This window comes from Aquarana catesbeiana, linkage group LG03 (assembly GCF_042186555.1).
Source record: "Aquarana catesbeiana isolate 2022-GZ linkage group LG03, ASM4218655v1, whole genome shotgun sequence".
Lineage (NCBI taxonomy): Eukaryota > Metazoa > Chordata > Amphibia > Anura > Ranidae > Aquarana > Aquarana catesbeiana.
In genome coordinates, this window is record NC_133326.1 from 304,513,087 (window position 1) to 304,801,444 (window position 288,358).

The 288,358-nt window shown below is 42.0% G+C and overlaps 1 protein-coding gene across 1 annotated transcript; it reads right to left on the reverse strand.

Moving 5' to 3' along the window:
• Window positions 1-68,788: 68,788 nt before the first annotated feature.
• On the reverse strand, window positions 68,789-232,341 carry NUAK1 (NUAK family kinase 1). The gene is made up of 7 exons (XM_073620257.1): window positions 231,342-232,341; window positions 158,075-158,195; window positions 117,937-118,088; window positions 115,494-115,559; window positions 94,583-94,702; window positions 77,614-77,746; window positions 68,789-75,523 (listed from the first exon to the last, which is right to left on the reverse strand). The coding sequence occupies exons 1-7, from the start codon at window positions 231,639-231,641 to the stop codon at window positions 74,388-74,390; spliced, it is 2,028 nt and encodes a 675-aa protein (XP_073476358.1). The 5' UTR covers window positions 231,642-232,341; the 3' UTR covers window positions 68,789-74,387.
• Between the last annotated feature and the right edge of the window lie 56,017 nt (window positions 232,342-288,358).

Here is a 288,358-nt window from a genome sequence, read left to right on the forward strand (position 1 = left end):
GATATCAAATAAATGGAGAATGTTCTCCAAAAAGAGGGGGACAGGACGACATCTGAGAGAGAAATAATATAGAAAACTACTAAAGACCAGTATGGACCATGAGAACATGTAAAATCACATTAATAAACGGTTTAGCAAAAGAACCAACCTATGTCATCTGAGTATGGCAGATATCCCAGTTGGGGAGGCCTATTATTGAGGCCCTGGTGGATAATGTCGCGTAGATGATGAAAGGTCTGCAAAAGTATGAAAATGAATAAGAAGTTCAGGATAAGGCAAGTATATAGTAATAAAACTACCAAGAATGGTTGACTTGAGTAACATAGATTCAACTTACCCACAAGACCTGCTCCAATGTATATAGATGTCCTCACCATGTGTAACCCCTGCCTTTGTGCCCATCACTCTATATATAGGGTATTAAATCAAGTGGGGTCGTGACGGTATGGGTTTGGTGCCAAAACGGCCTAGTCACGTGACGCATCATGTCGTCACATGATCAACACAAGCACGCCCCCATCAATTAAGCGGGCAGGCATACAGGGAGAGTGCCGCAGCGACGGGTGGAGAGATGTGGGCAAGCTGGGGCAAAACGCAGTGTGCGCACCAGCACGCTCCCAATCAGTACCTGCCCTGAACCAGCAGTGAATTAAGTAGAAGCGCAGCGCGCAATCACCGCGCGTGCATCGATGGCGTCCAAATCACAGCGTCAATACGGCGTGTACATCAGCAAGCACCCAATAGATACCCGCCTCCATACGGTGGGTGATGGAAAGGGCTGAACCAGCAGTGAATGACGTAGAAACGCAGTGTGCGATCACCGTGCATGCGCTGATGGCATCCAGAATACGGCGTGTGCGCCGCACCAAACACTAAACTGTCAGTCATGGCAACAAATGAGACACGATTACAAACAAACCCAGGACACAACCACCAAAAAACATTCTCCACAATACATCCACCAAAAGGAGCACTACACCATATGTCAGCCAGTATTACCCAGTAGACAACAACATTGGGCAGAAGTAGCCCAGAACAGTGAGATAAGACATTAGATATAAAACAAGTAGGCAGAGGCATAAAAATGAATAAACTTGAATGCGTATGCAATAGATTAAATAGTCCCATAACAAGAGACACCAGGCGAGCTAGAGAAACATAGACACAATAAACAAAGAGGACAATGCTCACAAATAAAACATAGAATGACCAGTGGCATACAAATTGATCAGGCCCAGACCAATTGTAAAGAAATCTGCATCAGCCATAAGTACAGATAATTCAGTCAAATAAGGAAGAGGAGAAATATATCCCCCATTACAGAAATGGTTTATAGCTCATAGCATCATTGAGGCCGGGGAGTACAGTAGCAGCTAAAGAGTGGATCCAGCGCATTTCCGTCTGTAAGATCTTTTTATCATGATCACCACCTCGCGAGTTCTTTGAAATGTGTTCTAATGCTGCAAACTTCACTACACTGTTGTCACCAGCATGCATCTGATTCACATGGCGTCCTGTAGGTGTTAACTGATTACTGCTGATGTAAATATATGTGATCTTTTATTCGATGCCAAAAAGCATGTTTCATTTTCCCCATGTAGAAGCTGCCACATTCAAAAAACATGATGTACACCACACCCTCCATCTGACAGTTGACGCGGTGTACACCAGAATGTAAACTACCATTGGGCAAGTACATTGCATGGTTTTTATATATCCATGGGCAGAAAGTGCATGAACCACATTGCCAGGTCCCCCTCAAGGTGGTGTCCTTACTTGTGTATTTACAAATGATTTTGTGCCAGTCTGTTCCTAAGTGATCTTGCCCGACTGAATGTGATATTAGGTTTAGCACCTGTAAATTTGCAAAGAATAGAGTAATTGGTGAGGAGATACCAATGTTTGTTAAGTATTTCCCGTACGCATGACTGTTGGAGGTTATAGGTAATGATGAGCCGGGTAATGTCCTCCTCGTTGCTACAAATTCTCCTACACAAAGCTTCCTGTCTGGTCTGCTTTTTGGCTCTTTTAAAGGCTTTTTTTGCGGGAGGTTTTCGAGTATCCCCTAGTGGACAGACACCCATGTAGTGCATCTGCTTCCCGCTGGAATAAAATGTCATTGGAGCAGATTCTACGCAATCTGAGATACTGACCGTAGGGGATACTGTTGATGAGGAGAGAAGGATGAAAACTACTCACGTGTAGGACAGTGTTACCTGCTGTCTCCTTTCGGTACAGTCGTAGTACTGATGTTACCATCACCTTCAATTAAAACTGTAATTTGTTCATCTGTAACATATTAATCTTTTGTTCAAGGACTTAGTAATCCTTTAAAGATGAGTTCAATTATACTATACTTGCCCTATTCCATATAAACTTTTGGCTAGAGAGGATAGATCCTCCTCCCCAAGTTTTATTGTAGCCTTGTACTATTATTTGGGTCCTGGTTGTGGAACATTCTCCTTACTTTAATTAACAATAAGTGAGGTCAATGCAATGGGCATACAGACAGCATTAAAAAAAAAAATGTTTTTAACCCTTCCCCAGTAACACAACAGCAGAATTCAGATTTCTTGAAGTGGAGTATTGCACTTTATACATTATCATTTAATTTTGTAGTATATCATAATATATGCCAAGACATCTGTACTCATTAATAATGTATTTTTTTATAATTAATACATGAAGAGGCTGAAGCACCTTTACCATTAGGTGTTGCTTAAAATGTGGGCTACTGACAGAGCCATGTTTTCTGATGCCCATAGTTAGAACAACAAATTAGGGCTTAGACACTGTAACAAGGCAGAAAAGCGTGTAAGCGATTGAGCTTTACTTATGATGATGCCAGCAAGATCTGATCAATTACTGTACTAAGACTCCATGCACACTGGCTTAAAAATCGCTGCTTCTACAGGAGTTTTGTATTCTGCCTGTTAAAACAGCTCAATGTTATCCTATGTGTGCATGCATATTAGGACGATTACAGGCATATTGTGAGCTCAGCAATTAGAGGCAGACAAAAAAAAACCCTTCTGAAGGTTTGTGTTTCTGATTGGAGTTTTCAGGCAGAAAAATGCTAAACCCTCTTAACCTGGCCTAAAGTGTGCATAAAACCTATCAATACGAGTATTCTTTTCTGCCAAGGGAACTGACGTTTCACTGAAAACCAAATGACCCAGCATGAGCATAGCAGGCACCCTTTAGCAGCAAATAATATGGCAATTGGGTGCACCATCAAACTCCTGCCACCTCTGACAATTGGTTTGGGTATTCCTCACCATATACAAATGTAAACCTAATTTTTGCATAGCAGTTTTTGGGGTTGATCCAGGCATCATGCAGGAGACAGAAGCTATGCTCCTGTGTTGTCAGTTTGCATTCACTGACACCTCATCAGGTAGCTTAAAAGTGAAAAACAGAAAATTATGTAAGCTAGAGCAATGGAATATAGTTTTGGTTGCTTGCAGCAAACTGGTCAACATCTTACCAAATTTTTGAGCAGCTAGCTTTAAGAAGTTAGCCTATCTTCCATTTTTGGTAGAAGCTGAAGTAAACCTTTTATGATTTTTTTAAACTTCTTACGGACTTCATGGCTGAGCTTACTGCAATTAACCTTTGTCCCTGGCTATTACTAGGAGCCTTCCCTTTTCTGGTGGATTTTTTTATTTAATTTACTGTTTAATTTGAAAATGCAAAAGAGTTATTGGGAAAGCTCAAAAGGAATGGAAACCCCAAGAGATATAACAAGCAAGGTATCAACTTATTCCACAAAGTTCCATCCATAAATAAAATGTTATTTATGGGTGGACCAACTCTAAAAATAAGTGTGCCACTTCTTGCTTACTAAAAATAAATGATAATATTTCACTAACTCAATAACTCAAAACACGTTTTTTTCTAACCTATCAGATTTACTTGTTGACAACTATCAGGCATATTTAGACATTAAATACACCCATACATTATTATGCGGCTGTCAAAAAGTCCATATGTTCCATCAGTAGCAATGAACGATTCAATGTACAAACATAAATATAAAAATGAATTGTTGAAGTTCTAACGCACATTTGACATATTCATCCAAAGAACAATTCTTTGATCAATAAAAGCGTCTGGTTATTATATACTACTCGTTAAGAAAAACAGGGAGGGTATTACATTCTTCCAATGTTCAGAGAACATTTTCTTTAGTTGTTTGGATTCATGCCACTGTTTAAGTATAGGCAGCTTTTCCCCCTACCAACATCTGCAATTCGATTATTTGACTATTCCTTGGCATTTAGACAAGCCACAGCAGAACACACTATCCTGTGATTAACAGCCCGAGGATATAGTTGACATTGATTTTATTTTAGGTAGGTCTTCCTTTGTATGCTCATTTACATAAATATATGGAGCTACAGCAACCATATGATTGAACAAAGCAATGGGATAAGTACAACCAATCTTATAATTTATTATTTGAGTTGTATGAAATGTATTGAGCAGTTTTATTGCAACTGATGCACCATTATATTGCTCAATTTAAATTAATATTTTATTTTACTGTTGTTTAACATATGAATTGCTGAATTCTTCCTATAAATAATATACCTATCATGCTTCATAACTGGTGTATTCCTTTATTGAAATATGAAGGGGTGTGAATTATAAGCATTATCATTCTTGGACTTTTTGCTGCTATTAATTCAATTGATAACCATTCAATGCTTATGCTCATGTTGATACAGCATTAAAGGCTAGGACTAAGTGCGGAGCTAAGTAGCTAAGGATAAAGCTAAGCCATGGGGGGGGGCGTGGTTTGGCTGGGTCCTAAGATGGCTGCTTAAGCAAAGAGCTCCTGCAAGTTGAGGACTATATTTTACCTTTTGGGGGAATCACTGCACCTTCTCATCATGGGTAAGCCAAAAAGGAGTGCCTCGGCATCCCGGACACAGAAGGAGACCGAAACGCAGCTCAGCCGTAACATCCCTGAGCTGTTTCGCTCACTCCGTTCTGACGACCACGAGGTCTCACAGGCTTCAAGGCCCTATTCCCCAAGCAACAGCTCGGACTCAGTCGGAGGGGAGAGACACACAGTGTAGGCGTTCGAACCCTGCAGTGAGCTTATCCGACCTACAGAAAGTTGCTTCCGACATTATGAGCAACATTACAAGCACCTGTCGGCTGCTATCTTGGATCTCAAGATGGACATTCAGGCGGTAGCTACCCGCCTATCAGATGTGGAACAAACCACACAGCTTTATACAGTTGCTATAAGGCAAGTTCAACGTACTTTTGACTCACAACTTTCATACTTGTTTGATCTACACCGTCAAGTCGAAGACCTCGACAATCGGGGTCGTAGACACAATGTTAGAGTCAGGGGAGTACCCGATGGACTAGAAGCTGGTTCCCTGCCACAAACTATCTGCGCCATTTTTAATGAGCTGCTGGACCATCCGGTGGATTCCCCCATCGAGATGGAGAGGCTACACCGGGCTCTTAGACCTCCACCCCGAGACAATGAACCCCTGAGGGATGTAATATGTTGCATAGTGAACTTTCCACTAAAAGAAGAAATATTGAGAAAGGCTAGGGAAAGGGGCCGTATACTACACAATGGCAATGAGATTAAGCTTTTTCAGGACCTTTCCCCAACCAATTTACAGAACAGATCTTGCAATATACAATATCGCTGGAAGTTTCTGTTCTGCCTTTCAGCCTCCACTAGAGGCCGCACTGCTCTCCTACGGTCACCAGATGACTTGCCAGCCTTTTGTGAACAGCTCGATCTGCCCGACTGAGCCGTGGCGCCCGGTGTCACACAACCCCTCTCCTAAAGCGCCGAGGCATCACTCACAGAGATGGAGATCAGGCCCTCCCTCACCCGGAGCCCACACATCTTGTTGAACCAACATACCCCAGGACCCCCTGGAACTCCTTGTAGGGATCATCTGGAAGTCTGAGATCTTTTAAGAGCATTTGAGTCTACCTACCTGTAAGTACATATCAGCGAAGTTTATATTGTTATATACCCACCTGTTCCAGTTATATCTGTCCTTACTGCTTGAACTGAACCGGTTCTGAGCCCTGACCTGTTTCCACCATGATGCTAACTCTGGGTGATTATCAGTGATTGCTACAGGAGTAATCAGGGGCTGGCATGATGTCTCTGAATCCTAACCCTGTAACGAGGCTGGATATTTCTATGCAGACTTTCATTAACCTGCAACGAAATCTAATCATCACCGCAGGATTATAATGTGTCCCCTGAGGTTCAGTGCTTGCTGCACCACCGCCACACATACTGCATCTTCAAACGCCTATAAACTAAAAAATTTGTGCGCTAACATAACATGTAATAAGGTTTTACAATTAGGAGGCTCCTTGAAGTAATATCCAGAGCCACAATATATTTAAATCCCAATGCAAGGAAATAACAAAACAGCAAATTTATAACATATCTCCATAAGAAATAAATAGAAAAAGAAATGAAAGTTCTGAAGGTGCGATTGAACATTCAATCGTTTGGAAAACACCACAATCAGTCCATAAAAAATAAAATAGCAAAAACGAAATATGTGAGGAAGGAAAGCCGTTCCTTTGATGTGTCACATCAGGGTAGAAAGGTGAAAAGAGTGCAGAAACACTTCCGAGCCACCATTAGTTGCGGGAGAGGAGTAATGGATGTGCCCTTACCCCATTTGTTGGACCTCCTCTGTGGCGAGGTCATACGAGCTTGCAGATATAACCCTCTGCAGGGACAGGTGAAATATAGATGTCTGGGTCTTGCTTACGAGCACCAACTCAGAGCTGATCTTACTGCTGCAGCGTCAGGAGGGAGACTCGTGATTCAGAGGATCCATGAATAAGAAAAAAGGGGAAAAACTCCAATGGTGTAGTAATAATGATAGGGACTTTATTACTTAAAAAAACTAAGGTATGAATACAAAAATTCAAATATAAAGATCATTAGGTTTAAAAAGCCGGCATAAAAACAAAGGCTGAACGCCCGTACAAACATAGAACACATGATGGCAAGCACTGCGAGGCCACGCCCTACATGTTTCGTCATACGTGACGTCTTCTACGGGGCACGGGCGACGCAATGAACCATCACCTTTTATAGAAACAAAATACAACCAAGCCTCGTCTCCGCGCAAGCCCGTCCTACTATTGGGCATGCGCAGAGACTCGATCCGGCCGTCATTAAGGACCTCCTATAGGGGCGGAACATAACACATGAACAGGAAATGCTCAGAAGACAAAAAAAACTAATTACAATCAAGCCTCATTTACGCGCAAGCCCGTCACTCGACTGGGCAAGCGCAGGGGTATACCAAGCCTCGATCTGGCCATCATTGGAAGCCTCCTATAGAGACAGAACATGACTGTAAACAGGAATTGCTCTGACGTGTGACTCCAAGTCCAGATATAGGGTAACGAAGTCTAATATGCAAGAAACGTCCGGTGTCATATAGATAAAAATTATACTTAAAAAAGCATTGCCATTAATGACTGGAAGGTGACCCATTTTCACTCTACTAGTACCTCACAAACTTTTCCAATAAAATCGTTTATCACATGTTCCACCACCCATGTAGTGTACCTTTTGACCTGTCCGTGCGGGTTCCAATATGTGGGACGCACGGTTCGTCCGCTTCAGGTCAGATTAAATGAGCACATCGGTAATATTCGGAGGGGCTTTATAGGCCACCTGGTATCCAAACACTATCTTAATGTACATGACAAAAATCCCAAGGGCACTCAGTTCATAGGTATTGACAGATTGAAGGTACCATGGAGGGGAGGGCCCAAAAGACGGGCTATATCCAAGCTAGAAATGGAATGGATATATAAAATCAGATGTCTCAAACCACGAGGGCTTAATGTCGATATTGAAATCAATGCGTTTATTGATAACGCATGATGGAAATTTCAGACATAATAACCAATGTGGTTTGAAATAAAATACGGTTGAAATCAACCAATCATCCACTGGCGATTCAGCTTTTGTCTAAGAGGGAGTATTGATTATTCTAAAATCTGGATACGTGTTCACCCTTGGGTTCATACTAAGGTTTTTTTATGTCTAACAGATCCTAGTGTCTACCCCTCAGGTTGACGACTGTAAAGGGGGATGCTAGGGCTTGACCTGGCTGTCATGTCCAAATTTAAATTTAAATATAATATATTTTAACTTCTAAATACACTAAGCTCAAATTTTAATATTATTTGTTCAAATCTTATATAATCTTTCTGGTAAATTTGGATTTTTTCAGTTTTTAGGCTCCTATTAAATTGATCGGGCCAATCTTTTATGTTTCATACATTTTATATATTTTTTCATTTTTTCCAATTTCTCATTTTTTATTTATTTATTTTTATTTTTATTTCTATTTCTATTTTTAATTTTATTTTTTATTTTTATTTTTTATTTTATTTTATATTTTATTTTTTATTTTAATTTTTTATTTATTTTTTATTTATTTTTTTATTTTTTATTTTTTATTTTATTATTTTTTTATTTTTTATTTTTTATTTATTTATTTATTTTATTTTTTTTATTATTATTTATACTTTCACTATGTATATTTATATTTTCATTATTCATTTCATTTTTATTTTTGCCTGTTGTACTAAATGTACAGCGCATTATACCATTTCGGATTAGTTTGGAGCATATCATATATACTGTGGAGCGGTTCCCTATGGGTGCTGAGATGCTTTTTTAAGTATGATTTTTATCTATATGACACCAGACGTTTCTTGCATATTATGCCCCGTACACACGGTCGGACTTTGTTCGGACATTCCGACAACAAAATCCTAGGATTTTTTCCGACGGATGTTGGCTCAAACTTGTCTTGCATACACACGGTCACACAAAGTTGTCGGAAAATCCGATCGTTCTAAACGCGGTGACGTAAAACATGTACGTCGGGACTATAAACGGGGCAGTGGCCAATAGCTTTCATCTCTTTATTTATTCTGAGCATGCGTGGCACTTTGTCCGTCGGATTTGTGTACACGTGATCGGATTTTGTTGTCGGAAAATTTTATCTCCTGCTCTCCAACTTTGTGTGTCGGAAAATCCGATGGAAAATGTCCGATGGAGCCCACACACGGTCGGAATTTTCGACAACACGCTCCGATCGGACATTTTCCATCGGAAAATCCGACTGTGTGTACGGGGCATTAGACTTCGTTACCCTATATCTGGACTTGGAGTCACACGTCAGAGCAATTCCTGTTTACAGTCATGTTCTGTCTCTATAGGAGGCTTCCAATGACGGCCAGATCGAGGCTTGGTATACCCCTGCGCATGCCCAGTCGAGTGACGGGCTTGCGCGTAAATGAGGCTTGATTGTAATTAGTTTTTTTTGTCTTCTGAGCATTTCCTGTTCATGTGTTATGTTCCGCCCCTATAGGAGGTCCTTAATGACGGCCGGATCGAGTCTCTGGGCATGCCCAATAGTACGACGGGCTTGCGCGGAGACGAGGCTTGGTCAGGGCCGGATTAACATAGGGGCTGATGGAGCTGCAGCTCCAGGCCCCTGCCTTAAAATCGGCCCTCACAGCCAGCAATATAAGCCTGGTTTCTCCTGTCCATAAACTTCTATGGGACAGGAGAAGCTGTGTGTAAATGTAGGGGTGTCTGGCTGCATCTGTGTTGGCTCACTGTGTTTATTACAGTGTCACAGTGCACAGTTCCCCCCCTACACAAATGGCTCTGCCTTCCCCCTCCTCTCTCCCCTCTCTCCGTGTGCAGTGAAGGAGCCGTGTGGGCTGGGAAACAGAGCAACTGCAGCCGGCAGATAGAAGGTGAACACATATGTGAGTGATAAGCTTCCAACCATCCAAGTGTGAGCTCAGTGACTGGACTCTTATCTCCCTTCTCTCCCCCTCTTTTACCTTTATCTTCAGCAATGGCTGTTATAACTGCAGTCAATATGTAGACTTGGCTCCTTGTGCTTTTAGGTTGGTTCACACTGCTTTGCTGTGTTTTGGCCCATTGCTGGTGTATCCGCAGTTTTCCTGTGTTTTACCCACAGTCCTATTGATTTCTATTAGGTTGCATGTTTTTTCTGAAAGCGCACCAAAATCAATAGGACTGCAAGCTAAAACTGCAGATACACAAGCAGTGCACCCAAACTGCAGAAAACCAGTGTGAGCCCAAAGGCTGTACACACCCCCCTCTATAGAACTTGGTCTGATCAATACTCCTGGCATTCATTTTACACACAGCCATACCATCCCAGATGAGGAGGGGTGGGGGCTCCAGGGATTTGTTTGACTATGCAGGCCCTGTCCCTTCTACCCATCCTGGAAGAGTCCTGGAGGGAGTGGCAGGCTGCTGGTGGCAGTTGGCACACTGTATCTGGTGGCAGGCTGCTAGTGGCAAGTGGCACACTGTATCTGGTGGCAGGCTGCTAGTGGCAAGTGGCACACTGTATCTGGTGACAGGCTGCTAGTGGCAAGTGGCACACTGTATCTGGTGGCAGGCTGCTGGTGGCAAGTGGCACACTGTATCTGGTGGCAGGCTGCTGGTTGGCAAGTGGCACACTGTATCTGGTGGCAGGCTGCTAGTGGCAAGTGGCACACTGTATCTGGTGACAGGCTGCTAGTGGCAAGTGGCACACTGTATCTGGTGGCAGGCTGCTGGTGGCAAGTGGCACACTGTATCTGGTGGCAGGCTGCTGGTGGCAAGTGGCACACTGTATCTGGTGGCAGGCTGCTGGTTGGCAAGTGGCACACTGTATCTGGTGGCAGGCTGCTAGTGGCAAGTGGCACACTGTATCTGGTGGCAGGCTGCTAGTGGCAAGTGGCACACTGTATCTGGTGACAGGCTGCTAGTGGCATGTGGCACACTGTATCTGGTGACAGGCTGCAGGTGACAAGTGGCACACTGTATCTGGTGGTAGGCTGTGGTTGGCAAGTAGCACACTGTATCTGGTGGCAAGTGGCACACTGTATCTGGTGGCAGGCTGCTGGTGGAGAGTGGCACACTGTATCTCGTGGCAAGTGGCACACTATCTGGTGAAAGGCTGCTGGTGGTAAGTGACACACTGTATCTGGTGGTAGGCTGTGGTTGGCAAGTGGCACACTGTATCTGGTGGCAGGCTGCTGGTGGCAAGTGGCACACTGTATCTGGTGGCAGGCTGCCGGTGGCAAGTGGCACACTGTATCTGGTGGTAGGCTGTGGTTGGCAAGTGGCACAATGTATCTGGTGGCAGGCTGCTGGTGGCAAGTGGCACACTGTATCTGATGGCAGGCTGCTGGTGGCAAGTGGCACACTATCTGGTGAAAGGCTGCTGGTGGTAAGTGACACACTGTATCTGGTGGTAGGCTGTGGTTGGCAAGTGGCACACTGTATCTGATGGAAGGCTGCTGGTGGCAAGTGGCACACTGTATCTGGTGGCAGGGAGCTGGTGGCAAGTGGCACACTGTATCTGGTGGCAAGTGGCACAATGTATCTGGTGGCAGGCTGCTGGTGGCAAGTGGTACACTGTATCTGGTGGCAAGTGGCACAATGTATCTGGTGACAGGCTGCTGGTGGCAAGTGACACACTGTATCTGGTGACAGGCTGCTGGTGGCAAGTGGCACACTGTATCTGGTGGCAAGTGGCACAATGTATCTGGTGGCAAGTGGCACACTGTATCTGGTGGCAGGCTGTCGGTAGCAAGTGGCACACTGTATCTAGTGACAGGCTGTGGTTGGCAAGTGGCGCACTGTATCTGGTGAAAGGCTGCTGTTGGCAAGTAGCACACTGTATCTGGTGGCTGGCTGCTAGTGGCAAGTGGCACACTGTATCTAGTGGCAGGCTGCTGGTGGCAATTGGCACATTGTATCTGGTGGCACACTGTATCTGGTTGCAAGTGGCACACTGTATCTGGTGGCAAGTGGCACACTGTATCTGGTGGCAGGCTGCTGGTGGCAAGTGACATGCTGCATCTAGCGGCAGGCAACTGTGGAAAGTGATACGCTACATCTGGTGGCAGGCTATGGGTGGCAAGTGACAAGCTGCATCTGGTGGCAAGTGACAAGTTCAGGTCCCACTGATTCTGCACGATGGTGAGTTGAACTATTTCACTATATATTACAATGTAGTAACTGAAATAATGGAATTTGATCATCCTGACACCATATCAAGGATGGTGTCAGGATGGTTGATTTTAAGTACTAACACCAGCCATTTGCCTGACAAATCACCGCCACCGCCGATTTCCCCGCCAACCCCGAGACTACACCCCCCACCCTCATCTTTTTTTGGGAAGAGGGGGTTGTCTCTGAATGACAGTTTGGAAATGTGGTCTCCCTATGTTGCTGCTGGTGAGAGACCGCATAGCATGTGGTATTGGTGGTGTTGCGGCTGCTCAGAGGCTGCACGGCTGGTATTACTGGTGAGAGTATATTTAATTCGTTTTAGCGAAAAATTGTTTGCATTTTCATTTTGTTTCCATAAAAAGGCCCACCGAAATTCTCAGCACCAGGCCCATGATGCTCTTAATCTGGCCCTGGGCTTGGTTGTATTTTGTTTCTATAAAAGGTGATGGTTCATTGCGTCGCCCGTGCCCCGTAGAAGACGTCACGTATGACGAAACATGTAGGGCGTGGCCTCGCAGTGCTTGCCATCACGTGTTCCATGTTTGCACGGGCGTTCAGCCTTTGTTTTTATGCCGGCTTTTTAAACCTAATGATCTTTATATTTGAATTTTTGTATTCATACCTTCGGTTTTTTAAGTAATAAAGTCCCTATCATTATTACTATACCATTGGAGTTTTTCCCCTTTTTTCTTATTCATGGATCCTCTGAATCACGAGTCTCCCTCCTGACGCTGCAACAGTAAGATCAGCTCTTTTTCAGTTGGTGGTGCTCGTAAGCAAGACCCGGACATCTATATTTCACCTGTCCCTGCAGAGGGTTATATCTGCAAGCTCGTATGACCTCGCCACAGAGGAGGTCCAACAAATGGGGTAAGGGCACATCCATTACTCCTCTCCCGCAACTAATGGTGGCTCGGAAGTGTTTCTGCACTCTTTTCACCTTTCTACCCTGATGTGACACATCAAAGAAACGGCTTTCCTTCCTCACATATTTCTTTTTGCTATTTTATTTTTTATGGACTGATTGTGGTGTTTTCCAAACGATTGAATGTTCAATTGCACCTTCAGAACTTTCATTTCTTTTTCTATTTATTTCTTATGGAGATATGTTATAAATTTGCTGTTTTGTTATTTCCTTGCATTGGGAATTAAATATATTGTGGCTCTGGATATTACTTCAAGGAGTCTCCTAATTGTAAAACCTTATTACATGTTATGTTAGCGCACAAATTTTTTAGTTTATATATGTTTTTTACTTTATGGATATTTGGAGTATTTTGTTGCAGCTGCATCTTGTGAACTCAAATATTTTTGTCTTGCTCATTAGCGCAGGTTTTTCCACCATTTTTTTATCTTCAAACGCCTGTCAGAGGCTCCCAGCTGCTGCCTTGTCCATGTCATCACCCCCTTTCACTAAAAGGACCTGACTGCTTAAATATACCATGTGCCTATATTATTATATGCCACGGATCGCCGATGCAAATGTATATAGGTCTCTATCCTTTTTAAAGCCATAAAGAGCCCCTCATTGGAACTTGTTGTTGCAATGATAGCAGTATTTGATCATAGAGGCACTGATGCCTCATGGTGCAATTAATGACTAACCTGTCCATACCCTTGACTACTAAAAGTAGACATCGGCGATCCATGGGCATCCCATATATTACAAGTCTCTCACAGTAGAAAGTTGGACTCTGGATATGTATATCCTGCGATTGAGTTTCGGGGAGAGAGGGACAATATTCTCTGTCTAGCTTTATGAGGTTGCTATTTTCTGCTCAATTTGCTTGGGGTGGCTTAGTATTAGTTTTAGTTTGAGTTCTAGTTTTGGTTTTAGGTGTGGAATTCTCAGAATTCCTTGAGCATGGACTACTCCTCCTCCCGGAGCCATGCCCATAACTTAGGCGGCTCCCTTAGCATAGAGGAGACTGAATATGCTTTCTTTCCCTTTTTTTTTTTTTTTTTATATATAAAAATGTCCTTATATTGCCCCCAACAGTATTTTACCCAAGTTTAGATGGCTCTTTCCTCTGTGAGACCTATAGAATGGGCTATTAATAAGTTATTGGAACTAAGTTCCTTTCAATTAAGGGTATATACTACAGAATTGCTGTTTAGAATCATATGAAACTTACAGACTGGTAGCAATGTTACACTCCCTTCTGATACTGTCTATTTGCTTCACAGCACTCAAGCTTACCCCTCTTTCTCTCTTATGGTTCCCCATTAAACTACTGTTTCCTAGTTCCTCCATATTGCAGCAGCATATGATTCCAGACATTTTCACTGTCCCCCTACAGCAGCTCTATAAATTAGTCTGCTGACCACCCAGCTTACTGTCTCTTAGGTGGACTGGTACTTTCACTTCCACCTCTGGTATCTTCTTTCCTCTATAGCTTGTGATACCCACAAACTATTTTCTCTTCTTTTCTGCTCCTGCTCTCTGGGTCTCTTCCCCCTTTTCATCTCTGCTATCTTTATATCTCTGACCCTTGACCCCCCTCTTCCCCCCCCCCCTTTTTTTTTCCCCTTCTTTTTCTCTCTTCTCACTCTCTTTTCTCCCCACTTTCCAATCTAATACTTCCCTGCTTCCCTCACTCCCCTTCCCTACCCCCCAGCCGCACTAGCTCATTCTCCAGCTCGACCACCTTGGTAGACAGGCACTTTTTAAACTAAGGCAAGTGAACGTATTGTCTCATAGCTCGTAACCTAGCTCCCTTCACACTATGCAGAAAGACTCGAGATCCCATGACTCCTTATCGCTGAAGTGTGTGTCGCTCAACGTAAAAGGCCTTAATGTACCGGAAAAACGATCGCAAGTCATGTCTACCCTTACCAAGCAGAAGGCCCAGTTTATCTTCCTCCAGGAAACACATTTTCGTTCGAATTCTATTCCTAAGATCACTAACTATTTTTATCATACAGCCATCCACTCCACGAACCCTACTGCAAAGATTAAAGGAGCTTCCATATTAATATCCAAGAATGCTCCTTTTCAAATATCAGACTCCCTGGTGGACCCGGAGGGCAGATTTGTCTTTATCAAAGGCCTATATGCCTCTAAGCCACTTACACTGGTGAACATCTAGTCCCCAAACGAGCATCAGGTTTCTTTTTTTAGGAAAATCAGTGATCTCTTACTCTCCTTCAGGGAGGGCATGGTCCTTCTTGGAGGAGACTTTAATGTTCCACTAAACCCAGACATTGATACTTCCTCGGGTACCTCTATGTTGTCCTATCAAGCCTTTCGTCAAATCAAACTACAGCTTCAGGGTCTGGCATTGCACGACACGTGGCACACGTTATTTCCCTTGGTCAAGAACTATACTTTTTTTACTCTATCCCATTTCAAAAATACTCACGCATAGATTATTTTTTTCTCTCCTAACCTGACCTGACTTATCTTACACACGCAACAATAGATCCATTGTATCTGTCAGACCATCATCCTATTTCCGTTACCCTGACCTTTCCGGATTCAGTCCCGTGGAATTTACCACATGCCTAGATCCAGAATTCGCAAGTATTTCATGGAAAATACCACCCCGGACATATCTCCAATTAGCCTATGGGAAGCGCACAAGTGTGTTATTCGGGGGGAACTAATGGCGCAGGCAGCGAAAGTCAAACGGCAACATCAGGACTCTATAGTAAGGCTAATTGATAAAATTAGGCGCCTAGAGGCCTCACACAAACATTACCACTCACAACAGTCCCTACAAGAACTGTCATATTCCCACTCTTTGTTACTGGAGGAGCTGGGGAAACGCACGAGGTGCCGTTATGTCCTCCATCAGAGAGTCTTTTATGAACACGGCAATAAGTGTGGGAGGATGCTGGCACGAGTAGTGCGTGCCTCCAGACCGTCCAACACAATCCACCAAATTCGGAATCCACAGGGCACATCTTTCTCTAGAAATGAGGACATTGCAAGATGCTTTGAACAATATTATAAAAAATTATATAATTTAAAACCTACCACCCAGACCCCAGATCAGGCTGAAAGGAGATCGGAGGCCATCAGGGATTTCCTAGCTCAATATTGCCCGAAACCACTCCCACAGTCGCAAGCTAAGGAAATGGAACAACCCCTCTCTATAGAAGAGCTCCAAGTCGCCTTAAAGCAATGAAAAGGGGAAAGAGCCCAGGCCCAGATGGGTTTACACTGCAATATTATAAATGCTTTTCCACTGTATTGTCCCCAAAGCTGATAGCCACCTACGATGCCCTGGCAAGCCCCAAAACTTCAGTTGGCCGCATGTTAGAGGCCCACGTTACGGTCATACCGAAAGAGGGTAAAGATGCCACGCAAGTACAGAATTATAGACCTATATCCCTCCTCAACGTGGATATCAAACTTTACGCCAAACTTTTAGCTAATAGGTTGTCCCCGCTCCTACCCAACCTTATTTCTTTAGACCAGGTGGGTTATGTCCCAGGAAGGGAGGCCAGGGATAACACCATTAGAGCATTAAACCTCCGTCATTGGCTCACTACTTCGAAAACCCAAGGTTTTTTTTATCCCTAGATGTAGAAAAGGCGTTCGACAGGGTGGCCTGGGACTACATGCGTGAGGTCCTGAAGGCGATTGGTCTTCGCTCTCGCATGTTGGCCCACATCTCGGCTTTATATTCATCTCCGAGTGCGAGCATAAGAGTTAATGGCCACCTGTTGGATGCCTTCACCATAAGTAATGGTACCCGTCAGGGTTGTCCTCTGTCCCCCCTAATTTTTGTGCTGCTACTAGAACCTTTCCTTAATCGACTAAGAGATAACCCTAATATTAAACATTTTTCAATACGGGCAGACGTATTCAATGCAGACGACATTCTCCTTTCCCTAACCTCCCCTCTTACCTCCATACCTAACCTGCTGAAAGATATAGAACACTTTGGGACTTTATCACACCTAAAGATCAACTATGCGAAATTGCGTGCCCTGAATGTTTCCCTTCCAAAAAAAGAGGTAGAAAGTTGCCAGAGCGCCTTCCCTTTTCTATGGAACCAGAGGGCCATCACATATCTTGGTATCCAAATTACGGCAAAATTAGCTGCCCTATATAACGAGAACTTCCTGGTAGCCCTGAAAAGAGCCCAACATGATCTAAAAGAATGGGGGGGTCTCAACGTCTCGTGGTTTGGCCGATCTGCTCTCCTGAAAATGATAATCCTACCACGTCTTTTGTACCTCATTCAGTGCATTCCCATCAATCTGCCAACCTCCTTCTTTGCAGCATACAAGAAGGCATGCTCACTGTTTATATGGAAAAATTCTCCACCCCATATCAAATACACTTGCCTTATGCATCTAAAACTTAAGGGTGGTATTGGGCTACCGGACCTTTACAAATACTTCCTGGCTAGCCATCTTACGCGACTTGTTGATTGGAACATTCATGAGGCTGGAAAGGTCTGGGTAACCCTGGAAAAATCATTCACACGACTCCCGCTTGGATCCCTACCTTGGTTACCAACCCGACATTGGCCACCAGAGATGGTGATGCACCCTCTCATTCATCCATCTCTTGGGGCAAATAAAAATTGCAACAGTTTCCTCGGTCCCTGGACCCCTAACTCCATGGAGGGGAAACCCCGGTTTTACACCTGGAGTCTCAACTTCCTTTCTCAGTCAGGAATGGCCACACCACAAAGTATTAGCACATCAGTTCTTTACTCGCGGATCCCCGCGCTCCTATGAGGACTTAGTAGCTTCATCCCTCTCCAATTCTTTTCTGTTCTGGTCATATAGGCAGATTTGACATTTCCTTTCCACTCAGGCGACGGTAGAGACATGGACGAGACAATTGACGTCCTTTGAAAAATTATGCACACGACCTCCCCCCGCAAAGGCATCTGATCTTGTGTATATATAGTATACTCATAGACGATACGTCCAGCACCCTAGATTCAGCGCGCATAGCCTGGGAGTCCGACCTTCAGGTCACCCTCACTGAGGATGATTGGGCCCTCATTAATGAATATGTCCACAAGGGTTCCCTCAATGTCGCCATTCAGGAAAACGGCTATAAAATTGAGACACGCTGGTATAGGACCCCATCAGGCTTACATAAATTTTCCCCATCTATTCCAGATACGTGCTGGAGATGCAGGAAGGCAAAGGGAACCATGCTCCACATTTGGTGGGACTGTGACTCCCTTCAGCCATTCTGGAAAGAGGTACATGAGCTTATCGCACACATTACTATGTACACCTTGGAATACTCCCCGGCACAGTACCTTCTACACCATACCCATCTACCCAAAACTGAGCATTATAAGTCCCTAGACATGCATATGGTAAATGCGGCGAGACTATGCATTCCGGTACACTGGCGATCCACACACTCCGACAATTGTCGAGTGGTTCTTGAGGATTTCTAAAATAGAGGAAATGGAAGAGCTAGTTCACATTTCTCAAGAACGTATCCAAAAATTTACAACAACGTGGGCTTGTTGGGCTCACTTCAGCTCAACACAAGGTTTCCGAGCCTATAGCTCTTAAACTACAATTGCCAATATGTTGCAGGTGGTAAAAAAAAAAAAAAAAGAAAATATACTGAAGCGGTAAGGTCGCACTGGAGAATGAACATGGACTCTGATAACTCCTACACCTTAAAACCCCCTCCCTCCCTTGTGTGCTACCCCCCCCCCCCCCGTTTTTTTTTGTTTTTTTTTTCTCCCCCACTCCCTCTCTCTCTCTCTCTCTCTTTCCTTCTTTCTTGCATTTCTCCCCCCCCCCCCCTGCTCTCCTTCTCTATACTCTATTTTCCCACTTTCTCTCCTCTTCAATAGAACAAATTTACTCTTCTTCTTCTCGCTATCTTGTATGGTCCTATGGCTATATTTTACTAGTCCTGGACTGTGAAGCTGGATTTCCAGTAGGCTCGATAAACATTTCATATTTATAAAATATATCTATGCCCTGGAATTTCGTATAAAACATTTACTGTTATGTTCTCATTGTATACGCTGTTCTATGCAAATATTAATAAAATCTTTATGAAAAAAAAAAGCTAAGCCATAAAGCTTTGTAACGCAAATTAAAGTGGATGTAAACCCGAAAAAATATTTTTTAATTAAGGCTTGCACCTTGTACAGTAAAGGATTTCATGCCATCTGTGCCCAGTCTTGCCATGTACAGTTAATCCAGCTCTGAGCAGTCCTCTTATCTTTTTTCAGTGAGATATAAACTGAACACACAGAAATAGTCAGTTCTTCCCCCTTGCTGTAAGTGGCAGGTGATTTACATATCTCATGCACAAGCCTGAGAGAGGCATTTTGTGTACTTCAGATCCCCGCATCCTTTCATCTCCAGCTCTCCCAGGATTGGCTGCTCCACACCTCAGCATGTTTTTGCATGCTGAAGTCATGTGGTGACTTTTCTGGGTTTTGACTTGATGTTAGTGATCATAGCAGAAGTTCAGTGTAAGAAATATACAGGAGAAAATGAATGCTGAGAAGGGAGTGTAGAGGTGAGCGGGAAGTCTACTGACATCATGACTCCACCCACCGAGCTCCAGAAAACAGACCCACCCACAGAATCTACAGTTTTTCGGGTCTCATAACAGACAGAGGGGAGACATTTGACAGCTAAGGATACATGCAGGAGGCATGTATATCCTTATAGATAACCACTATGGCAGTAGTTTAGAAAGGATGAGAGTGGGTTTACATCCACTTTAAGTAATTATGCTCTAGCATAAAAATGTCACAAATGTAGCTATGCATTCAATAGCATATTACTAAATTTATTTATTTTTTACAAGCAGGGTAAGCACCTAAATGTTGGCTAGTATCAGCCTCTGGAAATCCCTGTACAGCAGAATAAAGCAGCCAATAGATGATTTGATTTTCCCGCCAGCAAGGGGCGGGGGGCGTGGGGAGCCTTCCCACCCGACAGAACACAATGATTACTGCTCCACCAGCAGTAATTGCATGTAAAAAATCCAACAGGCTGTCTGTACCCAAGTTGATAGATGAATCGACTTTGGTACAATCACCTTGCCCGTAGATAGGAGAGAATCTCGGCCAATCCCTGCTGAACTGGCTGAATTTCAATCCATGTATCAGTTGTGCTGCATTTTTTTGTGTGCTAGCATGGAACGTGCTGATAGAGGGAGCGAGCAGAGTGACAGGAAGATGAGCTCATCTGTTTGGATTGGCCGAGATTCTCTCCCTGCTGAACTGGCTGAATTTCAATCCATGTATCAGTTGTGCTGCATTTTTTTGTGTGCTAACATGGAACATGCTGATAGAGTGAGCGAGCTTCTCCTTGCTGCTTCTCCTTTTACTGTCCATTCACGGGCTGGGAGAGAGAAAAGACCTGCAAGTGTAACGTAAATTGTATCTAAACCATCAGACCAAATAAATATATTTTGCACCTTAAATGAATGCTATGTTTTGTGAAGTGTTTTGTCTTACATTTTTGTCAAAATAACAGGATCTTAGGAATGTTAGGACGGCCATACACGATTTGCATCTCAGCCGGTTCAGCAGGAACCGGCCGAGATACGAACTATTAATGGGCAGGCTGAATGTACCAAGTTGATCGATCTGCTATAACCACTGTCTTCTCCCAGCTGGGAGGGCTTCCCCCCGCCTGCCCCTGCCCCGTAGTGGGAGAAGACAATTGCTCTGCAGGAGGGGTTCCCCTGTCAACACTGTCTGTGTTTATGGGGGAATCGAGCGAACCACGGGTTGCAGGAAATACATTTTCACCTTCTATGCCCTGCCTTAAAGAGATTATCTTATAGCACCTTCCACCTATTCAGCAAAATCCTCACAATTCTTGGGGACAAGGAAATGACCCATGTCACAAAGAGGACACAGCCCCCTGCACCTTCCTCTTTTCTTCCTGTTTTCCCCTCCAAAACCATTAACTCCAAAATGTTTATAAGGTAACCCCATAATATAAATCTATCCTTCATTATTAAAAACTTAGCCAGATTTTGAATTGGATCAAGTACAGTCCCACCCGCCCATAATAACTGTGAACTGGTGATAGCCTTTTTTAAGGGTTCTGGATGAAAACTTTAAATATGCAAGCTTAAATTCCAAAAATCTGAGTCTTAATAAAGGTATCACTCTCAAGGTTATCCCCCTGTCTATAAATCATTGTGTCCAAGAACAAGAATGAGATCTGCTCTTGACTTGAAGGTACTGTCAAATTAATTATTGAATACTTATTAACTATTGAATACTCCACAAGTTCCAATAGGGTCAGATGTGGCCCCATCCAAAGCAGAAATATGTTGTTTATGCAGCATGCCAAAAAAGGTAAGTGTTTGAAACAATTCACTCATATGGACAAGCCTCCCTATAGGTCTTCATAAAAAGGATGGTGCCACATTCAACCTCATGGCTGTCCCCTTGATCTGCTCAAAAGGTAAATAGTTAGGAGTTAACACAATAATTGCAACAAGAATTTTCTCTGTAATATCGAAAAAATCTGAACAATTTTCCAAACATTGTATAATTGTCTCTAGTCCCTCCTTCTTCAGGCTTTCCACCTTCTTGACTAGCAAGAGATAAGTATCAAATCCTTTAAAAAAAACAGATGAGGTTACCAATGATTAAAGTAAACTCTGGGAAAATTAAAAGTTCTACCTTGTAGTGGGGCTATATGTTTATGTCTAAAGGGGACTGGGTAAATTCCACACAATCTCTCCTACATTCCTGAATTTTTATTCCATCTCTTTGATATCCCATAAGCGAGTTCCCTCTATTAAAGATAGACTAGAGAAAGTGGATACTCACTGGTTCAGCTACAATGAAAAAAAAAACCCAGAAGGTTGTAAACCTCAAACATGAAATATGATCAAAGCATATCCATCTCTAGTATGTACTAGTGTGTCTTAATCAAGAACACTAAGGGGTTGATTTACTAAAACTGGAGAGCACAAAAACTGGTGCAGCTCTGCATGGTAGCCAATCAGCTTCTAACTTCAGCTTGTTCAATTAAGCTTTGACAAAAAAATGAAAGAGGTGGTTATGGACGGGGGGTACAGAGGTGGCTGTGGACAGGGGGGTACAGAGGTGGCTGTGGACAGGGGGGTACAGAGGTGGCTGTGGACAGGGGGGGATACAGAGGTGGCTATGGACAGGGGGGGATACAGAGGTGGCTGTGGACAGGGGGCACAGAGGTGGCTGTGGACAGGGGCAGATACAGAGGTGGTTGGGGACAGGGGGGATACAGAGGTGGCTGTGGACAGGGGGGATACAGAGGTGGCTGTGGATGGGGGGGTACAGTGGTGGCTGTGGACAAGGGGGTACAGAGGTGGCTGTGGATGGGGGGGTGCAGAGGCGGCATGTCGACAGGGGGGATACAGAGGTGGCTGTGGACAGGGGGGGTACAGAGGTGGCTCTGGGGGGTGATACAGAGGTGACTGTGGACAGGGGGATACAGAGGGGGCTTTGGACAGGGGGGGATACAGAGGTGGTTGTGGACGGGGGTACAGAGGCGGCTGTGGACGGAAGATACAAGAAAATGCTTGCTCAGCGTTTAATAATGTCATCTGCAAAAGTGTCTGTGTTTCATAATAAAAATATAATACCTCGCCGCTCACGTGACCCGCTGTCTCTCTCTTCTCCTCGTCTGACAACTGCAGTGGGCAGGGCTGAGAATGATGTCAGTCAGGAGGCTAGGAGGGGAGTAGGAGAGAGGCGCTGAGTCAACTGGCACTCTTTAATGAGGTATATAGCTGCAATTTTATTATAAAACACAGACACTTTTGCAGATGACAATATTAAATGGACAGCCACATGTCCACGGGCCAGGTGCCTGTGAATTAATCACGGGCACTGACGGGCCGGTGATTTAGCGGTCGTGGGTTGCCAACCCCTGATCTAGAGACTCAGACAGTTATGAAGTCATGAATGTCACTGAAATCTCATCTTCATGGGCTTGAAAAGAACAATGTCTACAGAACATGTATAGTATTGAACAACAGAACAATATCTGTGGCGGTTACTGGTACCTCCCAACATGTCATGGTCTCCCCTGTTCCAGGGAAGACCATGAAGACCATTCCTTTGGGTACCTCAGTACTGGGTCAATCCATTTTGGTCCTGCCCCCCTCTCCCTAGCCTGCATTGACTTTTGGGATGGCCCTTTAACTGTGGCTCCCAGGAGTTTTCCACACCAGGGCACATGAGCTACATGCCGCTGCTGTCATGTACAGTGCTGTGAATAAGTATTTGCCCCCCTTCCTGATTTTTATTTTTTTTTTGCAAATTTGTCACACTCAAATGATTCAGATCATAAAAAATTTTTAATATTACACTAAGACAAACAAATAGGACAAGGATGCCACGCTACCTCTTAAGTGATTACATAAAGATAATTACGAATTAAACAGTGTATCACCATCAGTGTATACATGTATTAAACAATAAATAGTGAATAATAATGATCCAATAATGAAAACAATGTATTGCTGTTCATAAAATGCAACATAAATGTGATTTCTTCTTTACAAAAAACTTCAAGCCTCTTCCCCAATCACCTCAGTGCTTTCAGTGCCCTCACCTCAATAATATAGTATACACGCATGTGCAGTAATATCCAGCTCACTTCTCTCTGGTCAGATTGGTATTCCAAGATCCCAGGGTACTCTGTAGTAAGGTCTCCTACTCACCAAGGTATTCTTACCTGGGCGGAGTCTGTAGGAGTGAGGACCGGAAGTGATGTCATACCAGGAAGAACAGTATCCCTGATATGCCTGGGTCAATTTTTTATTGATGTAATCAGCTTTTTAAGCATAAATAAAGTGATTTTTAGGCTTATTACACTATTGAGCTATCCTCTATGTCCCCACATGGTATATTAGTGCACCCCAATATACAGACCACACATTTTTAAAGGGAACACAACCCCATTACTGAGGAGGAAGATCTAGGTGAATAAGTATACCCTGGCGGTTAATAACTGGCAATGAGTCTTTTACATTGCTGTGGAGGAATTTTGCCCAACTCTGGACAGTTTTCAAGCATGAACGGCCTGTTTAACCTCTTGCCGACCGCCCCGCATACATATACTGCGGGTGGCGGCTTCTGTGCGCAGAATCTCGTACAGGTATGTACTTCCGGGTCTTCCCACGGCTTCAGGCGACCCGCTCCCATTGTGATTGGATACAGTGGGAGCCAATCAGCAGGTCTGGCAGACGCGATGTCTTCTGGGACCCGCCGATCGTTCCAGAAAGAGGCAGAATGGTGGTCTGCCTATGTAAATAAGTTCTGTTAGTAGGCAAGACAGAGATCCTATGTTGCTAAGCAGAAACACAGATTTCTGTCTTCCCACAGTTAAAGCACCCCCACAGAGTCCCTAGGGACACATTTAACCCTTTGATCGCCCCCGATGTTAACCCCTTCCCTGCCAGTGTCATTAGTACAGTGACAGTGCATATTTTTTGGCACTTATCACTCTTTTGGTTTCACTGGTCCCCAAAAAAGTAAGTGTCACTTAGTGTCCGATTTGTCTGCCGCAATGTCGCAGTCCCGCTATAAGTCCCTGATCGCTGCCATTACTAGTAAAAATAAATAAATAAAAATTCCATTAAAATATTCCATAGTTTGTAGACACTATAACTTTTGTGCAAACCAATCAATATATGCTTATTGGGATTTTTTTTACCAAAAACATGTAGCAAAATGCATATTGGCCTAAACTGATGAAGAAATTAGATTTTTTTTTTATTTATTGGATGTGTTTTATGGCAAAAAGCAAAAAATATTGTTTTTTTTTTTCCTTAATTGTCTGGTTTTTTTTGTCTATAGCACAAAAAACAAAAAATGCAGAGCATTTCAATCAGATTTAAGTCCTGACTTTAAATAAGCCACTCCAAAACTTTTTTTTTTTTTTGAGCCATTCAGAGGTGGACTTGCTGGTGTGTTTGGATCATTGTCCTGCTGCATAACTCAAGTGTGCTTGAGCTTGAGATGTTAGAACTTAGATTAACCAGTTTTTATTATAATCCCCTTATATGTAGGGTCTCTAGGGGTAATTGTGGATAATATTTTGGCCTCCTTATTAAACCTTAGTTTTGTTACCACAGCTCAATTGTGGTTTCTGATCATCTTGGGTCTCTGTGAGTACTGTGCCCCCTCCTCTCCCATTATACCCCAGGTGCCTCCAGGTTTACAGCTCGGACTGTTTTTAAGTCTGTGGCTGATAAGTACTTACCGTAATCAAGGTACAGTATATTAAAAACAAAACATGCAGCACTATTTCTATTAAATAAATAAACTACAGGTATATGTGATTATAAAATTAAATGAGTGTCCACAAATGAATTAAAAAATCACATAACACAAAGCAAAGTCAAAGTTGATGACACTGTGGTGGATTTGTGTTTTGTGATTTTTGATTCACGGAATGTTAGTATGAAGTAAACATATATTTCTCTATCTATAGTATATGAGTGGAACACTTCTGGATACTAATTTCATTTTTAATAAGATCGCATATAATTTATTTATTCAATAGATATAGAGCTGCATATTTTGTTTTTAGTTTGTTTTACACTGTGTATCATGTGCAAGCTGCTTTTTCTGGATCTTTAGCTTGGCTCTACATCTATACACGAGGTACAGTATATTGTTTTTATATTACTATACATCTTTTGTAGGCATGGTTCTTTTCAAGCCCTTGAGGAAGAGTTTTTCTCAAAACAAAACTGGCTTATTGTGCACACAAGATGCAAGCTATATACTAAATCATTGGCATAATGTGAGCACAATAAATGAAGGTATATTTAGTAATTGTATACTAAAGGATATCAGCCATTATATAGGTTTTATGTTAAGGTTTTAACATATTGTTCAATAAAAATTCAGATTTTATTTATTTTATTTATATATAAATGGTCTATTGTAATGTGACTTAAAAATCCCACAAATAGTTAGGGTGTATTGTATACAAATCTTACGGATGATGGCAAAATTACTCACCACCTTCTAGTCTCGCTAAATAAATTGATAAATCAGTGTAATAATGAAATGATTCTTATCTTTTGATTTTCCACTGATTTCTAATATGTGATAGTCCTTCAATATGTTTGTGTTGTGCACTATGCAAACTCTGGAATTGTAAATAAGGTGAAATGATCTCCTGTAAGAAGGTTAAAGTAGAGGAAAAGGCCAGAATGACCATGGTTTTAAATGTTCCCTTCCCCTGATTATATGAATACAAATACTGTTTGTAACAAATATAAGTGTAAAAACCCTTTTTTTACACTTCAGTGGAGCCCGTTGCATGATTGCACAGCTCTGGCTCCCCTGTGTCAATGAGCTGTGGCTTATGGGAGGGAACGCCACCGACGAGGGAGCAATAGAAGCTGGCAGGTGATGTGAAAGCTCTGCAGGAGTTTTTAGCCTTGGTCACCTTGGTCATTTTAGCCTTTCCTTCGACTCTAAAATAGTCATAAGTCCTCTGAGATTTTGTAATGGGCAACAATCAAATACATCACAGCTGTACTAAAAAAAAACAAAACAAAAAAAACAGGTGCTTTTATTAGTTTCATGCTTAGTGTTATGGTTGCATTACTTTTTCTCAATCTCAATTGTATAAGTATCTCAGTAAGTATCTCAGAAAAAATAAATAACTTAGAATAGTGTGTCTTAAGTTGAAAAAAGAATTTGCTTGAATGTATTTTATAGGTAAGATTGACCAGGGGCCATAACCACAGCTTGATCCATTCCATCTGCACTGTGTCAAATGTGTCTGCTACCCAGGCGTCTGGAATATATGCGGGTATGTGGCATATGAGTAAGACTTAATTAAGCCAAAAGAGGAATTTGGTCCCTTTTATAGATCTCATATTATGTCTGGTTGGAACTTTTAAGTTTCCAGTGTAAATTTTTGGCAAATGCTCATTCTATTATCCTCTGGTAGGATCCCCGTGTCTATACTGACCAAAAGTTTTTGCAAGGCATTTTATATTTGTAATACCTGCATTTATTAATAAAAAAGTAATTGCCTGAGATTTCTTTCCCCATAGCCATTACCTGTATTAGATTAACAGAAAATGTAAAGAATATGTAAACTTAACATTTCATATTCCTGATATGTGCCTGCTTTGTACTTGTATGAAAAAGTATCCTGTTTGTATTGCTTCCTTGGTGTGAAATACCTGGTGTTCCAGTCAGTCCTACTGCTTTCCTATTAATAACTGACCACACTAAACAGGAGAAAGCACCATGGTCAGTTCTCTAGCATTGTTGGGAACTCACTATGTGCTCCTAAAATGATCACACTTGTCCTGACACGCCTCCCCTGCACAGCCATTCACTTGGAAGGTCAGTGTGCTACTGTTTCTCATCCCCCCAGCTCTTATGCAGCTGAGAACAGAGTGAATGTGATCACTTATAAAAAAGGTAAAAAACGGTGTGTGTATATATATATATATATATATATATATATATATATATATATATATATATTAATAGCTATACAAAAATGTTTTGCCTTTCATTTCTATTTTAAAGTGAATGGGTTATTTTACAAGGTGAGAGTTTACAATCACTTTAGCAAGAATCAGTGTAGATTAATATTATAGTATAAAACAATAGCTATAATGCAAATCATAACTTTTTGGTGAAGTGTAAAATAAGAAAGCTTCGAAGAGAACAAAGACATGTGTAAGTCTTGAATTCATCCACTGCTGTAGTGTATGTGGGCTGAAACACATTGTCATAGACAATTTGATAAATATTGTATTAAATCAGTAGCAATATTTCCAGATGGCTGCCAATGTGTGGCATTGGTTCATATAGTCAGAGCGACATTTATGTTGCTGGGGGAACTTGTTTTATTTTAAGCTGCTGTATTTGTTTCTTTATGAGCATTCTCTCTATGGGAACCCAGATCATCCAGTTCTAGGGTTACCTAATTGATATTTGTGCTGTCCTTGTCAACATTTCTTTCATGGCTGTGCATAAGCAAAATTTGTCACCATAGATGACAGGGAAAACAAAAAGATACACACAAACCAAGCACTACAATTTGCTTATTAGTCCGATTTACATAAAAATTAATTGCTGCATTACAGCATCCTAGAAACCCTGGGGCATCTGCAGCAAGCAACTTTCAGTTTAAAGTTATAAGATTTAATAAAAAATAATATAATAACTGGCTAGGAGCGTGGAATATAAGTTGTGTATGTGAATTCACAGCCACTATTATACTCAAAACTCTATTTCTATGTTTTATTACATTTTCAAGTAAGAGATTATATCAGGAAAATCTTTAACCAGACAGTTTAGAACACCATTAGTTTTTAACATTTTATCTGTCACAAACAAAAGAATTGATTTTTACATATCCAAAAAAAAAGTTATTAAAAGAGTTCTAAGCATATCGTTTGGTATTGCCCTATTTCAAGCACCAGTAAGTATGCAGGATTCTTAATAGATAAGTGCACTTCTGAATTTATTAGGCTAGAATTAGCATAATGGGCCCATACATCTGTATACAGGTGCCTAAAAAATAATCTTGTTGGGTAATCAAAGGGTTAATGTTTTGTATTATAAGAGTTAAAGTTAAAGTGTGTGGTATGGTGTGGTATGCTTTCCCTTGCATGTGTAGCTTTCTGTCTTTTGGGAGATGATAAATACAGAAGGAGGTTGGGCCTCATGGTCATTCAGTCATGGGACTTGAGCGGTGAGGACCATACATGCAAAGCGTTTTAGAGAGGGGAGATGTGAAGTGTTCTGCATTGAAATATTGCACTGAATTAACATCCAAAATGCCGGAGTTGCATAAGGAACTGTTTGTAGCAAGTGCCTTTTTATCAAGTAAAAAGGTTACTGGTTCTGAGAAAACATCTGATCTAATTCTTGAGAAAAAGAGGGTGAATCTACAGTGAATGTGCTATGGGGAACAAAGTGTAAACCCTCAAGTTAACTCTTTGGGTGGTGAAGGATGTAATGGAGCAGGAAAGAAGAACAGCCAGCTCAGGAAAGGGAGTAGTGGTGGCTAGTGACAGAGGTTTTGTACGAAGGGTATTTATGATGCACCCTGTAGAGCAGTCAGGTCCCTATCTCAAGGCCAGCTGTGGAACAGAACCAGTCCTAGGGACCTGACCTGGAACCACAGTGTTTAAAGCCTTGCAACGTGTGCATTGGCCCTCCTCCTAGCCTATGAGTTGAAGCAGGGGAACTGTTGTGTGATGGAGGGAATCAGTTCTCAACGCTATTCCCCTTAAAATGTCTCTGTAATTGGTGCCAGGACAGGTGTCACTGGCAGGTCACAAAATGTTATCCCTCTGTATGTGGGGCCCAGGCACCGGCCAAGAGGGGGCGCTGAACCCATATGAGTAACAGTAATAATTCCAAAGGCATACAATTCCCACATGCTAACACACCAATAGCCGATTGTATTTTAGAGATAGATAAACCGGACAAGTTCCAAGAAGGGTCATCCACAGCAGACTTGACACATCAGGAAATTAATTGTCCTGTGAAAGTGTTTGTATCCTTCAACAGTCTCACACTCAACATAGCATCAACAACAAAAACACTCAAAGGAATCATGTTGGGTGGTAAACTTGCATCCACATGTTTAAAGAGTTAGAAAACATGCAGTATTTATCATAATAGCAAATAGCAAATAAATTATTCATTATTAAATTAAGCTCTTTTGCTCAGGTTCCTCTATCACACTTTACAGAAAGCAGTACTTGGCAGGTCTATAAAATGAATTATAATGTAGAAAATGTATAATCCATATGCAGGATAAATATTATTTATTGTTATATGCAAAAGTTGTATGTTATTTTAAAAAACGCACAAATTAACAGTAAGCATGTGTTGTATTTTGAATGTTTGAGACCTTCTCTACTCAGACATTTATAAACAACAGGGAGGTGAAAGTGACAATCATACAATTCCTAGAGGACTACCATCCCAAAGAAGTAAGCTTTCATTAAGTAATAACGATAATGGGGCTTTACCAAGTTGCACTCAGGATAGGTTTATGATAACATCATGATGTCACCATGACTAACATGTCCCCATTCCCAACATATGCACATGTGTACCATAGAATTGGCCTATGGTGTGCATGCAAATGCATTGGGGCAGGGAAATGTACTATATAGGTATGTACTGTGTGTATGTATATGCAACTGACAAAAGTTAAGTTAACAGATCAAAAGGAAAGGTTGTATGGTTGAACAATGCAATGGGCCCACATCCCAAATATTTGGAAAAAAGGAGAAGGCTCCCCCTTGACGGGACTTTAATAGCCCAATTGATTTAAATCAATAACATAAAAAAAGAAATAGTAATAGTAAAAATGTTCCAAATTTTATTAAGTTAAGTTAACAATATTAAAAAAAAACAAGTGTGGTTAATACGTATACGTGTCAACATAAACATGCATAGGAAATGGAAAATTAAAGCTCTAGGGTGGTCACAGGACTACCGTGATGGAAATACAATGGAAAATCGCACAGACCACACCCGACGTGTTTCAGAAACGTCTTTCTTCAGGGGTGTGTAAATTACTAAAGCAGATTTCTTCTATAGTAAAGATAAACCAAGAATAAACAAATCATGCAATATATACATACAGCAATTTTTATTCCTATGTCATTAGGACAGATATGAAACTTACATGAAAATAGGACAGATATGAAACCTACATATTGACGAGAACTATGCAGACACATGTACAAGCCACAGAATAAATTAAAACCAGATAATCATGTCCATCCAAGGATCCAGGGAAAAAGGACAATTGGTGCACCCCAAGATGGTATCAAACCAGTGAAAACCAGCGAGACCAGCTAATGTTGAACACCCCAGAAAGAGGTGAGAGTGCACTGGGAGATGTAAAAAAGCGAAAAAGTCGCAGTCTATAAAAAGAGAAAAAAAAAAGAGAAAAAATAAAGGTATATAGAAAATATATGATGACATAAAGCAATGAAAAATGGCCAAAGTATATATAAATAGGGATCATACATAATTAGAACGATCCATCACTATAATAAAGAACTAAAGCTTCATCATAGATTTATGGGTCAAAATAATGCACTAAAAGTGTGGCGATAAAGGCATCATGTAAAAACAATAAACTGCCATCAGAGCAAAACCAGTGAGAAGCCAGCAATGATTTACAAAGAGACATAACTGGACCACACACTGACCCTCTGAATGAGAAGCACAAAAAAACAGTAAACAACAGTAAGGGCGATATATAAAATTATTAAAAAATTATTACCGGGTTGCCAAAAAAATTGACTCATTTTATATTAGCAGCCAGCGGACAGCAAATTCTCGGCTGCGGTGCACTTTCGCCACGTCAGTCTGTCGTGCATTCCAGGCTGGTCCCCGGGTGAGTGGCAAAGGATGGAAAAAGACTGCCACTAAGTGCCGAGGTAGAAGAGTGGCCCATGCATGCCGGGTGGAGAGTCATTGGGAAAATGAGGGCAAGAAAGATGGTACAAAAATAATTAAAAACAGAGACCACATTGGACGGACATGTACTGGTACTACAAAAATATATTAACAAAATTATACAATAAACATAATCACACATATATATTCAGTATCTCACAAAAGTGAGTACACCCCTCACATTTTTGTAAATATTTTATTATATCTTTTCATGTGACAACATTGAAGAAATTACACTTTGCTACAATCTAAAGTAGTGAGTGTACAGCTTGTATAACAGTGTAAATTTTCTGTCCCCTCAAAATAACTCAACACACAGCCATTACTGTCTAAACCGCTGGCAACAAAAGTGAGCACACCCCAAAGTGAAAATGTCCAAATTGGGCCCAAAGTGTCAATATTTTGTGTGGCCAACATTATTTTCCAGCACGGCTTTAACCCTCTTGGGAATGGAGTTCACCAGAGCTTCACAGGTTGCCACTGGAGTCCTCTTCCACTCCTCCATGACGACATCACGGAGCTGGTGGATGTTAGAGACCTTGCGCTCCTCCACCCTCCATTTGAGGATGCCCTACAGATGCTCAATAGAGTTTAGGTCTGGAGATATGCTTGGCCAGTCCAGCACCTTTACCCTCAGCTTCTTTAGCAAGGTGGTGGTCATCTTAGAGGTGTGTTTGGGGTCGTTATCATGTTAGATTACTGGCCTGTGGCCTAGTCTCCGAAGGGAGGGGATCATGCTCTGCTTTAGTATGTCACAGTACATGTTCATGGTTTCCTCAATGAACTCTAGCTTCCCAGTGTCGGCGGCACTCATGCAGCCCCAGACCATGACACTCCCACCACCATGTATGTAGGCAAGACACACTTGTTTTTGTACTCCTAACCTGATTGCCTCCACACACGCTTGACACCGTCTGAACCAAATAAGTTTATCTTGGTCTCATCAGACCACAGGACATGGTTCCAGTAATCCATGTGCTTAGTCTGCTTGTCTTCAGCAAACTGAATGCGGGCCTTCTTGTGCATCATCTTTAGAAGAGGCTTCCTTCTGGGATGACAGTCATGCAGAATGATTTAATGCAGTGTGCGGTGTATGCTCTAAGCACTGACAGGCTGAGCCCCCACCCCTTCAACCTCTGCAGCAATGCTAGCAGCAATCATATGTCTATTTCCCAAAGACAACCTCTGTATATGTCGCTGAGCACGTGCACTCTACTTCTTTGGTCGACCATGGCGAGGCCTGTTTTGAGTGGAACTTGTCCTGTTAAATCACTGTATGGTCTTGGCCAGCATGCTGCAGCTCAGTTTCAGGGTCTTGGCAATCTTCTTATAGCTTAGGAGATTTTTATGTAGATCAACAATTCTTTTTTTCAGATCCTCAGAGAGTTCTTTGCCATGAGATGCCATGTTGAACTTCTAGTGACCAGTATGAGAGAGTGAGAGCGATAACACCGAATTTAACACACCTGCTCCCCATTCACACCTGAGACCTTGTAACACTAATGAGTTTCATGACACCGGAGAGGGAAAATGGCTAATTGGGCCCAATTTTGACATTTTCACTTAGGGGTGTACTCACTTTTGTTGCCAGCGGTTTAGACATTAATGGCTGTGTGTTGAGTTATTTTGAGGGGACAGCAAATTTACACTATTATACAAGCTGTACACTCACTACTTCACATCATAGCAAAGTGTAATTTCTTCAGTGTTGTCACATAAAAAGATATAATAAAATATTTACAAAAATGCGAGGGGTGTACTCACTTTTGTGAGATACTGTATATATATACAGTATCTCACAAAAGTGAGTTCAGTGTGACATGAAAAGATATAATAAAATATTTACAAAAATGTGAGGATTAATATATATATATATATATATATATATATATATATATATATATATATACATCACATACACACACACACACACACATATATATATATATATATATATATTGATATCTATATATAGATAGATAGATATATATATATATATATATATACACACACACCACTACACCGGCGGAGGCTCTTTACCACGTGATCAGCCGTGTCCAATCATGGCTGATCACAATGTCAATAGGAAAAGCCGCTGATCTGCTTTTCCTCACTCGCGTCTGACAGACGCGAGTAGAGAAGAGCCGATCGGCGGCTCTCCTGACAGGGGGGGTCTGCACTGATTGTTTATCAGTGCAGCCCCCCCTCGGATGCCCACACTAGACCACCAGGGAAGCTGCCAGGACCACCAGGGAAGGGGGCAACATGTGGATGGCCAGATATGTACCCTATGGCCATTCACATGTGCAAATTATGCCAGATCTGTGCCAATCAGTGCCCACAAATGGGCACTGACTGGCACCATTATATATCAGTGATGCCCAGCAATGCCACCCATTAGTGTCATCAGTGCCATCAATCAGTGTCATCAGTGCCACCCATCAGTGTCCATTGGTGCCACCTGTCAGTGCCCATCAGTGCCCACCTATCAGTGCCCATCAGTGCCCATCCATGCCACCCATCAGTGCCACGCATAAGTACCCATCAGTGCCACCCATAAGTACCCATCAATGCCACCTACGAGTGCCCATCAGTGCCGCCTATGAGTGCCCATCAGTGCCACATATCAGTGCCACCTATCAGTGCCCATCAGTGCTGCCTATCAGTGCCCATCATCAGTGTCCGTCAGTGCCACCTCATCAGTGCCACCTCGTTGGTGCCACCTCATCAGTGCCCGTCAGTGCAGCAATATCAGTGCCCGTCATTGAAGAAGAAAACATACCTATTTAACAGAAACAAAGAAAAACTTGTTTTTTTTCAAAATTTTCAGTCTTTTTTGTTGCGCAAAAAATAAAAACCACAGAGGTGATCAAATACCACCAAAAGAAAGCTCTATTTCTGGGCACAAAATGATAAAAAATTTGTTTGGGTACAGTGTTGCATGACCGCGCAATTGTCATTCAAATTGCGACAGTGCTGAAAGCTGAAAATTGGCCTGGGCAAGAAGGTGTCTAAGTGCCTGGTATTGAAGTGGTTAATCTTTTTCACATCACACAGCGTGGTTTATATACTTGACACATTAGAAAGAGCATGAAAAGCAGAAGAGGCAGACAGAAAAAGCAGAGAAGCCATCATCACAGTCATTTCTCCCAACCTCCTTAAACATAACCCTCCAAAAAAGGCTTGAAGTTGGTGGGGGAAGATACTTGGGGAGATGTAGTCTCTAATTGATAAATCCAACATAATTCACGTTGGAGCAATTTTTTGTTACAATCACCCCCCCCCCCCAAAGGGGGTGAATTCTATCTAGAATAAGGAACTGAATACAAGGGAGTCTGCCATTATGTACAAGTGTAATATGGCGACTCCGAGGTAGATCAGGTTTTTGCGACTTGATACTTAAAATGTGACAGTATAGTTTTTTCCCACATAGAAGCAACCACAACGCAGGTCAGAAGATACACCATGCCAATAGTTTTGCATTTGGTGTGGTGTCGATGCTTAAAAATGGCACCATTTAGTAGGTAAATTACCTTGTCTGTACACATTTATTGGCAATATTTGCAACAGCCACAGTGAAATGCTGCCTTTGAATTAGCTGTGGACCAGCTGATCCCCCACAGATTTGGCACATCTGTATGTGATTACTGGTTTCTCCAAGACAAAAGGATCCATATTGGGGTCCATACGCAAAAGGTGCCAATACTTGTCCAAAATTCTTCTGACCTGCGAGTGCTGGCCACAATAACAAGTTATTGCACGGGTATTATTATCAGCCTTTTGCTTTTTTTGGGCATACAGAAGAGAGTGTCTTGTCGGTATAATGGCACGTTTGTATGCTTTTTTGAGACAGGTTTTAGAGTAACCCCTAGTTAACAATCTATTCCGCAGAGCATCAGCCTCAGTCTTGAAAGAGCTGTCACTAGAGCAGTTTCTACAAATGTGTAGAAACTGACTATAGGGAATAGAATTCACAAGGGATCTTGGATGGAAACTAGAGAAGTGCAAAATGCTGTTACCAGCTGTGGGTTTCCGAAAGAGATTACTAGAAAGTGTCCCATCCGGATCCTTTGAAATAATATCCAGGAAGGCAATAGAGGTTAAACTGTAGTTCACAGTAAAAGTTAAATTGAACTCATTTGAGTTCATTGCCTGTAAACAGCAATGGAGAGTCTCAATGGGTCCAACCCACACCAACAGAATATTGTCTATAAATCTATACCATAAATATAGCTTGAGAACTCTAATAGGTCATCAAATGACAAAAAAATTACGATCCCACTCCCCCAGGTACAGGTTGGCATAGGAGGGTGCATAGCGTGTCCCCATAGCCACCCCTGCACCTGGAGGAAGTAGAAGCCCTGGAACAAAAATGCATTGTGGGTGAGTATAAACTCCAAGGCTGTGACAATGAACTCTTTGAGTCTCCATTCTGTTCTATTGGTTTGTTGAAGCAAATGTTTAATGACTGAGATTCCTTTATCATGTGGGATGGAACAATACAGGGCTTTCACATTGACCAAAACTAACAAAGCGTGCTCGGGGATGTGGAGTCCATCAATGATCTGCAGAAGATGTGGGGTATCTCTAATATAACTGGTAAGGGTTAGAACGTAGGGTCTGAGATGTTTATCCACGTATCGACTCACATTCTCAGTTAACGAGCCATTGCCCGATATAATGGGTCTACTTTTATTTTTATATACTTTGGAAAGGGCATAAAATGTGGGAGTGACTGGAAAAGTAGTACGTATAAATTCCCAAATATGTTTGGGAATGATATTATTAGGGTACGCTAGATCAACCATTTCTGTCATTACATTTTTTAATATAGGAGGCAGAAATAGGGTGATATCAATCACGGTTACGAAGAATGTTCATACACATTTGTATATAGTGATCATTATCCATGATTACAGTATTTCCACCTTTATCAGATGATTTCATTGTAATTTCAAATTGGTTTATAAGAATGTCTTTCTCCTGATAAATTATCCTCATGGGAATGTATTTTTTTTTTTTGAAAAATATTTATTGAGTTTTTACAAAATACAGTTGTATAAAACAAGGTACATAAAGATTGTAAGGCGTGAACATACAAATGCTCTAAGCAGCAAATTAGTTTTATACCTAAACACAGGTAGGGGGAACGTGGGAGGGGGGGTCAGCAGGGAATTTATTTTTAAAGCTTGGATATCTCTGCTTGTGAGTTTCATAAATGCTGCTAAATTTGAGTTAGAGCAAGGAGCAAGGTAGACGTCAGATTTTTTTTCTTTAAAGATGATTTTATTACTGGGGTAGCATGGGTTTCTGAAAGGTGGAAGTCCACGTCGATCTTGTCGATGAGGTCAAGGGGTTCATTTTCCTCCAACTTGTGAGGTTGTTTACTGCTTCTTGCTCCAAGGAAGAAGGCTGATCTAATGGGGTTGTTTTGGGACTATACACGGTTTTCAAAAGTAACCTACGCCCAAAAAGTTGGAAATCATTAACCACTTCCATCCCCAGCCTTTTCTGGAACTTTCTGTTTACAAGTTTAAATTAGTATTTTTTGCTAGAAAATTACTCAGAACCCCCAAACATTATATACATTTTTTTTAGCAGAGACTCTAGGGAATAAAATGGCAGTTGTTGCAACTTTTTACATCACACGGTATTTGAGCAGCAATTTTTCAAACACTTTTTTTGGGGGGGGGGGAAACTGTTTTTATGAATTAAAAAAAAACAGTAAAGTTAGACCAATTTTTTTGTATAATGTGAAAGATGATGAGTAAATAGATACCTAATATGTTGCTTTAAAATTGCGCACACTCGTGGAATGGCACCAAACTTCGGTACTTGAAAATCTCCATAGGCAATGCTTTAACATTTTTTACAGGTTACCAGTTTAAAGTTACAGAAAAGGTCTTGGGCTAGAATTGTTGCTCTTGCTCTAACGCGATACCTCACTTGTGTGATTTGAACGCTGTTTACATATGTGGGCGCGACTTACGTATGTGTTCACTTCTGTACTCGGGGACGGGGGAGCTTTAAATTGTTTTAAGTTTTTTTTATTGTTCATTTTACTTTTTTATTTTTACATTTTCTCTTAAATTTTTTTTTATCACTTTTATTCCTATTACAAGGGATGTAAACATTCCTTGTAATAGGAATAGTGCGTTACATGTCCTCTGTGTCTTGGCTTTTCCAGCTGCATCCCCGGCATTGTTGCTTCCGCCGGCCCAGACATGGCCCGGGGCCACCGAGGGTCATAGAGATGACTGGGGACCATCTGGTCACCAAAAATCTCTATGCTCAACTTCCGGCAGCGACCGATTCATTTTCCAGCTCGCACGGGCGGGTCGGTAGAAGCACCGGAGTGTGACAGGAGGGAGGGATGTCCCCTCCCACCGCCTGAAAGAATGATCAAGCAGCTTAACTGCCGCTATGATTGTTCTTACGGTGCAGGAATTGCCGGCCGAAACAGATGATATCTGAATGATGCCTGCAGCTGCAGGCATCATTCAGATATCCCCACTCAAAGTCAAAGAGTTAAGACGTCATGTGACGTCCTTGGGCTGGAAATGGTTAATAACTACAAATTTGTCTATGTTATGTGTTGGACAAAAATTGAGACCTTGTGACAGGACCTGGACTTCCTCCAAAGAGAGATCATGTTTGGATAAATTAATGATATTAAATCTTGATTAGAAGAAGTTTTAATAGTAGAAGTGTAAGAAGATTGGTGATATGTATCCAAGTGAGGAATGTGTTTGGTAGGGGGTCATAGAGGCCCTGATTGTATGTTATATGTTAGAGGAGCCTCAGAAATTGTGTTAGTCACCAAAGAATGTGTAGAAGCATTTCCCATTTGGGAATCATTAAGAGGAGGAAAATTGTGATCTCCAGGTGTATTGCCCAGATTTTGGTTGAAAAGATGGCCCAAAAGTGATTTGGGTTGAAAAAGTGGAAAGGTGAAGGGTGATCTACCGTGCGTTTTTTTGGCGAGCGTGCAAGAGAACCATCACCATGTGGGTGTTGCTTATTTTTCTGTGAGATTTTCTTTTTCTTGAAAGTCTGGGAAGACAAAGATAGATGTGAAAAAATGTATAAATAAATACCGCGCTGTCAGAAGAGATAAACGTGAATAAGCAGCTAACACATATAAGTGATCTAATCATGTAGTTACAACCAAATAAAGAAAAGTGCAGCACTAACAGTTATAAACATAATCAATGACCATGTGCAAAGTTTAGTATAGTATATATGGTACATAAATGTGCATAATAATCCTTAGGAAACAGTACACATTAAATCCGTAGTGTAAAGAAAAAGTGCTACTGTTACACCTATCATACACTATTTAACCGGTTCAATACCGGGCATTTTCACCCCCTTCCTTCCCAGACCAATTTTTAGTTTTCAGCACTGTCGCACTTTAAACAAAAATTGCGCGGTCGTGCGACGTTGTACCCAAACAAAATTGACGTCCTTTTTTCCCCACAAATAGAGCTTTTTTTTGGTGGTATTTGATCACCTCTGCGGTTTTTATTTTTTGCGCTATAAACAAAAGAAGAGTGACAATTTTGAAAAAAAACGAATATTTTTTACTTTTTGCTATAATAAATATCCCAATTTAAAAAAAAAAAAAAAAAGAATTTTTCCTCAGTTTCGGCCTTAATGTATTCTTCTACATATTATTTGTAAAAAAAATCGCAATAAGCGTATATTGATTGGTTTGCGCAAAAGTTATAGCGTCTATAAAATACGGGATAGATTTATGGAATTTTTAAAAAATAATTATTTATTTATTTTTTTTTACTAGTAATAGCGGCGATCAGAGATTTTTTTTTCGTGACTGTGACATTATGGCGGACACATCGAACACTTTTGACACATTTTTGGGACCATTCACATTTATACAGCGATCAATGCTATAAAATTGCATTGATTACTGTGTAAATGTGACAGGCAGTGAAGGGGTTTAACCACTGGGAGATCCCATCTGTGGACGTCATTTGTCTATGGCTGGGTAGGGAAGCGGTTAAGAATAAAAAAGTTGGAAAGTCCTTAAAGGGTTAGAAAGTCCTTAAGGAATGTTTAACACCAAAAAATTGTGAAGAAACTTTTATGTATGTGTTGATAGAAGATCCACCACCTTTTAAGCTGGAGGCTTACCGGAGGGATTGGATACAGATGGGTGTACACCCACTGGGTCAATCTAGCTTTTAATTGTGGGGATCCACGATGGTATCTGTACTGCGTAAGGGTTAATCCAGGTGGCCCGGATGCTTGCGAATATTAGATATAGTATAGGAGGTAGATCCACACAGACATCCAATATGTATATAGAAGAAATGTAAAGGTACATAGCGTGATACTGTATAAATGATTTAAAACTCATTTATTGAGAATAAAAACACTCACATTTGAGAAGAGAAAACGGCGCTTGTAAAAATGTAAATCTCTGGCAATGTTGGTGGTGTCAGCAGTAATCCCGACGCGTTTCGTCCCAGGGGACATCATCTGGGGTGCTGCACCACCCCAAACATTGCCATTATATATATTCAAGGACCCCCTTGCTGAACCGTGGCTCCAATCAGCCCCGTCGTTCAATTAGGGTGACTTCCGGATATCTACAAAATGGCACCGGCCACATGCGCTCCAAACCTCACTCACAGATAGAGGAGATGGAGCGCACGGGTCACATCGTCAACAGTGTGACTTCCAGGTATCGACAGAATGGCACCAATCACACGTGTCCCAAACCTCATTCCCAAACAGAGGGGTGGAGCGCACGGATCCAAGCGTCATGCGCTCCACAGCTCGCTGGGAGGTGCTGGCATGAACCGCATCCTCGTATTATGGACAGCGTGTGAGTGAGGAGAAAGCGTCGTATCGTCACAACGCTGTATCTCGGTTCAATTACGGGGAAAGGAATATATAAAAACAGAAGAGAGAGAAGCCCTGAATATGATTATAGGTCTCTCAAACTTTAAGAAATATTTATAATTGGGAAATCAAAACTATAAAAGAAGGGCTGCACATATGGTACACCACCTTTGTTTAATATTAATAAGTTGGTATATCACCTATATATGTGCATGGCACTCATGGCACGATATGTGCCATAGTATCAAATACATACAGAAGGGTAAAAGCCAAAGGAAGAAAATATTATTAAAAAATATTAATAAAAAATAATCAATAAAAAATAATCAATTCGAAAAGAACCACGGCCCAACATGAAGGTCCAAGTTAACCACTATTAAAAGTCAAAATTGGCCAATATATATCACGTGGTCATATTGTGAATATTGATTGAAAAAATTGAAACCATACAATTCACAATAACAAAATAAAAATTATTTTTTTTTATAAATACAACAATGATATAATAATGAAAAAATTATGAAAGAATAAAAAATAAAAAATGAAATAAAATAAAAAATGAAAAAATGAGGAAATATTGGATCAAAAGGGGAATATGTCAGAGACAGACCTAAAGAGGTGATGATGTCTTATGATTGGTTAATGAAAGCATTGATGTCCCACTCGACATTGAGCCCCAATGGCGAGTGGGACTGGATCTCATATATCCAGTAAGTTTCCAATTGTGATACACCATGAGTTAGAGCCCCTCCACGCCACGGAGGAACATATTTATCGATAATAAGGAATTGTGTTCCAGACGGATCTCGATTGTGATGCTGTCTATAGTGTCTGGGGACCGTATGTTTAATATCACCTCCAATGATTTTTGCTATATGCTCCCCTACCCGAGTGGAAAAAGCCCGAGTGGTGCGGCCTACATAGTGTTTTCCACAGGGGCAGGTGATAAGGTAAACAACATGCTTAGTTGCACATGTGCAGAACACTTTAATTGGGTATGTTTTATTAGTCACATTTGACCCAAATTCAAGTGTTTTATGTCTGCCACTGATATTATATTGGCACACTGTGCACTTTTTGCACGGAAAGTAGCCCACTAATTCGTGAAAGAAAGTAGGACGTTTAGGAGGATCGATTACATTTGGTGCAACCCTATTCCGTATAGAAGGAGCCCCCCTGTAAATGATTTTGGGTTTTTCTGGTAGAATATTACCTAGGACATGATCACTTTTCAATACTTCCCAGTGGCGTTCTATAATGGTTTTTATATCTCTGTGTTGAGTTGAAAAAGAAGTCATCAGAGAGTATTTATAAGTGTCACCGGGTGTATGGGAAGTTCTAGGGCTCAAGAGTGATCTTCTTTCCGTTCCTAAAGCATGCTGTATCTCGGCTTCAAGAGTGACTGAGTCATAACTTTTATCTAGGAACCTTCGTTTCAAAGACAATGCTTGTATTTGAAATGTGTCAGTATTACTGCAATTCCGTTGCAACCTTAAAAACTGGCTACGAGGGACTGATCGCAACCAGGACTTATGATGGCAACTGTCCATAGGTATGAAACTGTTGCGATCAGTTGCTTTGAAGTGGGTTTGAAATTTAAATTGTCGAGAATTGATCTCTATATCCAAATCTAGGAAATGTACTTTGGTAAAGCTGTATTCAAGGGTAAGAGAAATTCCCCTATCATTCCTATTAAGGAAAGAGAAGAAACTCTCGAGGGATTCTGGAGGGCCGTCCCATAGGAGGAGGATGTCGTCTATGTATCTAACCCAAAGGATCAGATTGGGTCTCTGATCCGAATAGACGACATCCTCCTCCCACTTGGCCATAAAAAGATTTGCAAGGCTGGGGGCAAATTTAGCCCCCATTGCTATGCCTTTGTTTTGCAAAAAAAAATTATCATTAAACCAAAAGTAATTGTGTGTTGTGGCGAACTCTAATAATTCCACAATGAATTGTCTCTGAATGTCGGTAAGTGATAAATCCCTATTTAAATAATGCGTGACCGCCTCTATACCCAAATCGTGTGGAATACACGTATAGAGGGAGGCCACGTCTGCCGTGGCTAGTAAATAGTCTCCTTTTAACTGGACATTCTTCAACCGTCTTATGGTGTCTGTGGTGTCTTTTAAATATGATGGTATTTTTTTAACTAATGGTTGTAAGTATGAGTCAACGTAGCGGCCAATACGGGATGTTATTGAATTAATACCACTTACTATGGGCCTTCCTGGTGGGTGCAAGGGGTCCTTCAGTTCACTTTCTGACTCCCCCAGGGAAATTGGCTGTGGTAATCTTTTGCCTGTGCACTGATGGCGTATATGAGGCAGGGGCCGGCGCCATCTTAGTTGCGGCTCGTGCCTGCGAGTCCTTTGCGAGGGAATTCTTTGCCTTGGCACTTCCCAGCACCATTTTTGTAGCCGAAAATGAGACAGCTGGTTCTCGGAGATTAGCGGGGGAAGGTAGGTACCTTATTGTCTCCGTTGTAACTGCTGCTTTTCTCCTCAGCGGTGTGGAGCTCTAGCAGTGCATGACCGCCCTGCTAGACTCTGCGCATGTGCCCCCCGCAAACGGGACTTCTTATGACTTTCTTTCAACGATGGCTTCCACTCTTCCATGAAGGCCAGATTTGTGGCGTGCACGACTAATAGTTGTCCTGTGGACAGATTCTCTCACCTGAGTTGTGGATCTCTGCAGCTCCTCCAGAGTTACCATGGCTGCTTCTCTGATGAATGCTCTCCTTGCCTGGCCTGTGTCAGGAGACGCAGGTCGCCTCCGTCCGCCGGGCTCCAGTGGACTAGCGCTTCGACGTTCACCCGTTCGCGGCCCAATGGTGCAGCTTGCGCGGGTGCATGGCGGTCCCCGTGTGCGTGCCGTCGCCCGTGCGGGTGCCCCGTAGCGCATCACGCTGATGCGCGCGCCAGGGAGGCTACTTCTGACGGTTCCAGCAGCCAGTCGGGTTGCTGGTTTGTCGTCAGCTGTTCCTGTCTCCCTGTACCTCTGTATCTCCTTCTGATCCTGGAAACCTGTACTGACCCCTGGCTTGTGTTACAGATACCGCTGTTTGCTTGATACCTTTCTGACCTCTGCTTGGATAACGGACTTGCTCTGCCTGATCACCCGGTTCTGAACTCTGCTAAATATAACGGACTTGCTCTGCCTGATCACCAGGTTCTGACCTCTGCTAAATATAACGCACTCTCCTCTGCCTGATCACCGGGTTCTGACCTCTGCTAGTATAACGGACTTTGCTCTGCCTGATAACCCGGTTCTGACCCCTGCTAGTATAATGGACTTTGCTGTGCCTGATAACCCGATTCTGACCTCTGCTAGTGTAACGGACTCTGCTCTGCCTGATAACCCGGTTCTGACTTCTGCCTGCTTAACGGACTTCCTGTTCCTTAGGTCCCCAGTCCTGAACGGCACCTGCCGGTGTACCTCCGGTCAGCAACTAAAGACTTCCATCAGGCCTTCTGGAAATCCCTGTTACCAGAAGCCCGTGCCTCCGCGTGCCCCCTGCTCCCTGTATCATCTCCAGGGGCTTGGGTGCGCGTGGTCATAAGGGCGAGCCGCTCTCGGCATCTTGGCCTCGGTGAGTATTAGTCGTGACAGTACAAACCAGCCAGATGTCCAAGGCCGACAGAGCACGCTCTCCTTTGGAGATCCTGTGTCAGCAGGTTTCCACTCTGGCTGACTCCGTTCAAAAATTACAAGAGGGATATACTCAGATTGACAACCGCCTCCAACAGATTGCGGGGTCACTTCCTTCTGCCGCCGCAGCTCCCGCACCCAGTGGAGGAAGCCCGCTTCCTCAGGCTACCGCCAGTCCCACAGTCATCATGGCGCTCCCGGAACCCAGGGTTCCTACAACGGTTCTCAGGGGACCGTAAGAAATTTAGGGCCTTTAAAAACGCATGTTCCCTCTACTTTGCCCTCCAGCCCAGAACCTTCTCATCGGAAGTTGTTAAGGTGGGATTTGCGATCTCACTGCTGTCTGAGGAACCTGGGCCCACGGCTTGATGGAACAGAGAAGTTCCGTGCTAAACACAATAGATGCCTTCTTCGAGAGTATGTCCCAACTCTATGATGACCCGCAGCATATGGCTACAGCTGAAGCCATCCTGCACCACCTGTCCCAAGGAAGGAGACCAATTGAGGACTACATGGTGGAATTCCGTAAATGGGCGACCGACACAAACTGGAACGAGCCGGCCCTGCGCTACCAGTACTGTCAAGGTTTGTCCAAACTTCTCAAGGACGAGTTAGCCAGGATGGAGACTCCCGCTTCCTTGGAAGAATTAATTCAAGCAGCCACAAAACTGGACAGGCGCTTGCGTGAGCGACGTTCAGAGTGTTTCCAAGGCCCACGCCCTGCTTGGACGCCGTCCAGACCCCTGCCTGTTCAGTCACCATCTCCTACGGCAGCGGGTACTACAACACTCTCCGAGGCTGAACCTATGCAGCTTGGCCTGGTCCGAGCCCCACTGACCTCAGAAGAGAGGCAACGCAGACGGCAATCCAACTTGTGCCTCTATTGCGGGGGAGCCGGACACTTCTTGCGCAACTGCCCAATAAGACCCAGTAAGTTCCTTCAGCCAAATGTGATGAATTACCAAGACAACAATGCTCCAAAATCTTATGTAATGTTGTTTGTTTCTCTACAGCTACCGGAAGGGGAGACCGGCTTACCGGCCATCATTGATTCGGGTGCATGCAGTTGCTTCGTAGATGCTGCCTTGGCTCACAGCCTACATATCCCTTTGCAAACTAAAGCTCAAGGTCTACGAATACATCTGGCTGATGGGTCTCTCCCTAGTTCAGGTCCTATCACCCAGGAGACCCAACCTGTTCTAGTAACCACAGATTCCGGGCATCAAGAGTTCCTACGGCTAGACCTCATTCACTCTCCTATTTTTCCTGTTATTCTGGGCCTGCCCTGGTTACAGGCTCATGATCCACAGATCAAATGGAGTACTAAGGCGGTATCTTTCTCCTCTCCATATTGTTCTCAACATTGCCCTCCCTCGGCTCCGAAAGTCTGTGCTACGATTACTGTTCCGCCAGATAAACTCCAACATGTTCCCTATGAATACCTGGAGTTCCAAGAAGTCTTAAGCAAACAAATGGCTGACCGCCTACCACCTCATCGGCCTTACGACTGTCCGATCGACCTTCTGCCTGGATCGGAAGTCCCGTTTGGCTGTATATTCCCTCTTTCGGAAACTGAGCTGGGAACCCTCAAACAATATATCAACGAGAACCTCAAAGGGTTTAATCCATTCCTCGTCCTCACCTTCCGGAGCTGGCATATTCTTTGTTGGGAAAAAAGACGGTTCCCTTAGACCATGTGTGGATTACCGGCAGCTTAATAATATTACCATCAAGAACAGGTACCCACTGCCACTCATTCCGGAGTTGTTCCAATGGTTCCGGTCAACCAAAGTCTTCTCCAAACTAGACCTCCGGGGTGCCTATAACCTTGTCAGGATCAGGGCTGGGGACGAGTGGAAGACGGCTTTCAGTTCCAGGTTTGGTCATTTCGAGTACTCTGTAATGCTCCAGCCACATTTCAACACCTGGTGAATGATATATTCCGAGAATACCTGGACGATTTCCTCATTGTCTATCTGGACGATATACTAATTTTCTCCGCCACTACTGAGCTACACAAAGGGCACGTCAAAAAGGTTCTTACCATACTGAAACAGCACAAGCTTTATTTGAAAGTTGAAAAATGTGAATTCGAAAAATCGGTTGTACAATTCTTGGGGTTCATCATATCAGCTAATGGGGTCGCAATTGATCCACAAAAGATACAAGCTATCCAGGAATGGCCGGCCCCATCTGATAAAAGAGGAGTCCAGCGGTTTATAGGGTTTGCCAACTTTTACCGGAAATTTATTGTCGGATTCTCTGCCATCGTTGCACCTATCACTCAGCTAACCCGCCAGCACGGTTCCTTCCGGTGGTCCCAAGCCGCACAGGAAGCCTTTCTGAGATTGAAGACCTTGTTCAGTTCCGCTCCAATTCTTCGTCACCCCGACCCTACTCAGCCATTTGTACTAGAGGTGGACGCATCGGAAATCGCAACAGGAGCAATTCTTTCCCAAAGACAGGGACCTAAAGCTATTCTACATCCCTTAGTGTTTGCATCTCGGAGACTCAGCCCGCCGGAATTAAACTACGACGTGGGTGACAGGAAGCTGCTGGCCATAAAATTTGCTCTAGAGGAATGGAGGTATTTGCTAGAAGGTGCACTACACACAGTGATGATCTTTACAGATCACAAGAATCTGGAATACCTCCGAACCGCAAAACGACTAAAACCCAGACAAGCCCGTTGGGCCCTCTTCTTTTCTCGCTTCAATTTCCACATATCCTACAGACCTGGTGCAAAAAATGGGAAGGCAGACTCACTCTCTCGGATGTTCTCGGCAAATCCCCGAACACTGGAACCGAGCACAATTCTCTCTCCACAAAACTTCCTTGGGCTGACTCAGGAGGACTTGATGTCATCCATCAAGTCCTCGTCTAACTTATGTACAGAACCAGAGGTACATTCCTTGAAGAAATGTGAGAATCTTTTTTGGATCCGGGGGAAAATTTTTGTACCTAGGGAGACACGGTCATTAACCCTTAAAATGTGCCATGACCATAAATTGGCGGGGCACTTCGGAGTGAAGAAGATGTCTGAGCTGATCTCTCGCTCCTTCTGGTGGCTTGGGTGGAGACGGGATTGCAAAGAGTATGTGGCCTCCTGTCCTCTATGCCAGCGGAACAAGGGCCAAAATGCTAAGTCCTGGGGTCTGCTCAGACCCCTGCCCATTCCGGAACGACCATGGGCCGACGTGTCCATGGATTTCATCGTGGACTTGCCGGCCTCGGAGGGTTTTACCACCATTTTTGTCGTGGTCGACCGTCTCTCCAAGATGGCTCATTTCCTGCCCATGAGGGGCACCCCTTCTGCCGTTGACACTATAAGCCAATATTTTTTTGATAGAAATCATTAGGCTCCATGGTGTGCCAAAGAGTATTGTGTCGGATAGGGGTGTGCAATTTACATCTAAATTCTGGAGAGAACTCTGCAAAGCCCTGGATATCAAAGTTTGCCTTTCATCAGCTTACCATCCTCAAAGTAACGGTCAAACGGAGAGGACAAACCAGACCCTGGAGCAATACCTCCGTTGTTTCTGCTCAGGATCCCAGGATGATTGGGCAAGTCTTTTCCCGTATGCGGAGTTTGCTTATAACAATTCCGTTCACGCAGCTACCAACCAAACGCCCTTCTGGGTAAATTGCGGGTTCCATCCCACTTTTCTGTCTAACGACATTCCTGAAATGGCAGTTCCTGCAGTTCATGACAGGATAACCTCTTTGCACTCTAACTTTCAGAGGATCCAAGACATGCTACAGAAAGCACAAGGGGACTACAAAGAACAGTATGACCGGGGCAGGAAAGAAAATCCAACGTTTAATATAGGAGAGGAGGTCTGGTTATCCACCACTAATCTTAAAGTACCTGTGCCATCTCGAAAACTGGGACCCAAGTTCATCGGTCCTTTTCTTATCAAGAGAATCATCAACCCTGTGGCTATGGAGCTAGCACTACCAAAGACGTACAGGATCCATCCTGTTTTCCATGTATCCTTGTTGAAGCCTGTGGTGCCCAGCTCTTTTCGGAAAGAGGAGAACTTCCTACTCCACCAATTAGGGTGGATGGGGAGAATGAGTTCAAGGTGGAGTCCAACTGTAGAAAAAAGGGCAGGCAACTGCAGTACCTGATCCAGTGGAAGGGATACCCACCTGAGGACAATTCTTGGGAGCCCGCGAAAAATCTACATGCACCACGATTAATTTAAGCCTTCCATCGAGATCACCCGGAATTGATGTCCAGTCTGGGTGTCCAGTGTCCGCCCTTAGGAGGGGGGCATTGTCAGGAGACGCAGGTCGCCTCCGTCCGCCGGGATCCGGGGTGCATGCGCGATGGACTAGCGCTTCGACGTACACCTGTTCGCGGCCCAATGGTGCACGGCGGTCCCCGTGTGCGCGCCGTCGCCCGTGCGGGTGCCCGGTAGCGCATCACGCTGACGCGCACGCCGGGGAGGCTACTTCTGATGGCTCCAGCGCCCAGTCGGGTTGCTGCTTTGTCGTCAGCTGTTCCTGTCTCCCTGTACCTCTGTATCTCCTCCTGATCCTGGAAACCTGTACTGACCCCTGGCTTGTGTTACGGATACCGCTGTTTGCTTGATACCTTTCTGACCTCTGCTTGGATAACGGACTTGCTCTGCCTGATCACCCGGTTCTGACCTCTGCTAAATATAACGGACTTGCTCTGCCTGATCACCCGGTTCTGACCTCTGCTAAATATAACGGACTGTCCTCTGCCTGATCACCCGGTTCTGACCTCTGCTAGTATAACGGACTTTGCTCTGCCTGATAACCCGGTTCTGACCCCTGCTAGTATAACGGACTTTGCTCTGCCTGATAACCCAGTTCTGACCTCTGCTAGTGTAACGGACTCTGCTCTGCCTGATAACCTGGTTCTGACTTCTGCCTGCTTAACGGACTTCCTGTTCCTTAGGTCCCCAGTCCTGAACGGCACCTGCCGGTGTACCTCCGGTCAGCAACTAAAGGCTTCCATCAGGCCTTCTGGAAATCCCTCAGTTACCGGAAGCCCGTGCCTCCGCGTGCCCCCTGCTCCCTGTATCATCTCCAGGGGCTTGGGTGCGCGTGGTTGTAAGGGCGAGCCGCTCTCGGCATCTTGGCCTCGGTGAGTATTAGTCGTGACAGCCTGTAAGTTTAGATGTCTTTTCATTTTTGGATGATGGATTGAACAGTGCTCAATGAGATGTTCAACGCTTGGGAATTTTTTTTATAACCTAACCCTGCTTTAAACTTCTCCACAACTTTATCCCTGACCTGTCTGGTAGGTTCCTTGGCCTTCATGATGCTGTTTGTTCACTAAGGTTCTCTAACAAACCTCTGAGGGCTTCACAGAACAGCTGTATTTATACTGAGATTAAATTACACATAGGTGGACTCTATTTACTAATTAAGTGACTTCTGAAGGCAATTAGTTCCACTAGATTTTAGTTAGGAGTATCAGAGTAAAGGGGACTGAATACAAATGCACGCCACACTTTTCAGATATTTATTTGTAAAAACTTTTGAAAACCATTTACCGTTTTCCTTCCACTTTACAATTCGTATGCGTCACTATATGTTGGTCTATCACAATATTTTTTCAATATCCCTGACCTGTCTGGTAGGTTCCTTGGCCTTCATGATGCTGTTTGTTCACTAAGGTTCTCTAACAAACCTCTGAGGGCTTCACAGAACAGCTGTATTTATACTGAGATTAAATTACACATAGGTGGACTCTATTTACTAATTAAGTGACTTCTGAAGGCAATTAGTTCCACTAGATTTTAGTTAGGAGTATCAGAGTAAAGGGGACTGAATACAAATGCACGCCACACTTTTCAGATATTTATTTGTAAAAACTTTTGAAAACCATTTACCGTTTTCCTTCCACTTTACAATTCGTATGCGTCACTATATGTTGGTCTATCACAATATTTTTTCAAGGCACAGTACATGGACCTAACTATATATATATATTTATCATTATATATATTATTTATCATGAGCTGCACTCAAAGATCTTCTACTTTTTTAATGTACACAAAATGCCTATTTCTCTAAAATATTGTTCACAGATCTGTCTAACTCTGTGTAAGTGAGCATTTCTCCCTTGCTGAGATAATCCATCCACCTCACAGGTGTGGCATATCAAGATGCTGATTAGACAGCATGATTATTTCACAAGTGTGCCTAATGCCGCCTACACACGATTGGAATTTCCGTCAGAGAAAACTTGGATGGTTTTTCCGACGGAATTCTGCTCAAGCTTGCCTTGCATACACACGGTCACACAAAAGTTCTCTGAACTTTCGACCGTACAACACTACGACGAGCCGAGAAAATGAAGTTCAATGCTTCCGAGCATGCGTCAAATTGTTTCCGAGCATGCGTGATTTTTTGCGAATCCGAATTGCATAAAGACTAATGCATTTTTGGATAGGAACTTTTCCCGACCTAAAAATAGAGAACATACTCTCAATCTTTGGCTGGCTGGAATTCTGCCAGCAAAAGACCGATGGAGCATACACACGGTCGCATTTTCTGACAAAAAGCTCTCATCAGAGTTTTGCTGGTGGCATTTCTGATCGTGTGTATGCTGCATTAGGCTGGCTACAATAAAAGGCCACGCTAAAATGTGCAGTTTTACTGTATGGGGGGGGGGGGGGTCGGACCAATGCTGCATCCACCTAAGTGAGTATAATTTTTTTTTGTTATCTCATACCTGTTTTAACCCCTTCCAGTCCAGCCCTGACATCCCTAATCACTCTCTCCCAATGGTCTTTCTGATCTAATAAAACTTGTTAATTCTCTCAAAATGATTGCTCCCCCTCCCCATCCAAATTTTCCATGCCCCATTAAATGTCAAGAATCCAACCTTGAGGTAAAATGTCAGCCCAACAAGCCACCTTGGAGTGCCCAGTTGCCTCCCAGAGGGGGTGCTACACTAACAAAAAGGCGACCCTCCAGATATCCCAAACAACACAATCACCCAAATCGTAAAAATAAAAAAGTAATGCCTTCAGATTTACTTGTTACATAGCCTGACTGCATAACAATTTAATTGGACCTTAAAGTTGAAGTTTAGATATGGAACGCTCATACATAGTTACACTGGCACAGGGTTGGGAATCCAGTGTAGATCACTGTACCTGTTATAATGTTTTCCAGCTTTCACAGGGATTCCACAGGTATGGCACTTACATTGGTCCATACAAAGTTGATCGAACCAGAGGAACTGTACTTTGTTCAATCAAATTTAGGAATTGAGCCCAGGGGAGGGATTTATGTGCTCTGCCTGCATTCAGTGCTAAAGTATTAAGTGTCTTTGCCCATAGCAACCAGCAGGATCTGCTTGTCAATTATTGCTGCCTGCTTAGCCAGTTGTCCAACCACGGCTGGGAAGGACACTTGTGCTAAATGCTGCTATTCAGGAACTACTTTACCATATGTGGTCACCCGTGGCAACCATGGCGGGGATTACGCCCATGGAAATATGTCCAGCAATCTGCTATTGCTGGACATCTCAAACATTTGCTTTGAACATCTCAAACTTTTGCTTTGGGACTGTGCTAAAAGTGTTCCCTTCGGTGAGGCATGGGCCACAAACTTTATTGTTGCTACCGGCAACCACAAGAAAAGTCAGCGGTCATCTGCCTTCAGTTGCTCGGGCACAGTCAGTGCCAAGCCATATGCCTGGACAAGTTCTGCTAGTTCCAGCATGTGTGCAAACTTCAGTTAGTCTAACAAGGGATTACAGCAGCATGCCAATAGAGGGGCCTGTTTATGAGTTTCACAGATGCCAGCCTGTCTGGAAGTGAGGGGGCAGTGCCACACCCTAGAGGAGACCCAGCGTTCCCTGCTAGCAGAAACCATGAGGCAGAGGAGAAGGGAGGCGGAGTGTGCTAGTGTGTTCTCAGCCCTAACCTGGTTGTCTGAGCTGCAGGAACGGACACTGGTGGACATCAAGTGGGTGGACACCGTGGGGGTCGACATCGCGGGGAATTCAACCTCAGGATGATTGAGGGGACAGAGAGACTGTGCCTGCTGTGTCCAGAATGCCGGATACCGACCGCGGTGGTCAGTGCCTGGATCCAGTGCGGTCATTGCGGCAAACTGCTCACACAGCTAGCATCCAGCCAGCAGGAGCCACAGTACTACAATGTGGACCTGCAGTCAGGACTGTGTCCCATGCAGCGGCGGAAGTCCCGAAAGCCCGGAGCGGGCCTGGAATCATTGCAAAAAGGCGGGGTGGAGTCTGAGCCTGGTGACTCCCCTGTGAACATCAACGACATAAGGGAAGAGGAGTCTGTCGTGGCCTGGTTGAGGACCTGGTGACTGTAAGTACTGTCCAGCAGGAACCAGAAATTGTCCCTGAAATGCTGGCTGCCTCTATGTGTTCTGCTGACCCCACCTGGAAGGAGCAAGTGCAGGAGGGAGATGTGCCCTCAGGTGAGCCAGAAGGGGGCGGCGAGGACAGGGCCATGGATTGGGGTTCTCCCAGACTGCAAGCAGAGTTTGGGTCCCTGGAAAAGATTGCAGATTGGTCATCCTACAGCAGCTCGGAGGAGGAATCGGAGATAGGAGGCCCCCAGGTCCAGGAAATCCAGTCCGAGGTGGTAGATGTGCCAAACATTTTCTGTTTCCATCGGACTTTTGTTGGCTGTGCGAACACACAAACATTCCGGCAACAAAAGTCAGATGGAGCAAAGTCCGATCGTGTGTACACAAAGGCATCGGACTTTTGTACAAACTACAGTACGCAGCCACGAGAATGTTCTCGGCGACAGGGTACTGTACATCTTGCGCTGGCTGCAATAGGAAAAACACATTTTTCCCTTCCCTTCTGGGGGAATACCAGGAAAATCCATACCAGACCCTTATCCGAGCACGCAGCCCGGCCGGTCAGGAAAGGGAGTGGGGACGAGCGAGCGCCCCCCCCCCCTTCCTGAGCCGTACCAGACCATATGCCCTCAACCTGGGGGGTGGGTGCTATGGGGGAGGGGGCTCCCTGCAGCCGAAAAAACGGCGTGGGGGTCCACCCAAAATCCATATTAGACCCTTATCCGAGCATGCAGCCCGGCCGGTCAGGAAAGGGGGTGGGGACAAGCGAGCGCCCCCCTCCTGAACCGTACCAGGCCGCATGCCCTCAACATGGGGGGTGGGTGCTTTGGGGAACCCCAAAGCACCTTGTCCCCATGTTGATGAGGACAAGGGCCTCTTCCCGACAACCCTGGCCATTGGTTGTTGGGGTCTGCAGGCGGGGGGCTTATTGGAATCCGGGAGCCCCCTTTAATAAGGGGGCCCCCAGATCCTGGCCCCCCACCGTATGTGAATGAGTATGGGGTACATCGTACCCTTACCCATTCAACTGGGGAAAAAAGTGTCAATAAAAAAAACACACTAGACAGGTTTTTAAAGTAATTTTTTTAGGCAGCTCCAGGGGTCTTCTTCCAACTTCGGGGGTCTCTTCCGGCTTTGGGGGTCTCTTCTGACTTCTCCGCTCTCTCCGGCCTCTTCTCCCAGTGTCCGGTTCTTCTCCCACTCTCTGGACTCTTCTCTGCTCTCAAGTTCTTCTCCCCCTCTCCGGTTCTTCTGCTGGGCTCCTCTGCTATCTTCTACTCTTTTGCCATTCTCTTGCTAGCGGTGGCCCGGTCTTCTCCATTGTCTTCTTCCCTCTTCTCTTCTTCCGATGTTGACACAACACTCTCTCCCACTGTAATGCTGTGTTCACTGTGCGCAACGACTTATATAGGCATGGGGCGTGGTCACCGGGTGGTGACCCCGTCCCTTATGATGTCACAGTCCCGGGGCATGCTGGGACTGTGCCATCATAGGGGGCGGGGTCACCACCTGGTGACCATGCCCCATGCCTATATAAGTCGTTGCGCACTGTGAACACAGCATTACAGCGTGAGAGAGCGTTGTGTCAACATCGGAAGAAGAGAAGAGGGAAGAAGACGATGGAGAAGAACCGGACACCGGGAGAAGAGGCTGGAGAGAGCGGAGAAGTTGAAAGAGACCCCCGAAGTCGGAAGAAGACCCCCGGAGCTACCTAATGAATTACTTTAAAAACCTGTCTAGTGTGTTTTTTTATTGACACTTTTTTCCCCAGGTGAATGGGTAGGGGTACGATGTACCCCATACTCATTCACATAGGGCAGGGTCGGGATCTGTGGGCCCCCTTATTAAAGGGGGCTCCCGGATTCCGATAAGCCCTCTGCCCGCAGACCCCGACAACCAACAGCCAGGGTTGTCGGGAAGAGGCCCTTGTCCTCATCAACATGGGGACAAGGTGCTTTGGGATGGGGGGCCGCAGGGCAATATCTCTCATTTAATCAATATCTCTCATTTGATCAAAACCTTTACACTAAAATCTGTGTTTTGGAAGCATTACGTTTTTGATTGAAGAAGAGAAATTCTACACTACTACAGCAGCTCTCTCCTACTTCATATTCTCACTCCCCAAACTAACACCTCTAATGCCGTGTACACCCGCACATTTCAGCATCAAACGTCTGACGGTCTTTCTGACGGACTTTTGATGGAGTTATGACGGACTTGCGAACAACCGGACTTGCGCCCCCACACGAACAGACCAAAGTCCGTTTGAAAGTTCGAAAGTCCTAAAGTCCGTTCGAAAGTCCGGTCGTTTGAACGTCATGACGTAGGCCCGGACTAGAATAAGAAAGTTCATAGCCAGTAGCCAATAGCTGCCCTTGTGTCCTTTTTTGTCCACCGGACTAGCATACAGACGAACTGATTTTTCGGCCGGACTTGAATCCGTTGGAAAGATTTGAAACGTTCTAAATCTAAAGTCCGTCTGATTTTCGTGGTCTGATGAAGCCCACACACAATTGGATTGTCCAACGGATTCGTTCTGTCGGACCAGTCCAGTGGAAAAGTCCACCCTTGTGTACACGGCATTAGACTCTGATCTTATCATTAGCAAGCTCGCAGAGGTTCTTAATTTCCCATTTGTTTACAGTTCACACTTGCGCTGTAAATATCTGGCATGCTGTTGAGCATCCAATCTAAAGATAATTTTATGTTTATGAAATTTACAAACATGATTTTATTATTTCAATTTTTTTATACATTTTGTTGATGATTAAGTGGTTGTCATTCCATTTCCCAACCATCAAAAACATTCTTAATAAGTTATTACAAACATATAAAAAAGTGCATGATGAGCATTTTGTGATATTAAGACTTAAAGATGTAATTTATTTTTTTACAGCAGACATAAATCGAGCTTACCCAGATGTTTTAAGTAATGGAAACTGGCTTTAAGTGAGCGATGCAGAACGGTGATTTTCTAGAACATATTTAGATCTTTTCATCTTTAACCAACATCAGCATGCTTATTGAGCACATCCATTATGAACACACCAAAAATAAAAAGTTACAAAAGCCAATTTTGTAGGCCGTCTAATTTCAAAGCATTCCTGCCCATTCAAACTCATTGAACTCATCTTCTTTCAGAACAGATTACAGTGTTCACTTCTCTTAACACACAGGTCACTTTTTTAAATTCCCTGGGAGCATCTCTTTTTAATTTGGGTCCTGACTACACAGCAGGCAGGTTAACAACCCTGAGCTAAATACAAAGAACCATACAGTATTACTAAACTACAGTCTATCCACTTGCTTCAATCTTTATTATATTTATAGCAATGACCTGCTTGGAAGGCAAAGCCATTTCAGGACATGACAAAATGCAGACTACTAGCATTGTAACTATATCCAGTACAAATCATACAAATAAAAGTCTATAATTTAAGAGTTTGTGTTCTAACATTTTAACAGCTAGTAAAAATTTTTGCCTCCTTTTTCATGGCCCTTTTTGGGACTCACGTACTATATAATTTTCTCATTCTCAGTGTTTTCTTGGCATTCACCTTTTATACACCTGTGTATTTTATTAGCTTCTTATATCATCGCCATATTACAGAAGGTCATATGTTCTACTCAAAGCTTTTAAAACAGCAACTGGTATTTTAGTTATGTACGATACATGGCATACACTGTTAACATGGGGCCATTTTAAGCAGATGAGTGAGTTTGGTTTTTTTTTCTTTTAGATACATTATGTGCAGCAAAAAAAGGGAGGGAGGGAGCAAGAAAGACAAAACTTTATTGCATGGTAGTAGCTCATTTCATTTTGTGCATTGTTGCTTTCAGGTGTGCTGTACAAACCAAGGTGGGCAAAGCTTTACAGAAAAACACAACCACAGCAGTGAGCACATAAATTGTATCTAAAGGCAAAACCTTTTTTTTCATCTAGAGAAGGGAAGGGTTAGCAATTTTGTAATGTTTTTATAGCTGTCTGATTCCCTGTACTCCAGGTGGACATTACCATCCATCGGCCAATGACACCGGGAACAAGGAAGCCGTGGCAATACACATGCTTACTGGGCTGGCAGAGCCATTTCCCCATTAACAGCTAGTGACACAGAGATCCATACTTTGTGCCTGTAGCAGCTCATCATCCATCTGCACCCTTTTAGGACTCTGCCTCCACCACAGGCTTACACTCTCCAGTGGACTCCCATATATACATGTGTTGTTTTTATACTGTGTGAGTATTCATTTTAAACTTTTCTTTGTAAATAAACATTCTTGGAACTTACTACACCAAAGTGGTTGTGCTGTCTCCCTCCCTTCCCCTCTCTTTGTTTTAAAGCTTTCCTACATTATATAAAACTAAAAGAAAATGTTTCGGCTTTAGAGTTACCTAAAAGAGCAAGTTATGAGAAAAAAAAAAGATTTGCATGCGATTTTTAAATATAATCTGGTTGTATATATGGAAATAAAGTCCACAAATACTCACCACTTGTTCGGCAATGCGATGTTTGCAAAGTTCCTCTCTGTTGCATTTACTCCTCAGCTTCTGCTGTTTGTGGGATCCTCAACTGCCTTGATTGATAATGTCACTTGCATGCTTGAGAGTTCCTTCATCCTGGGAGCGAGGCATGCTGAGAATGTACACTAAGCTGTGCATATGTGCATTTTAAAGATGATTGTGAACAGGCAGATAAGTTTTAATTATTACTATACAGGATTTTTATAGCACCAATAGTTTACGCAGCGTTTTACAATGTGGAGGGGGGGGACAGTAAAATTACAATACAGAAGGAATAGAAGGGCCCTGCTCATGGAGCTTACAATCTAAAGGTAGGGGGAGGTGGTACAAAAGGTAATAGCTGCAGGAGATGATCTGATGCAGGTGATTCGGGTACATTTCTTAGGAGGTGGAGGTGGCTGTGGGGTAGGCTTCCCTGTGAGTTTTTAAAGGTGGACAGGGTAGGGGCGGGGCAGTGAGTTCCAGAGGATAGGAGAGGCTCTGGAGAAGTCCTAAAGGTGAGCATGGGAGGAGGTAACAAGGGAGCTAGAGATCAGGAAGTCTTGGGAGAAGCGGAGAAGACGATTTGGGTAATATCTGCAGATGAGGTTTAGTGATGTAGCTGGGGGAGATGTTGTGGATGGCCTTGTATGTTGTGGTTAGTATTTTGAATTTTATACGGTGGGGTAGGGGAAGCCAGTGAAGGGATTGGCAGAAAGGAACAGCAGTTACAGATCGGTTAGTAAGGTGCATCAGTCTAGCAGCAGCATTCATAATAGACTGAAAGGGGGATAGCCTGTGTAAAGGTAGACTAGTGAGGAGAGTTACAGTAGTCAAGGCGGGAAATAACCAAAGGAGTGAATAAGTTGTTTTGTGGTGTCGTTAGTCAGGAAAGGGCGAATTCTGGAACTGTTGCGGAGGTTAAGGCAGCCAGATGTAGCCAGTGACTGGATGTGGGGGCTAGGATTACACCCAGCACCTTGGCGTGTGTGTGGCGGGACCAATGGTTGTGTCGTTGATCTCAATTGCAAAGTCATGGGGATGGGGATCGGGGGGCGAGGAAATGCAGAAAAGATACTGTACTATGATCCTGCCTCCTTGCAATTTTTTAATTTCTAACTTTATTTCTGCTTTAATTCTGCTAGCTTTACTGCATTCAGCTTATAGATCCAAACATTTTTTTTGGTATAGGATTTCCTTGACCTTCTCAAGAACCATCCACCTCAGCACAATGGCAGCTATATTTAGAGGTAGAAATAAACCTGTATGTATACATATAAATGTATAATTAATTATTTATACCAATATTAGTTTTGATTGATAGTCATAATTGTGCAATATATAAAGTTTAGGAGTTTCTAACAAAGTTCATATGTACAATATCTCACAAAATTGAGTACACCCCTCACATTTTTGTAAATATTTAATTATATCTTTTATTATATCTATTTTATTATATCTTTTTATGTGACAACACTGAAGAAATAACACTTTGCTACAATGTAAAGTAGTGAGTGTTGCTGTCTCCTCAAAATAACTCAACACACAGCGATTAATATCTACACCGCTGGCAACAAAAGTGAGTACAGCCCTAAGTGAAAATGTTCAAATTGGGCCCAGTGTCAATATTTTGTATGGCCACCATTATTTTTCAGCAGTGCCTAAACCCTCTTGGGCATAAAGTTCACCAAATCTTCACAGGTTGCCACTGGAGTCCTCTTCCACTCCTCTATGACGATATCATGAAGCTGGTGGATGTTAGAAACCTTGCGCTCCTCCACCTTCTGTTTGAGGATGCCCCACAGATGCTCAGTAGGGTTTAGGTCTGGAGACATGCTTGGCCAATCCATCACCTTTAAACTCAGCTTCTTTAGCAAGGCATTGGTCACCTTGAAGATGTGTTTAGAGTCATTATCATGTTGGAATACTGCTCTGCGGCCCGGTCTCTGAAGGGAGGGGATCATACTTTGCTTCAGTATGTCACGCTACATGTTGGCAACCATGGTACTCTTAATGAACTGACACTCCCACCACCATGCTTGACTGTAGGCTAGACACATTTGTCTTTGTACTCCTCACCTGGTTGCCGCCACAGACGCTTGACACCATCTAAACCAAATAAGTTTATCTTGGTTTCATCAGACCACAGGACATGGTTCCAGTAATCCATGTCCTAAGTCTGCTTGTCTTCAGCAAACTGTTTGCGGGCTTTCTTGTGCATCAACTTTAGAAGAGGCTTCCTTCTGGGAACACAGTCATGGAGACCAATTTGATGCAGCATGCAGCGTATGGTCTGAGGACTGACAGGCTGACCCCCCACCCCTTCAAGCTCTGCAGCAATGCTGGCAGCACTCATACGTCTATTTTCCAAAGACAACCTCTGGATATGATGCTGAGCACATGCACTCTTTGGTCGACCATGGCGAGGCCTGTTCTGAGTGGAACCTGTAATGTTAAACCACTGTATGGTCTTGGCCACTGTGCAGCAGCTCAGTTTCAGGGTCTTGCCAATCTTCTTATAGCCTAGGCCATATTTATGTAGAGCAACAATTCTTTTTTTCAGATCGTCAGAGAGTTCTTCGCCATGAGGTGCCATGTTGAACTTCCAGTGACCAGTATGAGAGAGTGATAGCGATAACACCAAATTTAACACACCTGTTCCCCATTCACACTTGAGACCCTGTAACACTGAATAACATGCAACCGGGGAGGGAATGGCTAATTGGGCCCAATTTGGGCGTTTTCACTTAGGAGTGTACACACTTTTGTTGCCAGCGGTTTAGGCATTAATGGCTGAGTGTTGAGTTATTTTGAGGGGGCAGCAAATTTAAACTGTTATACAAGCTGTACACTCACTACTTTACATTGTAGCAAAGTATAATTTCTTCAGTGTTGGCACATGAAAAGATATAATAAAATATTTTAAAAAATGTGAGGGGTGTACTCACTTTTGTGAGATATTGTAAGTCATAGAAAGAAGTAAAGAACATGTGACTTCAAAAGGCTCCTTTTCCTTAGCTTAGACATCTCTTGTATCCTTGACCCCTCACTATTTAAATGTTAACATATCCTGTTATCTACATAAATTACTTTTGTCATACCTGTTTAAAAAAAAATGTAAAAGAAGTAAATCTAATGCCTTAGGAATGAGCCTCAAACCAATTCAGGTTTGGTAATGAACATTACAAGCACATCCAAAGAGTGTTTATACAGTGGGGACGGAAAGTATTCAGACCCCCTTAAATTTTTCACTCTTTGCTATATTGCAGTCATTTACTAAAATCATTTAAGTTCATTTTTTTTTCCTCATTAATGTACACACAGCACCCCATATTGACAGAAAAACACAGAATTATTGACATTTTTGCAGATTTATTTAAAAAGAAAAACTGAAATATCACATGGTCCTAAGTATTCAGACCCTTTGTTCAGTATTTAGTAGAAGCACCCTTTTGATCTAATACAGCCATGAGTCTTTTTGGGAAAGATGCAACAAGTTTTTCACACCTGGATTTGGGGATCCTCTGCCATTCCTCCTTGCAGATCCTCTCCATTTCTGTCAGGTTGGATGGTAAATATTGGTGGACAGCCACTTTTAGGTCTCTCCAGAGATGCTCAATTGGGTTTAAGTCAGGGCTCTGGCTGGGCCATTCAAGAACAGTCACAGAGTTGTTGTGAAGCCACTCTTTCGTTATTTTAGCTGTGTGCTTAGGGTCATTGTCTTGTTGGAAGGTAAACCTTCGGCCCAGTCTGAGGTCTGAGCACTCTGGAGAAGGTTTTCGTCCATGATATCCCTGTACTTGACCGCATTCATTTTTCCCTCAATTGCAACCAGTCGTCCTGTCCCTGCAGCTGAAAAACACCCCCACAGCATGATGCTGCCACCACCATGCTTCACTGTTGGGACTGTATTGGACAGGTGATGAGCAGTGCCTGGTTTTCTCCACACATACCGCTTAGAATTAAGGCCAAAAAGTTCTATCTTGGTCTCATCAGACCAGAGAATCTTGCTTCTCACCATCTTGGAGTCTTTCAGGTGTTTTTTGGCAAACTCCATGCAGGCTTTCATGTGTCTTGCACTGAGGAGAGGCTTCCGTCGGGCCACTCTGCCATAAAGCCTCTACTGGTGGAGGGCTGCAGTGATGGTTGACTTTCTACAACTTTCTCCCATCTCCCCACTGCATCTCTGGAGCTCAGCCACAGTGATCTTTGGGTTCTTCTTTACCTCTCTCACCAAGGCTCTTCTCCCCTGATAGCTCAGTTTGGCCCAACGGCCAGCTCTAGGAAGGGTTCTGGTTGTCCCAAACCTCTTCCATTTAAGGATTGTGGAGGCCACTGTGCCCTTAGCAAACTTAAGTGCAGCAGAAATTGTTTCGTAACCTTGGCCAGATCTGTGCCTTGCCACAATTCTGTCTCTGAGCCCTTCAGGCAGTTCCTTTGACCTCATGATTCTCATTTGCTCTGATATGCACTGTGAGCTGTAAGGTCTTATATAAACAGGTGTGTGGCCTTCCTAATCAAGTCCAATCAGTATAATCAAACACAGCTGGACTCAAATGAAGGTGTAGAACAGGGGTCTCGATCCAGGACTAGAGGTCGACCGATATTTGGCCATTAGGCCAATATATAACACTGGCCGCCGTTCCTCCTCCCTTCTCCACACTCAGCGCTTGATGCTTGTGTGAAACTGACATGTAACACAGAGGAGAGAGACAGAGGGATCTGTCAGAATTGAGGTTGATGTCGAGGGTGGGCGGGACCCGGCCAATATCAAACACCAGCCAATGGGATCTGGGCGGGCCGCTACGTGTATGTGGCCCGCCCCTTTTCTTAAACAACCCAATCACTGGCTGGTGTTTGATAGCTGCTGGGTCCCGCCCACCCCGGCCGGGTCCCACCCACCCCCGCATCAACCTCAATTCTGACAGATCCCTCTGTCTCTCTCCTCTGTGTTACGTGTCAGTTTCACACAAGCATCAAGCGCTGAGTGTGGACAGCTCCTCTCTGTTACTTGTCAGTTTCACACACAGTTACACTCCGCTCAGTGTGAAACCTGCCAGTGCCACCTGCCAGTGCCAATCAGTGCCATCTGTCAGTGCCACCTGCCAGTGCCAACCAGTCTGCCAGTGCCACCTCCAACCAGTGCAACCTGCCAGTGCTACCTGCCACCGCCAACCAGTGCCCCCGCCAATCAGTGCCACCTGCCAGTGCCGCCAACCAGTGCCTGCCAATGCCCCCACCAACCAGTGCCACCGCCAATCAGTGCTACCTGCCATTGCCAACCAGTGCCACCGCCAACCAGTGCCACTGTCAATCAGTACCACCTGCCAGTGCTAACCAGTGCCTGCCAGTGCCACCTTCCACCTCCAACCAGCGCAACGCCAATCAGTGCCACCTGCCAGTGCCACACCAATCAGTGCCACCTGCCAGTGCCACACCAATCAGTGCCACCTGCCAGTGCCAATAGTGCCACCTGCCAGTTCCAAACCAGTGCCACCTGCCAGTACCAAACCAGTGCCACTTGCCAGTGCCACCTTCCAGTGCTAACCAGTGCCACTGCCAATCAGTGCCACCTGCCAGTGCCATCTGTCAGTGCCAATCAGTGCCACCTGCCAATCAGTGCCACGTGCCACTTGCCAGAGCCAACCAGTGCCATCTGTACTGAGGACATCAAGTATGTGGTAGAGTGACAGGAGCAAGCAGGGAGGAGTGGGTGAGGTTTTTTTTTTTTTTAAATCGGCCTAAAATATCGGCCACAAAAATCGGCATCATATATCGGCCATCGGTCGCCCCGATTTCTAAATATCGGCATCGGCCAAAGAAAAACCCATATCGGTCGACCTCTATCCAGAATGTCTTTTTGAACTGCACCCAGGCACCGTAGAGGGGGAGGCGCCAAAGAGCTTTACCTCTCCATCTCCTCTGTCCTCTCCGCTGCATGCTGCTGCAGCCCAGAGGGAGGGCAGAGCAGAGGAAGGATCATCGATCCGCCCACCTAGGCATTGACGATCGACCAGAGCCCCGATCCAGGGTCCTGCTGCCACCTCAGGGCGGGAGATTGTATTCTCTGGGTCTCTGTCACTAGGCCTGTGTGGAAGCCACGAGGATCCTGACTGCCAGGAGAGGTGAGTGAGCCACCACACTGAGGCAAAGTCCTTAGTGGGGGTGACCGGGATAGAAATTTGAGCAGTGTGGGGGGTATTTTATGCAGTGTGGAGGGTGATTGTGTAGTGTGGGGGGTAATTGTGTAGTGTGGGGGTAATTATGGAGTATGGGGGGTATTTTATGGAGTGTGGGCTATTTGTGCAGTGTGGGGCTATTTGTGCAGTATGGGTCAATTTGTGCAGTGTGGGGCTATTTGTGCAGTGTGGGGCTATTTGTGCAGTGTGGGGGGTAATTATGGAGTGTGGGGGGTATTTGTGCAGTGTGGGGGATAATGCTGGGGGGGTAATAATGCTTTTGCTGACACCAATGCTGGGTTAATAATGCGTTTACTGACACCAGTGTTGCGGGTTAATAATGCATTTGCTGACACCAGTGCTGGGGGTTAATAATGCATTTGCTGACACCAGTGCTGGGGGTTAATAATGCGTTTGCTTACACCAGTGCTGGGGGTTAATAATGCGTTTGCTGACACCAGTGCTGGGTTAATAATGCGTTTGCTGACACCAGTGCTGGGTTAATAATGCATTTGCTGACACCAGTGCTGGGGGTTAATAATGCATTTGCTGACACCAGTGCTTGGTATAGTATAGTATATTATTGCTGGTATAGTTTATTGTTTTTAAAGTTTTGAAAGTTTGCATGCGGCCCCCATGGGATATGAAAACTTGTCATGTGGCCCTCAGGCAATTTGAGTTTGAGACCCCTGGTGTAGAACCATCTCAAGGATGATCAGAAGAAATGGACAGCACCTGAGTTAAATATATGAGTGTCACAGCAAAGGGTCTGATGAGACCAAGATAGAACTTTTTGGCCTTAATTCTAAGCGGTATGTGTGGAGAAAACCAGACACTGCTCATCACCTGTCCAATACAGTCCCAACAGTGAAGCATGGTGGTGGCAGCATCATGCTGTGGGGGTGTTTTTCAGCTGCAGGGACAGGACAACTGGTTGCAATTGAGGGAAAAATGAATGCGGTCAAGTACAGGGATATCATGGACGAAAACCTTCTCCAGAGTGCTCAGACCTCAGACTGGGCCGAAGGTTTACCTTCCAACAAGACAATGACCCTAAGCACACAGCTAAAATAACGAAAGAGTGGCTTCACAACAACTCCGTGACTGTTCTTGAATGGCCCAGCCAGAGCCCTGACTTAAACCCAATTGAGCATCTCTGGAGAGACCTAAAAGTGGCTGTCCACCAACATTTACCATCCAACCTGACAGAAATGGAGAGGATCTGCAATGAGGAATGGCAGAGGATCCCCAAATCCAGGTGTGAAAAACTTGTTGCATCTTTCCCAAAAAGACTCATGGCTGTATTAGATCAAAAGGGTGCTTCTACTAAATACTGAGCAAAGGGTCTGAATACTTAGGACCATGTGATATTTCAGTTTTTCTTTTTTAATAAATCTGCAAAAATGTCAACAATTCTGTGTTTTTCTGTCAATATGGGGTGCTGTGTGTACATTAATGAGGAAAAAAAAATGAACTTAAATGATTTTAGCAAATGACTGCAATATAGCAAAGAGTGAAAAATTTAAGGGGGTCTGAATACTTTCCATCCCCACTGTATTTAAACAATGATGTTGATGGCAATTTATTCATAGGAGGTGCATATTCTACACAATACATCTACATAACAAATCATATTAAGGCAAGTTGAATGGTCTTTATGACTTTAGCACAATTGCAGCATTTCCCGTATAGTATTCGTATACTTGTCTGCAACTGATCAACCCTCGTGATACCAAAGACTGCATATCTTTCTGGTATAGAAAAGGAGATGGCAACAAAAGATTCTAGCATAATTAGTTAAAATTTATCCAGAATATTAAGTAGACCAGATTTGCTTTTACTACTTGAGCATATCGAATCCACCCTAAAAGTTTTCATATTGGATGACCATTTGCTATAAAGAGACTTTTACTTTAGCTGAAGGTTTATCAAATATGCACCAAAACCTCTCAAAAGGGAACTCCAGTACAAATCAAATTTTAGGCCTTGAGATCAGGGACATGCAGTCAGGGGAGGCAAGTAGCCTAAGTCCTACCCCACCACTGGTAAAAATTTGGGGCTCCTACGACCTATGGTTCCGTAGATACAGGGCTCCTTGCACAGCCTGTCAGAAGCTACATACAGAGCGGCCAGTTTAAATAGAAACTGGCACATGCTGTTTGCAGCAGACTGAGACCATGTTTCCACTGAAAAACATAATTGAGAACAGAAATGAGACTGACTGTTCAGGTAGTCTACAGGTTAATGTGACAATAACAACTCAAAATGTGTAATTACGGAGAATACACTACATTTTCCATTTACAAAGCATGGCATTAGTGCATTCATTGCAGGTTACAGTGCCTCTCCTCACTTCTTGTCAGAAACACTGAGCTCAATGGACAGCTTGGAGCCTTGGACCAATGGTAAAGTACCCTGCTGTCTAATAAAAGTGCTGCAGTAGAGGCACGCCTCTCACTGCAGTGTCATAGAAGGGTACATGTGTCTAAAAGACAAATGCTCCCTTACAGCCCAGCCCTCTTTTTACTACAAGGAAAAAACATGGGTTTATGGGTATAGGATTTACCCACAATCTCATGTTTTCCTCACACAGTTAAAGGGTAAGTTCTCCTTTACAGAAAAAGGTGAACTTACACAGGACCCCCAACCCACCCCCCCCCCCAGTCCCGCTGACCTGCATGGCGGTGATCGAACGTTCTGAGCCCCGGTATAGCCACCTCATGGCTCCGGAGGTTAATCTCTTAAACCAGGGGTAGGCAACCTTGGCCCTCAAGCTGTTTTGAAACTACAAATCCCATGAGACATTGCAAGACCCTGACAATCACAGGCATGACTCCTAGAGGGAGAGGTATGATGGGATTTGTAGTTTTACCACAACTGGAGTGCCAAGGTTGCAGACCCCTGTCCAAAACATACCCCGTCAGGAGGTTCTCTCCCTTCTCATCTATATGGGCCTGTGCTAAACGAACTGTGGATATGTGATCCCTCTTCATGCGATTGGAGTATCTTCACTGAACTTTTTATGAATGGACACAATTCACTCTCACTATATTTATTTTACTAGCTATTTATGGAAATAATTATTTTTTGAATTATTTTTTGAGTTATGATGTATTGGATCTTTTTGGAGCAAGATCACTGAATTTATATTCATTTGTGTTTTTTCACTATTTACCTATGTGTTTCTACTATTTATTCACTAATGCTCTTTTTTGTATCCGATAACATTATTGGTATTCAACGTACTTACCTTGATTGATCTAACCATCTATCCAAATATAACTCACTTACATATATTAGTCACTGGATTGTAAGCGCACTTAGTATATACTTCCAAAGAAATATCTTTATCAAGAATATTCACAGCCAAACTTTAGATTCAAACTGATCTTGGAAATCTGAACATGAATATTTATGCAAAAAGCACAGGGGGAGAGGGAAGTTAAAGAGCACATACCTCAGGAAATACACTCCTACTGACCCTGTGAGGTGATCTGTATATGCTGTGGGTGCAGGGGAGCACAAAGAACTATGCTGAATGGACCTTTGGACATTAGCACAACTGCAAAGTGCTGGAGTTGATTAGCAGCTCACTAATTGTTTTCACTTGCATGAAATTACCCTTTAAGACTTTGTTCACATGGGTTTACTAAAGCATACACCCGTGGGACGTTTTCCCACATGGGATGCAGGGTGTTTATGCAGCCGCTACATCCCAATTGACATGAATAGGACTGTTGGCACGTAACACCTAATACAGCCCTTCACACAGCTGGCTCATGGTTGAAGGAAAGAAAATTGCTTGATTATCCCATCAACAGTCAGTGTTGATGGGGGAATCCCTCCTGCATTGTTACTGTGTTCTGCTGGCAGGGAGCCTTGCCCACTGGCAGAATACAATGATCACTGTTGGGGACTACAGCTGCCAGTAGTAATCAAATGAAAAACCCCAACAAGCTGGTTGTACCTGAAGTTGATCGATGGATCAAGTTCAGTACAACCAGCCTGCCCATAAATGGATCAATATTTGGCAGGTTCCTGCTGAGTTTCGATCCGTCTGTGGGCAGCTTTAGGATGGCCATACATTATTCATTTTTTTTCCTTCAGTCATAAGTTGAAGGAAAGAAAATTGCTTGATTCCCCCATCAACATTGTCAGTGTCCCACTGTGCTACTGTGTTCTGCTGGCAGGGAGCCTTTCCCACCAGCAGAATACAATGATCACTGCTGACGGCTATGGCTATTGGTAGTGATTGAACAAAAAAAAAAAACTGACAATCTGATTGTACCATAGTCAACTGATACATTGACTTCAGTACAATTAGCCTACCCAGAGATCGATTTCGGCTGAACCTGTCAAATTTCAATCTGTCTATGAACAGAATACATTTCTTGCAGAATTTAACTTTTTACCATCACTTTCAGACACACCTCAATAATCAGATTATCATTCACACCTAATAAATTAGTAATTAAGATCCAGAAGTTTTTTTGTTTTTTTTTGTTTAGAAATAGGCTGTAGGACAGAGGTAGCTGGATACAGACTGCAAATATAACAGATTCCTGGTGTGTAATTGCACTAATTTCTCCTGACAATTTAATAACAATATAAACATTATACAACGGTGGTATTATAGAGACTATAAACCACATGGTATAACCTGCAATTGACTAAAAGTCTGCAATAGGTAAATAGATCTGTCTGTAATGTGGAGGTTTCTAATTATTGAACCTCCCTGGCGGTATGATTATTTTAGATTTTTGCGTCTCAAAGCGGTACAATTATTTTGCATAGAAATTTGGCGTTTTATATTGTAGGCCTGTAATTCTTAGCAATAACTCACTTAAATCTGTCCAAGAGTCTAGCAGATATCCCGGGTATGATGAAGTTTGAAACAAAATCGTAAATTATAATATAATAAATAAATAATTATAAAAAATAATAATATAATAATAATAAAATAAATTTCCCCACGATTCACTATCGCTCAATTCTGCAAGTGTTCTAATTTACTATCGCTGTTTTCTAGCTGGCCTAAAACCACTTTTGACGTAAAGGGACACTTTTTGGTTGTTATGGACAATCTCCAGTTTCCAGGCAGAAAGAACAGTATATATCATATAAAACTGCATGCAGGTCATTGGACAAAGCACTGGGAACAAAAGGGATGTGAAATGATTTCATACATTAATGTAATCTGTAAGATTACAGTGTACTGTATGTGTTATGAATTTTCACTTTTTTGAATTTACCGCCAGGCTTTGCCTCCGTGCGACGCGACGCTCGCAGGGAATGGAGCACGGCACACAGAGGCTTCGGGCGGAGGACAGAGCCCGCAGACACCGCTGGGGAACATCGCAGGATCCTGGGGACAAGGTAAGTAACACTGCACCAGGATCCTGAGATGTAATCCTGAGTGTGGCTCAGGTTACCGCTAATGGTGCTGAAATTTAACCCCGAGTCACACTCGGGAAAACCGCCAGGGAGGTTAAGAGTGAGGACTATAGTCTCATTTGTACCCATCTTTGGATATAAATTTTCCTAGTAGCTATTGTTCAGCTTGATTAAGATGATGGAATGTAAACGGTTATTGTTGTTGACCTATGCTAGTTTGTACAGTATCATTTTGACACATTAGAACTTTGGCTGACTTCTTGCTTCACCAACCATTCAGTTTCTAGGGCTTGGAAAGCAATGATTATTTTTTCCATATGAGCTGGTATTAAAATATCAAAATGTTAATTTCACAGTTTAATAAATATGCAGACCATTTCTTGGTATACTAATCACATAATTTTATTCAGTAAAAAAAAAAACATGAGATTAAAAATACCATCATTTAGGTGGTTTGCACTTCCCAGATAATATGCTGGTTTCCAAACTCACCTATGATCATCAATAACTAAACATTGGCAGAAACCAATTAAATTACAACAAATATATTATACTTTTGAAAATGATTTAAGAGCAATAAATAAAAAGCGATGTCAAATAAAAAAAAAATCACATTTGCAATACAAAACATATTAAATAAACTCACTATACTAATAATGTGCAGTCAAGTTTTTTTTGTTCTCCTCTAGGAATGAAAACATGCCAGTAAGTCCCTAAATAAAATTTCCAGTTTGGCAATAAGCATCCTGTTGATCATTCACATAATTCTTAATCTAACATTTATTTATAACATAAGGCCTGGGCAAGCACATTTTAAATAGCATACCAGTTCTTTGGTAGCATGCAACTTGGCCTTTAGTAAATGCCCCCTTTAGCTGCACACGCACACAAAATATATATACCGTACTTCCTGTTAAATCTATATTTTATAGGCATGTACTATACATGTAAGACCTTAGAGATAGAGATAGCATATAGAATGAGAAAAGAGTACATAATAAATGTTACACATTCATTTATATGTGAAGAAAAAAGCTACAGATCATTTAGTTGTTGATTCTCAAGAACCAAATGAACTAGATTGCTACACAAGCCATACATGTACAAAGAACATTCAGATAAATCTGAGAATAAGGGCATCTGAGAATAAGGGCACAAAAACCAAGTATAAAAAAACATGTTTTACCTTGATAAAACACAAACAGCAAATGTAAAAAAAGATGTGCAAATGCTTTTACAGCAATACAATACACTGAACCATCCATCTTCAAAGAATATTTTTAAGCAAATACTGAAAAAAACAATTAGATTACAGCGAGCCACTGGATTTCTTGCTGGATTTTTTTATTTACATAATTTTACATATGTGTCACTGTCCACCAATGCCAGTCATTAAATAGTAGCCTGTATGCAATATAATTTAAAATAGATCTGCTAATGCAGCAGAAAGGTTTTGCTTGGTGTATATTTGAACCATTGCAAGTTTTCTAGCTGCACTGTGTTAGCCTGGACATTTATGCTAAGTTTGCCTTTGAGCAGTATGTGTCTTTATATAAATGCCAACCCCCTTGGACTTCTGACCTTCATTTTTAATGTACAGCCTTCTACTATGCATTTTACCCAACATCATGCAGCACCAGCAGACGCATACTTTATCAACTAATCTGTACAACTACCTGTCTCCAGGAGTTTCAACAATAGAAGCCTAAGAGACCTGTACAGTATACATAGTTGCATAGTTTATAAGGTTGAAAAAATAACCAAGGTCCATCCAATCCAACCTATGAATGGACACATAATAGTGCCCACAGCACTGTTAAAGAGGGGGAGTAGGTACTCTGGAGTTAATCAAGGGCATTTTCCTTTGTGTGAGTTAGGTGAAAGTTTTAGAACATCTATCATCTAACAGTAATCCCTAAGAAAAATGTTTTTAAATGCACCATATAACTCTTTTCTAAGCATTACTAAAGTAGTGAAATGTCATCTGAGGATCTCTGTGATACGATGACTGCCAATTGCTGGCACCATTTAGTGTACCTAGTATTACCCCTCCTGGCTTCTTCAATCCTACTTCTCAATAACAAATGGTGTCGCCACCAATTAGGGAAGGTGACGTAATCACAGAATTTATTGTAAAAGGTTCATGCATCTTGGGGTCATGGCATATATACGATAGACACCACAATTATACACTCAGTAGTCATTTCATTTAGTACACCTGCTTGTTAATGAAAATAAGACAGCAATTCGTGTAGATCACTAGAGAAAGCATTCGGGCATGGTCAAGAGATTCGTTGTTGTGTGAACTAACATTAGAATGGAGAAGATATATGATGCATTAGGCGACTGAATTGTTGGGGCTTGGTGTAGCAATTGCAGTATCAGACATTATTGACCCCGTGATTGCACACACTATAGTCTTGTGTGTTTACAAAGTATGATGCATAAAAATATGCAGTGGGCAGCAGTTCTGTTAGTTAAAGCACCGTGTTAAGTAAAGATCAGAAGAGAATGCCCAGACTTGTTTGAGCAGACAACAACTGCTCAATTCTATTTTTATATTGGTGGCATGTAGAAGGGCATCTCTGAAAATAATGGTACAATGTGTGCTGGAATACCAAAAATTAATTAAGACTGGAAATCATGCCTGTCTGCTGAATCTTCATTTCTGTTGCTAGGCCAGCATTGCCAAAACCTTATAAGGAATGGTAGGTGTACTTAAGAAAGAAGCTACTTTGTGTAATAATGGTATTATTATAGTTATTTCCACTTTCAGATACTAAAATTGCAATCAAAACACATACTTTGTGTTTGTGATTTAATATAGTTAGTATAGCAATAGACTGGAAAAGGTCAATAAAATATTGCTTTTTCAGTTTACCAGGAAAAATGAACATTTGTGGTCATCTTCCTTTCACATGAGATATTCTGATTGTCCTTAAAGTGAGAAAAAAAAAAAAAGATACAGAAAATGTACAACTAATTTAGCGCAGCAGATGCAGATTCATTTAGGTAGTACATCAAACCCATCTAACACTATCCTTAATACTCTCTGTTCACATCACCATTTTCGCTGGCTTGGGCAATCTAGCGTTACAATATTTTGTTTGCCCAGGCCTGTCTAGTATCCAAAATATGTAGGAAATCTAGACACTCTTTTGCTGTGGAAGTTAACATTCTATGTAACATTCATAATTAACCAGCTTCAACTTTCCCTTATCTTGCAGGATTCCATTAAAAATGTACACAAATTCTTTTCAATATTACTACACAGTACCTTCACTGTTCAGAGCCTAGTTGCTCCAAAGAACTTATCATGGGCACCATCTATCGACATCCCAGTGCCTGTGATTACCATTTTCTGAAAGGCTTAAAGTGGTTGTAAACCCTAATGCCGCTTACACACGAACGCACATTGCGACAACAAAATCCATGTTTTTTTTCCGACTGATGTTGGCTTAAACTTGTCTTGCATACACACGGTCACACAAATCTTGTCAGAAATTCCGATCGCCAAGAACGCGGTGACATACAACACGTACGATGAGCTGAGAAAAATGAAGTTCAATAGCCAGTGCGGCTCTTCTGCTTGATTCCAAAAATGCATGGAACTTTGTGCGTCGGAATTGTGTACACACAATTGGAATTTACGACAACGGATTTTGTTGTCGGAAAATTTGAGATCCACATCTAAAATTTTGGTTGTCGGAACTTCCGACGGAAAATGTCCGATGGAGCCTACACATGAAATGTCGGAATTTTCGACAACAAGCTCTCATCGAACATTTCCCATTGGAATATCCAACCGTGTATTGGCGGCATTACAAATACCCAGTGATGTGACTACATCTGTTGAAAGTGCTGAATTTTTAAAGCTTGTCTGAAAGTTCAGAAAAAGGGGGTGAAGAGCTGAAGTTACACTCTGCAGAGCTCAGTGAGGAGAGTTCTGCGAGCTGATTGGAGGGAAAAGCTACCTCCGCTTCACACAGCACACAGGAACAGAGCTGAGGTTGTTAATCTGCTGGAAGTCTCTTCCCTGTCACCATTTTTCACTTGGTGTCAGGAAAACTTGTCAGAAGTGATTCATTCTGATAGCAGAAGAACTAAGTAGCAGACAGAAATAGCCCCTAATGCTGTTTATTGAGACAAATATACACTATAGAGGAATATGATTTGTTCAAATTTCATGTCTGAGGTTTACAACCACTTTAAAGCTCTCCCCCAGCCGGGACAACTGGCCTTGCAATCTGTAACCATCCAGCCACAGCATCTGGGAAGATGGCACATCCTGAACCTTTACAGTTCTTCTACTACATTCATACACTTTCTACTTGCCATTACTTGAAGACACGTTACAACATTCCCCACCTGTGAATTTTCCACTTTCTGTGAGCCACGTCTATCAACACTGTACAAATAAAATCCAATATCACATTTCCTATGCTATACTCTGAAATATGTCACTTAATCTAATTTGCTGACAGTGAAAGTAAAAAAAAATTGAACAATATGCTCTGCTGATTATTCACCAACAAAAATCATTGCATGAAATTATTTATGACAAATATATTTGGACAGGTCTCTTAAACTACAGTCCACAATAGATTTTGAATAAAATACCCAATCACGTGCAAAGTAAATAAAAATACTGTTTTTCTGCTTGCATGTAATTGAATGATGGAAGTCAGTAGAACTTCACCTTATTCACTAAGACCATTTCCTTGCAAACAGCCCATTTGCTTTTAGTAAATCAACCCCATTGCCTCTTTCAGATAACACTAACTTTTAAAATTGTATTTGGCATATCTCTATGAATGTTTCCTAAAATATTAAGCAAAACAAAGAAGGTCTAGGAAAAATTTTCATTAAATTCAGCAATTTGTTGTACTTCACTAGAAAACCAATAACTACATAGTCCAAAATAATACATTTGCATTGTATCAGTAAACTACACAGCCTTTTGGTGCAGCTTTTCACAGCACCAGCATCAGATTAACACTTATGAAAATCTTTCTGGCAAAGGAATTGTTTCTCTTGAATCACATCCCTGCTGGAAAAAACAGCATTCTGTCATTGACAGATTTATGAACCTGTGCAAAAGGTTTATTTCTCCAACACATGGGCAGCTTCAAAAGAATATACTGAAGGTTTACCGTTAAACATGAAAATAGATTAAAATAGAAGTCTAGCCAAAAGGTTTTTTTACGTTTTGGGAAGAGTGGGGAGAATTTGCCTTACTTCCTGTCCCAGGACAAGGGACTCCAGACCTTTCCTTCTCCACTAAAAAGGTTGTTTTTTTTCATCTATGTTCTTTGTCATTTCCCATTAGCAGAACAGGAAGTAAGCAAATCTTCCAAAAGGAGAGTTTTAGCCCTTCTTCATTTCATTATGTCCAAAAAAAAAAAAGGTTTGGCTAGACTTACGTTAAGTAAATAGGGATCATGGCAACAAAATATGGATATCTTAATAAATATATAAAAGGCCTACCATTTATGGCAGTTTGTTCTCATAGGAAAACAAAGATATTAATTATTATACTTTTAAATTAGTTCATTAATAAAATATGTGCAAGTACTTTTCTACCTGATAAACTCTATCCAGTTACCAAAATTTCTACCAGAGATAGAATAAACAAATAAAATACGTAAAAAAAAGGTTTAAAAGCTAAAAAATTATATTTCAAGTAAAATGCTGAAAAAAATGACCCTTAATTTTATAAATTCCACCCTAATAAAATGTACCTATTAAAATAAAAAATAATAATTATATTTGGGTTTATTTTTTTCTAGCACAAAAGATTTTATGCTCCCACAGTATAAAATTACTTTTATAAAAGGCATTCAAAATTCAGTTTTCCAAGTAGTTTGATTGTAAAGAAAAAAGAGAAGTGCAGTTGCCATGTTTTAACCGTGGTGCATTTTTTTTTCTAGACTTTACACTGTCAGCAAAGTAATGGCCTAAAGAACTTTGCTTTTCTAATTAAGCTTGTTGCAGATCTCCAAAGCTTTTTTGTAAACCTGAGTAACGTCATCCATATCTGTTAACAAAGAAAAACTGCTGTCAGCAAAACGATTACGAAAACGTTTCAGGTTCTGTGGACGAGAACTTTTATGAGGCCTCTCAAAATCCTTAACAAAAAGGACATTTTCAGCTGATGCACAACTACGTATTCTCTGTCGATTTGGCCTGCCACCTGTCAATTCAAGCAAATCAAATGAGTCATTTGAGAGGATGCTATCATCACTAATAACACTGGATGGACGACTGTAGCTTCGAGACAATCCTTCCCCAGGCAGAAGTTCTTGTTCCATTGATTCCAGTGATTCGGTGGTGATACTAGCCATTGGTGAATCTGTACTGCTATTTGAATATTTACTGTTGTGCTTTAAAATGCCTTTCCGTCTACAGGAAAGGCTGTGAGAGACAGTTCGTTTAGTCTCACTGATGACTTGAGATGTTGCCCCACTTTCTGTTCCATCATTATCCAAAAGTTCAGAAGATTCACTCCTCTCTGGTGAAGAATAGTAGCCAGACTCCCTTTGTGGAGTCTTTTTTAAAATGCCTTTCTTTGGCATAGCTGTAGATTGCTTTGAACCACATATAAGTGGTTTTCCTACTTCCTTGGCATTCTTAGAACAGGCATCAATGATCCCTTTATCACTTTCAGTTTTGTAGGTAGGCGACAATACAGGACTAATAACTCCCTCAATAAAACCGGCACTGTGGCACCGATGCTCACTATTGCTTCTTTTCTTCAGGATGCTTTTAGGTCGCTTTGATATGGTGGTCTCTTCAGTGCCATCCTGCAAAGACTGTGTAATGTAATTTCCCTTCTTGGATTTCTTCAGAGATCTCTGCCGCTCAAGTGATACTTCAGATGGCTTTGAAAGGCACTTGCTTTTGTTTTCAGCCTCAAGCTGCCGACTGGTTGAACGGTGATGCCAGTTGATGAATCTTGCCAGCAATGGAGATTCTGAGTCCTTTAATACATCACAGTCACATACACTACTCTTGTAGCTCCAGTTAACCCACCAGTGGTTTGCAATATCTTCAATGTTTGCTCGACGCTCAGGATTAACCATCAACATCCAACGGATTAGTCCTCGAGCATCTGAAAACACATTTTAGGAACATATGAATAATAGAATTTCAAATACGCAAACACTGTCTGTTGAAGGCTTTTTGTTTTATTGACCTAAAAGCAAAAGTAAGGTTGGCTATAGATTATGCAATTTTCTTTCCTTCAATTACGGGTTGAAGAAGAAAAAATTGCTCAATTACCCCATCAACATAGTCAGTATTGATGGGAGAATCCCTCCCGCAGAGTGCTCATATTCCAACAGTGGGAGGTTTTCCCATTGTCAGAATACAATCATCACTGCTGGCACATATAGCCGCTGACAGTGAAAAAAACAACACACTGGTAGTACTGAAGTTGATCGATAGATCAACTTCAGCACAACTAGCCTGCCCGTAAATGGATCAAAATGTGGCTGGTTTCAGCTGAACCGGTCGAACTTCAATTAACCTATGGGCAACTTTAGGCCTCTCCAGACACAGGAGGGATTGGAAATCTTAATAAAATCTGATGTGTGGTGATACAATGGACAGGAACTAATAGATAATCAATATAGATTAGGGGCTAAATTTAGAGAGAGAATGTATAACAAGAAGTGCATACAGGTCATCCTAGGACAAGTAGTTTACTGGCAGCCACAATTTTTAGACCAAGTGAAGGAATCAAAGTGCAGATGGATTACATAGGAGGGGGTGGGGTGGGGCTGTCACTTTAGGGGAAAAAGGGTGGGGATAGGAAGGGGGGATTTCCATCAGGTGCATTGTTGTAAATTGGGGAGGACTACAATTCAATTCAATGTTTGTTAATGTAGCTTGAAATCCATTAATAGATGTTTTTATCAGATTTTCTGGTCAGAGATAGCCGGTATTTTTATTGAAGCGAGTATCACAAAAAGAATAAAAGTACTTATGTTTCAAGATTTATTTAGGTGTCTAATTTATCTTTTTTATTTTTTAAACGTAACATGACTGTTTTAGAGCATGCCCAAGAGATTATTTTGCATAGGCAGTGGTGGTAGCAGTGACATTGATATGCTAAACAGCAGATTGAACATACGGTCAGTTGCAGTATCAGACAGCAGGGACCAGGACAATCAATGTAAATATGTATAGGAAGCACTGACAACTTGGATAGGAATATTGTGTTGCTTAGCAGTGGATAGTATATATTCATAAACAGTGGTGACAGACAACAGTGAAAGTGACTATGCACTCCTGAGTAGTGGACATTAAATGTGCTAGCAGCAGTGACAGGAATATTGCGCTAATGAACAGCAGCTGGTAGATATGGAAAAGAAGCTGTGACAGACTGCCGTAATGGAAAATGTGCTGCTCAGCATATGTACCATATGTATAGAGAATTGTCATTGGGACAATTTGCTACTGAACAGTGCATGGTGCATATGTATAGGTAGTATTGACAGAAAATAGTGTTAGGGACATGCATGTCATATATGTTCAGGGATTATTGACAAATACGTGGTAAAACTTATTGTTCAATTGACAGGCACAGCTTGGCCAGCTCACTCACACACCCTGAAATATCTAACTGTGATTCATGTGTCCTTGAGCAGGAGGTCAGATTTGACTACAAAGCTCTGGACTGCGTTCTATCAAGAGTTTTTTTTTTTTTTGTTCTTTAATCTATAATACTGTTATTGGCATGAAATGAAGGTAAATGGTATAATGATTTAGTAATCATTTTTCTAATTTACTATGGAACATATGACTATTATCTTATATCTTACTCTATGTATATGTTTGACAAAATCCAAAGGTAACCTAACACCTACTTTCCTGTGGAAATGCGGTTACCTGGGCATGAACAATGCATTCTCCTGAATACAGTACAGCCAACTTCAACTGATGTTTATCATAGATACAATGAAGCCAGAGGATATGTGCAGGCATCTCTAGGTACTTGCCCTAACATGAGGATACCACTTAACACTGGAATATTATTTTATAATCACTCTTGAAAATATGCACACTATACCTGAACTCAGCCATTTCTCATTTTCCAAGGTGTTCAAAATAAATATCTACTAAAGGAATAGTAAAATCACTGCAAGAAAGATGGCTATTTGTTTGTATGGAAGTATATAGTTCTTGCATTATTATTACCTGATGGTTGTGTTGGTTCTTTGTATTCTCCACTGCTTATTTGCCTAATTAGATTTTTGTGATCAAACCCATCAAATGGCATTGTTCCATAAACCAGAGTATACAAAAGTACACCAAGTGCCCAGCTGTCGACCTGTAACACAGAAAATAACACATTTAATGGATATAAAACCATGTATTGCCATTGGCATAAAACAAGTGTTTTAGCTTAGAACATATACCAATCAACCATAACATTATGACCATCCACCATAACATTATGATATTATATTGAGTAGATCCCCCTTTTGCCGCCAAAACAGCCCTGACCCATTAAGGCATGGACTCCACAAAACCTCTGAAGGTATGCTGTGGTTATCTGGCACCAAACAGTCAGTAGTAGATCTTCTAGCCTTCGATGGCTTGTCTTTTACCCACAGGGCATCCTGGTACCATTTCTTCCCCAGGTAAGCAACACACACGCAATTCACCTGGCCATGTGATTCATCAGACCAGGCCACCTTCTTCCATTGCTCCATGGTCCAGTTTGGATGCTCACCTGCTCATTGTAGGCACTTGTGGCTGTGGACATGGGTCAGCATGGGCTGAACCTGTCTGGTCTTGCAGCTATGCAGTTCCGTACGCAACAAACTGTGATGCACTGTGTGTTCTGATATCTTTCTATTGGAACAAGCATTAACTTTTTCAGCAATTTGAGCTACAGTAGCTCTTCTATTGGATCGAACTACAAAGGCCAGCCTTTGTTCCCAAAGTGCATAAATGAGTATTGGCCGCCCATGACCCAGTCACTGGTTTTCCTTCCTTGGCCCACCCACTTTCAGGTGCCATTGTAACGAGATTATCAATCTTATTCATTTAACCTATCAGCTGTCATAACGTTATAACTAAGAGGTGCATATTTTAAAGCAAAGCCTCAGATAAGAATCAAGCTGGAAATATATACTGCCAAAAAGACAAAAGGACTTTTATTTCTATACCTAGTTTCGTGACCAAGCAAGCCAGGCAGAACAGACAGATTCTCTATAGCCACTGCAGCAGCACAGCTTCGTCAAGAACACTGGTCAAAATGCAGCCCAGCCTGCTGACTGGCAAATTAAAGAGTAACAGCACAATGATTAGCTCTTGCCCCTGCTTGTTTTGTCCTTACTTCTGTCAATCACATGTGCACTAAAACAGACTGACTTGGAAAGAGTGCTGCCATTCCTTCTGTGTGTTGCTGTACAAGGAATTACAATAAGAGCCTGAAATAAAAATATAGGTACCTACACAATTTCATTTTAAAGTAAATTGTATTATTTTTTTTTAATGCTATATAACTGCATTATGTGGTGTATTTAAATCTGCCTGGAATTCACACAGATATAAAAGGGTGCCCTTCAATCCTATATTTTTTTTTAGCATTCATTCTAAAAAAGTTAAATCTGTCTTTGAACTACACTCCTGCACTGCCCAGCACATCAGCATTCAGACTCGGAGAGGAAGGGACTTTGCTGTATGCCAATCAGACTTTATAGTTTTGTACAGTGCTGTGATCCAACATCTGGAGTTTGTCAAATGGAGGAGAGAGCACAGAGATCACATCATCAGTGAACTACTGTTTCTTCCTTATCCAATCACAGTCTTGAGCAAGCTATCGATTTGACTTCAATAGAAAAAAAATAAGTGGTCATGGTCAGTTAAGACTGGTTTACTGAAGGAGTTAAACATGTCCACTTGCAGTTATGCTCTTTGCAAAGTAAAAATTCACTTATCTCAGAGAAAATGAATTGAAGCTATGCTGACTTCCATCGTTCAATCAGGTTAAGCAAAAATCTATTTTCCCCCATTTTCCTTGAACATGATAGTGTATGCTTTACAAAGTGAATTTGAAACTTCACTAAGTTTCACCTAATTTACTAAGCGAAGTAAAATTTCCCTTTGCAAAGTCAACTTGCTCTGTACTCCTTTAGTAAATCAACCCCACATGTATAGTATCTGGCAAAGGAGCCTGGATTAGAAAACCGACTTAATAAAAATTGAGATTTTTTTGGCAGGCAAGACAATTCACAAAACATGCATTTCAGCTGTTTATAGCCATTTGCTTACACTTATGTAGCCTTGAGCCGTTGAAGCTAAACACATTATGCTTATAGTTACTTAGTAACTAGCCTGGAAAAGGGAACAAGTCTATTAAGTTTAACATTTCAAAAGCACCTGCAGTTTCGGTCTAGGAGACTGCAAAACAAAACTTCTTGAACACCTGTGGCCAATTTTGCTTAAATAAGGAAAAAAAATAGTTTCCTCCTGCATACAAAAAGTTGGCCTAAATTCCTGCATTAAAATATACAGTGCATCTATATTTTAGTAAGCATACCTATGCATACCAACAATTAGAAAATCGTCCAATTATTTTTTAAATTGCATTACTGACTTTGCCATTACTGTGGTAGGATGCGCCACAGCACAATGGATAAGCACACTTAAAAAAATAAATTCCTCCACTCCGCATCAGCTTTTGCATAAACAAAGTCTATTGCCTCAAGTTTCTCTATTGTTAGTCAAGCTTTCCAATTCCCTGCCCAGGGCCAGTGCAGTGTTTATCATCCTTTCTCAAGTTTCAATATAGTGCTTGCACTGAGCTAAGGATAAGTCTGTGCATAGAGAATAAAGTCTGCCTGGAACATGTACAGAGCTAAAGTCAGAAACTCAGCTGACTGGCCATTTTCTCAGTTTTTCTCACTCTGTTTGGTGAAGCACTGTGTTCAAACGTGAGGAAAACGGAAAATTGTATAATCACCTTTGCGTAATTTTCTTTTCCTGTCGCATCTTCATGGCAGCATACACGTTGGGGTTGTGACTCCGCCTCCACAACCTGATAGGACCACATAACTATAAATTAATGAATAGGCACCCACCCCATTATTCTCTGCATATATACATATGTCACCTCAGAAGGGTGGGCGATTGTATGCTGCCATGAAGATGCGACAGGAAAGGAAAATTACGGAAAGTTAAGTATACAATTTTCCGTTTTCCTGTCGCATCATGGCAGCATACACGTTGGGGAGTAACTCGCCAAACTGGGTGGGAATGCAAAGTAAATTTATTGACAAGAAACAGAAGAGTTGCCCTGTATAACTGCCCTCCCGAATTCGACTGCTGATAAGCGAGCAGCATCTACTTTATAATGGGATATGAAGGTGTTTCTGGAGGACCGGGTAGCTGCTCTACAAATAGGTTCCGCTGAGACTCTACAGTAAGCTGCCCATGAAGTAGCCATTGCCCTGGTGGAATGTGCTCTTAAGCCTTCTGGAATCTGCAAGGTGCTCAAGAAATTGGCCTTCTTGATGACTTTCACAAGCCATGAGGCGATGGTACGGGCAGAAGCTGCTTGACCTTTCCTGAATCCATGTGGGATGATTACAAGGTTCTCGGATTTTCTGAATGGCTTGGTTATAGAGAGGTACTGTAAAAGGTTACCCCTGACATCTAGAGGGTGGGGAACGCCCTGATCCGTGACTAGAGCCGAGAGGTCAATCTCCTGGTTAAAGTGAAATGAAGAGGAGACCTTTGGAATAAATCTATCTGAAGGCTTTAGGGTTAGTCTGTCTGGGTAGACCATCAGATACGGTTCCTTGATTAGCAAGGCTTGCATTTCTGAGACCCTCTTCGCTGATGTGATGGCGATTAGAAAAGATACCTTTAGTGTCAAGTCCCAAAGGGAGATGTCTTCAAGTGGAAAGAATGGTTCTCTGGATAGGACCTCTAGGACGGTTGAGAGATCCCATGTCGGGAACGAAGGCTTTCTAGGGGGCCTCAGTTTTAAACAGGCTCTTTGGAATTGAACGACCAGAGGGTTAAGCGCCCACTTAACTCCTGTTAACGCGGAGATGGCAGAAACTTGCACTTCTAGGGTGCTGGACCTAAGGCCTTTGTCCAGACCTGACTGGAGGAACTCGAGCACTTGAACTGCTGATGGGGAAGAAGGGTCCCAACCTTGATTCTGGGCAAAGGAAGTGAACTTTTCCCAGATTCTTCCGTAGATATTATTTGTGGTAGGCTTTCTAGCCTGGAGCAGGGTATCAACCACCTTCTAAGAGCAGCCTTGGTCTAGGAATCTAGACCTTTCAACCTCCAGACCGTTAGGTGTAACTTCTCCGGACTCGGATGGAGTAGCTGGCCCTGGGTTAGTAAATCTGCTGTCACTGGGAGTGGAAGTGGATCCGCTGTGTTCAGCTGTAGGAGGGTGGTGAACCAAGGCCTGCATGGCCAGAAGAGAATCACAGCCAGCACTAGGGCCGCTGAATGCTTGAGCCTCAGAAGAAACTTGGCTATAAGAGGAGTTGGTGGAAAAATGTAGCCTAGGCGGAAGTTCCAGGGGTGCTGGAGACAGTCTGTTCCCTCCGCTGAGGGGAAGGGTGTCCTTGACAGGAACCTCTGGCATTTCTTGTTCACTGGCGTTGCTGCGAGGTCTATGTCCGGATGGCCCCATGTCTGGCATATGAGGGCAAATGCTTGGGGGCTCAGACACCACTAGTTGTTGGAAACGAATGTTCTGCTGAGTGAATCTGCCAGAAGGTTCTGGGTGCCCGGAATACAGGCTGCCCTCAGGTCCCCGAAGGTTCAGTTGAGCCCACCGCATCACCGGGCCAACCTCCTGCATCATGGAGATGCTTCTGGTACCCCCTGCCTGTTGATGTAGGCTACGGCCACTCGGTTGTCAATCTTTATGAGGACTTGTTTCCCTCTCAGAAGGGTGCTGAATGCCAGGAGGGCTTGGAAGGCTGCCTTCATCTCTAGGACATTTGAGACTAAGTCCTTGGCTCTGAAGTGCCAGCGGCCCTGAGCCGCATAATGTAGGTAGTGTGCCCCCCATCCCTCCAGACTGGCATCTGAAGTTACTACCTCCTGGTGGGGAATGACTATCTGTTTGCATCTGCTGAGGTTATGGGGGTGTGTCCACCACTGCAGAGATAGACTGGCTTCCTCCGAGATGCGAATCGATTGGGACATGGACCAGCCGTCCCACTGGCGCAAGAAGGAGGCTTGTAGGGGTCTGGTGTTCCATTGCGCCCATCAGACCATTGGAATGGTTGCTGATAGGGAACCCAGAAGGCTGAGGTATGCTCTGGCTGGTAGGCATGGTGCCGGGATAGAATTCTTTACTATTTTGGATAAGTAGAGACATTTTTTCCCGTGGCAGCTCCACTGTGTTCGTTCGGGTGTCTAGCTCGGCCCCCAGTAAGACCATCCTTTGGGTAGGTTGGATGTTGCTTTTTTGCCAGTTTATTATCCACCCCAGGTTCATTAGAGTGGAGACTAGGATCTCGCGATGTTGTACGAGTGACTCCTGACTGCTTGGGAGGAGGAGGATGTCGTCCAGGTAGTGGTGGACTCTTAGACCTTTTTCTCTCAAGTAAGCTATTGCTGGTAGTAAGACCTTTGTGAATGTTCTGGGGGCTGTTGAGATCCCAAAGGGAAGACTTTGAAATTGGAAGTGCCCCTGACCCACGAGAATCTCGGGAATCTCTGGAATGCCACGTGGATTGGAATGTGCAGGTAGGCGTCCTGGAGATCTATGGAGAGCATCCAGTCTCCCAGATTTATGGCCTGGAGGATAGACTGCAAGCTTTCCATCCTGAATGACTCCACCCTGATGGACTTGTTGAGGTTCTTTAGATCTAGAACTGGTCGAAGGTCCCCTGACTTTTTCTTGACGAGAAATAATGGAGAATAGAATCCCCTGCCTCTTTGTGCTGGCAGGACCTTTACTATTGCCCGCTTTTGGAGAAGATCTTGAATATAGTTTAGCAGAGACAACCTTCTTTCCCGAGATGGAGGCATACGGGTTGGACAAAATTGATCCCTTGGGGGTCGATTTTTGAAGGACCACCCGTGGCCGAAACTGATGGTGGCCAGAGTCCAGGTATCCTTTATGGTCTCCGCCCAGACCAGCTTGAATCTGGAGAGTCTTGCTCCCATTACCGCTGGCCGGACGGGCGCACCTTCAAAAAGGCTTCTGGTCGCTGGAAGCGGGAGTTTTGGGTTTTTGGAATTTCATAAAGGAAGATTGAGGATTCTTCCAGCTTCTTCGGTACTCCTTCCCCGGTCTTTCGCGTCCCTGTACCTCTCCGGAAGGTTTGGCTTAAAGGGAGGAGGTCTTTGTTGTTTGGGCCTTCTGTCTGAGGCGATGAGTCCAGACTTGCCACCAGTCACCTTAGAGATGGCTGAGTCCAATTTCATTCCGAAGAGATTCTCTCCATCGAACGGGATACGGCACCAATTGGACTTGGAGGCTGGGTCCGCCGTCCAGGGTTTCAGCCATAATGCTCTTCTGGCCGTTACCGAGGCCAGCATTGATTTTGATGCAGACCTAATGGTATCGACCGAAGCCTCTGCCACAAAGTCACCCGCCAAGCTTAGTTCTTGCAAAGCTTTCACTATTTTTTCTTGGTCTGCACCCTCCAATACAAGCTTCTCGGTGCTTGCAGACCAGCTCGAGATGGCTCTTCCTACCGCTGCGAGTGCTATCGCAGGTCTGCAGGCGCCTCCTGCCGACAGGTAGGCCCTCTTGAGGTCCGTGTCGATCTTCCTGTCGAGCACGTCCATGAATGTCACTGCGTCTTCTAGCGGGAGTGTAACGTGCCTGGCTAGGCGCATCAAAGAATGACCAGAAGCTATGGGTGAGAGAAGGCCTATAAGAGTCACATAGTGCACATGTGGCTAACTGATGATTGTTCTTTATCGAGAGAAATGGAATAAAAACTCTATGGAGGAGTTTGAACTCCTAAGACTCTCTCTACTTTTCGCTGGTTACTAACTTCAAAATCTTGTTGTAGCCACTGATAACATTTATTGGCAAGCTCTTCTTCTGAAAAGTCCTTACACCAAGTAGATACTGAGGGCGACGAAAGAGGTGTTGTGAGATGCAGGTTGGTAGATGTTTGAGACGGAGTAAGTTTTTTTTATGTAGTAAACAGTGTATTAAGGATAGCTGGAATATCTTGGATTTCTCCTGGCAACAACATTTTGCATATTCCTTGAATTGTAGATAATAGAAGGAATGTTGGTCCAGTAGATCATGAGCGTGGAGAGGACCTTAAAGTGTTTCGAGATTTCCAGGGTCTGGTTTAAATAATTTCAGGCCCTTGCATTTCTATATAGAGTAGGCCCCATATTGCATACTGTGAGGGAACATGGGATTGCCATGTACAGGTAGATATCTAGATATATATGAGGAGAGACCAATTTTTTTCAGGTTTCCCTCCAAGCTATCAGAGTGTCCCAGAGCAAGTTATGTTGAAGGTTGAAGGACAAAAATTTTAGTTTATTGAGAAGGATGACTGTCAGACTGTAAGGGCAGGCCATTTGTACTGACAAATTGAAGTAGCGAGAGGATTAAGATATCCAGTCTATACCAATGTGTTAAAGGCAAGCCATGTTATACTGTATACCCAAATGTTTGATAGGTTTTCTGCCCCCTTCACTTCTGGGGACATATAGTTTCAGCATAATACGAGGTCTTTTGTTTTGCCAAAAAATAATGAGACCATTTTATACAATTTGTGTATATCTTTGTGCTTCAGCAAAAGTGGTATAGTCTGAAGTGGATATAGTAACTGGGCAAAACTGACCATTCTGAACAGATGGCATCTACCAAAAAGTGAACTGGGTAGGTCCATCCATGCCTCCAGCTCACTCAGTATTTTTGTTATCAATGGAGGATAGTTCAGATTATGCAGTGAGGATGGCGGTCTCCCTATCTTGATGCCTAGATAAGTGATGTATCCCTCAGCCACAGGGACGGGGAAGCCAAAGACCATTGACAAGACTGGGAGGTGTGTAGCAGGAAGTATCTCAGTTTTACTAAAATCTATCCAGAGGCCTGAACATAAATGAAATGTATTGAATAATTGCTTTATAGTGTGCATGTCAGAGGATGGAATGTGAAGATCAAGACATCGAAAAGTACCGTTTGTACTTCCATGCTACATATTTTAATACCGTGCAGAGATGCCATATTGGTCAAATATCTAGAGAGGAGTTCTACTGCGAAATTAAATAGGAGGGGGTAGAGTGAACAACCTTGTCTGGTCCCTTTGTATAGCTGGATTTGTCAGATACGAGGCCTGCCACCACCAGCCTAGCCATAGAGGAGGAATACATGTTAGTAATGAAATGTAAAAAGGACACAAGAAGTCTATTTTAGAAGGGTCTAATAAGATCCAATGAAAATTCATGTTATCAAAGGCTTTTTTGGCATCCAATGTGATAATAACACAATAGCTTATTCTAAAAAGTGCTAGAACTTTAGGTATGTTAGCGGAGGCCATTCTGCCCTTGGAAAAACCCAGTTGAGCTGGATGTTAATAAATCTGGCATTAGATCTGCTAGCCAAGTGGCAATGATTTTGGAAAGAATTTTTCTCTTTTGCACATCCAAAAGTTTCCTTTGCTTTCACCAGCTCTGATTTCTCCTACTGTATTCATTTTGTGAAAGGAGCAATCCAATTAAGGTGAGGGTATAAGTAATTTTGCTGTGCTACTATTTTAGCTATTATGCCTTTGTTTACATTAAAGGGTAAGTTCACCTTTACAGAAAAATCTGTAAGGCGAACTTACACAGGACCCCGCTCTTGCCCCCCCCTCGGTCCAGCTGACCTGGACCGCGGCAATTTCCCAATCTAAGCCCCGCTATATCTCCACCAGGAGTCTGGGGCTTAGAAATCTTCTGAGCTAAATGTCCAAAATGTACCTTGTCGCATGGGTGGCGCCGACTAATCAGCATCCGCATAGGCCGTCCTGTCAGCTATGGAGAAGGAGAAGACGCATGGATGCCAAGGGGGTTTCTAAGCCTCGGACTCCTGGCGTGGACATACTGGGGCTTAGAACGGGAGATTGCTGTGGTCCAGGTCAGCAGGACTGGGGGGGCGAGGAGGGGGTCCTGTGTAAGTTCACCTTACAGATTTTTCTGTAAAGGTGAACTTACACTTTAAGGCCCTGTTCACACCAGAAGGCGGTACAGGAAACATTCCACGTGATCTGCAGTGGGTGTCAATGTTGAACTTAACACCCCAAACGCAGGTCGTGATTTTGAATTTGATCACATGGTACAAAAGTAGCTGCGCGTTCCTTTGCAATTCCTAGTGTGAACAACCCTTAAAGTGGAAGATCCACTTTAAGCATTGCTCCCCCCTCCTATGCCACAATTGGCATGACATTTTTTTTGGGGGGGGAGCAGGTACCTAGTTTTGACAGGTACCGCCTAGGCGACTCCAGCGGAAGTTCTCCTCCCCCCGCTCCTTTCACTGCAATTTTCTGGGACATGTCACACAAGATTGCCTGACCACTGAGGAGGCTCAGCGCGACTCGCGCTTGTGCAGTGCGCATCCAGCCGTGAAGCCGCAAGCTGTTACAGCCAGGTTCCCACACTTGTAATGCCAGCAAAAAGAGGAAGAGAAGAAAGGGCTCGGGCAGCCGCATCGCTGGATACTGGGACAGGTGAGTGTGTGTTTATTAAAAGTCAGCAGCTACACTAGTTGCTGACTTTTAATAAACACACAAATGACTGGAACGCCGCTTTTACCACTTCTCACCTGGCCTATAGCATAATGATGGCCGGGTGGTGATTCCGTATATCTGACTGGATGTCATCTGATGTCTTTCAGGATAACAGCCGACACGTGCCCGTAGGGGCACGAAGCGCGGTGATCAGTGGTGCTGTGTGTCAGTCTGACAGATTGCAACACCGATCTCGGTAAAGAGCCTCCATTGGAGTCTCTTTACCACGTGATCAGCCATGTCCAATCACAGCTGATCACAGTGTAGACAGGAAAAGCCACGTAGCGGCTTTTCCTCACTCGCGTCTGATAGATGTGAGTAGAGGAGAGTCGATCAGCTGCTCTCCTGTCAGAGAGGCCTGAGCTGATTGATTATCAGCGCAGCCCCCCCCAGAGGATTCCCACTTCAGACCACCAGGCACGCCACCAGGACCACCAGGGATTGCCACCACTGATGACCACCAGATTTGCCACCCATGGCCACCAGGGATGCCAATTTGTGCCCAAAATTAATGCCAATCAGTGCCCACAAATGGTGCCAGTCAGTGCCCATCACTAATGCCTGCCAGTGCCTCCTTATCAGTGATGCCCATCAGTGCCACCTATCAGTGTCCATCCATGTCCACCAGTGCCACCTATCAGTGCCACCCATAAGTACCAATCAGTGCAGCCTTTCAGTGCACATCAGTGCCGCCTATGAGTGCCCATCAGTGCTGCATACCAGTGCCACCTATCAGTGCCCATCAGTGCTGCCTAACAGTGCCCATCAGTGCTGCATATTAGTGCCCATCATCAGTGCCCATCAGTGCCACCTCATCAGTACCCGTCAGTGCAGCCTCATCAGTGCCCATCAGTGAAGGAGAAAACTTACTTATCTACAAAATTTTATAACAGAAACAAAGAAAAACGTTTTTTTTTTTTCAAAATTGTCAGTCTTTTTTTCATGCGCAAAAAATAAAAACCCTAGCAGTAATCAAATACCACCAAAAGAAAGCTATATTTGTGGGAACTAAACAAAAAAAAATTTGGGTACAGTGTTGCATGACCACACAATTGTCATTCAAAGTGCGACAGCGCTGAAAGCTGAAAATTGGCCTGGGAAAAAAGTGGGGAAAGTGCTTAGTATTGAAGTGGTTAAGATCCCTTTCACACTAACGCTCAAAAACTTCCCTTAAAACGCTGGTGCTTTCGCTGCACTTTTCAAGTGCTTTTGAGGCATTAGGGGTGCGCTTTTTTGAAGGTCATGTGATTCAAAAGAACTATTTTGAGGCTTTTTTTAAATGCTTTTCATGCACTTTTGAGGCGCTTTTGAGGCGCTTCCCATTCTTTTTAATGGAGAGGGGTGCTTTTGAGGCACTTTAAGCGCTTCAAACATGCTTCAAAAGATGATGCTTGCAGGAGTTTTTTCACCGTCCCACCAGTGTGAAAGCATTAATTGATCTTAATGAAAATAGGTTTTTGTGAGCTTTTCAGGTGATTTTTTTTTAGCACAAAAGCGCCTCAGTGTGAAAGGGGTCTAAGTAATTATTATGTGACTTTATATTTTTGTTATTGTAATAAATACCGAGGTTTGTAGATAAAACTAGAAAAATACATCTTTTGAACAACTGCTGAGAAAAGATACAGTGGTGTTCAAATTAATAGCAGTCCAACATCACTAACCAGATAAATCAATGTTTTTGGTATAAATGATATTTTTACATGGCAAATAATTTATTAGTAGGTGTAATAGAAAACCAACTGACCCAACAATCATGACATGCATGCTGCTGATTCTGTGTAACTGAATCATTCATTGAAAGGGGAGTGTTCAAAATAATAGCAGTTTGGAGTTCAATTAGTTTGGAGTTCAACAGGTGTCCCTTATTTAACCACTTCCATACAGTGCATTTTCACCCTCTTCCTGCCCAAGCCAATTTTCATCTTTCAGCGCTGTCGCACTCTAAATAACAATTGCGCGGTCATACAACACTGTACACATATGAAATTTTTGTCATTTTTTCCCCACTAATAGAGCTTTCTTTTGGTGGTATTTGATCACTTCTGCAGTTTTTATTTCTTGAGCTATAAACAAAACAAGAGTGACAAGTTTGAAAAAACACAATATTTTTTACTTCTTGCTAGAATAAATATCCAAATTTTTTTTTTTTAAAGAAATTTTTTCCTCGGTTTAGGTCGATACGTATTCTTCTACATATTTTTTGGTAAAAAATATCGCAATGTGCGTATATTTATTGGTTTGCGCAAAAGTTATATTGTTTACAAAATAAGGGGATAGATTTATAGCATTTTTATTATTTTTTTTTTTTTTTTACTAGTAATGGCGGCGATCTGCGATTTTTATTGCGGCGGACATATCGGACACTTTTGACACATTTTTGGGACCATTCACATTTATACAGAGATCCGTGCTATAAAAATGCATTGATTACTGTATAAATGTGACTGGCAATGAAGAGGTTAACCGGGAGGGGGCGCTGTAGGGGTTAATCATGTTGCTAGGGAGTGATTCTAACTGTGGGGGGAGGGGACTCACAAGGGGAGGAGACCGATCGGTGTTCCTCTGTACAAGGAACACACCATCGGTCTCCTCCCATCTGACAGGACGTGGATCTGTGTGTTTACACACACAGATCCACGGTCCTGCTCGGTTACCGGGCAATCGCAAGTGCCCAGCGGACATCGCGACCGCCGGGCACGCCCTGGGGGACCTGGAAGGGCCGCCGTATAACAGCTGCACCGTCCCGCCATCATATGACGGTGGGCGGGCAGCAAGTGGTTAAGAACGAAGGCAGCAAATGTTGTACATGCTGGGTATAGTGCATTTCTCTCTGAAAATCTAAGTAAAATGGGACATTCCAGAAATAGTTCAAAAGAACAGTGTACTTTGATTAAAAAGTTGATTGTAAAGGGGAAAACGTATAAAGATGTGCAGTAACTCATAGGCTGCACAGCTAAAATGACCTCAAATGCTTTAAAATGGCAACCAAAACCAGAAAGAGGTGGAAGAAAATGGAAAACTACCACTCAAATGGATCGAAGAATATCCTAAATGACAAAGACTCAGCCAATGATCAGCTCCAGGGTGCTCAAAGAAGGTCTAAAGTTACCTGTGAGTACTGTAACAATTAGAAGATACCTTTGTGAAGCCAAGTTATCAGCAAGAAGCCCCTGCAAAGTACCACTGTTGAAAAAAACAATATTGTGCTTAAAGTGGTTGTAAACCATTTTGTTTGTCTTTTGTCAATAGGTAAGCCTAGAATAAGGCTTACCTATCGGTAGTGCAAATATCTCCTAAACATGCGCCGCTTAACCACTTCAATACAGGGCATTTTCACCCCCTTCCTGCCCAGGCCAATTTTCAGCTTTCAGCGCTGTCACACTTTGAATGACAATTGCACGGTCATGCAACGTTGTATCCAAATTCAATTTTGATCATTTTTTTCCCCCACAAATAGAGCTTTCTTTTGGTGGTATTTGATCCCCGTTTTTTATTTTTTGCGCTATAAACAAAAAAAGACCGACAATTTTGAAAAAAAACACAATTTTTTTTTTACTTTTTGCTATATTGTCCCAATTAAAAAAAAAAAATTCTTCTACATATTTTTGGTAAAAAAAAAAAAAATCACAATAAGCGTATATTGATTGGTTTGCGCAAAAGTTAAAGGAGATAGATTTATGTCATTTTTATTATTATTTTTTTTTTTACTACTAATGGCGGCGATCTGTGATTTTTATCGTAACTGTGACATTGCGGCTGACAAATCGGACACTTTTGACACTATTTTGGGACCACTGACACTTATAAATCGATCAGTGCTATAAAAATGCACTGATTTACTGTATAAATGTCAATGGCAGGGGAGGGGTTAACACTAGGGGGCACTGCAGGGGTTAAATGTGTGTGCTAGGGAGTGATTCTAACTGTGGGGAGAGGGGACTGATGAAGGGAGTTGACCGATCTGTGTTCCTATATACAAGGAACATACGATCAGTTCACCTCTCCCCTGACAGGACGTGGATCTGTGTGTTTACACACACAGATCCACGTCGCTGTGAAGACAGTGAAGCATGGGGGCTCAAGCATTGTTATATGGAGAGGTTTCTCATACCAGGGAGTTGGCACTATTTATTGCATACCATGGATCATGCATTAGTTTTAATACATCAAAATACTTGCAGAGGTCATGTTGTTTTATGCCGAAGAGGAAATGCCATTGAAATGGGTGTTTCAACAAGACAATGACCCCAAGCACACCAGTAAGCGAGCAGTATCTTGGTTCCAGACCAACAAAATTAATGTTATGGAGTGGCCAGCCAAATCCACAGACCTTAATCCAATAGAAAACTTGTGGGGTGACATCAAAATGCTGACTCTGAGGTAAAATCAAGAAATGCAGAGGATTGTGTAATGTAGTGCAATCGTCCTGGGCTAGAATACCTGTTCACAGGTGCCAGAAGTTGGTCGACTTCATGCACAGATGTGAAGCAGTTCTAATGCCGCGTACAGTCCGGCGGACAATTCCACCATGTGTGGGCTTCATTGGGCCTGCAGCGGACTTTTTCGGTCGAAAATCTGACAGACTTTAGATTTGGAACATGCTTCAAATCTTTCCGACGGACTCGAGTCCGGTCGAAAAATCCGCTCGTCTGTATGCTAGTCTGACGGACAAAAACCGACGCTAGGGCAGCTATTGGCTACTGGCTATCAACTTCCTTAATTTAGTGCGGTCATACGTCATCACGTACGAATCCATCGGACTTTGATGTGATCGTGTGTAGCCGGTCGTTAGAAAGTCCATCGAAAGACCGGCGTAACTCCGTCGAAAGTCCGTCTGACTTTTGTTGTTGAAAAGTCCGACCGTGTGTACGCTGCACAAGAAACAGTGCTTATACAGCTAAATATTAGATCAGTCATCCACAGGAAAGCTAAATCTTCAAGCATTTTTCAGTTTATACAGTAAATGTTTGAGTTTGTAAAGAAAAATTCAGACACTGCTATTTTTTGGAACAGCTTTATATTCCTTTTACTTCCTTTTCTGTAAAGAAATAACAAAATTTGAAACATTTTTCCTAATGTTTTGATTTGGAATAGACTGTGCAGTGTTCCCAATGCATTTGCTTGTATTGAAATAAAAGCTATTATAAGAATCTTGAGCTTTACTCACTTTTTTAAACACACTGCTATTATTTTGAACACAACTGTATATGCCTGATACAGAATGCATTGTTTTCTATAAGTCAGTCAACTTTTTGCATTGGGAGAAGCAGCACTAAAGCAGAAGTATTGTGAAACAGTGTTAAGCTGTACATGTACCATGTACATTTCAATTAAAGGCCATGTTCACCTTTATTTTAAAAAAATAAAATACAGGTAAAAAAAAAAAAAAAAAAGTCTATTTGTTATTCTTTTTTACACAGGAGCTTGCAAAGATTGCACCCTTAAATCAGTGGGTCACAAGTGCCCTGTCAGATCCCTGCAGACACTTCGTATGGGCTGTCAGTTACTGAGATGCAGGAAGGGTCAATGGACTACGAGGATGTTAATTGGTACACTAGCAGTCCATTGAGAACAAGCTTGTCAGATCACTGTGAATGAATGACGTGGCTGTGCATGGAGAGCCCCACACAGCCAGTCTAATTTCAAATGTCACGGGGGTGGGTGAGGGGGTTGGTGCACAGCAATATGTTACACCCTAAATACAGGAATATTCAATACATGTCTGCAATACATGCACATTTTCCTGTGTTTTATCCCTTTAAAAACAATGCAGAGAAATACCTTTTAATCTGCTAGAAATTTTTTAAACTGAAAACACAGTGCCTTTGCTGCACCGAAATCCAAAGCAAATTTATCAGCCCAGTGTATTCTTTGCTGTACTACAGAAGACTTCCCATCGAGGAGTGTTCTGTAGTCCATCAGGGGAGAACACAGTCAGGTCTGATAACACTGCTTGGGATTTCAGTGCAGCAGAGTTTGTTGTGGACGTCTGGTAAGATCAACAGGTAATTTTCTGTGCATGCAAAGAGACAAAAACATAGGAAATATGACTGTACCAGGAAGATGTTCAGTTGTTTTTTTTTTTTTTTTTTTTTTTTTTTTTTACAGCTGATCAGTTGTACATCTATATATAAAAATTTAAGTCTGTTAATTCCCCTTAACACAGCCTAGAAACACTTATAAACATTCAATTTCACTTGCCATTTAACTGTCCAAGTTGCCATTATTTTAATATATTTCTGCATTGTGTCACCCTTCCTTTGAGTCCTAATAATGATATATTATTTTGTGATAGTAGCAAAAGTGTAAACATTACCTTTTATTAAATGATTTTGAGGACCTTTCTACTTTTTCCAACTTTGTAATTTGTGCCAATGCATAACATGACAACAGATTAGCGCCACCCAACTACCTGTCTACCTGACCCCCAGTGTGACAACACACTGTTCAGCATTCATAGTCTGGGTGACAAATTTCTGTATAATTATAGAAAATTGGATAACAAATGGAGAGGTCAACAAAGTCTGCTAGGTGTTACGTGCCAGATATTATGTTAAATGTTACAATATGGGCCATAAATAACATCCTCTGTCAAGCATCTAATTTGCAGGTGTTTTCCTTTTCTGAACACTTTGTTTTCTGCAATAAAAACAGAAGAGAGTGCACAGGCCACTTACTGAACACATAACCTAATAAGTCCCCTTAGATGGATGAATAACAAATATGAGTATTGAAAATTACATAGGAAAACTTTTAACTGTAATTTAGCTATTTTAAAATTGTTTATTATCCTTAAATATACAACAAACATCAGATTTTCTGAGTTTTCTGTATCTTTCCAAAAAACAAAACAAAATATTTTGTTTCTGTAACAGCTGCAGTCTACAGGTGGGTACACACTATAAGAAAATCGGGCGAATGATCACCCAGTTTTTCTCGATGTTTCATAGCAAGTCGGAACCAAGGAAGGAAATAATGTACGAAAATTCTCGTACGACAAAGGCTTTTTTTTTTTGGTGTCTATTGTTCCTGATCATACGTAGTCTTTTGGATCGGATTTTTTTCGTACGAAATCAGTACACATTAAACGAAAATTGTTCGTTCTGTTCACGTACGAGAAAAAATTTCTACTTTGATCCTATGGAAATATTTGTTTGGAAATTCTGAATCAGAGGTCGAAAGTTGTGTACACACTAAACGAAAATCGAACGATCGTGTCTTGTACAGAATTTTTCTTTCGATTTTCTCATAGTGTGTACGCAGCTTACCTGTAGAACATTGGAAACATCTTACACCAACTGATGTAAGAAGCCCAGTGCTTCAGTAATGTTGTATTATCTCATGTTCCTGTGATAATACAACAAGACAACCAACCATCCACATCACACACTTAACCTACAATGCAAAACAATAAAGCATATATACTTTACCTCAGGACCTCGATACGGTCTCCCATTTACAATCTCTGGTGATGCATAAAGTGGACTTCCACAAAATGTCTGCAGAAATTTGTCTTTATGATAGAGATTAGAGAGTCCAAAATCAGCAATCTGCAAGACAAAACAAAGATATTTTTGTAAAATCCATGCTAAAAACAAAGTAAAAAAATAAAATAAAAAAATCAAAAGCACTTTATGTAAATTTCTTATATTTGCTAATTTTTAGAGAGACCATTCCAAGTGGGAAAAATGGACAACTGATCTTCTTAGAGACAAGTTGTCACAAGTCGGGCTGATGGACCCGAAAAAAATAGAGATTGTTTACTTATTAATGTAAATGTTCGCCAAAACCTCATAAAAAGATGAAACCATAATCACCTAAAGTAGTATTTTGAATAGAGTAAGGGAGGGTTATAACCCCTGTTAACTTTTTTTTCTAGCTGTGTTCCATTGAGGAGATTTCCCTTCACTTCCTGCCCAATTAGCCAAAACAGAAAGTGAGAGGAAACCACTCCAAAGTGAGGGAATCCCTGGCTGTCCCAAGGGTCACTAGAACTAGCTAACTTTCAGGTGACAACCAAAAATTTTTGATTTTCTTTTACTTTCACTTCCAGTGTTAAAGGTAAACAGGACAAACAGAGAAAGCAAATCCCCCCTGCTGGGCATACAGACAGTAAAAAAAAAAAAAAAAAAAAAAAACACAACTGCCAGGTGTTCTAATCTTTCTCCACTCTATTCAAAACGTAAGCCCCGGGAAGACACACAGGAAGAATGTTGGGAGACATTTGCCGGTTTAAAAAAAAAAAAAACAGCTGACATTTTGCCCATGTGTATGTCGGACATGCATGCTGGAAAACCAGCAGCCGACCAACCCCCAAGCAGCGAGCTCAGCCAGTGGCAGAGAGCGCTGATTGGAGTGTTCTGGCAGAGGGGCCGACCCCCCTCAGCTGGGGGAGATTGCTGGACTAACCCCGCATGGTTAGTATTGCAGCTCCATCCAGAGCTGACAGTTTTTTTTCGTGCAACCCAAAAAAAAACTGTAGTGTGTACCCAGCTTAAGCCTTTAGTTATACTTTAAAGTGGAGTTCCACCCACTTTTACAACTCTTCAGCATCCCTCACTAAACTGTGCACTGTAAACGAATTGGATATATATATATATATTTTTTTTTCTCAGCACCTACTGTATATCTGCTGTATTCATTTTTCACTTCCTCCTCCCTGGCCGTGGCTCATTGCATCATTTCCTGTTTGCAATGCCTTCTGAGAAGGGGCGGCAACTTCCTCTGACACTGCTGTTGCTATGGAAACCTGACCTGAAACCTATTACACTGCTTGTGCTGCACTGAGCATGTGCGCGATCTGCAAGGATGAGATCCAGGAAGAAATACAGTCTGTCTTCAGATGTCCACACTTAAGATGGCCACGGCCTGCTGTAAGTTTATAAAATAACAAACTTTTTTACTACTATTTTACTACTATAAACTAACAAAACAGACCTTAGTTTACAGACTAACTTTACTAGAATACATTAAGCTTGTGTATTATAGGGGTATTTTTATTTAAAAAGTATAATTTCGGCTGGAACACCACTTTAAGTTAATCAATCATGTGCTAACGCTTTTGCTTCCCCACATATATTTGAGTATTCAAAGTAGACACCAAACACTTTACCATTAGTCACTTTGCAAATTAAAGATCCATTAAAGCGGAGTTCCACCGAAAAATGGAACTTTCGCTTTTCGGATTCCCCCCCTCGGGTGTCACATTTGGCACCTTTCAGGAGGGAGGGGGGAGAAGATACCTGTCTAATCCAGGTATTTTATCCCACTTCCGAGCATAGATCACCGCAGGCTCCGCAGCTCTACGCCATGTCCGGCCCCTCCTCCGTCCCTCCGCTGTCTTCTGGGAGACACACAGGTCCCAGAAGACAGCAGGGACCAGTGGGGACGCGCAGCGTGACTCGCGCATTCGCAGAAGGGAACCAGGCTGTAAATTCACAAGGTTCTCTGGACAGGTAAGTGTCCATATTTTAAAAGTCAGCAGCTGCAGTATTTGTAGCTGCTGACTTTAAAAAAAACATTTTGGCGGAACTCCGTTTTAAGGTAAGTAAATAGCCATCTAACAACCCCAATTATACAATGATCATATTAAAAAACTGTAGTAAATAATATTTATTTTCACATGCATATGCTTATATGTCAGATCACTAATGCCGTGTACACACGATCGCACATTCTGACAACAAAATCCATGTTTTTTTTCCGAGGGATGTTGGCTCAAACTTGTCTTGCATACACACGGTCACACAAATCTTGTCAGAAATTCCGAGCGTCAAGAACACGGTGACGTACAACACGTACGACGAGCCGAGAAAAAGTTCAAGTTTAATAGCCAGTGTGGCTCTTCTGCTTGATTCCGAGCATGCGTGGAACTCTGTGCGTCGGAATTGTGTACACGCGATCGGAATTTACCACAACGGATTTTGTTGCCGGAAAATTTGAGATCCAGATCTTAAATTTTATTTGTCAGAAATACCGACGTAAAATGTCCGATGGAGCCTACATGCGGTTTAAATTTCCGACAACAGGCTCCCATCGAACATTTCCCATCGGAAAATCCGGCCGTGTCTACACAGCATTAGTGCCATTGGCTTGTCCCCACCAAGGCTGCCAACCCCTGATGACTTTTTTTTACTGACAAAACATGGAAAATTGACTGACTAAATGTTAAATTCACCTTTAAAGGAAATAATAATAAATGCACATATTTTTATTTCTTTTTTTTATGCTAAACATTACATTTTTGTTATTGAGTTTTTATATACCGTACTTTGAAGCAATAATTTTGTGGTTTTTACATGTTAACAGGACCCCCCCATAGAGTTGTACTAGGCAGGGAGTTGGAATTGGGGTCAGCATTTTTGGGAGGCCTGGTTCTCTACACCATTACAGGGTATTGCTCTTAAACAGTTCAATTACTTTGCAAATCTGAGGGAGCCATGCAGACTAGAGTGTTATGCTGGCCATACACTGATTGAAAGTCATCCGGGTTCAGCAGGGATGATTGACTTTTGTCACATGGACGAACTGGAAACGTATCAATTAGCAGCTGCACCCACTGACCAGTGTTTAATGACAGTAGGGGAAGCTGCTGTCAGAATACAATGTCTTGGCAGGGGGGATTCCTTTATCCATCTTTTTTTGTGTGGCTGGAGGAATCCATTTTTTTTCCATCCCGCTAGTTGAAAAGAAAAAACAAAACAAAAAATACAATAGTGTATGGCTGGCTTTACAATAATAATGTCTCATTTACAGATGGTCTGGATTCCTCTCTCTTATCAATTCTGCCTGGCTAGCTAATAGGAAGTTGCTCCTAATCCTTCAGACGTGTGCCCTGCCAATCAAGAGTAATATAATAAAACACTTACTCAGCTAATGAATCTGTGCTGCTCCCTGACCATGGATCAGTGTCTGTAGAAGTCTAAGCAAATTTTCCCTAAAACTGCATACTATTCTTTCCTTAACAAAACACATAGTTTTCAATGACATGAAATGTATGAAACATGAATTGCAAAGCCAGATATATTTGTTTTTTTTACAGAGGAGCGGTTTCAGCAGCCATGTTTTCATTATGGCTATTCAGGAAAAAAGTATTTACATTAAAGTCCACTCCCATCCTCACAGACTGATACTTATCGGATTTTCCCATTAAACTTGTCAGGCTCCTTGAAGCAAGATTAATAGGATTTCAGATTACTTCATGGTCTTGGCACTTAAAAAAGCAGCAACATAGCTATCTAAACCAGGAAGAAAAATATGGAAAGGTTTTCAAGAAATTCCATATTTGCATGCCTCTCTCTGGAAAGCACAGCCATCATTTATTAATATAATGATTCTGACCAAGCATTAATATTCAGTAAAGAATTATAGAAAAACACTGGAAGCATACTTGTAAATAAACAACATAAGAGTTGATAACCTTTAATGTGACAATAATTTCATTTCAGATGTTTTACCCATGAAAGGATAGTTGAATGTCTAATAGCTCAATTGAAGCAATACAGCAAGTAAGCAGGCTGTCCCAACTTTCCTAAGTTTATTCATGTAAAAAATGGGTGTCAGTTTAAGGCACACCGCAGTGGTTAATCTGCATACCTTCCTCTCTACCCCCTGAACTACACTTCTGTATGAAAATGCATACTCAAAGTATGAAAAATAATGTAAAAGAATGCTCATTTAAAGCTGAATCCTAAACATTTGGGCAGAATTTGGCTCTTATGTCATCATACTCACCTGGTGGATTGGTTTACATGTGTGACTCTGCATTAACTTTTGTGAGTACCTATTTTAAGTATTAGTTTTATGGCAAATCTTCACTATGACGTTCCTTTGTTTTCCTCCTTGTACTGGGTGACTTTTTATACATTGGATGAAACTGGTGTGGATTTAAAGGATGAGTAGGCTGCATTCTGTGCTGATCCAGTTACGATATCTTATTGATTTTCTGAAGACCTCATACAAAGGAGAGCAAATATATTCATCAAGGAGATGGTGTATGCACAGGTGGTGGAACACTGAAGTGGTCACATTTTTTGGATGACACTGCTGCACAACTTTATGACACAAAAACTTTTAAGTTATATCACGGACTTTACAAGCATTGATTTTCACTCGTGGACTATTTATTGTTTCTATTTACTACTATTTGTGGAAATATTTTGAGTATGATTGTATATAAAATGTATATGAGTGATGTATTCTGTGGATTTAAAGGGATAGATCAACACTATAATTTCATAAATATATTCTTTAATAGTCAAAGAATATAGATCATCATATGCAAATCTAGATTTTACCTTAAAGTGGTGTTCCGGCCGAAATTATACTTTTTAAATAAAAATACCCCTATAATACACAAGCTTAATGTATTCCAGTAAATTTAGTCTGTAAATTAAGGTCTGTTTTGTTAGTTTATAGCAGTAGTTTGTTATTTTATAAACTTACAGCAGGCCGTGGCCATCTTAAGTGTGGGCATCTGAAGCCAGACTGTATTTCTTCCTGGATCTCATCCTTGCAAGATCTCGCACATGCTCAGTGCAGCACAAGCAGTGTAATAGGTTTCAGGTCGGGTTTCCATAGCAACGGTAGTTTCAGAGGAAGTTGCCGCCCCTTCCCAAAAGGCATTGCAAACAGGGAATGATGCGATGGGCCGCGGCCAGGGAGGAGGAAGTGAAAAATGAATACAGCAGATATACAGTAGGTGCTGAGAAAAAAAAATAAAAAAATATCCAATTTGTTTACAGTGCACAGTTTAGTGAGAGATGCTGAAGAGTTGTAAAATTGGGTGGAACTCCACTTTAAAGTTGTGGTAGCATTATCCGTGTGCTGTACATAGCCTGTACAGAAGAAAAAGCTGTGGGTGGAAAATTTTCTGTAAAGGTCCAGATTTGTCCCATCTCCCTATTCGTTCTGTGACAGGAGACCAACAGAATATCTCTAGAGCTGGAGTAAGTTTTGCCAAGCTCCATTTTACTGTATATTGTTAGTTATATTACTCTATTTACCAGTTGTTTTGATTTTTTTCCAAGAAAAGTAACCTCTGCTTATACAGTATAGTTTTGCAATCTATGCTTAGTTTGAAACACCAGCTTTATTTTAATTTAATTGAAAACAAACATAGAGAACAACTATAAGATGCAATCAGCAGTGACAAAAGTTTACAATTAGCCATTATTTAAGAATCAGAATTATGTTTTTCAAATCAGATTTTTTTGTTTTTGCTTAAGACAAAATAAAATTAAATACATTCAAATGGCATTCTATCAGTTTTATTAATATTTACTATGACCTAAACTTATAAACAGAAAACATTAAAAAAAAAAAGATTTGCCTAAACAAAGCAAAAGCTTATTTATTTCCAAATGACCATATTCTGTCAGCAGAACAGAACATTTCAGTAATTTGAAAAATGCAATTATGATTAATTATTATAAAGCCTACACCAAGGTTTTTCTTTAAACGGAAATACATGGTGTTATTTTTAGAATGTTGTCACACTGCATGCCTCGACCTTGAGCAAGTTTTATACGGTTTACAATTAAAAAAAAAATCTTTGGCATGCACAGAGAAGTGAACCATAGAACCTACCAAAGGAGTTTTGATCTGGATTATAAAAAAATTAAAATATTTTATATACAGTAGCTCTGAGTAGCAAAATAAAATAGGTTTGGTAGCAAAATGTTTGTTGTCCATAAGGAAATATTAAAGTGGAATTATACTCACCTCGGCTCCAGCGATGCGGCATCCCCGAGATCCCTTCCCTGCCGTGAACATCCTTAGGTGACCGGCTTCCAGGTCTCGATTGCAGGGTGCTTTCACTGGCTGGGCAGAGATTACATCATGCCGGGAGTTCAGTCAGATTCTGCATTGCCGAATTTGTGCAGTGAGCTGCATGTGCGCAGCTCGCTGTATAAGGGCAGACAGGCAGATCAGTAACTTTAAGGCAGAACAAATTAAGCATGTCTCTTCTGCATTAAAATTCCTACCTGTATACCCATTTTTAATTTTGTCATAAAGTCCCGCTTTAACATTGTTTTAATAAATTTTCAAGGCTAAATCAAGGCTAAATTAATATTTTATAAGCGTTACTGACCCTTCCTTCAATAACACAGGGGCCCTTCTATGTTTTTTTTTAAGTGGACTAAAATTCTATGCTTGAAACCAGAATATAGGTGTATTATATTTGGAAAATGGTACTACAATAGCACGCTTCACTTACAGGTGGTGAGGTGGTGCTTTATCTGAACTCTTACATTGATTTAATTTGGCATAGGGGGTCCTGGAGAAATATTAAAGTAGAATTATGACCTCCCATTTAAAAAAAAAAAATGTGTTGAAGCTCTTAATTATAAAAGTGCATTTGCATGTACAGCTTTCTCATAGGCCCTCTGCACAGTCCCATATATAACTGTTGAGCATTGCCATTAAGTCCACTTAATGCAGCTTCCTGTAATGGTGTGGCAATGATGCTCCACTGCTCCTGAATTCAGAGCAGAATTGCAATGTGAGCTGTGCCTTCTTGCATTACAGTGGAAAGTAAAAAGGTTGCAGAGATGTGGCCATCAGCACTATCACTGCTTAGTCACACAAGCCTGCAATTTGAAAATCAGCACCTGGCCACAATTAGTCCTGCCTTCTGCTGTCTGGATTGGCAGAACTGACTCTGTTACTGAAACCCTCCCGCTGTGTGCTGCAGTGTCTGGGAGAGAGAGCATGCAAGACTCAAAAATAGAACTTTGCTCAGTTGGAGAAGAAGAAGCCTCTCATGTTTACTTTATCAACTCTGGATTAACTGTGGGTGAAGGATTGTGTATATGGGATTGTATTTTTAAATTTTTTTGGTTGAACATCAGGGGTAGGCAACCTTAAAAAAGGTGAAGATCTACCTGAACAACATAGGAGCAGTCAAAGATCACCGGGCACAGTTTCGCCCCCTCAGACCTGATTTAAACCTCTAATTGCCGTATTACCATGTCACAAGTGCATGCATTGCATAGAAATCGTGGTTTTAAATCAGATGGTGAGGAGGCAATATATCACCTCCTCATCACCTGTCAACACACACTCAGATCACTTTTCAGGGGAGCAGCCGTGCCTGCTGCACTTGTGAATGAGCCCTTAGTTGCATTTGGCAGCGGCACCCTTAGGGCTCATTCACACGTAAAGTTGGGGGTGGTACAGCAGGATATATAATAGATGTCTATGGCTAATAGCAGCCAACCCGCAGAAAAGCTGCAGGTACTCTGCACTGCACCCGCGGTGAGTGTAAACCGCAGCACATCAACGTGAAAGCAGCCCTATACTAATATGCCCAGTGTTTTGCTTCACACCGACCCAAAGATCTCTTTTTTTCTGCTGCTGGCACCACTCTGGAGACTACTAGCCGGGATAAAAAGTGGAGTGCAGGTGGTATCACTCCACTTGAGACAGAAGCCAGCACTACAGAGGAGGCATCGGCTTATATGGCTCTTGCCTCCCAAGTAATTCCTCTGCATTGCACTCTGTTTGATGCTCTGGAATGGTGGGTCAGCAAGCCCAGATTGCGATCTACCAGTCACCTTTCCATGATCTACTGGTAGATCGTGATCTACAGGTTGCTGATCCCCAAACTAAATGGACTTGTGTCTTTTTTTAAACTAACTATGTAACTATGTAAAAAGCTTGAGCATTACATAGTAACTGGATTTGGTACTTGCTTAGACTGTCAAACAAGAATCTTAAGTTGTACTTTAACCACCTCAATACAGGGCACTTACACCCCCTTCCTGCCCAAGCCATTTTTCAGTTTTCAGCGCTGTCGCACTTTGAATGACAATTGCGCGGTCATGTTACACTGCACCTTAATTAAATTTTTATCATTTTTTTCCCCACAAATAGAGCTTTCTTTTGGTGGTATTTGATCACCTCTGCAGTTTTTATTTATTGCGCTTAGGGATGAGCTTCGAGTTCGAGTCGAACTCATGTTCGACTCGAACATTGGCTGTTCGCAAGTTCACCGAACAGCGAACAATTTGGGGTGTTCGCGGCAAATTCGAATGCCGCGGAACACCCTTTAAAAGTCTATGGGAGAAATCAAAAGTGCTAATTTTAAAGGCTAATATGCAAGTTATTGTCATAAAAAGTGTTTGGGGACCTGGGTCCTGCCCCAGGGGACATGGATCAATGCAAAAAAAAGTTTTAAAAACGGCCGTTTTTTCAGGAGCAGTGATTTTAATAATACTTAAAGTCAATCAATAAAAGTGTAATATCCCTTTAAATTTCGTACCTGGGGGGTGTCTATAGTGTGCCTGTAAAGGGGCGCATGTTTCCTGTGTTTAGAACAGTCTGACAGCAAAATGACATTTTGAAGGAAAAAACTCATTTAAAACTACCCGCGGCTATTGCATTGCCGACAATACACATAGAAGTTCATTGATAAAAACGGCATGGGAATTCCCCAAAGGGGAACCCCGAACCAAAATTAAAAAAAAAAAATGACGTGGGGGTCCCCCTAAATTCCATACCAGGCCCTTCAGGTCTGGTATGGATATTAAGGGGAACCCCGGCCAAAATTTAAAAAAAAAAATGACGTGGGGTTCCCCCTAAATTCCATACCAGACCCTTCAGGTCTGGTATGGATTTTAAGGGGAACCCCGCGCCAAAAAAAAAAAAAAAAAAACGGCGTGGGGTCCCCCCAAAAATCCATACCAGACCCTTATCCGAGCACGCAACCTGGCAGGCCGCAGGAAAAGAGGGGGGGACAAGAGTGCGGCCCCCCCTCCCTCCTGAACCGTACCAGGCCACATGCCCTCAACATTGGGAGGGTGCTTTGGGGTAGCCCCCCAAAACACCTTGTCCCCATGTTGATGAGGACAAGGGCCTCATCCCCACAACCCTGGCCGGTGGTTGTGGGGGTCTGCGGGCGGGGGGCTTATCGGAATCTGGAAGCCCCCTTTAACAAGGTGACCCCCAGATCCCGGCCCCCCCCCTGTGTGAAATGGTAAGGGGGTACATAAGTACCCCTACCATTTCACGAAAAAAGTGTCAAAAATGTTAAAAATGACAAGAGACAGTTTTTGACAATTCCTTTATTTAAATGCTTCTTCTTTCTTCTATCTTGCTTCATCTTCTGGTTCTTCTGGCTCTTCTGGTTCTTCTGGTTCTTCCTCCGGCGTTCTCGTCCAGCATCTCCTCCGCGGCGTCTTCTGTCTTCTTCTCCTCGGGCCGCTCCGCACCCATGGCATGGGGGGGAGGCTCCCGCTCTTCTCTTCTTCTCTTCTTTTCTTCTTTTCTTCTTTTCTTCTCTTCTTCTCTTCTTCCTATTCATTTTCTTCTCCGGGCCGCTCCGCAATCCATGCTGGCATGGAGGGAGGCTCCCGCTGTGTGACGGCGCTCCTCGTCTGACAGTTCTTAAATAACAGAGGGGGGCGGGGCCACCCGGTGACCCCGCCCCCCTCTGACGCACGGTGACTTGACGGGACTTCCCTGTGGCATTCCCCGTGACGTCACAGGGAAGTCCCGTCAAGTCACCGTGCGTCAGAGGGGGGCGGGGTCACCGGGTGGCCCCGCCCCCCTCTGTTATTTAAGAACTGTCAGACGAGGAGCGCCGTCACACAGCGGGAGCCTCCCTCCATGCCAGCATGGATTGCGGAGCGGCCCGGAGAAGAAAATGAAGAAGAAGAGAAGAAAAGAAGAAAAGAAGAAAAGAAGAAGAGAAGAAGAGAAGAAGAGAAGAGCGGGAGCCTCCCCCCCATGCCATGGGTGCGGAGCGGCCCGAGGAGAAGAAGACAGAAGACGCCGCGGAGGAGATGCTGGACGAGAACGCCGGAGGAAGAACCAGAAGAACCAGAAGAGCCAGAAGAACCAGAAGATGAAGCAAGATAGAAGAAAGAAGAAGCATTTAAATAAAGGAATTGTCAAAAACTGTCTCTTGTCATTTTTAACATTTTTGACACTTTTTTCGTGAAATGGTAGGGGTACTTATGTACCCCCTTACCATTTCACACAGGGGGGGGGCCGGGATCTGGGGGTCACCTTGTTAAAGGGGGCTTCCAGATTCCGATAAGCCCCCGCCCGCAGACCCCCACAACCACCGGCCAGGGTTGTGGGGATGAGGCCCTTGTCCTCATCAACATGGGGACAAGGTGTTTTGGGGGGCTACCCCAAAGCACCCTCCCAATGTTGAGGGCATGTGGCCTGGTACGGTTCAGGAGGGAGGGGGGGCCGCACTCTCGTCCCCCCCTCTTTTCCTGCGGCCTGCCAGGTTGCGTGCTCGGATAAGGGTCTGGTATGGATTTTTGGGGGGACCCCACGCCGTTTTTTTTTTTTTTTTTGGCGCGGGGTTCCCCTTAAAATCCATACCAGACCTGAAGGGTCTGGTATGGAATTTAGGGGGAACCCCACGTCATTTTTTTTTTTAATTTTGGCTGGGGTTCCCCTTAATATCCATACCAGACCTGAAGGGCCTGGTATGGAATTTAGGGGGACCCCCACGTCATTTTTTTTTTTTAATTTTGGTTCGGGGTTCCCCTTTGGGGAATTCCCATGCCGTTTTTTATCAATGAACTTCTATGTGTATTGTCGGCAATGCAATAGCCGCGGGTAGTTTTAAATGAGTTTTTTCCTTCAAAATGTCATTTTGCTGTCAGACTGTTCTAAACACAGGAAACATGCGCCCCTTTACAGGCACACTATAGACACCCCCCAGGTACGAAATTTAAAGGGATATTACACTTTTATTGTTTGACTTTAAGCATTATTAAAATCACTGCTCCTGAAAAAACGGCCGTTTTTAAAACTTTTTTTTGCATTGATCCATGTCCCCTGGGGCAGGACCCAGGTCCCCAAACACTTTTTATGACAATAACTTGCATATAAGCCTTGAAAATTAGCACTTTTGATTATTCATGTTCGTGTCCCATAGACTTTAACGGTGTTCGCATGTTCGAACGAACTTTTTTCCTGTTCGCATGTTCTGGTGCGAACCGAACAGGGGGGTGTTCGGCTCATCCCTAATTGCGCTATAAACAAAAGAAGAGGGACAATTTTGAAAAAACACAATATTTTTTACTTTTTGCTATAATAAATATCCAATTTTTTTTTTTTTTTTTAACAAATTTTTTCCTCAGTTTAGGCCGATATGTATTCTTCTACATATTTTTGGTAAAAAAAAATTGCGATAAGCGTATATTGATTGGTTTGCGCAAAAGTTATAGCGTCTACAAAATAGGGGATAGATTTATAGCATTTTTATTATTTATTTATTTTTTACTAGTAATGGCGGCGATCTGCAATTTTTATTGTGACTACGATATTGCGGCGGACACATCGGACACTTTTGACACATTTTTGGGACCATTCACATTTATACAGCGATCAGTGCTATAAAATTGCATTGATTACTGTGTAAATGTGACTGGCAGGGAAGGGGTTAACACTAGGGGGCGCTCGAGGGGTTAATGTATGACCTAAGGAGGTGATTCTAACTGTGGGGGGAGGGGACTGACTGGGGGAGGTGACCGATCGCTGTCCCTATGTACAAGGGACACGCCATCGGTCTCCTCTCCTCTCTGACAGGACGTGGATCTGTGTTTACATGCACAGATCCACGCTCCTGCTCTGTTACCCGGCAATCGCGGGTGCCCGGCGGACATCGCGGCCGCCGGGCACGCGCACCGGGTCCCGAGTGACGCAGCCCCCTAGTGGCTCGGGAGGGCGAGGACGTCATATGACGTCCTCCCAGAACAACAGAAGCCTCGTCCAGCCGTCATATGACGGTGGGCGGTGGCTTAGTGGTTAAAGTTATTAACAATGACTAACTTTAGATATTTATGAAAAATAGAACTTAACACATTAGAGCATATTTTATTAAAATTTTGTGCACAGGTCTTTTCAGGTCAAAAAGGGTACATCATGTCACACACGATCATTTAACTGAAATAAACATACGCCAGTTCAATTGAAGATAATTATACCTTGCACCAAAAAAAATGAAGTATTGGATGAGAGGAATGAGAGATGATAGAACATAATGGGATTTTGGGAAGCGATGATTTGTGTACAGGTTAATCAAGTTAAAAATGTGGGTTGGGTGGCATCTCTATACTTAGCCGCTGAAAAAGAGGTTTAGGCTGTAAGAAAAGTGCATGTTTTTACAAGTTCTAATCTCATGTTGCGCCAGCAGAGGATTCTTGGTATTGAGTGATAAATCAGCGTAATCTAATACTTGCTGCAATAAGACTATTTTAAAATTAATGATTAATTGCTTGAAGGCAAAAGGTGGAAACAAAAGGATAAGATCAGGGTAAAAAGTCAAAGATATGAAATACAAATGGCTTCACACTGTACTGTGTCATCACCAGTAGCCAGAGTTTAATTAACCAAGCCTGGATGTGCCCAGTGGACAATAGGTTCAATAAAATACCACTAACCCGCCCTTCCAAACCACAATGCTTTTCCCTTGTCAGCATATCTGTAAACGTTAATCTAAAAGGATATTTATAATCATAATTAAAAAAAGAAAACTTGATTCACACCAAACTAAAACCAATTCAGTGATAAAAATTGGATAATTATTTGCACATATAGCATAAGTGTGATGAGCACTGCAAGAGTCTCAATAGTTCAGTTTTTGGGCATAAAAGATATCGTTTTTGTTAACCTACTGGGCTCCAGTGGTGGAGAGTCAAAAAACCCATGGTAACTCTTGTGACTCATCTACAGTGCATACGGAAAGTTTTCATAGCGCTTCACTTATCCACATTTTGTTATGTTACAGCCTTATTCCAAAATGGATTAAATTATTTTCCTTAAATTCTAATATGATTATGCACAGCGATAAACATACAGTACATTTTACTAGAGGTCATCTGATCCCTTACTTTTCAGCACATCTAAGTGGCACTCCCAGTTGTACTCATTTAGAATTCAAAATTTCTATACCGCTTCTTATTTAAGCTAGATTTTTTTTATTCATGACTTGCTATGCTTTAATACAGAAGAGGTATGCAAAGCAAATAGTGAGAATTCCTATGAGCTAATACAAGTATTCCATCATCTCTCTTATTCAAATAAAAGGTAGGTTCACTAAAAGATTTTCCTGGTTTGGTTGTACCCCAGTAAATTCAGTTACCTGTTAATCCTCCAGTAAATCCCAGAAGAGAGCTGCTATGTAGATTGGGAAGGATTTTTTTTTTCCAAAGAGTAATTTGAAAGCAAAAGCACAGTTAAAAAAATTCCCAACATCAAATGATAAGAGAGAAAAGTATTTGTTGCAGCATATTGTGGCGCTATTAGGCAATGCACCTGCATTGAAGCGCACTACATGCACAGTAATGCACTGCTGTACATTGTGGTGTGCTATATCGACAATCTGGTGCGGGTAAACTTTTGGGTCTGATGTGGTTCTGACAGCCCATTAAAATAAATAGGCTTCCTTAATGCAATGCACATTAACAAGTACCTACCACATGGGACCACATACTGTATGTGTGAAAGGGGTTTTAAGTTACTACATTAAATATTTGCTACATAAGACACGAAGTACTGTAATGTTTTAAATAATGAAACTATAGGAACAGGATTCAGATTGCAAACTGTTATTTTTCGTTCTTCTCATTCCACTGCTCCTCTAACTGGTTCCCAAAGTCTTCTCAAACTTGAGCTCAAAATTTCAAGGAGCCTGTTAAATGATATATGATGTTCCGGTCAAATGTTCCTTGTTTGTTCCATTGGAGGTTTTATCAGCGGAGACCATTCTGCACATCTAAAAATGGCAATGCTTTTTAATATTACACGGGGCGGATTCTGTGATTGTAGTATATGAACCTTTCAATCATCACAGACTAAACTATCTCAAGAAATACACTTATATGGTATATCTCAGTGAAACTAGACAAGAACAAAAACAAAATAATCTGCAATAAAAGTACAGCATTTATAAATCTTTACTCTATAAGTAGTTGACCTGGAATTTATTATAAAACTGCAGTGGGGACAAAATTGGTTAAGAAACCAACATAATAAATGTGTCTACTGGCTCATTTTGGTTTTAGCTCCACTGCATATAGATGTGTGCACTGTTGGATAAGGCTATAATCTGAAATAACTTTGAGAACACTCACACAGAAACCCCTGTGTCCTGTTAGGCCTAACTGATGTGGGTCATTAGCTTTCCTGGCAAATGTTGCATCCAAATACAACATGCAGACACAATGTAATTCATCTTGACTAGGGGAACATTTTCTCCTCCTTCAAAAATAACTGAATACCTCTTCTATAAGAAAACAGTTTGGTTTATGTAAAGGTGCAGGGTCAAAGGACAGACCATTGCCAGACTAAGGTTACAATACATAAATACTAAGGGGTATATAGTTTCTGTAAATAAAGGCAGAAAAAACAACTGCATGCTCAAAAACGCAGCTTTCAAAGATCATATTGTTTAATACATTCAGCACTTTTCTATTTAGGCAATAGACATTTTTCCTTTAAGTTAGCGCTTGACTCCATCCATCAACTAAACCTGAGATGGCAGAATATAGGATAGCAAAACAGTTCACAAACAGCTACATGGAATGTTCAAATGTATTGCTAGTCAGGGTGTTTTTAGCATCTTGGAAGCCCAGAAATGTAGCACATCATGATTTAGTAATGAAAACATAATTTTTTTTAATTTTATTTTTAGAGGCTACTACAAACACAAGAGGAAAATTATTTTTCAAGCATTTAATATGCTAGTACAGCCCAGTTCTCAGGGGATTTACTGCACGTTGGGGAGCTGTGAAGCATTAAACACTGCCAGGCACTTTTGTAGACCGTAAATACTGGATTTCATGAGTTCCTGATGAGATAGACGTATAGAAAAATATAGTTGTATTTTAAGTTGCTGCGTCGTTATTGCAATGTTAAAAAAAAAATTAATTAATACATTTGCTCTTTCATATTTTTGTTTGAGTACTAAATATGCTGTCTAACTTATTCAGATTCGCGCTATAGCCGAATGGCGGGTACAGCGCGGACCTGCTTTGCTATTGCTATTGACGTCCTCCGCGCCTCCTGCAGGGCGCACGCTGCACGCTCTGTAATCAGCGAGTCTATGAGACTCGCTGGATCACAGATCAGAGTAAGGGGTTGATCCAACCCCTTACCACGTGATCAGCTGTCAGACAATGACAGCTGATCATGTGATGTCAACAGAGCCGGTAATTGGCTATTTTTTCTCCTCGCGCTGACAGCGTGAGGAGAAAAAAAAAAGCCGATCACCGGCGGCTGTGAGAGGGACACCAGTCCCTCTCACAGCGAGCTGCCGCCAGCTCCTCAGTGCCCAGCTGTGCCCCCTGCCAGTGCCACCTAGCAGTAGGCAACAGTGCCGCCTACCAGTGCCCACCAGCACCACCCATCAGTGTCCACAGTGCCACCCATCAGTGCCCACAGTGCCACCTATCAGTGCCCACAATCAGTGCCTCAGCAACAGTGCTGCACATCAGTGCCACCTATCAGTGCCCATCAGTGTCACCTACCAGTGCCCATCAGTGCTGCCCAGTGCCCATCAGTGCCACCTATCACTGCCCATCAGTGCCATCTATCAGTGGTACCTATCAGTGCCCATCAGTGCCACCCATCAGTGCCATCTTATCAGTGGCCATCAGTGCTGCCTTATCTGTCCCCATCAGTACCTCCTTATCTGTCCCCATCAGTGCCGCCTTATCTGTGCCTATCAGTGCCCATCAGTGCAGCCTATCAGTGCCCACCAGTGCAGACTATCAGTGCCCACCAGTGTCGCCTCGTCAGCGCATATCAATGAAGGAGAACAATTACCTATTTGCGAAATTTTATAACAAACTATGAAACATGATTTTTTTTCAAAATTTACCATCTTTTTTGTTTGTTTTAGCAAAAAAATTAAAAACCACAGCTGTGATTAAATACCACCAAAATAAAGCTCTATTTGTGGGAAAAAAATTATAAAAAATGTAGTTTGGGTACAGTGTTGTATGGCCGCGCAATTGTCATTCAAAATGCGTCAGCGCTGAAAGCTTAAAATTGGTCTGGGCAGGAGGGGGGTTTAAGTGTCCAGTAAGCAAGATGTTAAAGGAGACCTTACCCTAAAATGCAATTTCTGATTATTACATCAGGTTTCCTGCTCTAATCTAAAAGGGTAGTAAATTAAAAAAAAATACAGGAAAAATTTTTATAAAATTACCCTAGCCCCAGCTTCTGCGCTGTAGAGATTGATGCCATGATACTTTTGGCTAGATCCTGGGAAAGCAGAATATATCAAATTTCACAAGATGAAACTCCAGCCAGTGCAGGAGTGTCTGCTCGTATGATTTGATCTTGCTGGAAGGATTGTGATGTCACTCTCAGAAGCAGGGGGTAAGAAAATTTTCTTTGTCCCTCAGGGTATTTTACTATTGAGTACATACGCCGATTTTAGATTGGGGAGGAAGGCTTAAAGAGAACTATATATACATATACATACACACACACACACACACATACATATACATACACACACACACTCACCTAGATGGATGCAGAATTGATTCAATGCTGCATCTGTTCCCTGCCAGCTCTGCAGTCTGAGTGTTCAAACACCACTGATCATTCAGTTTTCTCGTTCTGAGAAAAGAGCTGGGAATGTCTCTCTGTCCCTCCAGCACTCACTGGAGCGCTGGGCTGTGGAGGGGGTGGGTCAGGCTATCAGCAAATAGCTGAGAATCTGAGGTGCTGCTGCATCTTTTCAGAGCCTGGACTGGCTCAGTGACATCAGTCAACAGTGGACTATAGCCTGCTGTCGGCTGACAGATCTCAGGAGTGCAGAACACACTGTAGTCCTGTGATCCATAGAAGTATAGCCAAAAAAGCTTTGGCTATACTTCTCCTTTAATGTAACAGGCTTAATGTAACTTGTACTTTATCAACTGAGGAGCTAAAAAATCAAATACATATGGAATAATGTTGGTGGATTTCAGTGGGCTGGCAGGCACCCAATCTTGCACTGTAAAAAGCATCAGCAAAGCACAACCACTGTGTAACACTTAAAATCGGGAAGCCAGACCTGCACATGTAATAGGTAATTAGATTAGATGTCCCTTTGTTCAAAAATAAAAAGCATTTACAGACAAAAAGGATTTCTTTAACATTTACAGTATATCTAAAAAAAACGTACCCTTAAAGGCCTCATGCACAAGGGTGGTTTATTAGTTTACAAGTCCTCATGCGTTAAATCCTTGGTGCTTTTCTATGCCTGACATTGTCAAAAAAATTATAGGGATACTTTTTTTGTCTGTAGGCGGAGTCTTATTATAATTAGGGGGCGGGACATTCATTTGTAGGCGTATCGTAGTGGGGGAAGAAAAATGCGTTGCGCGAAGTGTGCCGCAGTGAAAAATGGGCATGGTTTAAACTAACTATTGGGCGTGGCTTAAAGGGGGCATGGCTCAAATGGAGAGTGGTTTGAGTCTGAGATGAACAACGGATGGAGGGAAAAAGAAATAGGGTGGGAAGGAGAGAGAAGGAAGGCAAGAAAGAGGGCTGAAGGAAAGGCAGGCCCAGATCCTACACCACAAAAGCAATATGTGTATTCCATAAAGTTTAACAATCAGCAGATAAAGATAATCCAAACACCTGGTGTTGGCGCTTCAATCATCCCAGCACCATTGTTATGGTGTCAGGATGATTGAAGTGCATTATTTATATTATTACATTGTAATATAAAATTAAATCATTTAACTCACCATAATGCAGAATCAGTGGGAGCTCTGAGTGTGTCACTTGCCACATTCCCTGCCACCAGATGCCAACAGGTGCCCCAGCGGAGTCCCTCCTTACATCAGGTGCACCCAGTGGAGTCCTTTCTTACATTAGGCATTCCCAGCAGAGTCCCTCCTTACATCAGGCATTCCCAGCGGAGTCCCTCCTTACATCAGGTGTTCCCAGCGAAGTCCCTCCTTACATCAGGCATTCCCAGCAGAGTCCCTCCTTACATCAGGCATTCCCAGCAGAGTCCCTCCTTACATCAGGTGTCCCCAGAAGTCAGAAGTCCCTCCTTACATCAGGCATTCCCAGCAGAGTCCCTCCTTACATCAGGTGTCCCCAGCAAAGTCCCTCCTTACATCAGGTGTCCCCAGAGTCCCTCCTTAAATCAGGCATTCCCAGCAGAGTCCCTCCTTACATCAGGTTTCCCCAGAGTCCCTCCTTACATCAGGCATTCCCAGCAGAGTCCCTCCTTACATCAGGTGTCCCCAGCAAAGTCCCTCCTTACATCAGGCATTCCCAGCAGAGTCCCAGAGTCCCTCCTTAAATCAGGCATTCCCAGCCGAGTCCCTCCTTACATCAGGTGTCCCCGGAGTCCCTCCTTACATCAGGCATTCCCAGCAGAGTCCCTCCTTACACCAGGTGTCCCCAGAGTCCCTCCTTACATCAGGCATTCCCAGCAGAGTCTCTCCTTACATCAGGTGCCCCCAGCGGAGTCCCTCCTTATATCTGGCTTTCCCAGCAGAGTCTCTCCTTACATCAGGCATTCCCAGCGGAGTCTCTAATTACATGAGGCATTCCCAGCAGAGTCCCTCCTTACATCAGGCATTCCCAGCGCAGTCCCTCCTTACATCAGGCATTAACAGCAAAGTCCCTCCTTACATCAGGTGTCCCCAGCGAAGTCCCTCCTTACATCTGGTGTCATCAGTGAAGTCCCTCCTTACATCATGTCTACCCAGTAGAGTCCCTCCTTACATCAGGCATTTCCAGCAGAGTCCCTCCTTACATCAGGTGTCCCCAGAGTGGAGTACTTCCTTACATCAGATGTCCCCAGAGCGGCGTCCTTCCTTACATCAGGTGTCCCCAGAGCAGTGTCCCTGCCTACATCAGGTATCTCCAGAGCGGAGTCCTTCCTTACATCAGGTGTCCCCAGAGTGGAATCTTTCCTTACATCAGGTTTCCCCAGAGCGGAGTCTTTCCTTACATCAGGTGTCCCCAGAGCGGAGTCCTTCCTTTCCTTACATCAGGTGTCCCCAGAGCAGAGTCCTTCCTTTCCTTACAACAGGTGTCCCCTCCCCTCTTCATCCGGGTGCGGGAAACACCCCAGTAGCAATACTCTGGCGATTTGGTCTCCGCGCCATTTACAGAAGCCCAGCTCATGGAGGTGGAAGGGAAGAACCAAGAGTTAGAGCTTGGGTTCCGCCTCTTGTTTCTTCCTCGCGATAGCTGGTCTTCTGTAAAATGGCGCCTGGCAGAGACAATTCAGTGGCAGCCATGAATCTCTGGCGATGGCAAAAAAATAATTTAAAAAATCGGAAAATTGGCGATTTCCCGGGACATTTCCCATGAAACGGTAAGACCGGGACAAAGGTCTAAATCCCAGGAATGTCCCAGCCACTGTGCTGCCACTGACTTAATTATTGCTTCCTTTAGCCGTATGTAACAAGTATATGATTCGGTTTTGTTTTGAATAAAGGCTGATCTATGATTGGGTTTCTGAAGATTCAATCCACATTACTTTACATTTTCATGCAGAGTGGAAGAGGAATTTATGAATTGTTGAAAGTTATCTGCATTTATTTGCTCAAGTGTAAAGTAACTCCACTGCATTTGTCACAGAAATATTCTAGCACAGTGGAAAATTTCTGGTACTCAGCAGGACCCATTCACAAAAAAATGCTTTGGAAGAAAAACTGTTGATTCAGTAGTATCAGTTGTCGCCAACGGTGTTTGACAATTGCGTAAAGAATCACATATTTCTTCATTGCAACAAACAGGAGGTTTGAGGTCAGTTTGATGTTTGATGACTGATGTTTAAGCATCTGTTTTTTTTGGGTGTAATTACAGGCATTTGTTTTGCACGTATTCACGCATACAATACTTTCCTAGGGAAAATTCAATAATATTTATACTCGTGTGCACGCACTGGCACAAAATACTGACTAGGAACGCAGATGTTTTATTTTTTTTACTCAAGAATAGCAGCACTTGTTTATGCACCCCATGTGTACAGACACATTGTAAACAATAGTAAAAAAATAAAACGTTGTACTGAGCGTTTTCAAGCTGCAGTGTGCAAGAGGCCTAAAGAAGTTAAGTGAACAGTGCTGGAAGGTGAAATCATTACTATGACCTCTGGACTATTGAAGGACCTAAAAACTCAGAGGGTGGAGTAAGTAATGGCCAACTGTTAGTGCTGGGCTAGGTTGCTGACAACATCCAGATGAATAATGAAAGCCTCAAGCCGGCTTCCTGATCCCTCAAAGCTTTTCCAAACTCTTTATGCTTGATCAGAACAGACTTTTATGATGGTAAAACAGAAGCATTAGGGGGAAACGTTTGCATCAATAAATGAAAAACTATGAATAAAAAGATTGGTAACCTTACCTTAATGTTACCATTTTCATCAAGAAGAATGTTCTCCAGTTTGAGATCCCTATGCACAACTCCATTCTAGAAAAAAAGCAAAAATTATACTTAAAAAAGGAAAAGAGGAGCTTAATATACTTACAATAACCCATATACTGAACTTGTTTCCCATTCTATGCCATTACCAACTTTCTATTAGTCATATGCTATGTGGTTAAGACAAGAATGACTGGAATCTATCCTCCTATAAAGTATATAAAAACAACAGGAGATTCCTTTGGTAACTCATCTCAACTCCCCTTCTCAATGTAATGTGCAGGAGTAATATTATCTGCTGCTTCTTGCCAAGCTCTGGAAGTGTGAATCTAATTCCATTCGGGTGCCTCGCTTGCAGGAAACTTTTTCGGAAAGATATGCTTTGATTAGAAAGGAAACATGTGTTATTACTTTGTCTTAAGCTTATGAAAGCTGTCACGTTTTGCTGGCCTGTAAGAGTCATAGGCCTGAGAAGAGTGTCCTGTAATGTTTAGTCTGTAAGCAAGACAGCATGAAGGATCTTCTATAAAAAGAATGGAGGAAAAGAGTGACATAGGCAGTCTGTGTGATAAAACAAACACACCACTATCACATATGACAGAAGTACAGCGTGCAATAAGAAAAAAAATGGTCAAAAGCACAATCATCTACATGTGTAGGTAACTTGTTTAAGACTAACAGTAATACAACTCTGATGACAATTTAGTTACAAATGCACTTTCTAAATATACATAATTGTTAAAAAAAGATTTATTTTCTGAGATGAACTGTATAATTCCCTACATTGTCCTGAAGTTTGACTGTTACAAACTGGTTGAGAACATGTGAATCTACTTCTTTACCTGCTAAAGACTGTATTTCTGTCCATTCACATTCTGAGATCTACACAGCAGAGCTCTCTAGCAAGGAACGGTATCTTATCTTTCTCTGCTTCAGTGTAACTTTCACTTACAGGTCTGCTCCCCATCGTATGACCAGACAGTGGAAAGAGAAGCAGCGCAGGTAATTGTATCTTTATGTCACCATGCTGTCAGCTCTTTGCACTGCAGCACATCCGATTGGCTTCTTGTGCTGCTTGTCACTCACTCTGAGCTCTGCTGTACTGGAACTGTAAGAGGCTGACAACAAATGAGATTTCAGTTCTTAAACCTATCAATTTAACATTTTCAAAAAACAGTTACATTTCCAGCGTGCTGTCAAACCATCAAATGGCTGGTGTCGTAACTGATCTCATGTGCAGCAAAATGGCAGTTGCAGATCAAACTATATATATATATATATATATATATATATATATATATAAAATGTATTTATTTATGAGCTGATATATCTTGCTGGAGTTCAGCTTTAAGAGTATGCATAGTCCAATTATCTGTAGGCAATAGAGGAAAAGAGGAATATTGCTCAGTAGTTGGTACATACATGCAGATCCAACTGCCATCTAATGTCCATAATCAGTTTTACGTAATTATATTTTTATGTAGACAACCCCTTGAAGGATCAGCTCACATAAAAGCTCACATAAAAGCAGATGTTTCATTCAAAGGTTTAATCTGGTGAGAAAGAAGCTGGCTTCTTAGATCATTTGGCTATTTGTCTACTTAGAGTATCATTATTACTCCTCTACTGCATCAAAACAGAGATGCAAAAGAGGTAATGGCAGATAAACCTATATTGTCTCGTGAACTCATGCACTGAAATCTCAGACTCTCCAGGATATAGAAGGAAAGGTCAAGCATCACCTTTTACAAAAAACTGAAAGATCAGTTTTCAGTAAAAATGAATCTCTAAATTATCAAGGAAAAATAAACTTGCTGGATATAATTGCATAACACTAAACAAGTCTACCACTGCATGTATCTATTCTAATTTTGCCATAGTTATTTAGTTACAGTGGTATGAAATATGTTTCTGCATAGGCAGTTGTCTCAATTCCTTACGACTGCATAATCCTGTTTTTTTTCTCATGACTCCAATACAGTTCCTTAAAGGTCAGTTCTTATCAGTGCAAATATTTGCCCTGTGAAAGCATCCATGAATTTCGTGTGTATATATAATATTTTAAACATTTGCACTGCCTGGCGAAGCACTAAAAATATACTTAGTCTACTAGTTTGCAACAGATCCTGTCTTGTCCAATTCACTTTATAGAAACAGAGTAGATGTTTTATGCAAAGTATTTCGGTGTCACAGTGGTGTGCAACAAACAAAGCTCTACTGACCACCTTGGCAGTAAGGCTGAAACCAGAAAGAAAATGATACACTGCAAATCTGGAGCACTATGATATGTGACATATAGCTGCATAACATCATGCTCAAGGATTTGGGTTAAATCACCATTAAGAGCAATGCCGATTTTGATCCAAACCACTATGCCTGCAGCTAGGGAACAGACGCAAAATTCCACAGCATGTACTCTGCTTACCTTATGGCAGTAGTGTACCGCGGAGACAATCTGACGAAAGAAGTGTCTTGTTTCCCTTTCACTCAATCTTCTCCTCTCACTGATGTAATCATACAGTTCACCTTTGCTGGCATATTCCATGATGATCACAATCTTATCTTTATTTTCAAATACTGAAAGAAAGATACACCAAAGAATTAGGTCATTATGCATGCCCCAGCAGCACACAAACATGTAAACAGAAAGAATATAGTGACGTGTACTTAAAGTGCATCTAAGCCCAAACACCTAAACCAAATATGTTGTTGCATGTTACTGTAATATCAAAAAGTTTAGTCCTCATTTTTTTATGCCCTGCTTTCAATGAATTCATACCAGCAAAGTTAATCGACAGACACTATCTGTGGTAGGGTGCCCACTCTTAAGCCGGCAATAGATGGTTCAATCTCGGCTGTTTCAGCAGGAAGCAGCTGAGATTTGAACCATGTGGGGACAGGCCAATTGTACACAAGTTAAATGATCAATCAACTTGGGTACAACCAGCCTGCCGGATTTTACATGAGAATATTTCTAGCAGCTGTTATAGCGCTAGCAATAATTACTGTGTTCTCCTGGAGGGGGAAGAACACAATGGCTCTGTGGGAGGGATTCTCCCATCAACAATAACTGTGTTGATGGGGGAATCAAGCAATTTTCTTCCTGCAACCCTTGTTTGCAGAAAAGAAAATTCCTCCGTCTATGGCCGGCTTTACTTAGTTCAGTTGTTCCTTCCCTGATGCATTCCTGTTTTCGACTGAATTTGGCTTTGCCAATACAATGCACTAGCATAAAAAAGGGGGAATTGGGGAATTTGGGACTTTGAATGAAGCCATGGCCAGGTATGGTCATGTGTCTCCATCCCTATCATTAAGAGGAAAAGGAGCACACTTCCATAGTGCCAATTTCTGAAACAGTAAAATCTGGTAATAACATATTTATAAATATTAATCACATGATAAGATTAAGGAATCCACCAACATTCATGATTGGATATACACATATTGCAAGATAGCACCTGCATGGTCTATGGTCTTTCTGATCCCTGTCACAATAAAGATTATATATATGAGCACATATCTTAATGGGCATGTAATTGAAGTACATGACATCTGGTAGCTTGATGCGTTTCACAGCTTTAAGCCGCTCTTCAGGAGCAGACATGTGATGTATCTGCAATGGGAGAATAAATTAACTAAGTAAACTATCTTGTATCAATATAGGGGAGGATAGATAGAAAACACCCCCCCTATTTTTATTTTAAACAAGATCACTTACAAGTATATGTGCACTTAATGACGCGATGTCAGGGACTGTGAGTCACCCCAGGGCATCAGTATCAGGAGCTGAGGGGGACATGTTCGGCAGCGGCACCCATCCCATACATTGCCCCAGGCGGATCCAGGCACACTAAGCACTCCTGGTGTAAACATGGGAAGCATCAGTGATGAGTGAGTCAATCAAGTGAACCAATATTGGGGCTATGTGAGTGAATTAATAATTAAAAGTGAGGGTGGACTGGATAGTAAAGATGGTTTGTGCAGAAATGGAGACTAATATTGTTGTGACTAAGCAGGAGTAGAGGTGGAAGACCATAATGGTAGGTCACCACCAAGACATCCGAATGCAGAAGAAGGGGAAATTGGGGGGACAAGGAGGGTCTGATAAATACCTGGTGATTGAGAGGAAGGGGGGAAACCAGTCCAATGAAGAATGTGAAGGTCAATGTGCAAGAAAGCTCGGAGCAACCCAGACCCCACCAGGGAGGCTCCCTATAAATGCACGCCATGCAGACCAACCCCCAACGTCACACACATGAGCATGGTGGGGGGGAGGGGTGCCAACACCTGGGTGGCGACTCGCCCACCATCGCAACCTCACCCAGGTGCTCGTAGAGATGAAAAAGCCCCGCCAGCAAGACAGCGCCACGGGGACACCGCACGTCCAGAGTGCTCTCCTTGTCCTAAGTAAGAAAGTCACCATATGGACCCCTCTCTCTCTCTCCTTCCCTCCCTCCCTCTTTCTCTCTATCTTTGGAGTCTTTACCTCTTAATACAAGAAAGTTTGTTGCTCGCTTTAGAAACAGCAGCTTGGCACTGCATGCTATTAACTGCTTGCCGACCAGCTGACGTCATTATACTGCAGCAGGTCTGCATGATCCCACGAACCGTCGTAGCTATACATTGACTCGCGGGATCGGGATAGCAGGCGCGCCGCTGCACAGCGGGTGTGCCGATGCTCGTGGCCTCCGGCCACGAGCGATCGCGAACAGGAGGGACAGAACACGGTGTGTGTGTAAACACACAAATCCGTGTTCTGTTCTGAGAGCAGTGACAGATCGTGTGTTCCTATTAGCTAGGAACCACGATCCGTCACTTCCTCTAGTCAGTCCCCTCCCCCTTCAGTTAGAATCACCTCCCAGAGAACACAGTTAACCCCTTGATCGCCCCCTAGTGTTAACCCCTTCCCTGCCAGTGACATTTTTACAGTAATCAATGCATTTTTATAGCACTGATCGCTGTATAAATGCCAATGGTCCCAAAAATGTGTCAAAATTGTCCGATGTGTCCGCCATAATGACGCAGTCATGATAAAAATCACAGATCGCCGCAATTACTAGTAAAAAAAAATAATAATAATAAAAATGCTATAAATCTATCCCCTATTTTGTAGACACTATAACTTTTGCTCAAACCAATCAATATACACTTATTGCGATTTTTTTTTACCAAAAATATGTAGAAGAATACATATCGGCCTAAACTGAGAAAAAATTTGCTTTTTTTTAAAAAAAAAATAGGGATATTTATTAATGCAAAAAGTACAAAATATTGTGTTTTTTTCAAAATTCTCGCTCTTTTTTGTTTATAGCGCAAAAAATAAAAAACGCAGAGGTGATCAAATACCACCAAAAGAAAGCTCTATTTGTGGGAAAAAAAGGACGTCAATTTTGTTTGGGTACAGCGTCGCACGACCGCGCAATTGTCAGTTAAAGCGACACAGTGCCGAATCGCAAAAAATGGCCCAGTCATTCAGCAGCCAAATCTTCCAGGGCTGAAGTGGATAAAGTGGTAAAAAAAAAATCCTGCAAAGCAATGTCATAATGTGCTAGTATGCATCGCATACTAGCACATTATGAGAAACTTACCTAAGAATGAAGCCCTCCAGCACCGCAATGTCAGCGCTGAGACAGCTGAAACCTTCTCCCGATCTTCCTTCCGGGTTCGCAGCCTCCAGCTACACGAGTGCCCAGGAGCACTTCCAGCACAGGCTCTGAAGGTCTGGTCACTGTAATCCGGACCTTCAGAGTGCATGCGCCCATGATGTCATAGGCTGCATGCCCTCTGAATATCTCCTAAACTGTGCAAGTTTAGGAGATATTCACAGTACCTACAGGTAAGCTTTATTATAGGCTTGCCTCTAGGTACAAGGGGTGTAACCGAGTTTACAACCACTTTAAGTCTATGATCTGCCAGAACAACTAGATTGCATGTGTCAAACACAAAGCCCGCAGGCCTTTCATGTGGCTATCATACCTCTCAAAAAATATAGTGACGTGTACTTAAAGTGCATCTAAGCCCACCTAAACACTTAAACCAAAAATGTCGCTGTAGGGTACCGTAATATCAGAACGTTTAATCCTCATTTTTTATGCCCTGCTTTCAATTAACTCATACAAGCAAAGTTAATTGACAAACACTATCTGTGGTAGGAAGCCAACTCTTAAGCCGGCAATTGACGGTTCAAATTCGGCCGGTTCAGCAGGAAGCACAAACAAGACAAGGAATTGGTCGCACACTGGAGCTCCAACTTATCTTGATGTCATCTTTATTGTCAAAAAAAGGGTCAGACAGATACAGGCAATGGTAGACGTTTCACAAGCGATAGCTTGCTTGTTCACAACCCAGCAGGAAGCAGCTGAGATTCAAACCGTGTGGGGACAGACTGAATGTACATAATTTAATTGATCAATCAACTTGGGTGCAACCAGCCTGCCGGATTTTACATGTGAATATTGCTAGCAGCTGTTATAGCCGCTAGCAATAATTACTGTGTTCTCCTGGCGGGGGAAGAACACAATGGCTCTGTGGGAGGGATTCCCCCATCAACAATGACTGTGTTGATGGGGGAATCAAGCAATTTTCGTCCTGCAACCCTTGGCCGGCTTTACTCAGTTCAGTTGTTCCCTTCCCTCATCTAATCAGTTTGGATGCCCTCCTCTGCACTTTCTCAGTTCTCCAATATTACTTCCTAGCTCAAAACTGCACTGCATATTCAAGATGAGGTCTTACTAATGATCTGTACAGGTGTAAAATGATGTCTCTCTCTCTATCTCTCCCTCTTTGTCTCTATCTCTGGAGTCTTTACCTCTTAATACAAGAAAGTTTTTTGCTTGCTTTAGAAACAGCAGCTTGTCATTGCATGCTTTTAAAGTGGTAAAAAAAAAAATCCTGCAAAGCAATATCATAATGTGCTAGTATGCATCGCATACTAGCACATTATGATAAACTTACCTAAGAACGAAGCCCTCCAGCGATGTAAATGCTGAGGCAGCTGAAATCTTCCCCTGATCTTCCTTCCAGGTTTGCGGCCTCCAGTCTCCAGCTGCCCGGGGGTGCTTCCAGAACGGGATCTGAAGGTCTGGCACTGTAATCCGGACCTTCAGAGTGCACACGCCCATGATATCATCGGCTGCATGCAATCTGAATATCTCCTAAACTGTGCAAGTTTAGGAAATATTCACAGTACCTACAAGTAAGCCTTATTATAGGCTTGCCTGTAGGTACAAGTGATGCAGCCAAGTTTACAACCACTTTAATTCTATGATTTGCCAGAACGCCTAGATTACATGGGTCAAACACAAGGCCTGGTGGCATTTCATGTGGCCATCACACCTCTCCTGCGCTCCGCCTCCCGTGTTCTTTCCAGCAGCAGCACAAGGTGAGGGGGGTGCACTGTGATCTAAGGGAGGGTGGGGGACTCTTGATTTCGAATGGTGGGGGGGGCCTTGACATCTAAAGTAAGGAGGGTGGGGTGCTCTGGATATCTGCTTAGAATTGTGAGAATAATACAATTTTATGCCATTTCAAAAGGAGTGTCACACACCGCTGGTCCTTATTGGAGACTGCTCAGATAGAACACCATGATAGAACCATGTTCTGTCTGACCGATCTGCAATAAAGTTTTCTTATATTCCTCCATGCAGGTCTGCACCTGTCCTTCATGGTTTAAGTGTCACATTATTACTAATCAAATGCAGGGGCAATTATTTAATATGAAAAAGAGTAGATACATTTATATAGTCTTACGTCTTACAGATACAAACAGCTCTTTGAGGGCAAACATAATGTTAATGCAGCCCATGATAAAATTGAGTTTGACACCCCTGACCTAGATCCTTCTTGATCTTTGACTCCTCCAGTTGTTCCCCTCCTCGAATGTAGGATACATGCATGTTTTAACCATCCAAGTGCATAAAATTACAATTATATTAACCCTTTCGCTTCCAAGTCTATGCTACCCTGGGTTTGAACCTATGGATATCTTTGACAGAATGCAGCAGGAAACTGAAATATGAAAGGAAACCAGCAGGATCATAAAAGGTATTTCTTCAACGTTTTGTAAAACCATTTTACAATGTGACTATTTGTTTGCATTTACATACACTTTAGGCAGACCAATGGTCAAAGAGAATTTAACTCTGATATAGACACAAAACAAAGTGCCTATCTGCAACATTTAAACTAGACACCCTGAAAGATGTAATGCACAAGCGCTGACCTTTTTATTGTGATAATGCTGCTTCATTGTCCAATCAGCAGTCTGGGGGTGCATTTGTAACCAGACTGTGCTGTTGCTGCTGTACAGGTCAGGGAATTAAGTAAAATAATTCACATACTGTATATGTATTGGAAAGTAGCTGCTTGCCTGAAGTTCAGCTTTGGTCTGCTGTCCTGCAGGAAAGTACTGAAAAAAAAAAATATTTATTAATGAGGAAAAAGTCTTAGAGGATGTATGAATTTTTTAAATAGATTCTTTAGGCTAGGTTCACACTAGCTTGCACGGTAAAACTTGTTTTACATTGCAGGCTGGTGAAGGTGTTGGCTGTATAGGGATCAGTGCAATTCATGTTTCGGCGCACTATTTTTTTTTAACTTAATTTGAAGTGGCACATAGTAAAAAAAAAAGTTATGCATGTCACTTCACAACAGCTCAGTCTGTTGGGCTGCTGTGCAGTGACATGTGGTGCCAACCAGTGCACTGCGGCAAAGAGTAGACATGCTACATGTTTCCACACTGCACCACACCAGCATTGTGGGGCAAACAGGGCGCATAGAAAACAATTGTTTTTTATGAGTTCTAGTGGTGACCTGTGTTTATCCAGTGAGGAAATCGCAGGTCACTGCAGATGGCGTGAATAAGCCCTTAGGGCTCATTTACATTTGCTTTGGCTTCAACACACATTAACGGCTAGTTTAGACTGGCATCAAAACAAGGCTTCGGACACGCTTTGTTAAAGCTCTCTGAACGCTAGTCAAAGCCCCAAATGTCTTCAAAGCCTCCATAGAAGTCTATGGCAAAGCTCGCTTGAAGCCCCACTGAAGCCTCATCAAAGCCCCACAAAGCCCCACCAAAGCCCAATCGAAGCTCCACCAAAGCCCCACCAAAGACTCATCGAAGCCTCATCGAAGCACCAAGCAAAAGCAAGGTGTAAACAGAACTGTAAGCTAACCATTTTATTTAGTGACAGGAGCTTTGACTGGCGTTCAAAGAGCTTTAACAGAGCGTGTCCGAAGCCATATTTAGAAGCCAGTGTTAATCTAGCCCTTAGGGAAAAGGAAGGCAAAAAAGCAAGAAAAGCGCCAGGCAAATCCTAGTGCAGCATTATTGTATTTGATTAAAATACAAATTGTTGACAGTATAAGGTGCACTTACATAGTGATAGTGAGGGTAGGTGCTTTCCAGATCCAGCATCACAGAAGAGCCGCCAGGGGTGTCCCTGTAGAAGAGTCCATGAGTGGCCGTCTCAGCGTGAAGCTGATTGTTGACAGTATAAGGTGCACTTAAATAAGTGATAGTGAGGGTAGGTACTTTCCAGATCCAGCATCACAGAAAAGCCGCCGGGGGTGTCCCTGTAGAAGAGTCCATGAGCGCCGTGTGTCAGTGGGAGGCTGAAGCCTCGAAGGACCTGGGGAGGACACCGGCTGTATAACTCTTTATAGGAGTGTTCCGGAGCTGTCAGACGGGGGAGCTTCCTACCACTGTGTCTGGCCAATCAGAACGTGCTTCGAAGGCACATTAGCTGATGAAGGCTTGGTTGTGCCTTCGAAACACGTTCTGATTGGCCAGACACAGTGGTAGGTGGCTCCCCACTCTGACAGCTTCGGAACAGTCCTACAAAGAGTTACACAGCCTCCTCCCCAGGTCCTTCGAGGCTTCAGCTTCCTGCTGACACACGGCGCTCATGGACTCTTCTACAGGGACACCCCCGACGGCTTTTCTGTGATGCTGGATCTGGAAAGTACCTACCCTCACTATCACTTATTTAAGTGCACCTTATACTGTCAACAATTTGAATTTTAATCAACTACAATAATGCTACAATTGGATTTGCCTGGTGCTTCTCTTCCTTGTTTGCCTTCCTTTTCCCATAGTGATTGGGTCCCCCAGCCCACGCCTGAAGCAGCTTGGCTCCCTTTGCAGCATTTGTTTCAGAGACTCAGAGTTGGCAGGGGCGCACCCCCTAGAACTCTATGTTCAACTCGTTTATTTCAGGACTCAAATTTTTACAAAAACTTTTGTTTTTTATTTATTTTATTTTTTTATCATATTTTTAACTCTACAATATATTTTTATTGTTGCTATTGATGAACCAGCATACTTATGCATGTCCTCCCACTATTTTGCAAAACCAGGCATTTCAGCCCTGAGCGTTACACCAGTCCTTTATATGTGTGTGTGTTTTTTCTAATGTAAACTAGCCCTTAGTGTTCCAAACCTACACTATTTTTCTCAAGAAGTGGTGGTGATGACTATGTATGCGATGTTGTAATAAAACTTTTACAGGTGGAGTTGGAGGAAGTGAAGTAATGTAAATAGAAGTGGGTACTACAGAGAAAATATGACAAGTACATGTAAGCGTGCAACTAGCAGTGCTTGCCTCAACTGCAGAGCAGTGGAAAATATCTCACTTACATGTGTACAAAACCTTAACAATCACTTGTTTCTTTTTGAGACGTCCTGGATTTGTGTTAAGAGCTGTATGATGTCTAAGCATGTAATGTTACAGTTATGTGAGTTTATTGTTGTCTGTTGTTTCATCATCACCAAAAAAAAAAAATCACAAAATGTTTCCAATGCTGGCTATGCGCGCTATGCTCACTGTTTATTTAACATATGTCTACTATTTTGTGTTTGTACTTGATAGCAGCATCTAGCATAAAAAAGAATTTGGCAAAAAGTTGCTTGGGACAAACATACTGTAGATCAGACCAAAAAGTTAACAAAAAAAAATAATAATACAAAACATATATAAGCTAAAACAAAAAAACAAAACAAAACCAAAAAATAAAACAAAACAAAACAAAAACAAAACAAAAAACAAATGGTAGACTCAAATGGACCACTTTTCTGCCATCACTTTTTTAGGTTTCTACATTTTGTTGTAAAAGTTAAATACTTGTACTAGAAGTTTCAATAAAACACTCCTCCTTCAAAGCCTGAGCCTTGTAATGGGTCGTTAACTGTACCTTACCAGCGTTACTACATGTGACTTCATTGTCCCTTGTGCTGGTTAGCAGCCTAGTATCCACAGAACGGAGCTTCACAGATTTTATCAGTAATTATGTCTGCTTTTGCTAAAAACAGTTCTGGACCAAATGCAAACTATGCACATAGTAGTATAGAAAGTGAAAATGCTGCGCTAAACCCAAAAATAAAACAAAAGCAGCTAGCACACAAACAAACCAAGTTCAAAGAGAGATAACAACAAAACAGTGCAGCGCTCAAATATTAAACATTTGATAAGAGCACATCTGCAAAGGTGTTCACTTTATATGCTCTTATCACGTTTATTATTTGAGCGCTGCACTGTTTCGTTGTTAGCAAACTATGCACAGCCACAATGAGCAAAAAATAAAAAGTTTGAGAGGGTGGGCAGCACCGGTAGGTAAACATAGTTGTCTATGCCAGGCTGATCACAAAAAAAACTAATTACATAATATTGTAAGGGGGTTACACTACATTAAGTATACAATTATAGCCAGTAATATAGCAACATCAGGCATTCCTGTCCTTTACCAATCTGCACCATGCATGTTTTTTTTTTGGTTACTTGCATAGACAACCATGTTTACCTACTGTTGCTGTCCACTCTCCTAAACTTTGTGTTTTTTGTTCCCACTGTGGATGTACACAGTGTGATTTTGGTCCAGAGCGGTTTTCACCTCCAGCTGTATCTGCCCCATATTGGCACATTGGTGTTGATTCACTAAAACTGGAGAGTGCCAAATCTGGTGCAGCTGTGCATTCTAACTTCCGCTTGTTCAATTAAGCTTTGACAAAAAACCTGGAAGCTGATTGGTTTCTATGGACTGCACCAGATATTTGCACTCTACCGTTTTAGTAAATCCCCCTTATATGTCCATACTGTCATAAATAGTTATTTTAGCAAATAAGAGTTGGCAAATCTGCAAGAACGAATAGGGACTGGCCAGAGAGGGATCAAGTTGACGCAGATGGCCAGCATAATAAGCAACAGTTTGCTATAGGAAATGGTTAACAAGTGGCAACACCTCCTTGGTTTCTCATGTGTTGTATATACAGTATGTAGCCATTTGGACCTAAGCATTCATTTTTACTTTTTTATTGCATGGTGCAGATTAGGCAGGGCAAGGCATAAAGGGCAGGGATGCCTGAAGTTGCTATATTACTGCCTACAGGTGTAGACTTACTGTGCTGTAACTCCTTTTCATTATATATTGATTCATTTGGTGTTTTTTTGGGGGATCCATCTGGTTACTTGCATAGACAAACATGTTTACCTACTGGTGCTGTCCACCCACTTAAATGTATATACAGTGAGGGAAAAGCGTATTTGACCCCCTGCTGATTTTGTACGTTTGCCCACTGACAAAGAAATGATTAGCCTATAATTTTAATGGTAGGTTTATTTTAACAGTGAGAGACAGAATAATAACAAAAATATACAGAAAGATGCATTTCAAAAAAGTTATAAATTGATTTGCATTTTAATGAGTAAAATAAATATTTGATCCCCTTTCAATCAGCAAGATTTCTGGCTCCCGGGTGTCTTCTATACAGGTAACAAACTGAGTTTAGGAGCACTCTCTTAAAGGGAGTGCTCCTAATCTCTGTTTGTTACCTGTATATAAGATACCTGTCCACAGAAGCAATCAATCAGATTATAATCTCTCCACCATGGCCAAGACCAAAGAGATGTCCAAGGTTGTCAGGGACAAGATTGTAGACCTACACAAGGCTGGAAGGGGCTACAAGACCATCACCATGCAGCGTGGTCAGAGGGTAACAACAGTTGGTGCAATTATTCACAAATGGAAGAAACACAAACTGTCAATCACACTCAGTCTGGGGCTTCATGCAGGATTTCACCTTGTGGAGTTTTGATGATCATGAGAACACTGAGGAATCAGCCCAGAACTACATGGGAGAATCTTGTCAATGATCTCAAGGCAGCTGGGACAATAGTCACCAAGAAAACAATTGGTAACACACTACACAGTGAAGGACTGAAATGCTGCAGCACCCACAAGGTCCCCCTGCTCAAGAAAGCACATGTACAGGCCTGTCTGAAGTTTGCTAATGAACATCTGAATGTTTCAGAGGAGAACATTGGTGAAAGTGTTGTGGTCAGATGAGACCAAAATAGAGCTAGTTGGCATCAACTCAACTCGCCGTGTTTGGAGAAGGAGGAATCTTCATCCCCACCGTCAAGCATGGAGGCGGAAGCATTATGATTTGGGGGTGTTTTTCAGCTAAGGGGACAGGACAACTTCACTACATCAAAGGGACCATGGATGGGGCCATGTACCATCAAATCTTGGATGAGAACCTCCTTCCCTCAGCCAGGGCATTGAAAATGTGTCATGGATGGATACTCCATAGAAAATATGTCGAGGGAGCTGAAGGTTCGAGTTACCAAACGTCAGCTTCGAAACTTTAATGACTTGGAGAGGATCTGCAAAGAGGAGTGGGACAAGATGTGTGCAAACCTGGTGGCCAACTACAAGAAACGTCTGACCTCTGTAATTGCCAACAAAGGTTTTGCCACTAAGTACTAAGTCATGTTTTGCGAAGGAGTCAAATACTTATTTCACTCATTAAAATGCAAACCAATTTATAACTTTTTTGAAATGCATTTTTCTGGGTTTTTATGTGGTTATTCTGTCTCTCACTGTTAAAATAAACCTACCATTAAAATTACAGACTGATCATTTCTTTGTCAGTGGGCAAACAAACAAAATCAGCAGGGGATCAAATACTTTTTTCCCCTCACTGTATACACTAATATGCAAAAGTTTTAGGCTGCTGTGTAAAAAATGCTGTAACTGAAGAATGCTTTCAGAACTGTGGTGCATTTTTCTGCACCCTAGTTCCTAGGTTTTTGTGCATAGAGTCGCTTAGCCTTGTTTCCACATCGGAGATATGGCTTTTTGGGCACAATTCTTCCACGAAGACCCCTTCTGGCCAGATTCATCTGGACAGCAGATGGGTATATCTGGGTCCCACTAGTTTCTGCCAGTTCTGTCCTGATGGCACTGCTGGCTTCCAATGTCGAAAAGAAGCATTATGTGTTTTTCATCTGCATTCATTGCATGCATTGCATTCAGTTTCCTCTGCATACCACTGTTTCTACAGTTCTCTACGTTGCATGTTCCTTTGTGCTTCTTCAAAAGAGCTTGAACAGCACATCTCAGAATCCCAGTCTGCTTTGAAATCTTTGCGTGGGAAAGACTTTGCTGATGCAGTATAACTATCTTGTGTCTTGTTGCTGTGCTCATTCTTGCCATGTTTATGACCTGTGACATGAAACTGTCTTCCACAACCTCACCTTAGTTACACAGCTTGGCTGTTCCTCACCCAGGTTTTAAGCCTCCTACACAGCGGTTTCTGTTTCAGTCAATGACGGTTTCATACGAAATACTTTCATATGAAATACTGTGGTAGCACCGTGGTAGTTCACTAAAAGTTACAAGCTGACAGCCACTAAGGCAGCCGGGGCTTGTAACTTTCCATGCACAGAGCCCTGTTAATCAGTGACGTGGCTGGGCGGGTGGAACCCCACTCGGCCATGTTTTTTTTAAGTTGTGTCACAGCGGAAATCGGGGAGGTGTGGGAGGCGGTCCATTCATAAACATGTTACATGTTACACCCTGAATATGGGTGTAACATGTTATGAAAGGTGGACTTATCCTTTAAGTCCTGTAAGTTGCAAAGTGGGGCCTCCATGGATCAGAGCTGTTTTTCCAGCACATCCCACAGATGCTCAACTGAATTGAGATCTGGAGAATTTGGAGGCCAAGTCAACAACAAACTTAATGTGTTCCCTTAATCCATTCTTGAGGGCACTTTTGCAATGTGGCAGAGCATGTTATCCTATATACTCTCTCAGATTTGTTTTGCTATTCCTGCTCCTGTTGGGGAGATGTAACCCCATCTCCTCTCCTGATCAACAAACAGATATTGAGAAAAAATATCTAATGAAGACACAGATTGAAATAAAACCTGACAGTGGTTATCACTGTTACCCACTCTACTTGTGTTATTGTGGCCTGTGTCTGTAGTGCTGTGATACTAGTGTACACTAGTAGATTTTTGGACATGAATATTCATACAAAAATTCTTTGATGACTGGACGAATGTCGTTAGAAAATTTTCACTTTTAACATTTGATTTTAGAATGAATGTTAATTCCCAAATGGAAACCACATACACCATATGAAAGTTTGTTAATTCAAGAAAATTTTGCATTGCGCACCTTCAATTTTTCTCATCACTGTGACCAAAAGCAACCATCAATTTGACCCCACTAACAATTAGAAAACCAAACGCTCTCAAAACGAGAATTTTTGAACAAAAATCTACCAGCATTAGAGAGCTTCTGCTCAGCTCCCTTCTCTGAGACCACACAGGTAATGAAGGAAAAACTTTTTTCCTGGTGCCTCCATGGCAGCATACCTGTGACAAGCTCCGCCTTGGCCCCTCCCTCAGAACCAGTGAATATTATAAAAGAAAGGGATTAGTGCACTCCCAGCATTCTCCTTGTTTTCCCTCATAGCTTAAGGTCAGTGAATAATGGTGGTCGAACGTCCCTTACCTCTGCAGTCGGCAGCTTCCAGCTGGGTTCAAGCCTCTCCCAGGTGTAGTCCCTATTCTTGGGCAGCTAAATGTATTGATAAGATAAAGGAGCCCCTTATGTGGGTCTTTTGGGACAGAGTTGTCTCTTAACTAAGAGCTCCTATCTGCATTTATATACTGGCATTTGCTCAAGCCTGCAGCAAAGAAAGCAGCTATATCTATTTTTCACTTAGCCTTCCATTTCTCCCTCCTGTCATCCATTCTCTCTTGCTTTCTTTTCCTTGCATTCCTCTCTCTCTTTTTTTTCTCTTTCTTTTTCCCCCACCACCTTCCTCTCCTTGTGATATTGTACCTTTATTCCTGGTTACTATAGTGGGCGGCGCGCACCTCGCACTGGCTTTTCTGAGTCCCGCGGACGTCAAGAGCCGGCTTTGTGGGACGGGCTGAGTCGGGCGGGCCGCATAAATCCTAGTGCCGCCAGCTGCGCATGAGGCCTTGGTGGCCATCTTGAATAGGGGCAAATTTAAAATTTTTGCCCTTGTTTATCAAAATCATTTTTTAGAGGGTTGTATCTTCCACAGATGTCCCTCCCCTTGCCATTGTTTATTACTGGGAGTTTTCAGCATAGCAGCAAGTTGTCATCTGAGGAGGTTGCCTATGCGGGGAGCTCCTGGAGGGGAGCCTGTTTTTTGCCAACGGTAAATGTACTTTCTTTCTTTTTCTTTACTCAGGAATACCGTTTCCTTGCTTCAGCTGACTGTAAAGCCACGTCCATTAAGGCATGTCTTTTGGAACACAGTTACCACAGACACCAATGCAATGCAGGGTAGGAGGCACATTGCAACCAGATGTTGGTTCAAGAGAGATGGGCGTTCAATGCGGCAGACATCATCGCAGATATCCTGGAAATCCAGGCGGCTTATCTCGCATCGACAGCATTTGCTCTCCAGGATCAAGGACAAATCAGTTCTGATTCGGATAGACAATAGAGCTGCAATATCATACATACATCACCAAGGCGGAACCATCAACAGTTCCTTATTAAGGGAAGTGGAACCCATCTTCATTTGGGCAAAAGGGAATCTGAAGGACCTAAGAGTAGTCTACTATCCAGCCCACTTAAACACAAACGCCGATCATCTATCCCAAGGATTCCTGGATCCCAACAAATGGTCCCTACAACCAAAGTTATTCAGTTGGATTGTGAGCCAGTGGACCTTTCCTGAACTGCATCCTTTTGCTACAGCAAGCAATACCAAGCTACGGAGGTTTATTTTACATCTACCTCACCCTTGGGCAGAAGCAATAGATGCCCTGCCAAGTCCTTGGGCATGCAATCTAATTTAGGCCTCCTCCGGCCTCCTACCTCGAAAATTCTCTAGAGACTTGCAATGTCAACGGTGATAACAGTCCTGACATATTTGCAGGGAGACCCATGATTCCCTAGGGCAATATTTCTTAGTGTCCAGCCTCCGGTAAATATTCCTCTGATACACTTTATTCCTGCTCGAGGCATCACACTCATCAGAATTTTCACAGATTTAACCTTCACATTAGAATGTTAAAACAGAGGCTTTAATCATTAGGATGTTCCTCCAAAGTTGTTTCAACTCTGCTCAAAGCACAGGAGCCCTCAATGAACAATACGTGTGACAAGGTTTGGAATAAGTTTAGATCTTTCACGAATGGCAAAACTTCAATCCTGATGTACCCTCTTCCTTCCAACTTCTTGACTTCCTGCAAGCAGATGTTGATTTAGGATTATAATTAAGCAACTCAAAGGTACAAGAGATGGGCCGAAGATCCTTTAATAATCAAATTCTTCAAGACAGTCAAGAAGATAAGCCCACCCATTAAAACAATTCTTTCCCACTTGGGATCTCTCTATCACTCTGGAGCCCTTTTCCAAACAGCCCTTTGCCCCATCTGATTCAGCATCCTTGTGGAATCTCACTTGGAAACTATTTTTCTTTGTGGCAAAGGCATCGGGTTGGGGAGTATCAGAACTTCAGACTCTGGGATCAGAAGACAATAATATTATTTTTTGTACTCCGATAGAGTGGAACTGAGAACGGTACATGGATTCATCCCTAAGTTCTCCTCTTTCTCTAACTCCGAGCCTTGGGCCCTGTCAATCTTTTAAGATCCAATTCTGACCTTCTGCACGAAGACGATATTCTTCGGTACTAAGACACTACCATCAAGCCACAACTCCTTTCAGACTTTCATCTAACTTATTTATAATACGCCAAAAAAAAAAAAAAAAGACAGGGGCAAAGAAGCAACATCTGGGGCCCTCCGGCCATTCCAGAACTGCAGAATTAATCATGCCTAGTCATGTCTGTGAATATCAGAACTTTACAATACCTCACAGGACATGTGGTTCTGCGGCAGCTGGGGAGCCATAGTTTCTAGATCCCAGCTCTAGTACAATAGTTTCATGGATCATCAAGTTGGTACAGGGATAGGATACTGGAACCCCCTCTTCAGTTGGGCTGTATGCCACCCGGTTGTTTTCTGCTTCTTGGAAGGCCAGAGCAGACGTATCCATCAAAACGATCTAAAGGGTAGGATCATGGTCATCCCAACATGCGTATATGAGGCGTTACAGAGTAGACCCGACAGCTTTCTCATCTGGCAGACAGGCTATCAGGCCAGCATTTGCCTATTTTAAATTCTTTTTCAAATAAATCTTTTACGATGCATCATCCCACCCATTTCAGTTAGTTATTTGTCACAGGTATGCTGCCATGAAGGCACCAGGAAAACAGAAAATTGTTTCATACATACCGTAATTTTCTTTTTCTAGTGCCTATCCATGGCAGCATACAATCCCACCCTCTGTATGCTATATTACGTAGAATGCTGGGAGTGCACTAATCCTTTTCTTTTCTAATATTCACTGATCCCGAGGGAGGAGCCAAGATGGAGCTTGTCACAGGTATGCTGCCATGGATAGGCACCAGGAAAAGAAAATTACAGTAAGTATGAAACAATTTTCTGTTTTTTAGTTCTAGCATTTTTTTTTATATATATCAAGCTTTGTTGTAGGAGGCAGTGACTAAATGCTGTAGCACAAAATTCACTGAGACATCCTTTACTGCTGTAACATGCTGATTTGTAGAATTCCCCCCTGTGCTCTGCTCCATTCATAGACTATTTGTGTATGTGTACAGAGAGGAGCAAGTAGCCTGCAGTGTGGGGTTTTGCAAAAAAGGTTTAAGTGTAGATTAGAATGTGTTGGAAAAAAAAAAATTCACATGTGTATTCGCAAAAGCCATAAATGCTGTAGTTTAATTCTTTCATAAGAAATCTGAAAACCTGGAATCACTTAAAATTCTTAGCTGCAAATATGTGACGTTTCAGGTTATCAGTTCTCCTTGCCTCCTTATTATTTGTCTTAGATAGCATGAAGCCGATTTTTGGCATGCTCACACCCTTGAACTACCAGCCAAGATGATCTGACATGGAAAGCGAGGTAGGTGAAGCATGTATGTACCCTGCCCTGAAGGCCCATTCTGTACTCCTATCAATAGCTCTCATCTGTTCAATCCTCTTTTACGCAGTCTTCTGAAACCAGGAGAAGTTGTCTCTGGACAAATTACCTGATCTCCAACTCCCTCCGAAAACACGATTCAATTTTTTTTTTCTTTTAAGATAATGAGTTTACCAGGCTAATGTTTTCTGATCGTATTACTGGGATGATGGCAACACAAAGCATGGTTTTCCTCTGCAAGAAGGTGGCCAATAAATCCCATAATATATGAAATTACACTGCTATCTTTAGTACATTATTACCCGAATGCATTATCCTTCCAACAAAATATTAATTGTGGTGTCAAGAAAAATTGGATGTTCCATAGTAGCAATTATAAAATTATGGTCGGAAGAACAGTTAGCCAGTTTTCTTTCAGAAGTTTACAATTGAAAGTCCATGCTAAAATGTTTCTAAAGGTGCACATGTGATTTCCTCTCTGAACTGCTTAATGTATCCAAATGGAAACTTTTGTAATACAATGCTCTGTTTTATTTTTTTTTCCATGCTGTTTATTGCAGAGGACAATGTGGCTTTGTAGATAACAGATTATAAAAAATGATGTTTTGTGTATTATATTGCAAATGTTTTAATCATGAGAACGCATGTGAAAGTGACTAGCGCAACCAGAAATTGTGATTTATTTTAATGCAGACCTGCACTTGTACCTTGAAGGTCAAAGCAACAGGCTTGTTTCAAAGCTCCCCCCTCCTTCCTTTAGAAGAACATGCTAACTTTTTTTTTTGCCCCCTTCTTGTTCTGTCCGGCCATAGGAGTGAAGAAAATATGCAGGTCTTCCAGGTATAGAGGAGCATGTGACTCTCATGCAGGGGTATTGGTGATTGGCCCAGAACTGTCATGTGGAATCAGAGAGCTTGTCCTCAGCCCTGTGTATGCTATGACTAGACTAGCAGCCTTATTAAAATAATGACATATTCTGGTAAGATTCTTTACATTGAACCAATTACATGCACACACACTAGCATACCTAAATACATGCAATAGGTTTCAGCAATGAAAAATCATTTGTTCAAAGTAAAAAGGCTTAAAGACATCACAGAGCTAGGATCCCCTTTGTTGTATGTAAACTTTACTCGGTGTAAAAAAATCTGTAGTTCTGAGAAAAAAAAATACATCAATTGAATATTAACATTCCAGAATGTCTGCCCGAAGTGTGGTAACAGACTTCCATGAGGCAAACATCTTCAAATGATGCAGGTACTGCAAGAGTGTAGCCAGCAGATGAACAGCAGGCTGAGCTGGGATTTGGCAGCAGCAGATCTACTAAAAGATGCTACAGAGCTAAGTAGCTTGCACATTTTGCTTACATCCCCAAATATTTGTAGAAGGTAATTTCCAGAAGGTCTTCTTTTAAAGTGTCATTAAAACCACATCATAAAAAACTATAAACAAATGTTGTATTACATGCGGTTCATACTCACTCAGTCAGTATGAAATTTGTTTTCTGTATTCTACAAAAAATCTGGTTGATCCTGCTGCTCTCTATCTCCACCTTCTGTTTATGTCCCCAATTCAGTTAAGGATTTTGCAGCACATGTTCTGTTTTCAGTGTGTTTTTATGCAGAGCGCTTCCTCCCTATCACATCTGAGCAGCCCATGTAACTACAGAGTCACACATGTGGACTTATACGCAGTGGTAAATGACAGCCCACTCCCTCACTCCTCCTCCATCCACACTAACCAACTAAACACAATGGGGGTGAAATAATACATGGAGGCTTCACCTCCCTCTTATTCTATGACACAGCCTGTGACTGGCAGAAATCCGCCCACACACTGTTATTTCCACAAAATAACAATATATTTGGCATATATATTTGTATGCTAATTTAAAACACTTTATTGTTGTTCTTTATTTTTACTCTGTATTCCAAAGGCGTTTTTTTTTTTTTTTTGAACATGTGACCAGCAGTAGAGTACTGGAAGTTCCTCCTGCTTAGATTTCCCCGCAGACAGGCTGGGAAAGATCTGGGTCATGTGACAGCTGTATATCGATTAGGAAAAAGGTATTTTGATTTTTTTATTTATTTAATTAAATTAATAATTACAGTGCCATCATCCATATACAGAAATCGAAGGGACCATGTAAATTAAACAATATGCGTTTAGTATTGCTTTAGGCTCCATGCACACTGGGCTTAAAAAAACAACTGTTCCCTAGGCAGAAAAAAACGCTCATATAGAACATTTATTGTACATATTTTAGGGAAATTTAGGAGAGTTTGGGGTTTTTTCCTGCCAGAAAGCTCCAATCAGAAATGCAAACCAGAAGGTTTTTTTTTCCTGCCGCTAAATTTTGAGCTTAAAATGTGCCTGTAATTGTCCTAATGTGCATGGACACAAAGGACACATAGGATAACATTGAGCTGCTTCTACAGGCAGAACACAAAACTCCTGTAGAAGCAACATTTAAGCCAGTGGTCATGGACCCTTAGGCCCCTTTCACACTTGTGCGACCTGAAAGTCATGATTTTGCTGAGACTTTAAGCAATGCCTGTGTAATCTTGAGGTCTATGCACCTCAAGTCACATCAAAGTCGGAACAACGTAGTACAGGAACTACTTTGAAGTCGTACAGATATGAATGGCTCTCATTGAAAAGCATGGGGTACGACTTGTCATGCGACTGTGCAGTTCCAAGTCACAGGACAAGTCGCACAAATGTGAAAGGGGCCTTACAGAGATTTCCACTAAAGAATTATTTTTTCTGCCACTAGATGTCCCCAGCCTGATGGCCATAATCAATCCCACTTTCTCTGGGCCTAGGTCACCATGGACCCACCCCAGCCTTTGACTTAGACAGTGAAAAGAAAACTAGAACAATGAGCTTGGTCATTCTGCTTTCTCTTTCTATCAGCATGCTTCTTGTAAGCACATGAACCGATTAGATCCTTGCACTTCTTCTTCCTCTCACACTACCTCTGCAACAGAGGAACTTCACGCAGCCAATGCCAGGTCAAAAAGTGTACATTTCTGCTTGTACTGTATTTAAAAAAATTACTGAATGATGTATTATGGGATTACAAAGCTGCATTCGTTTGCCTCGTTTAGATGTGCCTAGAGTTCAACTTTAAGCAGGAGGTGAAGTGAAAGCAGGAGCTCCTTCTAGTAGCCAGCCCACAAAACTGTACATTCAATACACGATCAAACATGTATAGAAGGCCAACCTGGTAAACATGTTAACATTACCTTATCATGAACTATGAAAACTATCATATTAATCACTCAAGATAAGTTCTAACAGAAAATACATTCCACTTTCCTTGCAAACAAAATTAGTCCAGGAGACATTATTTATTTATGCAGACAGACAAGCAGACATAGTTACATAACAACACGTCTGTTGTATTCAGGAGTGGCATAAAGAAAAAGGTTTTATTTAGTTTACGTTTTAGAGCTTGGAAAATATCCTGCAAAGTTATTATTGGATTTCTGAATCTGGTCAGATAAGGCTACGAAAATGCCTTTAATACATTTAACAAAACATTACCTTTTTCTTTGCTTATTCTTTGCTTTAATTGTGACCTTTGGGAGGGAAAAAAAAAATGTGGTTTGTAAGTTTAAAGGGACAGGCCAGACCTCAGCGGGGAATTCTCCTTATGCTTTTGCTCTCAATCTGAGTAATCTACCTAAATTAGTTCCAGTATGTTGACATTCCTTCCATCTGGTGTCTTTCCATGCATTGGTATTTTTATTACTCCTCTAGCAACCGCAGACAGAAGTACCTTTCCACAGTTAAGTGTTTCTTTATTGAAAGTTCAGCCAATCAAAAAGCACAGGCCTGCATGTGTTTAATTTTAGGTATATAAAGCTATAATATCTGCACAGCCAATCATCCATTTAATGATCCATTACTCTGCTAATATAACGGCCAATAAATTGCTCCTGCAGCCATCACTTTCTAGTGAGCATTTCAACAAACTGAACAGTGTATTCATGGTTATGTTAAAGGGGTTGTAAAGGTTTGTGTTTCTTCACCTTAATGCATCCTATTAAGGTGAAAAAGTGCCTTTCAGTGACCGCCCCCCAGCCCCGTTTTACTTACCTGAACCCTCGAACTTGTCCGGGACGCGCTCTCTCTCTGCCCGGGGTTCTCGGCTCTTGATTGGATAGATTGATAGCAGCGCAGCCATTGGCTCCTGCTGCTGTCAATCAAATCCAATGACGCGCCCACTGGTCTATGGACGCCAAATGCTGGACTCGGGAGCGCGCCCGCAAGGTAACCCCCCCCAGGAGAGCGCTTCTCCCAGGGGGTGATCTGATGCGGGAAAGGAGGAGCCGCGAGAGCCGCCGAGGGACCCCAGAAGACGAAGTTCGGGGCGACTCTGTGTAAGTATGATATGTTTGTTATTTTTAAAATAAAAAACCCGAACCTTTAGTGTCACTTTAAGCACTGGGATGTGTGTACATTTTTTTTATAAAAAAAAAAGCGGGGGGATTTAAAGGGTTGTTTAAACTTCATAAAAGATGTTCAGTAGTTTATTTTATACATAGTAACACAATTGGCCTTTAAAAAAAATAATATATATAAAATATACAAATAATTAATAATCTTGTTGTGTTTGAGGAATATCTTCAGTATGGCAGCATTTCAAATCTTACAAAGAACTGTCTGAATGTTACCTTAAAGGAGAAGTACAGCCAAAGCCCGTTTTCAGCTCTGTTGGCTGATGTCACAGAGCCAGTCCAGGCTGAGGCAAGATCGCGACAATATGGTTGGGATCCGTCAACAATCTCACAAATTCTCCAAAAATGTAGCTTGTATGGGAGGGTTGCAAGAAAAAAAAGACACTCCTCAAAAAATGCTACATGCATTCACGACTGAGCTTTGCCAAAACGCACCTTGAAGATTCTGGGACCACATGGAAAAAGGTGTTATGGTCAGATGAGACTAAAATTGAACCATTTGGTCCTAACACTAAACGATATGTCTGGCAGAAAGCCAATACAGATCACCATCCAAAAAACACTATTCCTACAGTAAGGAATGGAGGTGGTAATATTCTGGCATGGGGGTGTTTCTCTGCAGAAGGAACTGGAGCACTTGTCAGGATAGAAGAAAAATGAATTGGGCAAAATACCATCAAATTCTTGTTGAAAATCTGCTGCCCTCTGCCAGAAAGTTGTCAATAGGAAGAAGGCTTACCTTCCAACATGACAATGACCCAAAGCACACAGTAAAAATGACCACATAGTGCTTGAAGGAGAAAAAGGTGAATGTCCTCGCATGGCCTAGTCAGAACCCAGACTTAAACCCCATTGAAAATCTGTGAAATGATTTAAAGACCGCAGTCCACAAACAGTCATCAATGTTGCAATGTAAATACAGCTGTATAAAACAAAAACTGTCTGTCTTTATATCAGGCTGTAACAAAATGTGATTATTAGGGGTGTTATTCTTTTCTATACCCACTGTACTAGGGCCAATTTAGGCAGGATCCAATTAGCCTATCAGCATGTCTATGGAGTGTGGGAGGAAACCCATGCAGGCACAGGGAGAACATGCAAACTCTAGGCAGGTTGTGCCATAGTTGTGATTCAAACTGGCGACCCTAGTGCTGCTAAGCAGAAGTGTTAACCACTGGGTCACTGTGCTGTCCATATATATATATAGTCAGATTGTGTTTGTACAGTGAGACAATTGGACTCTATACAAGGGGCATGAAGGCTGTAGTCACATGTGTAGACCCTGGTCCAGAAAGTAAAAGCAATATATTCAAAGATCAAGACCAAACAACCAGAAGATGGAGCTAAATTCCAGCAGATTATCCCAAACTCTGGTGGCCTGTCAGCATATAGGGCACTACCATAAAGAATTAACACAAAAAAGCTATAAAGCCAAAAACACTACGGGGCCAATCAGAGTTCCATAAAGTGGTACAAAAGGGAAGCCCTGTAGGAGGACTGGAAAGTGCAGAATCAGGCCTTGCAAATTGCCTAGCATCTCTGTCTAGGGACCAGACTTAAATCAAAAATTTTGGCTGTACATTGCTAATAAAATTGGTCAAAATAAATGAAAAGTGGTGACACAGATAAGGCAAAAGAAGAAAAGCTTGTTTGAAAAACAGAGCTCTACTGTATTCTCAAAGCTTGTCCTGGTGGGCATACACATGCTAAAGTAAATATAAATATAAATATTATATATATATATATATATATATATATATATATATATATATATATATATATATATATATATACTATAAATATAGTAAATAAGAGTAAAGAGACAAAATCATTTTTTTTTACACACTGAATGGTACTCCTTAGTCTGCGTTCATCATTTACACAGCATTCATCAATTTGCAATCTGTGGTGATTGCCTCAATAACTTTACCATCCAAACTGACCAGTAGGTTAATAACCTTATAATATTCCTATCTGTTTGTAAAACATTATATTCAAAACACTATCAGTAAATTGTCAATACTGTCCTTGTAGTTGATCAAACAATATGCTTCCTCAGATCTCTGGTTCACTAGCTATATAGGTGTAAAATATTTATGTGCGGAAATCCAAGTACAGTGGAATGTTACAGCAAAAAGATCATTTAGTACTTGACATTCTGCCAGCTGCCGGTCACGAGATGACAAGGTTTTAGTTCATGGTGCTATCAAAGGAAAACAATGAGAAGTCTGGCACTGTCTGACGTCATTGCCCAGCCAGACAGGAAATTAATTAGAAGTAAGGTCTAATTGAGAGGTAAAATGATGCCAGATTTATTATCCTTGTTCTGTGTAAGAGTCTGCCTATCATTTCATTATTTGTTTTTCATCTCATTTAATTCCCTATGTAAGGTCACCTCATTCCAGTATACTCCATGGGACTATACCATTTGCAAAACTAGTCAAAAGCTATTTATAACCCAAAATCTACATTGTACAACAATAAAAGTATTATTTTTATTTCAACCTACAAATTTTACATCTTATAGTTCTTTTATTAAGCAGTAAGAAATATTTTCTTAAGATGTTCAAAATACAAAATTACATTCCTACAATGCAAAAAATAATATCATAACCCTATACAATTAGTCTCAATATATTTGAAAATATTTTTTTTATCCACGTCAGGATTTTGAACATTAGAGCTACAGCCTAAAAAAAAGTCAAACATTTTTAGGACGCATCTCTTACATTCAGCTCCCCGCCCCCCTCCCCCAGCAATTATCAGCTGTCAAAGTGACAGCTGGTAATTGCTTTGTATAATACAGCAGGAATGACTGTAAAAATTCACCTTTCCTGTGTAATATGACACTTTCATATAGTCTGTGAGTATGCCACTGAGCAAATACAATGAATCAATATACAGTGGGGACGGAAAGTATTCAGACCCCCTTAAATTTTTCACTCTTTGTTATATTGCAGCCATTTGCTAAAATCATTTAAGTTATTTTTTTTTCCTCATTAACCACTTCAGCCCCGGAAGGATTTACCCCCTTCCTGACCAGAGCACTTTTGACAATTTGGCACTGCGTCGCTTTAACTGCTAATTGCGCGGTCATGCAATGCTGTACCCAAACAAAATTTGCATCCTTTTCCTCCCACAAATAGAGCTTTCTTTTGATGGTATTTGATCACCTCTGCGGTTTTTATTTTTTGCGCTATAAACGGAAAAAGACCGAAAATTTTGAAAAAAAAAGATATTTTCTACTTTTTGTTATAAAAAAAATCCAATAAACTCAATTTTAGTCATACATTTAGGCCAAAATGTATTCGGCCAAATGTCTTTGGTAAAGAAAATGTCAATAAGCGTATATTTATTGGTTTGCGCAAAAGTTATAGCGTCTACAAACTAGGGTAGATTTTCTGGAATTTACACAGCTTTTAGTTTATGACTGCCTATGTCATTTCTTGAGGTGCTAAAATGGCAGGGCGGTACAAAACCCCCCAAATGACCCAATTTTGGAAAGTAGACACCCCAAAGAAAATTGCTGAGAGGCATGTTGAGCCCATTGAATATTAATTTTTTTTGTCCCAAGTGATTGAATAATGACAAAAAAAAAAAAAAAAATTACAAAAAGTTGTTACTAAATGATATATTGCTCACACAAGCCATGGGCATATGTGGAATTGCACCCCAAAATATATTCAGCTGCTTCTCCTGAGTACGGGGATACCACATGTGTTGGACTTTCTGGGAGCCTAGCTGCGTACGGGGCCCCGAAAACCAATCACCGCCTTCAGGATTTCTAAGGGCGTAAATTTTTGATTTTACTCCTCACTACCTATCACAGTTTTGAAGGCCATAAAATACCAAGATGGCACAAAACCCCCCAAATGACCCCATTTTGGAAAGTAGACACCCCAAGGTATTTGCTTTGAGGCATGTTGAGTCCATGGAATATTTTATATTTTGACACAAGTTGCAGGAAAGTGACACATTTTTTTTTTTTTTGCACAAAGTTGTCACTAAATGATATATTGCTCACACAGGCCATGGGCATATGTGGAATTGCACCCCAAAATACATTTAGCTGCTTCTCCTGAGTATGGGGATACCACATGTGTGGGACTTTTTGGGAGCCTAGCCGCGTACGGGGCCGCCGAAAACCAATCACCGCCTTCAGGATTTCTAAGGGTGTCAATTTTTGATTTCACTCTTCACTGCCTATCACAGTTTCGGAGGCCATGGAATGCCCAGGTGGCACAACCCCTCCCCCCCCCCCACAAATGACCCCATTTTGGAAAGTAGACACCCCAAGCTATTTGCTGAGAGGCATGATGAGTATTTTGCAGCTCTCATTTGTTTTTGAAAATGAAGAAAGACAAGAATTTTTTTTTTTTTTCTTTTTTCAATTTTCAAAACTTTGTGACAAAAAGTGAGGTCTGAAAAATACTCACTATACCTCTCAGCAAATAGTTTGGGGTGTCTACTTTCCAAAATGGGGTCATTTGGGGGGGTTTGTGCCACCTGGGCATTCCATGGCCTCCGAAACTGTGATAGGGCAGTGAAGAGTGAAATCAAAAATTTACGCCCTTAGAAAGCCTGAAGGTGGTGCTTGGTTTTTGGGGTCCCGTAAGCGGCTAGGCTCCCAAAAAGTCTCACACAGGTGGTATCCCCATACTTAGGAGAAGCAACAGAATGTATTTTGGGGTGTAATTTCACATATTCCCATGGCATGTTTGAGCAATATATCATTTAGTGACAACTTCGTGCAAAAAAAAAAAAAATTTGTCTCTTTCCCGCAACTTGTGTCACAATATAAAATATTCCATGGACTCGACATGCCTCTCAGCAAATAGCTTGGGGTGTCTACTTTCCAAAATGGGGTCATTTGGGGGGGGGGTTTGAACTGTCCTGGCATTTTATGCACAACATTTAGACGCTTATGTCACACATCACCCACTCTTCTAACCACTTGAAGACAAAGCCCTTTCTGATACTTTTTGTTGAAAAAATGAAAAAATTATTTTTTTTTGCAAGAAAATTACTTTGAACCCCCAAACATTATATATTTTTTTTAAAGCAAATGCCCTACAGATTAAAATGGTGGGTGTTTCATTTTTTTTTCACACAGTATTTGCGCAGTGATTTTTCAAACGTATTTTTTGGGGAAAAAACACACTTTTTTAAATTTTAATGCACTAAAACACACTATATTGCCTAAATGTTTGATGAAATAAAAAAGATGATCTTGGGCCGAGTACATGGATACCAAACATAACATGCTTTAAAATTGCGCACAAACGTGCAGTAGCAACAAAATAAATACATTTTTAAAAGCCTTTAAAAGCCTTTACAGGTTACCACTTTAGATTTACAGAGGAGGTCTACTGCTAAAATTACTGCCCTCGATCTGACCTTCGCGGTGATACCTCACATGCATGGTGCAATTGCTGTTTACATTTGACGCCAGACCGACGCTTGCGTTCGCCTTAGCGCGAGAGCAGGGGGGGGACAGGGGTGCTTTTTTTTTTTTTCTTTTTCTTTATTATTTTTTTGCTTTTTTATCTTATTTTTAAACTGTTCCTTTAATTTTTTTTTTTTTTAAATCATTTTTATTGTTATCTCAGGGAATGTAAATATCCCCTATGATCGCAATAGGTAGTGACAGGTACTCTTTTTTGAAAAAATTGGGGTCTGTTAGACCTAAGATCTCTCCTCTGCCCTCAAAGCATCTGACCACACCAAGATCGGGGTGATAAAATGCTTTCCCAATTTCCCAATGGCGCTGTTTACATCCGGCGAAATCTAAGTCATAAAATGCTCGTAGCTTCCGGTTTGGAGCCACTCTGGTTTCTGATCAGCTCTATGGTCAGCTGGCTGAATCACTGGCTGCATTCTCAGGTTCCCTGTTGAGACAGGAGAGCCAGAGAAAAACACAGAAGATGGTGGGGGGGGGCATTTCCTCCCACTGCTTGTAAAAGCAGTCTAGAGGCTAATTAGCCGCTAGGATTGCTTTTACATGAAAGCCGACCGCTGGTTGAAAAGAATGATACCAAGATGATACCTAAACCTGCAGGCATCATTCTGGTATAACCACTCAAAGTCGTGAATGGCGTACCTGAAGACAAAAAAATGGTTAACAATAAAGCACAGTAAACAGTAAAGTATAAAAAATTGCATACCTGAAAAGCAAACATGATAAAACATAATAACAATAAAACATTGCAGAATAGAATACAGTAAAAAAGAGCATAACAATAGAGAGAGAATAGAGAGCGAGAGAACAATAAAACGACAACTATTTCTTTGTGGTTTTTTTTTTGTGGTTTTTTTTTTTTTTTTTTTTACACTTTTTTTGTAACTAACTTTTATAACTGTAACCGGTTCCAGGTTCGGGTCTCTCAAAATGCGAAGGCATCTTGGGAGACCCTGTGAAAGTGTGTCCTAGTCTGTGCAATGCTGTACCCTACACTAATACTCAACTAGTGAATGGTAGCGTTCAAAACATTCACCAATGCAAAGACCAGCATTGTCAGGACAGGAGGGACAATAATAGCGGGTGTCACACCTATATCAGCGCTTGCTGTAGACACGACATCCTTTTTGGGGGGGTTCGTTGGGTAGGAGTACTCGGGAGGACATAAAGAAAATGCCTCTCATGCAGCTGACTGCATTTGGTTGGGGATGTGAATGGGGGAAATACGGGCGCTGCAGAAGTGGGGGGTTCCAATTAGGATTGGCGAATGCAGCAGGAAGGGCACTATGGGCACCACGGGCCTGTGTTTGTCTTCTTCTTGGTGGCAGCGAGACACTACTTGTGCTTGCCACCTCACCAGCTTAAACTGCACTTATGGGACTTGCCACGTCACCAAGTGTTACTGCAGTGCTGGTTTGACTACGACCGAGGTGTACTAGGCCGCTGGCGCTTGCCAGTTCACCAAAACGCTACCAAAAAAATTGTTAGCGATCGCAGGGATCAGGCCTGACTCTGCGAATGCTGCAGTTATGTGTTTAGTGTTTTGTAAGTGACAGTGATCGATCGATACCGCACTTGGGTGGGCTGGGCTGGGCCGGGCGGAGGGGCAAAACGCAGGTGCTAGCAGGTATCTGGGCTGATCCCGCTAACACTGCGTTTTTGGGAAGCCTAAACTGCTGGGGACGCTAGTACAGATCTGATCGGATCAGATATTGATCCGTTCAGATACTATACCACTAAGGGATGTGTACGGTGCGTGCGTGGGTGTTAGCGCTACTGGCGCTAACCTGACGCTGCCTGGGGCTGGTGCTTGCCAGTTCACCAAAACGCTACCAAAAAAACTGTTAGCGATCGCAGGGATCAGGCCTGACTCTGTGAACGCTGCAGTTATGCGTTTAGTGTTTTGTAAGTGACAGTGATCGATCGATACTGCACTTGGGTGGGCTGGGCCGGGCGCAGGGGCAAAATGCAGGTGCTAGCAGGTATCTGGGCTGATCCCGCTAACACTGCGTTTTTGGGAACCCTAAACTGCTGGGGACGCTAGTATAAATCTGATTGGATCAGATATTGATCCGTTCAGATACTATACCACTAAGGGAGGTGTACGGTGCGTGCGTGGGTGTTAGCGCTACTGGTGCTAACCTGACGCTGCTTGGGGCTGGTGCTTGCCAATTCATCAAAATGCTACCAAAAAAACTGTTAGCGATCGCAGGGATCAGGCCTGACTCTGCGAATGCTGCAGTTGTGCGTTTAGTGTTTTGTAAGTGACAGTGATCAATCGATACTGCACTTGGGTGGGCTGGGCGGAGGGGCAAAATGCAGGTGCTAGCAGGTATCTGGGCTGATCCCGCTAACACTGCGTTTTTGGGAACCCTAAACTGCTGGGGACGCTAGTATAGATCTGATCAGATCAGATATTCATCCGTTGAGATACTATACCACTAAGGGTGGCGTATGCTGCGTGCGTGGGTGTTAGCGGTACTGGCGCTAATCTGATGCTGCCTGGGGCGACGCATATCACCGCCGGGCGATCAGGGGGCTAAACCTTTATTCGGTAAATAAACGGCGGGTGCCCTGACACTATAAAAAATAAATGAACTAACCAGCGTCACCCGTAACGGTTATACAGTGATCAGTGGTGAAAGCGTTAACTAGGGGACAATCAAGGGGTTAAAACATTTATTAGGTAGTATATGGGGGTCCCTGACGCTATAAAACGCTGACGGGGAACCTAAATATTTACCTCCCTAACTAGCGTCACCAGCGACACTAATACAGCGATCAGAAAAATGATTGCTTAGTGACACTGGCGACGGGGGGTGATCAAGGGGTTAAAACTTTATTAGGGGGGGTTAGGGGGGTAACCTAGACCTAAAGGGGGCTTCCACTAACTGCCCTACCACACTAACTGTCACAAACTGACACCAATGCAGTAATCAGAAAAAAAAAAAACTGCTTGGTGTCAGTGTGACGGGGGGTGTGATTAGGGGGTGATTGGGGGGGCTTCGGGGGGTAAAGGGGGGTGTATGGTGTGCCTGGCATGTTCTACTGTGACGTGTTGTGTTTTACACTCAGATTGCAGTCTTCTCTCCTCGGCGCCGGAACGGAAAATGCAGAGCCGAGGAGAGATGACATAATTTCCTCTGCCTCTGTGTACTATACAGAGGCAGGGGAATGATCTCATTGGCGGGGAGCGATTGCGAGGGGGGGGGGGGGGCCACGAATGGATGGCCTCCCCCTCATCTCTGAATGCTCCCAGTCAGAAGCCGACTGCCTCGGGCACCGGGGGGGGTCCGATCGGACCCCCCGCCCTCGGCAAGCAATCATGTACCAGGTACGTGATTTTGCCTGCCCGTGCCATTCTGCCGCAGTATATCTGCGTTAGGCGGTCGGCAAGTGGTTAATGTACACACAGCACCCCATATTGACAGAAAAACACAGAATTATTTTTGCAGATTTATTAAAAAAGAAAAACTGAAATATCACATGGTCCTAAGTATTCAGACCCTTTGCTCAGTATTTAGTAGAAGCACCCTTTTTAACTAATACAGCCATGAGTCTTTTTGGGAAAGATGCCACAAGTTTTTCACACCTGGATTTGGGAATCCACTGCCATTCCTCCTTGCAGATCCTCTCCAGTTCTGTCAGATTGGATGGTAAACGTTGGTGGACAGCCATTTTTAGGTCTCTCCAGAGATGCTCAATTGGGTTTAAGTTAGGGCTCTAGCTGGGCCATTCAAGAACAGTCATGGAGTTGTTGTGAAGCCACTCCTTTGTTATTTTAGCTGTGTGCTTAGGGTCATTGTCTTGTTGGAAGGTAAACCTTCGGCCCAGTCTGAGGTCTTGAGCACTCTGGAGAAGGTTTTCATCCAGGATATCCCTGTACTTGGCCACATTCATCTTTCCCTCGATTGCAACCAGTCGTCCTGTCCCTGCAGCTGAAAAACACCCCCACAGCATGATGCTGCCACCACCATGCTTCACTGTTGGGACTGTATTGGACAGGTGATGAGCAGTGCCTGGTTTTCTCCACATATACCGCTTAGAATTAAGGCCAAAAAGTTCTATCTTGGTCTCATCAGACCAGAGAATCAGAATTGTGGCAAGGCACAGATCTGGCCAAGGTTACAAAAAATGTCTGTTGCACTTAAGGTTCCTAAGAGCACAGTGGCCTCCACAATCCTTAAATGGAAGATGTTTGGGACGACTACAACCCTTCCGAGAGCTGGCCATCTAGCCAAACTGAGCTATCAGGGGAGAAGAGCCTTGGTGAGAGAGGTAAAGAAGAACCCAAAGATCACTGTGGCTGAGCTCCAGAGATGCATTCGGGAGATGGGAGAAAGTTGTAGAAAAGCAACCATCACTGCAGCCCTCCACCAGTCGGGGCTTTATGGCAGAGTGGCCCAATGGAAGCCTCTCCTCAGTGCAAGGCACGTGAAAGCCTGCATGGAGTTTGCTAAAAAAACACCTGAAGGACTCCAAGATGGTGAGAAATAAGATTCTCTGGTCTGATGAGACCAAGATAGAACTTTTTGGCCTTAATTCTAAGTGGTATTTGTGGAGAAAACTAGGCACTGCTCATCACCTGTCCAATACAGTCACAACAGTGAAGCATGGTGGTGGCAGCATCATGCTGTGGGGGTGTTTTTCAGCTGCAGGGACAGGAAGACTGGTTGCAATCTAGGGAAAGATGAATGCAGGCCAAGTACAGGGATATCCTGGACGAAAACCTTCTCCAGAGTGCTCAGGACCTCAGACTGGGCTAAAGGTTTACCTTCCAACAAGACAATGACCCTAAGCACACAGCTAAAATAACGAAGTAATGGCTTCACAACTCCATGACTGTTCTTGAATGGCCCAGCCAGAGCCCTGCTTAAACCCAATTGAGCATCTCTGGAGAGACCTAAAAATGGCTGTCCACCGTTTACCATCCAACCTGACAGAACTGGAGAGGATCTGCAAGGAGGAATGGCAGAGGATCCCCAAATCCAGGTGTGAAAAACTTGTTGCATCTTTCCCAAAAAGACTCATGGCTGTATTAGATAAAAAGGGTGCTTCTACTAAATACTGAGCAAAGGGTCTGAATACTTAGGACCATGTGATATTTCAGTTTTTCTTTTTTAATAAATCTGCAAAAATGTCAACAATTCTGTGTTTTCCTGTCAATATGGGGTGCTGTGTGTACATTAATGAGGAAAAAAATGAACTTAAATGATTTTAGCAAATGGCTGCAATATAATAAAGAGTGAAAAATGTAAGGGGGTCTGAATACTTTCCGTCCCCACTGTATTATTTCATTGTATTTACTATTTAATTCATATGCAGATCAAACTTGTGGCCCTTGATCTGCATATGACATCACTTAAAGAAACCTTGCAAGTAAAGTTTTTTTATACCAAAATGTATCCCTATTAAAACTATTTTTAATCTATCACTATTTTGATTTTAATATATTGAATTTTGTAGCACAGTTCTATATTATATATACACCTTTTAGCAATTGGGATATATTTGTTAACAATTGTTTTTTTTTATAATTTTTAGCGCAGACGCAATTATTTATATAATTTTGGTATATGCACGGAATGAAACGTGGTCAGTGTTTGCAGCTTGTCTATAATTGATTTACCTCCCAGAGGCATTAATCCATTTGTGGCTCGCAAGACCTTCACATAATTACCCTATTAAAACTAGCCCTAATTAACTCCTTTTTCCCCTTAGCTTTTTGTCTGTTGATTTTTTTCTCCATTTGAACCTTATTTATGTGTTTGTTTTGCTTGTCTCTTTTTTCAGGGTTGCAGAACAATAAAATGCTCAAAACTGAAAAAAAAAAACACCTTTTCCATACCTTTTCATGCTTTCGAATAGAAACATTATTGTGTTACTTTAACCACTTCAGCTCCGAAAGGTTTTACCCACTTCCTGACCAGGCCATTTTTTGCAATACGGCACTGCGTGGCTTTAACTGACAATTGCGCAAACGTGCCAAATTGTACCCAAACAAAATCAATGTAGTTTTTTCCCCATAAATTTGCTTTCTTTTGGAGGTTATTGTTTGCTCTATAAACAAAGAAAAAAAACGCCAATTTAAAAAAAAAAAAAAAAAAAAAACAATATTTTCTACTTTCTGCTACAATACATATAAAAAAAAAAAATCAAATAAAAAATATGAAATGTTTCATCCAATTTAGGGAAATATGTATTCTGTTACATATTTTTGGTAAAAAAATCCCAATAAGCGTATATTGATTGGTTTGTGCAAAAGTTATAGAATCTACAAACTACAGGATAAATTTAGAACAAATCTGACCCTAAGTGACACTTTTTGGGGACCAGTGACACCAATACAGTGATCAGTGCTAAAAAAAATGCACTGATCACTGTATAAATGACACTGTCAGGGAAGGGGTTAACACTAGGGGACGATCAAGGGTTTAAATGTGTTCCCCGGGAGGTGTTTCTAACTGTGGGGGGAGTGGATTCACTGGAGGAAGAGAGAGATCATGATTCAGCTTAGCTGAAACAGGATCCCTCTTTTCCTCCCTGACAGATCAGCGGTGTGCTTTGTTTACATCAGCCCACAGCTGCTCCGTGTCTCTTCTGAACGATCGGCGGGTCGCGGCAGCCATTGCGGCTGCCGGACCCACTGATTGGCTCCCGCTATATCCAATCAGGTACATGATTTTGCACACCTGGCCCGCCCTGCCGCAATAAATGTACGCAGGGCAGTCTGGAAGCGGTTAAACAAGACAAATTATGGAATTATTTACAGTAAAACAAAAACAGATTTTTTTTCTTCATTTTCTTCTGTCTTTCGGTTTATAGATTCCATAACAAATAAAACTATTTTCGCTAATCAACACTGCCAAATGGGAACCTATTCGCAAGTCGAATCTTAAGTGATGACAACATTATCACCAAATAACCAGGCCCATAGTGAAAATGTAAAAATTGCTCTGGTCCGTAAGGAGTATAAAAGGTACGAGAGTTGAAGTTGCTAAGACTATAACAAGGGTGGGTGCTTCTTCATCATCAGGTGAAGTCTTATTTTTAAGAGACTGATATGAGAAACAATATCGGCAGGATTAAGCCTAAAATGGATTAATCTTTTGAATAATGAACTGCATATATGGGGAATCAATTTAAGAGTCTACCCAAACTCTACATGTCTAACAAATGTGTTGGAGGTCATGAAGCAATGTGAAGCCAAGTCTCATACTGCCTCTAGAGGCAGCCACTGTACTATACAAGATTAGACTTGCTTAGAGGTCACCAATGGGGTTTAGTTGGAGCTAAACAGGAGATGGAACTGAATCAGAAAATGCATTCCTTGCATTAGTCCAAAATAAATAGAAAGTGAATATATTTGTTTGTTCAAAAAATCTCTGTTAAACTTTTGATAGATACCCTAGAGACATTACAGGTAAAGCAGACTACTGTGTAAACATTAGAAAGCATTCAGAAAGTGGCAGCATAAATCAGAAAGTTACATGGTTGGTTTAAACAAATGCCTGTTGTCTCACACTTACTAGATTAAACTGCTCTTGGATTTCTCTTGACATGCAGTGTTAAGGATTTTCATGAAAGAAGCACTTTCCTTCATGGATTAAATTTATACTCTCAAAAGTAAAGATTCTGGCAAAGTCAGGTCTAGCTGCTTACTACTATTCAAGATGTTTTAAGTCACTTTAACAGTATTTTCCTCCCAGCTGTACTATACCGACTGCCAAAATCTATGCTGCTGAGAGGATGGAATTTCTTCTGTCGGAGAATTGGACCTATCTCTTCCACTTACGTCTTAAAAGAAAAGTGCATTGACTGAGTTACTGAATAGTATTAGAAGACTTGTAGGCCTTAATACTGCTTTGTGGCTGAACTTGTTTTAAAAAGTATAATCGAGTAAGAGGAGGAGGCACAAGGTGCTTGTACACAGCAAGGTATTGTCATAATACTGTTCCAGAATCCCCCCAGCGCTCTCTAACACAGCTCAACTTTCTTCAAGTTGGAGGTCAGTCATGTGACACACATCTAGCATCCCACAATGCATTGAAAATGTCTCCATAACCTACTGCAAGGACCCACTGCACCTGTTTATACAAGGCAGCATGACTCCCTTATAAGGTAGACAAGGCAATGCAACAACTGGTATAGAACTGTGCCCTGCTGTGAGGGCAATCACTTAGTTAAGCTGGTTAATTAACAGTTGTTATTAATACTAGTTAATCTGGGGTCCTATAAAACAAAGATCAATTTGAAGAATTTCACAAAACATTTTTAGCATCTAAATTGAGTGCAGTTAAGAAAAAAACAAAATGGGATACAGCACTGTTTATGAACCCCCATCTCTCTGTGAATCACACACATGGAAGAAAAAAGTAAGACTTGGTGTCCTGGAAACAAGGTAACACTGACCTTCTCTTGTTGAGCGCCATTTTACTGCCTTTCCAGGGCCTACCTGAACAGGCAGTGCACCGGGGAGGGGAGCCATGTGACAGAAGCCATGTGGTTAGGGGGAAGGATGAGGGGAGGCTGTCCCTTGAAACTTGCGGCTGGGGGGATGGTCGCATACCCCAGAGTGGGAGTGAAACCGTGGGCTCTGTATTAGTTGAAAGATGGGGGAACCAGGGAGATTCTCCCCACTGGACCCTGTCCTTGGCATGCCAAGCCTCCTGGGAAGCCTGCGGAGGCAGCTGGGCAGGGAGGCACCTGCAACAAGCATAGTAGCCTGAAACAAAATAACAAATGCATGTCGACCCTGTTGGTCCAGAGGAAACACAAGAACAGAGGTATGCAACAGCTTTTTTTATAATGGTAGATAATGCATTTCCTGTTTTAGGTGAGAGGAGCAGATTCTGTTCTCAGATGCTTCCCTGGAAGATGACTGGAGGAAAAAAATCCTTCCTTGAGCCAGGAAGAACTACCTACCTCACCTTGTTCACTTGCCTAGTGGGCACTTTCTCCCCCTTCCTGAGCAGGCCAATTTTAAGATTTCAGTGTAATCGCACTTTGAATGACAATTGCGCGGTCATGCAACACTGTACCACATGAAATTTTTATAATTTTTTGAGACAGCTTTCTTTTGGTTATATTTAATCACCACTTTTTTATTAATTGCCAAATAAACAAAAAACTAAAAAAAACAAAAAAAAATCTCTAGCTTAGTTTTGGTTATAAAATTTTACAAAGTAATTTTTCTTCTTCACTGATGTGCGCTGAGGTGGCTGCACTGATGTGCGCTGATGAGGCTGCACCGATGGGCACTGATGAGGTGGCACTAATGGGCTGCACTGATGAGGAGATACTGATGAGGCTGCATTGATATGCTGCACTGATAATCAGGTCTCCGATTATCAGTGTAAATGTGTGTTGTCACACGCCGCTGTGGTTGGCTCTTTACCTTGATCTGTTGTCAGCTGTGTCCAAAGTTGTGCAAGAAGAAGGTAAGGTACAAAACAATCGATCACAGGAAGACAATGGCAGTGTATTCAACGAGAATGGTGCTGACCGAAAATGACTGCACGTAACCGCAGAGGGACAACGGAGCATCCTTCTAGAGGGGGAGAGCAGGATTTGTGTTAATGAGGTCAGCTACTGAACTACTTCCTTCCAATAGTTCTCATGTCTTAAGGGTCAGATTGCAGGAAGTAATGAAGGAGTTTTCTATAGGAGATACTGGAGGCTGAGGTACAGCCTGCCCTAGAATATAGGAACAGCTTCTTTTCTGCAACAGAGCTACATTAATGGTATGTTGTTGCATAGAGAAACTGGAATTTATAAAAAAAAAAAAAAAAAAAAAAAAAAAAAAAGGTGACCATAGCCCTTAATTTGTTAGTCATGATGATGCAGTGGGGGGGGGGGCACAGCATAGCATGCTCCCCACCGACGCATGACCTTAAAAAGTAACTAAATGCAGGGAAAAAATAAAAGGCTACTTTTGAAAATGTTGGTTGCCTGGTAATCTCTGTCTACAGATGTTTAAGCCACAGTCTCAGAAATATGCAGCTACTGATGCCCAAATGAAGCTGTGTACTCTTACTTATTCGGAACACAAAAGCCATGGGATAAGCAACAGCCAGACAAATTGCAGTAACGTGGTCAGTATTGGCAACCTACAGATTTCATTTAGAACATTTAAAAAAAAAAAAAAAATGAAGGACACAAGTTGCAACATTTTTACTAATAGTATTTGCAGTAAAATGCCCCTCCACACATGCCTCATCTGATACCAATCAATTCAGGCAAATGATAGCATAGGCACTGAACTATTGGAAGAACTGGGAGTGTGCAGGTGTGCCCCTATCCATGGGGGAGGCAGTGGGGATGGTGTGGGTGTGCCTCATACCCAGTAGAAGGCAGAGGGGAAAAGTACATGTATGTCCCGTAACCACTGGAGGCCCAGATGACAGTGCACGTGTGTCCTATAACCAGTGGTAAGCAAAGCTAGGTGTGCCCAAAACCATTGCAAGGTAGAGGGAAGCATGCAAATGGGTCCCATAACCAGTAGGAGTCAGAGAAGGGCATGTAAGTGAGCCTATAACCAGCTTATTTTTATGGCTGGTTTTATTAAAAAATAAATGGATTAAATTATTGGAATGTTCCCTAGAAAATGTTCATACTCTGACTTTACTTGCAGCCTGGAGTTACTTTTTAAATGAATTATGCTTTCAATCCAATAAAAAAAGTACTACAGAAACCATATAAACACGACAAGGGATTGTGATTAAACCATATGTTTCTATCACTCAATGTCAGGCCCGCAGATAAATGTCTTGCAATGCTTCATTAGTTCTCCCAGGAATTTTGTCACTCACAAAAATGATCTGATTTTCTATAAATCATAAAGCATTTGCTCAATATGTATCTACACAATATATAGCTGATTCTGGTTTTCCTCCAGAGTGAAAGGAAATCCCCATTAGGTGTTTCTACTTGGCAAGGTGCATTTGGCAAGTACTTCTCTTGGACTGGGGTGTGCACTTCCATCATAATTTTTCAAGAGATTACAGTACACACGGCTTGTTCCTATAGTCCCTTTTATTTTAATCCATAACATTCTTCTGCAATTTCGCTCACTGAACTAATCTCCTTGCCTGATTCTTTAAAACATAAACTTCGCCTGCTGTGACACAATGCACAACACATCACACTATCACGCCTGTCGCCTCGTCTTGGCTGATGCTTTCCTCAGTGGGTAGGAGGTAGCTTCATGTGAACTAAACGAAACCCTCTGGATGATTACTTGTGTGATACGTCTAACTTCTTTCACTTCCCCATCTGGAGTAACAACATTTCTTGGCAGGAAAACTTTAGGTTACTTTGGGACAGTCAAATCTATTTTCTAGAGCCCAGGTTTAGGTTATTACAATGGTGCAGTATCTGCTTCACATAACACTTCTATGAATTTTTTTATTTCATGATTTATAGTTCTGATAGCACTATACAAATTTTTGATTTTTTTGTCATTCAAATACCAGAGCTAACTTTCTAAAAGAACACATTTTACTCCTACTTCTGAGGATTTTTAGCAACCAATATTTATCCTTTTCAACCAACTTATGTTGAAATGGACACATTGAAAAAGAATTCAGGGTTCTATTTGCCAATAGGTCAATTTCAGGAGCCAACAGTCATGCATACTATGACAACTAATAAATTGGAACAAAAAAGTTGTGCCAGCTGTAAAGTTGTACCTAGCAGATATTATACAGTGGGACTATGATTTAGGTATATTTAGATTTTTTTTTTCAGAATTAAAACCGAAACCCAGTGTAAGTTGTTACTGCAGCATGTATACAGATAGGCAGAGTCCATAGTCCTAGAAGGGGATATAGGAATAGGGACTCCATTCTCCTCTGCCAAAAGGTTTTGGGGGGTCTGATTTCACTAATTAGGCTGAGAGCCACGTAAATTTGTCTGTGGTTAAAAAGTGATGCTAGCAGGACCATACTTTATTGAATTTGGATTGTGTCTCTTTTGCTATGTGGACAAGCTCCTCCATCTCTGTGATTTTCAGTATGCGTCGAAGCCACTCTGTTATCGTGGGTGGTTTGGGGTTATGCCAGAGGTGTGGTATGCACATTTTTGCCGCATTTATAATGGTGAAGCAGAAATTGTTCCAGGGAGAAGTCTAGGAAAAATGTAGTAATCTGATTGGTTAGGCGGTGGACTGCCTTCCAAAATGGTTGAATTTGTGGGCACATCCACCAGATGTGTAATATTGAGCCTGAGCAGCACTGCATCGCCAACAATTGGGTGGGACCGAGGGGTAGAATTTGTGTAATTTCAGGGGAGTCCTGTACCACCTTGAAAGGATTTTAAAACAGTTTTCCTGAATTGAGACATTAACTGTTCCTTTGTGGATGCACGTGTATATGTTTTCCCATTCCTCCTCTCTTAGGTCTAGGGAAAGTTCTGCTCCCATATGTGGCTCACTTTATTGGACTTAGGGTTGTGATTGGAGAACAACATGGAAAATGTGTCGGATATTAGATGTCTACCATCCGCCTTATTACCAGGGACCACAGTGAGTAACTGAAGCAAGTACCGGAGCAGTACTCTCATCAACCGGGGACGGTGAAGAATCGAGAAACTTCAGTGGGTATCAAGCCAGCCAGTGAAGGTGATGCTTGCAGGGCAGCCTTGTGTGTCAAGCCAGAGACTGAGAAGGCCAGTGGGGTGAAGCTTGAGAAGTATCCTGAGTGCCAAGCTAGGGACCACAGGAGAGAGGCGGGGGGCGCTTGTGGAAGATACCAGCGTGAAGGTTGGAGGAGCTCAAGTGATTCAGTGACAGTGAACCATCTAGTCTAGGGAGAGACTGGGAGCTCAGTGGGCTGAAGAACTACAAGAGGTGATTGTAGTGGAAGCGAGGGAACTGTTACACTTTTTGTTAAGAACTGATAAAGACTATTGCCATAGGAGACAGCATTCCTACACATGCAGATGTCGCGTCTTGCTGGATGCCTTTCCCTGCATGGCTGTCCTCCTGTAGAAGCCAATTGATCTTGCAACTACCTAAGGGTGTAACCCTCTCTCCCAAAGTTCTGTTAAGAGAAATAAAATCTCTTTTGCATTCAAGAAGTGTCTGGCACCAAATTAATCTACCTTGCATTACACCCACTAAACCATGCAACCCACCATATACAGAAGGATGTCAGCTATCTCTGGCCCTGGAGGTTCTCATTAGCTCAAAGGAGGCCTGGGACCTGTATCATACCTAATTGCAGTACTTGACTGTAAACACATTTACAGCATTTATTATGTGTAGCATTGTATCCCAGAGAAACACAAAGGCTGGCAAGCAGTCAAAGATAAAAATCGCTTCACAAATTTCACATCAGGTGATTGAGGCAAATGACATACCCTTACCTTCATATATACTTATGATGTGCGGGTGGCTGAGTGATGACATGATTTCAATCTCTCGCCTGATGTGAACCATATCTTGCTCATCTCTTATTTTGTCCTTACGGATTGATTTTATGGCAACCTGAAATATTTAAAACATTAAGAGTTACTCTGGGAACAGAAACAGATGTGAGACAACAATTAGGACAGAACAAAAATCAACACAGATGTTGTTTGTTGGCAATTAATACATGCAGACCAGACCAAAGCAAAAGGTCTCCTCTGAACATTATGATACATAGTCAGCATGCACCGATATAACCAAAGATACATTGTAAAGTGTGTGGGCTGAGTAGTAATAATAAATCATTTTAATAGTTGGAATTATTATGTGGTATACTATACAGCCCACACATTATGCTATGCTGCACCCAGTATTAAAATGACTGTCCAGGTTCCATAGACATTCAACTCTGGCAGTAGCAGAAATACAGTGACTTGTACGTTCAACATTGTTCCACTCTTAATGAAAATTAGCAGACAGTAAAGCATAGATAAAGTTGTCTCAGTGGTATTTATCCAATCACAAAATATCTCCACAGGTCCCCATTGTGGATAACAATTAGGCAACTAGCAGCAGAGCTGGAAATTTTGCCACTGGAACCCATGGCATGTCAGTGATTAACATGATCCCCAGCATTTCATATCCCAAGCATGTTCAAAGCACATACTAAAATGTATACTAATCAAAAGCAATTTTTTAATGTTTTAATTTTTTTTTTTTTTTTAAAGAAAACACCCATCTGATTGGGGTCCTCTTGCACACTAATATGGAGAGGTACCCATCTCACATAGCTCCTAGAAAAAAAACTGTTTTACTTACTGGACATACTAGAACCCAAGCAGTAAAAAACAGTTCTTTTAATCCAGAATCACTTTGCTTTCATTTTATGGAATTTACCAACCAGTGACTCCACAAATAAGATCTTGCTGTGACATTTTTCCTTGGAAAACCGGAGAGCTTCAATAAAAAAAGAAAAAAAAAGACCCCTTTTCTTTATTTTCTAAAGTGATCCCAAGCAAAAAGTTGATTTACAGTTTTGCCAAAGCTATTTGTAGCTGACATTAGTCTTCCATATACTGATTACAGTCCAAGCTAGTAGAAAAACACAAGAGAAAGCTTAACTAACTGGGCTGCAAGGCGAACAACTCCGTCAGGGCAAAAGTTCTGGTGGTGAAGTGTATCTGCTGCTCCTCTTCATTTAATAGCTGTGGGCTCAAGTGACATTTTGTATAGAGCGGAGCAGCTTTTCTCTTCCTTCAATATCTTTTGAGCTGGAAAGTGATTTTAGTAGGATTACAGAAAAACAGGAATCGACACCCTATTTTATCAGTATGCTTACAACGTATAAGTCCAAGTACTAAACATGCTCAGGGACATGAAGGAGTGCTCAGATTCTGCACCAAGGTCCTGTTACTTTGCCACTGCTTAGAGGCAATTGATTGGTACTGCAGCGGCTCTCAGAGCTATTGGCCAAGTGTATTTGTGTTAGGTAACTTGCCCATTATGATGATACTTGAAACCAACTTCCAGCAAAGGTCATGAGTCGGTCAACAGTAAGTACATTGAAAGTGGTATTAAACCCAAAAATCTGAATTTATTTTATGGCAGCTAACAAATCCTTAGAGGTGTGGTTGCATTAGTTTTCCTTTTCCAGGCTTTTTTTTCTTTATGCTTACCTGGTGGTCTGGCCAGTAGCACACTCCCTGTCTGAGGGTGTTAGTAGCATTGTCAATCTGGGGAGAGGGTAATTTTAGATGCTCTAGCAGGTTTAGATGGACTTGATTAACAAATTAAAGCATAACGATTTTTTTGTTTTTTTTCTCCCCTTTTCAGAATAAACATTTCAAATAAATGAATAAAAGCTGCCACATTTGCTGAACAGTTTGGTCTGTTAAAAGAAGTTGAAACATTACAAACCTACTGGCTGGATCACCATGGGAAAATAAAGGGGAAAAAATCTTAAAATAGGGCTAATGAATGCTGCTGCCACATTTACAAATTGGTAAGCAGCAATACAATTAATTTTTGGTCTTAATACCACCGTAAACATGCTTGGGATAAACCCCTAAACCCATACTCAAACAAAAAAGTTAAAATCAAGTTTAGAATCCAATTGGGAGTCTAGGTAATGTGCCTCATACTAACACATTAAAGGGGTTGTGAAGTCAGAAGGTTTTTTTTTTATCTTAATGCATTCTATGCATTAAGATAAAAAGCCTTCTGTGTGCAGCAGCCCCCCTCAGCCCCATCTCTGTCCAGCAATGTACACAAGTGTCTCGGCCATCTGAGACTCTACCTCTTGATTGGCTGAGACACAGCAGCGGCATCATTGGCTCCCGCTGCTGTCAATAAAAGTCAGCTAGCCAAACCAGTAAAGAGATTGGGCCGGGTTGTGGCTCTGTGAATGGACACAGCTGTGACTCAGCTGGGGTGCCCCCATAGCAAGCTGCTTGCTGTGGGGGCATTCAACAGGAGGGAGGGGCCAGGAGCACTGAAGAGGGAACCGAGAAGAGGAGGATCCAGACTGCTTTGTGCAAATCCACTGCAACAGAGCAGGTAAGTATAACATGTTTGTTATTTTTATAGAAAAAACAAATGAGACTTTACAATCACTTTAACTGGCTCTGATACCTTTTTGGGATTCTCAGCAGTTATTTGAAGAATGATACAAAGTGCCTAGCACCTGTAAACATTTTAGGCATTCAAACCCAAGTTCTACCAAACACCTGTCATGCCTAGAACATTTTCCAGACATTCAGCAATTGTATTCTTAGCTTACTCCAATGCAGCTTGTTTCAAGCACCCTCCAATGCTCAAAAAAGCACCTATAACCCATGCTGCTATTTTCACTGCTATCCAGAGCTTGCTTAAGTCCCATAGACATGGGCTAAATAGCGGCCGGTATCGGGCATTTCAGAAGCCTCTCAACATTTGGCCCGTGTGTACAGCAGCCTGTCTGGCCTCTGTCAAAGGGACCTGACTGAAAAAACATCTGCAGATTGGCATCCGATCAGAGGTCTCAGCCAATGGCTGAGAGCACTGACCGGAGTGTCCTGGCAAGGGGCAGTCCCCCTGTCAGAACACATTAGCTCAGCAGGGAGACCGCTGTACTAACATTGTTCCTGTTGCCGATTCTCTCTCACTGCAAATGAGCTTGGGCATTCTCATGGCTCATCTCTATTCTAACTTCCACTGCACACTATTTTCTGAATCAAGTACAGGTTAGGTCGTTCCCTGTCCTGCAGTACATGTAAACAAAGGAACAAAGTAAACATCAGTGCCCTTATATGGACACAATTGGTTGAGGTCATTGACTAAATATCGACATGTGTCGATATAAGGGCACTGGTATCCCACCCCTTTGTTTACATGTGCTGCATGGTGGGGTAAGAACCCAACACATAGCTGAATCAGAAAATAGTGTGAATGGGAAGTTAGAATAGAGATGAGCCCGAAGAATGCCCAAGCAAATTTGTAGTGAGAGAGAATCTCCAACAGAACACAGACAGGTATAAAAATGCTAGTTGTAAGCTGAGTAAGGAGAGGGTAAAACATCAGTTAGGTGAATCCTTGTTGCAGATTTTCTCTCACTTGTCTAGTAAAACCGTTGTCACTGTGAGGAGGAGAAATGACTCTAATGGATTGGAATTGGAGCTATATTAGAAGATAGCACAAAAGGAAATGGCTAGCAAGGAGTTCAGAGAACTTTGAAGCTCAACTCTAAGGGCCCTTTCACATAGGTCGGGCTCCGTTGGAGTGCGCCTGCTCAGTGGGGAATCTGTTCCCAGGCAGGCAGATGGCTGGTCTGTGTCCGCTCCACTTATGCAGAGGGGACACAGCCATAGCCCACTCTCCTCTATGAGTGGTCAAATGTAAACGAACTGCCTTTCTGTTTACACCCGACGGTGATAGACCAGGGGTCTCCAAACGATGGCCCTCCAGTCGTTCAGGAACTACAATTCCTATCATGCCTAGTCAAGTCTGTGAATGTCAGAATTTTACACTGCTTAATGGGATGTGTAGTTCCACAACAGCTGGAGGGCCGTAATTTGAAGATTCCTATGATAGACGAATGGGGAATGGATCCCCATCCATCTGTTTTTAGCGGACAGGATTGGATCTGATTTCAGGAGGGGTCAACAGACACATGTCTGTTGACACCAGCCACTCCACAAAGGAAACAGGGGGGTCAGACCAGGTCCACCTGAACAACGGTCAGGCAGACCCAATCGGTGTGAAAGTGCCCTCTCTCTCTCACATAGTTTCTGGTAAAACCATTGCCACTGAGGCAGGAACTGGAACTCTCTAAAATGGAACCCAGCATAGTAGTAAAACCCTGACAGTACCAATTCTCCCCTGCTCTATCCAAAAATAAAACAACAACAATACATTTGGCTGGGCATAGACCTTATCATGCTTAAGTTATACAAGATCCATGTACTTTTAACAGGTAAAATGAGTTCAGTCAGTACTTGATGGACAGCTGTTGTGTGCATTAAGCCCTGGGTATAAAAGTCCACAGGTGCTTAATCCTAGAGATAAAGGATTTCTGGCATATATTATGTCAGTCAAAAACGCCTGCTGAAAATAAAGGTGATATGAGGTAAGAGTCAATGCTTTGACGTCACCATGATAACAGGCAAATATTTGGTCTGTCAGAACTGAACTAGAGACCTTTTCCTAATTTATTTTCCAAGTTGTCTAGTTTGCACTTCACATTTCTTTGAGAACATCTGGTGACAATCAGGCACCCTCCCATTGACAGCGCTGGCGGCTGAAACATCCTTGAGATTTCTTTTCAGTGCTACCCCTTTAAAGTTAACAGGGAAGTGCAAATTCTCACTGTTAGGTGTTACAAAAGTTTCTAGGCCATGGAACAATAAGGTGGAAAAATAATCCATCAAACAAGTCTAATATACACATGCATATTTGCCTTAAATATTTATTCTTCTGGGCAGCAGACTACAATACAATAACACAAATGCACAACTGTTTTGTCACGGTGTTCACTAGCGGCTTAGTAAATAAATAACAAAAGATATCAAATGAATAAACATACCTCTACGTGTGCTTGGAGACCTCTGAAGTTATTGTATTTATATTTTAGAGCAAACTACTTGGCAGAAAACTGCTCTTAGCTTTAACCCAGATATTGGAGCACAGACTACAATCGATCATACTTCTTCACCATCAGTTTTTAGTTTTAAAACAATTAGGTTTTTAGAAATCTGCTGTTCAATTATACATTTGATTTCAGCAAAGACTGTATACAAAACAACATATTATGACATCTTATAAAATACTAAAATGTATACAATAAAATACAAGTAGCAATGGCTTAAAATCGGCGATTTAAAAAGCTGTAGGAGCATCCATTGTTTATTTGCTAGGAAATCCTAAAGCTGACCCAAGCTCAGAATTAAGGGGAAACTGCGGAGGGTGCTGAAATGTGAATACAACTTTCTGCCAGGCATTTAGATAGATCCATAGGCACTTTCATTCTTGGTCACACAACCTAAACCTAGCATTAAGTCACAGTTATTACCTTTTGTGTAACTACCCCTCCCTTTTAGATTGCAAGCTCTCAATTCTTTTTTTTATTTAATTGTAATGCCCTGTACACACGGTCGGATTTTCCGACGGAAAAAGTGCAAACGGATTATGTTGTTGGAAATTCCGATCGTGTGTGGGCTCCATCGGACTTTTTCCGTCGGAATTTCTGACACACAAAGTTTGAGAGAAGGATATAAAATTTTTCCGACAACAAAATCCGATCATTTAAATTCCGATCGTGTGTACACAAATCCGACGCATGCTCAGAATAAATTAAGAAATGAATGCTATTTGCCACTGCCCTGTTTATAGTCCTGACGTACGTGTTTTACGTCACCGCGTTTAGAACGATCGGATTTTTCGACAACTTTGTGTGACCGTGTGTATGCAAGAAAAGTTTGAGCCAACATCCATCGGAAAAAATCCATGGATTTTGTTGTCGGAATGTCCAATCAATGTCCGATCGTGTGTACAAGGCATAACTGTACTGGCTCCCTTTATTTTGTAGAGTGCTGTGAAAACTGATGGTGCTCAGTAAATCCTGTATGACAATAATTATGATGTAAACTACAGAAGCTCTGATTGCTAATGTCATTCACTCCATGCAAAGTCCCAGCAGCTTTAAGGCATGTGACCTTAAAATCAGACGTGTAAGAGAAGCTGCCTAATAAAAGGTAATTTCATTAAGATTTTAAAGCACTCATACCTTCTTTCTATATATTATTTATAATGGACTTTCAGATTGGGTTTAAATATAGACCACAAAATCTCAAAGATAGGAGGGACCCGCAACAGCTGCATTGAATGAATCTTTGAGGCTGCTGTAGTACCCTGTAATCCATAAACTCAAATAGACCAGCAGCAGTAAATTACAAGATCACCCTTATAGGAAAACCTCTAATGCTATATTCTTATCTTGGCTAGAAAGAAATCAAATCAATGACCTTTAGGCTTGTTTCACACCAGATGCAGTGCAGTGCAGTTTCTTTTTTGCATCAAAAATGCATGGACAGTAGATTATATGGGTTCCATGGCCTAGTTCACACCAGTGCAGTCAGCTCCAGTGTGTTCCAGTGTAAAAAAAAAAAAAAAGTAGAACATGCTGCATTTTTCTTCACAGAACTGTACTGAAATACGGCAAAACGCATCAAAAATGCACCAGACCACATCTAAAAATGCATTTAATACGCGTTACAGCTAAAAAATAAATACAATAAGACCATTTAGGGGGGAAATAAGAGGGAAAACACACATCAAAAACACACCTGAATGCAGCAAAACATGCATGCAGAAGCGCATCCGGACTGCGTTTCTGTGGTGTGAACCAGCCCTTAAACAGTCTGCTCTCCTAATTGAACTCTCTTTTCTCTTCAAGCATTTACTATATTGCAGCTTACAAATTCTTAGATGGCTGCATTCATTTTCTTTTTTTAGGCTCTTTCTTTCTATTTTCATCTGATGATCCAGCCAGCAAGTCTATTTTTCAAAAGCCCAAGCACTCTAACAGAATGTATCAGTTTACATGGATGAGACAAGCCATTTAACACTGGCAGAGGTGGGTAAAATGATCATCTTTTATTTATGTAAAACATTTATCCCCCAAAAAAAACAGTTTGCTGTAACTGCTTATAAAGTGTGAGCTGGAGTATGGCTTCAATTAGTGTAGTAGTAAAATATTAGTGCAGCGTAATTAAAATCTGCTAACCCATTTAACACATACACTCCTCCAGACTCACAATGCTGCTGCCTGCTGTGCTTCCTGTGCATATTCGTCCAGAGTTGTATCTCATAAATACTACTGAGGTGTGTGTGGCTGGATCACTAGATGAAAACAGAGGGGAAAATGCCAAAGAAAAAGAAAAACGGATGCAGCTACCACATCTGATGACTGGTAAGCTGCAATAGAATACATTTTTGGTTAATACCGCTTTCAGAAAAAAACTGTAAAACTAGAAAACACATTTGTCAGGAACTAAAAGAAAAGAGGACAGTAAGCCAAGCCACGGTACATCTAGGTAAATACAGTATCATTTTGAAGGTTTTAATTTTTAATTCCATTTGGGTATTTGTGATGTTATATGTTAGCAGATGTAGAGGTGAGAGCAATGGTCAGTTTTGCAAATTATACGTGCACAATATCACAAATCATCATGCTCGATCTGTCTGGCATTTGGTCTTGCAATGATAACATCAGAATATTTAAAGTAGTCAATGTGAGGTCAAAATAAATTTTGATAAGTAGACTTCAATTGCTGTGCAAAAGGTCATCCCCATGGAGATGCAAACCAGGGGAATGTTGAAAAATTCTAATGAAGGAGTCATAAATGAACGGAATGCTTTGGATCAGTGAGGGGCAATAAAAACCAATGAAACCAAGTAAATTGATGCTGTAATCTGCCATGCACTGATAGGCTTTGCTGATATAAAGTAGGCTGCAATAAGATTTTTTTTATATATTTGTTTACTAGTGTCAGTACTAAAATATTTTCCAAAGGAAATGGTATTGTTACCAAACCTGCAGCTGCACTAACATGCAGGCTTGGGCATGAACACCGAAGCTAAACAAAGATTACAAAGCAATTAAGAATTAAAATATAGGCCAAAAAACACTTGTTAAAGGGCCAGTGCCCTTTTAGCAATTTTAAAATATACTATAAAAAAAAAAAAAAGAATATCTAATTATAAATATTCCAACTACTTAACCATTGTGCTTCTTCCTGACTTTTGCATTCCATGATAGGATTGATCACAAATCATACAAAAACGGGGTCCTACCTATTGCTAATGGGGTGACAAAGTCGAGGCACCAAATGAAATGCTTAAAGAGCAGTTCTACTTGAGAAAAAACATTCCCCTCTGGAAGATCCGTGTACATTACAAGGATTTTAACAAACTTTGTTGCAGAGTCCTACGCTTCGTTATTCTTAAGAAATCACTGTGTGTTTGTCTGTGTCCTTGTGGAAAGTGAATCTAATGGGAGTGGTGTCATAATTATCAACCAGCTGCTGCACCTGCAGGGCTCTAATAAGGAAAGTGGCAGGGTCTGCATCCCTTTAGATATGATTTCCTATTGGGAGTATCTCACCAAAAATGACATTTTTGTTGCAGGGGATCCCTGATATCTGACTTATATCTAAGGCTTCATATATACATTTAATGTATTAAATCTGTGACTGATTGAAGGGCATTCAAGAGGGGGACACTGCTGATTGGACTGAGATGTGAGGTGAGCAGCCTGTGAGACTGGTAGAGGAGAGCACAAGCACTTTGGATTTTTGCACCGTTATACCGATATATTGATTTTTTGCACCTTTTAAGTGAAGTGAGAACACTTATTAGTGAAAGCAGCTATTATTATTTATTTTTTTTAAACTACTTTATTTCATGAGATTGCGCAGATTGATATTCACTTCATATATATCTAAGGCTTGGTTCACACCTATGCAGTTTGCTCTAGATCCTTTTCTGCAGTGCATTTAGCATTTTTGCACATGTGTTTTTGATGCATTCTTCACGCTTTTTGCGGTTTTTATGTTTTTTGGGGGGCAAATTTGTTGTTGGGTGCATTCAAAAATGCAAAAGCGCAGTACATGCTTTTCTTCAGCTTCTCCATTGAAGTCTGTTGAACCATAAAACACACTGTTTTACTTTTAAAACAGTCCCTTACCCTTTGCAAAAATACAGCGCCTGAAAAAAAGCATAGGTGTGAACGTTTCCCATAGGAAATCATGTTAAATGGATTTCTGCAAAAAGCATTAAAAAAGGCATAGGTGTGAACCAAACCTTCGTGCAGACTTTTGGGAAAATCAGTGAGCCAATAACACAAACAGGAAATTACATTTTCAGGGAATTTTCAGGGACATTTTGTGTACAGAACACCTCCAGGTTGCCATATTGCTTTGCATTTTACATAACATAAAGAGCTGCGATTGAAAAGAAAAGGTGATTTTTAATAACCTTCAATTACAATATGACTTGAGTCGCAATTGTATATGCTATATTATTTTTTTTTTTTGCCTTTTTTCCCCACAAAAGTAGAGTTACCCTTTAAATCAACAGGGAAAACTACGGTTCATGCATAAATGTGATACCTCACAAAAATCAGTTGTGAAAGGACTATAAAATGGTCTTCAAAAATCAGGTCACATTATCTGGCTTTTCAGCCTCCCATTTAAAAAAAAAAAGATACAGACTAGGAGGAGGGATCAATGTACAGACTCTAGTTAGTAGCGTGTTGTCATGTGACAGTGGGGGCCTCTCTCTCTGTAAAACACTCAGTAGGCACAACTCTGGAGTACTATGCTGTCAATCAGCCTCTATGAACAGTGGGTAAGGTGGGAAACAGCTGATAACATCTCTTATGCACAAACAAGTCATGGTGGAAGCAGAAGCATCTTTGCCAAGACCAAGATATATTGATGAGGCAATATATTTACCACCGCTCAGGACAATCCAAACCAAGATGTATGTGTCCTCCACCTCCGTGGGAGAGAGAGCCCCAGGTGCTGGCAATTGCTAATGCAGGTATGGATGGATGAAGAGATCTCAACAGCCGCACACCGGAATAGATTATGTTCGACTTTATTCATAAAACAGGATCATGGGGTACACAAGGCACCACTGTGGGTGTTACAGGACAACAGCTAACGCGTTTCACACTTACATTAAGTGCATACTCATAGCTGCGCTAAGTGTGAAAGGCGTCAGCTGTTGTCCTGTACCACCCACAGTGGTGCCTTGTGTACCCCATGATCCTGTTTTACGAATAAAACAAACATAATTTATGCAGCTATCCAGATCTCTTCATCCATCCATACCAAGATATATTGCCCAAGTTGTCAAGGCTCCTGAATGCAGAACAATAATGTAAAAAAGTAAATCTTGATATACACTAGTAGATTTTCAAACTTTCATCCGAACATTCATATGAACAGTTTTACGATAATTCTTTGTGCAATCAACGGCTGGACGAATGTTCGAAAAGTACTTAAAATTTTTGTTTAATTTTAACTTTTTTTTTTTTTTGGAAAGAATGTAATTTCTTGAACTTAAGCCATATATACTGCTAGAAATGAGTTAGTTTGAGGAAAATTTTCCATCCAGCCCCTCAAAAAGCATGTTGATTTTACCCCCGACCAATGATTAGTCCAACAAGGCCTTAGATGTAAAATTTCAAACAAAATTCTATTAGTGTATAGCCAGCTTAAAGGCGTGTTTATTGGATAATAATGCTACAGATGAAAAAAAAAAAACCTTGACTATGCTTAATATGCATGAGCAAAATAATACATGTTACCTGTAGAAACAATTTACTGCAAAAAATACATTCATCGATTAAGGTAGATTTACTAGTTCATATTTTCCAGTTAATGAATACTGTACAGTAGAGTAACTCGCAATGCCATCTGTTTCTCCAAGCACCTTTAAAACGAGCATTACACCAAGAAATTGCAATAAAATCCTCATTTTTGCATAGTGCAAAGATTATAGGGAGCAGAAACCGCCAATAAGAGGATATACAAGCTCTGGAGCTAATCTGACAGCATGGGAACTTGGCCGATGGCGTCACATGCCGGGAGGCGTGAAGGGGCGTAGCTATGGGTTTCAAGGCGGTAACGCCTTTTTCTCAAGTGTATCCTTTCTTATTGCCAGTTTCTGCTCTCTATCATCTTTCTGGATGTTTTCTGGATGATGGCAACAGAGCTTATGACATGCACTTTTTATTCTACTAATGGTGAGAGGTTTATTTGCTTCTTATTAATAAATTGACCTTACATACTGCACTTAGAAGCACCCTCATGTGTTTCCTTGCATATCCTCATTTTTACCATGCTGTAATGCAGTAAATATTCTACAAACAACAATTTTGTCTGAACTGTTCCTGCATGTTCTCAGAATAAATAAGGGGCAAATGCACAGGTCTGAATAGGCTCTTATGGGACAATCTTTGGGTGACTAAGCTCAGTATACTGTATTGCACATATTGCATATTTGGACATATTTGACAGCATAGTTTACCACAGTAAACAGAATTAAGAGTGAAAAAAAAACACACCAATTATTACGTCACTTTATGCTGCATTACAAATTACATATTAGAACCTTAAAGGGGTTGTAAACCCTTGTGTTTTTTCACCTTAATGTATCCTATGGATTAAGGTGGAAAAATACCTGGCAGCGACCGGCCCCCGTTTTACTTACCTGAGCCCTGGAACTTCATCCGGCGGGGACACGCTCTTCCTCTGCCCGGGGTTCTCGGCTCTTGAGTGGATAGATTGATAGCAGCGCAGCCATTGGCTCCCGCTGCTGTCAATCAAATACAATGATGCGGATGCTGGGGCGCGGGGCTGAGTCATACATTCGGTGGCTATGGACGCCGAATGATGGACTCGGGAGCGCGCCCGCAAGGTAACCCCCCCCCGGGACAGCGCTTCTCCTACGGGGTTATCTGATGTGGGGAGGAGCCGCGAGAGCCGCCGAGGGAGCCCAGAAGATGGTTTTCGGGGCCACTCTGTGCAAAACGAGCTGCACAGTGGAGGTAAGTATGACATGTTTGTTTTTTTGTTTTTTTTTAATAAACAAAGCTTTACAATCACTTAACAAATGGATACATAGCAGTCATTGTTCACACCAGAGAGTGTTCATGACCAAATGCTTGTGTTTAATTCGCCAATTTGGTGTAAAAGAACTGCTTGAGCCTGTGCTGCATCATGTCCCTGTGAATGAGGCACTTGAATGAGGCTTCGGTGGCGCTTTTTTGAAGCGTTAATAAACCTTGGCAGATGCAGTGTATGTGTTTTGATATCTCATACCTGCAATTTTTCTTAAAAACAAAGCGAAGCTAAAGCTGAATTAAAGCCTTCCTAAAGCTGCAGGTGCTTTAAGCAAGCTTTGTCATAGACTTCAATGGAGGCTATAAAGACACGTTGGAGCACCACTAAAGTGACATGGGGTATAATTTTTGAATCAAAGCAAAATTTATACAGGACTGTAAGCTAACGATTTTATGTAGTGACAGGAGCTTTGACTGGCGTTGAGAGAGCTTTAAAAAGGCGTGTCCGAAGCCATGTTTTGAAGCAAGTGTAAATGAGCCCTTATAGTGCCAAAGTGAGGTAAAAGAGAAAAAAAGTAAGGGCATACATAAATAAAGTACATTGGATTCGGAGACCTATAAGCCAATATAGCAAGCAGCAACTTTTACTTTCAACAGATCAAGCAGGAATTTCTTCCAGCTAAACCTCTCAGGGGGGGGGGGGGGGCAGAATAATCCCTCTGTGAGGCAAGTACCGTGGTATTATACTGGAGAATGTTGCTTCTCCTACCAATACAACCATACATTTAGGTGTAAAACAAAATGATCACAGGTATGCAGAAACTATTATTACATTTGCAGCTCTAAGAAATTTGATCTTGACATTAACAGAAATTGGACTCACTCTCCTTAAGCTCTGTATTACTTTACTGTAGTAAACCAAGCTGCAAAGGCACTCTTACTTTCAATAAAGAATACAAGCACGTGCTTGGCTTTTGTGTTGAATTCCGCACAGTGTGCCAACTCCAAAGTGGGCTTCAAAGCCATTAGAGTATTTTAATGAGAGATGTTGGGCAGACGTAGGGAGGAGATGAACTAGAGACTTCAACAAAAGATGTTCCAAGTCAGAATGGGCTGCTTGTGGCAGAACATCATAAGACAGATCCTTTAAACATTGTCATACATCTGACCACATCCCAGCTAAATTGAAGATGATATTTCCTCTCTGTATTCATACATACCAAAAGCAAACGCTAGCCAGATGTTAGCTGCACACATTTAGTTGAAGAAAAAAATATTTTCTTTCCACGTATAAAAAAACACTAATAATCCATGAACTCATTCTGCTCTTCTGAAAGATTTTAAACATTCGACTGCAATTTCCTCATATATGCCCCATCTGATCAAAGATAAAACATCTAGCATAAAGGAAAAGGCATTTCTTGATTTATAATGTCTTTAGGTTTTACAACCTTTTACATGTCAAGTCATAAAGTATCTGATCTCCCAATCCTGACAACTCCAAAAAGGTTTGGGCTTTTTCTTTTTTCAGGAACAGCAAAACGCTCTATATAATAATACGACTTGGGGAGGGCTGTGATATGACAAGCTAGAACACTTTTTTCCAACATTCATAAGAATGCAAAGGAGAACTGATTACTAATCAATAATTCCAGTCATGAAACCCAGTGGTTTACTTTGTGTTCAAAAACTAACATTACCCTTTCACTGTTCTAAGACAGGGTGATAAGTTCATTTATCAATGTTTGAGTGACTTGGCATAGAAATGATCCTTCATAGTTAAAGGTAACATCTGCCATGGTCGGGACATCTACACACTTATGGATACCCCCTTCAAGATCCCATTGGAACTGTTACAGACAATCTAAATAAGAAGATAATTTAAGTTAACCCAGCGCACAATGGAGTGATTACATCTTTCATTTGGTCTAGGAACTAATCAAGATGTCCCTGAATCATTATTTGTTGTGTACCTATGTACCTGTGTATTGTCTTGAGTACCTGTGTATTGTCTTGAGTATTAGTGCCAGGAAGCTAGCTGTTAGGTAATTTGAACAGGGTAAAATCCCCAATCCCCACTAAATTTAATAGGTACGATGCCCGGCGGGTGTGGAGAGGCAACTCTTTGTACATCTTGCCGCATGTATGCGTTCCTTGATCATCCGATCGAGGGCGAATACTGCTGTGCAAAATGTAAGCACATTGTTTCCCTGGAAGCCCAGGTTCTGAATCTGGGGAAGCAACTGTCAGCACTGAGAAGTCCCTCCATACTAAAGGAGAGCCAGGAACGTACATGGCAGGTGTCGGTAGGGGCCAGCACAGAGGCGGGTGGAGACAAAAGAGATAGCCAGCGCGGAAGATATTCCAGAGGGTAGTATTGGGGGCATTAGTGGTAGGTTAACCAAAGCACAAAAACACAAGGTAAGTATAGTAGCAAGTCCTAGTTGCAATCTTGAAACACCCAATACGAGGACAATATGCGACCGGTCTAAACTATGTGGCATGTTCACCAATGCCAGGAGCATGGCGGACAAGATGGGTGAACTAGAGATACTGTTGTACGAGGAGGATTTGGTTTTTTTGGGAATTTCAGAGACCTGGTTCAACAGCTCTCATGATTGGCTGGCAAATATTCAAGGGTATACCCTATACCGCAAGGATAGGGAGGGTAAAAAAGGGGGAGGGGTATGCCTATATATAAAGAATAATGTACAAGTAAATGTGAGAGATGACATCGCTGAGGGAGTTAGGGAGGAGGTGGAATCCTTATGGGTAGAGCTCCAAAGGGATGAAGCTAAGGGGAAAATAATACTGGGCGTATGCTATAGGCCCCCTAACCTGAGGGAGGAAGTGAAGACAGATCTCCTATCACAATTTGGATTAGCAGCAAGGATGGGAAGTGTTATCATAATGGGGGATTTTAATTATCCAGACATAGACTGGGCAGAGGGAACCGCGCATTCTTTTAAGGCTCGCCAGTTCCTTAATGTCTTGCAGGACAATTTTATGGGTAAGATGGTACACGCACCAACTAGAAATAAAACATTACTGGATCTACTGATTACCAACAATACAGACCTGATCACGGATGTGGAAATACGGGGGAATATAGGTAATAGCGATCACAGGTCAATTCGTTTCAGTATAAATCACACAAATAGGAAACCTAAAGGGAATACAAAGACACTAAATTTCAAAAGAGCCAACTTCCCTAAACTACAAACCTTGCTAAAAGGCATAAATTGGGATAGAATATTAGGAACAAAGAATACGGAGAAGAGATGGGTTTGCTTTAAGTGCATATTAAATAAGGGCATTAGCCAATGTATCCCATTGGGCAATAAATTTAAAAGAGCGAACAAAAGTCCTGGATGGCTTAACTCCAATGTAAAAATGCATATAAAAGCAAAGGAGAAGGCCTTCAAAAAATACAAGGTTGAGGGATCATCCTCAGCATTCAGACTTTATAAAGAATGCAACAAGAAATGTAAGGGTGCAATTAGGACGGCTAAGATCGAACATGAAAGACACATAGCGGAGTAGAGCAAAAAAAATCCCAAGAAATTCTTTAAACATGTAAACAGTAAAAAAGGGAGGACAAACCATATTGGCCCCATAAAGAATGAGGAAGGACATCTGGTTACAAAGGATGGGGAGATGGCGAAGGTATTGAATTTATTGTTCTCCTCAGTCTTCACTAGTGAATCAGGGGGCTTCAGTAACCAAAACTGCAGTGTTTATCCTCATGACACAACACAGGAAGCACCTCCATGGTTAACAGAGGACAGAGTTAAAATTATTCTTGAGAAACTTAATATTAATAAATCACCGGGACCAGGTGGCTTGCATCCGAGGGTACTTAGGGAACTCAGTCAAGTGAGTGCCAGACCGTTGTTCCTAATTTTTACAGACAGTCTACTGACTGGAATGGTACCAGCTGATTGGAGAAAAGCCAATGTAGCACCGATATTTAAAAAGTGTCCAAAATACATCCCTGGGAATTACAGACCAGTTAGCCTAACATCAATAGTATGCAAACTCTTGGAGGGGATGATAAGGGACTATATACAAGATTTTAGTAATAAGAACGGTATCATTATCAGTAATCAGCATGGATTCATGAAGAATCGTTCTTGCCAAACCAATCTATTAACCTTCTACGAGGAGGTGAGTTGCCATCTAGATAAAGGAAGGCCTGTAGACGTGGTGTATCTGGATTTTGCAAAAGTATTTGACACAGTTCCCCATAAACGTTTACTGTACAAAATAAGGTCCGTTGGCATGGACCATAGGGTGAGTACATGGATTGAAAACTGGTTACAAGGGCGAGTTCAGAGGGTGGTGATAAATGGGGAGTACTCGGAATGGTCAGGGGTGGGTAGTGGGGTTTCCCAGGGTTCTGTGCTGGGACCAATCCTTTTTAATTTGTTCATAAACGACCTGGAGGATGGGATAAACAGTTCAATCTCTGTATTTGCAGACGATACTAAGCTAAGCAGGGTAATAACTTCTCCGCAGGACGTGGAAACCTTGCAAAAAGATCTGAACAAATTAATGGGGTGGGCAACTACATGGCAAATGAGGTTCAATGCAGAAAAATGTAAAATAATGCATTTGGGTGGCAAAAATATGAATGCAATCTATACACTAGGGGGAGAACCTCTGGGAGAATCTAGGATGGAAAAGGACCTGGGGGTCCTAGTAGATGATAGGCTCAGCAATGGCATGCAATGCCAAGCTGCTGCTAACAAAGCAAACAGAATATTGGCATGCATTAAAAAGGGGATCAACTCCAGAGATAAAACGATAATTCTCCCACTCTACAAGACTCTGGTCCGGCCGCACCTGGAGTATGCTGTCCAGTTCTGGGCACCAGTCCTCAGGAAGGATGTACTGGAAATGGAGCAAGTACAAAGAAGGGCAACAAAGCTAATAAAGGGTCTGGAGGATCTTAGTTATGAGGAAAGGTTGCGAGCACTGAACTTATTCTCTCTGGAGAAGAGACACTTGAGAGGGGATATGATTTCAATATACAAATACCATACTGGTGACCCTACAATAGAAATAAAACTTTTTCGCAGAAGAGGGTTTAACAAGACTCGCGGCCACTAATTAAAATTAGAAGAAAAGAGGTTTAACCTTAAACTACGTAGAGGGTTCTTTACTGTAAGAGCGGCAAGGATGTGGAATTCCCTTCCACAGACGGTGATCTCAGCGGGGACCATTGATAGCTTCAAGAAACTATTAGATAAGCACCTGAATGACCGCAACATACAAGGATATATAATGTAATACTGACATATAATCACACACATAGGTTGAAATTGATGGACTTGTGTCTTTTTTCAACCTCACCTACTATGTAACTATGTAACTATGTAATTATGTACAAACCTATTAGGCAAGCAATGTCCAGGTCTGAGGTTACATAACAGCAGTAATAAGAGAAGAATTGTTCAAATCTACTGTTATAGATTTGTTATATCACTATTTAAACTTGTCTACATATCCACTGTTGCCAACAGGATTTTTCAAAAAGTGTATGTAAGCCATTTTCTTTTATTTGTTCCCTTCTTGTCTATAAATAAAAACAGTTTGTTATACTTGTTCAATAAATGTAAACGATACCCACAGATTCTTCCAGAATCTAGCACTGTCCTGAGTCACTGTGCACTGGTCTGAGTGTTATCTCTAGCACTGTTATCAGCCCTGCCAAAGTAACCTGAGAACTACAAAATCCCCCTCTACTCCAATGTTATGGAGATGAGGAGAGTGGGTCCTCAGTAGTTCCTACACACTTCCTCTTTTATGGTGACAACACTGCTTTACCATAGATAAAGTATAGCAAGTTACCATTGTCACCATATGCTTTCATTTCTAATGGTTAAGCAAATTCTTGCCTGTTATGTATTAAACAAATATTCTAGAAAGCTTTTTTTATCCGTACAGTTTTTGCTAGGGGGAAAGCAGCAAGATAACTCATTATCATTTTTATTATTTTTTACACAGGAGTTATATAGCGCCAACAGTTTGTGCAGTGCTTTACAACATGAGGGCAGACAGTACAGTTACAGTACAATTCAATACAGGAGGGATCAGAGGGCCCTGCTCGTTAGAGCTTACAATCTAGAAGGGAGGGTCAAGTGAAACAAAAGGTAATAACTGTGGGGGATGAACTGATGGAGAAAGTAGACATATAGTTGTTAGGTGTGAGTAGGATAGGCTTCTCGATAGGAGGGTTTTCAGGGATCATCTAAAAGCTAATAGGGTAGGAAATAAATCGGAAAGATTGGGGTAAGGTGTTCCATAGGATTGGAGATGCTCTGGAAAAGTCCTGAAGGCGAGCATGGGGGGAGGTGACAAGGGAGCTAGAGAGCAGGAGGTCTTGAGAGGAACGAACAGGACAATTAGGTTGTTATTTTGACACTAGGCTAGTGATGTAGCTGGGGGTTAAGTTGTGAATGGCTTTGTAAGTAGTTGTCAGTATTTTGAATTTAATTTGTTGGGTGAGCGGAAGCCAGTGGAGGGATTGAGAGAGAGGAGTAGCAGACAGAGCGATTGGTAAAGTAGAGGAGTATGGCAGCAGCATTCATGATGAATTGAAGAAGGTGAGAGACTATGTAGAGGTAAGCCAATGAGAAGGGAGTTGCAGTAGTCGAGGAGAGAGATGACCAGGGGGTGAATTAAGAGCTTTGTTTTGAAATAACATTCTGTCAACACGGACAGCAATAACGTGTTTTTCAGTGTTATAGTAAATAATTAGCACTCTATAGTAAGGTGAAAGGACAATGTGCAAAGTACCATTTTCCACAGTAACCAGTCTGTTAACATCTTTAATTACTGTGACAAACTTATAAAGGATGAGATTTGATTAGTTGCTATGCTTCAGGGTTCTATGCAAAGCACATATATCTTAATTAGTATAAAAGCCATAATGAAGCAGGTGTAATAAATGTGAGTAATCATATGCAACTGCATCTGTACCATAAACCATAAAAACTCCAAGTGTCACTCCAGGTCTCTGAGGAGGGTGCCGGTGTTCTGACATATACTGTCCTCCTATCGGATAGTGTCCGCTCCGTACTGCGCAGGCGCAGCGATTGCGCAGTACGGAGCAGAAGGAGATGCCGAAAGTTTCCGAAATTGATCAGCTGACCATCAGCTGTACACGGCGCTCGGGCACTTGTTAGCAATGGCTGTGTAAGAGGGCCCCTTGCGGGCTCGCTTCGCTCGCCACGCTTCGGGCACGGCCTCGCTGCACTCGGCAACTATTTATTCTCACTCTATGTCCACTTGGATAGTAGGGAATGAACCTGGACATAGGGTGAGAATAAAAGCGCAGGCGCCGTGTACAGCTGATGATCAGCTGTTAAACTTCGGAGACTTTCGGCGTCTCGTTTGTCCTCCGTACTGCGCCTGCGCAGTACAGGGCGGACACTATATGATAGGGGACTGTATTTGACAAGACACCGGCATGGGGAGAGTTCATCCTGGCTATATACACACTCACAACACAAGAGGAATCCAAGCCACTGCACTCCAAAAAAATCCTAGATGTCAAACAAGTGAATCAAAAGTGGCTTTAGTCTGACTATTTCCAGGACATGCTCTGACGTGTTTCGCCCCACCCACAGGGCTTAGTCATGGACATCCATAGCCCTGTGGGCAATGTGAAACGTATCAGCTGGCATGACCTGGAAGGACCCGGGCTGAAGCTGCTCCACATTCTTTGACATCTAGGCTTTTTTGAAGTGTGGCGGTATGGATTCCTTCCTTGTTTTGTGAATGCATCTGTAACTTAAACCTATAACCAAAGACCAGTGCAGCACTACCCTTTTATTATAAAACAATCAGTTCTCAGCTAATATAAATATATAAATACGCAGAAAACCAAATCAAAATACAGTGTCACAATAGGATACATTAAACATGAAAAGTATAGTGCATCACATATCAGTGTATACAGTAAGTGTGAAACAAATATTCATATATACACAAACGTGAAAAAGCAAAAAATACAGTGATAAAATATCCAAGAAGAGAGAAAAGGTCCCAATCCACACTTAGTTGTTCATTCTAAATTGACCTCTGTATAGTCATAAGGTCTATCTGGCATGAATCCTCAGAAGGGAGTAAACTGATAGTCAGGTCTCCTTTACAGAGATTCAGCTCTAACAACTCTCCTCGCGGATCACCTCAGCATTATCAGACCAACATATAAGAGAAAAGAACACTCATAGTGCTTACTGAATGGTTTTATTGTATAAAATAAAAGTTAAAAACACTTACAAAGCTTGTGTAAAAATAGTGTATATATATATATATATATATATATATATATATATATATATATACACATACACACAAACACACACATACTAAATCTGTTCAGTCCAGACACCTCACAGGACAATGCAGAGATATTGCTCACAGAACACACTTCTCCGTCTCACACACCACAGAAGTTTGCACCCTAAGGAGTGCCTCTGAGGTGTGCAAGATTAATGGTATTAATCTATTGAACAATACGCATAAGGGGGCAGAGCCCAACCATTATGACATCATGACGCTGTGCGAGCTAGAGGAGTATGTTCTGTGAGCGGTGTCTTTGTATTTTCCTGTGACGTGTCTTGACTTAACTGATGACATGCATATGTGTGCCATTCCTGCACAAGCGAGTGTTTTTAACTTTTATTTTATATAAGTATTTTTTTTTTGCCATCAGCAAAATGATCTTGGACAACATTCTTTAACTTAAAAATGTACATGCTTTTCTTGCAGAGTTGATCTGAGATGCAAAAGTCAGCGCTCTTACAAGTGACTCTCTGAAAATGTCAACATAGCCAATGACTACACTTATCCCATAGACAATCTAATCATCACCTGATCCTGCTAAACCCAATGTTATTGGGAGATTTTCCATTTTTTATGGATACTTTAATACAGTTTTAACTGCAAGTACAGAAGTTTAATTTTTTCATAAACAAAGCAGATTATGTGATATGTTAATAAAAACCCAATTCCGAGAAGTGAGTTGACAGTATTTACATGGTAACAATCAATGACCATTAACTGAGCTTTTACAGAAAGACATGGACTTGAATGCAGGAATAGCAAGCTAAAGAAAAACAAGACAATCACTGGAATTTTAAAATAATGCCTCAGTAAAATGCAAACAATTTTGACTGTCATTATACATGAATGCTTTAGCTGAAGCTAAACAAATTCATTCTGTTTGTTTTATAAAATATGCCAAGCGTACTCTCCCTAGCATTAACAAACATTAAATTGCTAGGAAAAAGACATATTCAGTATTGTGGAAATTTGATGTTAGCTATACATGTCATGTAGTTCTGACACACCTACCATCTACAATCCTATCAGCTTTGACCTTGCCTCCATGCTGGTTATACTTTCCTAAGCAATGAATAAAATGGCATTGTCAACCCCATTCCAAAAAAAGTAATGTTTCAAATGTATGTATTTCTTGCAATAGCTGGGCTTTCTAGAGGGTGTTAAACAGAAATTCCAACTTTTGTAAGCCTTTTTAGGAAACAAACTGGTTTCTCCAATTTGTTTGAAACTCTGTGTTTCATGGTTGCAGACTGTTCTGGTTTGTATTAACAGAAAAATACCAACCTTTCTAGAACACAGTAGGTTGCTTTTACCCAGCCTTTTTAAGAGAGTCTTCTGTGCTGGGTTATGGAGCTTAGTCCTAGGCTACCTATAACTGGTCTTACTGTATTTTGACTGACAAAAAAAGGTGCACTTAATTTTGCTTGCCATACCAATTGAATGTATCATGGCACCACTTACTGTAGTTACATGGTTGATAAGGTTGAATATAGACACCAGTCCATCCAGTTCAACCTGTGCGAGCGTAGGAGTGTGTATGTATTAATGTCTCTACCACATCCGATTTCCCTGTATATTGTGTTCGCTAAGCTGTCCATCTAAACAAAATATTTGAAATTATTGGCACTTTCTACTGAAACCAACGAGTAGAAGAGCAAACCATTCCTTGTCTAACTTCATTGTGTGGCCACATGTCTTCCCTACTGGGTCACTTCTGACATTTCTCTACTACATGTAAAAACCTTAATTTTTTTTGCTATAAAATTACTCAGAACTCCCAAGCATTACATATTTTTAAGCAGATGCCCTGGAGAAATAAAATGGTGGGTTCTGCAATATTTTATGTCACACTGTATTTGCGCAATTTTTTTTTTTTTTTTTTGGGGGGGGGGGGGGTAGACACACTTTTATGAATTTTAGTGCACACAAACACAATACCAGTTTTTACCTAAAAATCTCCATAAGCAACACTCTAAAAGGCAGGCCCTGGAGAGGCAGAGCAGAGAGCCGATGACTGACAGTCCACTCAGAGTGGAGGGGGAGAACTGAGCAATCATGGTATTTGATTGCTCAGTTCTCATTATAGCGCCAGCGGGGATTGATGCTGCATCCACCTATGTGAGAATAAGTTATTTTCTTCCCATAGCCTATACTTTAATTTTAATTTTTGTTTGTTCCCTTTGAAGCTCCAGCTTCAAAGATTCCACCTCCTCCTTTGCCCAGTTATCAATGTTATCCCTCCTGTTCACCAGCAAATCACTCTTGACATATATACACACCCCTCCCTCTCTTCTACTTACCCTGTCCCTTCGATACAGGGAATACCCCTGGACAGTTGCAAGCCAGTCATGTGAGCTGTCAAACCAGGTCTCTGATACTCTCACAAAGTCTAAATACCCTCTGTATTTAAGTGCAGTTTGTCCCTGTTCTGGAACTGGTAAGCGACCAAAAAGTCAGCCCAGTTCTCCAGGAACCCAAAACCCTAATTTCTGTACCGGTTCCGGAGCCATTTATTAAGTTCCCTAAGCTCCTGCTGCCCCTCTGGTGTGGCCCGAGGTTTAGGCAGTATTTCTGAGAATTCTACCTTGGATGTCATTTTCTTTCTTGTAGCTCCTAAGTCCCTGAAATAATTTTTTTGGACGCTCTATCTTGCTCTAACTTGGTCATTGGTAACAATATGTACTATGACAGCTATGCCCTCCCCACCCATCAACCCTAGCACCCAGTAAACATACCCGAGCGCCCAGTAAACAATATAGTGTTCAGCGATCATGGTCTTTGTAACAGATTACCCTATCTATCCTTCTAATAATTGAGTCCCCTACCGCTAGTATCTATCTGTCTATCCTTGCCTGTAACCTTGCCCCATCCTCACCGAAACCGTTATTCCCCTGGCAGCTAGAGAAGATAGTCTGCTCCAGCAATGGCATTCCTGATATTATATTGATTTTTGTTTTTAATTCTCTTACGCTTGGGATTTCATTGGTCCTCCACCTGCTCACCAACAAGGACCTGGCAGCAAATAGACTATGCATCGCTATTGATCTAACTAAAATTGGGTAATCTACCATGTTTATACTTAAAATTGCCTTCTCGACCGAAGGGGTTGTAAAAACTCCTGTGATTTTCGCTATTAATTTAAACACTTCTGACCAGAAGCTTCTAACATGTTGGCATGACCAAAGCATGTGGACCAATGTTCCCACTCGTCCACATCCTCTCCAGCACAGGTTAGAATTCTCACTAGAAAATTTTGCCATCATGTACGGTGTATAATGCCATCTTGCTAATAGTTTTGCCGCCAGTTCCTCATAGTTAGAGCACCTCGAGAATCTGCGATTGCATTGGAATGCTAATATCCATTGTTTGTCTGTGAACTTCTGGCCCAATTCTGTTTCCCATTTGTTTAGGGGATTGAATTTAGTAAATGTTCTTTTAGCATTAATTAGGGCATACATCTGAGATATACCTTTTGCTTTAAGGTTGGAGGAGTTAAGGTGCTTCCAAGCTTGTGTTGGGATTTGAGAGTTGGATACCTTCCATTTTTTAAACCATGAGACTATCTGTAGGTGTGTCAAGAACTCTGAAGGGTGTAGATTAAATCTGTTCTGTAATTCATTAAATGGCATCACACTGCCTGCAAACACTATGTCCTTCATTAATAAAATGTTTCTCTTTTGTCATTGTGTCAAGGAGAGATTTGGAGCCAATAAAGTGCTTCTAATGGGATAGGAACCTCCGTATAACTCGTTTTGGGACTGGAAAACTTTTTTAGGTGAAACCAGGCCTGTAATGTAGCCTGTATGGTGGGATGGTCAATTTGAGCTGTGATTGGTTGTATGTTGTGTGCCAGTATAAGTGATTAAAGGGATCTAGGATGTATCCAAGTTTGTTCTAATTGGCACCAGTGTTTTAATTTTTTGTGGTCAAACCAATTTCTCAGTTGGTCTAGGATTGCTGCTACGTAATCGTCTTTTAAATTTGGTACCCCTAATCCTCCCACCTCTTTGTGTTTTTCTTGCATTTGAGCCGGAAATCTTGCTCTTTTGCCTTCCCATATAAAGTTTGTCATTTGTGTTTGCATAGATTTGAAGAAGGAAATTGGAATAGGTATTGGGAGGGCCCTGAAAAGGTACATTAGTTTTGGTAGAAGTAGCAAGATAAGATAAGTGGAGTTTCTGATATCTAAGGATTTCTTTCTTAAATTCATTCAATAATGGTTGATAGTTAAGTTGGAATAATTTGGCTACAGGTGTTGTTAATTGTAATCCTAAGTAGGAAATAGAATCTGTGGACCATGGGTATGGAAAATCTTTTTGCATGGCTGATTTAGTGGTTTTGTCTATCGCAATTCCTAAGATACTGGATTTGGAAGCATTAACTTTATAATATGCTACTTTGCTGAAATGCATTAGTGTCTTATGTGCTGCGTTTAATGAGTTATAAGGGTCAGATAAAGTCAAAATAACATCATCCACAAATAATGATATTTTGTGTTCTCTATCGTGAGATGGAATGCCTCGGATCAGTGTATTTTCTCTAATTGTTTCTGCCAGTGCTTCCATAATTAATGCAAAGATTAAAGGTGACAGTGGGCACCCCTGCCTTGTCCCATTTGTTATTTGGAAGTTTCTGGAGAACATTCCTTCAGTAAAAACATATGCAGACGGGGATGAGTATAGAGCTAAAATTGCCTGTTGGCTTGGGCCTATCAAACCAAATTTCTCCAGCACCTTGGTCAGATATCTCCAGTGAACTCTATCGAAGGCCTTCTCTGCGTCCAAAGTGAGGAGCAGAGAAGGCCTGCGTGATTCTTCTGCGAGATGAATTATGTTTACCATTCTTCTTGTGGCGTCATTTGTTTGCCTGCCTGATACAAAACCTACTTGATCTTGGTTGATAAGTTCAGGTAGTAGTGATGACAATCTATTGGCTATAATCTTAGCATACAGTTTCACATCGACATTTAGCAAAGAAATGGGTCTAAAATTTTGTGGGACAGAGAAATCTTTACCGGGTTTTGGCAAAGTTAAAATAGTTGCTGTCAGCATTTCTTTTGGGAATGAGGCATTAGACATTGCGGCGTCAAAGACCTGCTTTAGATAAGGCGATAATTCAGTTTTGAACAATTGGTAATATTCAAATGAGTAACCATCTGGTCCTGGTGATTTATTGTGGGGCATATTTCTAATTGTTTTCTCAATTTCATGGACAGTGAAAGGTGAGTTAAGTTTTGTAAGTTCTAGTTGTGAGACCTTTGGAAGGTTTATAGCTTCCAGGAATTCGGAAATCAGGTTGTCTGAGGGTTGAGGTGTATCAGGGTCGTCTTTGAGATTATATAATGCTTCATAGTAGTCACAAAAAGCGTCTGCTATGTCTTTGGGATTAGAAACTTTTATTTTAGATTTAGGGTTCTCTATATGTGGGATTCTTTGTTTTGTCATTTTTTCTTTTAATTGGTTTGCCAGCAGTTTCCCCGCCTTGTTGCTACAACGGTAGTTATTTGCTTTTAAAACGCAAAGGCGGTTCTCCTGCTGTGAAACCAGGAGAGTTCTTAGTTTTTTTCTAGCATAGAATAATAGGTCTCTTGTCTTTTGGGTAGAATTTTGTTTGTTGGATAATTCTACGTTCTTTATTTTATTTAGCAGGTCATTGAGCCTCTCCGCCTTCTGTCTCTTGGCCCTAGCACTTAGTTGTATTAATAAACCTCGTATGACTACCTTATGAGTGTTCCATAGCGTGAAAGGGTCAGACACCGATGGAGCATTGATTTCAAAGAATTCTTTCAGTGAACTTCTAAGTAATTTAAGATTCTCAGGCTTGGACATAGAGAAAATGTCGTTCCTCCATCTGTTCGCTCCTATCTCGGTTTTCCGCCCTCCCACACTTATGGAAACTGGAGCATGGTCAGACCAAGATATAATATCAATGTCTGATCTAACAATCCTCTGCAATAAAAATTTATCTACAAGAAATAAATCTAGTGTTATGTACATTAGAAAAGAAGGTAAAGTCTTTCTCTGAGGAATGTTGGCACCTCCATAAGTCAAAGAGGCCCGATGTGTTAATAAATTTTTCCAGTGTTGTCCTTGTTTAGGGTTTGTACAGTCCATGGCCTTGTCTGGTACTGCATTGAAATCCCCGCACAAGATTACATGTCCCTGTTTCAGAGATTCTACTTTGTTCCATATTTTTTTGAGGAATCGTAATTGGTTGTTGTTTGGCAGGTATACATTAACCAGAAGTGTACTTCACTGCAAAGATCTCGCATACTAGTATAATATACCTGCCTGAAGCATCCAAATGAGTTGTAATTTCTGAGAATGGGATAGTGTCTCTTATTGCAATTGCAACTCCACCTTTTTTCTTTGGACCATTCGCCGTAAAGACTTGAGGAAATCTACGGTTACTAAAGGCAGGGGGTTTGTCTGCTATAAAGTGAGTCTCTTGAAAGCATATGATGTCACTTTTTAGCCTTGATGCTTCCTTCCAGGCCATTTGTCATTTATAGGGGCTGTTTAGACCCTTCACATTTAGTGATGTGATAGTGAAAGACATTCTGATATATTGTGGGTGTCGTACCTTATGTTGGAGTGAGTGATGTAGGAAGATAATAGGCTGACTTGATGATATAACTATCCTCGCAGTTGAAATGTTGAGGCAAAAATCTCTGGTGTCCGGGTGGATCGGATCTATATGTCCGTACTTCTGTTCCTGTAGGTGAGGTAATGCGAAGGGAACATGAAAGATAGGATAACCAAACAAAAAGAAGTAAAAAGTAACGATCCCGTGAGGAATCTGTGCGGATATTATTCCGCTTTAACTCGGGGGGTAAAGCAACAAATGGCTTTTTCCTGGGCCATTCGGGGTTCCTTGTCGCTTGTTTTAGTAATCTTCAGCCTGTTTCTGTGTCAGAACTGGCTCGGGTAGAAGGAGGTGAATGTGGCGTGTCTTTCCCGTTGTCTCATGGATCAATGATTTGCCAGTCTCTCAGGAGGCGGATGCCCTCCTTGATGCTTGTTACCACATGTGATCTGCCTTCTTTTGTAATCAGAAGCTTGGCTGGGTACAACCATCTATACTGAATGTGATGGTTGTTTAGTGGTTTAGTTATAGTTGCAAGCTGTCTACGCTGTTGCATGGTAAAGGCTGACAGGTCAGCAAGAAGGAAAGGTCCTGTAGCTCTTGTGGAAGGTTTTCTCTTTTTCTGACTATCATCATGAATTGGTCCTTGATATGATAAAAGTGGACCCTCACTATTGTGTCTCTGGGGAGATGTTCCGGGATATTTCTGGGTCTCGGAAGGCAGTGTATCCGATCAATGATCAATTCCTCCAGGGGCGTTTCTGGAAGCACAGCTTTCATGATATTTGTAAAGTATTCTTTTAGACCTGGGGGCTTGATCGATTCGGGTATCCCCCGAATTTTGACATTATTACGTCTCGATCTGTCCTCTAAATCGTCCAATTTTGTTTTAATGGCGGTAATTTCATCATCCCTGTCGTTATGGGCGTCTACTAGGTCATTGAAGGTAGACGCAAACTCGCCCATCTTTGATTCAATGTGGGTTACCCTGGAGTCTACTGCTGCCACTTCTGTTTTAAATTGCTGTGTGAATGCTAACATGTCAGCATGTATGGTAGAACGCAGGGACACCAGCATGTCCTTGAGCGTTGTATCCATAACCGGCTGGTTTTGTGTGGGGAAATCTATGATGGAGTTCTGTAGTTCCCTAGTGTCATCTAAGAAGGATTCAAAGCCACTGATGTCTGCTGTCTCTGCAGAATCTGAGGACATTTTTAGCTTGCTTTTAGCAGGACTGGATGATGCAGATGGAGTTGGTGGGTACTGACCTTGTCCCTGAGGTGCGTTGTTAAACGTGCGGCTGGATCCTTGCTTCCCATGCTGGCTTCTCTGTGTGCTGAAGCTGAGGCCGCACGCTTCTCCTGCATGTCTGCCGGCGCCATCTTGGACAGGGAGATGGCGCGGCTGTATTAGAAAATCTGTCATCTTCCCTGGTCTTGTTGGGTCCTTTCTTTTGCGGGAAGGCATCCGGGAATGTTTCCGCTGTGTGTCCGGTGACTGGCGATGTGGAACGAGGCTCTTGGTCACTGTATGCCCTCGTCAAAGCCCAGGATATCGCGGAGCTAGTTTAACATGCGTTCATCGTCTCCGCCGGCTAGCTACGCCCCTCCAACAATGGCACTCCTGAGTTGATATCCCCAACATCATGTAATTTGGCATATTTATTGGAATGTACCAACTCAGGACTAGCCTCTATGCTTTTCCCCTTACCACATGTAAACTTCTATCATTGTCAGGTAAAAGGATCATAACATGACCTTGCACTGATGTAACAATCCGATACCTCTCTGCCTGTCATTCTTGAGGAGATATTAGTCAGTCTGTAAACAGCTTTAGGCAAAGCTTCATTTTATAGTAAGTATCTATCTGTATAAAGCACCTCTGACATTTACAACTCAATAACAACCATGTACTTTCTTGTAACTTTTCATGCACGGACTAATGGACTAAATTCCTTATCACCCAGAGGCTACAGCACCATTTACACATTAGTGTTCCCATATGTCACACTTTCTGGGAGGCAAAGAAAGGCTTCCCTGTGGTGCTCCTGATGTCTCCTAAGTAAATACGCCTGATCCTTCACTGAAATATCTTCACTTCCACTATGGGACGTTTGCTAATTATTCTGTCAAAGGACACTCATGGTTATTTTTTATGATTTAACTTGTGTTTAAACCTGACCATACCTATGTAAAATATGATCAATCATTCCAAAAAGTTTATGCCATTAGATGATTTTTAATTCATTCAACATGTAGTGCGTGACACTAATGCACTGTATGTCCACCTCAAATTTACTATGGCTCTAAACATCTGAAATGTGGGACACATTTTTAGGTAAGCTTTTCAAATAGGTTTAGCTTACAGATATACATTTAATCACTAGTCGCTTCAGGCTAGAAGCCAATGCACATGCAGCCAAAGATCTAAACTAGGCTTGGATAAATCTCACGAGAACTAGGAACCAGCTTTAAAAACTACACAGTCTTCATATGACTAAATAGCAGGGTTCCTAAACTCATACAATTTTTTTTGTGAAAGATCTGGGGTACTCCAAGATACAATGGAAAAGCAAGTTTTGCATTGTGCATAGGCATTGCAAGATTGCACCCAACAATGGAAATGGCTTAAAAGGGGGTGATTAAACAGAATCCATGACGTGCCTATTTGCCTATATATAATGCACACATATGCCACAGTCCTTGTACCCACAAAATACTTCCAATTACTGTGTCAAAAGGAAATAGGATCAATTAAAAAAATAAACTCTTTGAGCAAACCTTAAAGTAATAATAAAGTCAAATTCATTACATTAAAAAAAAAAAAACATATTATTACTGACTCAAAATGCTGTGCAATTATTTAAAGGTTTTTGCTTACTTTGAAAAGGTATCAATTCTAGAGACAGAGTTGAAAGAACACATCTCTGGACACCCTGAAGTTATGTATGTATGTATGTATCAGGAAGGGAGCTGGACACTGGGTGGAGAGAAAGAGAATGAGAAATGTTGCCACATCCAAAAAGGTGACATCTGGCTCAACTACTTTAGGAACCTCTACAAAGATTTTCCAGAAGAGGCACCAACTGTGGAACAAAAGACATTATCAAAGGACCTAAATAACCCTTCCAAAAATGTACCAGTTACACAACAAAAGAAAGAAAAAAATCCAATACCTAAAAACGAATTAAGCCAGCGGGATGGATGGAATCCTACCAGAAATGATTAAATATGGTTCCCCAGATGTACATGCTGCAATATATAAAAAGTGTTCAACCTGGTCCTGAGTGCTGGTTACTACCCTCAAGTATGGAACCAAGGCCTCATAACACCGATCCATAAGAGTGGAGACCATTACAACAGTATCCTGAATAAAATAATCCTCAACTTTCTAACACAACCTAACACCCTCAGCAGAAGCCAGGCAGGGTTCATGCCCAAACCACCGTACAACAGACCACATTTAAAACAGTCTCATCAAGAACCATGTCCACGATACAAAACATGGAAGGATATTCACCTGTTTTGTGGATTTTAGGAAGGCCTATTTCTCAAACTATTGGAGAATGGAATAGGAGGAAAAACATATGTTGCCGTCAAGATCTCATATACTGAGCTGCATGGTAAAGCTGAATGGGAAAAGAATAGAGCACTTCTGATAGGCCAGACAGGGATGCAGTCTAACTTAAATAAAGTACACATGGGCTGAATGTCCCAGCAATGTGACCAGGGGATGAGGACCACTTCCTGCTACAGTCCCTAAAATACTCATCATTGAAGGACACTCACTTCAAAAGACTCTGCTCTCATTCTGGACTTGGATTCTATAGAAGAGAAGGGGGAACTTCAAATTCTACTAGGAGAAGAGGGGCCAGTGGTGAAAATAGCTGCACAAAATGTGACAGCGTGTCACAAACTGAGAGGGAAGTGAACTATGGACTTACATGGACTATCTCCCTCCCCTATCCCCTTCCCAATACAAATACAATTGCATTGGAAATGCTAAAATATATTTGGTCTTGCCACTAAAACAAATTTTAATTTGAGAGAGGGAGATAGGGGTGAGCGAGAGGGAAGCAAAAGAGAGCAAGAGAGAGAAAGAAGCAAAAGAGCGAGGAAAGTGAAAGAGAGGGGGAGTACATTTTTTTAATGTATTTGTGCAACAATAACACTTTTAATATGCATAAAAGACTGCTGTCAAAGTCAAGAGGGGTCCAGAAGTTGGAAAAAAAAAGTATTTAGTAAAACTACACTGCTGTAGTTGGTTGATTTAATGGAGCAAAAGCAACACTACCTTTGTTGAAAGAGAGAGATTATCTAATATGCTCTTACAGTGGATGTGAATGTTGGGTAAATTGGGGGTCTCCTGAGGGTGAGATCATTAGGAAATATCTCCATGTCTGACCACATGGAAACTTATTACATTTTTGTTTAGCTTCCCATAGATGAGATCTATTGAATGAGACCTGTTGAAAGGAGATCTAATGAAAATACAAAAACAACATTTAATGCACATGTAATATATTCATCATTCCTCATTTTACAGCTAGATGTTTTTAGATATAAAAAGGTTGCTAGTAAAAAAAGTCATGTCAGGCAATTAATCGCTATCTCAGGGCATATCCTACAGGCAATAAAACATTAAAATGTGACATGTATATCAGAAAGGGCCAATAATAATTTTATCACATCCATTAAAAATGTTAAGTTGTCCTAGGTCAAGCTACACTGACTACAACCTGAAACTGGGCAAATATACCTTCTTTTCTCCACAATTAATAAAATGCAGACTTAAATGTCACACTATAAAATATAACAAGCCTTTTTTGGAAAACCTCTCATGTTCAGAAAATGAGGTTTAAAAAAAAAATCTATAAATCTTAGGTCTAGCTTCAACTACTATTTAATTTACACAAGTTGTAATAACTGCATGCAATAGTTTATATTTTTGTAGAATTAACTAAAATCTGGTCTTAATATCATCCAATATTCCCTCCTGCTGAAAAGAATGTTTATGTGTGTCCTCTGTGAAAGTCACTTGAGTGTTTCATGCAGGGCATGCTTTGTACGCAGCCTTCTACCGGTTTACAGGGCAACATCACGTGATCACCTTGCTCTTCATTATGTTCCCTTAAAGGACGGTTTTAAACTCTACCAGATACACTATATTACCAAAAGTTTTGAGACACCTGGCTTTTAATTGCACATGAACATGAACTTTAATAGCATCCCAGTCTTAGCCCATAGGGTTCAATATTGAGTAGGCCCACCCTTTGCAGCTATAACAGCTTTAACTCTTCTAGGAAGGCTGTCCACAAGGTTTAGGAGGTGTCTAAGAGAATGTTTGACCATTCTTCCAGAAGCACTTTTGAAGGCCTGGCTCGCAGTCTCTGCTTGAATTCATCCCAAAATGTTCTATCGGGTTGAGGTCAAGGCCAGTTAAGTACCTTCACCCCAAACTCACTCATCCATGTCTTTATGTCTTTATGGACCTTGCTTTGTGCACTGGTGCACAGTCATGTTGGAACAGGAAAGGACCATCCCCAAACTGTTCCCACAATGCTGGGAGTATGAAATTGTCCAAAATGTCTTGTTATGCTGATGCCTTAAACACTTCAACCCCTTCCTGACCAAAGCATTTTTTGCAATTTGACACTTTGCTATTTTAACTGGCAATTGCATATTCATGCAACACTGTACCCAAACAAAATGTATGCCTTTTCCCCCACAAATAGAGCTTCCTTTTGGTGGTATTTGTTCACCTCTGCGTTTTTTTATTTTTTGTGCTATAAACAAAAAAACACTGACAATTTTGAAAAAAATAAATAAAACAATATATTTTTACTTTCTGCTATAAAACATATCCAATCAAAAAAAATAAAAAATTAAAAAAAAAAAAAATCAAATTTCTTCATAAATTTAGGCCAGTATGTATTCTGCTAAATGTTTTTGGTAAAAAAAATCTCAATAAGCACATGTTGATTGGTCTGTGCAAAGGTTATTGCGTCTACAAACTATGGGATATATTTATAGCATTTTCATTTTTATTTTTACTAGTAATGGCGGTGATCAGCGATTTTTTTTTTTTGCGGGAGTGCGACATTGCGGAGGACAAATCTGACACCAAGTGACACTTTTTTGGGACCAGTGACACTAATATAATCACTGATAGTGATCAGTGTCAGTGCTAAAAAAAAAATGTCACTGTACTAATGACACTGGCAGGGAAGCAGTTAACATTGGGGCAATCAAAGGGTTAAGTGTGCTCTTAGGGAGTGATTTTACAAAGGCAGACCATCGTTCTGCCTCTTTCGGGAGAGATTGCCGGGTGCTGGCAAACATCGGGTCCACCAGACCCGCTGAGTCCAATCACAGCGGGAGCGGGTCGTCGGGGGGTGCTTGTGCATGCTCTAGACCCGGAAGGAGCCGCAACGTACAGGCACATTCTTTTCACGCAGCCGGTCAGTAAATGTGCGGTGGGTGGTCCTGAAGCGGTTAAAGTGGTTCTAAAGGCAGAATGTTATTTTTATCTTAATGCACTCTATGCATTTAAATAAAAAACCTTCTGTGTGCAGCAGACCCTGTCAGCCCCCCTAATACTTGCCTGAGCACCATCTCGATCCAGCGATGTTGCACGAGTGCCTCGGCCACCCGGGACTCTCCCTCCTGATTGGCTGAGACACAGCAGCGGCGCCATTGGCTCCCACCGCTGTCAAAGTCAGTTACCCATTGAGGAGGGAGAGGGGGGCTGATCCACGGCTCCATGTCCAACTGGACGCACAGAGCTGCGGCTCAGCTCGGTTGCCCCCACAGAAAAATGCTTGCTGTGGGGGCACTTAACAGGAGGGAAGGGCCAGGAGCACAGGCAAGGTACCCGAGAAGAGGAGGATCTGGGCTGCTCTGTGCAAGACCACTGCACAGAGCATGCAAGTATAACTTTTTTGTTATTTTGAAAGAAAAATAATGAGACTTTAGTATCACTTTAAGAGTTCCCTTCACTTGAACTAAGGAGCCAAGCCTAACCCCTGAAAAACAACCCCACACCATAATCCCTCTCCACCAAATGATTTGGACCAGTGCACAAAAGCAAGGTGAAGCTGTTATAGCCGCAAAGGGTGTGCCAACTCAATATTGAACCCTATGGACTAAGACTGGGATGCCATTAAAGTTAATGTGCGTGTAAAGGCAGATGTCCCTATACTTTTGGTAATATAGTGTATCTTGACTTGATTTGATATTCATATGGCTTTTTTGTGAAAATTAATCACCCCTGCATTGGCTTTCTAATTACGTGAAATTGCACTGATAAGTGTACACATCTCTTTGTGCCTGCTTTGTATGTAATCCTCGGTTATCTATAAATCTTTTGGTACCAAAAACTCTTGAGTGGGTGTCATGGTTATGCAATAGAGTTTTGGTTAGCTTACCTGTCTCCATGTGTTCATCTCTAGAGACCAGCTGACCCTCCCCTAACTGGTTTTATAACCTCTCCTCTAGCATAGCCCCACCCCAGGTCCTATCAGGGAACCCTATATAACCTGTGCACTGCAAGTCAGCAGTGCTGTCAACCATTGTGTGTTTGTCTCCGTGTGTACTTGCTGTGTTTCCTACGTCTGATTCCTGTTACCGACTTTGGCCTGTTCTCGACTCTCCCTGTCTGCTTGTTACCCTGACCTTTGGCGTGTTATGTTTCTCCTTGTCTGCTAGTTGCCCTGACCTTTGGCTTACCCCTTACTTCCCTGTCGTTCCAGCCTGCTGCCTCCTTCCTCTTCTCCTGTAGTCTACGGTGAGCGTGAGCTGCAAGACCCTGGGGGCCGCGACCTGGAGCCAGACTGCAGCGCAGTCCATCCTCACCACTAGAGGCTCTGGTGAACACACGCTGGCTCTTAGACTCCGCGCCCTGGGGAATCTATGCTCTAGCTCCCACTGGGATCCATGTCAGTTATCCTGTAGACCTGCTTCCCGAACCTTCCAGGGTTCAATCTGCAGCAGTCAGTCCTAGGGTCCACTACCTTAGCGGTGCACTTCCGACTCCTACAAAGTGCATCTGTCACCTGGTCTCAGGTGACCTGACAGTGGGGCATATATCTTTAAAGAATATGTCACAACGAACTTGCTCAATTTTTGGGCTGTTAAACATACCCATTCAAAGCATTTTATTATGCCTGTTGATAAATACAAACAAATACCCATTTATTCTTCCAGAAAAACAGTGAGAGTGTTGTCTCCATTTGTGATAAATGTTATTACTTACATTGTTCCCAGCTATCTGAGGAATATAGAACCACTTCCCCCTGTTAAGGAGAAAAGAAAGCGCAAGGTGTTTGGATTCCTACCCTAGTGTGACAACTAGTGATGCTTGGAGGTGTTCGGAACAGGATCAGTATCCACGTTTGAAAGCCTGCCAGAAAGCTGTCGCCTGTATGACCAATCATCTGTGGCCAGGGCATTTCTGCCAACAGCCACATGTATACAAGGTGAGCTATTGGACAGAGAATGCCCTGGCCAAGGATGATTGGTCTATACAGATGACAGCTTCCCATCAGCCCTGCTCATGTTGATTTGGAGCCTAGTCTAAACACATCTGAGCTCATCATGGGTGACAACACTGCTTCATAGATATAGTACAGTGAGTGAGCACTGTCATCCTAGGGCAGAAAGTGTGCTTCATGTGAAAAAAAAAAAAAGAAAAGCCTAAAAAAAAAACACCAATGTAGTGAACACCTACAAGAACTGGTAAACTTAATTATTTCATTTTTTGGTTCTGTGTTTAAATATGGTAGAAGAAGCAAAATGAAGGCTATGGAATCACATTATATAATATTACTGTATCTCACAGTTTCATTGGAAATTGCTCACTGTTACTTTTATTGTGTTTGCCTGCCAACTGGTTAAGCCAAGGAGCTAAGAATGTTGAAGCAAGATTATGTAGGCTGCACAGTAATTTGTTTACAATGAAAGATGACATTGAACAATGCCATTTCTAAATACGACTCCCAGTAACATGCGAACAATATTAATACCTCCACTCCATTCTTGGATATTGTCAAAGGATAAATGCTAACAATAGCATTTGTGATATGCATAATATGTCGACTGTGTGCATGGGCAATATATATTTTTTGTATTTATAAAGAGAGAAAGAGTGGGTGTATGGGCTAGGTTAAATAGACAGAAAGGGAGACCAATTAAAATAAGGACACAGGATGAATACAAGGACACAGAAGTACAACTGAATAATTGAAAAGCAAGCAGAAAATGGCTTGGAAAGTCAGACAGTGTCATCCATAGCAGGACACTCCATCTCGCTAGAGTCATTCCCACACTAATCCTGAAGTGGCTTTAAATTGCAATGCAACACATTGTATAGTGGTATAGTGTTTAAACTTATAATAAGATTCTACTGTAGCAAAGACGAGTGGGACTCCTCATTTTAAATTGTGGCACCCACCAATATCAGACACCCCTACTGTAAACAGCCAGAGAGTTCTTTCCTCTCAATCCCTTTTACTGTAAACTCCCAAGTTTCCTTTCTTCTTAAAAGAGTTCTATAGTCACTGCCCACACTCCTACATTATTCTCACAGATACAACTGCTCTAAAAACTACTGGTAATGACCACACAAAAAAGCTTTTGGAATATCTCTTGCAACTGTGATTGTTTTTTTTCTGTTTATTCAACTGGGCACGAGATCACAATGTGTCAAAAGCCATGTTTTCCTCTAATGGTTGGGGATCTTTTTGAGGTTGGGTAGATCTCAGATTAACCCAGCAAATAACCACTTCACTGGGCTTTATTAGGAAATATGGTAAAATAAATGCATTTCTTTTTGGCAAACTTTGCTTTTTGAACCACTGCATTTTTATCCCAACTGAAAAACGTCAAACAGCCATCATGTCTAAGCAAAGTGAAAATACAACTAAAATAATAAAAAGGTTGAACCTGAAAAGAATGGTGGCAAGAAAAAAACACCCTAATTAAAGTGTCTTCTCTAATTGCTGAACATAATTATTCCCTCCACTAAAGAAATTAAATCTTGCCTAATTCAATTGGTTATCAGTTAATAGTCAATTTGTTTGTCTTTTTCCCAAAGAATGGGGAAACATTTTAAAAACAAGTTATCTGCAACGTAGATTTCTCTTTTCTTTTTTTATATTTACCATGTTAATTCAATGTGCAGTCAGCCATAAAAGACATACATGTGACGGTGTTATGCTTACCTCATTGGCTACATTGTATGTATGTATATATAGCACTGCCTTACTGTCTTTGGAACACTTCTGCCTGTCACTTTTCAACAATCAAGGAATAGTACCCTGCTCTATTTATCTTAGTACAGAGCCACCTTGAAACTTCTAGGCCCCAGACAGCTCCCTGGGTTGCCTTGCCCATAATCCAGCTCTAGTTTATAATAATGAAAAAACAAGGAGAACTTGCTTACAAAATCCAATCAATTTCCTTTTTTTATTTTTTCAGAGAATATAAGGTGAAGCCTGACTGGTCACTACAGGCAAGTTGTCCATTTGTGTTCCCATTTTTTTTTCTTCAGGTTTTTATAAACAGGACCATTATCCCGTACATATACTGTACATTCCACTGGCATTTAAACATCTATCATTATTTTCATTTTTGGATAGAAACTGTGATGATGAGTGGAAAGATTATCAACTACGACCGAGACCACTGCCTAAGCTGGAAAAACACATTATGGTTAAGGCATAAAAGTCATAAAACTTTCTGCTTTGCTAATACTTTTAAACCGACTCAACAGAATGACAAGGATGTGTGCCAGGCTAAGCATCAAATGGTCTTGTTTCCATCATTTCTCATCAAGGGAAACTGCAAGACAGATGTCCACCAGAATGGCAGGCTCATTATACGTGTCCAATAGAGCTACAACTCACAGTGTTAATGTTATTTGGTGTTGAAAACACAGACACGTTTCATAAACCAACTTTGAAAGTTTAAGAGCTGCTAATAAATGTATTGATGCAAGCCAATAGTATTAACTACTGAAAGTTTGTTTTTTCAGTAAAAATTACCCACTACTGACAAAGTATTTCCACTTCTTATGCTTGCCGAAATAGACTTGTGCAACCACACTATGCACAAAATAGATTTCATTACTTTTTTAGTCATAAATAATTGGATGTGTATATAACCCCTAACAATTAACTTCTCGTATTTTGTCCCTTTTTGCCTGATAAATATACAGTACCACCCAAAGTGTTGTGCTACATTTGTGTGATAAATGCACAAAATAACTTCATTTCACTAGAAATCTTGTGCGCTGTAATCTCCACCTGTGTACAAAGTGGAGTTATGGAGATAAATGGTTGTTGTTTGAAATCAGTAGTTTTGTCATGTCAATGAGGAAGAAAGGAACATACTAAATATCTGGCACATCAACAGTTATATTTCACAATTTGCAGCATCCTAAAAGGAATAAAGCACAGGGAAACACTTTAAACCATTGCCTGTCCAGCATCCATTGTTCCCGGGCTCTCCTATTCAACCAGGGAGGCTGGGACCCCTTGCAAGCAGTTGGGTCAGCTGCCCACAGAGAAGATGGAGGTATATCTGTTCCTACTTCTCCTCTGACAAATGAAGCTGGAAGCTACTAGGATTGTGTCGCTTCCAGTTTCAGCACTATGTTTGATCAGATGCTTTGAAGAGCAGGAGGTAGGGATCAAGGGTATATTAGACCCTTGATCTCTCCAAAGAGAGTAGAGAGTAATTGACAAAGGATCTTGTTCATCCCTTGTGATAGCAATAAAGTTGAATGAAAAAAATAAATAAATGTAAAAAAAAAAATTAAAGCACCAGTTCCCCCAGTGCTCAGGCGGCTATGCAAACACTCATATAGTTCCTGCACGCAGTAAACAGTAAACACTGTTTGCATTCAAATGTCAGAGTGAGAGCAATAATTCTAGTGCCGGAGCTTACGTTTAACTCTAAACGGTAAACCTAGAAAGTCTTTAAAAGTGTCACCTATAGATACTTTTGGATACCGTAGTTTGTCACCATTTCCCATGCACACGCAATTTTAAATCTTGACATGTTTGGTATCTATTTGCTGGGTGAAACATCATGTTTTATATTTTAACAAAAATGAGTATTATTTTGTGTTTGTGTGCACTAAAATTCATTTAAGTGTAGTTTTTCCCCCAAAAAATTGTGTTTAATATACAGCTGCACAAATATTGTGCGACAAAAACTTGCAACAACCACCATTTTATTCTCTAGGACCTCTGCTTTCAGAAAAAATATATAATGTTTGAGGGATCCAAGTCATTCTAGCAAAAAAAAAAAAGAATATGCTGATTTTTATATGTACTTTATGTGAAAAAATGTCAATATTGCCCTGTACGGCAAGTGGTAAATATTCACCCAACCTCTCAATGTAAACTTAGGAAAGCTGTAAAAGGTAGGTCAAGGCACTACCCAAATTTATCTCAAATTCTCCCTCTCCCCCTCTAGATCATGTCTCGGCTTTATTTTATTTATTTTTTTCTTTGATCCTGTAGCAAGAGATAGTTTTTATTACTTTAGAGTAATATAATGACTGGGTCTGTAAAATTCTTGCAAGGGCAGCTGTCAGAGGGTCACTTTTTTTTTTAAGTAGACACACCCCAGAACTACATCACCAAGAGTCCTTTCCCTTCACACAGTATTTGAGCAAACTTGAAAATCAAGGCAGCAGCAATGTTTTGCTGGAAAAGGAATGAATATGCGCTGTGGAGAGCCCCTGGTCATGGTATATATTAGCACCTTCAGCCTGGTTTTTGCAGACAGGCATGATGATTGTACACCTGTGGGCTGGGTTTACATTCCCCTCAGGAAGAGAGCTCAGCACTCACACTTGGGAACCGCTCCACCCTACAGGCAGGTGGCCTGGCGTAGGAGTCGGGAGGGTTTTCAGGTGGAGACGGCTCCATGAAAGAGAGACAAGCAGTCTCTAGCAGTCTGAGCTTGTATGTCTGCAGGAGGCAGATGTGGCCCGCGACCAAGCAGCACGCAGCTGAGCAAGTAAGCTCCAGGAGGGAGTTTGACTAAGTAAGAGTGAGTGAGCCAGGAGGCTGAGGTTTTAGTTACATAGTTACATAGTTACATAGTAGGTGAGGTTGAAAAAAGACACAAGTCCATCAAGTCCAACCTATGTGTGTGATTATGTGTCAGTATTACATTACATATCCCTGTATATTGCGGTCATTCAGGTGATTATCTAATAGTTTCTTGAAGCTATCAATGCTCCCCGCTGAGACCACCGCCTGTGGAAGGGAATTCCACATCCTTGCCGCTCTTACAGTAAAGAACCCTCTACGTAGTTTAAGGTTAAACCTCTTTTCTTCTAATTGTAATGAGTGGCCACGAGTCTTATTAAACTCTCTTCTGCGAAAAAGTTTTATCCCTATTGTGGGGTCACCAGTACAGTATTTGTAAATTGAAAACATATCCCCTCTCAAGCGTCTCTTCTCCAGAGAGAATAAGTTCAGTGCTCGCAACCTTTCCTCATAACTAAGATCCTCCAGACCCTTTATTAGCTTTGTTGCCCTTCTTTGTACTCGCTCTATTTCCAGTACGTCCCTCCTGAGGACTGGTGCCCAGAACTGGACAGCATACTCCAGGTGCGGGCGGACCAGAGTCTTGTAGAGCGGGAGAATTATCGTTTTATCTCTGCAGTTGATCCCCCTTTTAATGCATGCCAATATTCTGTTTGCTTTATTAGCAGCAGCTTGGCATTGCATGCCATTGCTGAGCCTATCATCCACTAGGACCCCCAGGTCCTTTTCCATCCTAGATTCCCCCAGAGGTTCTCCCCCCCAGTGTATAGATTGCATTCATATTTTTGCCACCCAAATGCATTATTTTACATTTTTCTACATTGAACCTCATTTGCCATGTAGTCGCCCACCCCATTAATTTGTTCAGGTCTTTTTGCAAGATTTCCACATCCTGCGGAGAAGTTATTGCCCTGCTTAGCTTAGTATCGTCTGCAAATACAGAGATTGAACTGTTTATCCCATCCTCCAGGTCGTTTATGAACAAATTAAATAGGATTGGTCCCAGCACAGAACCCTGGGGAACCCCACTACCCACCCCTGACCATTCTGAGTACTTCCCATTTATCACCACCCTCTGAACACGCCCTTGTAGCCAGTTTTCAATCCATGTACTCACTCTATGGTCCATGCCAACGCACCTTATTTTGTACAGTAAACGTTTATGGGGAACTGTGTCAAATGCTTTTGCAAAATCCAGATACACCACGTCTACGGGCCTTCCTTTATCTAGATGGCAACTCACCTCCTCATAGAAGGTTAATAGATTGGTTTGGCAAGAACGATTCTTCATGAATCCATGCTGATTACTGCTAATGATATCATTCTTATTACTAAAATCTTGTATATAGTCCCTTATCATCCCCTCCAAGAGTTTACATACTATTGATGTTAGGCTAACTGGTCTGTAATTCCCAGGGATGTTTTTTGGGCCCTTTTTAAATATTGGTGCTACATTGGCTTTTCTCCAATCAGCTGGTACCATTCCAATCAATAGACTGTCTGTAAAAATTAGGAACAACGGTCTGGCAATCACCTGACTGAGTTCCCTAAGTACCCTCGGATGCAAGCCATCTGGTCCCGGTGATTTATTAATGTTAAGTTTCTCAAGTCTAATTTTAATTCCGTCCTCTGTTAACCATGTAGGTGCTTCCTGTGTTGTGTCATGAGGATAAACACTGCAGTTTTGGTTACTGAAGCCCCCCGATTCACTCGTGAAGACTGAGGAGAAGAATAAATTCAATACCTTTGCCATCTCCCCATCCTTTGTAACCAGATGTTCTTCCTCATTCTTTATGGGGCCAATATGGTCTGTCCTCCCTTTTTTACTGTTTACATACTTAAAGAATTTCTTGGGATTTTTTTTGCTCTCCTCCGCTATGTGTCTTTCATGTTCTATCTTAGCCAACCTAATTGCACCCTTACATTTCTTATTGCATTCTTTATAAATTCTGAATGCTGTGGATGATCCCTCAACCTTGTATTTTTTGAAGGCCTTCTCCTTTGCTTTTATATGCATTTTTACATTGGAGTTAAGCCATCCAGGATGTTTGTTCGCTCTTTTAAATTTATTACCCAATGGGATACATTGGCTAATGCCCTTATTTAATATGCTCTTAAAGCAAACCCATCTCTCCTCCGTATTCTTTGTTCCTAATATTTTATCCCAATTTATGCCTTTTAGCAAGGTTTGTAGTTTAGGGAAGTTGGCTCTTTTGAAATTCAGTGTCTTTGTGTTCCCTTCATGTCTCCTATTTGTGTAATTTATACTGAAACTAATTGACCTGTGATCGCTGTTACCTAAATTGCCCCGTATTTCCACATCTGTTATCAGGTCTGTATTGTTGGTAATCAGTAGATCTAGTAATGTTTTATTTCTAGTTGGTGCGTCTACCATCTGACCCATAAAATTGTCCTGCAAGACACTAAGGAACTGGCGAGCCTTAAATGAATGTGCGGTTCCCTCCGCCCAGTCTATGTCTGGATAATTAAAATCCCCCCATTATGATAACACTTCCCATCCTTGCTGCTAACCCAATTTGTGATAGGAGATCCGTCTCCACTTCCTCCCTCAGGTTAGGGGGCCTATAGCATACTCCCAGTATTATTTTCCCCTTAGCTTCATCCCTTTGGAGCTCTACCCATAAAGATTCCACCTCCTCCCTAGCTCCCTAGCAGTGATGTCATCTCTCACATTCACTTGTACATGTACATTATTGTACATTATTGTACATTATTCTTGATATATAGGCATACCCCTCCCCTGTTTTCTGTTATACAATGATGGTGGAACCCCCGAGAGGGAAGACTTTCTGTAAAGTTTTTCTCTTTAAGTAAAATTGGGCTGCCACACACTTTAAAATACAGTCTGGACTGACGGATGTTCCTGAAAACGCATACATCACCATCACTTGAGCATAATCACCCCAGATCGTTACAGTGCATATAGAATTGGATAGACAGAGGCAGGGAGTTCTGTTCGGTTGTCTAGTAGGCAGAGGTTATGATTTCAGTGCAGCAGAGGCATGTTGATATCCCAAACAGGAAATTAGGACTTCCAAGATTACAGGTATTATCTCTACTTGCATTTTCTGTATTCAGTTGGATAAAACATGAGACAATGGGGTTGATTTACTAAAGGCAAATCCACTTTGCACTACAAGTGCACTTGGAAGTGCAGTCGTTTTAGATCCGAGGGGAAGATCTGAAATGAGGGGAAGCTCTGCTGATTTTATCATCCAATCATGTACAGGCAAAAATGCTGTTTTTTATTTTCCTTGCATGTCTCCATCAGATCTACAGATCTACTGCACTTCCAAGTGCACTTGTAGTGCAAAGTGGATTTGCCTTTAGTAAATAACCCCCAATGTGAACGTATTGGAAAGATCTGCTAATTAATTTTTTTGTATTGGAAAATACGGTTCCCTTTTTTATGGCTATCATTTAAATTGTGTTTAGAAAAAAAAGAAGTACTGCCTATTGGTATTAAAGCACATTGTGGATTAAATTTTTGCAATGAGTTTCATAATTATCACCCAGTTTTTAGAATATTAGGAATCTAATGCAGAGGTGTACTATACACATAAAACATCTGTTAATTTATTTCTGGGAAGTATCCAGAATACTGGATCAATATATGGGAAGACACGCCTCTCTTGTCTCCTGTGTATGAAGATTTAATTGCCTGATATAAATGGTAAAATGCTGAGTAGATTATTCCTCGAAACAGATGTTGCACAACCTTGCTAGCTGGCCACATAGTTTCAACAAGAGACAATGAAATAACCAATTAAATATGCTTTGTGTTAGTAACATCATTATGTTTCCACCCAAATTTAATATACAAACTAGAAACACAGAAAACAATTGTTTGGAGAAAGCTGCAAAATCTGTGTTTTTATTTTAGAGTTTGGGGTTACTAACATGTGAGCTGTATTTTAGAAGAACATTAAAAAGGAAGACTAAATATGTCTGTAATTAGTTCCTGCTGAGTGCTAGAGCCTGCCACTTGGCACCATTAACAGGCAGATGAATAAGTTCAAGTCTGCTGACAAGCCAACTGTAAGATCTGTGTGGGATGACATTTTAAGGAACAGAACAGCATTACTTATTCGCTTATCTTGTGTCTTCCGGAAAGACACAGAAGTGTTTCCACTACTGTAAGAAACATAGCAGATGGAAAGTCATTCAGCAATACTGCATGTAAGAGAGTGTTTTTGCATATTTACATGACTATGTTCCAGTCCAGAGGTGGTCAACCTGCATGATACCGAAAGTCTGACTTGTGTCAGTTTATTGTAGCAATTACCAAAACGTGAGCGTGCCGATTCTGGTTCTGAAACACATAAGTGAAGGCAAATTTGCCAAAAACAAGCCCAGGGCATGACATATTTGCTTCGAATCTTAGATAGTGCGCAATCTCCTTTGTGTGTATACATATATATTTAATTCAATTTATATGTTTAAATTGAGTATTTCATTTTGTCAGGAGATAGCAGCATATATACTTTTTATTTTTCAAATAGTTTATCACATTTTTTTCACTTAAGTATTTTTTAGGTATTACCTACACTGGTGGTTGGGCAAGCGCAGAATAATTAAAATATACATATATCTTTGAATCTAGGATCCAGCTAAAAAAATTAGGGGCCAGGCTTTTCTTTTGGTACGACTCTGTGATGGGGGGGATTGTCAGATTCAACATCTGCGGTCATATTGTCCTTGTGGACAAAGGCTGCATATAGGGGCAGGTGGCGGCGGCAATGGGTGGGTGGTGGCAGGACAGCTTCTTTCTCAAGCCTGTCCAGAATCAGTATCAGACAATTTATGTACAGGGCTGTATGCCACACTGTCAAACATGGGGCTAACATTGTGTTAAGAGAGGAAAACCTGCGCTACTGGACTATACTGGGTATCAACAGCCCTGTGAAAAATACAAACATAAAAAAAAGGATAGGAAAACAGCTGGTATGCTGTTTTTGATAACCACAAAAATTCTTATAATAAAAAAAAAGGGGGGGGGGGGCTAATCCCATCTATTAGTGGCTTGTGGGACCTTATTTTTTGGCATTAAATAATTGGACATTTTTTATATATGCACTTTGTATTTTATTAGCACAAGGTACTTTGTTAGAGAATGATATATTGTTTTTTTTATTTGCACATGAATTAAGCAATCTTGTGTTGTGTTTTTTTGCACATAAATTAAAGGGGTTGTAAAGGCAAAAGTTTTTTTTTTTTTATGTTAATGCATTCTATGCATTAAAATAAAAGCCTTCTGTGTGCAGCAGCCCCCCCTCAGCCCACCTAACACTCACCTGAGGTCCCTCTCTGTCCAGCGATGTCCACGAGTGTCTTAGACGTCCGAGATTCTCCTTCCTGATTGGCTGAGACACAGCAGCGACGCCATTAGCTCCCGCTGATGTGAAAGTCAGCTAGCCAATCAGGTGAGAGAGGGGGCAGGGCCGGGTCAGGGCTCCGTGTCTGAATGGATAGTTAGCTTTGACTCAGCTTGGGTGGCGCCATCGCAAGCAGCTTGCTGTGCCAGGATCACAGAAGAGGGACCCGAGAAGAGGAGGATCCGAGCTGCTCTGTGCAAATCCACTGCAACAGAGCAGGCAAGTATGGCATGTTTATTATTTTTATAGGAAGAACAATACTTTACAATCACTTTAAGTAAGATATATACTGTATATTTTTGTAAGTTTGCACAGGGGATTAGCGCTTCCTCTCCCCCCTTTTTTTTCATTATGGGGCTAACAATAAACTGACTGTATCCACTTCCTTGCCGCAAAAGGAAAATTAACACATGAACTATGTAATTAAAAGTCTGGAGGACTACTAGGCTCAGCAAGCCTGCTATGGGAAAATATAAATTATGATAAAAGCAAGAAAAAAAAAATAAAAATAATCCAAAACAGATTTATAAATTCTGCATCCAATTGATAAAAAAAAAAAAAAAAACAATTTGGTGTGTGCTCGGGCTGGACATGCTTGCAGGCAGGGGATTACCTCCTCACACTCCTCCTGGCTCTATGAACTGCTCCCGGCTCAGCACCTCTTTACCTGGGCTCAGCCTCTCCTCCAGCCAGAGGAGCAGGGTGCTCTCGTGCCGGGAACCATCGACTCCGGATCCCCCATGTTCCTGAGCTTTGGCGCCGCCTCCCGCAATACCCTGGGGGAGGGCGGCAGCAGCAGTGGAGTTGACAGGCCTTCACTGGACTTCCCTCTGCTGGCTGCTCGCTCCTCTTGCCATGTCATACCTGCTACCGCCACTAATCACATTACTGGCCAAGACCCCACAGCCTGTCCTGTAGCAGAGGCACCTGTCGCTGACAAAAGCCCAGGCGCCGGGGTGCAATGGGGCCCTGGCGCCTGGGATTTGTCAAGCCATGAACAAGCCTACACCTAATCTGATGAGTGACAGAGGAGCATCAACTCCTAAAAAAAACCCCAAAAAATCAGTCAGGTACAAAGTGCACCAGCCTCGAAGTACCCCTAACATAGCCAAATCCTAGGCTATTCTAATGGGCAAAGTTCTAACCCTTGCTGGCTTTGTCGAAGCTTGTCTGGTCCTTCCCATCACTATGATGCACTGCCCAAAAGAAATGTGCAGGAGGCAGAAAATACTGAAAGTACAGGAGCTTTGTTTTGTTAGAATGATCCTGCATTCAGTTACTGTATATAAAAGGTTTGGAGGATGCTGAAGGTATGCACTCTTTGATGTTTGCAATTTATATGTGACAGCAGTTTTTGTGCTCACTTTTCAACTTGTTAGACCATATTTGTTACCTGTCAAAAGACAGATAGGTAAGGTCAATAAAAATGACATACCCACAAAAAGCAAAACTTCCTAGAGCAGGGATCTCCAAACTTTCTAAACAAAAGGCCAGTTTATAGTCCTTCAGACTTTAGGGTGGCTGACCTAGGGCCAGTTGGAGTAGAAAATGTCCTGGGGTCAGTGGGATGAATAGCGCCCCATTGTTGGGGTCAGTGGGAGGAATAGCGCCCCAAGAGCCAGATAAAAGCAAGCAAAGAGCTACATCTAGCCCCGGCTGCAGTTTGGAGACTGTTGTTCTAGAGTTATGTTATAAAGTAATTGTTAAAGGCTGTCTGACATTCTTATGTCTTACTGCAAGTATCTGTGGTAATAGGTAATACATCAAACTAAACAACCACATACACACACACACACACACACACAAAAAGGGAAGGGAGGAGGGGGAATCTCTTCCCTTCCCAGGTGTCATGCACAGAAGTAAACCACAGGGATTTCTGGGCTATGGATTGAAAATCTCTTCTGGATGATCGTCAGCCATGTGGTCTTCTGTGGGAAATCAAAATTACCCTGCTCACATACACAGTATCAGAAGGGTCACAAATAGTTGTCATAGAGGTACCTGGCACACAGTAACTATCATAGAGCAACAGCTTTTATGGGAACCGATCTCAAAATTTATAAACTTTATTTCAATTTGATCTTCCCTTTTATCACAAAAAAATAAAAAATAAATATTCTGCATAGGATCAAGATCATGGACAACTTGACATCTCTGAAATAAGCTGGGGCTTCAAATTCCTTAGCAATTAAATGACATTTTAGGTCTAGATAAGAGGATTCTAAGTGCAGAACAAATATTGCTAGTCATGTGCACAGGGCCTCTTTGTAGCAGACACATATTTAGAGGCATTGTTTGTGTGTTTAGCAAATACTAGCTACAGCTATGCATACATTACAGTGCCAATTGTCAAAAGAATTTATTTGGAAACAAACCCACTATTGTAGTCTACATACTTTCTCTTATGATGAACAATACCATAGCATTGCTTAGCTTGGATAACATTACATGGCAAGTGAATTCTGCATTTTTTTTTCTACCTTACCTGATCGTGGGATGTGCCTTTCATAAGAGGAAACTTGCCAAGCCATATCAATACCAGGGCATTCAGAGAGAAAGTATTTTCAGCATTAAGATAGTGACAGAGTAATGCTAGACGTGTTATTTACAACTTTTTGCTCTGATAGGTCTAATTTTCCATTGAAGAGATCTATATAGATGTTCACAAATCAGCAAGGCAGTGCAGCGTTTGACCCTATTGACTGACTTTATTGTTAAAGAAATTTTAATCTGGATACAATTATAAATGTTTAAACTGCATTTGATCATCAAATATAAATGTGTCACATGAGTTTACCAAAAAAGCCACATGCAACTGCAGCAAACCAAAGCAGCTAGTGGGAATATACACCGGTCAGCTATAACTTTATGATTAAAAGTTGGTGGGATATACGAAGGGTCTTCAAAAAGTTTCAACACTTATATTTTCATTGAGTACGGTGAGGGCAGGAGGAGTTTTGCTGATGGCATTAAAAAGTTGGTACAATGAGGGGGAAAATGCAGAGGAAGGTGTTTTTGAAATTCTTTATAAGAAGAAGTTGAAAAAAATGTGTGGAACATTTTTGAAGAACCCTCGTATTAGGCAGTCAGTAAACATGTTCTCCATTAAGTTACTCTGTTGAAAGAAGAAAAAAATTGTCATTGTTGTTTATTGCATACGGGACTACGCAGCCACAGACCAGTCAGGGTGCCCATGCTGACCTGTGTCCACAGCCAAAAGTGCCTACAATGAGCACATGAGCATCAGAACTGCACCATGCAGCAATGGAAGAAGGTGGCCTGGTCTGATGACTGACGTTTTCTTTCTCATGTGGATGGCCGGATACATGTGCGTGGGGAAGAGATGGCACCAGAATGAATTATGGGAATAAGAAAGCATGAGGCTTTGGGAAATTTTCTGCTGGGAAACCTTGGGTCTTGCCATTCATGTGTATGTTACTTGACACTTACCACCTACCCAAAACATTGTTGGTGACCAAGTACACCTCTCCATGAGAACAGTATTCCCCGATGGAAGTGGCATCTTTCAGCAGGATAATGCACCCTCCCACACTGCAAAATGGTTCAAGAACAAGTTTGAGGTGTTCAGGAAGGTGGGACTTTATATCCCCTTTTCTTACAGTTGGCGATCACGTGGATCACACCCATTTCCATATTCATGGGGATGTTTCTTTGGGGACTGCTGTCTGTTACCGGACCTCCATCTGTGTGCTCTGGGCCAGTCCACCTCAGCTCCCAACAGGCTGATGTTTCGCCGGTTGGCCCCCAGCCTTCCATGCCCAACCTCATAGGAGTATCTGTAAGTAGCTTTTAGAATCGGGCTCTACCCCCCCTTTTCTCCTCTCCTCCCCATCTACACAGACTGACTATAGAATTTTCCTTAATATAGATTTTTTTTAATATAGATGTTTTTTATTATTTATAGACACCTACCTCATACTTGCTCCTGAAGAGTGGCGTTCGCCACGAAACGCGTCGAGCCAATAGATGCCCCTACGTTTATACCATACTATTATCATTCTACTACTACATATATACCAATTGGACTATACCAATCAACTATGATTACAATCATCTACCATGGAGACACACTTCAGTGAATTTGGCTATCTACATTATGTATGGCATGAACCAATTAGGTTGTTTTACTATGGGATTGTGAGCCAACACTTGCCCCCCTTTGTTTATAATTGCATCAGTTTTTACTTTTATTCCTATTCTACATTTAATTGGATTTTACTTACCAACTAAGATTACAATGGATTGTTATGGAGACCTGCTGTTTATGAAACTGTTTTCTACGATGTTTACAGTATAAACTAATTATGTTATTACACTGTATTTCTGTTACATTTTATGTATAATGTAAGACTTGGTTTTCATAGATCTGGGTTTCTATAGTACCAGTATGGATCATGTTACAATTTGTACTTTTGTTACAATTTTACACTATTAAACCATTTAATGCCAATCGATGTCATGTGATGCTTCTACTCAACGTTTTTGGTTCTGCTCTATTCTTGGGTACCTGCCATGTTCATGTTTGTGGTGTTGTCTCCTGGAGTGCATGTTTCATTTAAAGTCCCACTTTTTTGCTCCTTTTCTTTGTCCAAGTTTGAGGTGTTGACTTTGCCTCAAAATTCTCCAGATCTTAATCCAATTGAGCATCTGGATGTGCTGGACAAACAAGCCTGAACCATGGAGGCTCCACCTCACAACTTACAGGACCTAAAAGGATCTGTTACTGACAGCTTGGTGCCAGATACCACAGCATATCTTCAGAGGTCTAATGGTGTCCATGCCTCGACATGTCAGGGCTGTTTGGTGGCAAATGGGGGACCTACTTTAGATTAAGGTGGGTGTTCAGAAAGATATGACTGATCTGAGTAGTTTTCTGCTCTGATTGGATGCTTTTATCAACACTTCTATCTTTACAGATTTCTTAACCACTTGCCGACCGGGCCATAGCCGAAAGACAGCTACAGCGTGGTCGGCTTATTCTGGGTGGACGTCCGTGGGACGTCCTCCCAGAATGTTGCTCCCGCTGGGGGAGCGCACCCGGCAACATCCATGACCGCCAGGTCCATCACGGATCACGATAAATAGCCGCTGATGGCGGCAGTTTACCACATGATCATTCCGTAAAATGACGGAGCATTCACTTGTAAACAAACCAGCGTCACGTCAAGACGCCAGTTCCTCCCTCCACTCTCTGTACCGATCGGTACAGTGCGAGGAGAGAGGGGGAGAGATTGCAGCAGCGCTGTGGGCTGGATGTGTAGTGCCCACAGCGCTGCTCTGTGCCAATAATCTGCAATACTCTGCAACACTGTGCAATACTCTGCAACACTGTGCAATACTCTGCCAATACTCTTCAATACTGTGCAATACTCTGCCAATACTGTGCAATGCTCTGCCAATACTGTGCAATACTCTGCAACACTGTGCAATACTCTGCCAATACTCTTCAATACTGTGCAATACTGTGCAATACTCTGCCAATACTCTGCAACACTGCAATACTCTGAAATACACTGCAATACTCTGCAAAACTCTGCCAATACTCGCCAATACTCTGCCAATACTCGCCAATACTCTACAATCAATTTTAACAGAAACAAAGAATTTTTTTTTTTTTTTATGGCATTTTCAGTCTTTTTTGATTTGATAGCTCAAAAAATAAAAAAAACCCAGCGGTGATTAAATACCACCAAAAGAAAGCTCTATTTGTGTGAAAAAAAGAACAAAAATGTCATATGGGTACAGTGTTGCATGGCTGAGTAATAATCATTCAAAGTGTGAGAGCACCAAAAGCTGAAAATTGGTCTGGTTAGGAAGGGAGTTTAAGTGCCCAGTGGTCAAGTGGTTAATTAAAATTAAAGTGCCTATTTCTGAGTCATTTTCCAAGTCTGATGGAGTAGGAATGGTTGAGGTTGGAGGTGCACAATACTGCTGTACAGGTTTTTCAACTTAATGAAAAAGATACAGTATTTCTGCCAGAAGACTCACTTCTCTACTCGCCTTTGTAGGAAAGTGAAGGAGCACAATACTGATTTTGAATAACAGAGCTTAGCACTACAATAACTCACTATAGCCTTCATTATCAACAGCTTTGGAATTTAATTAAATGCAAATTTTTTTTTAGTTTTGGAAAGAGTAGTGAGTGGACAGAACCGCTGTGAAGTTTTTGTTGCTGTCTGTGTCCCATTTAGGGAGATTTACTGTACAGGCAGTCCCCGAGTTACAAAATTCGACTTGCATACGACTCATACTTACTGTACATATGGAGGGAGACAACATAAAGTGAATGGAAATCTACCCCTAGAAAAGGTGTCTCCACTGAAGCTTTATCACCAATCCTTGTTTACACAACCCCAAATTTTCAAATTCCAATTGTCACAGGGACAGAAAGTGAGGTGAAATCTTCTGAACAGGGACACGGACAGCAAAACAAATGTTACAGGGGTGTTACCCCTTCCCTATGCTGTCCAAAAAAACTTAATTTTTTTAATTTTTTTTACGCTTAAAAAAAATGTACCTGTTCCAACTTGCATACAAATTCAACTTAACAACAAACCTACAGAACCTTGTTTGTAACCCAGGGACTGACTGTAATTGTCCTAATCATCAATGCTGCTGGAAATAAAAGTGAGGGTAAATCCAATATTTTGAATGGCCATTTAAACAGCAATAGAGGGAAATCTTCCAATGGAGCCACTTGTTCCATAACAACTGCCTAAGAGGGCATTTCCATCATGTTGAAAACACATCTCATTTCCTGTTGAGTTTACAGGACAGAAAGTGAAATCTCACTAATAAGACATGTCACACATGCATCATAAACTCACTAATTCATTGGCAGAGCTTGATTGGTTCTCATCCAGGCATTCACCATGTGTATCTGGCTGCCCTCTTCTCACCCCTTTCATACGGGCAGACTCTGTTTTGATTAGCATGGGATCTGTGCGCTGATCTGAGCAGACAGGTCCATGTCCGCTCAGTTTCTGTGGACAAAGCCCACTCTGCTCTATGGGTGGCCAGGTGTAAACAGACTCCATTGTCAATTTACACCTGACTGCCCTCCGAACAGTCAGTATATTTTACTCCTTAAAGTGGAACTATACTTCATTAATTTGTTGAGAAATCACTTTGAAAAACACCCCCTAGCTTTTCTGGCCATGGCAATCTTGAGTAAGGGCAGATGATTCATGAAGCATTTACATCCTGGAATCCACCTGCCCTTAGGTCAGGCATGCATGCAGAACTGTGTGCTTAGCGGAGAAAGCCCCTCCGCCCCTACTGAAGACTCCTGCAATGTATGACATCATTTGCCTATAACTGAAATGTAATTGAAAAAAATGTTTTAAAAAGTTTCAAACAAGCAAATATGATATACTTTCCTATACATTTACTAATGCTAACAGCAGAAGGATTAAAAATAGTCAATGTTAATTGAGAGAGTGAAGTTATTATCATTATTATACAGGATTTATATAGCGCCAACAGTTTACGTAGCGCTTTACAACTTGAGGGTAGACAGTACAAATACAATACACTTTAATACAGTAGGAATCAGAGGGCCCTGCTCCTTAGAGCTTACAATCTAAGAGGGGAGGTCAAGAGATACAAGAGGTAATAACTGTGGGCGATGTGCTGCTTGAGAAGATAAATGTACAGTTGTTAGGTGGGGGCCAGATAGGTTTCTCTGAAGAGATGAGTTTTCAGGGATCGTCTGAAAGTGGATAAAGTAGGAGAAAATCGGACGGATTGGGGTAGAGCATTCCAGAGGATGGGGGAGGCTCTGGAGAAGTCCTGAAGGCGAGCATGGGATGAGGTGACAAGGGAGTTTGAGAGCAGGTGGTCTTAGGAGGATCGAAGAGAACGATTAGGTTGGTATTTTGAGACAAGGTTAGAGATGTAGCTCTCTAGATGGGAGCCAGGTTGTGGATGGCTTTGTAAGTTCTAGTTAGTATCTTGAATTTAATTCGGTGACTGGCAGCCAATGGAGGGATTGGCAGAGGGGTATAGCAGACGCTGAGCGGTTTGTGAGGTGGATGAGCCTGGCAGCAGCGTTCATGGTGGACTGAAGTGGGGATAGCCTATTTAGAGGTAAGCCAATGAGGAAGGAGTTGCAGTAGTCGAGGCAGAAGATGACCAGGGAGTAGATTAGAAGCTCTGTAGTGACATTGGTTAGGAAGGGACGTATCTTGGAGATGTTGCAGAGGTTGAGGCGGCAAATTTTGGATAGCAATAGGCTGTGGGGCCGAAAGGTTAGTTCAGAGTCCAGGATAACACCTAGGACCTTGGCGTGGGGGGACAAGTTGATAGTTGACAGAGAAATCAGGGTAAGCGGCACCTGACGGAGGAAATATCATGAGCTCGATTTTGGATAGGTTGAGTTTGAGGAAGTGATGTGACATCCAGGCTGATATGTCTGCTAGTAAGTTGGTAATGTGTGAGGAGATTATATTTAAAGCCATGGGAGGCAATCAACTGACCCAGGGAGGTGGTGTAGATTGAGAAAAGGAGAGGTCCAAGAACAGAACCTTGGGGGACCCCAACGGGGTCCCCCAAGGACTCGCTTTAAGAAACATAACTGTTACTATGTTGTTTCTTCTCCCATCAAGCTTTGAACACTTCCGATTAATTATTGTGTTTGCCAATGGTTTACAGAATTATACTGACATGTATAGGAAGAGCTTACAAGTATACATTTACTATATGTGCAGAACACATGACTGTGCTGTTAATCAAGTATTAAACACAACCACATTTTTCAGGTTACACAATTCAACATGCACAATAATGTGCATAATCTTCTGTCGGATGTAGTCAAGTCAAATAAGACAAGCAAGCATGATTAGGAAGTAACCCATGTAATGTTCAGCCCTTTCCCCGAGGCAAGCTGATGAGGACAATATGAAGCTCTGTCAGCAAGGTTTGGAATGACTGAATTTGCAGTGACAGAAGAACGGTTGATAGGAGTGTGAATTATGTCACAGTTGATTTGTCTGCCAAATCTAAAAAAAAAAATTAAAAAAAAAACGAACCACATGGCTGCAGAAAAATGCTTATACTACATTAACCCTTCAACGAAATTGATTTGACAGTACAGTTATAGGGAATATGACTCTGCTAAGTGACAATGGCTACTGACATCTTCATTCAGCAAACACATGAATGGATTTCTGTAATGACATCTGTCCATGAAGTGCCACTGCTTACAAACAAAGCTTACTCTGGCAGAGAAAGGAAGGTTGTATGCTGAAAACTAGAGTGTACCAAGATTTTTAGTGCATGGGTTCATTTTGTTCTGGTACCTTTGACAACAATAGGAGCATGAAAAAAAAATCTGATTTCTTAACTGCTTATAGAAATTATCCAACATGGTAAACAAATGATTGATACCCATTTTTTAAGAGGGCATGGCAGTGTCAGGGATAACCAGCAGCTCTCTTATAGCCCATTAGGTAGAAATATTCCCATGTATAAGAGCCCTAGGTCTGATGGAGATCTAAAATGTATAGTTAATAGAGCTGCAAGATTAAGTGTTAAAAAAAAAAAATTGTGATCTTGATTCAACACCCCTCACAATCTTAATCTGACATTTCCTAGATTCTATGTAAACAGTGCAGAGCCATTCTCTACTCAGAGCTGTCAAAAAAAAAAAAAAAAAAAGTCGGCTAATGTTTATCAACATTCCTCAGCACTGAGAGATGAAGAGAAACATTGTAACATTTTGTTCTTTTAGATCCAAAGGATGAACTTCTGTCTGTAAATGAAGGCAGTTTAACCACTTAAAGACCAAGCCTTTTTCTGATCAGTATTTTCTGCTAGAAAATTACTTAGGACCCCAAAACATTATATATATATATATATATATATATATATATATATATATATATATATATATATATATATATTTTTTTTTTATTTATATATTTTTAGCAGAGACCCTAGAGAATAAAATGGCAGTCATTGCAATATTTTGTGTCACACTGTATGTGTGCAGTGGTCTTTCAAACACAATGATTTGGGAAAAAATACATTTCAATTAATTAATATAAAAAAAAGTGTGCTAAAGTTAGCACAATTTTTTTGTTTCATGTGAAAGATGATGTTACACCGAGAATCGTGATCTTTATACTAAGCAAAAAAATAGTGATTCTCATTTTAGCCAGAATCGTGCAGCTCTAATAGCCAACAAGGATAGCACAGAGGAAAGTAAATTATCTGACCATCAAAAGACGTATAAACACACACACACACAAACACACACACATAAGCAAACTACAAGCATGTACGTTTAGGTTTCTAATCCATACCTAATCCTACCTGGTACAACAATAATTCAGTCATTCAAAAGACCTTTCACCCTGAACTCTGGCCTTCAACAGTAAAAGACACATCTTTTAAAATCCTAATAAATATCCAATTCTTCCAATTTCCGCAGGATTAGGCAACAATCAAGTCTACGGCAATACAAAATGACAATACAATAACAAAGGCACACACAGCAAATAGTAGAGGTCGACCGATATGGGTTTTTCTCTGGCCGATGCCGATATTTAGAAATCGCGGTGGCCGATGGCCGATATGTGATACCGATTTTTTTGGGCCGATATATTAGGCCGATTTTTTTTTTTTCCTTCATCTCATAAAATCTAACAGTTAGACCCCTTTCACACTGGGGCGTTTTTCAGGTGCTTTTGGGGTAAAAATAGCGCTTGTGCCTGTAAAACGGCTCCCCTGCAGTCTCAGTGTGAAAGCCCGAGTGCCTGAGAAAAAAGTCCCGCAAGCAGCATCTTTGGAGCGGTGTATACCACCACTCCTGCCCATTGAAATGAATGCGCACCGCTGCCAAAGCGCCTGCAAAGCGTTTTGGCAGCGGCGCTTCAGGGGCGCATTTAACCCCTTCCTCAGCTGCTAGCTGGGTTATAAACGCCCTGCTAGCAGCCGAATAGCGCCGCTAAAATGACGGTAAAGCAGCGTTTTACCGTCAACGCATGCCCGCTACAGTGTGAAAGCAACCTTAAGTGATACAGAAAATTTTTTACATTTAAACATTTATTAAACAAAACAAACCTCCAAGCAGTTCACTTGTATGTACAATTTAGATTAAAAAAAAAAAAAAACTATATCTTGAAAATAAATACACAAAAACAGGTAATCAAAACTTTTGGACGAAAAAAATGGGCTAACTTTACTGCTTAGTTTTTTTTTTAATTTATTAGTGTATTTTTTTTTTTTTTAAATTGCGTTTGAAAGACCGCGTGACATAAAATATTGCAACAACCGCTATTTTATTCCCTAGGGTCTCTGCTAAAATATATATATATATATATATGTATATATATATATATATATATATATATATATATATATATATATATATATATATATATATATATAATGTTTGGGGGTTCTAAGTGATTTTCTAGCAGAAAATACAGGATTTACTTGTAAGCAACAAATGTCTGAAAAGAATTAGTCTTTAAATGGTTAAACTGAGAGCTTCTAGGAGCTCAGTTCATTCATAAGTGTAAACATTGTATCCTTCAGGTTCTTTTTATCGGATTTGGCAGGCTGCCCAGAGAGGGGAGAAGTCGCTTCACAGAAGAATACAGGCAACTTGTATTGACTTCTATTACAGAAGTCATTTGCAAGTCGCGCTGAAGTTATATCGGCTTTTTTATCAGCACAATCGGCCGATGCCAATTAAGTAAAAAACACCAAATATCGGCCGATATATCGGCCGGCCGATATATCAGTCGACCTCTAGCAAATAGGGTCATTGGTGACACCATTACCAACTTATTAGGCCTGTTTGAACTCTACTCTGCATGTACAAACTATAAAAAAGGGCCAGGTTTATTATCCTTCAAACTTAACTTAAGGGGGGGGGGTAGACTGTTGCCAGAGAGTGGAAATTTTCTTGGTGTCAGTGGGAGGACCAGCGCCCGATCGTTGGCGTCATTGAGGCATAGTGCCCCATCATTGGGGTCATAGGGAGGCATAGTGCCCCATTATTGGTATCATAGGGAGGCATAGTGCTCTATTATTGGTATCATAGGGTGGAATAGTGCACCATCACTGATATTATTGGGAAGAATAAAGCCCCATTGCTAATGTCAGTTAGCAGAATAGTGTCTCATATCAGTGGAAGGAATAGTACACCAAGGGACGAATAAAGGCAAGCAAAAGTCGCATCCAGCCCCTCGAGCCGAAGTTTGAAGATCACTGCTGTTAATAAACCATATGATGGTGTACCTATTATGTACCATAATGGAAGACCTAAGTAATGTTTTTTTTCCTCCCTTTGTCAAATCTATTACCAGAAATCCTATCAGATATATTACCGAAGAGGAAAGTATCACTGAAAAAAGTTTAATGAGACACACATTTGGTACGACTGAATCTATGTGCAGCGTATCAACTTCCTCCACTTTATACAAACTTAGAAAGATAATATGTTTACCAGGCTTAAAATCATATAAGATTCTAGGACTGATTTACGGAAACTAGATCAAATGTGGAACCGCTGTCAACAGCAATCAAATAAAATACATTTTTCAAATAAAACAAATATTGTTGCATTGGCGAACAGCTTCAAGATGGCTCCAGTTTTAGGTTCAGCTCACACGGATGTCGTTGCACAATGGTGCACTGTGGTGAAACTCTTTCTTTATGGCACCCCAAACTCACCTTTTCAACACACCTGCGTTGTGGCATGACAAAACACATGCCAACATACTCCCACAAAAAAATAGCATATGCTTTTTTTAGTGTGTTTTGGTTCAAATGAATGGGCTGCTTCAAAACAATGCATGTAACGCACATAAGTCAACGCACCTCAATTGCATGAATCTACCCTCAATAAAAACACATTTTGCATTAGACTTCCATACACAAGCCACCAGCAGGATCTCCCGTTAATACTTTAAACCAATGACCTAGAACAAGAATCCATCAAACAAAGTCAGAGTGAAGTCAGGACCCCATACTTTCATACTTGCATACTTTTGTAGTTTCATCAAAAATCTCTATGTCAGTAAAAGACTGGCAGTAGTGTAGAACAGGCGGACAGAACCAGAGCGTCCAGCCGAGGACCAGACATCGGTCACCCCCGGCAGCGTGTCAAATGAAGAAAATCCTTTGCACTGCATATCTTTTCAAGAGAGCAAAAGCTAAAAGGTAGTGTTGCACCACTACCTATACTAGTATCGGTGCCGATATTAAGCATTTGCACAAGTACTTATACTCGCGCAAATGCTCTGATACTAAAACAATACCCTAAGATTAGAGATTAGATTGAGATGAGATTACAGATTGCACCTGAAGTGGACTGAAATCACACAGGATTCTTGCAAAAAGCACAGCGGCCAGCCCGCACAATTGCGAACAGGCTGTGAAAGCTCACTGACACGCACATGAAAACTGATGTAAAACTGATGTCTTTGCAGTTAGACATTAGTTTTCATGCACATATAGGGTGAATGAGCCCTAAGAAAAAAAAAAGTGCAAATTTAATATAAATTTATTAATATATATTCTACTAATGCTAGCAGCATAAGGATTACAAAAAAAGTCATTGTTGACTGAGAGAAAGTTCCACTTTAAATAAATCAATCTGCATAGCATAAAAGTTAGAACAAGAAAAATTAGAAACAAAAAATGCAGCGAGTTTAGTAACACATTTACATTTATGTCATATCCTGCTATAAATTCAGTTTTAAATGTGCAAGTAGGCTGAGCTTGTAAGAAAAGTTAGCTACAGAAACAACAGAATTTACTGAAACAGCTTGTCTTTGGTGGCTCAGCTGGGCAGAACTAAATAATTCAGAGAATTGTATACATTATTTAAAACCTCCCTGATTTACTTTCATGTGTAATAAACCATTTCAATATTTTCATTGTATTCATTTGTAACGTAACACAAAATAGTCTGCAAAATAAACATGATACATATCAAGTGCAATTAATGTATATGGTTTGACAGCAGGCTACAACCCTTTTATTTTCATTGCAACCTCTTTTTAACGAAGGTGGCTCCAAACCAGTGCTGGAAAAGGTTTCTCATCAGCTAAAACTGTACAGTATGTCAAAAGATTCTGCTTATACTGATTGTACAGCCATGCTCAAAGATAAACCAGTACACAACAGTTATAATTATATATGGAATACTGTGGGGAAATTGGTAAACATCACTTTCTGTGCATTACTGCCTTAATAACGGGAAGGTTTTACCCCCTTCATGACCAGGGCATTTTTGCTATTCTGCATGGTTCTAATTTAAATGTGCTTTATTGGTAATTGCTCCATCATGCAACACTGTACACAAATGAGATATAATCCACACACACACACACACACACACACACAAATAGAGCTTTTTGGTGGTATGTTATCCCTACTAGGTTTTTTTTAAATTTTCTGCTACATAAACAAAAAAATACCGAAAATGTAAAAAAAAACAAAAAAACAAAAAAAAAACAACATTTTTCTTCGTTTCTGTTATAAAATGTTTCTGCCAGCAAATCTTTCTTCGTACATTTAGGGCAAAATGTAGTCTGCTACATTTCTTTGGTAAAAACAAACCAAATCAGTGTGTGAACGTTTACAGTTTGAGTCTACAAACGATTGTACTGTACATACAGTATATTTGAAAACTGATCAATCCTGATGTGATTTCTTGAGGCTCTAAAATTTCACGACGGTACAAATACCCCCAAATGTCCCCTTTTTGGAAAGTAGACAGTCCAAGATATTTAGCAAGAGGTATGATGAGTTTTTTGAAGTTGTAATTTTTTGTCACAATTTTAAATAAGTATTAAATTTTTTAAACATTTTCTTTTTCTATATACTGTCATCATAGTACTACTCTGGGGAGGGAATCAGGTATTTTTTTTACACAGTGATGATCATGGTTTATAAAAAATAGTTGTAGCTGTCGTGAATGTATTTCATTTGGGACAGATTGCTTACTATTGTGATCGGTGATTGGCTACAGCTATTCACATGGTACAGAGTTCCAGGTACCATAGGATAGCTGTGGGCCAATCACAGCATCACAATAGTAAGCATGCAGTCATGAATGAATGTCATATATGAATGTTTTGTTTACATTGTAATAATATGATCACTATGATTGGTCATAAAGATCACATGTTAACCCGGCTTCTCAGAGCGGTGGACATAGCAGTCAGAGGATCGTGCCACTGTGTGCCCCAGGGGACGCGCCAGTGTGCATGTGCTCAGCAATGTACCAGTAAGTTGCTGAGTCTGTAGCTGCCGCCCGCTTGTAGTAAAATTACGGTGGACAGGCGGCAATTTGTTAAAGTGACCCCTCGGTTGCTATAAATAAAAAGAAGAAGGTAAATACCTTTGTTACTGCTCACGTCACCAAACACAAGTCTGAAGGGAAATCACCCCCCTTTTATGAAAAATGTCAAATCACAGAATGCCAATCCAGACTTCCTGTAAATGTTGTTGGAATACTGAAGATGTTTAAAAAGAGCTACGACAAGAGCATGTTTGTGCGGTTGCTGTCTGGGACAAAAGATAACCAGGGAATGCAGAGGTCTCTTAGATATAGATCTATTGTAGAGATTTTATCTTTGTATCCCAAGAAATGTAAGAAATGTTGCCAAAAGAAAAATAAGGAACTGAAAAGAGAATATTACCTTATCTACTGTCAGTTTGATAACTCTAGAGAAAAGTCCATGCTGGCACTTTATTCTTCTGCTTCTGCCCCATTTGCTTACAGCAATTTCCTAAACACCATAACTTAGGAAAAAAGAATGCACTTTCTGCTTATACAATTAGTTACAGTGACATATTCTTGCAGTTCCACCAAATGTGCTGGACGCAGGCCCTAAACTTTTCATCACACAAAATTTGTTTTAAGTGTTACACGTATTTAAGGCCAGCGAACCATATAATGTATTAAACGCTTGGAAAGGAATGCTTACATATTAAAACACTAGCATTTCACCTACAAAATAGCTGAAACTGCATATTTTCATAAGAATCTGTGACTGCAAAAATATGTCTAAGCAACCTTGTTATTAAAATGTAATGATATTGATGGTGCATCATAAGCTGATCGTTCATTTTATTTAACAAAATGCATGTATAAATTACCAACAAATGTCAAGGTTCCATGAAGAACATATACAAATCAGTATAAAAAGGAGCTTAGAGTAGCTATACGATTACTGTCACCCAGTCTAATGGCTTTCCATTAGATCTGGCAACAACAGTTTCTGCCCATCAGTATAGCAAGATAGGCATGCACGATTATGTCACAGTTTAGGAAAATATATCTTTAAACTGCCATCACTATGCCCATCTGCAGCCTCACTGTGCCCATTTACAGCCTCCCTGTTTTAGTAATCACAGGTACAGCTGCAGATGGGCACCCTCACTCGAGTATAAGCCGAGGGGGGTTTTTCAGCCTAAAAAATGTGCTGAAAAGCTCGGCTTATACTCGAGTATATAAGGTAAATCCTTCTGCTTGACAGTAGGAACCTTCTCGCTTGACAGTAGGAACCAAGATCTTCAGCAATACACTTGCTAACTACACCAAGTACCCCACAGTAACTAAAAAGATACTGCTTTCATTACAAATGATATATACTATCTTCTAAAATAATATGCATAGATAGCCATTTAGAATGATAAAACACAGGTCATGCATCAACAATCTTACATGCAATTTACCAGTTGTCTATAGCAGGGGTCTCCAAACCTTCTAAACAAACAAATGGCCGATTTACTGTCTATCAGACTTTAGACGGGCCACACTGTGGCCAATGGGAGTAAACAATTCCTTATTTTTAGTACTGGGGGAGGTATACTGCCCCAACTTGGTGTCAGTAGAAGGAAAAATGTACCAACCTTGGTATCAGTGGGAGGAAAAGTGCCCTAATGTTGGGGGCAGTGAGAAGAATAGTTCCTCAGCATTGGGGACTAGTGCTCGATCATTGATGTCAGTGGGAGGACTAGTGCCCCATCATTGCACTGGTGTAGGTGGGAGGAATCATCCCCCATCATTGATCTAAGTGAACAGAATGGTGCCCCACCACTGGTGTCAGTGGACGGAATGGTGCCCCACCACTAGTGTCAGTGAAGGGAATGGTGCCCCACCACTTGCATCAGTGGAGGGAATGGTGCCACACTACTGGCGTCAGTGGACGGAATGGTGCCCCACCACTGGCATCAGTGGACAGAATGATGCCCCACCACTGGCATCAGTGGACGGAATGGGAATAGAGCCCCATCATGGTTATCAATGGGAGGAATAGTGCCTCATTATTGGTGTCAGTGGGAGAAATAGTGCCCCGTCATTGGTATCAGTGGAAGAAAGAGTGCCCCTTCCAATCAATATCAATGGTATCAATGGAAGGAATAGTGCCTCAGCCTTGGTGTAATTTGAGACTAATAGTAAACCATCATTGTATCAATGGGAGGAACAGTGCCTCATTATTGGTGTCAGTCGAAAGAATAGTGCCTCATCATCGGCATCAATGGGAATAATAATGCCCTAAAATTAGTGTCAGTGCAAGGAATAGTCCCATCGTTGGTGTCAGTAGGAGGAAGGATCAGATAAAAGCAAGCAAGGGGCCGCAATTTGGAGACCACTGGTCTATAGTAAAAGAAGAGATATAGCAAGCTCTGACCAGGTAAATATGTGGGCAAATTTCCACCTACTGTATCTGTTCAAACCTTACCTGCTGAGCTGCAGTTCCAAGGTGAACCTTAGACAGAATTGTTGTCCACGCTGTACACAAAATGCAAACAGATTCCAAAGTAGTGGTAGTTAGTTAATTAAAGCAGATACTTAGCTGGCAGATTAGGCTCTGAATAGCCCAAAATAATCCAGGAAAATCTAAAAAATATTTGGTTAAAGATGCAATATATTCTAATGCACCATGTGATTTTAGGGGCTGATTTGTCAAGACTAATGGTTTGCACACTCTGTAAACTGAAAAAAAATGCTGGAAATTTTCTATACTGGGACTGCATTTTACAGTATATTCTATTTACAAAATGCAGTATAGGGTTCCAAACACATTTTCTTTCTATTCATTTGTATTGGTCAAGACGCAAGACACAAACAAAGAGCAAACCGCATTCATAAAGCACACAGCACTGCTTCATAAATGTGCCAAAGGTGCTTTTCATAGAAAAACAGAGCTATAGTTGCTTTTAGATAATACAGCTGCTTTAAAATTGGGCGCCAAATGCCAATAAAAGTTACAGTTCAAAAATGCAGAATGATTACAGCATGTCCTTCCTGTTTCTTCATCTCTGCCGAATAGGGTTTTTTTTTTCTAAAGTTCTATGGGTATGTTATACAGTACAGGGTGAATTAAGGAAAGCAGCAGTGCTCCCTGAAAACATTTACAATTATTTTCCTTAATCCAGAAAAAACATTATCTGAACCTTTTATTTGAAGCGTAAGGATCATCCTTAGAAGTTGACAAAGTATGCTTTTGTGGTATTTGGTCAGTCCTCCCAAAGGACGTCCAGAGCATGGATAGACAAGACTTAAAGCTGAACTAATCCCACTGTCCTTTTCAGCCAAGGAAACTGCCATCTTGGCACCTGTTTAATCTGCAGCTGCCATGGTGCTGTAAATGTGATCAGTTATGACACCATTCCTTTGATGGTTTCACAGTTTGGTTGAGAGCACAAGCAAATGTGACAGTTAGCATTCATGGCATGACTTGAATGTAACTGTTTTTTGAAACAGTTAAATCATCGGATTTAGTTCACCTTTAAAGCGGAGTTCCACTCAAAAGTGGAAGCTCCGCTTGTTTGATTCCTCCCGTGCCACATTTGGCACCTTTTGGGGGGGAACGCGTACCTGTTTTTGACAGGTACCCGTCCCCACTTCCGGGAGACCTGACTGCCGCGAGGTCCCCCGGAAGTTCGGAGTTCGGCCCCCCTCCTTCTTCCTCCACCGTGCCAGTTAGAAAGCACAGCTCTCTTTGCGCTTGAGCAGTAGGGAACCCTTTCCCTTACCATAAGTGCTGACATCACAGGATCCCTGGACAGGTAAGTGTCCTAATATTAAAAGTCAGCAGCTATGCTGACTTTTAATTTTTTTTGGGGGGGGGGCTTGACCTCCTCTTTAATTCAGTGAAGGAACAAACGCCATGTTCAAATGTACAGAGCATTTTATACATATCCACACACTGTAGCTACATAAACATACATTATCCCTACATGGGTCTTTCTGTATGCAAGAAGGAACATTTTGTCCAAACGTGCATATTTATTAACCAATGAGACACAGATGGCATCACTCTTATCTGAGTGAAAGGATATCTATATCTATAATCAAGGAATATACAGTTGTGCTCATAAGTTTACATACCCTGGTAGATTTCTTGGCCGTTTTTCAGAGAATATGAATGATAACACAAAAACATTTCTTTCACTCATAGTTAGTGTTTGGCTGAAGCCATTTATTATCAATCAACTGTGTTTACTCTTTTTTAAATCATAATGACAACAGAAACTACCCAAATGACCCTGATCAAAAGTTTACATACCCTGGTCATTTTGGCCTGATAACATGCACACAAGCTGACACAAAGGGGTTTGAATGGCTATTAAAGGTAACCATCCTCACCTGTGATCTGTTTGCTTGTAACTAGTGTGTGTGTATAAAAGGTCAATGAGTTTATGGACTCCTGACAGACCCTTGCATCTTTCATCCAGTGCTGCACTGACGTTTCTGGATTCTGAGTCACGAGGAAAGCAAAAGAATTGTCAAAGGATCTGCGGGAAAAGGTAGTAGAACTGTATAAAACAGGAAAGGGATATAAAAAGATATCCAAGGAATCAGCAGTGTTCAAACTCTAATCAAGAAGTGGAAAATGAGGGGTTCTCAAACCACGGTCAGGTAGACCAACTAAAATTTCAGCCACAACTGCCAGGAAAATTGTTCAGGATGCAAAGAAAAACCCACAAATAACTTCAGGTGAAATACAGGACTCTCTGAAAACATGTGGTGTGGCGGCTGTTTCAAGATGCACAATAAGGAGGCACTTGAAAAAAGATGGGCCGCATGGTTGAGCCACCAGAAGAAAGCCATTACTACGCAAGTGGCACAAAGTATTCCGCTTACAATACGCCAAACAGCACAGAGACAAGCCTTAAACCTTCTGGCACAAAGTCATTTGGAGCGATAAGACCAAAATTGAGCTTTTTGGCCACAACCATCAACGCTACATTTGGAGAGTCAACAAGGCCTATGATGAAAAGGTACACCATTCCTACTGTGAAACACAGAGGTGGATAGCTGATGTTTTGGGGATGTGTGAGCTACAAAGGCACAGGAAATTTGGTCAAAATTGATGGCAAGATAAATGCATTATGTTATCAAAAAATACTGGAGGAACATTTGCATTCATCAGCCAGGAAGCTGCATATGGGACGAACTTGGACATTCCAACATGACAAGGATCCAAAACACAAGGCCAAGTCGACCTGTCATTGGTTACAGCAGAATAAAGTGAAGGTTCTGGAGTGGCCATCTCAGTCTCCTGACCTCAATATCATTGAGCCACTCTGGGGAGATCTCAAACGTGCAGTTCATGCAAGACACCTCAAGAATTTACAGGAACTGGAGGCTTTTTGCCAAGAGACATGGGCAGCTTTACCATCTGAGAAGATAAAAAGCCTTATGCACAAATACCACAAAAGACTTCAAGCTGTCATTGATGTTAAAGAGGGCAATACACGGTATCAAGAACTGAGGTATGTAAACTTTTGATCAGGGTCATTTAGGTAGTTTCTGTTATTATGATTTAAAAAGAGTAAACACAGTTGATTGATAATAAATGGCTTCGGCCAAACACTAACCATGAGTGAAAAAAAAGTTTTTGTGTTATCATTCAAATTCTCTGAAAAATGTCCAATAAATCATAAATTCTGCCAGGGTATGCAAACTTATGAGCATAACTGTATACTGTATATTCAGAATGTATATATTTTTTTTCCCAAGAATGGTGACCTAGGAGGTGTTTGCAGAGGTATGGGCACACAAATAGCTTCTGATCTCATGGTTATCAGGAAGGATCAGGAGTCAATCATTCTATTAAAGAGGAGCTCTAGGTTCCTTCAGAAAAAATTAAAAGTCGGCAGCTACATAAACTGTAGCTGCTGACTTTTAATATTAGGACATTTACCTGTCCTGGAGTCCAGCGGTGTCCTCACCCAAGCTGATTTCTCAATCGGCTATTGGGTCCTGCCGCCACCATCTCCACTAAGGGAAACTGGCTGTGAAGCCTTGTGGCTTCACAGCCAGTTTCCTACTGAGCATGCATGAAGCACGCTGTGCTCTGTGAATAGTCCGGCTGTGGGGGACGGGGGGGGGGGCAACTTCAGGCTGCGTTCACTGCGACAAACTCAGCCAGAAGCGGGAGCTGGTACCTGTCAAAACAAGCTACCCGCTCCCCCCAGAAGGTGCCAAATTTCCTGGTGAATGGCAAAATTTCGACCCATGTATGGGCAGTGTGGTTGTCTCCCTGCCATCAAAACACAATAGCTCAGTGGGAGTGACTCCCCCCATCCACTTCAAATGTGTGGATATGGGAATCAGATCTTTTTTTCATTCAACCGGCTGGTTCAGCAGGAACAGGCCAAGATTTACACTATGTATGGACAGGCTGAATATATCCAAGTTGAGTGATTGACCAACTTGGGTACAACCAGCCTACCGGATTGTACATGCAAATTATTGGTAGTGGCTGTTATAGCTGCTAGCAATAATCTCACTGTGTTCCCCCAGCAGAACCCCAATCCCCCCCGCTGGGGAGGGATTGCTCTGTGTTTCCCGTGGTTGCAGGAAAGAAGATTTGCTCCGTCTGTGGGCGGCCTTACTCAGCCTCATTTATTGATGTGTGCTAAATAATAAGGACAGCCTGTTCTCTATCAACAGTCTAGAATTTCCAACAGCTATAAACACCTTCTAAACATATATTTTTTAGGAGCAATCTTCCATAGCTGGTTAACGTACCAATTGCAGCATATAACAAAACATTGTATCACAAGAACTGTAGCAGCAATCTAATTGCTATGACAACACCAGAGCCTACCAATATTATTTTGTGCCCTAGAACTATATAATGCTACTTCTGAAATATGTGTATCAATCGAACACAAGACAGAGAGAAATATTGTTACTTTTTTTCCATGATAAATCAATACCTCTAAAGATCCCAGGATTTCCAATGTGCTGTAGGTTATAGCTAATAGTGCTTGAACTGGTGCCATCACCAGTACAAATTGGACAGGTTAGGGGTAGTTTTCTTGGCTAAAAGAAATCCCCAAAGTGCATAAATGCTTGTAGTAAAAAGCACAACATTCAATGCAACACCGCAAACCAAGTACACAAGTATGACTTCTAAGAATAGAATTTCTGTTACATCAAAATGATTTAATAGGTCAAAACTTTCATGACATGTTGCTTTCTTGTTATGCAGCCAAATATAAAGATTATCTCAAAATACACTCAACATGCCCCCGAGCTCCAGTCATCGCTTCAGGCATGTGAGAAGCAGATTGCTGAACGTCAAGGCAAATAACTCTTTCTGGACAGGACCCTTTCTCCTGACATCGGCTGGCTTGTCCCTGTTTTGCATCCACTCTGGATCTCAGATATACAAGCTACAGAGTGCTGTACAAGTGTGCAGGGCTCTGTTTGAAAAGCTGCAGGCATCCAAAGGTCAGAAAAACTGTTTCAAGGCCTCACACAGAGAAAAGTGACATTGTCAACAGACATCACAGTGAAGGCCTGATCAGGAAAGATGAAATCACATAGTTGTATGCATAATGCAGTGTAGAATTCAGAGTTCACCTTTCATAGGTGTAGTATAGTTAGAGCAACAATTGGTTTCTATAGGTGACTGCAATTTGCACATTTTCTTTTGCATTATCAAATACAGGTACCCAAAAACATTATATCTGGGATTTTGAACCAGACCACCAATTTACTGCACATTATGGGGTTGATTTACTAAAACTGGAGCACTCAGAATCTGTTGCAGCTGTGCGCGTCAGCTTCTAACTATAGCTTGTTCTATTAAGCTTTGGCAAAAAAAACAGGGAAGCTGATTGGTAAGCTTGGCAATAAAACCGGGAAGATGATTGGTAAGCTTTGGCAATAAAACCAGGAAGCTGATTGGTAAGCTTGCCGTTGCTTCAGTGAGTGTGCCGTTACCGGCGGCTCCTGCACGCATGCGCGGAAGTAACATCATCAGGGCTCCGGCCAATCACAGATACCTGGAAGTAACTCCGGGAGCGATGTCGGCCGCCGGAGCAGTGTACGAGGATGGCTGCAGGGGCTTCGATCTTAGGTAAGCAATTCATAATGAGCTAGTATGCTATGCATATGCCTTTGTCTTGCAGGTTTGTTTTTTTTTTGTTCCAGGTTTTACAACCACTGTAAAAGAGCTCAACAGTTTGGTTTTACTTTACAGATAACTAAAAACGTAACAGCTAAAAGTTAAAGACAAATACACAAGCTAGCTACAACTAGTAAGATATTTCCATTTTTTGCAATCAAAACAAAAAATTGGTGTACCCATAGGTAGGGCTGGGGGAAAAAATTGATTTGAATCTTGAATCGAGTTGAGAGGTCAAAATCGATAAAAAATTTCAGAAAAATCGATTTTTTTAGATTTTTTCTTTTTTTTCACCAGGACCGGCGCTGACACCACGCCGGTCCTGAGGAGATGTGGGCAGGAGTTTTTAGGCGAGGCCGCAGCTGCGGCCTAGTCCGCGAGAGAGGCCGGACGCCGTGGACTAGGCCAAAGCTGCGGCCTCGCCCAAAAACTCCTGCCCACATCTCCTCAGGACCGGCGTGGTGTCAGCGCGGTGTACAAAAAAAAAAAAAAACTCGATTCGAATCGTGAATCGAGTTTTTTTTTTTTTAAATCGCAGATTTTTTTTTTTTCAGAAAATCGCCCAGCTCTATTCATAGGATGCATTCACACCTGAGCGTATCGTTTTCAGGCAGAAAGTCACACAATTTTTTGCCGCGTTTTTGAACAGGTCAAAAGGTTACCAATGTAAAAAGCAGAAAACGCCTGTAATCTGCCAAAAAAGAAGCTCCTGTACTTTTTTGAGCGACGGGCGTTTTGTTTCATGCGACAGAACACTCAGATGTGAACAGGGGCCATTTAAATGAATGGGATTTGTCTTGTTGGGCATTTTTAGAGCTGAGGCTTACAGCAGAAAAGCGTCCAAAAATGCCTAGGTGTGAACAGTGCCATACTGACAACGATACTCTCATGTCATCTATAACATTCATTCATATTTTACACTTTGATTCCAGGATCATAAATGCAGAAAATCTGATTTCATGTTTCCAAATTTTTTAAAAAATCCAATCCTATACCCCTATTATTTGAATTCTATACAACCAAGGAGTATGGATACACCCAATTAGGAACTCCTGTATTAGAAGATTTCAGAGATTGTTTTCAGATCAGACACTCCAAACCACAGTACTTATTGGTCAGTCACATTGCATTTTCCAAATTGATTTACTATTCCCTCAAATAACTATGGGGTTTCCATTATCTTTTTTAAAAGGACACACACATTACATGCGAATTGTACAAACTAATTAGAATTTGCCAACCACAAGGTAGTGAGAGGACCTACCTAACAGTTCATTCCAAATATATCCAGTCAGGTAGGCCCTTAAAGTGATATTAAAAAGGTAGATTCTTATTTTTTTAAAATAACAAGCATGTTATACTTACCTGCTTTGTGCAGTTGGTTTTGCACAGAGCAGCTCAGATCCTCCTCTTCTTGGGTCCCTCACTGGCGCTCCTGGTCCCTCCCTCCTGCTGAGTGCCCCCATAGCTCTTGCTATGGGGTTACCCAAGCAGGCTCGCTCCCATTCACACATGGAGTGCGGCTCAGCCCTGCCCTCTCCTCATTGGCTCACTGGCTGTAATTGACAGCAGTGGAAGCCAATGGTTCCCGCTGCTGTGCAGACAGAAGGTTTTTAGAATGCATGAAGGTAAAAAATACATTCAGCCTCTATAACCACTTTAAGATAGCCATACGCTGACCGTATTTCAGCCATTTGTAAGCTCTAAGGAGCAGGGCCCTCTGATTCCTACTGTATTATTTGTACTGTCTACCCTCAAGTTGTAAAGCGCTACCTAAACTGTTGGCACTATATAAATCCTGTATAATAATAATATAATAATTTCCTGATGATCTGGCGGAAATTTATTTGTGGGTGGCTCTGTCAGCCCTCTTCCACCCAACACCCTTTGACTGCAAAATTGAAGGAGCTGGGCAGAAAAATGTTGGTCAAACTGCATCTAATCAGATGTAGCCACTATTCGAGTATTGTGCCAGCTGTCAGAATACAATAGTCGCAGGAAAGACAGGAGATTGAACAATCAAGTCGTTTGATGCATGGCCAGCTTTAAAGCGGAGGTTCACACAAAAATTGAACCTCCGCTTTTTGGAACCCTCCCCCCTTCCGGTGTCACATTTGGCACCTTTCAGGGGGAGGGGGGTGCAGATACCTGTGTAATACAGGTATTTGCACCCACTTCCGGGCGTAGACTCACACGGGTCCCAGAGACAGCAGGGACCGTTCTGATTGTGCAGCGTGATTCGCGCATGCACAATAGAGAAGCGGGAAGTGAAGCCGCAAGGCTTCATTTCCTGATTCCCTTACAGAAGATGGCGGCGGCAGCACCCGAGAGCTAAGCGACGGTTCGGCCTCGGGTGCCGACATCGCTGGACCCTGAGACAGGTAAGTGTCCTTATTTTAAAAGTCAGCAGCTGCAGTATTTGTAGCTGCTGACACTTTTTTTTTTTTTTTTCGCAGGACTCCCTCTTTAAATATGCACCCTTATCTGATAATTAGGCTGCATGGGCACATTTTGGCTAAATCTAGACATACATTTAAAGTGGTTGTAAAAGCAGATTGTTTATCTTAATGCATTCTATATTAAAGGAGGAGCAGTCCAGCCTAACACTAAAACTGCTACAGCTATAGACATCCACAATCTAACACTAACCTCTCTAGCCATGTAAAGAAGAAATCGGTATACATACCTTTTTTGAAGCAGCTCCGATCCAGTCTTCAGCGGTAGAGAAGACAGCCGACAATGGCTGTGAAATGAAAAGGAAGTGACGTCACCCATAGAATTACTATAGGGCTTCCATTGTCGGCTGCCTCCTCTGCACCCGCCACCACAGCTGACAGCTCAGCGTGGGATCGGGTCAGATCGGCTTCAGAAAAGGCATGTATCCTGATTTCTTCTTTACAGATGGGTTAGTGTTAGATCATGGATGTCTATAGATGTAGTGATTTTAGGGTTAGGCTGGACTTCTCTTTTAAGATAAAAAACCTTCTGTGTGCAGCAGCCCCCCTAATACTTACCTGAGCCCCATCTAGATCCACCAATGTTGCATGAGAGACTCGGCTGAGACAGCAGCGTAGCGCCATTGGCTCCTGCTGTTATCAAAAAATGTCAGTGAGCCAATGAGGAGAAAAAGGGGTGGGGCCGGGCCGTGGCTCAGTGTCTGAATGGATACAGGGAGCTGTGGCTCAGCTTGGGTGCCCCAATAGCAAGCCGCTTGCTGTGGGGGCACTCAACAAGAGGGAGGGGCCAGGAGCACAGAAGAGGGACCTGAGAAGAGGAGGAAAGGAGATGCTCTGTGCAAAACCACTGCACAGAGCAGGCAAGTATGACATGTTTGTTATATTTAACGAAAACAAAAATGAAACTTTAGGATCACTTTAAGCCTGTAATTGGAAGATCTGACCACCATATGACCATAGCAGAAGTAATGAACAGACAGCCCTGTATATGACTAGATCAAGATTGATAGGCCAGGAAACCCCCAATTCCAATCAATGAGTTCTTCCCACAAGATTTGTCTGTGGAAATCACAGACTGACCATTAACATCTTTTGCTCTAAATGAAGCCTTGTCTTTTGGTACCTTAAGGTGAACATACATGTAGCGACTTAGCAATGATTTAAATACAAGCGAGACATCAATTCAAATATTAAACAATGCAACACATTTTGTGACCAGCTGATAAGATCAAAGAAAACTAAGATCTGTTAGTAATAATTGTCAACTATACATTAAAAACAATCATATAATCAATCTGAATTATCATCAGTTCTCTGACACACAAGCAGATATTTGTTTGATCGATCAGAAGCCCTCAGCTAAATTCTACCTCATCATTTCAGCAGAATCAAAATCGATCACTGCATTGATCAAATGGAGGGTCTTCATTGTAGAATTGTCATTCAAATTAATCAGTTTCATTGCATGGAATGATAACTTGAATGGTCACATCAATATGACCTTTATGGCATCCATACGCGAATTAATTTTTTATCAGATTGATTTTGATCAGATTCGACCAAACTAAGTTGATCAGCCAGGGTGGAAATTTATCGGTCGTGCTGCATCAATCGGCAGCACCGAGATGCTTACGTCATGAATTTGGTTGTATTTCAAATGATGAGGTAATGAGATTGCATGGTGAAAACAGAGATGTGATCGATAATTTCTGATTGATAAGTTATGACCGTATCTTCCGACTAGTGATGAAATCCACATCCCAGATGGAATGGGTCGTGGAGTATAGATTATTTATGGAAGTGGTCCTATCTAATGAAGGTGTGATGGGGTGATAGAACTTACCACTCTCCCGGAGAACCTTTCGATGGCCCTCTTGACTTTGCCATAGGTGCCTTTGCCCAGGGTTTCCATCAGCTCATACCTGTGCTTCAGGTTGTGCTTGTGATTATGCCTCTTCACCCCCTGCTGCTTGAGGCCCAGCTCAGGAGGACTATTTGTCCCTGATTCTTCCTCAGAGAGGGACTGAGATGGGGAGGAAAGGTTCATCTGTTCCACCAAGCCGGCAGCCCCCTTGTCTGACCCCCCATGGAGGCAGCTGTCATCAGCATTGGCCTCCAGCTTCTCCGCACCATCTCCATCCATGTCTCCTCAGCAGGAGGACGAGGAGCTCAATGTGTCACTTGGCTGTGATGGCAGAAGCTACGCATCTGGCCCATGGATGATCCCATCAGCAGACCCCCATAGTGCACAAGGCTCAGCTATGTGATCTTATCAGTCCCACACAACACTAAACAAATGCTTGGAGCATGATCCAGCACGCCGCTCTCTCTAGATCAGTCACCTATCACTCCTCATCCGGCTGCCCATTCCTCACACACCGCTATCACTCCGAGGAGTCAGGGATGAGCTGGAGAGGGATGAGCAGGAGAGGGATGCCCTGTGCCTGGCAGCAGCTGTCTCCATTCAGCTTCCTCTAGATGTGGCGCTGGAGCGCTGCTGAGGTGCGAACATGAGGTGCACGGTGTCGGCTTCCAGGAGGGTGAATCACCTTCCCTGATGCCATCATCCTTGGCTTTCCTTCCTTTATCCCCTGAGTCTGCAGGCTCATGTGAGAGGCCCTTTTCATTCCCGTGTTGTGAGCGGCGGTGTGTGGAAAAGCCCATGTGGGTGGAGCGCAGCCTCCTCCTCCTCCTCCTTCTTCCCTCACATTCCAGGCAGAGTGGAGAAGGGAGCCGGGGTCAGGCAGCAGGGCACAAGGCGAGGATACAGGCTACTGCCAGGGAAATACTGCCTCCCTACATCCTGTACCACCTAGTCCTGCTCCACTGCACCCACCGCTTCCTATTGTGTGTTCACCTCACAGCACTGTGTGCCCATCTCACAACACAGCATAATGTGCCCACCTCATTGTGTTCACCTCACAACATAGTGTTCTCACATCACTACATAGTGTCCTCACCTCATTACATAGTGTGCCAACCTCACAATTTAGTATGCTCACATCAGATAGTAGTGTGCCCACCTCATTATTGTGTTCACCTCACAACATAGTGTGCTCACATCACTACATAGTGTCCTCACCTCATTACATAGTGTGCCAACCTCACAATGTAGTATGCTCACATCAGATAGTAGTGTGCCCACCTCATTATTGTGTTCCCCTCACAACATAGTGTGCTCACATCACTACATTGTGTCCTCACCTCATTACATAGTGTGCCAACCTCACAATTTAGTATGCTCACATCAGATAGTAGTGTGCCCACCTCATTATTGTGTTCACCTCACAACATAGTGTGCTCACATCACTACATTGTGTCCTCACCTCATTACATAGTGTGCCAACCTCACAATTTAGTATGCTCACATCAGATAGTAGTGTGCCCACCTCATTATTGTGTTCACCTCACAACATAGTGTGCTCACATCAGAGAGTAGTGTGCCCACCTCATTATTGTGTTCACCTCACAACATAGTGTGCTCACATCACTACATAGTGTTCTCACCTCATTACATAGTGTGCCAACCTCACAATATAGTATGCTCACATCAGATAGTAGTGTGCCAACCTCATTATTGTGTTCACCTCACAACACAGGGGTTGATTTACTAAAGGCGAATAGACTGTGCACTTTGCAAAGTGCAGTTGCACCAGAGCTTAGTAAATTAGGTAATGCTTCCCTTTGGAAAGATTACCCAATCACATGCAAGGAAAATAAAAAAAAAACAGCATTTTTGCTTGCAAATGATTGGATGATGGAAGTCAGCAGAGCTTCTGCTCATTTACTAAGTTCTGGAGCAACTGCACTTTGCAAAGTGCACAGTCTATTTGCCTTTAGTAAATCAACCCCATAGTGTCCTCATATCACTGCATAGTGTCCCAACCTCACAATATAGAATGCTTACGTCAGAGAGTAGTGTGCCCACCTCATTATTGTGTTCACCTTACAACATAGTGTGCTCACATCACTACATAGTGTGCCAACCTCACAATATAGTATGCTCACATCAGAGAGTAGTGTGCCCACCTCATTATTGTGTTCACCTTACAACATAGTGTGCTCACATCACCACATAGTGTGCTAACCTCACAATATAGTGTTCTCACATCAGAGAGTAGTATGCCCACCTCATTATTGTGTTCACCTCACAACATAGTGTCCTTACCTCACTACATAGTGTGCCAACCTCACAATATAGTATGCTGACATCAGAGAGTTGTGTGCCCACCTCATTATTGTGTTCGCCTCACAACATAGTGTCCTCACATCACTACGTAGTGTCCCAACCTCACAATATAGTATGCTTACATCAGAGAGTAGTGTGCCCACCTCATTATTGTGTTCACCTCACAACATAGTGTCCTCACGTCACTACGTGTGACAACCTCACAATATAGTGTGCCCACCTCATTATTGTGTTGACCTCACAACATAATGTGCTTACATCACCGCATAGTGTACTCACCTCACAATATAGTGTGCTCAAATCAGAGTAGTGTGCACTGCTCAACTCATTATTGTGTTTGCCTCATAACATAGTGTGCCAACCTCACAATATAGTATGCTTACATCACTACATAGTGTGCCAACCTCACAATATAGTATGCTTACATCACTACATAGTGTGCCAACCTCACAACATAGAGTGCTTACATCATTATGTAGTGTCCCAACCTGACAATATAGTGTGCTTACATCAGAGAGTGTGCCCACCTCATTATTATTATTATTATTATTATTATACAGGATTTATATAGCGCCGACAGTTTACGCAGCGCTTTACAACATTAGGGTCTGACAGTACAAGTACAATACAATTCAATACAGGAGGAATCAGAGGGCCCTGCTCATTACAGCTTACAATCTAGGAGGGAGGGTCAAGTGATACAAAAGGGTAATAGCTGTGGGGGATGAGCTAATGGAGAAAATAGTGCAGTTGTTAGATGGAGGCAGGATAGGCTTCTCTGAAGAGGAAAGTTTTCAGGGATCGCCTAAAAGTGGATAAAGTTGGAGACAGTCTGACAGATTGGGGTAGGGAATTCCAGAGGATGGGCGAGGCTCGGGAGAAGTCCTGGAGGCGGATATGGGAGGAGGTGATGAGGGAGCTAGAGAGCAGGAGGTCTTGGGAGGAACGGAGATGGCGATTAGGTTGGTATTTTGAGACTAGGTTAGTGATGTAGCTGGGGGCAGAGTTGTGGATGGCTTTGTAACTTATTGTTAGTATTTTGAATTTAATTCGTTGGGCGAGTGGTAGCCAATGGAGGGATTGGCAGAGAGGGGTAGCAGACACTGAGCGGTTTGTAAGGTGGATGAGTCTGGCAGCAGCATTCATGATGGACTGAAGGGGGGATAGTCTGTTTAAAGGTAAGCCAATGAGGAGTGAGTTGCAGTAGTCAAGGCGAGAGATAACCAGGGAGTGAATCAGGAGCTTTGTGGTTTCATTGGTTAGAAAGGGACGTAGTTTAGAGATGTTGCGGAGGTTGAGGCGGCAAGTTTTGGAAAGTGATTGGATGTGGGGCTGAAAGGAGAGTTCAGAATCCAGGATAACACCTAGTACCCTGACATGTGGGGACGGGTGGATGGTTTTGCCATTGCTCTTGACAGAGAAGTCGGGGGAAGAGGAATGTGGGGGAGGAAATATTATAAGCTCGGTTTTGGACAAGTTGAGTTTGAGGAAGTGGTGTGACATCCATACAGATATGTCGGTTAGTAAGTTAGTGATGCGTGAGGAGACTGATGGAGTGAGTTGAGGGGTGGAGAGATAGATTTGTGTGTCATCAGCATAGAAATGATATTGAAAGCCATGAGAGGCTATCAGCTGACCCAGGGAAGAGGTGTAGATTGAAAATAAAAGAGGTCCAAGAACAGAACCTTGGGGGACCCCGACAGAGAAGGGAAGAGGAGTGGAGGAAGTAGAATTGTAAGTGACACTGAAGGTGCGTTGGGATAGGTAGGATGAGAGCCACTGAAGAGCACAGTCACGGAGACCAAGGGAGTAAAGTTTTTTTTTGAGGAGGGGGTGGTCAACCGTGTCAAAGGCAGCTGAAAGATCCAGAAGTAGGAGTACAGAATAGTGTTCATTGGTTTTTGCAGTTAGTAGGTCATTTGTGAGTTTTAAAAGAGCAGTTTCTGTGGAGTGTTGAGGGCGAAATCCAGATTGAAGGGGATCAAGAAGGTTGTTTTTAATGAGGTGATCACTCAGTTGGTTGTAAACCAGGCGTTCAAGGAGTTTAGAGGAAAAGGGGAGCAAGGAGATTGGGCGTAGGTTGTTAAGATTGGTAGGGTCCAAGGACGGCTTTTTGAGTATGGGGGTAACCAGTGCATGTTTTAGAGCATCGGGGAAGATGCCAGAGGTGAGGGAGAGATTGAAGATGTGGGTTAGAGAGTGTAGGATGGGGTCAGAGGGTGACCGTAGCATTTATTGTGTTCACCTCACAACATAGGGTGCTCACATCACTACATAGTGTCCTCACCTCACTACATAGTGTTCCAACCTCACAATATAGTATGCTCACATCAGAGAGTAGTGTGCCCACCTCATTATTGTGTTCACCTCACAACATAGTGTCCTCACATCACTATGTAGTGTCCTCACCTCACTACATAGTGTGCCAACCTCACAATATAGTATGCTCACATCAGAGAGTAGTGTGCCCACCTCATTATTGTGTTCACCTTACAACATAGTGTGCTCACATCACCACATAGTGTGCTAACCTCACAATATAGTATGCTCACATCACTACATAGTGTGCCAACCTCACAACATAGAGTGCTTACATCATTATGTAGTGTCCCAACCTCACAATATAGTGTGCTTACATCAGAGAGTGTGCCCACCTCATTATTGTGTTCACCTCACAACATAGGGTGCTCACATCACTACATAGTGTCCTCACCTCACTACATAGTGTGCCAACCTCACAATATAGTATGCTCACATCAGAGAGTAGTGTGCCCACCTCATTATTGTGTTCACCTCACAACATAGTGTCCTCACATCACTATGTAGTGTCCTCACCTCACTACATAGTGTGCCAACCTCACAATATAGTATGCTCACATCAGAGAGTAGTGTGCCCACCTCATTATTGTGTTCACCTTACAACATAGTGTGCTCATATCACCACATAGTGTGCTAACCTCACAATATAGTATGCTCACATCAGATAGTAGTGTGCCCACCTCATTATTGTGTTCACCTTACAACATAGTGTGCTCACATCACCACATAGTGTGCTAACCTCACAATATAGTGTTCTCACATCAGAGAGTAGTGTGCCCACCTCATTATTGTGTTCTCCTCACAACATAGTGTCCTCACCTCACTACATAGTGTGCCAACCTCACAATATAGTATGCTCACATCAGAGAGTTGTGTGCCCACCTCATTATTGTGTTTGCCCCACAACATAGTGTCCTCACATCACTACGCAGTGTCCCAACCTCACAATATAGTATGCTTACATCAGAGAGTAGTGTGCTCACCTCATTATTGTGTTCACCTCACAACATAGTGTCCTCACATCACTACGTTGTGTGCCAACCTCACAATATAGTGTGCCCACCTAATTATTGTGTTAACCTCACAACATAATGTGCTTACATCACCGCATAGTGTACTCACCTCACAATATAGTGTGCTCACATCAGAGTAGTGTGCACTGCTCAACTCATTATTGTGTTTGCCTCATAACTAGGGATGAGCCGAACACCCCCCGGTTCGGTTCGCACCAGAACCTGCGAACAGAACGAAAATTCGCACGAATGTTAGAACCCCATTGACGTCTATGGGACTCGAACGTTCGAAATCAAAAGTGCTCATTTTAAAGGCTAATTTGCATGGTATTGTCCTAAAAAGGATTTGGGGACCCGGGTCCTACCCCAGGGGACATGTATCAATGCAAAAAAAACTTTTAAAAACGGTCGTTTTTTCGGGAGCAGTGATTTTAATGATGGTTAACCACTTGACGACTGCCTCACGCCGATGTACGTCGGCAAAGTGGCACGGACAGGCAAAATCACGTACAGGGTACGTGATTTGCCTTCCGCGGGTGGGGGGTCCGATCGGACCCCCCCCCGGTGCCCGAGGCGGTCGTCTTTTGTCCAGCGGCGATCGGTGATGAGGGGGAGACCATCCGTTCGTGGCCCCCCCCTCGCGATCGCCGCCGGCCAATGAAAACACTCCTTTGCTGCTGTATGCTAAACAGCAGCAAAGGAAGTGATGTCATCTCCCCTCGGGTCGGTATTTTCCGTTCCGGCCCGAGGAGAGAAGACATCTATGTGAGTGCACCAACACACACACACACAGTAGAACATGCCAGGCACACAAAACACCCCGATCCCCCCCCCGATCGCCCCCCGATCCCCCCCAATCACCCCCCCCCCTGTCACAAACTGACACCAGCAGTTTTTTTTTTTTTTTTTCTGATTACTGCATAGTGTCAGTTTGTGACAGTTACAGTGTTGGGACAGTGAGTATTACCCCCCTTTAGGTCTAGGGTACCCCCCTAACCCCCCCTAATAAAGTTTTAACCCCTTGATCACCCCCTGTCACCAGTGTCACTAAGCGATCATTTTTCTGATCGCTGTATTAGTGTCGCTGGTGACGCTAGTTAGTGAGGTAAATATTTAGGTTCGCCGTCAGCGTTTTATAGCGTCAGGGACCCCCATATACTACCTAATAAATGTTTTAACCCCTTGATTGCCCCCTAGTTAACCCTTTCACCACTGATCACCGTATAACCGTTACGGATGACGCTGGTTAGTTTGTTTATTTTTTATAGTGTCAGGGCACCCGCTGTTTATTACCAAATAAAGGTTTAGCCCCCTGATCGCCCGGCGGTGATATGCGTCGCCCCAGGCAGCGTCAGATTAGCGCCAGTACCGCTAACACCCACGCATGCAGCATACGCCTCCCTTAGTGGTATAGTATCTGATCGGATCAATATCTGATCCGATCAGATCTATACTAGCGTCCCCAGCAGTTTAGGGTTCCCAAAAACGCAGTGTTAGCGGGATCAGCCCAGATACCTGCTAGCACCTGCGTTTTGTGCCTCCGCCCAGCCCACCTAAGTGCAGTATCGATCGATCACTGTCACTTACAAAACACTAAACGCATAACTGCAGCGTTCGCAGAGTCAGGCCTGATCCCTGCGATCGCTAACAGTTTTTTTGGTAGCATTTTGGTGAACTGGCAAGCACCAGCCCCAGGCGTCAGGTTAGCGCCAGTAGCGCTAACACCCACGCACGCAGCATACGCCTCCCTTAGTGATATAGTATCTGAACGGATCAATATCTGATCCGATCAGATCTATACTAGCGTCCCCAGCAGTTTAGGGTTCCCAAAAACGCAGTGTTAGCGGAATCAGCCCAGATACCTGCTAGCACCTGCGTTTTGCCCCTCCGCCCGGCCCAGCCCAGCCCACCCAAGTGCAGTATCGATCGATCACTGTCACTTACAAAACACTAAACGCATAACTGCAGCGTTCGCAGAGTCAGGCCTGATCCCTGCGATCGCTAACAGTTTTTTTTGTAGCGTTTTGGTGAACTGGCAAGCACCAGCCCCAGGCAGCGTCAGATTAGCGCCAGTACCGCTAACACCCACGCACGCACCGTACACCTCCCTTAGTGGTATAGTATCTGATCGCATCAATATCTGATCCGATCAGATCTATACTAGCGTCACCAGCAGTTTAGGGTTCCCAAAAACGCAGTGTTAGCGGGATCAGCCCAGATACCTGCTAGCACCTGCGTTTTGCCCCTCCGCCCGGCCCGGCCCAGCCCACCCAAGTGCAGTATCGATCGATCACTGACACTTACAAAACACTAAACGCATAACTGCAGCGTTCGCAGAGTCAGGCCTGATCCCTGCGATCGCTAACGTTTTTTGGTAGCGTTTTGGTGAACTGGCAAGCGCCAGCGGCCTAGTACACCCCGGTCGTAGTCAAACCAGCACTGCAGTAACACGTGGTGACGTGGCGAGTCCCATAAGTGCAGTTGAAGCTGGTGAGGTGGCAAGCACAAGTAGTGTCCCGCTGCCACCAAAAAGACAAACACAGGCCCGTCGTGCCCATAGTGCCCTTCCTGCTGCATTCGCCAATCCTAATTGGGAACCCACCGCTTCTGCAGCGCCCGTACTTCCCCCATTCACATCCCCAACCAAATGCAGTCGGCTGCATGAGAGGCATTTTTATGTCCTCCCGAGTACCCCTACCCAACGAACCCCCCAAAAAAGATGTCGTGTCTGCAGCAAGCGCGGATATAGGCGTGACACCCGCTATTATTGTCCCTCCTGTCCTGACAATCCTGGTCTTTGCATTGGTGAATGTTTTGAACGCTACCATTCACTAGTTGAGTTTTAGCGTAGGGTACAGCATTGCACAGACTAGGCACACTTTCACAGGGTCTCCCAAGATGCCATCGCATTTTGAGAGACCCGAACCTGGAACCAGTTACCGTTATAAAAGTTAGTTACAAAAAAAGTGTAAAAAAAAAAAAAAATATGAAATAAAAAAAAATAGTTGTTGTTTTATTGTTCTCTCTCTCTCTATTCTCTCTCTCTATTGTTCTGCTCTTTTTTACTGTATTATATTCTGCAATGTTTTATTGTTATTGTTATTGTTATTATGTTTTATCATGTTTGTTTTTCAGGTGTGTAATTATTTACACTTTACTGTGCTTTATTGTTAACCATTGTTAACCATTTTTTTGTCTTCAGGTACGCCATTCACGACTTTGAGTGGTTATACCAGAATGATGCCTGCAGGTTTAGGTATCATCTTGGTATCATTCTTTTCAGCCAGCGGTCGGCTTTCATGTAAAAGCAATCCTAGCGGCTAATTAGCCTCTAGACTGCTTTTACAAGCCGTGGGAGGGAATGCCCCCCCCCCCCCACCGTCTTCCGTGTTTTTCTCTGGCTCCCCTGTCTCAACAGGGAACCTGAGAATGCAGCCGGTGATTCAGCCAGCTGACCATAGAGCTGATCAGAGACCAGAGTGGCTCCAAACATCTCTATGGCCTAAGACACCGGAAGCTACGAGTATTTCATGACTTAGATTTCGCCGGATGTAAATAGCGCCATTGGGAAATTGGGGAAGCATTTTATCACACCGATCTTGGTGTGGTCAGATGCTTTGAGGGCAGAGGAGAGATCTAGGGTCTAATAGACCACAATTTTTTCAAAAAAGAGTACCTGTCACTACCTATTGCTATCATAGGGGATATTTACATTCCCCGAGATAACAATAAAAATGATTAAAAAAAAAAATATGAAAGGAACAGTTTAAAAGTAAGATTAAAAAAGCAAAAAAATAATAAAGAAAAAAAAAAAAAAAAAAACACCCCTGTCGCCCCCTGCTCTCGCGCTAAGGCGAACGCAAGCGGCGGTCTGTCGTCAAACATAAACAGCAATTGCACCATGCATGTGAGGTATCACCGCGAAGGCCAGATCGAGTGCAGTAATTTTTCCAGTAGACCTCCTCTGTAAATCTAAAGTGGTAACCTGTAAAGGCTTTTGAAGGCTTTTAAACATGTATTTATTTTGTTGCCACTGCACGTTTGTGCGCAATTTTAAAGCATGTCATGTTTGGTATCCATGTACTCGGCCTAAGATCATCTTTTTTATTTCATCAAACATTTGGGCAATATAGCGTGTTTTAGTGCATTAAAATTTAAAAAAGTGTGTTTTTTCCCCAAAAAATGCGTTTGAAAAATCGCTGCGCAATTACTGTGTGAAAAAAAAAAATGAAACACCCACCATTTTAATCTGTAGGGCATTTGCAAAAAAAAAAAACTTTTTCATGTAAACAATAAGTGTCAGAAAGGGCTTTGTCTTCAAGTGGTTAGAAGAGTGGGTGATGTGTGACATAAGCTTCTAAATGTTGTGCATAAAATGCCAGGACAGTTCAAAACCCCCCCAAATGACCCCATTTTGGAAAGTAGACACCCCAAGCTATTTGCTGAGAGGCATGTCGAGTCCATGGAATATTTTATATTGCGACACAAGTTGCGGGAAAGAGACAAATTTTTTTTTTTTTTTTTTTTTTTTTTTCACAAAGTTGTCACTAAATGATATATTGCTCAAACATGCCATGGAAATATGTGAAATTACACCCCAAAATACATTCTGCTGCTTCTCCTGAGTACGGGGATACCACATGTGTGAGACTTTTTGGGAGCCTAGCCGCGTACGGGGCCCCGAAAACCAAGCACCGCCTTCAGGATTTCTAAGGGCGTGAATTTTTAATTTTACTCTTCACTGCCTATCACAGTTTCGGAGGCCATGGAATGCCCAGGTGGCACAAAACCCCCCCAAATGACCCCATTTTGGAAAGTAGACACCCCAAGCTATTTGCTGAGAGGTATAGTGAGTATTTTGCAGACCTCACTTTTTGTCACAAAGTTTTGAAAATTGAAAAAAGAAAAAAAAAAAATGTTTTTTCTTGTCTTTCTTCATTTTCAAAAACAAATGAGAGCTGCAAAATACTCACCATGCCTTTCAGCAAATAGCTTGGGGTGTCTACTTTCCAAAATGGGGTCATTTGGGGGGGTTTTGTGCCACCTGGGCATTCCATGGCCTCCGAAACTGTGATAGGCAGTAAAGAGTGAAATCAAAAATTTTCACCCTTAGAAATCCTGAAGGCAGTGATTGGTTTTCGGGGTCCAGTACGCGGCTAGGCTCCCAAAAAGTCCCACACATGTGGTATCCCCATACTCAGGAGAAGCAGCTAAATGTATTTTGGGGTGCAATTCCACATATGCCCATGGCCTGTGTGAGCAATATATCATTTAGTGACAACTTTATGAAAAAAAAAAAAAAAAAAAGTGTCACTTTCCCGCAACTTGTGTCAAAATATAAAATATTCCATGGACTCAATATGCCTCTCAGCAAATAGCTTGGGGTGTCTACTTTCCAAAATGGGGTCATTTTGGGGGGTTTTGTGCCACCTGGGCATTCCATGGCCTCCGAAACTGTGATAGGCAGTGAAGAGTGAAAGCAAAAATTTACACCCTTAGAAATCCTGAAGGCGGTGATTGGTTTTCGGGGCCCCGTACGCGGCTAGGCTCCCAAAAAGTCCCACACATGTGGTATCCCCATACTCAGGAGAAGCAGCTAAATGTATTTTGGGGTGCAATTCCACATAGGCCCATGGCCTGTGTGAGCAATATATCATTTAGTGACGACTTTTTGTAAATATTTTTTTTTTTTTTTTTTGTCATTTTTCAATCACTTGGGACAAAAAAAATAAATATTCAATGGGTTCAACATGCCTCTCAGCAATTTCCTTGGGGTGTCTACTTTCCAAAATGGGGTCATTTGGGGGGGTTTTGTACTGCCCTGCCATTTTAGCACCTCAAGAAATGACATAGGCAGTCATAAACTAAAAGCTGTGTAAATTCCAGAAAATGTACCCTAGTTTGTAGACGCTATAACTTTTGCGCAAACCAATAAATATACGCTTATTGACATTTTTTTTACCAAAGACATGTGGCCGAATACATTTTGGCCTAAATGTATGACTAAAATTGAGTTTATTGGATTTTTTTTATAACAAAAAGTAGAAAATATCATTTTTTTTCAAAATTTTCGGTCTTTTTCCGTTTATAGCGCAAAAAATAAAAACCGCAGAGGTGATCAAATACCATCAAAAGAAAGCTCTATTTGTGGGAAGAAAAGGACGCAAATTTCGTTTGGGTACAGCATTGCATGACCGCGCAATTAGCAGTTAAAGCGACGCAGTGCCAAATTGGAAAAAGACCTCTGGTCCTTAGGCAGCATAATGGTCCGGGGCTCAAGTGGTTAAAGTAAAAAAAAAAAAAAGTGAAATATTCCTTTAAATATCGTACCTGGGGGGTGTCTATAGTATGCCTGTAAAGTGGCGCGTGTTTCCCGTGTTTAGAACAGTCCCTGCACCAAATGTCATTTTTAAAGGAAAAAATCTCATTTAAAACTGCTTGCGGGTTTAATGTAATGTCGGGTCCTGGCAATATGGATGAAAATCAGTGAGACAAACGGCATGGGTACCCCCCAGTCCATTACCAGGCCCTTTGGGTCTTGTATGGATAGTAAGGGGAACCCCGCACCCAAATTAAAATAAGGAAAGGTGTGGGGCCACAAGGCTCTATATACTCTGAACAGCAGTATACAGGCGGTGCAAACAAGACAGGGACTGTAGGTTTGTTGTTAAGTAGAATCTGTTTGTCATTTTGAACGGGTACATTTTTAACGTGTTTAGCTCCAGCCAAAAAATCTTTTTTAAGCTTTTTGGAAAACATAGGGAAGGGTTATCACCCCTGTGACATTTGTTTTGCTGTCTTTCCTCCTCTTTAGAAGATTTCACCTCACTTTTTGTCCCAATGACAAATGTTTTTTGAAAATTTGGGTTTTTTTGTGGAACAAGGATTGGAAAGCATCAGTGGAAAGGAGAAATGTTTTTCCCATATTAACTCTTACAGGAGAGAATTTCCCTTCCTAGGGCTAGATTTCATCTCACTTCCTGTTGTCTCCTTCCGTTTGCAAGTAGGAGTCGTTTGTAAGTTAGATGTTTGAAAGTAGGGGTCTGCCCTATATACTCAGCATAAATTTGGCCCTTAGGTGTTGTTGTGGCCACAACAACGTAAGCCCTCACAGGGCCCTGCTGTGAAATATTAGATCAAGAATTGTAATTACATGCCCCTGTTGAACAGGGGCAGAAAAACTGGGCCTTTGGTGGTGGTGGTGGTGGTGCTGGTGCCACAACACTGTAAGTCCTCACTCGCTCTTGGTGGGTGCAGAAATGGGCCCTGCTGTGAAATATTAGATCAAGAATTGTAATTACATGCCCCTGTTGAACAGGGGCAGAAAAATTGGGCCTTTGGTGGTGGTGGTGCTGGTGCCACAACACTGCAACCCCTCACAGACACTCTAGTTGGAACGCAGGAATGAGCCCTGCTGCAAAGTATTGCATCAAAAATTGTAATTACACGCCCCTGTTAAACAGGGGCAGAAAAATTGGGCCTTAGGCACTGGTGCTGGTGCTACAACACTGCAACCCCTCACAGACACTCTAGTTGGAACGCAGGAACGATCCCTGCTGCAAAGTATTGCATCAAAAATTGTAATTACACGCCCCTGTTAAACAGGGGCAGAAAAATTGGGCCTTAGGCACTGGTGCTGGTGCTACAACACTAGGGAAGGAGTCACTGATGACATTGAGCCGAGGGAAGAGGCCGCTGCTTTGCCAGACAAAGTACCCTGGGCATGGGTGAGAGAGGATGAGGAGGATGAGGACGGCTTGGTCATCCACTCGACCAAGTCTTCCGCATGTTGTGGCTCAACACGGCCAGCTGCCGAAAAAAAGCCCAATCGTGTCCCACGGCCACATGCTGATGAGGATGCGCCATCTCCATGACCAGCACTAGACACAGAGCCTGCTTGCCCTCTCTTATTGGCTTGTGACTGTCTGCCTCTCCTTCTTGGCCTTCCAGACATACTAATGGCCTGTAGCTGCACTAAGCTGGGATATGTATATATATATATATATATATATATGTACTGATACTGCAGCTAGCAAAATCAACTGCCTGCCTGTAGTATGAGAACACCACCAACCTTCTACAGGTAGCTTTAGCTGAACACTGTGAGGTGGACGCACCCCACTAACTTGTAGGTTTAGCTGAACACTGTGAGCAGGACGCACCCCACTAACTTGTAGGTTTAGCTGAACACTGTGAGGTGGACGCACCACACTAACTTGTAGGTTTAGCTGAACACTGTGAGGTGGACGCACCACACTAACTTGTAGGTTTAGCTGAACACTGTGAGCAGGACGCACTGCACTAACTGTAAATAGTCTAGCTGCCTGACTGTGGTACTAATAGGATCAAAAGAACACCATTAATTTTCTTCAGGTAGCTGTATATACTGTAACAAGACAAGCCTGCCTGTCAGTAAGAAGATAACAGGAACGGATCTAGCTGAACACTGTGAGCAGGATGCACTGCACTAACTTGTAGGTTTAGCTGAACACTGTGAGGTGGACGCACCACACTAACTTGTAGGTTTAGCTGAACACTGTGAGCAGGACGCACCCCACTAACTTGTAGGTTTAGCTGAACACTGTGAGCAGGACGCACTGCACTAACTGTAAATAGTCTAGCTGCCCGACTGTGGTACTAATAGGATCAAAAGAACACCAGTAATTTTCTTCAGGTAGCTGTATATACTGTAACAAGACAAGCCTGCCTGTCAGTAGGAAGATAACAGGAACGGATCTAGCTGAACACTGTGAGCAGGACGCACTGCACTAACTTGTAGGTTTAGCTGAACACTGTGAGGTGGACGCACCACACTAACTTGTAGGTTTAGCTGAACACTGTGAGCAGGACGCACCCCACTAACTTGTAGGTTTAGCTGAACACTGTGAGCAGGATGCACTGCACTAACTGTAAATAGTCTAGCTGCCTGACTGTGGTACTAATAGGATCAAAAGAACACCAGTAATTTTCTTCAGGTAGCTGTATATACTGTAACAAGACAAGCCTGCCTGTCAATAAGAAGATAACAGGAACGGATCTAGCTGAACACTGTGAACAGGACGCACTGCACTAACTTGTAGGTTTAGCTGAACACTGTGAGGTGGACGCACCACACTAACTTGTAGGTTTAGCTGAACACTGTGAGCAGGACGCACCCCACTAACTTGTAGGTTTAGCTGAACACTGTGAGCAGGACGCACCGCACTAACTTGAAGGTTTAGCTGAACACTGAGCAGCACGCACCCCACTAACTTTTGTAGGTTTAGCTGAACACTGTGAGCAGGACGCACTGCACTAACTGTAAATAGTCTAGCTGCCTGACTGTGGTACTAATAGGATCAAAAGAACACCAGTAATTTTCTTCAGGTAGCTGTATATACTGTAACAAGACAAGCCTGCCTGTCAGTAAGAAGATAACAGGAACGGATCTAGCTGAACACTGTGAGCAGGACGCACCGCACTAACTTGAAGGTTTAGCTGAACACTGAGCAGGACGCACCCCACTAACTTTTGTAGGTTTAGCTGAACACTGTGAGCAGGACGCACTGCACTAACTGTAAATAGTCTAGCTGCCTGACTGTGGTACTAATAGGATCAAAAGAACACCAGTAATTTTCTTCAGGTAGCTGTATATACTGTAACAAGACAAGCCTGCCTGTCAGTAGTAAGATAACAGGAACGGATCTAGCTGAACACTGTGAGCAGGACGCACTGCACTAACTTGTAGGTTTAGCTGAACACTGTGAGGTGGACGCACCCCACTAACTTGTAGGTTTAGCTGAACACTGTGAGCAGGACGCACTGCACTAACTGTAAATAGTCTAGCTGCCTGACTGTGGTACTAATAGGATCAAAAGAACACCAGTAATTTTCTTCAGGTAGCTGTATATACTGTAACAAGACAAGCCTGCCTGTCAGTAAGAAGATAACAGGAAGGAATCTAGCTGAACACTGTGAGCAGGATGCACTGCACTAACTGTAAATAGTCTAGCTGCCTGACTGTGGTACTAATAGGATCAAAGGAACACCAGTAATTTTCTTCAGGTAGCTGTAAATACTGTAACAAGACAAGCCTGCCTGTCAGTAGGAAGATAACAAGAACAGATCTAGCTAAACTGAATACAGTGTATATATATATATATATATATATATGCAACACCTGAAATGCATATATATACACAATACACTGTAAGTGCAGCTAACTGACTGACTGTTCTGCCTAATCTATCTAACTCAAATCAAATGTCACTGTCTGTCTCTCTCTCTCTCAATGAACGCCGGAACACACACTACACAGGGCCGCCGTGCAGGCGGCCTTATATAGTGTGGGGCGTGTACTAAATCCCCTGAGCCATAATTGGCCAAAGCCTCCTTGGCTTTGGCCAATTACGGCTCTCTGTTCAGGCCGCGCTGTGATTGGCCAAGCATGCGGTCATAGTGCATGCTTGGGCAATCATCAGCCAGCAATGCACTGCGATGCCGCAGTGAATTATGGGCCGTGACGCGCCACACGAATTTGGCGCGAACGGCCCATATCATTCGCAATTCGACGAACGATTGAACAGCTGATGTTCGAGTCGAACATGGGTTCGACTCGAACACGAAGCTCATCCCTACTCATAACATAGTGTGCCAACCTCACAATATAGTATGCTTACATCACTACATAGTGTGCCAACCTCTCAATATAGTATGCTTACATCACTACATAGTGTGCCAACCTCACAACATAGAGTGCTTACATCATTATGTAGTGTCCCAACCTCACAATATAGTGTGCTTACATCAGAGAGTGTGCCCACCTCATTATTGTGTTCACCTCACAACATAGTGTGCTCACATCACTGCATAGGGGTTGATTTACTAAAGGCAAATCCACTGTGCACTACAAGTGCACTGCAAATTTAATGGAAGTGCAGTTGCTGTAGATCTAAGGGGAAGATCTGAAATGAGGGGAAGCTCTACTGATCTCTATAATCCAATCATGTGCAAGCAAACATGCTTTTTTTTATTGTCCTTGCATGTCTCCCTTAGATCTACAGCGACTGCACTTCCAAGTAAACTTGCAGTGCACAGTGTATTTGCCTCATTATTGTGTTTGCCTCAAAACATAGGGGTTGATTTACTAAAATTGGAAAGTGCAAAATCTGGTGCAGCTGTACATGGTAGCCAATCAGCTTCTAACTTCAGCTTGTTTAGTTAAGCTTTGACAATAAAACCTGAAAGCTGTTTGGTTTCTATGCAGAGCTGCACCAGGTTTTGCACTCTCCAGTATTAATAAATCAACCCCATAGTGTGCTCACATCACATTCACTACATAGTGTGCCAACCTCACAATATAGTATGCTTACATCAGAGAGTAGTGTGCTCACCTCATTATTGTGTTCTCTTCACCGCATAGTGTGCCAACCTCACAACATAGTCTGCTCACATCAGAGCATAGTGTGCCCATCTCATTATTGTGTTCGCCTCACTATATAGTGTGCTCACATCACTTCATAGTGTGCCAACCTCACAATATAGTATGTTTACATCAGAGAGTAGTGTCGTGCCTCAATATTGTGTTCACCTCACAACATAGTGTGCTCACATCACTATGTAGTGTCTCAACCTCACAATATAGTATGTTTACATCAGAGAGTAGTGTGCCTGCCTCAATATTGTGTTCACCTCACAACATAGTGTGCTCACATCACTATGTAGTGTCCCAACCTCACAATATAGTGTGCTTACATCAGAGAGTAGTGTGCCCACCTCATTATTATGTTCACCTTACAATATAGTGTGCTTACATCACCACATAGTGTGCTAACCTCACAATATAGTGTTCTCACATCAAAGAGTTGTGTGCCCACCTCATTATTGTGTTCGCCTCACAACATAATGTCCTCACATCACTACGTAGTGTCCCAACCCCACAATATAGTATTCTTACATCAGAGAGTAGTGTGCCCACCTCATTATTGTGTTCACCTCACAACATAGTGTCCTCACATCACTACGTAGTGTGCCAACCTCACAATTTAGTGTGCCCACCTCATTATTGTGTGGACCTCACAACATAATGTGCTTACATCACCGCATAGTGTACTCACCTCACAATATAGTGTGCTCACATCAGAGTAGTGTGCACTGCTCAACTCATTATTGTGTTTGCCTCACAACATAGTGTGCCAACCTCACAATATAGTATGCTTACGTCACTATACAGTGTGCCAACCTCACAATATAGTATGCTCACATCACTACATAGTGTCCCAACCTCACAATATAGTGTGCTTACATCAGAGAGTAGTGTGCCCACCTCATTATTGTGTTCACCTTACAACAAAGTGTGCTCACATCAGAGCATACTGTGCTTACATCCTAATTGTGTTCACCTCACAACACAGTGTGATCACATCAGAGTATACTGTGCTTACATCCTAATTGTGTTCACATCACAACACAGTGTTCTCACCTCATAATTGCGCTCACATCAGAGCGTAGGGGCCAAATCACTAAGGCCCCTTTCACACTGGGGCGGGAGCGTCATTGGCGGTAAAACGGCGCTATTTTTAGCGCCACTTTACCATCATTTTAGCGACCGAAAAAGGGTTAAAACCGCCCGCAAAGCGCTGCTGCAGCCGGCGGTATAGCCATGCTGCCCCATTGATTTCAATGGGCAGGAGGGGTGTAGGAGTGGTGTATACACCGCTCCTTCAACGCTCCAAAGTATCGCAGTATCGCAATTTATCCAGCGCATTTCCGTGTGCATCTTGTGTGTTCAATCAGGGTATGTAATTGAGGCTTAGCCCACATGATTAATCAATAAATAATCACACACTCATTGTCAATATGTTAATTTTAGCTCTTCTAGGCACCCTTTTGGGTCCCCTGTAGCCAATTACAAGGTTGAGTTCGACCACTGTCCCCGGCTTCTTGGTGGCGTCCGCTCTGTGTCCTGAGAGTCTGGCGCGGTATGTCCACGATGTGGGAGTTGGGGGGCTGGAGGTCTAGGTTGGACAAAATTGCGGTCCCTTGTGACATGACTGCTCACTTGAATTATGTCTTATCATTAATACATTTCTTCTATTTCTGTTTTTTTTCTTTAGTGTTTTTATCTCTTTGTATTAATTTGGCGAAACTAGTTGGGATGAATTGACTATCGATCACCTTTAAACATCAGGTGTCCCGCGATTCTGCTTTCGTGATTCTACTGCGATTGTCGCCCGACGAAATGCACAAAATCACGCCACGTTGGGGTGCTATTGAAAATGACAGGAAAACGCACAGGCTTCACGAGATTTGCCACTATTTTCGAATAGCGGGCAGAATCGCGGTGATTCTGCCCACGATTCGGAACGCCAAGATGTGAACGGAGCCTTAGTGAATTGACTTTGGGCTCCATGCACACTAGGGTTTTTTTAACCACTTCAATATAGAACATTTTCACACCCTTCCTGTCCAGACCAATTTTCAGCTTTCAGCGCTGTAACATTTTGAATGACAATTGCCCGGACATGCAATACTGTACTTACATGAAATTTTGATCATTTTTTTTCCGCACAAATAGAGCTTTCTTTTGGTGGTATTTCATCACCTCTGCAGTCTTTATTTTTTGCACTACAAACAAAAAAAGAGTGACAATTTTGAAAAAAACAATAGTTTTTACTTTTTTCCTATAATAAATATCCCAATTTAAAAAAAAAATAAATACAAATTTCTTCCTCAGTTTAGGCCAATATGTATTCTTTTACATATTCTTGGTAAAAAAAAAAAAATCACAATAAGCGTATATTGATTGGTTTGCGCAAAACTTATAGTGCCTACAAAATAGGGGATTGATTTATGGCATTTTTATTATTTTTTAAATTTTTTTACTAGTAATGGGGGCGATCTGCGATTTTTATCGGGACTGCGATATTGCGGCGGACAAATTGACAATTATACAGCGATCAGTGCTATAAAAATGCACTGATTACTGTACAAATGTCACTGGCAGGGAAGGGGTTAACACTAGGGGGCGATCAAGGGGTTAAATGTGTTACCTAGGGAGTGATTCTAACAGTGGGGGGGGACTGACTGGGGGAGGTGACCGATCGGTGTCCCAATATACAAGGGACACGCGATCTGTCTCCTCGACCCTGACAAGATGTGGATCTGTGTGTTTACAGACATAGATCAACGTCCCTGCTCTGTGACAAGCAATCACGGGCACATGCATCGGCTCCCTAGTAATGCGGCAGGCGCACGCCCTTGAGTGGTGCGGTGAGCGCGCGCGTGCCCCTAGACGGCCGGGAAGCCAAGGATGTCATATGACGGCCGCCCAGGATGAGAGCGCCACCTTGCGGCCGTCATATATCTTTACACGGAATGGGAAGTGGTTGAGCTATAAAAACACTGTATAAAAAACGCTAGTGTTTTTTAGCAGCGTTTTAGTAGCATTTAGGAGCATTAGCGTTTTTTGCATTCCCTGCAAATGCTAAAAAAATGCTATTAGTAGCATTTATGAGAGTTCAGCGTTTTTTCTGCTGGAAAAACGCTCCGAGAAACTCTACAAACACATTTTTTTTTCTGCTCCTAGACTCTGAAGCTCAAAAAACACTATTAGCCTAAAGTAGTATGCATGGACACATAGGATAACACTATTTAGCTTCTAGGAGCACAAAAAAAATGCTAATTACAGCTTCTAGCAGCTTAAAAAAAATCCTATTGTGCATGTGATTTATCTAATTTTTTGTATCATTTACCTCACATTTTTAACAAACGTGCGGTATTTACCTCACATTTGGTATTTTACTTTGATAAAATTATTCTCCTGTTATCTCATGTGATATTCTGAAAAAATTAGTCATGCGACCTTCATATCGCATGTGGAATACTACTACTAATAATAGCCTATGCCATTGTTTCTTAAGCATTTTCTTTGTTCCTTTGGGTTCTCCTGGAGTGCCATGAGCATGAGATCTAGTTTGTCCTGGATCAGAAACGGATATGTTTGAGAAAAATCATGAACTTTATAGGCAACAATATATTAAAACATTTTTTATTCATAACAAACTTACAAAATTTCTTAAAAGCATATAAAAAGAATACAGACTCATATAGACAGTAATTAGTACAACCAACTCTAACCACTGGGCCAGGGTTGGTGAATGTAACAACCACTGGAGATTTCCCTTGGCAGAGAGGGAGCAAAATAGCATATTTAAAGATGCAAACTCGACATGTTTCGTGATAGGACGCTTCTTCAGGAGCTTATCAATATTTTTCACCGAGTAATGAAGAAAACATATCAGTATACACGTAAAAAAACATCAAATAACATATATGCATTTTAGTTATAGACACACGTAAATTAAGACTGCATTTAAGATCCCAAAGCTAGAGCAGGCATGAAACCAGGGAGAGGAAGGATGAAAGGTGAAAGGTAACCTAATGCCTCAAAAAGAGGTAATGCATATAAATGAAGTGCAGTAAAGAGCAGGCACCATCACCACACCAAAAGTTTGGGGTGTATACTCTAAAAAAAAACATAACTTACCAAAAAGTAAGTATGTACAGTATATACCGTACTTAACGGCCTGAGGATTGATTCCTCAATATGAGCAATCCAGCAGAACACATGGGGAAGAGGTACTAAAGTGGCTTGTAACAAGCTCGCAATATTATTAAAATAATTTTAAATACTTTTAATAATATTGCAAGCTTGTTACAAGCCACTTTAGTACCTCTTCCCCGTGTGTTCTGCTGAAGAAGCGTCCTTTCACGAAACATGTCGAGCTTGCATCTTTAAATATGTATAGGGGGGCTCTAATGTGAGTGGCTGTGTATGTGCAGGCACTGCATTTCCATAGATTTTTATAGGCTACATGTAAGCAGCACTCGGCACCATTCACTGAATATAGGCCTCAGCACCCATGTGAAAGAGACCTAAAGCTGAACGCTAAGGAAACAGCTCAATACATGTGAACTTGTCTTATCTGCCAAAGGGTTTGGAAACCTTTTCAGCCAATTCTAATATTCATATACATCTGCCAGAGAGAACAACCAGTAGGGTGACCACTTTCTCTGTACAGTTTAAGTGGATCCAAAGCCAGTCACTATAATCTCATATAAGCTTTACCACGTTAAAGAGGGTATTCACCCTGTAAACAGAAAATTTAAAGTCAGTAGCTACAAATACTGAAGCTGCTAACTTTTAAAAAACATACACTTACCTGTCCCAGGATTGTTATGCTTGCGTCTATCTAGCAAGGTTACTTTGCGGTATAAGCAAGGAAGCTTAGACCTCTGCAATTGTGCTTTTACTAAACAAAAATGCTGTAAATTACAAAACTATTACAATATTAAGAATACAGTACAAGACTGACAGATATATCAATCAAGATGCCTAGCAAATAAGCAGAAACTATGGTCTGTAAACAGTAGAAATATGCTTAAATGTTAGTTAACTTAATTTACTGTGTGTTCGTGATCTCCGTTGACAACTAGGACTCAGGCTTCTTAAAGCAGTTACTGGAAATCAGGTGCAAGTGTCTTTTCCTTCAATGGCTTCTGGCTGGTTACAGACTGTCCTTGGTGTCTCTGCTGCGCACTTTTATTTGGGCTTTTGTTGACAACGGTTACAAACTTGTTTACCTTAACAACCGACTGTTCAAACTGTCAACAGTTTACATTGTTTGAGGACAGCCTGTGTACTTGTTACCAAGGCATTCGTTTGAGAAGCATCCTCAAACAAACTCAACAGTAACCTGATTTCTGTCTATATCTAAACAAACTACTAGAAAAAGCACCAATATATTTTATATCAAATGCAACACAAGGATCCAGTGATGTCCTCAATCCACCCGGCTCTTTGATGGTCTTCAGGTCCAGGCACCAGCATCTTAACTGTGGGCAGCCGATTGTGACTCCTTACGGCCCCCGTGAATGGTCCTGCAGTCACCTGGGACCCGTGACTTGTTCCAATAAGGGAGAAGGAGGAGGGGGGTAAACTTTCGCTCGAATTGCTGTGGTGATCTGACTGTAAGTGGGAGCAGGTATCTGTCATAATCAGGCACCCATCTCCCCCCCCCCCCCAAAAAAAAAAAGACACTATCCGAATGTGGGGAAGGAGGGAGGGATGAGGAGGAAAAGCAGAACTTCCCCTTTTGGGTGAAGTTCCACTTTAATGTAATATCAAAAATCATTTTCGATTTTTTTTTTTTATATCTACAGCTTTTATTAAATTAATACTATGCAATCCCCATTAAAGTGTATCTTCACTCCTCTGTTTGTACCGGTAACCATTGTCAGTGAGACAGAGAGTAAAGGAAAATCCAAAGTTTTAGCATTGTCCCCAGAACAAGAGGTAAGGAGAAACTTTCCAGTGGAGACATCTGTTCCTGGGGACAAATCTCTAAGGGTTCCTTCAGACATGCAGCCAGGGGACAGGAAAAGCAGGCAGTAAAAAGTTGAATTACTCCCCTTATTCCTTGTTCCCCTGACAACTGGCAATTTCCTCCGCCATCCTTTAATGTAAGCGGGCCCTTGCCTTCCTCATGTACAATACAGATCTACTGGTAGTAGTAGGCATGAAGGGTTGGGGGGGGGGGGCGGGATTGAGGATGACTTTTACTGGGGAACAGTTTTTCTTGGTGGGAGGGGCAAGAATTTTGCTTGAAAGGAAAGAGTACTCCTAAGTACTTCTAAGTACTCCTGGACTCTGCACTCTATGATGGGAATGCAGCAGTCAGGAGTGTGCATCATATAGTACAGCACATAGGGGGAGATTTACTAAAACTGGAGCACTCAGAATCTAGTGCAGTTGTGCATGGTAGCCAATCAGCTTCTAACTTCAGCTTGTCCAATTAAGCTTGGCAATAAAACCTGGAAGCTGATTGTTTTCTGCGTAGAATTTCACCAGATTTTGCACTCTCTAGCTTTAGTAAATAACCTCTATAAAGTTTAGTGGCCAGGAATACTGTATGTAATGTATGGTACATCATAAAAAGTTTATTGGTTAGAAGTATGTAGCATAAAGTACAGCATACAGAGCATGGCATTCAATATACTGTATATTGTGTAAATTACATACTCCTGACTACCATTTCCTGTATGCTGTGCTATATGTTATGTACCTGTTACTGTAATTTGTTACATATGTATGACTTCTGCACTCTGTACACTGGACTGTACATTACATATTCCTGAGTGCTGTACTCTTTACGCTGGAATTTTATATTACATATTTTTAAGTTCTGCACATTACATACATTGCATACCATTACTTACATAACATACACGGTATATTCCTGACTGCCACATTCTCTATGCTGTGCTGTATGGTATATACCCTTTATTATTGTTATATGTTAAAATACCGTACCTATAGACTGCACTCCATACGTTGTACTGTAAGTTACCTGATCACTGCACTCTATATACTGGACTGTACATTACATACTCCTGATCACTGCACTGTGTGCGCAATATTGTAATTACCTTGTTTCAGCAGTTGCTGGTTGCTAAGCATTCTCTGACTAATTCAATGAACATCTTTTTTAAAGTATTCTCAGTCAGCCTTCTGTCTCCATTCTTTGTGCAGAAAAGCATATAGTATGGAAGAATTTCAGTTTTTAAAAATGATTGAGCTGAGGTTTATATTAAACATGTGCAGAACAAAAACGAAAAACATAAATGTTGCTTCGTTTTGGATGGATTTGTTAAGTTAACAGTTTCATTTAGTTGTATTCATTAAATTCGGATGAATTATTTTTGTCATTTGTTTAGTTTCGTTTTGTTTATTTGTTTTTGATTGGATTTTAATTTTCGGAAGTATTCGCATTCAAATCAAATATTGGAAATTTAGTTAGGTCCCACTTGTTCATATACCGTTTACATATTTGTGATTTTATCAGATAAAAATAACTTTTCTCAACATGAAAGCCTCCATTATGGGCCCATTGAATATGTTACATGAAATTATAGGCAAGTCATTATCACATACAGTGAGAGAAAAAAGTATTTGACCCCCTGCTGATTTTGTACCTTTGCTCCCTGATAAAGAAATGATAGTCTATAGTTTTAATTGTAGGTTTATTTTAACAGTGAGAGACAGACTAACAAAAAAACCCAGAAAAACACATTTCAAAAAAGTTATAAATTGATTTGCATTTTAAAGCGGGGTTCCACCCAAATTTTGAACAATATCTGTATGTATTCTCTTCCTTGCCTAGATGCTGACATGCCGTTTAAAAAAATTTAAATCGCCGTAATTACCTTTTATTTTTCTATTCTACTTTTCACTTCCTGGTTCTCCCGTGGGAGTAGGCGTGTTTCTAGCCTCTCCCAGACTCCGCACAGTCTCCTGGAAGCTAGTCTCAGGCTTCCCAGGATGCCACTGAGCATGTGCGAGAATGAGCGGTGAATGCTGGGAGCACAGCATTCACAGTATCCAGGAAATAAATGCTTGTAGGCTTCAAATGCCCACAATGAAGATGGAAACCGCCTGCAGTGAATAATATAAGTTATTCTTTCCGACGAAATCTGACACAGGCGGACATATTACACACAATATGTGAGTATGTAATGCTGAGAAGAAAAGTTTGTGAATGAACTCAAAAAAAAAAAAAAACGATAGATAGGTGGACCCCCGCTTTAAAGAGTGAAATAAGTATTTTACCCCTTCACAAAACATGACTTTGTTGGCAATCACAGAGGTCAGACGTTTCTTGTAGTTGGCAACCAGGTTTGCACACATCCCGGGAGGGATTTTGGCATTAAGTTTTTGAGGCTGACATTTAGTAATTCGAACCTTCAGCTCCCTCCACATATTTTCTATAGAATTAAGGTCTGGAGACTGGCTAGGCCACTCCAGAATCTTAATGTGCTTCTTCTTGGGCCACTCCTTTGTCGCCTTGGCCATGTGTTTTGGGTCATTGTCATGCTGGAATACACATCCACGACCCATTTTCAATGCCTTGGCAAGGTCAAGGGAAGGGGGTTCTCACCCAAGATTTTACGGTACATGGCCCCATCCATCGTCCCTTTGATGCAACAAAGTTGTCCTGTCCCCTTAGCAGAAAAACACCCCCAAAGCATAATGTTTCCACCTCCATGTTTGACGGTGGGGATGATGTTCTTGAGGTCATAGGCAGCATTCCTCCTCCTCCAAACACGGCGAGTTGAGTTGATGCCAAAGAGCTTGTTTTTGGTCTCATCTGACCACAACACTTCCACCCAGTTCTCTTCTGAATCATTAAGATGTTCATTAGCAAACTTTAGACGGGCCTGTATGTGTACTTTCTTGAGCAGGGGGACCTTGCGGGCGCTGCAGGATTTCAGTCCTTCATGCTTAGTGTGTTACCAATTGTTTTCTTGGTGACTATTGTTCCAGTTGCCTTGAGATCATTGACAAGATTCTCCCGAGTAGTTCGGGACTGATTACTCACCGTTCTCATGATCCTTGAAACTCTACGAGGTGAGATCTTTCATGGAGCCCCAGACAGAGAGAGATTGACAGTTATTTTGTGTTTCTTCTATTTGCAAATAATCGCAGCAACTGTTGTCACCCTCTCACCAAGCTGCTTGGCGATGGTCTTGTAGCCCATTCCAGCTTTGTGTAGGTCTACAATCTTGTCCCTGACATCCTTGGACAGCTCTTTGGTCTTGGCCATGGTGGAGAGATTGTAATCTGATTGATTGAATGCTTCTGTGGACAGGTGTCAAATACTTATTTCACTCATTAAAATGCAAATCAATTTATAACAATTTTGAAATGCATTTTTCTGGATATTTTTGCTGTTATTCTGTCTCTCACTGTTAAAATAAACCTACCATTAAAATTATACACTGATCATTTCTTTGTCAGTGGGCAAACGTTCAAAATCAGCAGGGGATCAAATACTTTTTTCCCTCACTGTTGCATACAAATTGTGGAACTATAAGAGCATCAACATGTGCTGGACCCCAAACACCTTGATGCTATTTATGAAATACCACTTAATTATTCTATAGAAATGATGTGGGCATTTTTATGCGATGTATATATAATAATCACTGGGTGTTCTCCCAGCAGGGGCAGCTCCCCATTCCCCCATGCCGGGAGAACACAATAGCTCTGTGGTTGCAGAACAGAAAATTGCACCATCTATGGCTGGCTTAATCCTTTAATAAAAGGATTGAAAGTAACATAAGAAAAAATGAAGGGTCCTAGGTTATAAGGCATATACTGTGTGTTGATCTTGACACAAATGATGCTAAAATTATTCATTCACCAGGAAAAATGACTGTTTGATCTTTAACATGTTATTTTTCTTTGTATTAAAGAGGTTGTATGGGTTCGTTTTTTTTTTTTTTTTTTTTTTTTTTTAAATAACAAACATTTTATACTTACCTCCACTGTCCAGTTCGTTTTGCACAGAGTGGCCCCGATCCTCCTGTTCTGGGGTCCCTCGGCGGCTGTCTCGGCTTCTCCCCGCAATAGCTAACCTCGCTCTGGGAAGCTCTATCCCGAGGGGGTTAGCTTGCAGGCGTGCTTCCTGTCATACATGCTGTGTCCATAGACACAGCGTGTATGACTCGGTCCCACCCCCCAGCGGGCCCCCTCATTGGATGTGATTGACAGCAGCGCGAGCCAATGGCTGCGCTGCTATCAATCTCTCCTATCTATCCAATCAACGGCCAGACTCCGTGAAGAAGAGGACGCCACGGGATGTGCACAACAGGTGAATGGGCTCAGGTAAGTAAACGGGGGGGCTGGGGGGGTCATCATTGCCAGGTGTTTTTTCACCTTAATGCATAGGATGCATTAAAGCGGTGTTCCCATTTAAAAAAATAAAAAAATTAAAAGTCAGCAGCTACAAATACTGCAGCTGCTGACTTTTAATCGGACACTTACCTGTCCCAGGGTCCAGTGATGCGGGGGAATGAAGCCCCGCTCGTCCTCCCCTCCGCTCGGTGGCACCGCCATTTTAACTGTGGGCGCACGGCTGTGGCTTCACAGCCGGACACCCACTGCGCATGCGCGAATCACACCGTGCGCCGTCACTGGCCCCGCAATCATCTGGGACCGGTCACCTGTCCCAGATGATTGACAAGAGGGAGGGGGGAGAGGCAATCTCCCTTCCTGCGCTGAGGGAAGTGACGTCAGGAGCCCAGGCACCGAAGGAGGCAGACTACGAGGGACCCCCTAGCAACAGGCATTTAGAGGTGAGTAAAAAAAAATTTTCTCCAAATGTTTTTTTTAATTTTTTTTAAGCACATTACTCATTTTTTTTTTTTTTGGGTGGAACTCCACTTTAAGGTGAAAAAACACAAACATTTATAACCCGTTTAATAATAAGATTTATTCAGAATATGTGAAGTGTTATAAGGTATAAAAGCAATATCTGACCAACATTTTGACGTCTCTATGTACAGTACTGTGCAAAAGTTTTAGGCAGGTGTGAAGAAATGCTTTTAAAAATGTATTTAAATGGACACAAATAATAAAAAGGACATTTCTGCGCTGTGGTATCAAAATAGGTGTCAGCTTTCACATACAGGTAGCATAATGAACTTAAATATAAAAAAAAAAAGTGCAGCGCCAATTTTACAATAAATATAATGTTGATTCAACAAAAATTGTGACTGTGTAATGCTGTGTACACACGACCGGACTTTCGACGGGCTGAATCATGTCGGACTTTTCAATGGACTTTCGACGGACTTTTCGATGGACTTCCGTCAAATCGGACTTGTCTACATACAATCACACCAAAGTCCGACGGATTCGACCGTGATGACATACGACCGGACTAGAATAAGGAAGTTCATAGCCAGTAGCCAAAAGCTGCCCTAGCGTCGGTTTTCGTCCATTGGACTAGCATACAGACGAACGGATTTTTCGACCGGACTCGATTCAGTCGGAAAGATTTGAAACATGTTCTAAATCTAAAGTCCGTCACATTTTTGACAGAAAAGGTCCACTGCAGGTCCGATGAAGCCCACACATGGTCGAATTGTTCGACAGATTCATTCCGTCGGACAAGTTTGGTCGAAAAGTCTGGCCGTGTGTAAACGGCATAAGTGTTCATCAAAAAAATAAATGATCTGGAAAAAAAGATTCTCAAGCCAGAAATCAAGTCTTGTGAAGAAGTGATGCAGAGGGAAACCAACACCTTCTAAAGTGAATAAATCTTTCCAGCCACGACCTCCCTGTGAAGTAAACATTTAACAGAGCGATGGCTGCCATTACAAAAGCATATACACTTGCATTTTTAAAACAGATATCCACAGCAGGTGTTGAGTAATATCCACATCCAAAAGCACCTTTCAGTAGAGTCCAACTAGGACAAATGAAGTGTACCGAGAGTCAAAATACTACTCTAATGCCCTGTACACACGATAGGATTTTCCGATGGAAAATGTGTGATAGGACCTTGTTGTCAGAAATTCCGACCGTGTGTAGGCTCCATCACACATTTTCCATAGGAATTTCCGACACACAAAGTTTGAGAGCTTGCTATAAAATTTCCTGACAACAAAATCCGTGTGTACACAAATTCGACGCACAAAGTGCCACGCATGCTCAGAATAAATCAAGAGACGAAAGCTATTGGCTACTGCCCCATTTATAGTCCCGACGTACGTGTTTTACGTCACTGATCGGATTTTCCGACAACTTAGTACAATAGTATAAAACCATAGATAAAAGCGCAAAAATCTTACATAAAAAGCTGCTGCCGACTTGGGTTCGTACAGCGGCGTGATGCCTCCCTTTTTTTTTTTTTTCCATAATAATTTTTATTGAAAAAAAATATGCAAGGTAGTAGCTTGTACAATAACATGGGTATTATATAGAACTTTTTGTCACAATATTCTCAAATATAGATATATTACATAAATACAAACATATAAATGTCAATTCAGGATTTCAATTAGTTTTTGACAAACTCGTGTGACTCTATACTTAACCTTTGATGGGGTGTTCAGAGGGATTCTTATGACCCCTTTATTAAGTTAGGGATCTTAGGTAGGAAATGAGGAAAGGGGGAAAAAAAGAAGTGCGTGGGGGATAGGGAGGTAGAATAGAGAAGTGTGGGAACTGGGGAAAAGAATGGCGGGTTGGATAGGGGAGAGATAGTGGAGTTTTGAGGGGTGGATAGCGACAGGAGTCCCCTCTATAGGGCATTGTCACCCCGACCCGACCTGAACTGTTTTTAATTCTTGATGGTCTAATCAAAAGAATATTCAGGAGCTATACGTGCTATAGCGTTGAGATAATTTGAAATTTGTCCAACAGGCCCATATGGTCGTAAATTTTTGGATTAGTTCTTGTGAAATGTGCACCAGCTCCTCCATCTCCTCTATCTTAGAGATCCTCCGGAACCACTCCCCAATCGTGGGAGTGGAGGTGGATCTCCAATGTGTCGGGATACATAGTCTAGCTGCGTTCACCAGGTGCATAGCTAATGATTTAAAGTACTCGTCTTTAGTCAGGTGAGTGTGATGTAGGAGATATTGGGCAGGGGAATAGGTTAGGGAGTATGTTGTGATATGTGAGATGAGGTCGTGGACTTCTTTCCAGAATGGCTGTATGGAGACGCAGTTCCACCATATGTGCAGCATTGTGCCTTTTGCTTTCCCACATCTCCAGCATGTATCTGGGATGGTTGGAGAGAATTTATGTAGAAGTGACGGAGTCCTATACCAGCGTGTTTGAATTTTATAGCCATTCTCCTGAATGGCTACATTAAGGGAGCCCTTATGTATATATTCGTTGATACGAGACCAATCCTCCTCCGTGAAGGTCATCTGAAGGTCTGCTTCCCATGCTGTGTGTGCGAAGTCTGGAGTGTAAGAGGTATCTTCTATAAGTGTGTTGTACATGTACGAGATTAGGTGTCTTTGTGGGGAGGATCTGGTGCATAGTTCCTCAAATGGAGTTAATTGTCTAGTCCAAGTCAGTGTCGTTCCTTGAGTTGATAGGAAGTGTCTGATCTGTCGGTATGTCCAAAAGGGGAAGGATTTGAGGAGGGACGAGTCAACTAGGTTCTCATATGATCTAGGGGTCTTGTCTACATAGAACTGATAGGCTAACATTCTGTTGTGTGGCCATGTCAGGTTTAGAAAGGATGATGAGAGCCCTGGGGTAAACTCAGGGTTGCCTCTCAATGGGGTTAACGGGCCTGGTACAGAGGAGATTGACCTGATTTTAATTGTTCGTCTAAAGGAACTTAGCGACGCTGAGATGAGAGGATGCGTCAATATCTCCTGTGGCACTTGTCTTGGAGCGATCCAGGGGAGAGACTCCAGTGGAATTTGAGAGATCGATTTCTCCAGGGTAACCCAAAGCTTACCCGGTTCATGGACATTCCAGTCCACGATTCGGGCAAGGTGGCTCGCTAGGGAGTATTTGTGGAGGTCTGGAAGCCCAATGCCTCCGTTAAGTCTTGGCCGCGTGAGCCTAGTGAATTTGATGCGTGGAGGGGAACCTTTCCATAGGAACAGTGTGCACATCTTCCTATATGCTGCAAAAAAGGATGCTGGAAGATGAATAGGTAGGCACTGAATAATATAAAGAAATCGTGGCAAGGTTATCATTTTTAAAAGAGCGGAGCGGCCAAACCAGGAGACATTAAGGTTCCCCCATTCTTTTAGGTCAAGTTGAGCTTTCTTTAAGACCTTAAGGAAATTAACCCTGTATATGTCCTCTAATTTAGATGCCTCCCTTTTTATTTCTATTTTTAAAAATAGATATTTTTCTTGTTTATTTTTATCAATTGAAAAAATGCAAATTGAGCGAACAGATGAAAAAATCTAAATGAAATCAATATTTGAATACCCTTTGGCTTCAAAACAACTTTAAATCTTTTAGGTACACTAATACATACAGTCTTTGAAGGAAATCAGAAATAGTCAGCAATATGTTTACATTTCGTTTTTCAACTTCGATTTTGATTACTATTGATTCGAATTCAGGTAATTCATTATTTCGGACAAAATTTTGTTTCATTATTTCGGATTCATTTAAGTTCATTACTATTGTAATTTGGAAATTTGGATACATCCAAATCTCAGAATAAGGAAAATTTAGTCTAAATTTCGATTCAGAATGAAATGAACCGCACATGTCTAGCCTATATATGTGTCTTCGAGATTCTCACTTTGTGTCACAGTAATAATGTATATTTTGTAGGTACAAGGACTGTGGTCAGGTTCTTTATAATTATGTCCCTTTAAGCCCCTTCCACTCTCAGCACAATGTGGCCATACCTGCCTTTCTCCTCTGGGTGCATGTCTTGAAGTACCCAGGGGTGCCCAAGGTTTTTCACAATCCTAGCAATGCCCCTGGATGAATGCTCGTACAGGTTAATTCAGAGTACCAGTTATAAAGGAAAACTGTAGTGCAGTTCAGAAAGGTTCAGAAGGTCAAGAAAGGTGGTAGACAATGGTGGAGAACTAATAAGTAGTACTCCAGGACAGTAGGATAAAGGTCCAGATGCTTCTGCCAGATTCACATTGCGCCAGATCCTCAGTTCTTCTACATCCACATGCATGGAAAAATCCCATTAATTTCTATGGAGAGGCCATTGACCATGTATTCCTACGGTATGCGCAGACAAGGTGAGAAAATGTCTGGGCTGCTGCAGCACATCATGCATCCAGCAGGAGCAGGGACAGATGAGAATAGGTGGTGGTGGGGGGGGGGGGGGGGGGTAGTGGTGGTGGTAGTTGGCAACATAAATGATAGCTATACAAGAGATTGATCTAAAGTCAACCTTAAACCAAGAACTTTGTTTTCTTACTTGGCTGCATTACCTAATAACATGCCCAGACTTTGATCCCATTATAGTTTTGAACTAAGGGCAATCGTATTAAGCAATCTTCCAAAATTCCATACATTTTTAAAAACACTGGAATGAATTGAAATATAATTAGGTAGTAAAACGTAATTTAAATAATCTCCAGCTAATAATTTGCTTAAGATAATGCTTTAATTTGATTATTTCCCTATAGGCAGAAGATATAAAAGCATTCCACTGTTATCAATGTAGAAATGAAGAACCTTTATCAGGGACCACATATTAAGACCCTTACTTAACTGCACCAAACATATTTCAACTTAAAGGGCTTGTCCTTTCATGATGCATGCCTCCCCTGACATGCTGTAATCCTACGAGGTATCTGAACAGGATACAATGGTTCTTGTACTATAATGTCATCACAGGGTCAAACATTAATGCTACTCCTCCATCATTTATTAGCTCTATATTAATATTACCCTATGACATAATACAGGGGTATTTTTCATTCATTTGCAGACTTTCTCATTTGATACTTGTTGTTTGCTCAGTTAATTCAGTAAGCTGAAAGTGGACCTTCAGTCAATTTTTTAACTTTCCATCTATTAAATTCTCTCCCCTTGTTGTTTTAACTTTGGATAGTAAAACATTTTTTTCTGCCAGTAAATACCTTATACACCCCACTTCCTGTTTCTTGTCTGGTAAAACGCCTAGGCTTATAACATCATGCACAGCTCTTTTTCTCTCACTCTCATGAGAGTTTGCCAGGAAGGGAGGGGGGTGAATCATAAGAGGGCCAATGAGAGCTGCAGGGCTGCAGAGCTGGAGGTGTGCCTCTGTGTGTCTGTGTAAATCCAGGAAGTGAACAGGCAGCAGCTTCAGCTGCCCACAGTAAAAATGGATGTAGTCAGACTTAGTGGAGGGAGATTTCTGCAGCATATTTGGCAATTACAAAATCACAGTATATATAAAATAATATGCAAAGTGGTTGGAGGGAAGCTTCAAAATGGCAAAGATGTTTTTATTACAAATTATGTGAGCAGATTGCAGTTCCTTTTGAATTTGTATAACCACACTGAGGGACAGACTTACTAGTAGCCACTATCGGGTGAATCCATGGGTGATGGGGAGTCCCCGGGGTACTTTCCGTTGTGGCCACTGCCCACGTTGCCCATGGATTTAGGAAGGCACAACTTTTATCTTTCCCAATGGTGAAATCTTCTCCCCCCCTCAACACGCCAACTGTGGCACGAGGGGAGTTATTTACCTAATGGTCTGTGCCTGCAATGCGTTTTATGTAGGAAAGGCCATGAGAACTAAGGCAGAGAATGGGAGACCATTTATACCATTCATCCAATGGCAAATTTACCACAGTGGCCGCCACATATGCTTACACTATAGATTCCAACCTGAAGTTGTTAAATTCCTGGTCCTGGAAGTTATTCCAGTACCAGGAGAGGGGGGGGGGCGATTGGGATCAAGCGATCCTGAGAAGTGAAACTATCTGGATCGAGCAACTCAATACCCTCATACTACCGTTAATGAAGCCCTAATGTACAAACCCTTCTTGTGCTTATTTCCTGATTCTGCCTTTGTTTCTGCTCCTGGTTTCCGTTTACTGTTCTTTGGGCTTTTGCCTCTTGCCTACTGCTTTTATTTCTGTATTTTCCTTCTTCTTTTTTTTCCCTCCTTCACTCCCCCCCCCCCATCTCATTCACCTGTACCTTTGATAATCATGACGAGTGTTGATTGTGGTTTGAGTTTAAGTACATATTCCATAAATACTCTTTATTCAATTTTAGGATCCATACAAAACCTTTTGTGATCCCTTGTGTGAGATTATGACTGGAGATAAATTGATTTTATTATCAATAACATGTATGTAATTGCTTGCCATATGATTGTGCCTTGGCATTGACTGGGATGCTATTATTGCTGTGGTCGCTGCTTTGGCACACACATCGCCTCACTAACTGTTTGTTTAAACTGATTTTCTTTATATAAATCTTGCTGTCAGGCATGATTTGCCATGGGAACAACAGCGGCTTGGGGCGATATACTCCCCCCAGCGGCGGACATGTGTCTTTCCATTAGGAGGTGGGACCCCATTCTGTGGACTGCCCACCCCTTCTTCCCTTAATGACGGCCTTTGGCTGTTCTTTTGTGAGGGTCACGCGCATGCGCCTGTCTCATATGCGCAGTGGGCGAGATGGACCCGGTGACGTGGGCCGGGTTGGATGCTCTTAAACAGATGCTTAGGGCGGTCCTCATTCAGGTGGCTGCTACCCGTGGACAGGCTCTATTACAGGCATCTAAAGGTAAGACCAACCTGCTCAGCTACTGCCAGTGCTACCTGTGTTTTCACGACAGGAAGCTGCTTGGCACTTGCTGTTATTGTCATGTTTTGTGGTCATAATTTATGATGTGGACTAATCGCCCATATCTTTACATGTACTCATTGCACCTGTTTCTTTAGCCCAACGGCTGTAGGGGACCTGTTGCTGGCCACGTCCGACCACTGAACATCGTTTTTTACAAACAAGTTTACCTGCCTTTATCCTTGGAACACAGCTGTGTTTTGAGTTCTGCCTTTGATCCCCGGGTGCCATACTACTTACATGCTATCTGTCGGGTGGGTTAGTCTTTTGATTGGATTGATGTTTCCCTTTCCCCTTCCCCTGTCCCTTATCCTTCCCCTCCTACCCAACACTTTCCCTCTCTTTCGCAGCGGAGGGATTACCCTTTTAGGGTGCCTCAAATTGTGCAATCTGGTGCCCTCTTCGGGCTTCCACTGGTAAGCTATGCCTGACTATAACACTCCAAAATTATCTTATTTACTGCATCTATGTAAAATTGTCCTTCCTACTGTTCTCATTATCTGTGATTACATAATTATGAGACTGTATTTTTCTATAGATGTTTATGGTCTATATATCTCCTGAAGAAGCATCTTGTGTCGTGAAACATGTAGAGGATTACGTCTGGACCTACATCTTAACTCCCCATATACCACGGAGGTTTTGTTCTCTTTTGAACCACCTGTAACTGTATGCAATAAATATTTTATGTATTGTTGTACTTAATGTTTTTTTATCTATGTTCTTTTTTCAATAAATTTATACTTTTTATATTTACCTTGTCTAAATCCCTGGGTACCGAGAGAGTCCACAACAATTCTTGTTGTCGTGGGGCAATATTTTGGAGTAGCCCCTGACACAATCTTTTCCACTATCCTAATTTCAAGGATGATGATACCCGCCCCTATCTCTTTTTTTTACTACCTAGATTGAGGCAACATCCTATATCTCACTGTATAACACAGCAACGTACTGGTACATCGCTGCCTGCTTCCAGGTTTAGAGTGCGTGCCCCCCAACATCCGCTGTGATTATACACAGCGGGAATTTTTTGAGCAGGTTCCAGCCAATGATCGATGGTGGGACCTGCTGATCGGCTGTGTCCAATTACATCCCAGAGCCCTGTGTTGACAAACAACACAGGGATCTGTACAGAGAGAACAATCTCTCGGTTTCTTCTCCCTGCAAAGCAGCGATAAGTAACAAAGAGATCTTTAGTAAAAAGCAGCACACATTATGCAAATTAACACTTGTTAGGCACACATTTAACCCCTTGATTACCCGAGATGTTAACCCCTTCCCAGCTAGTGCCATTAGTACAGTGACAGTGTATAGCATTATCACTAATCACTATATTAGTGTCACTGATGATATCAGTGGCATTTAGTCAGTTCCCACTCAGTGTCAGTTTGTCTACCACACTATCGCAGTCCCTTTATAAGTCACTGATTACTGCCATTAGTAGTATAAACAAAATTCCAGTACATACTATAGTTTGTAGATACTCTATATGCCCTTATTGGGATTTTTTTACTAACTACATGTAGCAGAATACATTTTAGCCCAAATTTATGAAGAATTTTTAAATTTTTTTTTATTGGATATGTTTTAAAGCAGAAAGTAAAAAATATTGTTTTTATTTTCAAAAATGGTCTTTTTTCATTTATATAATAAAAAATAGAAAGCCCAGTGGTGATCAATTACCACCAAAAGAAAGCTCTATTTGTGTGAAAAAAATTATATAAATTTCATATGGGCACAGCGTTGCATGACCGCGCTGTTACTAGCACAGTGCTAAATAGCAAAAAATGGCTTGGTCATGAAGGGGGTAAAATCTTCACACTTTACCATAACATCTCTGAACTACCAATAATAATGATATTATCCAATTTTTGGCAGCAGCCCTATCTAAGTACCATGTTATACATGGTAATATTTAATGTAAGTAGTAAGTGTGACAGTGGCTGAATAGGTTGGCATCCCACTATATACTGTAAAACTGTGTGATAAACACTATATTATCAAAAGTATTGAGACACATGCCTTTAAACGCACATGAACTTTAATGGCATTCTAGTCTTAGTCCATAGGGTTCAATATTGAGTTGGCCGACCCATTGCAGCTAGGGATGAGCTTTGAGTTCAAGTCGAACTCATGTTCGACTCGAACATTGGCTGTTCGCCAGTTCAACAATTGGCTGTTCGAAAAGCGAACAATTTGGGGTGTTCGCGGCAAATTCGAATGCTGCAGAACACCATTTAAAAGTCTATGGGAGAAATCAAAAGTGCTAATTTTAAAGGCTTATATTCATGGTATTGTCATAAAAAGTGTTTGGGGACCTGGATCCTGCCCTAGGGGACATGGATGAATGCAAAAAAAAGTTTTAAAAATGGCCGTTTTTTCGGGAGCAGTGATTTTAATAATGCTTAAAGTGAAACAATAAAAGTGTAATATCCCTTTAAATTTCGTACCTGAGGGGTGTCTATAGTATGCCTGTAAAGGGGCGCATGTTTCCCGTGTTTAGAACAGTCTGACAGCAAAATGACATTTCAAAGGAAAAAAAGTCATTTAAAACTACTCGCGGCTATTAATGAATTGCCGGTCCGACAATACACATAAAAGTTTATTGATAAAAACGGCATGGGAATTCCCCACAGGGGAACCCCGTGCCAAAATTTTTTTTAAAAATGGCGTGGGGTCCCACCAAAAATCCATACAGACCCTTATCCGAGCACGCAACCTGGCAGGCCTCAGGAAAAGAGGGGGGACAAGAGAGCGCCCCCCCCTCCTGAACCGTACCAGGCCACATGCCCTCAACATTGGGAGGGTGCTTTGGGGTAGCCCCCCAAAACACCTTGTCCCCATGTTGATGGGGAAAAGGGCCACATCCCCAAAACCCTTGCCCGGTGGTTGTGGGGGTCTGCGGGCGGGGGGCTTATCGGAATCTGGAAGCCCCCTTTAACAAGGGGAACCCCAGATCCCAGCCCTCCCCCCTGTGTGAAATGGTAAGGGGGTACAAAAGTACCCCTACCATTTCACAAAAAAACTGTCAAAAATGTTAAAAATAACAAGAGACAGTTTTTGACAATTCCTTTATTTAAATGCTTCTTCTTTCTTCTATCTTCTATCTTCTTCCTTCTATCTTCTATCTTCCTTCGGTTTCTTCCTCCATCTTCTTCTTTTTCTGGTTCTTCCTCCGGTGTTCTCATCCGGCATCTTCCTCCACGGCGTCTTCTTATCTTCTTCTCCTCAGGCCGCTCCGCATCCATGATGGCATGGAGGGAGGCTCCCGCTGTGTGACACTTCTCCTCTTCTGACGGTTCTTAAATAATGGGGGGCGGGGCCACCCGGTGACCACGCCCCCCTCTGACTCACTGGGACTTGACGGGGACTTCCCTGTGGCATTCCCTGTGATGTCAGGGGGCGGGGCCACCAGTTACGTAACCCTCCCCCTTCTGAAGTCATGGGGAATGCCACAGGGAAGTCCCTGTCAAGTCCCCGTGCGTCAGAAGGGGGCGGGGTCACCGGGTGGCTCCGCCCCCGTTATTTAAGAACCATCAGAAGAGGAGAAGCATCACACAGCGGCAGCCTCCCTCCATGCCATCATGGATGCGGAGCGGCCCGAGGAGAAGAAGATAAGAAGACGTCGCGGAGGAAGATGCTGGACGAGAACACCGGAAGAAGAACCAGAAGAACCAACAGAACCAGAAGAAGAAGGTGGAGGAAGAAACCAAAGGAAGATAGAAGATAGAAGAAAGAAGAAGCATTTAAATAAAGGAATTGTCAAAAACTGTCTCTTGTCATTTTTAACATTTTTGACAGTTTTTTGTGAAATGGTACCATTTCACACAGGGGGGAGGGCCGGGATCTGGGGGTTCCCTTGTTAAAGGGGGCTTCTAGATTCCGATAAGCCCCCCACCCGCAGACCCCCACAACCACCGGGCAAGGATTGTGGGGATGAGGCCCTTTTCCCCATCAACATGAGGACAAGGTGTTTTGAAGGGCTACCCCAAAGCACCCTCCCAATGTTGAGGGCATGTGGTCTGGTACGGTTCAGGAGGGGGGGGCGCTCTCTCGTCCCCCCTCTTTTCCTGCGGCCTGCCAGGTTGCGTGCTCGGATAATTGTCTGGTATGGATTTTTGGGGGGACCCCACGCCATTTTTTTTTTAAATTTTGGCGCGGGGTTCCCCTTAAAATCCATACCAGACCTGAAGGGTCTGGTATAGATTTTGAGGGGGACCCCACGCCATTTTTTTTTAAATTTTGGCCGGGGTTCCCCTTAATATCCATATCAGACCTGAAGGGCCTGGTGTGGAATTTAGGGGGACCCCCCACGTCATTTTTTTTTTTATTTTGGTTCAGGGTTCCCCTGTGGGGAATTCCCATGCCGTTTTTATCAATGAACTTTTATGTGTATTGTCGGACCGGCAAATCATTAATAGCCGCAAGTAGTTTTAAAAGACTTTTTTCCTTTGAAATGTCATTTTGCTGTCAGACTGTTCTAAACACGGGAAACATGCGCCCCTTTACAGGCATACTATAGACACCCCCCAGGTACGAAATTTAAAGGGATATTACAGTTTTATTGTTTCACTTTAAGCATTACTAAAATCACTGCTCCCGAAAAAACATCCATTTTTAAAACTTTTTTTTGCATTGATCCATGTCCCCTGGGGCAGGACCCAGGTCCCCAAACACTTTTTATGACAATAACTTGCATATAAGCCTTTAAAATTAGCACTTTTGATTATTCATGTTCAAACTAATTTTTTGCCTGTTCACAAGTTCTGGTGTGACACGAACAGGGGGGTGTTCGGCTCATCCCTAATTGCAGCTATAACATCTTCAAACTTCAAACGTCAAGTTCCTCCACCCCAAACTCACTCATCCATGTCTTTATGGACCTTGCTTTGTGCACTGGTGCGCAGTCATGTTGGAACAGGAGGGGGCCATCCCAAAACTGTTCCCACAAGATTGGGAGCATTAAATTGTCCGAAATGTCTTGGTATGCTGACACCTTAAGAGTTCCCTTCACTAGAAATAAGGGGCCAAGCCGAACCCCTGAAAAACAACCCCCCACCATAATCCCCCCTCCACCAAATGATTTGGACCAATGCACAAAGCAAGGTCCATAAAGACATGGATGAGCGAGTTTAGGGTGGAGGAACTTGACTGGCTTGCACAGAGTCCTGACCTCAACTCAATAGAACATCTTTGGGATGAATTGGAGCGGAGATTGTGAGCCAGGCCTTCTTGTTCAACATCAGTGCCTGAGTTCACAAATGCGCTTCTGGAAGTATGGTCAAACATTACCATAGACACACTCCTAAACCTTGTGGACAGACTTCCCAGAAGAGTTGAAGCTGTTATAGCTGCAAAGGGTGGGCCAACTCAATATTGAACCCTACAGGCTAAGACTTGGATGCCATTGAAGTTCATGTGCGTGTAAAGGCAAGCGTCTAAAATACTTTTGGTAATATGGCGTACGTAGTGCTCCACATTATTTGGAAGGCTACCAAATACATTCTCAGTTGTTCTTCAAGTTTAGATGTGATATAAACATTGGCTGGTACAGTAAAAAAAAAAAAAACTTTTTATATGACCATTTAACGGACTCAATACTTTGCCTTTTCAGGTTCTTCTGTTTTCATTATATAAAAAAAGGTGTCCACTGCCCTGCCTATAACTGCCTATTGCAGCAAGCAGCATTGGAAGGCAACATATGATATAAAGAAGACCAAGGATAAATCCAAGGTAAAATTCAAGCTTACTCACTGACCAGCCCGCTGACAACCGAATCAACCTATCTAACAGTATGTGTTAAAACGGGTTTAGTCTGCACACATTTGCAAAATACACGTGTAAGCCACAGAGCCAGATCAAGGCACCCTGGTTTCTGTGATCCTATCACTAGCTTATGAGTGACTCCACAATGGAAGCACATGCATTCTGATGGATAGATGGAGAGTAGGTGGACTGAAGGGAGCCCACCCCTTCTTAAAGGTACAGGGGCACACTGAACACCCAGCAAATTGCACAATGGCTGCAAAGATGTCAGTGCATTGCCTAACCAATATAACAGTAATACAAAAAGGTGTCCACTGCCCCCACCTATAACTGGCCATTGCAGCAAGCAGCATTGGAAGGCAACATATGATATAAACAAGACCAAGGATAAATCCAAGAAAAAATTCAAGCTTACTCACCGACCATTTTTTCATTTTTTTCATTATATACCTTATTTTAGACCCTGTGATGATATCACTAGATCTTCATGGTTCAATTTGCGAAGAAAGGAGAGAGAGAGCAGCACCACTCTAAGTGCAATAATTTTAATTTAATTGTAATTAAATTTAACTTTAACCACTAAGCCACCGCCCACCATCATATGACGGCTGGACGAGGCTTCTGTTATTCTGGGAGGACGTCATATGACGTCCTCGCCTTCCCGAGCCACTAGGGGGCGCGCGCGCCCGCCGTGTCACTCGGGACCCGGTGCGCGTGCCCGGCGGCCGCGATGTCCGCCGGGCACCCGCGATTGCCGGGTAACACAGCAGGAGCGTGGATCTGTGCATGTAAACACAGATCCACGTCCTGTCAGAGAGGAGAGGAGACCGATGGCGTGTCCCTTGTACATAGGGACAGCGATCGGTCACCTCCCCCAGTCAGTCCCCTCCCCCCACAGTTAGAATCACCTCCTTAGGTAATACATTAACCCCTCGAGCGCCCCCTAGTGTTAACCCCTTCCCTGCCAGTCACATTTACACAGTAATCAATGCAATTTTATAGCATTGATCGCTGTATAAATGTGAATGGTCCCAAAAATGTGTCAAAAGTGTCCGATGTGTCCGCCGCAATATCGCAGTCACAATAAAAATTGCAGATCGCCGCCATTACTAGTAAAAAATAAATAAATAATAAAAATGCTATAAATCTATCCCGTATTTTGTAGACGCTATAACTTTTGCGCAAACCAATCAATATACGCTTATCGCAATTTTTTTTTACCAAAAATATGTAGAAGAATACGTATCGGCCTAAACTGAGGAAAAAATTTGTTAAAAAAAAAAAATTGGATATTTATTATAGCAAAAAGTAAAAAATATTTGTGTTTTTTCAAAATTGTCCCTCTTCTTTTGTTTATAGCGCAAGAAATAAAAACCGCAGAGGTGATCAAATACCACCAAAAGAAAGCTCTATTTGTGGGAAAAAAATGATAAAAATTTAATTAAGGTGCAGTGTAACACGACCGCGCAATTGTCATTCAAAGTGCGACAGCGCTGAAAACTGAAAAATGGCTTGGGCAGGAAGGGGGTGTAAGTGCCCTGTATTGAGGTGGTTAATTTACTTCACAGAGAAACTCACATTTGAGTTGTAGCAAACAGGCATTTGTTTTAAAGTCCTTTAGCGTTCATGGGTGCTCCCTTTGGTTCTAGCTGGGCAGCGGTGATGGATCAGTCCCCGGCCGCTCCAGTGGCGTCCGTAGCTCCGAGGCTGGAGAGTATCACAACAGACACATCAGCATAGGCGTGCACACAGGGTGTGCCTAGTGTGCCTGGGCACACCCTAATCGCCCTGTGTGGTGCAGATTACTGGGGTTTAGACCCCTTATAATTCACTAAAGCCTCCTAATGGGGCTCCTAAAAAGAATTGTAAAGAAATAAAAATAATGAAATTGTAAAAAATAGTAAAAAATAAAAAGTGCTGACATTGTCCACTGCCTTACTGACACCAGTCTCTGCCTTACTGACACTGTCCACTGCTCTACTGACACCGTCAGTATCTATACACATGTACATACATGCATATGTGTTTGAGCTTTGGGGTGCACACCCTAATGCAATAGGCTGTGCACACCTATGCACATCAGCAAGGCACATCAGCAGGCACATCAGACGCTTGTGGACAGGGGGCGTCATTGAGCTTGCGTTCTGATCATGTGTGCTCCTTCATCAGGCATGTGATCCGGCCATCTCCAGCAAGGTTTATATGGAGAGAGGAAGGGGCGGCGCAAAAGACTGCAAGGCCCAGCAGACCAATGCTAGTCCCAAAGAACAAACCCCACACATTTCTCACCAAGGGATAAGCCATACGGTAATGTTTTAAAAAAGGTCCATACATATAAACAACAAAGGATTAGAGGTAATATTAGATAAAATAAAATAAAATAAGATAAAATAAAATAAGTTCCGTTGATGTGAAGTAGAGTAAATAACATAAGATATCATTACAATAAATTTTTACGGAATAGGGGGATGAGCATGAGATTAGCACAGAAGTTACGGATATACTTACAGGCTGGCGTTATGACAATTTCATCAAATGTTGTCCCCAGCTATGCTAACCTAACTATGGGCCTCTGGGAACAACGTGTCATTTGGCACAATAACCCTCACTTACTGTAACACAAACAACTTAGGCTTTTCCTTCACTTCAGTTTGTGACCCCAACACTCTAGCCTTTCTAGATCTAGAACTAAGTCATACTAACAATACCACTCACGCCAAGAACTATACCAAACCAACTGCAGGCAACTCATATCTCCATTTTCGTAGCTGTCACCATCCAAGATGGATTTCTAACATACCAAGAAGCTAATTTTGACGGTTAAAACACAACTGCACCCGCCTAGAGTATTACACCAAACAGATTGACCTCTTCAAAAAGAAATTTCTTGAAAAAGGTTACCCCACTCCTCTAGTCCAGGGTGCCTATAACCATGTTCTCTGTGAAATACCCAGATCCAACCATTACCACTCCACCTTGTCCTCTCAGATAGGGATGAGCCAGAAGTTCGGAAAATCAGGTGTTCGTTTGTTCTAAAACGAACCGAACATATGGGGCGTTCATGGAAAATTGTAGCGCCGCAGAACACCCCATAATGCACTGCAAGATTGCTGTATGATGATTGGCCAAAGCATGCACCTGACCTGCATGCTTTGGCCAATCACAGTGCGCTATGCTAAGAGCCATAATTGGTCAAAGGCAGGGTGCCTTTGGCCAATCATGACTCAGGGGGACTGAGAGATAGCTTGATTTAGATTAAGCAGGCAGGTTATTCAGTTAGTGGCAGTGTATTTGATATATATCTATAGATATATATATATCTATAGATATATAGATATATATATATATACAGTATATATATATATATATATATATATATATATATATATATATATATATATTAGACTATATATTCAGTGTTTACTCGATATTCAGTCAGTGCAGGCAGTGTATTAATATATATATATGTGTGTGTGTGTGTATATATATATATATATATATATATATATATACTCTGCATCCAGTGTAGCCTATATCTACAGTGCATTCTGTGGTGCACTGTTTCACTGTTACACTTCAGGCAGTGCACACAGTATCTAATACAGTATAAAATACAGTGCAGCCGTTGTACAGTTTCTATTACTTTTCTGGTGGTGTACACAGTATCTAACACAGTGTGTACAGTTTCTACTACACTTCTGGTGGTGTACACAGTACACAATACAGTGCAGCTGTAGTACAGTTTCTAATACAGTGCAAGCAGTGTACACAGTATCTAATACAGTGTGTGCAGTTTCTACTACACTTCTGTTGGTGTACACAGTACACAATACAGTGCAGCCGTAGTACAGTTTCTACTACTTTTCTGGTGGTGTACACAGTATCTAACACAGCGTGTACAGTTTCTACTACACTTCTTCTGGTGTACACAGTACACAATACAGTGCAGCCATAGTACAGTTTCTAATACAGTGCAGGCGGTATACACAGTATCTAATACAGTGTGTACAGTTTCTACTACACTTCTGGTGGAGTACACAGTACACAATACAGTGCAGCTGTAGTACAGTTTCTACTACTTTCCTGGTGGTGTACACAGTATCTAATACAGTGTGCACAGTTTCTACTACACTTCTGGTGGTGTACACAGTACACAATACAGTGCAGCCATAGTACAGTTTCTAATACAGTGCAAGCAGTATACACAGTATCTAATACAGTGTGTGCAGTTTCTACTACACTTCTGGTGGTGTACACAGTACACAATACAGTGCAGCCGTAGTACAGTTTCTACTACTTTTCTGGTGGTGTACACAGTATCTAACACAGCGTGTACAGTTTCTACTACACTTCTTCTGGTGTACACAGTACACAATACAGTGCAGCCATAGTACAGTTTCTAATACAGTGCAGGCGGTATACACAGTATCTAATACAGTGTGTACAGTTTCTACTACACTTCTGGTGGAGTACACAGTACACAATACAGTGCAGCTGTAGTACAGTTTCTACTACTTTCCTGGTGGTGTACACAGTATCTAATACAGTGTGCACAGTTTCTACTACACTTCTTCTGGTGTACACAGTACACAATACAGTGCAGCCATAGTACAGTTTCTACTATTTTTCAGGTAGTGTACACAGTATCTATTACAGTGTGTACAGTTTCTACTACACTTCTGGTGGAGTACACAGTACACAATACAGTGCAGCCATAGTACAGTTTCTACTACTTTTCTGGTGGTGCACACAGTATCTACAGTAATACAGTATGTACAGTTTCTACTACACTTCTGGTGGTGTACACAGTACACAGCACAGTGCAGCTTTAGTACAGTTTCTACTACTTTTCTGGTGGTGTACATAGTATCTAATACAGTGTGTACAGTTTCTACTACACTTCTGGTGGTGTACACAGTACACAATACAGTGCAGCTGTAGTACAGTTTCTAATAAAGTGCAGGTGGTGTACACAGTATCTAATACAGTGTGTACAGTTTCTACTACACTTCTGGTGGTGTACACAATACAGTGCAGCCGAAGTACAGTTTCTTATACAGTGCAGGCGGTGTACACAATATCTAATACAGTGTGTATAGTTTCTACTACACTTCTGGTGGTGTACACAGTATACAATACAGTGCAGCCACTGTACAGTTGCTAATACAGTGCAAGCGGTGTACACATGATCTAATACAGTGTGTACAGTTTCTAATACACTTCAGGCGGTGTACACAGTATCTAATACAATGTAGTGTGGTGTTGCAAAGGCCACCAAGGAGAGGCAGATGCTCACAGGCCACTAAAAGAGGGCAAGCAGCCTCTGTGTCCACAGTCAACAGTGGTGGTCATGGACATGGTGCATCCTCTGCAGGTGGCCGTGGGGCATGCTTGTCCTTTTTTTCTGCTGCTGGCAGTGTTATTGAGCCAGAACATGCAGAAGAGTTGGTGGAGTGGATAACAAAGCCAAAACAGCAAACAACAATCCATAAAGATTTTAGTATCATAGACTGGTAAACAATGAACAGTAAGCATGTTCTAACCACGGCACCAACCTTCAAAATTTCAAAAATACAGTCATCAATAGTTGAGGAAGGGCAGGCAGGGCCATTTGGGAGCATCATAGAGAAGGGTAATAGACTGGGAAGAACTGAAAATCCATCTGAATTGAAGCTAAAGATACAAAAAACAAGGGTATAAAAGAATATTTAAACATTTGGACAGAAAAAAAAGGGGGGGGGGGGAGGTTGCAAAAGCATACTCCGTAATAATAGCCTACCTCAATGAATTTTTGAGCCAGTCAAGATCTTGATAGCAACAATGGGTTATATTTGCAAACAAGGGAAAGAAAATAGACTTTTTGAATCAAAAAGATTCTCAAAGTATTCCAAAGTTCCCTTAAAAAGAAATACAAAAACAAAGTTGTAATAAAAAATATTTTTTTCAATGAAGACTAAGGTAACAAAGTCCAAATTAATCTTTACCTGATAATTTCTGAAGCCCTAAGCAGCATGCCTCCTTCCATGGACCGAACCTGACAGTAACTCAGGATTACTTCCTTATATACCCCCCTCCAGACCGTTTTGGCGCCAAAAATCCTAGACTCACTAGGATCTAAATTGGAATATTGTCTTTGGGAAAAGGGCTTTCTTTTATGACTCCCTCCCTCCGATGACCATCTATAGGCTGAATTAGTTTCATATGCTTGTTTGTCTCTATAATACTTTTTGTCTTTAGTTTTGAGGATTTCTCCAACAAATGTTTCAAGATGATTTTCAAGAGTTATTTCCAAATCTTTGACATTATTGTCAGTGTACAATTTTTCTAGTGCATCAATTTCTTTTGAATAATACTGACAAAGGAATCTCATCGTCAGGAAAGAACAATTCTGGAGATTATCCCCCCCAAGCAATTTTAAACTCAGATTCAACCTTGGACAAATTCGGAAAGATCTGCACTCGCAAACCTCATGGTACTATTTTATCCTCAATATATTTTATAAAATATTTTTTATTCCAAAATAAATGAACCTTTTTTTCCAATAGTCTTCTAAGACTTGCAAAAAAATGTGCTAAAGTCATACCTCCAAACGAATCCTCAAAACTAAAGACAAAAAGTATTATAGAGACAAACAAGCATATGAAACTAATTCAGCCTATAGATCAGGGGTCTCAAACTGGTGGCCCTCCAGGTGCTGCAGAACTGCAAGTCCCATCATACCTCTGCTTGTGGGAGTCATGCTTGTAACTGTCAGCATTGCAATTTGCATTTGCAACAGCTGGAGGGCCGCCAGTTTGAGACCCCTGCTATAGATGGTCATTGGAGGGAGGGAGTCGTAAAAGAAAGCCCTTTTCCCAAAGACAATATTCCAATTTAGATCCTAGTGATTCTAGGATTTTTGGCGCCAAAACGGTCTGGAGGGGGATAAATAAGGAAGTAATCCTAAGTTACTGTCAGGTTCGGTCCATGGAAGGAGACATGCTGCCTAGGGCTTCAGAAATTATCAGCTAAAGATTAATTTGGACTTTGTTACCTTAGTCTTCATTGAAAAAAATATTTGGAATAGTTTGAGAATCTTTTTGATTCAAAAAGTCTATTTTCTTTCCCTTGTTTGCAAATATAACCTGCTGTTGCTATCAAGATCTTGACTGGCTCAAAAATTCATTAAGGTAGGCTATTATTAGGGAGTATGCTTTTGCAACCCCCCCCCCCCTTTTTTTTTCTGTCCAAATGTTTAAATATTCTTTTATACCCTTGTTTTTTGTATCTTTAGCTTCAATTCAGATGGATTTTCTGTTCTTCCCAGTCTATTGCTCTTCTCTATGATGCTTCCAAATGGCTCTGCCTGTCCTTCCTCAACTATTGATGACTGTATTTTTGAAATTTTGAAGGTTGGTGCCGTGGTTAGAACATGCTCACTGTTGTTTACCAGTCTATGATACTAAATCTTTATGGATTGTTGTTTGCTGTTTTGTTTTTGTATGTTTCTTTGTTCCAAATTGTGTTTTTTGATTTGTATATTTCTCTATTATAGTGATCAGTCTATACACACAGAGTTTATTGTAACAGAATCTCCCGAAGAAGCCGTCAACAGCGAAACATGTAGAGAGACAATTTACTTCTGTTGATATTTGTTACTGATGTATTGTGGTTTTACCCCTTTTTCACATATGTATTTTTAATTCAATAAATAATTTCTATTTTTCTAAATTTTGTATATGTGTGCGCTTTAAAAATCCAAATTTCTCTCCTTCTATGTTATTCTTGCAATAAGGGATGTGGCGCCTAAATTGAGTCTTTCCAACAGACTAGCTCTAAAACCATACTTCTCCTCTGGATAACAAAGCCGTCCTCATCCTCCTCATCCTCCTCATCCTCTGTCACCCAGGCTCAGAGTAGTTTGCCTTCCAACGCAGCTGCCAAAACGGCCTATTCCACCGGCTCCTTGTCCACAGTCACTCCTTCCGTAGCCCCACCATCATCCACGGAGGAGTCCCCAGAATTATTCGACCACAGTGTCAGATACATGCTGCTGGAGGATGTGCAGCGATTTGAAGGCTCCGATGTTGGTTCCCAGGTTGAGGAAGGGAGTAACGTGAGCCTAGAGAGAGGGGGTGCCACAGAAGGAGAAGAAGAAACTGGCAGTAACTTTGCTCCAGTGACAAGGAGGGAGGGGGTGATGAGGTCCCTGACTGTACTTAGGTGCTTGAGAGAAGAGAGGAGGAGGAGGAGGCACAACTCCAATGAGGCAGGATGTCCTCTAGGGGGCAGCTTAAGGGAAGCCACGATATTGCATCACAGGTGCAGGGTGCTGCTGACCCCCCACTGACTTTTAAAAGTTCCTTGGTGTGGGCCTTTTTCGACACATGTGCAGCAGATCGCACCATTGCTGTTTGCAACCTATGTCTGAAGCGGATCAAGTGTGGCTAGAATAGCAGCCGCTTGGGCACCACATGCTTGACCAGACATATGATGACCTGCCATGCAGTCCGTTGGCAACAGCACTTGAAAGACCCACATCATAGAAAAAGGCGGACTTTTCCTTGCTCCTCATCTGGGATCTCCAACCCTACTATACCTCCAGTCCTCTCAAAAACCTGCACTGAGAGGAATGAAGGTATAGCAATAGGTGTCCCAAGTACTTGCAGCCAATCTGCTAGCAGTACACCACCAATTGAATTTAGCAGGCAAATTTCCCTACCCCAATTCCTGAACTGTAAAAATAAATCGGTCCCAGCCATCTACATGTTCAGCATCTAAATGATAGCTTGGCCAAATTGCAAGCACTGCAACTGCAGCCTTTTCAGCTGGTAGACTCTGCCCCCTTTCGAGAAATTGTGGAATGTGCTGTACCGCAGTGGCAGGTTCCAAAACGCTATTCCTTTTCATGGAAGGCCATTCTGGCTCTCTACTGGCATGCGGAAGGCAGTGTTTTGGCCTCGTTGGACAGGGCGGTCAGCAGTAAGGTTCATATTACCACTGACTCATGGTCCAGTAGGTATGGGCAGGGATGTTACCGTTCCTTCACAGCGCACTGGGTAACTCTGCTGGCAGCTGGGAAGGATGCAGGGCAGGGTTCAGTGTTGTTAGAGCTTATTCCGCCACCACGCCTCCGCTTCCTCTATGGCCTCTTCTGCAGATTTGTCCTCTGAACCAGCAGTGCTCTGTAAGTGTTCAGGGGGCTACGCAAGCAGTCAGGCTAAAAGATGCCATGCGGTGCTTGAGTTGGTCTGCCTAGGGGACAGAAGCCACAATGGGGCAGAGATTCTGTCAGCTCTGAAGGAGCAGGCTCAGAGGTGGTTGACGCCATGCCAGCTTCAGCCAGGAATGGTTGTATGCGACAATTGCACTAACCTTCTCTCCGCCCTCCAACAAGGACACTTGACCCATGTACCATGTTTGGCACATGTCCTGAATTTGGTGGTGCAGTGGTTTTTGAGCAGGTACCCAGGCTTACAAGATCTTCTGAGGCAGGCCAGAAAAGTCTGTGGTAATTTCCGCTGGTCATACAATGCCAGTGCTCGGCTGACTGACATTCAAAAGGAATGCAACCTGCCCACCAACTGCCTCATTTGTGACATACCCACCAGGTGGAACTCAATGTTGGCAGTGGCTGCACACACAGCAGAGGGCTAATCAATGAGTACCTGTGCAAGTATGGCACCAGGACAAGGTCAGGGGAGCTTACTCATCAAGGATGCATGCACTGTCCTGTCACCATTTGAGAAGGCCACAAGGATAGTGAGCAGTGACAATGCATGCATCAGTGACACTGTCCCTCTAGTCTTCCTGCTGGAGCATGCGCTTTGTGGAATCATGGACAGGGCACTTGCGGCAGAACAGCAGGTGGAATTTCCTTTCCTCTCAAGGCCCCCTTTATCCAGATAGCATTCCTGCGGGCCCGCCAAACACACAGGAAGAAGAGGAGGAGGAGGTGGATTTTGTCAGCATGGATGTAGAGGATAACACTCAACAGCAGTCTTCAAGGGATGGTTTTCAGTCCCCAGAAACCCAAGAAGTTGTACGTGGCTGGGAGGAGGTTGTTATGGATCATGTGATCCTTAGTGACCCAGAGGACTCAGAATCGAATGCTTCTGCAAGCTTACGTTGCATTGCCTCCATGATTCTGCAAAGCCTGCAAAAGGACCCTAGGATTCATGGTATCAAGGAAAAGGATCATTACTGGCTAGCAACCCTTCTTGATACACGTTACAAGGGTAAAGTTGCAGAACCCATCCTGCCTTTGCAGAGGGAGCAGAGGATTAAACATCTTCAGGAGGCCTTGAAGAAAGCTTTGTGTAATGCATTTCCAGACCCTGGGAGGTTACCATTTCCTGATGCTGGACAATGTGTTGCCGAGGCTTCGTTCAGTCAGAGGAAGAGCGGTGGAGAAGGTGGCCGGCTAACCGATGCCTTTAAAAAATGTTTCAGTCCTCAGTGCCAAAGTCTGATAGGTTTAAGCAACCATTGCCAGCGTCTGCATTATATGGTGCAGTAATATCTAGGGGAAAGAGCAGACTTGGAGACCGTTCCAACAGAGCATCCACTGGGTTACTGGGTCTTGAGGATGGACCACTGGCCAGAATTTGCTCAATATGCAATTGAGCTACTGGCCTGTCCTGCATTAAGTGTGCTTTCTGAATGCACATTCAGTGCTGCTGGAGGGTTTGTAATGGATCAAAGAGTGCGCCTGTCCACAGACTCCGTTGATAGGCTCACATTTATAAAAATGAATCAGTCTTGGAACGGCAGCTATCAAGCACATATGTATCTACAGGTATACATATGATTTAGATACCTGTAGATTAATATTTTTGTAAGAGATAATCTTTATATACCAGAGTAAATAATCTGTCATAAATAAATAATCCCCATAATTCTCATAAATTGATTGAATTAAAAATAAAAATAACAAAATTCTCTTATATTTTTCAACAGGACCTTTGTGGTCAATGAGATATATCGCCAACCTGTAAGTATATCTGTAAATGTAGCCTCTTATGTGCTAATCTCATGCTCATCCCCCTGTTCCGTAAAAAGTAATTGTAATGCTATGTTGCTTATTTGCATTATTTACTCTACTCCACTTCAAATGAATGTATTTTATTTTATCTTATCTTATTTATTTTATTTTATTCTACTTTATTTTATGTTATCTAATTTTACCTCTAGTCCTGTGTTGTTTATATGTATGGACCTTTTTTTAAAACATTTCTGTATGGCTTAACCCTTGGTGAGAAATGTGTGGGGTTTGTTCTTTGGGACTAGCGCTGGTCTGCTGTGCCTTGCAGTCCTTTGTGCCACCGCTTCCTCTCTCCATGTAAACCTTGCTGGAGATGGCCGTATCACATGCCTGATGAAGGAGCACGCATGCTCCGAATGCGAGCCTGTCCACAAGCGTCTGACGTGCCTGCTGACATGCCTTGCTGATGTGCCTGCTGTGATACTCTCCAGCCTCTGAGCTACGGATGCCACCGAAGCGCCGGGGAAACTGATCGATTACCGCTGCCCAGCTGGAACCGAAGGGAGCACTCAGAAACGCTAAAGAATTTTAAAACAAATACCTGTTTGCTACAACTCAAATGTGAGTTTATCTTTGAACTAAATTAAAGCTTTTATATGGACATATTGCACTTATGCCCTGTACACACGGTCGGATTTTCCGACGGAAAATGTGTGATAGGACCTTGTTGTCGGAAATTCCGACCGTGTGTGGGCTCCATCACACATTTTCCATCGGAATTTCCGACACACAAAGTTTGAGAGCTTGCTATACAATTTTCAGACAACAAAATCCGTTGTCGGAAATTCCGATCGTGTGTACACAAATCCGACGCACAAAGTGCCACGCATGCTCAGAATAAATTAAGAGACAAAAGCTATTGGCTACTGCCCTGTTTATAATCCCGACGTACGTGTTTTACGTCACCGCATTTAGAATGATCGTATTTTCCGACAACTTTGTGTGACCGTGTGTATGCAAGACAAATTTGATCCAACATCTGTCGGAAAAAATCCAAGGATTTTGTTGTCAGAATGTCCGATCAATGTCCGACTGTGTGTACAGGGCATAAGAGTGGTGCTGCTCTCTCTCTCTCCTTTCTTCTCATTGGTATAGAGTCTCTTCTGCCCTCCCGAGCTGGCTTCCGCCAACAACATTTAACACAGGTCTGGTCCCAGAAGCAAATGGACTTAGCCTCATAATAACAACTGGACTTTTATTATTGTTATTATATATCTCACTAGCTGCATCTGCTAGTGTTCCATCCTACCCTCCTTAATGATTCAATTTGCAATGCAGGCAAATCATGACTGGTGGGAGGGGCCAGAGAACTGTATATAGCTTCTTGAAAACATCACAACACCCTTCCTCATAACTCCACCCAAAAGCCCTCAACCCTGATGCAGGCAGAGGACTGGCCCTTGGGAGGAGTAGTTATGCAAACATCAAAATGCCTCGATGTGTGGAAGCATAGGTGTGCGCAGCCTATTGCATTAGGGTGTGAACCATAAAGCTCAAAAACACATGTGTGTATCTACATATAAATGGTCCCCGACATATTGATCTCCCTGTTGGCACAGTGAAAGAGTAGTGCGTAAGCACTTCTCTTATGGCAGAGCCGGTAAGAGGGAGATCTTTCCTATATTCTGGCACACAGAACGATAGTGCTAATGCACATGGGCCGATTAGGGTGTGCCTTGGCACATCTGGCACACCCTGTGCACACACCTATGTGTGGAAGTCAGTCTAGACGCATTGGCCCTCTAAAGCAAGCTTTGTTTGCAGGCAGACTGCTCTAGGTAAAGGCCACATGTGACGTTGAACCTCCATGATTGAAATAGCTGGAATCCAATGAATGAAAGGGGCAGGCCAGGGGAAGACAGGCTGGGGGAAAAGGTTACATGAAGAAGCCAGGAAATGAGGCGGGCTGCTGCTGCAGCTTCTAACACATAGTGCGAGCAGCTCACAGTATGCATTGAAATTAGACCAAGCAATTTCCACAAAGGAGAGGAGCCTGGGTTTAACGCAGCTTTAATCAGTTAGCATATTTTACAGACTAACTGTACATTTCTACATGCCTGACAAAGCTTCCTGGACATAAAAGGGCAGTTGGGCAGGCAGCTATGCAGCTATAGTACAACCACTGAAAGTTTTGTTTCTCTTTAATCATCTGGATGTATATATCAACTCGGAAACAGGGGGAGTGCTGCCAAAAAACACTGACATTGGTTTATCTCAGGTGAAACAGTAGCAAATAAATGAAAATATACAGCACAACTGAATGATATCTCCCTCATAATCAGTTGGTGGGGTATATCTAGTGTACTCTGATGGCAACTGTAGGCAAGGGGATGATTGCTTTATGCAGACAAAACAGTCTAATCTGATCTCTTTTACTGTCTACAGTTACATTTAACTGGCTTTGTTTTCGCCATCTTTACCTCATTTGGCAATCTGCCAGGATTATATCCTCTGCATTGTTCACATCTTTGAGATGTTAACAAAAATAAAGTTGTGGAAAGTGAGAGTGCAAGAAGAGACGTGCGGCACGCAGGCAAGATGGAATGACTTTCAGGCTTTTAGCCATACAGTTCTGTAGTTTGAAACAAATTGCTCTATTTGTATAAGTATAAGTAGGAAGCTATGTTAAGCAACAGGCACAACAGAAATCACTATACCTGTTGTAAGAAAAGTTTGTCATCTTGCTTAACTACTTCAATACCGGGCATGACAATTGCACGGTCATGCAACACTGTGTTTTTTATTTTTTGCTAAATAAATAAAAAAAGACCAAAAAGTTTGAGGAAAAAAACGTGTTTTTCTGCGTTTCTGTTATAAAATTTTGCAAGTAAATATTCTTTCTTCATAAATTTAGGCCACACTGCTACATCATTTCTTTGGTGAAAATTACCCAAATCAGTGTATATTATTTAGTCTGTAGGAAAGTTATAGAGTCCACAAACTATGGTATATATACATGAAAATTGATCAATCCTGATGTACCTATCTCATTTCTCGAGGTTCGAAAATGCCAGGACAGTACAAAGATCCCCCAAATTACCCCTTTTTGGAAAGTAGACAGTGCAAGGTATGTAGTAAGAGACATGGCAAGTTTTTTGAAGTTGTAATTTTTTGTCACTTTTTTTGGAAAATGAAGAAATTGTTTTTTTTAATTTTTTTTTTTTTTCTACATACTGTCACCAGTACCGTACAGTGTCATCATATAACTGGTGTGGTGGTAATCAGGGACACTGACTAGTGACATTATGTAAAAAAAAAAGTGAAAAAAAATATTTTTTTTGTTTATTTTTAAATTTCTTTTTTAATACATTATGTTTTCTTTTTTCTCTTTCTACAATTTTTATTAACACACTGTGACCAGAGCAATACAGTGTCATCATAATAACACTACTACTCCGATCAGGTTTTTTTTTTGTTTTTTGTTTTTTTACACATTATGATTGCATGTACCAGTGAATTGCACTGTTATAAGCAACATTTTTACTGAATGAAATCAATTCATTTAGTGTTTACTATTGTGGTTTTCTGTGATTTTTCATAGCTAATTACATGGTACAGATGGGCTGTGATTGGCCCTGTCTCTACCATGTGATCACTGTGACCATGAATGAAAGATATCCATTGTGTACAAGTATCATGTGATCTGCTGTGATTGGTTACAGTGATCACTTGGAACCGGTAGTGGCCGGTACACTGATCAGTCATCCGCTGTGACCAGTGGACACAGCGGGTGACAGACCGTGCCGCAGTGCAGCCCATGGGGAGCTGGTTAAAGTGGAACTATACTCTCCTTTAGTCCAGCAATGTGGTGTCCTAGAGCTCCCCATTGGCGACTGACATTTTCTGGTGGCTGGCTTCTGGGTATTGATTGCTGGCCACTTTCAATGGCCGGGCCAAGATAACGTTACTCCTGCGCATGGGTGGGATTTCAGTCAGATTCGTACAATGCAATGAGCTGCACATGTACATTGTGTGGTTGATTTACAAAAACTGGAGAGTGCAAAATCTGGTTCAGCTGTGCATGGTAGACAATCAGCTTTCAAAATCCAGCTTGTATAATTAAGCTTTGACAAAAAACCTGGTTTTGCCCTATCCGGTTTTAGTAAATCAATGTCTCTTCTGCATTAAACATTCTGACTGTTCGCCCATTTTTTGCCTTTAAGTTCCATTTCAATAGGGCAATAGGCAATATAGTACATACAGCGGGTAAAATAAGTATTGAACACATCACCATTTTTCTAGGTAAATATATTTCTAAAGGTACTATTGACATTAAAATTTTCACCACATATCGGTAACAACCCATGCAATCTATACATACAAAGAAACCAAAACAAATAAGTTCAGAAATTAAGATATGTGTAATAAAAATGGAATGACACAGTGAAAAAGTATTGAACATGCTAACTGAAATGTATTTAATACTACGTACAAAATCCTTTGTTGGTAATGACAGCTTCAAGATGCCACCTGTATGGAGAAACTAGTTGCATGCATTGCTTTAGGTGTGATTTTGGCCCATTCACCCCCACAGTCTTCAAATCTTGATGGATCCGTGGGCCTCTTCTATGAACTCTGATCTTTAGTTCTTTCCATTGATTTTCTACTAGATTCAAGTCAGGTGATTAACTGGGCCATTCCAGCAGTTTTATTTTCTTTCTTTAAAAAGAAAAAAGGCGCCTCTAAGTGCAGAAGTAAAACTTTATATTTCCAAAAGGGTTAAAAACACTTATAAAAGGGTGGACAGGAAACTGGAAGTGATGTCATCAACATGTGACATGTTTCGGAATAGCTAATTGGTTCCTTCTTCAAGCAATGACTAAAGGTTTAGCTTTTCCAAAATGCATTGCATGTTGATGACATCATTCCTGGTTTGCTGTCCATGCTGGTTGTTGGTCCCTTCCCGTTGACGTTACTTCCTGGATTCGGCTTCCATGCTGTCTCAGACAGCCTAGCTGTCCTCCCAGTATCCAGGAGAGTTGTGGCTTCCATCTGCCGGCCACTTCCGAATATGCTACCATAGAATTACACCTCCGGATTTCCCTGAGAGTCCTTGGGACTACCAGAACGCCGGACCAGCTGCCATATTACTAATATGATGTGCTCCTACCCATCCACCCTTTTGTAAGTGTTTTTAACCCTTTTGGGAAAATATAAAGTTTTACTTCTGCACTCAGAGGCGCCTTTTTTTCCTTTTCATTTTACTTCCAGAGTTTGCTTCTCTCTTCAAGTGCTGCCGGAAGTGCATGAAGACCCTCTTCTATTTCTACATAGACTGATATCTGCTTGGTCTGTTACTCAGAGTGCCCTTATACACACTGTTATCTTATTTTCTTTCTTTGAAACCAATTGAGAGTTTCCTTGGCTTTGTGTTTGGGATCATTGTTTTGCTGAAATGTCCACCCTTGTTTCATCTTCA

What these genes read in the sequence shown, in the direction of transcription:
- NUAK1 (XM_073620257.1), bottom strand. Translation starts at nt 231,641, where the DNA reads ATGGATGGAGATGGTGCGGAGAAGCTGGAGGCCAATGCTGATGACAGC. An exon ending in ATGAAAATGGTAACATTAAG is followed by an intron (nt 94,703 to 115,493) that starts GTAAGGTTACCA and finishes TTTGTCTTGCAG; the next exon opens with ATTGCTGATTTTGGACTCTC. An exon ending in AGAACCAACACAACCATCAG is followed by an intron (nt 75,524 to 77,613) that starts GTAATAATAATG and finishes ATGTGTTTTCAG; the next exon opens with ATGCTCGAGGACTAATCCGT.